Here is a 288,358-nt window from a genome sequence, read left to right as displayed (position 1 = left end):
TGTGAGGGGATGACTAGTGTCCCCCAAATTTCACATCCGTCTACGTCCGGATGTGACCTAATTTACAAACAGGGTCTTTGCAAATGTAATTAGTTGAGGGTTGAGAGGAGATCATAGAGAGGGCCCTAAATCCAATGGTTGGTGTTGAGGACTAAACTCTGATTTTTATCTTGCCCAAATTCCTATCTAAGGGGTGTGGGGAGTCACGCCCTACAAATCACAAATCTCATCAGATGGGTTTTATTTAACACTGTATGTTGTGACTTACTTTCCAACATGGCTGTGGCTTAACATTACGAGACAAGGAAGAAAATCAAGATATTTTACCCCCAAAACATTTTCCTTTGCCATATTTTGAAATGGCCCTGCAACGCTGTTCTTTGTGAGGGAAAATTTGCATCTGTAAAGACTCTATTAACATAGTTAGATCTTTTTCTTTCAGACCCTCCCAATCCTGAAGAGATTCACTAAGATCTGAATAGGAAGCACTTGTCATCCATTGTCTCTAAGGGCAGCCACTGGAAGACTTCAAAAGAACTTTGGACTCCAATCTTTTGTCTTAAGCTGTTGATCCCAGGTCTTTAGACAAACTCAACCAGTTGTCAGTCAGAAAATGTTTAAATTCACCAATAGCCTGGAAGCCCCCTTACTTTGAGTTGTTCAGGCTTTCTACAACAAACCAATGTATTTCTTAAATGTATTTGATTGATATCATGCCTCTCTAAAATGTACAAAACCAAGCTGTGCCCTGACCACCTTGGACACATGTTCTCAGGATGTCCTGAGGGACTCCATGGTCACTCATATTTAGCTCAGAATAAATCTCTTCAAATATTTTACAGAGTTCAACTGTTTTCATCAACAGTGTTCCTATAAGAAGAGAAGACTGAGAGAGAGACAGGTGAGGTCATGTGAAGACACAGAGGCTGGAATGATGTAGCCACAAACTGGGGAAGCCTGGAGCCACCAGAAGCTGGCAGAGGCCAGGAACAGGTTCTTCCTGCTGACCACTTGACTTTGGACTTCTGTCCTCCAGAACTATGAGAGAATAACAGTCTGTTATTCTAAGTCTGTAATAATTCATTACAGCAGCCCAGGGAACCCAATACAAAGCCCTAGGCCCAAAGCGTCAAATCAGCAAAGGGAAATCCAGAAACAAAGCTGCAGGCTCTGAGGAAGGCAGCAGAGATGGGGTCGGCCACGTGGTAGAGCCCTGAGCCTACTATGCTTTCCTTGATCTCAGAGACTCACAGCTACAACTCTCCAACCCGAACAGGAGCAATCCCACCTGTGTCCAGGCCCCTCCTGAAGACAGCCCTGCCTGCTGGCGGCATGCACAATAACAGTTCACGTTTGTAGTTTTCTTTTTCTCACCTTGGGGTCAACACCCACCCGGGTGATGCCCCTGATGAGCAGGAAGAAGTTAGAATGGTCTTCGGCTTTTTTCCATCTTCATTAGCCAACATCTTAATGGAAAGTCCTCTGAATGGGCTACACCATGGTCAAGCCATTGTGACCCCTGTGACTCACACGTACAGGCCTCCTGGAGTTGCAAAGCCTGGAGCAACAGGAGAACCACTGAAGAAGAAGAAACAGCTAGTTCCTGCCTTAACTGATTAACCGACCTCGCAGCATTCCACCGCTGTGATCTGTTCCTGCCCTACCCTAACTCATCAATCCACCTTGTGATAGCGTACCTTGTGACCTTCCCCCACCTCGTGACTATGCACCTTGTGACATTCTTCCCCTGCCCGAAAAAACTGCCCATAACTGTAACTTTCCACTACCTACCCCAAACCTATAAAACCAGTTCCACTCCCACCACCCTTTGCTGACTCCTTTCTCAGACTCAGCCCACTTACACCCAAGTGATTAAACAGCCTTGTTGCTCACACTAAGCCTGCTCAAGTGGTCTCTTATATGGACACGCTTAACACTTAAGATTAAGACGTTATAAAACCCAAAGAAAGAGATTGAAACTGCCATTGCAAAATTATAGCTGAGACAGTGAAAGAGATCTGACCTAACCCACTCCATCTTGATTCTAACCCTCAAGTTGTCCTTGCTCATTCCTGGGCATAGGCTGAACTAACTTTGGGAGGAACTTAGTTCATAGTTTACAGTTTAAAACAAAGATGATAACAGCCCTATCCCCAAATGAACCCCTTTCTTGCCTGGGGACTAGACTGCCTTGGTAGGACTAACAAATTAGCCACAAGATTAGAAATTGTGGTTTAGGAGTCATGCAGCTGGAGGCTACAAGATTCTGGTCCACCCCAAATTGCTCCTGGGGATAAAAACACTATTGTAAAATCTAAGACCAGCGCTTGAGATATTTTACGGACCCTGCACTTGATGAATCAGCAGGCACCATCCAGATCAATTAACTGGCTCATCTGTTCTTGCGGCCCCTTACCTAGGAACTGACCCAGTGCAAGAAGACAGCTTCGAATCCCTGTGATTTCAATTCTGACCTGACCAATCAGCACTCCCAGCTCACTGGCATCCCCCCATCCACCAAGGTGTCCTTAAAAACTCTGGTCCCTGAATGCTGGGGGAGACTGATTTGAGTATATAACTCCTGTCTGTTATATGTGAATGATATAACTCCTGTCTCCTGTAAACATATATACACACACATTTAATATACATTATATATATTTAATATACATTATATATATAATATTTTCTTTTTTAAACAGAGACAAGGTCTTGCTATGTTTTCTAGGCTGGTCTTGAACTCCTGGGCTCAAGCAATCCTCCCACCTCGGCCTCCCAAAGTGCTGAGATTACAGGCATGAGCCACTGCACCTGGCCACATTTGTGGTCTTTGATGCAACAGGCACTGTCCTTCGTGTCTCACAGTGAATAAATGAATTAGTGAATTAATGAACGTGCATTATTTCTTTTCAGTCTCATCAGAATCACAGGAGGTAGGAGCTATTATTACCTCATTTTGTGGTCAGGAAAGGAAAGCTCCGACAGATACAGTGACTTGCTCAAGGTGACTTGGTTAAAGGCCATGCTAGGGTCAGCCATAGGTTGTTGGGTTCCCAGGCAGGGAATCTCCCACCACATTGTCCAGGCTACTGTCAGCAAATCAGAGGGAGTCAGTGACGGAAGAGGAGACTGGAAACCCACAGACAAATTCTGAATGGCCACCAAGAGACAAGAATATCCCAGCCCAGTCTCCTCCATGAATCCAAGGGAGGAGGGAGAGAAGGGGTGAGGGATGGGGAGGGGATAAGGGATTTGGGAATTTGGCAGCATCCACCAAAAGGGATGTCGTGCGTGACTTGGGACGTAATCCAAATGTAAAGCACTTCTAGAGCACTTGGCAGTCTTCACTATTAGGCAAATAAGAGACATGAAGCTTTGCGTCTTTCCAAGGGAGGTGATGAGATGCCTAGAAGGGCCAGCAGTACTCAGCCTTTGTGGAAACAAGCCCACAGCCCCCAAGTGGTACTGGTTCCTCCTGCATGCCTTTGTGTTTAGTTACACTTTTCCCTGCACGTTTTACAAAAAGAAATAATGCACAGCGTTGAGGTTTTCCCCTCCCTTCTGGCTGCAACCTCTGAGGGCCCCATCAGGCCGCATGAAGCCAGACCACAGGCTTAGGAGGGGCTCTCTATGGGAGAAAATTGCCCCCTCTCAGCCACAGATTTTATGAGGTCCCTGGAAAGAGAAGATGCGATATGGGTCCTTCTGGAGTTGCCCATTCTTGGGGAGGAAGGAGGGTAGTGGATGAGCTCCATGGACAGGGAGAGTAAAAGAGCCCAGACCTTGTGACCTCAGGCACTAGAGCCAAGGCAGGATCTCAGGATGGCTGGGCTGGCTCTCCCTGCTTCAGAGGTCCTGGGACAACAGAAGTTTCTAGGCGTTCCCCAGGGGCAGTCAAGGATCAGTGCCAAGAATCACCTGGGGCAGGGTCAGAAACACCCAGGGCAGAACCAGGCTGGACCTGGGCGGGACCAGGGCTCACCAAGGCTAGGAGTAGGACTCACCCAGGAACAGCACCAGGACTCACAAGGGCAGAACCAGGACTCACCAGGGAGAAAAGCAGGGCTCACCAGGGCAGGAGCAGGACTCACCCAGGGGCAAAACCAGGGCTCTCCAGGATTAGGACCAGGGCCCTCCAGGGGTAGGATCAGGGCCCTCCAGGCGTGGGACCAGGACTCTCCAAGGACAGGACACCCTGTCACTCTCTCCCTTGCTCCCCCTCTCCTCCTCCTTCTCTCTTCTCTCTTTTCTCCTCTTTCTTCCTGCTTCCCCTTTCTTCCTCCTTCCCCTTTCTTCCTCTCTTTTTTCTCTCCTTCCCTTCCTCTCTCTTTTTCTCTCTCCCTCTCATTCATAGAGGCTTTAACTCCTGCATGAATCACATCTTCTAACAGCTAAAGGAGTTTGATTAAAATGAGCATTTTTTGCAGACTTAGGACAACTAGCCAAACCCAGATGCAGGGAACCTGCAGGTAGCAGGAAGCATACCACTCAGCTTTCCTTCCTCCAACTGGCAAAATAAATGTGGAAATGCATAATGCAGTTATATATCTATCTAGATGAAGAGTTTTGTCAATAATACCAAAAAACTTGCTGCCTTTATTTGTTAGGAGATTTTGTGTTACTGTATTTCAGAGAAGTGTTTATAAGACTGTCTATAAACTGGAAGGAAAAAAAAAAAAAAAAAAAAGGTTTTAGTTCCAGGAGATCAAGGACTTCCTGCTCTGAAATCACAGAAGAGCGCCCTTGACGTTGGGTGGACAGATCTGGTTTTTTGTAATGTCTACAAAATTCCACATCCCAAATTCAACTTTGCAACCCCCATCTGTGCTTCTTACCTCTGTGGAGGAAGTGTGTATGAATGCCCCTAAGAAATAAGATTGTGGCAATAGCAGCAAACTCTGAAGAGAGGAAGCTCATCCACTGAACCTGAGGGCCAGTGAAGATGGTTATGAGGGCAAGTGTGGGAAAACTAGCCTACCTTAATTAGGTAACCTGGGCAAAATTAATTGTGTTTTTTTTTACAGTTATCCACATCATATCAAAATTTCCATTTGTTTTCCTAGAGACCACATCCTCTTTTTATGGATTTCTTGGTTTCTAAGGTCATTACCTTAGGAGTCACAGAGCACCTTTCATTCAAAACCCTGCTTTGATTGCCGGCTCGGAGCCACATGTCCTAGTGATGAGGTTACAGACCTAAGGAGGCCAGCAGAGGACATCCACCATGGAAATTTAGGAAGCGATCAGCACCTTGGGAAGCTCAGCACAAAGAGGAGGCCTAATTCAGATTTGGTTTATAAGGAGGTGTATCTGCTATAAATGGTCCCTAAACACATAGCTGTCCTCTTCCCGAAGCCAATGAGAAAGTGGATTTTGTCAAATGCCACTCCTCTGAGCTAAGGTGGCCATTGACATTTTCATGCAGAAACAGAGACTGAAGCCTTTGTCTTAGCAATTCAATTCAATCCAATTCAATACATAACTTGTGGCAGCCATTGTTTCTGGGTGCAAAAACTTAAGTGGTGAACAAAATAGACAAAAATATTTTTCCTTCTAGAGTTACGTTCTGCTCAGGGAGACAGCAAACAGACTAAACAGGTAAAACATATAGCATATTTAGATAGTACTCAGTTTCAAGGAGAAAAATAAAGCAGGCTGAGATAGCAATGTAGGGTAAGTAGTGAAAATTTTAGATCACTTGGCTGTGGAAGCCCTCAATGAGAGCAGGACATTTAGATAAAACCTGAAAGAGCAAATCAAGTGGATATCTCGGGGAGAAACATCCAGGCAGAGAAGACAACAGAGGAAACGTGTATGTTAAAGACTGGCCAAGAGAAACTGGAAATTGAGGAGCACAAGGGGGATACCAGAACATAATATAAAGCTAAGTAATTAAAATAGTGTGGCATTTGTGCAGGAATAGATAACGAAACAATTAAATTGAATGAAGCCCAGAAACAGCATGTATGGGATTTTTAAATATTATAAAAGAAGCATCTTAAAAGAGTTGGAAAATGATGCTTTCTTCAGCAAATGATGAGACAACAATTGGAGAAATGTTAAAAAAAATTTGATTTTCACTTCATTCCACTTACTAAAAGAAATCTCAAAATATGAGAGAAAATCATGAAAACATTAACAGAAGATATATGAGGCTCTATGTTCAGAAGACAGGATGGTATTCTTATATAAGACACAAAAAGCTAAAGTCATAAGGAAAAAACTCTCAGCACACTGGGAATATAGGGGAATATCTTCAACTGAAGGAAGAACACTTGCAAAACCCTACAGCCATCATCTCACTTAATGGTAAGAAACTGGATGCTTTCCCCCAGAGATCAAAAATAAGGCACGATGTCCTCTCTCACCACCCCTCTCCACATCATACTGAAAATCCTAGTTAGTGCAGTAAGACAAGAAAAAGAAATTCAAATGTATACAAATTGGAAAGGAAGAAATAAAACTGTCTCTATTCATAGACATAATTGTAGAAATCACAAAGAATCTAAAACAAAACAAAACACAAAAACCAACTTCTGGGACTTCCAGATTGAACAACATGATCCATCAACTTGACTTAATTTACTTTATTGAATCTCTATGTAAAAATGACAGTACAAACATCCATTTTAAGTGTACACAGAACAGTCAGCATAGACCATATCCAGTGTCATAAAGTTTCAATAAATTTTAAAATATAGAAAGTTCAAAGGATACAAAGTGAATTACATAATCACTTGCTTTTCTATACATCAGCAATTGATAATTGGAATTTAAAATTTTAAATAGCATTGGCAATAGTACTAACAAAATCAAATACTTAGTAATAAACCCAACAAAATATACACAAGATCTATATCTACAAAACACTGATGAAATAAATCAAAGAAGATCTAAATAAAGAAATGTATCAACAAATTAGAAGACTCAACATTGTTAAGATGTCAATTCTTCCCAACATTATCTATGGAGTCAATGCAATTCCACTCAAAATCTCATTAATTTATTTTCTAAATATTGAAAAACTGATTCTAAAGCTTGTGTAGACAGACAAAAGGCCTAGAATAACCAGCACAATGCTGAAGAAGAATAAAGTTGGAGGACTCACACTACCTTATTTCAGGACTTATTATAAAACTACAGTAATCAACACAGCATAGTATTAGTAAAAGAATAAATGCATAGATAAATGGAATAGAAGAAAGCCCAGAAAGAGTCACACACAAATATAGTCAACTGATCTTTGATACAGGCACAAGAGCAATTCAACAGATAAAGGATAGTCTTTTCAACAAGTGGCATTGAAACAACTGGACATCGATATGCAAAAATATGAACCTAGACATAGATACTATGCTTTTCACAAAAATTAACTTGAAATCAATCAGAGACCTAAGTCTAAAATGCAAAGCTATAAAAATTCTAGAAGAAAATTGGCATAACCTTGGGTTTATTGATGAGTTTTTACATATACAACACTAAATGCATGATCCATTCAAAAAGTTTATAAGTTGGACTTTACCAAAATCATGAACTTTTGCTCTGCAAAAGATGCTTTTAGAAAAATAAAAAGACAAGCCACAGAGTGGAAGAAAGTACTTACAAAACGGATATCCAATACAGGACTTAAATTCAGCCACAAGAAAATGAACAATCCAAAATAAAAATGGCCAAAAGTTCTAAACAGACACCTTATCAAAGAAGTTATATAGAAGGCAAGATGGTAGATTTAAACCCATTCATACCAATAACTGTATTAAATATAAGTGGTCTAAACACTGCAATTAAAGGCAGAGATTATCAGTTTGGATAAAATAAGCAAAACTCAAACATAGCAGTACATAAGTGCTGTATACATGAGATGCAGTTTAAATTCAATACAGAGTTACAAGTAGATTAAAAATAAAAAGATAGGGAAAAGTATGCTAGGTAAAGACTAATCATAAAACAGCTGACACAATTATTTTAATATCACACATAGTAGACATCAAAACCAGGAATATTACCTGAAAAAGGTAAATTGTATAATGACAAAAGAGTAAATGATTAAGAAGCCATAATAATATTAAATGTGACGACGACCAATTACAAAGCTTAAAAATACATAAAGCAAAAATAAGAAAATTGAAGGAATAGACAAAGCTGCAATGATAGTTGTACATTTCACCCATCCTTTCTCATAAAAAGAAATATTTCAATGTGAATGAATGAAAATACAATATATCAAAATATGTGGGATGCTGCCATGTAGTCAGAAATGTATGCTTTATTTAAAAATAGAAAAAGTCTAACATCAGTTATCTAGGTATCAACCTCAAGAAGTTAGAAGGAAAAAAAAGGAGTAATATAACATCAAAATCAAAAGAATGAAGGAAACAGTAAAGAGCTGAAATCAGTGAAATTGAAAGTGGACAAATAATAGGAAAAAAATCCATGAAATAAAAAACTGGTTGATTGATAAACTTCTAAATAGACTGATTACGAAAAAAAACTGAAGAGACAACACACAGATGATCAATATCAAGAATAAAGAGGGTTCATTACTATAGTTCCTACAAATAGTAAAAAAATTAATAAAGTAATATTATAAACAACTTTATGCCAATAAATGTGGCAATTTAGATGAACAAATCCCTTGTGAGACACAAATTACTAAACCTAGGAGAAATCGAATCTACATATATATGTGAGAAATTGAATTTTGTAATTTTAAAATTTTCTCACAAAGAAATTACTCATGCCAGATGGTTCCACCAGTAAAGTCTATCAAATTGAAATAAAAACACCAATCTCTTTCAGAAATACAGTAGGAGGAAACTCTTCCCTACTCATTTTATGACAAGAGGAGATGAGAGAAGAAAACGATAGACCGATATCCCTCATGCAGTTAGGTCTAAACATCTTCTTTAAAATACTACCAATAATAGCAAGGAAAATATAAAAAAAATACATCATGACCCATGGAGTTGATTCCAGAAATACAAGGTTGCTTTCCCCCTTACATTAGTAACAAGGCAAAATTGTATTTGTCCTCATTGCTTCTATTCAACTTTGAAATGGAGACTTCAGGTGGTCCCAGTGGTCCCTCAGGAGGTTCTGAAGCTGGGATGGTCCTTAGAGATGTTCAGCATTAATCTGTGGGGCTGGGCTGTTTTATCCCCACATCTTCTGGTCATTAAATCAGGACTGTCACTGGGCTAAGAGGATAGCGTTTGGCCAGCTCCCAGCAGCAGTTAACCTCCTGACAGGTAGAAAATGGGAGGGTCTTCAGCACTCGCAGCATCATTACAGGCAGACTTTACAAAAGCTGGATGCGTGTGCCCTATGACCTTGCACTTTTGCCCTGTGCACACCAAAAGGCATGTGCCAGAATGTTCCCAGCAGCTTTATTCATAATTGTTCAAACATGGAAATTACCCAGACACCTGTTGTTGTTGTTGTTGTTGTTGTTGTTGTTGCTGTTGTTTGTTGTTGAGATGGCGTCTTGCTGCGACGCCCGCACTGGAATGTGATGGCGCGATCTTGGCTCACGGCAACCTCCAATTCCCAGGTTCAAGCGATTCTCCTGCCTCAGGCTCCCAAAGTGCTGGGATTACAGGCATGTGCCACCACGCCCAGCTAATTTTTGTATTTTTAGTAGAGATGGGCTTTCACCATATTGGCCAGGCTGGTCTCGAACATCTGACCTCAAGTGATCTGTCCGCCTTTGTCTCCCAAAGTGCTGGGATTACAGGTGTAAGCCACCGAGTCCATCCTACCCAAACATTTTTAACAATCAAATGGATTCATATGAAAGTAGTAGATGCATACATTGAAATACTAAATAGAAATGGGAAATAAACAATGACTGCTGCATGCAACGTTATAAATGAATCTCGCAACTTTACAATCAAGTGAACAAAAACAGAAACCAAAGAGTACATGGTGTGCGACTTCATCGTATAAAGTTCAGAACAACACAAAGTTACTCAGAAATCTGCACGGTGCTTATCTTGGGAGTGTGGCAGATGCTAGAATGGTCAGGAAGTAGGGCAAGTTGTATTCCAATTCTTGATCTGGGGTTACACGGGTGTAACAATTCATGGAGCTCTATATTTACGATTTGTGCATTTTTATGAATGTATATAACTCCATTTTAAACTTTTTACTTTAAAAAAAAAAAAAAAGGAAGGTACAGATGGGAAAAGATATTTGCAAAGCATATAACCGAAAATGGGGATTCCTATCAGGAATACATAAGGAAACCCTGAGAATCAACAAGCAAAAAAAAAAATCCGACTAAAACATAAAAGGGGCCAGGTGTGGTGGCTCATGCCTGTAATCCCAGCACTTTGGGAGGTCCACAGTGGAAGGATCTCTTGAGCTCAGGAGTTCGGGACCAGCCTGGGCAACATGACAAAACCGTGTCTCTACAAAAAAAAAAAAAAAAAAAAAAAAAAATTAGCCAGTCATGGTGGCATGCACCTGTCGTCCCAGCTGCTCGGGAGGCTGAGGAGGCAGGATTGCTGGAACCCGGGAGGCGGAGGTTACAGTGAGCTGTGATCCCACCACTGCACTCCAGCCTGAACGACAGAGCAAGACCCTGTCTCAAAAATAAAAATAAAAGGCAAAAGATATCAACAGACCATTCATAAGAGAAAAAAAATACAAAGCCAGGAAACATAAAAAGATGTTCAATATAGCTACTAAATAAGAAACTACAAATCAAAGCAGTATGAAATGTCATTTCATAGCCATCAAATGGAAAACATTTAGAAGACTAACAATCTCAACGTAAGTGCAGATACAGAGCACGGGGACTTCTTATCCCTGGAGATTTGAAGGGGAGTTTGGTACAATACCTCTGGAAAGAAAATATTTGCTCTTTGATCCAGCAGTTCCACATGTAAGAAAGTAATAAGAAACTTTTGCAGAAGTTCCATAGGGAAAATGGCACAAGAAAGTTCATTGCATTATTCGTAATAGAAAAAAATACATACAGCATGTCATCAATAAAATAAATTTTGAAAACATGCAAAAAGATGGATTCACACGTGGGATGTTAAGTGTCATTTTTGAATGCCACAAAATTGAATTTTGTAATTTCAAGGTAGACACAAAATTGGAGCTGATGGTTACCTCTGGGTGAAAGACAGGGAAGAGAAAGGGTTGTGGAAGGGTATTCTAGGAGCTTTGATGGGATGTGTGTTGTTTTGTTTCTTAACAAAATAGAAAGCAAGTGTGACAAAATGTTAGCACTCAAGAGAGTTGGGTGGGGAATGTGTTGTGTGTTATAAACTTTTCTGTGTATTTGAAATATTTTATATTTTAGGGAAACCATTCAAAGGTATGCCTCTTAATCTCATGACTTTCTTTCTCTCTCCAGGAGAGTGATACTCACCAGCCCCACCCTCATTGCCAGGGGACGTTGCACGCTGCGCCTGTCATGCCTCACGCTTGTGCTGTACGTGCCCAGGCCTCTGTAAATGGAGAGAATGGGGTGAGCTGACAGTTCTTCAGGCTCTGTCCAGCAGAAGATATTATGCAATGTCTTCTCATCTCTTCTTGAAATGGGCTACCTCCCACTGACCACTAGGTGGGACATCAGCTTGCCAGTTACCCAATAAATGCACTGTCTATAGAATTCTTGAAAAAGCCTCTGTTTCTGAGAGGGGCCCATGCTCAGAAGACTGTCCATGGACCAGCCTAGTGGTGCACTTCCTGAGTCTGGGAGCAGCACCTCTTTGAACTCCTGCTGAGGACACCGATTTGGGAGTGTAGTGAGTAGCGTGCTTCTAATTTACATAAATGTAAACAGGGATTCAATGAACTGGACTTTTCTTTGTTCATAATTGTTTTTTTTCTGGCTAACTATGGGTTGGGAGAAGGAAGAGAAGAAATGGAAAATACCATTTATTTGGGGTCTGTTATGGGCCAGGAAGTAAATTACAGCTTTATCTCATGTAACGCTCATGTCTATCCTTTGGGAGGGGCATCATTTCCCAGTTACAAATGAGGAAGCGGCGGCTCAAACATGTCAGATGCCTCGCCCAACGTCCAGTGAGCGAGCAGCAGACAAAAGGTTTGAACCATCTCTTTCTGCCAACAAAGTCTAGTTTCCACCATGCTCCCTCTCCAGAAAACCTTTGGAGTGAACCTCTGAGAGAGAGGCAGAGAGAGAGCGAGAAAATATTTTGTATAATTTAAACACTTTTAGGTACAGCCATAATAGAAACAGATAGGAAAACAGATAAAAGACCAATCATTTCCTGGTCTTGGTCGTGCCTGTGCCAAAATAACAGAAAAAAATAAAATAAAAATCACTCTACCTTATTCTTTCTTATTCTTTCCACAAAACGTGTTTAGTTTTTTTTGTTTTTGTTTTTGTTTTTGTTTTTGAGACAGAATCTCGCTCTGTCACCCAGGCTGGAGTGCAGTGGCGCGATGTCAGTTCACTGCAAGCTCCACCTCCCGGATTCAAGCAATTCCCCTGCCTCAGCCTCCCTAGTAGCTGGGACTACAAGTGTGTACCACCGCACTTAGCTAATTTTTGTATTTTTAGTAGAGACGGGGTTTCACCATGTTAGCCAGGATGGTCTTGATCTCTTGACCTCGTGATCTGCCTGCCTTGGCCACCCAGAGTGCTGGGATTACAGGCATGAGCCACTGCACCCAGTCCAGACATTTATTTTCTCACAGTTCTGGAGGCTGGAAGTCCGAGATCAAGGTGCCTGTAGTGGAGGTTTCATTCTGAAGCCCTCTCCTTGGCTTGCAGATGGTGTCTTCTCCTGTGTCTACACAGGGTCTTCCTTTTGTGCCTGCCTGTGTCCTAATCTCTCTTTACAAAGATGCCAGTCAGTTTAATTTAGAACCTATCCCTGTGACTTCATTTAACCTCAGTCACCTCCTTAAAAGCCCTATCTCCCAATCCAGTCACATTCTGAGGTACTGGGGGTTAGAACTTCAACAGATGACTTTTGGGGGACACAATTCAGCTCCTGACAGAGAAAATTCAAGGTGTCAAAGAACCAAATCAGGGTTTTGGGGGTCTTTGCAAACAGCCATAGATGGTGTGTATGACCTTGTCTAGCCACCAAACTGGGAGAGAACCATCCTTTCCAGAAATATCTCAGTTGACTGGCACCAGAGGTGGATAATTAGTAAAACTCTTTTTTAATTTTATAGCCTTTTGAACATAATTATCACAAGGATTCAATATGTGAATTGTGACAGGAGTCACCCTATGGGGAGATTATAGGGTATAATAGTTTAATCTCCTCAAATTTCCCTATAAAAACAGACTGAATAACTAGCATAACAAAATCAAAGGCTTTGTACTTCTACAACAAAATCAATGACCAGGGATCCCAAAGAATCTCACAGTAAGAGTGTGTGGCACAAACCACCAACAGCTGCAGGACCCACGTGGTATGAGGATCTGGGTAAGGGGAAACAACTGGCAAGTCGGGGAAGTCAACTGGGATTCCAACAGTCCAGAGGGCAGGAAAACACAACACTGCTGACCTGTGTTCACTGAAAGCACAGAGCTCCAATCCAAGAGTGGCAGGCTGAGAGATGGCTCCACCGGGTTCAGTTTCTGGGTGGGTAAAGGAGACCACAATACTATTCTGACCACAGTGAAGCAGCCTGTAAGTCTTCACAGCTACCAAACAAAATGTTCAGACAAGAGAAATGACTCAGAAGAAAATGGGGAATGGGAGCAGAATGTCAGATCTCAGAAAACACAAGGCAGTATTTTTGAAATCATTTTACAAAAACAACAGAAGAGGGAATGTAGACCCATGAAGTTTGAAAACTTATCTTGACCTATACCTCATCCTATGAACAAAGAAAAACTTGTTTCACTTTATAAAAGCAATAAAATGGATGATAGCCAAATCTAATATAGTTAGTATAAGAGAAAGCAGAATAATAACATATTAATAACAACAATAATATTGGCCCTACAATGAAAATACAACAGACAGGTATACATACAATGAAGATGAAAATGTAACCTAATATTTGAAATGAGGTAAAAAGAATTAGGAAAATGATAGATAACATTAAAGTATATTAAAGTATCATTTAAATCCCTAACTAGAAACATTTAGAAATATAAGATTTGAAAGACAAATGAAGATGATAGAACACGAAACAGAATTAGAAGTACAAAGGAAATTTTTCAGAAATGAAAACTAAATTAGAAGGGACATCAGAGCCAATAAACAAAACAAATAATGCCTTAAAAGAATGTAAAATGAAAAAATGAAAAAAAAAAAAATTAAAAAGATGTTAAGTGTTTCAACTTCTGGTTAGGATGTAAAAGATCACAAAAGACGACCACTCCAGCAGAGTGAGGATAAAGCACTGGTAAGCTACTAAATCGTCTTTTTCTTTAAAACCATTTAAAACCTATAGATTCGAAAGCCAAATAAACTAAATTCCAGAGATGGATGAGCCCATGTCAGTTGAGCAAACCTGGTCCCTTCGAGTCCTGTGGTAAGTTGTCAAGCATGGGGTCATAGATGGACAGAAAATCAAGTTTGCTACAGGCAAATAAAATTTGGGGGAATAAGGAGAAACTAACCGGAAATTTCACAGCTGGTGTTAGATTTGAACCTGGAGGAATCCCAAATACAGCACTGGACATCTCTGTCTGTCTTCCAACTCTCTCCCATAGAAATTTATTGAATAAATGGTGTCCAAGAAGTCAGGAGATGACACAGAAAAGCAGAGAGAAATGTTGTGGTGTCATGGTGCTTAGATTTCATAGCCTTGCTGGAGAGAGGGTGATCTCACACTCAAGCTATTTGAAACCAGAGGTGAACTAAATCAACTAGAGTGGCAACCTCAACTCTAATTCAGCTCAACTAATTATTAGATTAAAGAGCTCAGATCCTAATCCAAGATACCTGACACACAAAAGGGCAAGCACTTCCTAGAAAAAATAAGTACTTCTTTCAGTCTCCACTGCTATGCTATACATAAACTGCAGCATTCAATAAAAAAAAAACTACAAGCTGGCTGGGCACGGTGGCGCACGCCTGTAATCCTAGCACTTTGGGAGGCCAAGGGAGGCAGATCACAAGGTCAAGAGATCAAGACCATCCTGGCCAGTATGGTGAAACCCTATCTCTACTAAAAATACAAAAATTAACTGGGCATTGTGGACTGCGCCTGTAGTCCCAGCTACTCGGGAGGCTGAGGTAGGAGAATCATTTGAACTGGCAGGCAGAGGTTGCAGTGAGCCAAGATTGTGCCACTGCACTCCAGCCTGGTGACAGCAAGAGTCCATAAAAAAAATAAAAATAATAAAAAATAAAAAAAAAAAAAACTACAAGCCATGCATATAAACTGGGAAGTATGACCCATAATCAAAAGAAAAAGCAGTCAGTAGAAACAGGCCCACAGATGACCCACAGTTGGCTTTTAGCAAATAAAGATTTTGAACTAATTAATATATATGCTGACATTTTTAGAGGGAAATATGGGCAAAATGGAAATATAAAGAACTTCAGCAAAGAAATTAAAACCCCAAAAAAGAACCAAATGGAAATTGTAGAACTAAAAAATACAGTACCAAGGTAGAGAATTCAGTGGGTGGGCTTAATAGCAGAATGAACAAAATAAAGCTTTGGTAAACTTGAAATTCTCAGTAGAAATTCTCTAAATTGAAGCATAGAAAGAAAAAAGTATTTTTAAAAAGCAGAGGGTGAGAGAAATGTAAAGTAATACCAAATGGTCTAATACACATGTAATTGAATTGTCCCAGAGAAAAAGAGAGACAAAATAGGTCAGAATAAACATTTGCAGTGATGCTAGCTGAAATTTTTTTTCCAAAACTGATGAATGACATCAATACACAGATTCCAGAATTAGACCACTGTCTCCATCCACTTCAATTTCCCTCTATCACACTTCCCCTCATGACTGGTGGAACTGGAGTGGCTGCAGTGATTTTTGTGATCTGGCTCAGGGATGGGGTTTAGTTTGGGTTTAACAGGATAAATGTACATGCTTCACAATTACTTCCACATAAACTTATCACTAGCTAGTCTAGTGTAGAAATGACCTCTAGGAATACTCTTCCTACACACTCTTCCAATTCACCCAGCTTGGCGACACAAATATCACAATATATGGGCATTGAGCATCTCATTTCTTTAACTCATGGGAAAAAAATCTGCCTACACAAGACCAAAAGTTTTAACTACCCTGATATTCTGCAATAGTTATATGTGGGGAGGTGAACGGAGGGCAGTTCAGGTTAATTGATGGAGTATTTTAAGCACATATATCAACTAGATTTTTCTTTGATGGGTCTAATTATAGAGATGTCCTTATAAACCTCTCCAACCTTTGAAACATGGTTATAACAGTATTATGAGGATTCTAGTATATGTTTTTACAGATTCAAGAGAGGGCCAGGTGTGGTGATGCATGTCTGTAATCTCAACATTTTGGGGGGCCTAGGTAGGAAGACCACTTGAAGCCAAGCATTCAGGACCAGCCTGGGCAACATAGCAAGAGCCTATCTCTACAAAATAAATAAATAAATAAATAGCCAGGTAGAGCGGCCCATGCCTGTGGTCTCACCTACTCAGGAGGCTGAGGAAAGGCAATCACTTGAGCCCAGGAGTTCAAAGCTACAGTAAACTATGACTGCACCACTGCACTCCAGCCTGCATGACAGAGTGAGAGAGAAACCCAAACACAACAGGAATGCCAAAAAAAAGTACTAGAAATGTTGATGAAGCTTGAATATGTTAATTTAACTGTGATTTGAAAAGATGTTTCAGAATGTTTCAATAAAACAAGGGAGAAATTACAGACTCTTTATGTAGACATGCATAAAAAGTACCTTTTTTGAAAGTTTAAAATTTGTTAAAAGGCTAAAAGAAAATAATAGAATATTTTAAAAGCTATAATGATGAATAATTAAACAACAGAAATTATTTCTATATTGAAGAAGGAACTTTAATAACAAAAAAGTTTACACCAAAATCAGTAAATCATTAACAGGAAGATAAATTTCTAATAGAAATAATAGTTTCTTGAATGATTTGATATCCTATTAATAATAAGAAGTGGGCTAGGCACAGTGGTTCACTCCTGTAATCCCAGCACTTTAGGAGGCTAAGGCAAGAGGATTGCTGAGCCCAGGAGTTTGAGACCAGCCTGGCCCAACATAGTGAGACCGCTGTCTCTACAAAAAATCAAAAAAGCAGCTGAGTATGGTGGTACTCACCTGTAGTCCCAGCTACATGGGAGGCTGAAGTGGAAGGATTGCTTGAGCCTGGGTAGTTGAAGCCACAGTGAGCCACGTTCACACCACTGTACTCCAACCTAGGCAACAGCACAAGACTCTATCTGAAAAAAAAAAAAAAAAAGGGAATCATAGGAACACATTGAAATAAGATTCCAATTCCTTGCTTTTGTGGCACTGAATACTGACACTGATTATGAAAAACTCATAATATGGGCATTGGTGACCATCTGGATAATGAGGAAATGTCGGTTCAAAGACTACTTAAGCATAGTCAAGACAACTGAAATGCCTTGAACTCTTAAAGCCCATGTGTGAAAGAAACTTGACAGAGGTCTTCCCAATTTTAACAACAATTCTAAAACTTTGCACGACATCATTACCAATAATGAGCTGTGAGGCTAAAATAAATAAATAAATAATGTCTCACCTGTCAATAATAAATAAATGTTGATCCCAGATGCCAGAGGAAAGACCAGATTACCAATCCATTCTCTTTTTTAGAAAATTTTTAAAATTTTGTCAAATGAAGAGGAGAGCAAAGAATAGGTGCCTCCCACCAAAAAAATATAGTTAGTTAATATGAATAAAATACTAGGTTACTTTTCTGGATCCTTTTACGTGTGTGTTATTAAATTTATAATTGATGGTGATTGGTTTCTCTTCTAAATAAATAATAACTTTTATAACTAACTCCATATTCATAATTTCATATTATTAAATTAAAGTGGACCCCCAGAGTCATACGTTTTGGACCCCATGAACCTAAATACACCTGCATGCAAAGTCCTGGACCTGTTTCAATGGCATCAGTCACAGTTCCTGGTGACAGTGAGGTGGAGGTGGTGTCAACACAGGCCCTCAAAGGTCTTCAAATAAACTAACAACGTCTCTTAAATTTTATTAGCTTTTTTTGTTTGTATGCTTTGTCTTTTTTCCCTAAAAGTGTGGTTCAAAGGGAAGAATTTTTTCAATTTTCTCAAGTTTTTCTCTCTGGTTTCACTGTTACTCATGAAAGCCAGAGGGTAGGGCTTTGGGCAATATGGTGTCCAATAATCAGAAAAAAATTTAAATACAAATGTAGGACCACAGGATTAAAACTAACAGGAATGGTGTAAAATAATAGAGAAAATGTGAGTTGTGCTATGGTAAATGCGAGAAAATGTGACGGGTATCAAAGGGTAATGGGGGGGGCAGAGGGGAGGAGATGTCATGAGGCAGGGACAGCTGGGGACACCCAGACCCTGGCAGAACGGCAGAGCTGCCACGCTGCCATGCGGTCACTCCTGGAATCATTTATTTTTAATAATTTGCATGAATAAAGAAAACAGCAAAACCATCTGTTTTGACAGCTGGGCCCATGCACCAGAAGACTTCTTGCGGAGATAAGGAAACCTGGCCTAATCCTAGGAGACCAGAGGATGCCTGGGTCAGCCGTGGTGACAACGAGGCTCTACAAAGGGTGGACTCTGTGCCTTACACTTTGCTAGGGGCTTGATCATATTTCGTCAAATGTAACCCTTCCACAGACCTCAGAGGTAGGCATTACTGTTAGCCCCACACAAGGAAACAAAGGCCCTGAGAAATGCAGGCAATGCAAGAGCTGGTGGCGAACTCCCACCCTGTGTTCCTTCTTCCCAGTGAATGCGCTGGGTGAAGCCTGGCGTCTGCAGACATCTTCCATGTTCTTCCGGATGGATCCCACATTTCCTCAGGGGCTGATGAAAGCAGCTATGTGACCAAAAGACTAAAAGGAAGTGGCCTGGAGAGTGGAAAGGTAACGCCACCAGAGTGAGAAGACAAGGATTCGAGGCTCCAGTGGGCTTCTGGCCAGCTTGGGCCTAATTTTCACCCCCTAAATTTCTCTTTCCCTGGGAGTAAAACAAGAACGACAACAGGCTGTACCGATGCGGCCCAAATAATAAACAAGAACGACAACAGGCCGAACCAATGTGGCCCAAACAATGAGCAAGAATGACAACAGGCTGCACCGATGCGGCCCACATAATGAGCTGGGCCTGCTCTCAGTGCTTTCCAGACACTCTCTTACTCTTCACCCCCAGGACCTCGTCACTGTCCCTACTGCAGATGGGGACACTGAATGGAGAGTTTCAGTCACTAGCCCCAGGTCAGAATTTGAGCCCAGGCAGGGCAGCTCCAGTCTGCACCCCTAGCCACTAGCCACTGAGCACCGATCTGCCTTAGGCATCTGCAGGGGTCCTGCTGGGCCACCGAGGACCCTTAGCGCTCTGGTTCTCCAAGTGGGGTCCTTGAGCCAGCAGCACCTGGGAACTTGTTAGAAATGCAAATTCCCAGGCCTCATCACAGGCAATTAGATCAGGCACTTCGAGTGCCTGGGGATGGGACCCAGCCGTCTGTAACGCGTCCACCAGAGAAATCTGAAGCTTGCTCAAGTTTGAGCGCCACTGTTCCAAACGTTCTCTAAGGTTCTTTGCAGAGCTGAGCTAAGAAGGAGGCAGGGCCAGAAATGCAGGATATGACAAAGGTGAAGCAAGGGGGACTCAGGGCCATGGGGACCTGTTTCTTAGTAGAATGCCTGGATGTGAAGAAGGGCTTGGGAATTAAGTCCAGTGTTCTAGAAATGCAATAGTTACCACAGAGGGGCAAAGACCAAGAGGGGTCTGAAAGCGTGCAGGTGAGTTGAACCAAGACGGGATCTAGTGAACGGTGAGCAAGGAGTTTTGCAAATCTGGATGGAAGCAAAATAAATGCAAGTTTCAAGTGAATGGTGAAATTGGCTCTGGCTGAAAATGATGGAAAATTGTCGAAATAAACTTTTCAGAACTCTGGAAATTAACTACAGCTTGCAACAATTCCTGGAGATTTATTCAAGAAAAATGACTGAATCTCAGAGAGAACTGCGAACTGCGCAGCATTTTACCTTGCCCTGTTGCCATCTCCTTCTTCCCAGCTCCACGGTAGCTGTAAACGCAGAAAGCTGGCAGCCGCTGGACAGGGAAACCAGGGAGTGAAACTCCCTGAAAGACCTACTCTTAGAGATCATCCTTGTCTAACCTGTCTGGAAGTTCCCAGAAACTCCCCATAGTCATCTGTGACAAAGAACATAGACTTTACACCCTTTATCCAGGGAAGTTATTTAACAAACAGCAGAAACAACAAAGCCTGGGGAGATGTGATTTCCAGAGTAACCACATTATGTTATTTCATATGTCCAGTCTTCAACAGCAAAAACAAGGAGACATAAAAAGATTCATGAAATATGGCCCATACATGGGGGGAAAAAGACAGATAGAAACTGTCCCTGAGGAGGCCCACATGTTGAACTGACTATATAAAGACGTCAAGTCAGTGATTACAAATACCGTATGGTCAGCCCTCCTATCCACATTCCCGCATTGCAATTTTCAATCCATGATCGGTTGAATCCACAGACACAGAAGGTCAACTATCGGACTTAGAGCATCTACAGATTTTAGTATCCCCAGGGGTCCTGGAACCAATCCCCCACAGATACCAAAGGACAACTGTACGTTCAAAGAATTAAAGAAAGCCCAATCTAAAGAAATAAAGGAAAGTACGAGACCCATGTCTCACCAAATACAGAGCATGAATAAAGAGACAGAAATTAAGAAATTATCAAAATATATATCTATAAATTCTGGAGCTGAAAAGTACAGTAACCATAATGAAAAAATCACCAGTGGCTCAACAGCAGATTTGAAGGTAGGTCCACTGAGATTATCCAGGTTGAAGAAGGGAAGCTGTCTTGGTCAGTTCCGGCTGCTAGAACAGAATGCCACAGACAGGGTGGCTTCAACAATAACTCTGTATTTCTCACTGTTCTGGAGGCTCAAAGTCTGAGGTCAGGATGGCAGCATGATCCTTTCCTAGCTTCGGTCCCAAGCTTGTGGATAGCTGCTTCCTTGCCATATCCTTACACGGCAGAGAGCGCTCTGGTCTCTTCATCTCCTTATAAGAGCACCAGTCCCTTCACGGGCTCCACCTCGAGACTTCACTCAGACCCAATTACCTCCCAAAGACCCCACCTCCAAATGCCACCACATTAGGGATTGGGGTTTCAACACATGAATTTGGGGGTTGGGTCACAAACATTCAGTCCATAACAGAATGGGAAAAAAGGATTTATTTTTAATGATTTATTGGCCAGTGGCTCCTACCTTTAATCCCAGCACTTTAGAAGACCGAGGAGGGAGGATTGCTTGACCCCAAGAGTTTGAGACCAACCTAGACAACAAAGCAAGACGTCATCTCTACAAAAAATAAGAAATTAGCTGAGCATGGTGGTGTGCAACTGTGGTCCCAGTTACTCAGGAGACTGAGGTGGGAGGATCACTTGATCCCAAGAGTTTAAGGCTGCAGTGAACCATGATTGCACCACTGCACTCCAGCCTGGGCAACAGAGCAAGACCCTGTCTCTAAATAAATAAATAAACAAACAAAGTTCCAGAGATCTGTGGGACACCATTGAGTGTCCCAAGATATTCACAATGGAAGTCCAAAAAGGTGTTTTCTGCCACAAGACCTTTGCACCAACCGTCTGCCAGAGTCATTCTACCCTTATATATCAACAGGGCTCACTCTGTTTCCTCTCCCAGGTCTCTCTCGATTCAAATATCACCTACCCACTGAGGCCTTCCCTGATCTCCCCATGTAAAAAGCAACTCCCTGCCTCCTCTCACCACAAGCACCTCCAATCCTGCTGCACTGCTTTGTTTACCTGTGTAGCTGCTCTTCATCTGATATTCTGTGTCTTCATTTGTTTCTTTGGTTGTGGTCTCCTCCCACTCCTAGGGGTAGGTTCTAGGAAGGATAAGAGGTCACTGTGAGTCACTGTCACACCCTAGCTACCAGCACAGTCTTGGCATGCTACAGATGCTCAACAAATACTTTTTGAATGAATGAATTCAATCAGCCATAAAAATGTCTAAATGCGACCAGGCAGGGTGGCTCATGCCTGTAATCCCAGCACTTTGGGAGGCTGCGTCAGGCAGATCACTTGAGCCCAGAAGTTCAAGACCAGCCTGGGCAATATGGAGAAACCCTGTCTCTACAAAAAATACAATAATAAGCTGGGTGTGGTGGTGTGTGCCTGTAGTCCCAGCTACTTGGGAGGCTGAGGCAGGAAGACTGCTTGAGGCCGGAGGTCAAGGCTGTAGTGAGTTGTGATCATGCCACTGCACTCCAGCCTGGGTGACAGAACAAGACCTTATATCAAAAAGAAAAAAAAAAAAAAACGTCTAAATGCTTTCATCCAGAAAATTCACTCCTGGGAGATTAAGCAAATAATTCAAGAGAAGAGAGAAGTTATATGAATGCAAATGTTCATTGTCACAGAGTTGTGTTTGTCAAACTTCATTTTACCAAAGGCATAGGGAAGGCTCATAAGGAAAAATCAGCATAGGGAGTTGGGTTTTCAGGAAATGTTCCTGAGAAGAGGGAGTTTTGAACAGAATCTTAGAGGAAATGGCAAATTTGGTTTGGCAGAAGAAAGATACAAGCCAAAGTCCCAGGAAGAAGAATGGGTCCTCACAAATGAAACCTGAAGGGCACCAATCACCTGAATCCGTGGGACCCTCAGAGGGAGTACAGTTAGGGGCTCAGAGCAAAGCTGGTGATGAAGTGAGAGGCGCGGTCAAAAAACCCACCTGAAATTCAGTATAAACACAACTGAGCTCTTCTCAGTAAACATTGGAGAACCTCAAAATACTGGAAAGGTAATGTTTGCATCTTACAGAAACTGTTTTAAAATACCTGCAAACGTGCAAAATATCTGAGATTTGCTCTTCCAGATCAGGAACGTTATTCTACCGCTCCTGGCAGATCCTGTCAAACAGACGCCCACGGAGTCTCTAACACAGAACCAGCTCAGATCGGCAAGGGCAGGACCTCTCTGTCTGGCGAACACTTCCATGCCTATTAAGGATCCTGTATCAGATCATTCGGGAGCTGTCAGTGTGTTTGCAACTCTGTCAGAAAAGATTTGAGAGTAATTTCAACAGGAAGAATGAGAAGCAATTCCTCTTCGTGTGAAGAGTCCTCAGACAGGAAAACTCTTCAGGCAAAAATATTTGAGAACATGACAATAACGACAATGACAATGACAACAGTCTTGGGGCATAAATGGATCAAAGGACATTTATGGGGTTTCTCTCTTAAGCGATGGGCAAGTTATTTAGGCACAGGTAAGCTGAGTGACAGTCATGGGAAATTGTAAGCACTAACTTGCTTGTTTGGCAAACCTTTATGGAGACCTGTATCACATCAGGCACAGCTTTGATCCCAAGGCTGTGTGGTCCTGGTGTCTCACCACACCCTCAAGGCCCTGCTGGGAGGCAGGAGGTGTGAGAGTCAGTTCTAAAATATCTTCTTCTCCTTCTCAGACCTCAAAAGCACTCCTTTCCCCCTCCCCCACCACTACACTTGTGGCAAAGTCTCTTCAGTAAGTTCAGACTCACGCAAGGCTGGAGGAAGGGTGGTCTTCAACCAGTTTCTTGAAGCAAGGACATGTGAAGAGTACAGCTATCTGCTCAGAATGGGCACAGGGAGGAGACAGAAAAAAGAGAACAAAACACAAATAAACTAGTCCATCTCATTAGTATCACAGGAAACTACAAGCCGTTAGCAGTGTCTGAACAGCAGAAAAGAAAATGATCGAAAAGAATGCTGTCATCGGTTGAGCATGGTGGCTCACATCTGTAATCCTAGCACTTTGGGAAGCCGGAGTGGGTGGAATGCTTGAGCTCAGGAGTTCAAGACCAGCCTGGGGAACACGGTGAAACCCCGTCTCTACTAAAATACAAAAAATTAGCTGGGAGTGGCAGCGTGCACCTGTAATCCCAGCTACTCGGGAGGCTGAGGCAGGAGAATCACTTGAACCTGGGAGGTGGAGGTTGCCGTGAGCCGAGATCATGCCATTGCCCTCCAGCCTGGATGACAGAGCAAGACTCTGTCTCAAAAAAAAAAAGGCTGTCATCAAATTATGCTTCTGACCTTGATGGAGAACCAGAGGAGCCCTTCTGTTGCAAAAATATAAAATTAAAAAAATTACTGGACGAAATACATCAAAAGCCTGTTTTCATACAATTGGATGTGAACAGGAGCTTCAGAGTGTAAACTAAAACTAAATTCCTAGGTGCCCCCCACAAATTAAATGAGCCCTCTCTGGGCCAAAGGGACCCCTGAAAAACCTTAAAAATTGAGTTCCCAGCCATGACAAGATGGGCGGTCAGACATGCCTCGTTAACGCCTTCCATGTTGTGGTTTAGACACAGCTGATGAGAATTAATGCTAAAATAGAGCTCATAAAACTGACAACAGATTCTGTGACAATAAGATATCAAACTATAAATAAGACCTATGGCCACGCCAGGTGTCAGGTTCACGACTACGCCAAATGTCACGCTTGGGGTCAGGTTCCAGCCCATGCTGAGTTTCAAAGGGAGTGGGTAAATGAGCAGAAAGAACAGTCATGGGGCCGTAGGCAGGTGAATATGGTTTTATTCAGCAGCAGCTTTCATCAACAGCTTTCTCACACTGTCCGCCCTGTCTCAGCTGCTTAGTCTGGTGGCTCCCACCCACACAGCTGCACAGCCAGCTCTCCCTTGCCTTCAAGGTTGGCAGCTTAACTCTGTCTCTCTCTGGGCACCAGTGAGCCAAGCTGTGTCCTGGCTCCCCTCTGTCCATCTGCAAAGATGGACAGCTGTGACTCTCTTTCTCTGGGTGCCAGCACCTGTACAGTGTCGGCAGGGCAATTATGCCTTTCACAGACAATAGTGGCTTAATACCAAGGGATGGCCTTCCCATGTTATGGCTCCATGGATGTGATAACAAGTGGAGTTATACGCCTGTGCTCTAAACTCGCTGAGTCACGCAGGATGTAAACATCCCACCTCAGCCTATCCTTGATCAAATCACAGCCATGTTCCTTACACCAAGGAATGGCTGAGTCACTCACCCCTATGCTTAAAGAATAAGCACAGGGTTATTCTAGCAGCCACAGGGTTCTTTTTCTCTACCATCTAAATAAGCACTGGTCTCAGGATAAGCAATATTAAAACAATTTGCAGCTCATGCAGATAAGGCAGAGGGCCCAGCCATAACTACAGCTTTGATTGTACAAGATACTGATGTCAGTAACTTTCTCTAGATGAGACACCACCAATCCAACCATGAACTAGTCCTAGCCAGTTTACAGAGGCTGCATACTTGAGTGCTTTTGTGTCCTAAAAAGAACTTTTGACCTATAGGGCCTAATTGTAATACACTCAAATATTATTTTCCACCCCAAGTGAACATGGGTTGTATGTTACATGCATGTTTGTTCAATATGCATGTCAGGACCCCCTTCATGAATACTCATATCTCCTCTGATAACCTGTTGAATATGTACATTTGGTCAACATGTTCAACTTAAATTCCTGACTTACCCCTTTTTCCCCCAGAGAGCCTGTCTCTGGTCTTTGATGGAGGCTCTTCCCAGCCTACAGGATGGCCACCCTGCAGGCCGTAACCCCTTATAAGAAATAAAGTCCCCTCGGCAGGCGTGGGGGCTCATGCCTATAATCCTAGCACTGTGGGAGGCCAAGACAGGAGGACTGCTTGAGGCCAAGAGTTCAAGACCAACCTAGCCAACATAGTAAGACCCTGTTGGGGCAGGAGAATGGGGTTGAGAAGCAGGAAACCTAAGGCCAATTCATGTTGACTTCTAGAACTAAATCAAAACGAAAACCCCAACTTTTCACAACTAAGTAACAAAAGGACCAGAGGCAAACCCTCCTTGCCTTCCCATTTTCTACATCCAGTCAGACTGATTGCAGGTTAAGTCTTTGTTTGCACAGAAGTGTAACTTTGTAACTTCACTTTAGCCTCTGATTGGTTGCTTTCCACAACCAATCAGACATTTGCATAGGGTATAACCTTTGCAACTTCACTTCAGCCTCTGCAATCAGACAGACTGCAGGCCACTACTTCATTTGCATGCGGTGTAGAGCAAGTGGCCAATGGGAAACCTCTAGAGGGCATTTAAACCCCAGAAAATTGTGTAACCAGGCTCTTGAGTCCCTATGCTCAGGTCTGATCCCATCTTGTGGAGTGTACTTTCGTTTTCAATAAATCTCTGCTTTTGTTGCTTCGTTCTTTCCTTGCTGTGTTTGTGGGTTTTGCCCAATTCTTTGTACAAGATGCCAAGAACCTGGACACCCTCCACCGGTAACACTGCCTCTATTTGGGGGAAAAAAAAAAAAAAACGTGAAACCCTGTCTCTACTAAAATACAAAAATTAGCCAGGTATGGTGGCAGGTGCCTGTAATCCTAGCTACTTGGGAGGCTGAGGCACGAGAATCGCTGGAACCCAAGAGGCAGAGGTTGCAGTGGGCCGAGATCATGCCACTGCACTCTAGCCTGGTTGACAGAGCAAGACTTTGTCAAAAAGAAAAGAAGAAAAGAAAAGAAAAAAAAGAAAAGAAAAGGGAAGGAAGGAAGGTCTCCTCGTCCAAATTTATAGACTGTGTGATTTTTTTTTTTTTTTTTTTTTTTTTTTGGAGACGGAGTCTCGCTTTGTCGCCCAGGCTGGAGTGCAGTGGCCGGATCTCAGCTCACTGCAAGCTCCGCCTCCTGGGTTCACGCCATTCTCCTGCCTCAGCCTCCTGAGTAGCTGGGACTACAGGCGCCTGCCACCTCGCCCAGCTAGTTTTTTGTATTTTTTAGTAGAGACGGGGTTTCACCGTGTTAGACAGGATGGTGTCGATCTCCTGACCTCGTGATCCACCCGTCTCGGCCTCCCAAAGTGCTGGGATTACAGGCTTGAGCCACCGCGCCCGGCCAGATTGTGTGATTTTTAAGTTAACAAGAGACAACCTGGTTTTCAAAGCCTGACTGCCTGCAAGAATATCAGGATGGGGGGAGGACGCTGCGGACACGCATGGTCACATGGCCACTGACACTAACTCACTCAGGGCAGACAGATGTGGCAGAGAAAATCAAGTATTCAGCCTGAAATGCTGAGTTTCTGGTGAACAAAGAACAACCAGGTGATGCCAAGCAGTGACTGGGGATGTAAAAGTAAGGCGCAAGAAGGAAGAACACCACGCCTGGGTTTGGAAGTGCACTGGAATAAGCCTGTTGTGTAGCGTCTTCGTGCATAAACACTTTCCCTCTCCTCCACATTTATCTAGTCTCCTTTGCCTAAAAGACCATTTCAAACGGAGCCATTAGGAGCCAGCTCCTGGACTCCCACAAGCAAAGTAAATAGCTTTGGCACCCAGCATCCGACTATGCTAATTGAGGTCGAGTGGAAAGGCTGGGCTGGGAAAAAGCCTGAACTCCTGGGTGAGAATGACGTAGATTCAAATTTCAACTCTGCCACCTACCAGCTGTGCTTCCCGGAGTCATTCACAACCTCCTGAGCTTCAGCATCCTCTGGAGTGAAACAGAGATAAAACTCATCTCATAGGGTAATGAATTTCACAAACCAGTTCCCAACTGGAGGCACTCGGTGGTGGCAGCTGCGGCGTTTGCGCTGTAATTGTTGCTGGGCTCCCTTTCTCTCTCCCCCTCCTAGACTCAGCCCCGCTGAGCAGCCCCGGCTTCCACAGGCCCCCATGAGTCACACTGGTGCCTGGTGCTGCAGAGCTGGAGGGGGCTGTGGGGAAGGAAGCTCAGCTGGCCACCCCAGCAGGGCTCATGGAAATCCTGAGCATGACTCAGCTGTGACGATCTGAATTCACATTTGTGGTCTGTCAGACACACAGGAACGAGGCCAGCATCAGCCTGCCACCTTCTGCCAGGAAGAAGATAACCAATGCTAGCAACTGTGAGTCACCACAGAGGCTTCGCTGCAGATTCACCTCGGGAATGCACGGGGGTGAGGGGCTGTCCTGAGGTCCAGTAGACGTTTCCCGGGGGGACAGGCGTGAAAAGCAAGTTGGGACTGGGCTTAGATGTCGTGGAGAGGGGACATGGCCTCTGCAAGGATCTTCCCAGAAGGGTGCCCTCAAGGTACCACGACGGCACGGGCAGTAAGGACGTGGACTCTCGGGGCAAGCCTGCTTTCCTCCGGAGCAACTCCGGAGCTTTAGAGCATTCGCTGGAGGGCCTCATGCGGGACGGCTGCACTGCAAGTTGCTGAAGACCAGAGGACGCAGGGCGCGAAGCTCAGCAAGCAAAGGTTACCAGCTATCCCGAGAGACTGCAGCAAATACCGGAAAAGCGACCCTGGGCCCACGCCTGCGCGCTCGGAGGACGCCATGGCAACCGCAGCAGCACCGCCCCCGGGAGCCCGGGGCCCGGCGCCTAGGGCGTGGCCAGGGAGCTCCCAGTCAATCGACGCCGCGGACGCACGGTCACGTGGGCGCTGAGGACGCGGACGGTCACGTGGCCGTCGAGCCCGCCGGGCTCTCTCGCCTTGGGCCCTTCGGAAGCGTCTGCGGACCCCTGGAACCCTCGCGGCTGGGTCTTCTTGCGGGACAGGCCTAAGCCGGCTGCTCGCGGCCCCCGCCGCTGGCAGCCTGCAAGCGGCAGGCTTAGTCCCGCCGCGGCCCCCAGAGGGGGCTGCGTTCAGAGGCGTGCGTGGGGGCTTCCGAGCCTGCGATTTCCCGGCTTTTGAGCATCTTTGTCTCCACTCTCCACGTCGTCCTCTCAGGAAAACTTAAGGCCCGAGAAAACGTTCCAGCAGGAAGTCTGGGGAAATCGGATGGGAGTAGCGCAGGCCAGGAACGCGCCAGCTGCTCCCAGATACATGTCTCCTTCCTGCAACTACTCTGCGGGGTGGGCTTCCTGGTCCCCGCCTTAGAGATGAGAAAACAGGCTCAGAAGGCGCTGAAAACCTTCCCCGAGGCTGCACAGAGCCAGGCTTTTCCCACCAGGAAACCCCACTCGCTGCTTCTGAGTGACCAGCCTGGTGCCACACTTGGGGTGTGAGGGGAACGGCTCAGCTACGTTCAGTGCACTGTGCACTGGGCCGTGTCCCGGAGGAGCCAGCTGCCAAACCTAACCTCGTGTTTTCAGGACAAGACAGCCTGTCACCAGTGCCAGACAGAGTCCCCGGCCTTGGCACTGCCCTGGGCTCAGAGGAAGGAGGAGGCCTACAGTGGACTTCACCTGTAATGAGGCTACTCTGGCTACGACAGGGCCGCTTAAGCACAGAGCTGGCCAGGCGTGAAAAACGGGCTCCCTCACATGCACTTAAGTGAGCCAGCTAAGGAGATACCAAAATGGTCCCAACTCTTTTCATGTCAAATGAATGACGTTTCTCTCAGACCCAACAGCAAAAAAGAAAGCTGTCTTAGTATAGGCAAACTAATGGCCACTAATGGCAAACCCGGCCCTTCCTACCATTTAAACTCTCCCTGGAAATGCCTGAAATTCCACTTCAGCTGTTCTCTGAGATTCAGAATCATCTTTGTATTCACTGCTAGATGAAATGCACGTAACCTCTAAATTTACAATGGGAGAGGAGGTCAGTTAAAGCACTGGGCCCTAGGGAGAGGGAAGTGGAGATGGAAGAAAGGAAAGAAAGGCCCCCCTCCTGGAGAGACTCTAAGAGGGGCCACTGGATCCACTCGGCGCAAGTCACTGAGGAAGCTCTAAAATCTGGTTTGTCCCGTTCAGTACTCCCCAAGCCTTAGAAGGTTGGTTTTCTGCCCCTTGTGGGGTTCTGTTCCAAAGACTGCGTGAACCCACTGAATGCCTACAGCCACACGTGACCACATTCACAGGGATATGAGCAAGGAGCTCCAACATGCTCTTCTGGCCACGCTTCGCTCTGAGCGGCCCTGTCATCAACAGAGTAAAATTTCAAAACGAGACTCTACCCTCCCAGGATTCACCAGAACCACTTCTATTTCCTTTTCCAGGAAGCAAAGCAAAACCACACTCAGAAAATAACGAGAAAGAGCCATAAGTCAAAGGAAAACAAGCCAATAATCCACTATCTATGGCTCCAAGGAATAGAGGAAGCACCCAAAGTGACATTATTGTTAAACATTATTATTAATACGGGAAAGCCGCTTCTACTTGGACCTGCTCCTGAGTCGTATCTCTTAATCTACGCAGACTCTTGCTGATTTCAAAGGAAAGCCCCAGGGTGGGAGCATGGACACTGCAGGAGGGCGCTGGTCATTAATGGTCTGAAAATGAGATCTGACCTTCCTTTCTCACCCTTCTAGAAAAAAGGGCAGATTCAGAAAGCAAAAGCCCCTCCATTAAGTTTTGAGAAATGTTATCATGAAAATGGAGCATATGTGCCCAAGGACATTAAATCCATCTTGGGTCGCCACCACTACCAGTACTGCCAAATGCTTGCTCAGGGAGTAACAGTACATAGATACCTGATCAGAATCACCTGATGTGATCCAGGAAAGGCGGAGTAAATCACTCCCTACAGTAAGTGACCTTGTCGATCCCCCACTAAAGACGTGGAAGAAAGAGTCGGCAGGCATCTGAGGAATCGTGGCCATCATTTCCAGCTACGTGGAGGGCCTATACACCAGAACTCCTGGACGGCCTTTTACATTTTGGTGTGAGCCATTGTTCCCTTTCCCTCTTGCCCTCAGCCCCAGGGGTGTGATACATTGTAGGGCTCACTGTCCATGAGTCTGAACATCAGCACCAACAGCGGGGGCAGCAGGGGAGAGAGGGCCTTCATGCAAGGAGAGCACGCCACATCCTCATGCCCAGCTTCTACACCTGTTACCCACTGTTCCCACCTTCAGGAGGCTGACTCTACCTGGTATTTCTACGAGATCTAAACGATAACATCAGGGATCCAGGCACAAGTTGTCAGGACACAGGAAGTAACCACACAATATTTGTGCAGCACTTTGCAGTCTACAAAGCACTTTGATATGATTTTCTCTAAGAATATCATTATATTCCCTAGGTTAAAGATTAGGGCTCTGAGGCACAGTGTTATTGGCTGAAATATGTTCTCCAAAACTTCATATGTTTAAGTCCTAACCCCCGGTACCTGATAATGTGACTGACTATATTTGCATAAAGGGTCTTTAAAAGGAAAAATGAAGCTGGCCGTGGTGGTGCACACCTGTAGTCCCAGCTACTTGGGAGGCTGAGGCAGGAGGATCACTTGAGCCCTGTAGTTCAAGACTGCTGTGAGCTGTGATCATGCCACTGCACTCCAGTCTGGGCGACAGAGCAAGACTCTGACTCTTAACAAATGAGAGTGAAATAAATGAGGTTAAATTAGGTCATAAAGATGGGTCCTAATCCAATATGACTAGTGTCATAAGAAGAGATTAGGACACAGACACACACAGAGAACACTATGTGAGAAGGCAGGGGAAAGATAGCCATCTACAAACTGAGGAGACAGTCCTTGGGAAAAGCTAACTCTGCCGACACCTTGATCTCAGACTTCTAGCTTCCAGAACTGTGAGAAAATTAATTTCTGTTGTTTGCCAGGCTGTTGTATGTTACAGCAGCCCTCGCAAACTTAATACACACAGGGTCATCAAACAAAACTTGCAGGATTATACCCCAATTAACTGATTGCAGAAACAGTGTTTTTATCCCTCCAGGCAGCATGTACCTTGGCATGAACTAGAAAAGGCCCCCATTGCTGGAGATAAATACTACTATTTGTCAGGAAACTGACCTAGGATGACCCCTATGAGAATGGTGCCCCTGGAGTTGCTCAGTGCGTGGCATGCACTACTGTACCTGGTGGCCTAGAGTGGAAAGCACATTTGTACAACCTCCACGGCAGAAAACACACAGGACACTGATGAGGCTGAGGGTCCCCAAGCACCAAACAGCAGTGAGCTCTGTGAACATGGGCTGAGACAAGCCAGTGAAGCCTCACAGTGTCCAAGCAGCCCCTGCACCAGGAAGGCTCACAGCTTCTTTTGACATCTTCAGTGGTACTTGTAAGGTATCATCACAGAAGGGCTGTGTGGCCTGCAGGCAGCCCTTGCTGTCTTCTCACCATTTTAATAGTGTAAGAACTTTGAAATCTACATGTAATATAATGCATTAGGTCTCCTTTTGGCCTGAATAATGTGAGGTTTGGATTTAATGTTGATTTTAGTCAACTGGTCCAAATATTACATATCATATTGTAATTAGATTGCCTAAAAGTATTTGTTTTCAAAAGAATGATTTTTAAAACAAGAGCAACAGGCCAAGGGGGTGACAGGGAATGGTTACAGTTTGGCCATCATCCTAACATCAGCCTTTTGGTTACACAAAAATCTGTCCCAAATGCCTTATGTTTTTTCAGGTGGTTAAAACAAAACATTAAAGGACTTTCGGGAAATGCAACTGTTTCTGGATGCATTCTTTGAAGAAAAAATACTATTCTTCATTTTAAAAGCTATTTTTCTAATAGTAAGCAAAGACAAGAGATAAGGTCATATAAAATGAAAATAATGGGAGGGGTGGAGACAACAAGAGAGAAAAGTTGTCTTAAAGCCTCATGACAAAGTTGTATACAGTACGTGGGAAGACAGTGAAAAACAAGTGGGATGGAGTTGAAAATAATGTTTTATTCTGCTAGCACCAGTCTCTCTCTGAGACAACAGATTTTTGTTTGAGAAAAAGACTGTAATGCCAGGCCACAAACGATGGGTCACACCTGTAACCCAGCACTTTGGGAGGCCAAGGCAGGCAGATCACTTCAGGTCAGGAGTTTGAGACCAGCCTAGCCTACATAGTGAAATCCCCATCTCTACTAACAAAAAAATACAAAAATTAGCTGGGCATGGTGGTGCATCCCTGTAATCCCAGCTACTGGTGAGGCTGAGGCAGGAGAATCGCTTGAACCTGGGAGGTGGAGGTTGCAGTGAGCCAAGATTGTGACACAGCACTCCAGCCTGGGTGACAGAGCAAGAGACTCCATCTCGGGGGAGTAGGGGGAAAGAACATTATGCTGTAGGGTGGATTGATAATTTCCACAGTTGCCCGCTGTAACATTTCTGGTCTCACATGTTCTTCCAGGATGTTACCATCACCCCCACTTTAAGAGATAGTGTCTGTTTCCCCATCCCTTTAAAAGGACCAGGGCCTCTGTGAATAGAATTGGAAGAAGAGTACAGCCGGAGTGACACTGTGTGACTGCCAAGTCTGGGTCAAAAAGGCGAGAGGACTCCACTCAATATTCTCGTGTTTGTGTTCTCTCTCTCTGTCTCTCTGTCTCTCTCTCTCAGTGGTTGAAACCCCCAACCACTATGCTGCGAGGTGCCCAGAGGACAAAGTTGGAGGACTGCAGAGAGAGGGTTCCAGGAGAAGGACAGGAACATGATAAGAGCCAACTGCAGGACGGAGATAAAGACAGCCAGAAAATTGAAGCATCTCCACTGTGGGAGAAAATCCCCTCCAAGAAAGGACATGAAATGATAGTACACAAGCCGGCTCTGCTGGGAAGGATGGTTGCAGGGTCTTAATAACATTGTGAGAAGACGGGGGAGGAGGTGGGGTAAAGATGTAAGAGTGAAATCCTTCTTGTAATAGGCAATCAGCAGGTGATGCGTGAAGGATGGGTTTATCAGGAAATAATGGCATTCACTCACACGGAGGTGGTCGACTGAATAATGGTCCCCAAATTTAATCCCTGGAACCCATGACTTTTACCTTCTGTGATAAAAGGGACTTTGCAGATGTGATTAAGGACTTTGAGATGGGGAGATGGTACTGGATTATCTGGGTGGGCCCAGTGTACTCACAGGGTCCTTAAAAGATTGAAGAGGAAGGCATCATCTTCTGGGAGGTAAGGAATGGATGGAGGCATCACTTCCCACCATACCGTGCCCTTCAGTTCTATACCGTTCTTCAACTATATGCATCTCTTACTTTGATAAAATGTTTAAAAATGCATCGGGGGATCTTTCACATACTGTGACCCTAAAGAGAGGAATGTGCGAAAAAAACTGATTGTCGTACCTATGGAGATGGAGCCTGAATAGTTAATCAACAGGGATCTGTGAGCACCTACCGTGTACTCTACTGTGTACTAGGTATATGCGTGGGGTACATGGTAGGTAGTATCTGGTAGAATCTTTGCTTTTTTATTTTTTTGAGCTAGAGTCTCACTCTAGCACCAGCCTGGAGTGCAGCGGCACGATCTTGGCTCACTGCAACCTCTGACTCCCAGGTTCAAGCGACCCTCCTGCCTCAGCCTTCCAAGTAGCTGGGACTACAGGGCACGCACCACCACACCCAGCTAATTTTTTGTATTTTTAGAGAGACAGAGTTTCACCATGTTGGAGGATAGCCTCGATCTCTTGACCTCATGATCCACCTGCCTTGGCCTCCCAAATTGGTGGGATTACAGGCATGAGCCACCACCCCTGACCAGTATGTGGCAGTATCTTCCTATCTTACCAGATTCTATCTAATCTGAGAGCCCTGGCCCCTGGCCTCTGGGGTCTATCGATCCCATGAACAGTCATACCTCCCACTTGATGAGACCCAGAGCTTCAGTAGCAGCGCCCTGGACTGCAACAGGCCTCGAGTCCATAGGAACTGGGAATCAGGAAACATCAGGATGGGTTGGTGTCATCAGAAGAAATTGTTTCTTGGAGAGCTGGGGCCTGAGCTGTCCTTGAAGACCTGGAGGTCCTTGGATGAAAGTCAGCGAGGGTAAAGCCTTGTGAGAACCGTAGTGTCTGGACACTGTGGAGACCAGCTGGGGACTTCCCAAGGATGGGATCTGCCTGGCACAGGGTGGAAGCCACAAACTGAAACCTGCTGTACCTAGCTGAGGTTGCTGGGCACTCAGGCATTGCTCAGACTCATTCAGAGTCAGAATTTAGACTCCATGCTCTGTGAGCAGGTCTCAAGGAGAGGGGCGAGAAGGAGCTCCCAGTCACATCAAATCTTCCTCTGAGATAGCTTGTCTATCATTGATTCAATCAACAAACACTCTTTGAGCTCCTCCCATGTGTGAGCAGGACAGCCTGGGAGCCTTCCCAAGGGTTCATGTTCCAGGAGGGGGACTGGGGATAAATCCAGGCATTTATGCCAGAGGGGATGGTGAGTGCTTTGAGAAAAAGTAAAGCAGGTGAGGGAAGAGAGTGCCTTGCTTTGATGGGTGATATGGTTTGGCTGTGTTCCCACCCAAATCTCTTTTCTTTTCTTTTCTTTTCTTTTCTTTTCTTTTCTTTTCTTTTCTTTTCTTTTCTTTTCTTTTCTTTTCTTTCTCTCTCTCTCTCTCTCTTTTTTTTTTTGAGGGAGTCTCGCTCTGTCTCCCAGGCTGGAGTGCAGTGGCGTGATCTCAGTTCACTGCAACCTCCACCTCCTGGGTTCAAGTGATCTCCTGCTTCAGCCTCCCGAGTAGCTGGGACTACAGGCCCCCGCCACCATGCCTGGCTAATTTTGTATTTTTAGTAGAGACTGGGTTTCGCCATGTTGGCCAAGCTGGTCTCAAACTCCTGACCTCAGGTGATCCATCTGTCTCTGCCTCCCAAAGTGCTGGAATTACACGAGTGAGCCAGCACTCCTGTCCCCATATCTCGTCTTGAATTGTAGTTCCCATAATCCCCATGTGTTGTGGGAGGTACCAGGTGGAGATAATTGAATCATGGTGGCGGTTCCCCCCATCCTGTTCTCGTGATAGTAAGTTCTCACAAGATCTGATGGTTTTATAAGGAGCTTTTCCCCCTTTTGCTCTGCACTTCTCCTTGCTGCCGCCATGTGAAGAAGGATGTGTATGCTTCTCCTTCCACCATGATTGCAAGTGTCCTGAGGCCTCCTCAGCCCTGTGGAACTGAGTCAATCAAACTTCTTTCCTTTATAAATTACCCAGTCTCAGGTATGTCCTTATAGCAGCATGAGAATGGACTAATACAATGGGAGAATCAACAACCCCGCAAACAACATTTGAACAAGAGGGAGTGGCTGTTGGGTGTGCCTTTCCTCTTCTTACCTGTGGTGCCATTGTTGGTCCATCTCCACAGAACCAGCTGAGGCTCCGCAGCTTGTCCATCACTATCTGTAATAACACTAATGACAGCGTCTCTACCACAAGCAACCATGGCAGATGTTTGCTCCCATTTGTAAAAGTTCTGGTTCAGCTGCCTTGCTCCGCTTGCTACAGGCATTTATCAGCTGTTCCCTAAAGCCGGATGGGGCAGTCTGCAAAGATAGATGCGGACACGTGGTGACCTCCTTACAGATCTGCTGCCTGCTGTGAGACACACGTATCAAAGTTCTGAGAACACACACGTTCAAGAGTGTGCGGAACGTGCTGTACTCCACAGATCCTTCCTGGGGCCTCACCTCGCTATATAAGGCTGTTCAGCCTCGCGCACATACAGACACACAGAGTCATCAGCACAGGTTTGGCATTGCTATCTTTGGAAACAGCCCACATCTTTGAGTCCCATCCAGGGCCACGTCCACCTGTGGTTATCTTTTGGCAGCACGTTAGCCTTCTAAAGGCACCCGCATGCTCACGCCACTCAAGCTGAAGGAATTTGGGCATGTGGCCTTAGAGCTGGGAAAAGGATACTCCCCATCTAGGGACTGTGGAGACGAGAGGGAGTTTGGAGTTCAGCTCAACTTGCTGAGATTTTGCAGCAGTGGCTCTTAAACTTTGGTGTGCTGAAAACTAAAGTAGGTGTGTGCTGAAAATGAAGATCTGGAGGTCTGGCCACTCAGATATTTAGACTAATGCAGTCAGTCTGAAGAGGAAGCTGGAATTCTGCAATTGACAGGCCCCTGGGGGCGTCAGGTGCTGACGGGCCACAAAGCACACTTTGAGAAACCGTTTGATGGTTTTACAGCCACAAACCAGGGTTGAAGGCAGGTTTGTGGAGATGCCATCTCCTTGGTAGCAAGTAGTCAGCCGTGAAGAACACAGAACAGCTTCCTCGTAAAACCAAAGTGCAAGACCCTCCAGGGGTTAAGCAGGGAAGAGGGCTAGGAGATGCTGGGAATGGGAACAGGGGCTTCAGTCATCTTCAGGGCTCCCAGCATTTAACCTCCAAGCTTCACCTTCCCCTTGGAGTTCTGCTTGTTGTTGCTGTTGTTGTTGTTGTTTTTAACTCTGATTTCTACTATGCCCATCAAAATTCCAATCCTCTTATCCCCTGAGTATAACTAAAATTAGCTGATATTTGCAAAATAATAATAATAATAATAAAGCAAAAGATGGAGAAAACGAAGGGGAATCATGATTGAAAATATAAATAGCAATGGATATCCAAGTCTCCAAAATGTAGGTTTCTACTGCTAAGATGCCCGTCCACCAGCAGTGAGTGAGTGTCCCTCAGTTCACCTCCACCTGCAGAGTCCTTGACTCCTAGACTTCTGCTGGCCTAATTCCCCCTCCACCTGCGGCTCAACACAACCGTTGCCTTCTCTGAGAACCAAAGCAAAAAACAGAACATACGGTTTCCTATCCTATCCCATGCGGCTAGGATGACTCCACCAGCTCTGGTCCTGAGGCGCTGCCATCTCTCTGGCTCCAAGCTCTGCCTCTGGCCTCTGAGGCATTCATACACATCCCTGTCAGTACACACTTCGTGTGGCACTTCATGGGCATGCAGCATACACAAGCCATAATAATCCATGCACAGAACAGCTCATGTGAGTGTCACCTGCAGAGCGTCTCTGGTATACCGTGAGATGTACTATACCAAATGTGGCAAACACTTGTGAACCAGCCCCTTGGGTATATGTCCAGTTAGAAATGTAAAGCAAGCCTGGACAAAATAGCAAGAGCCCATCTCTACAAAACATAAAATAAAAAGTTAGCTGGGGCCAGGTGCGGTGGCTCACGCCTATAATCCCAGCACTTTGGGAAGCTGAGGCGGGCGGATCACAAGGTCAGGAGATCGAGACCATCCTGGCTAATATGGTGAAACCCTGTCTCTACTAAAAATACAAAAAAATAGCCAGGCATGGTGGTGGGCACCTGTAGTCCCAGTTGCTCGGGAGGCTGAGGCAGGAGAATGGCGTGAACCTGGAGGCGGAGCTTGCAGTGAGCCAAGATCGCGCCACTGCACTCCAGCCTGGGCGACAGAGCGAGACTCCGTCTCAAAAAAAAAAAGAAAAGTTAGCTGGGCATGGTGGTGCATACCTGTGGTCCCAGCTATTTGGCAGAGGTGGAAGGATCACTTAAGGCCAGGAGTTCGGGGCTGCAGTGAGGTATGATCTGCTACTACACTTCAGCCTAGGAGACAGAGCAAGACCCTGTCTCTAAAATTTAAAAAAAAAAAAAAATTTAAGTGGCCAGACACAGTGGTGACTCATGCCTGTAATCCCAGCACTTTGGGAGGCCAAGGTGCGAAGATTTCTTGAGCTCAGAAGTTCAAGACCAGCCTGGGCAACATGGTGAGACCCCCATCTCCACAAAAAATCAAAAAATTAGCTGTGAGTGATGGCACATACCCATAGTCCCAGTTTCTGGGGAGGCTGAAGAGGGAGGATCCCTTGAGCCCAGGAATTGGAGGCTTCAGTGAGCTATGATCACGCCACTGTACTCCAGCCTGGGAGTGCAGACCCTGTCTCCAAAATGAAAAATGGAAAGCACTGCAACCAAAAAATTGGTCTGACTCTCCCCCTTACACTCTTTCAGCAGCCCCACTTTCAATGCACACCTTCCTGAATTCTTATCTACATGAATAGTTCTTAACCTATAGGAAAAGACCACAGGCGAAATGACTGCATTTTAGTAACAAAATAAAGAGAGTCCTGATAGGACAAAGCATTGACTTGGATTTGTGAATTAATTTATGTGTAACATCGGACACCTCCACGACAGCAAATCACCTTTCCACGTGGAACCGATCACATTTACTGAAAAGAATCCGGTCCCATGGAATGAGACCACCCTGGAAAATCTGGGCCGTGTGGTTGCCGTAGTAATTGATGCCTTCTAGAACAAATCCATGCTTGGCTAATTACAGCCTTCTATTTTTAAGCTCATCTCCATTCTTTTCCCCCAACCCAACATTTCTCACACGACTTTAGCAATGAAATACTATTACTGTTATCTGTACAGACTGTGCTGATCTCAAAATAACTCCTTTCCAGTCGGCCTCGGCCTGCCATGGAAGGAGTGAGGCGCTGGTTCCCCATGCACACGCAAGGCCAAATAAAGACCTCTGAGCCAACCCTTTACACAACTCTTTACACCACGGAGATCAAAACGGCAACACGGGCTTCCAGGGCTCCCTCCCACTTGTGAGCTTCTGGGGTTGAGGCTGAGACCTGCTCAGTGGTTTGCAGCCCAGGCCCAGGCTGCCTGGAGGGGCTCTTGGTGACACAGAGGTGAGGGCAGACAGCATGGAGGCCTCCCTGGACCGTGTCAGTAGATCCTTCAGGCCATGTCTCTAAGACTGAACACCTGCAGCCCACAAAAAGGCTTCCGTCAGCTTTGCCCTCTCCAAAGCTGACTCAAAGCCTGGGGTCCTGCGAACTGCACCTCGAGGCCTGTTCTTCCCGCAGCGGGGGGCGTGGGTGCTGCAGAGACAGACGAAGCCCACCCAGATGAGGACAGGCCTGCTGCAGCCAGGGTGTCAGCCACCGCCGCTGACCGGGGCCGTCGTGACGAAGTACTGCAGACTGGGTGGCTTGCATAAATGTGCCGGAGGCTGGAAGTTCAAGATTAAGGTCTGTCACCTGCCACTGATGGCACTGGGAAGCGTCTCCCCTGGCCTGTCCCCTGCTCTGCTGCATGCTGGCAGTCTTTGTCCCCCTTGACTTGTAGAAGCATCACCCCCACTCTGCCTTCATCCTCCTGTGGTGTTTTCCCTGTGTGTGTCCCTGGGTCCAAATTTCCCATTTTTATAAGGACACTAGTTATATTGGACCTCATCTTAACCAAGTACATCTGCAACCACGCTATTTCCAAATAAGTCACATTCTGTGTCACTGGGGGTTAGTTAGGACTTCAACATATGAATTTCTGGGGGACACAGTGCTACCCATTACGGCTGCCTGTGGCAGAGACTCAAAGCCAAGCCAGGCGTGGACAGGCGGAGTGACCACAAGGGGAGGCCACAGGTTGCTGTCCTGCAGGGAAGCTGGTGGCAGCAGGGCATCCTCTGAGATGGATTACAGGGAGTCATTGCCTTTTACTGGTTGCTCCTGAGTTGGAAGCAGGGGCAAAACTTAGGAAGCTGGCCAGGGTTGACCAAGTCCTGGTGGCTGTTTGGGGCCAACAGCTGCAGAGCTTGTGGTCTGGCTACCCAGCAGGTCACTGCAGAAGTTGTGGTCGGATTTTGTTTTTATGCAGCTGGTCTCATCATTGTCCATTTGTATGTTCAGCCTCCCAGTGCAAATGCCCCCTTGGTGGGCCTGAGGGTGCTGCTGGGGCTGGCGGCCTGAAGGCATCAGGCCTTGTGAGGTTCGGGGATGGTCCCGGGCAGGTGGCCTGCGAGGCCCAGCACTGGGAAGCCACGGCACTCACAGAGCTCCCCACCGAGAGCCAACCTGGCAGCACAAGCCCGTCAGACCCTCGCCCCAAGCAGAGCCTGAACACCGCCCAGACGCCCTCCTGCAATCTTTGTGTTTGCACAAGGCTTGCCGCGGATGTGTAGCAGGAAACGTCAGAAACACTGCCGGCTGCCCCGGAACAGTCCTCAGGTTTCTTGGTCTTAAGACTCCTGGAAAGACTCCAGGGAGCTTTTGTGAATGTGGAGAATAGTGATCACCCTTTACCATGTTACAACAGAGACATTTTTAAAATATAAAAACCATTACAGGTTCATATGAATAACACTTTTATGAAATATAAATATATTTTCTGAAAGAAAAAAATGTGCAAGAATGGCATTGTTTTAAATGTTTGCAAACTCGTCAGTGTCTGGCTGAACAGGAGCCAGCTGGATCCCAGGTCTGTGTCTGCCTTCAATCTGTTTCCCCCTCGCACGTCACGGGGCCACTGGAAAACTCCACGTTACGTGCAAGAGAGTGAAAACAGCTAATACCGCATTAGGATCCTTATGAAAAATGGTTTTGACCCTTGCATGACTCCTGGGAGAGTCTCAGGGACACCCCAGGCATCCCCAGACCACAGCCAGGGACACACGCTTATGTACTTACGCAGGCTTCGCTCTGAGCGGCGGACAGCAGGGGACTGGCCTGCGGGGACGGACAAGGGTGGTCCATCGCATCTCCGGAGGGTGTGCGTGCTGTGGGAAGGCGGCGATGAGAGCCACCCTGCCTCAAGCCTGAGCAAAGAGATAAGTTTTAGACTTGTGTCTAAGCCAAGGACTTTCAACGTCTTAACCTCCTGCCTTAAAAACCGCCTCGTTAGTTCCATTTTTCCTCCGCTCGTTCCAAGATGATATGCAGCTGGGAATATCCGATTCCTGCTTTAACTAATGGGTTTGGGGGAGCATCAGTGCACCCCCAAAACACACAGAGCATGGGGTCCGCTTTAGCTGCCCCATCCCCCACACACAGGGCAGTGAGCAGAAGGCAGCCACAGACTCATCATTTGGGTGCTTTTCCTTCCCAGCTTTCTCCCCTCTCAGTCCTCCCACTTTCTCTGCTTTTTCTCCAGCTGCTCTGGGCTTCTTCTCCCCTTTTCCTCCCTCCTCTGGCTCTGGCCTACCAGAATTATAGTTTGTCATAAAATTTAAAATGAAAGAAGTAGCTTACTACCTACTAGAACAGATAAAGACTACTAATGCCCTTCAAAGGGTTAATTTTATGTTATGTGAATCTCATCTCATTTTTAAAAAGTAAATGCCATTACTTTAGATCTACTTTAATTTTCAAATTTCTTAATCCTATATGAAAGTGTTTCTTTTAGCCATTGTCTCAGCAAGGAAGAGCCATCTGGAACTTCTGATTCCATAAAATGGGATGTATGATATAAGGGTCGATTTTTAAAGAAACGTTGGTAAATCATGTAACGTTTCCAGAGGTTATGCTTCAAACTATTTTAAAGTATAAAGAACAATGAACTAAGTACAGACATGACCATAGAGAATGAGAGATGCCAAACTCAGTTCTCCAGCTGCGGGCTTGTGTCTGCAGAAGCTGCTTGATGAACCTGTCACTATAAAAAAAAAAAAAAACACGTCTGGCCCGGCAGGGTGGCTCGCACCTATAATCCCAGCATTTTGGGAGGCCAAGGCAGGTGGATCATTTGAGGTCAGGGGTTTAAGACCAGCCTGGCCAACGTGGTGAAACCCCATCTCTACCAAAAATACAAAACGTAGCTGGGAGTGGTGGCACATGTCTCTAATCCTGGCTACTCGGGAGGCTGGGGTAGGAGAATCGCTTGAACCTGGGAGGCGGAGGTTGCAGTGAGCTGAGATGGTGCCATTGCATTCCAGCCTGGGCAACGAAGGGAGGTGCTGTTCACAATAGCAAAGACTTGGAACCAACCAAATGCCCATTAATGATAGACTGGATAAAGCAAATGTGGCACATATAAACCATAGAATGCTATGCAGCCATAAAAAAGGATGAGTTCATGTCCTTTGCAGGGACATGGATGAAGCTGGAAACCATCATTCTCAGCAAACTAACACAGGAACAGAAAACCAAACACCACAAGTTCTCACTCATGAGTGGGAGTTGAACAATGAGAACACACGGACACAGGGAGGAGAACATCACACGCGGGGGGCTGTTGTGGGGTGAGGGGCTGGGGAAGGAGACCATTAGGAGAAATACCTAATGTAGATGATGGGTTGATGGGTGCAGCAAACCACCATGGCACGTGTATACCTATGTAACAAACCTGCATGTTCTGCACATGTATCCCAGAACTTAAAGTATAATAAAATACAACAAAACAAAACAAAAAATAGATGTCCAAGCCAAGTGGTGCATCTGTCTCTATCCCAAAAGGCACAAAGAAAACGGGATAAAGAATTGGTGGGGAAAGTAAACACACGCAAAGATGAAATGAAATCAGAAGTATCGTTGCAGTTGTTAGCTAGTCAGACATGAGCGGGGCAGGAGGGGGCCCCCTCCCCAGCAGAAATGTCAGGCGACCCTTAGGTGATGGTCAGGCGGTTGTTAACTGCCTCTCTAAAATAACAATTGGTCACAGCCAGGGCCGGGAAAGGCAGTCTTCAGTAGATAGAAAAAACCTGGAACTGGTGATCTGGAGTTGGGTGAGTGGGCTCAAGCATGTGTGCTAAGAGGCAAAATGGCAGAGTTTAACTGGTAGGTGACCTTCTAGGAACACTCAACTAGTAAGGAGAGAATGTCTCAAGCGAGCATGTGTGCAATCCAGTAAACACAGTGCACGTGCGGCCCCTCCCAGCTGCTGGCAGGCCACCGTGCAGGCGGACGGCCCACCCCAAGGGAAGAATCGGGGAGAAGAGACGCAAGACCCCAGAAGCATGCAGCGTATAAAACCCCAAGTCAATGATGAAACAGGGCAGTTGATCTCCCAAGTATCCCGCTTGGCCCTCTTCCGAGTACACTTTCCTTCCTTTCATTCCTGCTCTACACTTTGTAATAAACTTTCACTCCTGCTCCAAAACTTGCCTCGGGCTCTCCCTCTGTCTTATGCCCCTCCGTGGAACTCTTTCTTCGGAGGAAGCCAGTATTGAGGTTGCTGCAGACCCTGGGACCAGCTGCTGCTGGCAATGGTATTGGTCAATTCCTGCTGCAACAATGCTGTGTGACAGACAGTCCCAACACCCAGTATCCCCTGACAGTTTCGTCACTGTGTTGCAGGTCGACTGTGCTGGGCTGATCTAGTCTGCATTTTGGGTTCTTGTCTCTTCTCTAAGTTCTTTTCAGGTTAAAAAGCAGACACACAAGAGGCAAGGAAAACCACACAAGCACATCTAAGGTCTCCGCTTGCGTGCCATTTGCCACCATTGCATGGGCCTAAGCCAGTCCACGTATTCAGGCCCAACATCAGTGGGCATATTCTGTCCACGGTAAGAGGGAGGATTGTTTTTGAACAATAACCACCAACCTGGAGCAGGGAGAAGAAAGCCACTGAGATGGAATTTGTGGAGCTGTATCTTGCAGAATCCTTGAAGACCATGTTGCTTTGATTTAAAGTCTGGTGGAGAAAAGAGACACCACAGGGGAAGATTTTGATACGATTCTCCTAAAATAATAGTCTCTTGCAAAAATGAAATCTAACTCCTCATGTTGAAACACATAAATTATATCAAACAGAAAGAATGTGTGTTTTGTAAGAAAAACTCTAAATCAAGCCATCGCACCTAAGGACAGAGTGAGCAGAGACCATCTCCACTCATTCATTTGCTTTTCCTTTACACTCAGAGTTTTATTAGGTGACACCCACAGGCCAGATACTGTGCTGGGGCTTGGGGAATTCAAGGATGAAAAAGACAGCCTGCCAAAAGCACTCAGAGTCCAGTTGGGGAGGAAGAAGAAAAAAAGAAATGCTCGTAAATAACTAGAACTTGAGATACGAAGTGATAAATACCATTTTTTAACATGTAGATAAAATGCTCTGGGGGTTTCAGAGGGGAGTATTACTTCCAGATGCTTAGTAATGATAAGATTGTGGTTGTCACGACTGCAAGGAATTCACAGAACTTTCAAACCAGAGAGGACAATGTGTCCAAACTCTTTCTTTTACAGAGGAGGAAACAGGTCCAGAGAGATCAGGGGAAGTTCCTCAAATCACACAGCCCATGGCAAAAGGGCCAGGAATCAAACTACATCTTCTACTTTTACATTCTAGGCCTTTTTTCACACTGCTTTCTCTAGCACCATTTCTACAATCTCGTAAATCGCCTTCCTGGCAACATTTCAATTCTATGTGATGAAAAATGACTCGGCTAAAGAGGATGGCATTTACAAGGTGTAGGGAGGGGGCATGTCGAGTGAGAATGTGGTTAAATAAATATCAAGTCCCTCTGAAAACGACAAACGGAATATCAGTCAGAAATATATGACCTGTGTGCCTTTTCTTCGCTTTTTTCTGCCATGTATATTAATCCAGATGCCCTGTTCTTTAACCAGAATACCCAGAAACGTGCCGATCTCTTTTGGCGCGAGGAGTGGGGACGTTTTCAATGATCCGGCCTGTCTCTTGCTCTGAGAGCCCTTTAAGGATGTGAGTTATGGGGCCTTTCCTCCTGCCGCGGTGACTTTAAATTATGCTCATAGCTTGGCAAAGAACTCTTAACTGCCTGGTCCATTAGTCAGGCTAAGCTGTAAATTTCTTGCCTCATTGCCCTGTGGAGAATCCTTCTGGAAGATTTTCACGCTGGAGTAGTTCAGGAAGCTCCCACAAGATCAATGGCCTTGTCAGGTCCGCATCCCCCGTGCACTTGGGGAGCGTGGCAGGGGCAGCCCCGGGATGCACACGCCGGCAGTGTAGACACAGCCTTACCACCTGTGAAGCTCACAGACACCTGTTTTGAGCCTCAGTCCTCCCACTTTGTGGCTGTGTGATAGAGGACAAGCCACTTGACCAATCGGGGTCCTCATCTATAAAACGGGAATCGTCCGACTTACCTCCCTGGACCGTTCTGAAGGTTAATGAGATCGTGTGAACTAGAAGGTGATACTGAAGACAGTAGGTAATAACAATAGTGCATCCTGGAACCGAAGCACGTGCCTGCCCCCAAAGCCTCCCGTTCTTTGCTGTAACTCCACTGGAGGAGACCCACTTCCTTCCTGTCCACCCCCACAACGCCCTTTCTTTGTAATCCAAAGTGCAGCTGGAACCCGGAACCTCAGCCTCATAATGTCTGAAGACCTGGTGGGCCTGAAATTGGCTGTGAACTAAACCTATTTCATTCTCCTTCTTTGTCTCTGAAATGCAAACCAGGCAGGACACGCCACACAGGACCATGAAAACTGCAAACCCCCACAAGAGAGGCAGCATCCTGGTGTCCTGGGGTACCTCCTGCAGGACCAGACAGGACCCCATCCAGTCCCGTCTTGTCAGGGGACCTATGTGGGACCTACGTGGTCATCCTGGAGGAGGAGCATCCACAACTAAAAGGTGGCACCCACAAGGCCGCTAAGGTTCCCTGTACTCCTCCCCTACCTTAAAGAAAAGTATATGCTGGGGGCCGGGCACAGTGGCGCACGCCTGCAATCCCAGCACTTTGGGAGGCCGAGGCAGGAGGATGGCTTGAGCCCAGGAGTTTGAGCACCAGCCTGGGCAACACAACTAGACCCCATCTCTACTAAAATTACAAAAATTAGCCAGGTGTGGTGGTGCATGCCTATAGTCCCAGCTACTCGGGAGGCTGAGGTGGGAGGATCACTTGTGCCCAGGAGGTCAAGAATGCAGTGAGCCATGATCAATCCACTGCACTCCAGCCTGAGCAATAGAGCAAAACCCTGTGTCTCACACACGCACACAGTATATCACATGTATAGTAAAAACAGGTTTAGCTTAGTTAATTTTGCATTTATTGTGTTAAATCTATAATAAATATAAGTAATTTGAAAAGGCTACTTTCGTACATATTTATTACTTTATTCCTTTATTTATTTAGAGACACGATCTCACTCTGTTGCCCAGGCTGGGGTACAGTGGTGCAATCTCAGCTCACTGCAACCTCCATCCACCGTGTTCAATTCTCCCACCTCCGCATCCCGAGTAGCTGAGATTACAGGTCAGTGCTCCAACACCCAGTTAATTTTTTTGTATTTTTAGTACAAAAATACATGCTGGACAGGCTGGTCTTGAACTCCTGACCTCAGGTGATCTGCCCACCTCAACCTCCCAATGTGCTGGGATTACAGGCATGAGTCACCACACCCAGCCATATTTTTTACTTTGTATGTCTGCATAAACATCTAGAAGTAGAGTTGATAGTTGTAGGGTAGGTGAATGTTGAACATGATAGGAAACTGCCAAGCGTTTTCCCATGGCAGTTGGACCTTGATATGGTCCCATGACAATGCAATGGCGTTGTGTGATTCTACATCCTTAAAGCCTGTTGTTGTCAGGGTTTAATTTTAGCCATTCTCCTGGACTATAATAGGATCTATGCTGCTAAAATGCATATTAAAACCATAAAAAGTACAGTACTATGGTTTTAATTTCTTGTACATATCACTGATGCAAAATAATATTGAACACTTTCTTAAGAATTTACTGGCCATTAATATTGTTTTCGCTGTGAAACGTATGTTCAAGTATCTTGCCTCCTTTTTAACTGGATTGTCTTTTTCTTACTAAGTTGTAAAGGTTCTTCTAAAAGTATTTTCTTCTATGTTTTCTTCTTTTATTTAGAGAGAGGGTCTTGCTCTGCTGCTGAGGCTGTGTGGTGGTGCGATCATAGCTCACTGCAGCCTCGAACTCCTCGGCTCAAGCAATTCTTCTGCTTCAACCTCCCAAGTAGCTGGGACTGTAGGCCCAGGTGTGTGCCACTACACCTGGCTAGGATAAATCTTTTTGTAAGCCTGTTTTCATGTTGTTTGGGTCAACACTGTGCCCAGCCTTCTCTGTTCTTTTCTATAAATTTTATAGTTTTAGCACTTATATTTAGGCCAAGGATCCATTTCAAGTTAGCTTTCATACATGATGTGAAATAATGGTTGAAGTTTATTTTTTCCTATGGATTTCCAGTTGTTTCAGCACCATTTGTTGAAAAGACTATCCTTTCCCGCATTGAATTACCTTGGCACATGTGTTGAAAATCAATTGACCACCTAAAAACAGATTTATTTCTGGAGTCACTCTTCCATGCCAATGACCTAGTTGTCTGTCTCTCTACCATTACATGCAGTCTCAATTGCTGTACATTTGTAGTAAATCTTGAAATCAGGTAGTATAATTTCTCCAACTTTGTTCTTTTTCAAAATTGTTTTGGATATTCCATAACATTTCTATAAAAATTTGCATTTCTATAAAAATTTTAGAATCACCTTGTCAAATCCAACAGAAAAGCCTCCTGGAATTTTCATTGGGATTGTGTTGAATCCATAGATCAATGTGGGGAGAAAAGATATCTTAACAAATGTGAATCTTTCAACCCATAAACATGCTATATCTTTCCATTAGTTTAGGTTTTCCATAATTTTTCTCATGAAAATGTTTTAGTTTTCAATGTATAGGTAGATATTGTCTTACATTTTTGCACATATTTTCTTAAAGTTTTAAGTATTTCAAAATGTTATGAAATTTAAAGCATTAAACCATCTAAAAGAGGGATATGCTGGCCTCATAAAATTAATTGGGAAGTACTTCTTGTTCATTTTCCAGATGAATCTGCATAATATGGTTACTATTTATTTCTTAAGTGTTTGGTAGAATTGACCAGTGAGCAATCTGAGCCTTGTGTTTTCTTGTGGGAAGGTTTTTAATTACAAATTCAACTTCTCAACAGATACAGGGCAATTCAGACTTCCTGTTTCTTCTGTGGCCATTGTATAGGCTGGACGCTGTGGCTCACACCTGTGATCCCAGTACGCTGGGAGACTGAGGTGGGAGGGTGGCTTGAGGCCAAGAGTTTGAGCCCATTTTTTTTTATTTTACTAATTTCTGCTCATATTACTATTATCTTCCTTCTACTTATTTTGGCTTTAATTTGCTCTTCATTTTTAGCTGTATGGACCTTTGATGTTAAACTTTTCTTCTTATTTCACATATGTATTCAAAGCTGTTTCCCTCTATGCACTGTTATAGCTGTATTTCACAAATTTTAAAATCCTTTTCAAAGCATTTGATATCCTTTAGGTGTACTGTTTTTCTTTTTTTTTTTTTTTTGAGACGGAGTCTCGCTCTGTCGCCCAGGCTGGAGTGCAGTGGCCGGATCTCAGCTCACTGCAAGCTCCGCCTCCCAGGTTCACACCATTCTCCTGCCTCAGCCTCCCGAGTAGCTGGGACTACAGGTGCCCGCCACCACACCCGGCTAATTTTTTGTATTTTTAGTAGAGACGGGGTTTCACCATGTTAGCCAGGATGGTCACGATCTCCTGACCTCGTGATCCACCCGTTTCGGCCTCCTAAAGTGCTGGGATTACAGGCTTGAGCCACCACGCCCGGCCAGGTGTAGTGTTTTATAAATGATAAACAGGTTAAACTGGTCATAGGATTATTCAAACCTTTGTTGTCTTTACTAATTTTCTGAGTACTAGCTGTATCAATTAGGGAAAGAGGATTTCTAAAATCTCCAACTCTAACTGTGGGTGTGGAAATTTCTCCCTATAGTTCTGTTGGGTTTTGCTTCATGTTTTCTGAAGCTATTATTAGGTACATATACATTTAAGATTGTTACATCTCCTTGTCATATTGCTCTTTATCATTATAAAATGCTCCTTCATTGTTTCTGTTAATATTCCTTTATATCCGGTAATCTGATATAACTATAGGAAAGCCGGATTGGCTTTCCTATAGTTAGTATTTGCATGATATTATATTCTTTTCCTTCATTTAATTCATTACTCTGTCTTTATGCCAAAAGCATGTCTCTTGTAAACAGCATACGTTTAATCTGGCTCTTCTACCTAGTCTGATAATGTCTACCTTTTAAATGGAGTTTTTATTTCAGTTACATTTAGTGTAGTTAGTAAAATGGTTGGTTTTAAACCTGTTATCATGCTACTTGTTTTCCAGTATATGAAGTTTCAGAAGAAGCAAAATTAATCTGTGGTGAAAATATCAGAATAGTGGTTGCCTCTGAGTGTTGTAGGCAGGGACTCAGTAGGAGGGTGAGGAATCTTTCTAGGGTAATGACAATTTATGTATCTTGACAGGTGTTGGTTACAAAGGTCAATGCACATTAAATGTACACTTAATATTTGTGCATTTGACTCTCTATATATTTTACCTAAAAAACAAAAACCATAAATAAATGTGAACTCTAATTAATGATATGCACGCTGAAGTGTTTACAGGTGAACTCTACTGATATCTTAAACTTACTTGAAACATAAAAGAATAAGAAGGTTGAGGGATGGAAAAAGAGATGAGAGATGAATAGAATGTGATAAAGGAAATATAGAAAAATGCTAATTCTGTGATCAAGATGGTAAGTATATTAGTGTTCACTATACAGATCTTTCCATTTTTTTGTATGTTTGAAATTTTTTATAATAAAATATTGGGGGAAAGGGGGTGAGATCAGTATTCCCTATAGAACTGACCCCAAAAAGTCACATTTGAATATGAACAATGCTTTGGATCCAACTACCAATCTTCTAAAAAACCAGAAGAAAAAGAAACATGTGAAACACCACCATGAAGATGCAATCAGCAAAATCCAGACTCCAGGAGATTCTACAGAATAAGGAATAAATTAAAAATAATGTATTCAAAATAAATTGCAGGAAAAAGAAGAGATAGAAAGGCATCTATGAAATTAAAGAGATTTAGAGCTATATTAACCAATTCCAACATATGAAACTTATTTGGACATTTATAAGACAATGAGAAATTTGAACACCGATCTAATATGTGATCATATTAAACAATTATATCTATCAAACTCACAGTGAGATGCCATCTCACGCCAATCAGAATGGCGATTATTAATAGGTCAGGAAACAAGAGATGCTGGCAAAGTTGAAGAGAAATAGGAAGGCTTTTACACTGTTGGTGGGAATGTAAATTAGTTCAACCATTGTGGAAGATGGTATGGTGATTCCTCAAAGATTTAGAACCAGAAGTACCATTTGACCCAGCAATCCCATTACTGGGTATATACCCAGAGAAACAGAAATCATTTGATTATAAAGATACATGCATGCATGTGTTCATTGCAGCACTATTCACAATAGCAAAGACATGGAATCAACCCAAATGTCCATCGGTGATAGACTAGGTAAAGAAAATGTGGTACATTTACACCACGGAATACTATGCAGCCATAAAAAGGGACAAGATCATGTCCTTTGCAGGGACATGAATATAGCTGGAAGCCATTATCCTCAGCAAACTATCGCAGGATCAGAAAACCAAACACCACATGTTCTCACTTATAAGTGGGAACTGAACAATGAGAATACATGGACACTGGGAGGGGAACAACACACACTGGGGCCTGTTGGGGGTGGTGGCTGAAAGGAGGGAGAGCATCAGGACAAATTGCTAATGCATGCTGGGCTTAATACCTAGGTGATGGGTTGACAGGTGCAGCAAACCACCATGGCACACGTTTACCTATGTAACGAACCTGCACATACTGCACATGTACCTCAGAGCTTAAAATAAAAATAAAAAATAAAACAATTATATCTTAAGGTATGATAATGGTATTATGATTATATTTCTTTAAATCCCTTGCTTATATTTTAGAGACACATATTGAAATACTTACAGATAAAATAACATGTTGAGATTTGCTTCAACATAATACAGAGTGGGGAGTGGTAGAGATAGAGATGAATTATTAAGTTGACAATTGTTGAAGCTAAGTCATGAATACAGATAAATTCATTACATTACTCTGCTTTTGTATAATAAAACATTTCAAAGAGAGAACTCAAGAAAAACAGAATGAAGAGGTTCAACCTCTCCAGTAATATAAATTGAGTATCCCTCATCCAAAATGCTTGGAACCAGAAGTGTCTCAGATTTCTGATTTTTTCTGATTTTGGAATATTTGCAAATGCATAATGAGATATCCTGTGGATAAGACCCACACAAGCCTAAACAGAAAATTCATCTATGTTTCATATACACCTATTACATATAGCCTGAGGATAATCTTATACAGTATTTTTAATAATTATGTGCATGAAGAAGTTTTGACTGCACTTTGACCTGTTACATGAGGTCAGGTGTGAATTTTTCCTCTTGTGGCATCATATTGGAACTCAAAAAGTTTTGGATTTGGGAGCATTACATATTTCAGGTTTTTGGATTAGGAAGGTTCAACCTGTACCAGAAATGCATTCATTAAGGCGATATGTTTTCAAATTACCAACTTGATAAGTTTATTCTAACCTCAATGCTCAATTTTCTTGGTAATATAAAGTTACATTTTTATCTCAACACACATACACACATACTGTCTATTCCAAATAGATAGAACATTTAAATGCAAACAAGGTTTTAAAAAAGTCAAGAAAAATATTGGAGAGTGTTTATGTTATCCTGGAGCAAAGAGGTTCTTCTTAGTCTGACAGAAAAATAAAAAACTATAAAGGAAACCATATTCTTTATAATTACATAAAAACATATAATGTTCATACGTCAAAGACATCATAGACAAATGAAAAGACAAAGGGCAAACTAGGAACCATATTTGCAATATACAAAACAGCCAAAGGGTGATTAATATGTAAAAGGCACCTGAAAAATCAGTAAGAAGTGGCTTCGGCTGCATGAGTAATGTTATCTTTAAGTGTTTGATGAGTAAATAAGTCTACATGTAGAGTGTTCATACCTTTTTATATGTACTAGATATTTTGTAATTTTAAGATAATGAAAAAAATCAATGAAAAAGAGGAACAACCTAATAGGAAAAATGACAAACATGTAAATAGAGGCTCCTATCACAAGCCAGTGTATGTACATTCAAGCAAAAATGACAAGAGGGAGGGAAATGTACATGCTGAAATAGAAATGGACATTCTGATATACTATCTAAAGAAAGGTACAACCCTGTCAAGAGGGCCCTTTGAAATATGCATTATAGTGTAAATATGCATACACTTTTTAGTAATTCTACCTATAGGAATTTATTCTACAAAAATAACTAGATAAGTGGAACCAACCCAAATGCCCATCAATCAATGAGTGGATAAAGAAACTGTGGCATATATATACGATGGAATACTACTCAGCCATAACAAGGAATGGATTAATGACATTTGCAGCAACGTGGATGAGGCTGGAGACTATTATTCTAAGTGAAGTAACTCAGAAATGGAAAACCAAACATTGTGTGTCCTCACTCAAAAGTGGGAGCTAAGCTATGAGGATGCAAAGGCATAAGAATGACACAACAGACTTTGGGGACTCATGGGAAAGGGTGGTAAGAGCATGAAGGAGTCTACATATCAAATGCCATCAAACAAAGCAAGAGCTCTTAACCCATTTATGCCTGAGGCAATCAGACCTTGGCGATTACCTTGAGCAGTAGGATATAAATAACTCCCACATGCTTAGCATTCCAATAATGGAACACTAGGCGTAAATGGTTTTAATACTGATAATTCGTATTTTTATTGCTACTTTTGCCCTTTTCCCTCACCACACATATCTTCTTCCCTCGACTCTCAAAAGCACACCTTTTTCACAATACAATGATTCTAATATTAGAACCAGTCTTACAATCAATGGGTCTATTTATGCCACGGTGTTTCTTTTAATTTTTCCTGTAAAGCTGTTATAATAAATTCATGGTCCATCTTACCATTGATAATTATCTTAGACTCAGGGTAACATGACAGTAGGCATTAAATAATTGTTTACTGTACTAGGCAGAATTATTACCCCCAAAGCATAAACAGCTACGACTTTTGAGTAAGGAAGCAAATAAAAAATCCAGTTCTGATGAGCTCAACTCCTCACAGGCATCTCCTTCTAACAGCTTTCAGGGCTGGGCACAGTGGCTCACGCCTGTAATCCCAGCACTTTGGGAGTCCAAGGCGGGTGTATCACTTGAGGTCAGGAGTACGAGACCACCCTGGCCAACATGGTGAAATCTCGTCTCTCATTAAAAAAAAAAAAAAAAAAATACAAAAATTAGCCAGGCATGGTGGCGCACACTTGTAATCCCAGCTACTCAGGCAGCTGAAGCAGAGAAATTGCTTAAACCTGGGAGGCAGAGGTTGCAGTGAGCCAAGATCGTGCCACTGCACTCTAGCCTAGGCGAAAGAGTGAGACTCCATCTCAAAAATCAAAATAAAACAGATTTCAGTTTTGTTGCCAGGGACCAAACCAGGGAGCAGCATTTTAAGAACATTCCCTCAAAAGTGAGCCTAATCTGTGTTGAACCAAAGGCAAAGAGTTGATCGGTTCTAGAATGTTCTAGGTTCCCCCAAAACCTTGAGTGCAAGATGGAAGGCAGGGAGTGACAGCCAGGCTTTGTAGGAAACTCTGGGTTACAAAGCCTGAGGGCAAGACCTTTATCAACATTTCTACATTCAAAAAACACTAAAGACAATGCCAGGCCAGGCGCAGTAGCTCACACCTGTAATCACAGTACTTTGGGAGGCTGAGGCAGGGGGATCACTTGAACCTACGAGTTTGAGACCAGTCTGGGCAACATAGTGAGATCCCATCTCTACCAAAAAAAAAAAAAAAAGGTGGGTGTGGTGGTGCATGCCTGTGGTCACAGCTACTTGGGAGGCTGAGGTGGGAGGTGCTTGAGCCCAGGAGGCTGAAGCTGCAGGGAGCCATGATTGCATCACTGCACTCCAGCCTGGGCAACAGAGCAAGACTCCATCTCTAAAAAAGTTAAAATAAAATAAAGACAACACCAACGACATTTTGTACAGCAGGACCTGAAGACCTGGGCGTGTTTGCTCCATGTCCCCTGCCACCTGCCTCAGGATCCACCTCAGCCCCAATGCCCACCCATGTCAGCACATGGCGGCTGCCCAGGGTTCCCTGGAGTGAGTAGGAGGCTGGGGGCCCTGCTCCGCATGGAGCTGAGTGAGAATCTGCTGAACTTAAAAGCAGTAGCCTCTTACTAGTACCATGCCACAGTTCAAGGCCTGCCGTGATTTTGAGATCAGCACTTGTGCAAAACAGTAACCCCTAGAATAGACAGGACTTTTTTCTTTTCTTTTCTTTATTTTTTTTTTCCTTTGATTTTTTTGTTTTGTACTTTAAGTTCTGGGATACATGTGCAGAACACGCAGGTTTAGAACTCAGGATTAAGAAACTCATTCAAAACCACACAACTACATGGAAACTGAACAACCTGCTCCTGAATGACTACTGGGTCAATAACTGTGAGATATGGCAAAGTTCCTCTTCAGACAGCCTGCTCAACCTTTTATTCTTTAATTCCAAGTACCACCCCCACCTTTCTTCTCCTTTTCTTCTTTCTGACTTTACTACATGCTCAGGCATGCCACAGCACCAGTGGTTATCAACAACAGCTCACATTCCTTTCCTTATTTAGGAAAAGACCGGCTCTCTAGTTCACCGCAGAGGACTCCTTCCTCCTCTCCCCTCTCTCCCATTATGCATCCACCTTATCTAAGAAAGTTTAAATGTTTAGCCAGTTGGGTCTAATTTAAATTGTGCAGCCTGACCCCAGGCAATGGGGGAAGGACACAGGGGCAGGAGTTGCGTCAGGAATAAAAACTTCTACTCTCCTTTGTTCTAAGTGCTCTTGTGGCAACCAGCCATATGGGAGATACCCTTCTGCACAGAAGTAAATTTGCTTTGCTGAGAAATCCTTTGTCTTAATGCTTACTTTTCCTTATGACTCCGAGCCTTACTTCTAACAATAATGAAACTAAGGCAGAAATAAGTAAGTTATTTGAAACCAATAAGAGCAAAGACACAACGTACCAGAATCTCTAGGACACAGCTAAAGCAGTGTTTAGAGGGAAATTTATAGCATACAATGTCCACAGGAGAAAGTGGGAAAGATCTACAATCAACACCCTAACATCACAATTAAAAGAACTGGAGAAGCAAGAGCAAACAAATTCAAAAGCTAGCAGAAGACAAGAAATAACTAAGATCAGAGCAGAACTGAAGGAGATAGAGAGGGCCTTTAACTGAGCTTAATGTGTCACTGAATAGCAAATACTCGTGTTGCTTACTGTCTACAACAAAAATCTCCCTGAGCAAGCCTAGGCAACATAGTGAGACCCCGTCTCTACAAAACATAGGAAAAAATTACCTAGGTGTGGTGGCATGCTCCTGCAGTCCCAGCTACTCAGGAGGCTAAGGTGGGAGGATCATTTGAGCCTGGGAGGTGGAGGCTGCAGTGAGCCGAGATTGTGCCACTGAACTCCAGACTGGGTGACAGAGCAAGATCCTGCCTCAGAAACAAACAAACAAAAATTCTACTTGAATAAACACGAAAATAATCATGGGTTGACCTGCCTGAGCCCTGATATTAATTAAATTGGGTCAGATGATGAACTTTAGATGAGAGACTTCCAGGTAATGACTATGATAATAATAATAATGAATAATAAGAATGGTTTTGGCTCTTTTTGTGATGAGGAAGAGACTCCCTGGGTTACTTCAACCCTGAGGTGACAGTGGAGGTGACAGTCACGTGAATAGTCCCCAGAGTATTGAGAGGAACCAGGCACAGCCTTTCCAGCTTGAGTCTGGATCAAGATGGGCCACGACTGTCACAGACGCTGTGCCAAGGGGCCCTGGATGCAGGAAGCGGTCTGCCCTCTGTGTAAGCCTCTCCTGCCCCCACTGCCACCCTCTGCCCAAGTCCTCCTCTCCTCCGTGGCTCTTTCTTATGGCACCCAGATGCTACTTGTGGTTCTTCTACTTCAGGGCACCAAGTCAAGCCAGACTATAAAAAGGGGAGGTAAGGTAAAACTGTAGAAAACCTGAAATTAAAAGCATAAGAAGGGCAAATTGGCCGGGGGCGGTGGCTCAAGCCTGTAATCACAGCACTTTGGGAGGCCGAGATGGGCGGATCACGAGGTCGGGAGATCAAGACCATCCTGGCTAACCCGGTGAAACCCTGTTTCTAGTAAAAAATACAAAAAAAAAAGGCCGGGCGAGGTGGCAATCGTCTGTAGTCCCAGCTACTCGGGAGGCTGAGGCAGGAGAATGGCGTAAACTCGGGAGGCGGAGCTTGCAGTGAGCCGAGATCCAGCCACTGCACTCCAGCCTGGGCGACAGAGCGAGACTCCGTCTCAAAAAAAAAAAAAAAAAAAAAAGAAGGGCAAATTTGGGGGTAATTTGTTACACAGCAATAGATGACAAACACACATGGTCTCAAAGTTTCTCCCACAAAATACTTACTACTTATAAAGGGAAACTAGTCTCCTTATAGTGAAGAAAACTAAAACATGCCACTCTAACCAGTTAACCAGTTAAGTGAGCAAAGTGAACGTCACCAGTAATGAAGCCTGTGCCTTCTGACATGATGCACCGAGAATGGCACAACAGCCCTTCGTGGTATTCTTCAAAAATGTAGAACCTGAATTTCATCATAAAAAAGCATCAGAAAAAAGAAAACTGAGGGGAATTATACAAAATAACTAGCCAGAACTCTTCAAAAGTGTCAAAGTCATGAATGACAAAGACTGAGGAGCTGTCCCAGATTAAAGAAGACTAAAGAGGCAGGATGGCCAAACACAAGGCATGATCCTGGGTTGTATCCTGGTCCAGGAAAATATTAGCAGGACAATGGATGAAATTCAAATAGGTTGAATTAGTTACCAATACAGCATCAGTGTTAATCTTCATAATGAACACTGATTCTCATAATTGCACTATGGTTCTATCACGTATTGATATGACAGGAAACTGCATGAAGAGTATATAGGAACTCTCAGTACTATTTTTGTCACTTTTTGTCATTCTGAAGTTATTTAAAAATTAAAAGTTAAAAAATAATATCATTTGCTGGGCATGGTGGCTCACGTCTGTAATCCCAGCACTTTAGGAGGCCAAGGCGGGTGGATCACCTGAGGTCAGGATTTCAGGACCAGCCTGGCCAGCATGGCCAAAAATACAAAAAAATTAGCTGGGCATGGTGGGGCACGCCTGTAATTCCAGCTACTTGGGAGGCTGAGGCAGGAGAATCACTTGAACCCAGGAGGTGGAGGTTGCAGTGAGCCAAGATCGCACCAGTGCATTCCAGCTTGGGCAGCAAGAGCAAAACCCCATCTCAAAATAATAATAATAATGATAATAATAATAATAATAATATTCAAGAATAAAGACAAATAATATTTTCAAATATCAAAAACAGAATAATTCACTACCAGCCAGCTACAATCAAGAAAAACTAGGCTGGGCATGGTGGATTGCACCTGTAATCCCAGCACTTGGGGAGGCTGAGGCGAGCAGATCACTTGAGGTTGGGAGTTTGAGACCAGCCTGACCAACATGGAGAAACCCCGTCTCTACTAAAAATACAAAATTAGGTGGGTGTGGTGGTGCATGCCTGTAATCCCAGCTACTTGGGAGGCTGAGACAGGAGAATCACTTGAACCTGGGAGCTGGAGGTTGCAGTGAGCTGAGATCATGCCATTGCACTCCAGCCTGGGCAACAGAGTACGACTCCATTGCCAAAAAAAAAAAAAAAAAAAAAAAAAATCTAGGTGAAGAGAAGGTCCAATTAAAAACAAAAAGACTTTCAGACTGGGTAAAAAATGCAAAGCCCATATATACTGTATTGACAAAAGACATCTCTAAAGCATAAGGATACAGAAAGGCTAAAAGCAAAAAGATGGTAAAAGATCATGCAAGCACCAACCAAGAGGTGACTAGTATAACTGCACTAATTACAATCAAAGTAAAGTTTAAGGTGAAAGAGGTACTAGGTATGAGACGGGACATTTACTTAGCAGGGAAATGCTGGAGGGATTCTAAAGGAAAATTGTTTCCCTACTCACACTTCTGACACCAGATATGTGCATCTTTCTACACCAACAACCAGTTCTTCAATTCTTCGGACACCAACTGGGTGTCATATGATTCAATTCAATTCTGAAACTAACTACCTGGAGTTGGCATCAGACATTGCAGGTTAAGGGCTCAGTCCTGCAGGCCTGCCTCAGCTGCCCCCACTTCAGACACCAATCATAGGTCCTAGGCCCTCCAACACTTCTGACCAACTTGGCTAAACACTGAGGGGGGGTTCCTGTGATACCTTCCTCAGGTGTAATAATTTGCTATAATGGCTCACAGAACTCAGAAAAACAATTTACTTACATTTACTGGTTTATTACAAAATATATTATCAAGAATGAAAAAAGGCCGGGTGTGGGGTTCACACCTGTAATCCCAGCACTTTGGGAGGCCAAGGCGGGTTGATCATGAGGTCAGGAGTTCAAGACCAGCCATCTTGAACTGGTGAAACGCCATCTCTATTAAAAATACAAAAAGTAGCCAGGCGTAGTGGCGGGCGACTATAATCCCAGCTACTCAGGAGACTGAGGCAGGGAACTGCTTGAACCCAGGAGGCAGAGGTTGCAGTGAGCTGAGATTACGCCACTGCATTCCAGCCAGGGTGACAGAGCAAGACTCCGTCTAAAAAAAAAAAAAGAATGAACATAAATAGCCAGATAAAGATGTACATAGGATGAGGTTTGCGAGGGTCCCCTGCTCAGGAGCTTCTGTTCTTGCAGAGTTTTGGGGTATGCTACTCTCCTGGCATGGGGATGCATTCACCAACCCGCAAGTTCTCTAAATCTCATCAATTAAGGTTTCTGTGAAGGTTCCATTATATTACAAAATATTCTTGTCTTTATTCTTGATTGATATTATTATTATTATTTTGAGATGGAGTTTTGCTCTTTTGCTCCATTTTTTACCCAGTTCGAAAGTCTTTTTGTTTTTAACTGGATCTTCTATTCACTTAGTGTGTTTTTTTTTTTGAAACGGAGTCTCACTCTGTTGTCCAGGCTGGAGTGCAATGGCGCGATCTCAGCTCACCGCAATCTCTATGATCTATGATTGATGTCTGAAGTGGGGGCAGTCTGAAGGGCTTGCAGGACCGAGCCCTTCACCTGCAATGTCTGATGCCAACTGCAGGTTGGCAGAATTGAATTGAATCATAGGACATCCAGTTGGTGTCTGAAGAATTGAAGAACTGGTTGTTGGTGTAGAAAGATGCATTGACTAAATCACTGGCCACTGATGATTAACTCAGTCTCTAGCCCTCTCCCCTCCCAAACCCGCTTGTCACACTGTCGGTTCCTCTGGCAACCAGCCCCTATCCTTATCAGCATACACTTGGGTGTGGCTGAAAGGACCTTGTAATGAATTACAGAACACAATTCTCCTTCCCCAGTCACTCAGAAACTCTAAGGGTTTTAGGAGCTCTGGGCCAGGAACTGGGGATGAAGATCAAAAAAAATTTTTTGTTATACCACAGTATCACACAGCTGGTGGTTCACACCTGCAATCTCAGCACTTTGTGAGACTGAGGCAGGAGAATCATTTGAGCTCAGAAGTTCCAGACCAGCCTAGGCAACATAGACAGACTCTGTCTCTATAAAAAAAAAAATTGTTTTAAATGAGCCAGGCATGGTGCACAGGTACACACCTGTAGTCCCAGCTACTTAGGAGGCTAAGACAGGAGAATTGCTTGAGCTCAGGAGTTCAGTGCTGCAGTGAGCCATTATCATGCCACTGTACTTCAGCCTGGGTGACAGAGTGAGACCCTGTCTCTATTTTAAAATAAAATCAGGCTGGGCATAGTGGCTCATGCCTGTAATCCCAGCACTTTGGGAGGCCGAGGCAGGTGGATCACTTGAGACCAGGAGTTCGAGACTAGCCTGGCCAACATGGAAAAACCTCATCTCTACTAAAAATACAAAAAAACTAGCCAGGCGTGGTGGCACATACCCGAGTCCCAGCTACTCAGGAGACTGAGGTGGGAGAATCGCTTGAACCCGGGAGGCAGAGGTTGCAGGGAGCCAAGATTGTGCCACTGTACCACAGCTTGGGTGACAGAGTGAAACCCTGTGTCTAAATAAATAAATAAATAAAATAACACATTTCTATTTAACATCAGGAATAAATTAAGGATCCTCACTATGCCTCTACCTTTGAATATTGCCCTGGAATTATTAGCCAATATAATTAGACAAGAGAGAGCAACAAAAAGACAAGCATTGGAAAGAAAACAGAAAATATCCCTATTGGCAGATAATATCATTGCATACTAGGAAAATACAAAAGATTCAATAGACAAACACCTAAAAAACAGAGAATTTAGTAAGATAGCAAGATATAAAATTAACATAAAAATTACCAGCCTTCACATAGTCCTATAATAGCCTGCTAAAAGATATAATGGAAGAGAAAATCCCACTTCCAGTAGAAACGAAAAAGTCTCTCAGCACAAACTCAACAAGAATTGTGTAAAACTTTTATAAGAAAAATTTCAAAATGCTTCTGAAAGACACAAAAGTAGATTTAATACATAAAAAGACATATCCTCTTCTTGGATAAGATCAATCAACAACATCAAAAGAAGTCATTTCTCCCAAGTGAATTCATAATTTACAGACTTTTTTTCTGAAATTAAGTATATTTATTCTAAAATTCATATGGGGGGAATAAAAGTAAGGGTAAGCAGGAAAACCCTGAAGAGAAACGTGGTGAAATGCGGTGCATGTGCCTGCTAAGCACTGAAACGGCTCGGCAGCTTCTGTAACTGAAGCCGGGTAGGAGTGGCATGTGCAGAGGTTTACAAACCAACACAGCACATTAGAATGTCCAGAAGAAGACCCAAGTAATCATGACAGTTATCATATGATAAATAATCAATGTGAACCTTTAACTAAGATGCGGGAAAGATGAACCTTTTAATAAGTGGTGTTGAAACAACCAGCCAGCCATTTGGGAAAAGATAAAATTGAATCCATGCCTCACAACATATAATAATAGGATAAATTCCAAATGGATCAAAGATTCACATGGAAAATATGAAACCATTCAAAACATTAGAGTGGGGAACACTTTTCCTTTCTTTTCTTTTCTTTTCTTTTCTTTTCTTTTTTTTTTTTTTTTGAGATGGAGTTTTGCTCTTGTTACCCAGCAGTGTCTTGACCTTGGCTCACTACAACTTCCACCTCCCGGGTTCAAGCGATTCTCCTGCCTCAGCCTCCTGAGCAGCTGGGATTACAGGCGCCCGCCACCACACCTGGCTAAATTTTGTACTTTTAGTAGAGATGTCTCCACTAAAGACCCTACTACACGGGGTTTCACTATGTTGGCCAGGATGGTCTCAAACTCCTGACCTCACGTGATCCACTGCCTTGGCCTCCCCAAGTGCTGGAGAACACTTTTCCTTCACCCAAAATACGAGAGCAAACTGTTCTAGATCTAAGGAGATATAAGAAACAGAACTAAATCTAAGGGAAATTGGTGTATTATTACAGGAACTCAAAAAGTCTTTGAATACTTTTAGTTTGGGAAGTATGTTGTCTTTTTCTTCTCATCACAGTCAGAAACTATTATTTGAATGACAGTCTGAATTTTGAGAAAACATTCTAGAAAGTGGCAAAAATGGCCCCCAAATCAAACTCTACCCCGTGGGCATGTGTCCAGCTCTGCCTTGGCAGTGCCGTGCGGTGCTGGGCAGGACCCAGGATTGTCGCTGCCAGGGCTGGGGACTGCCCAGGAGTGGGGTTGTCCTGAGCCCTGAAGGGTGGGTGCTCCCAGGCTTCCTGTGCCCCTCCCTCCTCTCCCCGGCCCTGCGGGACTTGTGGTGACACAGGGGCCACTCCACTCTCCGGCCTCTGCAGCCCTGAGGCCCAGGCATGGAGGGAAGGAGGGCAGGCCAGGGTGACTGGAGAGGGGTCCCAGAGCCGCTGCTGGGCTGGAGGGAGGCAGGCAGGGAAGGACGCAGCTTCGAGAGCACTGGGGGCACAGTGAGAACAGGGTAGGCGCAGAGCCGGAGACGCTCTGTTTTGTCACTGCAATCCGGTTTTGATTCCCAGGCTGGTGTGGCCTGAGGGAACTTGATTCCCGCAGGAACAAATCCTTCCTCGGGGCTCCAAGTCAGTCCCAGTGGGCACAGGGGAAGGACACAGCTTTCCTCTTCTGGGGCAGAGGTGGCCCCTTAGCCGGGCCCCTGCAGCCGTGGGCCTTTCTAGAAAGACTGAGCAGGTCCCCATCCTAGAGCGCCTCGAAACGTCTAGACAATTTCCTTTGATGAGATTTGCGGTCACCTCCCAACCAGAGGTTAATCTATGTGGTCTTGAAGAGGGGTTTAATTTCCTTTTAAACCCCCTAACCTGCGGTTTGACAGGCAGCTCCTGGCAATAGGCTGGGCCTCTGTCCGGGGCTGATTGGCAGGAGCGTTACCAGTGTGATCTGAGACCAAAAGGACTCAACTAAGAGCTTCTGTCAACTAAGAGCTCCCTGGGCTCCAGGGTCTAAGCTCAGTGAGCAGGCAAGCCCCTAGATTCCTGGGCTGCAGGACAAATCACACTGGGGCTAAACTCTGCACTAACAGGCAAGTTGTCAGACCCCTCCTAACTCTGATTTACAGCCCAGACCATCACAGCTCTACTGGGACAGAGGGCCGGCCCTACCGGCTCTCATAACACTGCAGACCCCGGGCCGGCTTCAGCACCGACAGGCTGTGCACAAACTTTGTGCCCTGTGGCTCACTTTCTGATGTCAAAAGCCAAATCCACCTCATTTTAATGCTAGAACCTCACCCCCAAGTGGACATGGGATGCACGTTACATGTTTGCCTGCTGCCCATGCGTTCAATCCCCCTTGGAAATATTTATAGCTTTTCCCCAAGACCTGCTGAACCTGTGACTCCATTGTGTGATACAGGCCCCGTGAGGCATAAAACCTGACCTGTCCTTCCCCTCTCCCTGGATGTCACTTTCGGTACACGTCACAGACTGGTCCTGCCAGTAAGGCTCTGCTTGCTACTATTTAGCCATCCTGGGTTTGTTTGTTTATTTATTTAATTAGAGACAGAGTCTCGCTTTGTCACCCAGGCTGGAGTGCAGTGGTGCCATCATAGCTCGCTGCGGCCTCGAACTCCTGGGCGCAAGTGATCTTCCCACCTCAGCCTCCCGAGTAGCTGGGACTGCAGGCATGTGCCGACAGGTCCAGCTAATAATTTTACATTGGGTCTTACTCTGTTGCCCAGGATGGTCTTGAACTTCTGACCTCCAACAATCCTCCCATCTTGGCCTCCTGAATCTCTGGGACTACAGGCATGAGCCACTGCAACCGGCCCATCCTGGTGACCTTCTGGATGACATCTGGGACCCAGATGGGGCGTGCTACTCAAGCCGTAACTCTTCATAATCATAGATTTTTCACAATTTAGGCTTACATCACATATAACTATTTGTTAAATATTCAAAGAGCCAAAGAAACGTGAACATTTTTTAAAAATTGGCTTTAGGTTCAAACGCCAAAATCCCCTGATGCAACTCTTATTTTTTGATTTGCCTTCACCCTCTCTCCTGGTGGCCAAATGCCCACTCTGGCTCCCTTCAGGCCAGCCCAAGCCCACCCACCTGAGCCAACCCTGGGCCCTTGCCCTTTGCCATGGGTGCAGCTCCACCACAGGCAGCTCCCTCAATCCTGACCAATCTGGGGTGCTGGAGCTGCACACATGGCCACCCATGACAGTCCGCAGCCCCGAGCTTCCTCTCTGCCCACAGAAAACTAAAAGAATCTGCCCTAAAGTAGTGTCGGGGAATGGGGGAGCTGCACCTCCTATGTTCCTCTAAAACCAGCAGAGTTGGGGACAGCGGCCTGTGACTTCCCACTCCAAGCCGAGAAAGGTCTTTCAGGTACAAGAGAGAAATGGTGTTTCTTAGTCCCTGGCTCCCTCAGCAACTTCCTGCTTGAAGGAGTCCCTTCCAGCTCTATTAGCAACTTTAAAAAGCAACTTCAAAAAGCTCTAGGAAAGAGACCTAACTGGTCCAGCCAATTGTCTTCCTTCCTAAGACGCAAGTACCTCCATCCACCCACCCACCCATCCATCCACCCATCCATCCATCCATCCATCCATCCATCCACCCACCCAATACGCACCATGCGCTGGAGGTAGGAGAGGAAGGAGAAACAGCTCCTGCCTTCGGGAAGAAAAGGGGACAGACATTGTTGACTCTGACACCAGCTATGGGGTGTGGTGACTAGGGGCACAAACTAAGTGCCGTGCAACACAGATGGGACCATGGGCCATGAAGGGATGAGATGCTGGTGAGGACCAGGAAAGCATCACAGAAGCCCAAGCCAGAAGCAGGCGCCAGAGGAGGCACATTTGAGAGGCCCACGAGGCTGGAGAGCAGGGGGCTGAGGGTAGTTAGGGAATGACTTTTCCAGACTCTTAGGTTCTATGGCAATGACAGGGATAGGATTTTCAATAGAAGAGGGAAATGTCTGCATTGCTCATCAGGTAACGGATGGAGCCGGGGCACAGGGGCATGGGGAGACAGCTGGGGAGGGGGTGGGCATAGCTTGGAGGCAGTTTGGGGTAATGGTTGAGTAACCTGCCTTTAGTCTGCAAACCTGGGTTTGAACCCTCACTCTCAAATCAACAGCTCTGTGGCCTTGGGTGTATTACGGAATCTCAGGTAACAATCCTTATGTCCCAGGCTATTAGAACCACGAATACGAAGCCCTACTATGCAGCAGGCACTGTTCTGAGAGTGTCAAGTGTATTAACGCATTTGATCCCATAGTAACCTATAGGGAAGGTGACATTCTCATCCCCATTTTACAGATGAGGAAACAGAGACCCAGACAGTTTAAGTACCTTACCCAAAGTCCCAGAGCAAGGAAGAAGTGAACTCTTCAGCACAGAGACTCAACATAGTGAGCACTTCATCAGTGGCATGCATTATAACAATGAGTCCAGCCAAAGATAAGGCCAGGCCACCACCAGTGGGAGTGGGAAGGAGACTGGGTAAGAATGCACACATGGCCCAGCCCCTGAGAAATGCATCTGTGGGTTTCTACAAGCCCGAAAAGGGGGTTCCTCCATATTCCCTAATGCTAATGGCGACCCTGGATTCCAAGAGTAAGACCAGAAAGGTGGAAATTGAGGACTTTTTATAGTTCTGGAATCATTAATCTTCCTCTTCCCTCTGATCCCAAAACACCCTACACGGGCAAGACCACTGGTGAATTTGACTGTTCGGGGGCCCTCCTCCAGCCACTTTTACAGGGAGAGGCAGGATGGGGCTGAATGAGTGCTAAGATATACAAGCTGAGGGCCAGGATGGGCCCAACACATGGGACTCCTCGGAATCCCAGTATTAGCCTTTGTGGGCCAACCATCACACCTGGGCCTTCCAAACTTGTATCCAACCCTAACAATGTTATAAGGCAAATATTATTATCCCCATTTGAGAGCTGAGGAAAATAAAGGATCAGAGAGGCCAAGCAATTTGCCTAATGACACACAGCTAGTATATGACAGATCTGTGATTCAAAATGGGGTCTGGGCCAGGCATGATAGCTCACACCTGTAATCACAGCACTTTGGGAGGCCAAGTTGGGAGGAGTGTTTCAGCCCAGGAGTTCAAGATCAGCCTGGCCAACATAGCAAGACTATGTCTCTACAAAAACAATTTTAAAAAATTAGCCAGGCTTGATGGTGGCATGCACCTGTAGTCCAAGCTACTCGGGAGGCTGAGGCAGGAGGACTGCTTGAACCCAGGATTTCAGGGATATAGTGAGCTACGAACATGCCACTGTACTCCAGTCAGGGCGACAGGGCGAGAACCTGTCTCCTATTTAAAAAAAAAAAAAAAAAAAAAAGTGGCGGGGAGGCTCTGCCTGACTCTGACTCCAAAGCCTATTTGCTAAGCATTCTTTTGGCACTAGGAATGAAGAAATGCCTCTCAATGAGGGGCAGTAATTCTGAGCATTCCTCACCAGTGTGCTTTGCAGAGCAGTTCAGAGCAGTCTCTGGATTCTTTCTGCCTGGAGTCAAAAGCTGGTCTCAACACTGCAGCTAATGGATGCTACAAGTGACTGTTCTCTTGGGGCCTCAATTTTCTCCATCAGGGATTTGAGGACAGGAATACGGTCCATCTGCTTCACAAGGCTACTGTGTGAATTAAGAGAGATGATCCACACAACAGGACTGCCTCTAAGCAGGCAAACTGGTGAGTGGAGATCAGCATGAGAGCAGACGTGCTCAGCAGACGAGCTGTAGGCCTGCAAACTCACCTCTGGGCTGCCATCTCCTGCTGCTGGGCCTGTAGCTGTCCTCTTGGTGGTTCTCACCAAGGTGCCTTCCTCCTACAGGCCCCAAGAGTTTAAGAAGCAGAGGCTGTGCTGGGGAGAGGGAGCAGAAGGTCTCAGATTCCTGCCCCAATTTTGGGGATACCAATCTGTAAGCCCAAACACACTTACCTATTTACTCCGCCTCTCATAGATGTTTTCTTTAAAAATAACAAATACTTTAGGTTTTCTAGGTCAAAACGCACAAATCTAAAATACTGAATAGGTGTTTTCTATAAGAAGAGAATAAATATTTGCAAAAATATTTTCCAAAAAAATCTTAACGATGAAATTCAAGGATAACGATAGAGTACAATTTTTGGGTAATGTCGGCCTACCCACTGGAAATCTTTTTGGGGAGTAACATTTCCCTAATTGATATTCAGAGCTAGTGTTGTGAATCGTCAAAACCAATTGCGTATTTGCATATGTTCATCTGTTAATGCTGATTTGGAATGAGATGTGACATAGTTCATCTTTGAACATGTCTTCACACAGATAGGTACCTTCCCAACACCATTAGGTCTATGAGCATTTTTTTTTTTTGAGACAGGGTCTTGCTCTGTCATCCAGGGTGGAGAGCAGTGGTGTGATCTCGGCTCACTGCCACCTCTGCCTCCCAGGCTCGGATGATCCTCCCACCTCGGTCTCCCAAGTAGCTGGGACCATAGGCATGTGCCACCATGCGAGGCTAACTTTTGTATCTTTTTTTTTTTTTTTGGTAGAGACAGGGTTTCACCATGTTGCCCAGGCTGATCTTGAACTCCTGGGCTGAACTGACCCTCCCATTTCAGCCTCCCAAAGCGCTGGGATTACAAGTGTGAGCCACTGCACCCAGCTCGTGAGCATAAGATGTTTAGTTTAGCATATTTATTACATAAAGCACATTTATATGTTTTTATAAGATTCTATTTGACTCTATTAAAATTTTCTTTAGATAGCTGCCTTTCAATAATCACTTCTCAATTGCAGATCAATGGATTCTGAAATATAAATATTTCTTTTGGGTTTGCACTGAGGTCCCTAACACACAGCTCAAACTGTAGTTTGGGCTCAGATAATGTATCTGTGGCAAATGTGTGTGGGAATGGAGCTCTTCTTTTTTTAACTTTTAACAACATGGGAAGAGCTTAAAGCAGTAACATTAGTTGTGATTCAAGCAATAGTTCTTCTTGAAATCACTTAACACAGTAGGAGTTTCACATAAACACTGTTTTTGTCTTGTGGTTTTAGGCTGAATTCCTTAAGAAACACTATCAAGTCCGCAGCAAAAGTGAATTTCCAAAACTACTCAGTGTTTAGTAACGGTGGTTCAGGGCAGTTCTCATTCAGAAAAATGTCAATCTTTGTCCTGAGCTCAAAACTTAAATGAAACTTCACCACTACTAAACCATTGAACTGCTGTATTATAGGCCATGTTGGGATATTCAGCTAATAGTTCTGACAAAAATTCACGAGAGTTGTTGATAGTGAAGTCCAGAAGAGCTAAAGGAAGTTTGTTATTGACAACACTGGTTCAATAATGCATGATAAATTCAAATATTTTCCACAAAGTATCTGTTGACTTAAATAATACAATGAATAATCTATAGGCTTTAACACCTTATATTATTACAAGCTTTATAAGTTGTCCAACTGAGCCTTTTTCTATTCCATACTGATATGATTTAGCTGTGTTCCCACCCAAATCTCATCTTGAATTGTAGCCCCCATAATCCCCACGTGTCATGGGTGGGACCCAGTTGGAGGTCACTGAATCATGGAGGCAGGATTTTATCATGCTGTTCTTATAACAGTGAGTAAGTCTCATGAGATCTGATGGTTTTATGAAGGGCTGTTCCCCTGCACACACTCTCTTGCTTGCCACCATGTAAGACATGCCTTTGCTTCTCCTTCACCTTCCACCACAATTGTGAGGCCTCCCCAGCCATGTGGGACTGTGAGTCCATTAAACCTCTTTTTCTTTATAAATTACCCACCTCAGGCATTTCTTTATAGCAGTATGAAAATGGACTAACACACATATATTTCTAGTATGAACAGTCATAACATATCTTAGAAGATTCCACTTCAGGCTGTACTGAATTCATTTTCTCAACTTTTTGTTTTGAGATGCAGTCTCACTCTGTCATTCAGGCTGGAGTGCAGTGCCACAATAGCACCAAAGTGGTCATGGACAACTTGCAAATGAATGTGGATGTTCCAATAAATCTTCGTTTATGGACACTGAAATTTAAACATCATATAATTTCCCTATGTCCCGAATATCATTTGATGTTTTTCAGCCATGTAAAATGTGAAAATCATCTTTAGTTTGTTGAGCCATACAAAAACAGTAGGTACCTTGCTAATGCCTAATCTGCAAAGGGCAGGAAACAAAGTCGTCGCTGCTCTTCCAGAGCTCTCCTGTTCCTGAACAGCCCATAGCCCTGGAAAGATGTGGTAACAGTAGCAGGAAAGCCGGTTGCTGCTTCAGGGAGACAAAAACTAAAGCTTCCCTGATAGTCATTAGAATGTAATGAATCTCTCTTATTTTTTCTTCCATTTACAACCCTATTTCCACGTTTGTTCAAAGTCCTGGAGAGCCTCCCAGCTTCTTTTAATCCAGGGGCATAATCCTGGGGCCCCCTCTCACAAAGAAAGGGGTCTAAATTAAAATTCATCAGCTGCATGCAGTGGCTCCTGTCTCTAATGGGAGGCTGAGGCAGACGGATCACTTGAGCCCAGGGGTTTAAGACCAGCACGGGCAAAAATGTGAGACCTCAACTCTACAAAAAATAAAATTTAGCCAGGCACAGTGGCACGCACCTGTGGTCCCAGCTACTTGGGAGGCTGAGGCAGGTGGGTTGCCTGAGTCCCAGAGGTGGAGGCTGCAGTGAGCAGAGATTGTGCCACTGCACTGCAGCCTGGGCAACACAGCAAGACCCTGTCTCTAAAAAATAAAATTAAGAATTGATGAAGAATGATCTATGAAGACTAATATGTGGGAGAAGCAAGAGGGGACTGTAGAAGCAGCATGGGGAAGCACACACTGTGGTGCATCACCCAGCAGTGTCCCAGCACCCCGGAGCTGCTGCTGCAGACAGCTTGAACCACTACTTGGGAAAGTGGAAGCAGAGCAGGAACTGTGGATCCTGGAAACAAGAAGGGGAGAAAATGACCTTGGGAACAGGGAAATGGGCAAAGAGCAGTCTTTTAAGAAGGAAGGAGGAAGCAGCTTGCAGCACTCAGACCTGATTCTTCAGAGCTTCCTGGAAGTGATTCTAGTTTCACAATTAAAGAAGATTGTCGGAGAGAAACCTGATCAACATCTACAAATTCATGGAAGGTTTGCCAAAATAAAAATTTTGTAGGCACCATTGTGGTTCATTAGGACAATATAGTCATCCTTCACTACATTTTCCCTAACCCTAAGCCTAAATTGATATCAAATTAGTCTCACCCCTAACTCTCCTTCTAGTGGTCACAGCAGCTACAGGGACCATCCAGCTGAAGGTCTTGGTGTGTGATCTCGAAAGTCAAGGTCAGCATGGAGAACTGGAAAGAGGCCTGACTAGAAGACAGCTTGCCGCTGGTCAGTTGTGTCATTTTCTGCAAGTTGCTTAAACCCATTGTTTTCTCACTCTAAAGCAGGGTGTTGGGGCAGTGTCTCTCAGACTTCTAACGTGCATGAATGACCTGGGTACCTTGTTTAAATGCAGATTCTCATCTAGTGGTCTGGGCTGGGGCCTGAGATTCTGCATTGCTAGCAAGCACCCAGGTGATGCTAATGTCGCCAGTCCACCGACCACACTGGGCAGCAAGGGGCTGGACAATCTTCTATCCCTTGATACATCTTAAAACCATCCTAGGGTTGAGAAAGCTGCAATGATGCTCATTTTTAGAACATACAAGTTTGTCTTATTTAAGTGTCCTAGGCTCTCCACCCATCTCCCTTTATATCATCCCATTCACCATCAGTTGCCTATATGAGAATGACCAAAAATCGGCCATTCTCAGGCCTGACTTCCCCCTTCTCCATCCATTCTAGATGCCTACCAGACATCTCCACATAGTTCTCCTACAAGCCCTTAGCACTCAAAGTCCTAGAACTCTGAGAGGAAACCTGACTCCTCTCCTTTTCACCTCTGCTCCCAGAATCCATTCAGTCGCCGAGGTCTGTCAGCTCTCCTTCCTAAACAGCTCTTGACTCTATTAACTTATAAACTGATGCTGGCAAGGCTCCTCACCTTCGAATGGCCTGTTGTCTTCTCCTAGATTCTAGAGCATTCCCACCTGGTTAACACCTATTCCTCCACTAGGTATCAGCTAGAACTTCAGTTCCTTGGGAAAACAGCACTTTACAGCCTCTCTGGGTTAGAATAAGGTCTCTGTTCACACTCTTTTAAAACACTTGGCTTACTTGTAATTACTTATCTTTCCCACTTGTAAGAACAAAACGCGACATGCTTTTTGTCCTCATCCTTAAGACCTAAGTGCTTTGCACGACTGGTGTTCAATTAATATTTGTTGATTTCTCTTATACAGTCCTCACACCAGCTGCCCCAAGACCCTTTGCTGATAAGACATTCTTCTTCTTAAGGGTAGGACTTTTTGTTCATTTCTCAATTGTTTCCGGGGTTAGTACTGATTGCTTTCTTTGATTCAGTGTCTCTGCAGGAAGTAGGGGAGATATTTCAAGTTCACTGTTTTAATTTTGCCAGTAAAATGAAGTTTACTCTTTTGCTTCTTGCATCTAGTCATGACTAGTTGCCCCTACTTCTAGTGAAGATGGTCAGAACTCTAATCCGCAGACAAAACCGAGCTGGGGAGAAAGAACACAATTAGTGAAAACGCACGTGGGAACCCTCCCTGGACAAGCTCCTAGTCTGAATTCTTCAAGACTACAGAAGATGTTAAGTAGCTGCATTACATGATCAGTGGGAGATGCCTTCAGAAACATCCACCTACAGAAGGAGGCAGTCCGTCTCTCCAGCACCCACATTCTTGCGTGAGGGTGACACTCCAGTCAGAAGGTAAGAATCCTGTGTAAGCGCTCTGTGAACAGCAAAAACCACTCAACTGGAATACAGTAGCAGTCACAATCCAGGGCCATGGAGGAATCCAGTAGTGCTCAACCACACTGAGCCCTGTAGATCTCCTCATCCAGTGGTGAGCGCTGAGGCCCGTGCTGGGAGGACCCATCGTGCCGAAGGCCTCTGAGCGCAGAGCTGCCCAGACTGGCCAGGCACAAGACCCAGAGGTACTGGGAAGCACAAAAGCTTGTCTAATTTACTTGTCCCAGAAGTATTTTTATCTACCTGAGGTGAACAGTTACGTCCCATGATTAGATCCCTTGTTTCCGCTTCATCATCCATCCAAATTCATGGCCTGTTGTAATAATATACATGATTACATTGTAATCATGTGTAGTCTAATGCAAACAGACTTTTATCCTGAGACATTTTTGTCCTTATATTTGATACAAGGAGGGGAGGATACTTTAGGAATAACAGGCTAACACTGAGAGAACCCAGGCTCCATGCAGTCACCTAATATTATCAACAAAGTCAACAGACTAAAAAAGGAAAAGAAAAAGGCAGCAATTAGTTCCTTACTGCTTTCAAAATGTGGGTTACAACCTATTACATTCCAAAAGCTTCCGCGGTAATATCCCTGTTTCATTTATAAACTTAGAGCTAATTTTTGTCACCCTCTTCTCTCCCTGATCTGCATCAAACCTCTGAAGGCTAAACATGTAACAGACTTTCCTTGGAGTGAGAGCAAAGGGTGGGGACCGGCCCCTGGACAAGTGATCACAAGGGTCTAATGACAATGCTTGTTCAAAAATAGACCCTTACCATAGTTACTCCTCCAGGCAGTCTCCCTGAGGTTGTATAGAAAAATTCTACTGAAAAACCCATCCTTATACAACATTTAAATATCATATATTTTATCAAGCAAAGCAAACTACCCACAAACTCCCCACAACAAACCTCAAAATTCTTAAATAGATACAGGGACTGTGCAGGACGCAAAACCAACTAGTAATGTTAACACCTAGTCCCAGACTCCAAATATAAGAGTCAGCTGGAGAGCAATGCTGTTTAGCCCTCCACGGAGAACACTGCCCACCCCATTTTCCTACACTGTTTGTTGTATTTACGAAGAAATAGGAAGTTCCATTCAGGTTGTGGACTCCACTCTGTATAGCCACATACTGTATTTATTGGACACTTCTTATATACTAGGCATTGTGCTTTCTGTGGACATTACCTCACTGAGGCACGCACAGTATCTCCTAAGTGGACATTATGGATATCTTCATTGCACAAAGATAAAAGTGATCCTTGGGCAAGTAAAGCAGCATGCCCAGGGTCACGAAGCCAACGAGAAGAGCAGTGGGATCTGAACCTCTTTGGGATTCTAGAGAGGGAAACTCTTACTACTATACAGAGCTGGTGGCTAGTCCCCTAGGAAACCCTTCATGGGCTTACAAGACCAAATGAGACTGAGATATAAAGGAACCAGTTCCATTCTCACTATTGGGAAATAACGTGTACCATTCTTGTGGGACATCTGAGAGCTATTAATGAATAGGATGTCACACTGACCCATCTCCACAAGGAAGAAGACAAAAAGGAACAAATTGTGTAAGTTTTATACACTTACATCTGGCAATTTCTGCCTTTCTCGAAGGCTTGTTTATAACATTTCGTAATGCACCATAAATTGTAAATTTTAATTCTCCATTACTCTATGTAAACTTTGGTAATCAAACTCCATTTCAAGATGTTCTTGGGGCTGGGAGTGGTAGCTCACGCCTGTAATCCCAGTACTTTGGGAGGCCGAGGTGGGTAGATAGCTTGAGGTCAGGAGTTCAAGACCAGCCTGGCCAACATGGCGAAACCCCATCTCTACCAAAAATCTAAAAATTAGCCTGGTGTGGTGTGCACCTGTAATCCCAGCTACTTGGGAGGCTGAGGCACGAGAATCGCTTGCATCTGGGAAACGGAGGTTGCAGTGAACTGAGATCGCACCCCTGCACACCAACCTGGGAGACAAGAGCAAGACTGTCTCAAAAAAAAAAAAAAAACAAAGTTCTTGGATTCAGACTTCCGTCAGATTAGCCACATGCCTCTTCTTGCCAGAGTCCTGCCTGGCTGCAGGTTCAGAATCGCCCGCAAAGTTTCAGGAAACAGCTCCAGGCCCCACCCCACACTCTGAATCTAAAATTCTGCCAGTGTGATGGGCATCTGTGGTTTTATAAAGTTCTAAAGTGCAGCAAAGTTGAAAGTCATTTTAAATTGATGATTTTAAACTGATTTAGCAGTTTGAGATCACTACAGTTCATTAGTCATTTCTTTCCTGGATTTGCGGGCAATGGAAGTGGGAGTGGTGCCTGAAGTGAACTCCAGCCCACCTCGCGGCATCACCTCTTCAGCAGAACAAGGCTTGTCTGTGATGTCCATTAAAACGCTCTTTCTCATGCTATTTCACTGCATTCCGCTTTAAATCTTTACAGACGTGAGCCACCATGCCCAGCCTATTTATTTTTGAGAGGCCCAGGCTGGAGGATCACTTGAGGCCAGGAGTTTGAGTACCGCCTGAGCAACTCAGCAAAATCCCATATTAAAAACATTAGCCAGGCATGGTGGTTGTGCACCGGTAGTCCCAGCTACTTGGGAGGCTGAGATGGGAGGATCACTTGAGCCCAGTTGTTTAAGGCTGCAGTGAACTGCGATCACACCACTAAACTCCAGCTTGCGTGACAAAGCCAGACACCGTCTCTAAAAAAGAAATAACATTTAAAAAACTTAACCGTTTCATGCCACTAGAGGTATTTTCTTTCATTTCAGAGGGAGTGAACAAACCCCACCCCAGCAGTGCCCTTCTCTGCAGTCTTTCTGTATAACAGTGAGTGGAGGATGATTCCCAAGTCATCATCCCAGGGTCTCTTTTAAGCAAAACACTTTCTGCTGACCACACACAGGCTCAGGCCCATCTTCTTGCCTGGGTGTTCGTTAATAATCCCCCACCCAGCACACCCGCTTGGGTGCTTTCTGGCCGCCCTAGTGCAGAACTACCACACATACCCAGCGCCTGCCACTTCATTTTGCCCTTGGCTCTGAATCTCTGCCTGGACTGCAGTTTCAGATACGGAATTCAGGGGCAAGTACACTGACTAATGAATGAGTATATAATGGAAGCAAAACTTCATAGGAATAAAAAAAAAATCCCCAAGGTAGCAATTTTAGAAATTTAATCGGAAAGATTATAAAATAGCTGGTCTTTCGAACAGATGACACGTTAAGCTCTAATACCTACACGGCCTTTCTCTAGCTATGAGAACTCGGCCGACCATGCCCATGACAGCATCGCCCGGCCTCCCTTTGGAACAGAGCTGGGCTCCACTTGTCTTGTCCACTTGTTTCCTCTGTCCTGCATCATGAACTTTTGCCACCATTTTGCCTGACCCAAACTTAACGCACTTTATTCATCAACATGACTCAGACTCTAGTACTGTGCTCCTTCAGGACCCAGCTGGGACTGAACCAGGCTACCTGGTAAGAGCAGAAGGAAGCTGGTTTAAGGCTTGTCTCTGCCTCCTCAATGCTTTGAAGCAGCATTCACAGGTTTTGCTGGGGATGGCAGGAAATTCAACTGAAATGGAAATTTACCCACATTAATTCCACACTTTTGTTTTGTTTTGTTTTTTAATAACAGGGACATACCCTAAAGATGAGAAATTATGGGGAAAAGTTTTCAGGTAAAGCAGCTGCATACTGGAAGACAGACCTGTAGCATTCTAGTTACTGTCTTTCAAATCAGTGTCCAGTTGGAGAAATACTTTGTCCCTTAAGATTTAAAGTAGGAAATTAGAAGTAAATACTGACAAATACCTGACAGTCTCAGTGTTAAGGTAGTGTTATTTTTTAAAAGTTCTGATGCAAGAACACCCACTGAGAGCAGTCAAAATCTGGGACCTTGGCTATGTATAATGCCGAGAGAGAGCCAAACACAGCAAGCGATGAGCCACTTACCTCAGTGAACACGTCTTCCACTGAACAAGCATCCAGTGCTTTCAACACAGATATACGTCAAAAATTCCTGGCCCAGTGTGAAAGCCCAGTAGGCATCCACAGGCTGGTTCTCAGTGGATTCACTGGGATTAAGGTTAGTCATAAAAAGGGAGGATAACAAATAAGCTGTCTTCTTAGGGTTTCTTCTCTTGTTCTTTGTACTACAAATTACTTGATGATGTATGTTTTCATCCAAGGAAACAGGCCTAGATAAGGAGCCAGGGTTAGAAAATCAGAACTTCTGCTCTACTGTCCCTGACACCAAAGGTTTTCCAACATCTGGTCAACAGACATCCCTAGCAGATTTTTAAGAAATCTGAATAAAGTCTGGGTATACCGAAGTCACACACAGCTTTTTTCCCCATTACATTTTCAAACTTCCTTCATATATGGCACTAAGACCAAGTCACGTATTTGGAATGAACCATCCAGTTGATTACATACAGTCTACCACTATAAAAAGGAACATAAAAATGAGTCTTGAACTTGTATTGTCTATGGGGATGCCACCTGGAATGCACCGGACCACGTCTGAACTTGTATTCTGAGGGCTATCAAAATAAAGGCAGGCCCAAAGGAAACTGAGAAACTGGCCTAGAACCGAGTGCCTGCTAGCTCGTCTTCACGTGTATTTTGATTATGTATCTCCCTGCTGGAAGAACAGAACAGTTAAGTTCACCACCACAAAAGCTGGGAAGCAGTACAGGGGCAAGCTCAATGGTCACTTGTGGGCCTAACACAATTACTGAATCTTTCATGATTTTCTACATGTAGTTTTAAATAAAAATAAGTCGTGTTTTTTTTTTTCAGCCCAATATCATAAAATGTGCCCTTTACCGAGGTAAAATTCTCACACCCTAAGAAATAAAACTAATGTAAGTTTTCCTTTCTTACATGTGGTTAACTTCAACTTTACGCAACCAACCTTAATTTTACAGACTCACACTTAACTTTTAAGTAAGTATCTTACCTTTTGAAACCCACCTTAATATATACTGAAACAGGTTAATTTGTAAGAAGAGAAGACTTTAGGTTACCAACTGAATCACAGTGGCAAGAATTCTAGAATTCTGATATGTCCCCATATGAAGATTTGGGGAAGGAAGAATGAGTATTCGTATTCCCTCTTTCATCCAAGCACGTCAAAGCGCATCAGAGAAAACCACCAGACCTTCACCATCCATTCTAAATGCTACCAACTAAAACACTAGCATTTTGAACCACAAAAAATATTATGTAAGCATTCAAATAAAAAAATCAATGTGAAAAATCAAAATGATCTGTTAAACCTCCAATTTTTACTTTCAGAGATTGCTGATGCCTATGTCGATGTATCTCAAATAGTTTCCTTTTTACACATTTAACTCAACTTTGATAGTATACCTACCAGACCTGGACCAGGTTAATTGCATAGGAAGATTTTTACTATGTTTACATTTTTCTTAAATTAATTTTAAAAAAGCATAGTAAAGAGTCTGAGGACAAATTATTCAACTGTTTATCATACATAAGACCGCATGACTATAATACAAAGGGGGGTTCTTTTTTCATTTAACGTTACAATATACACAGCAAGTCCGGACTAGATCTTACAATCTGAACACAGGTATTTAACCTTTTCCATGCTGTTTATGTTTACAATGCACAGAAGTCCTGTAACCAAACTGTGTAGTAAAGCACACAAAACTGGACTGTAACATAACACAGTATGCAGAAGCATTGGATTTTATGATTTTCTTTATGTAAATATCGGTTTAAAAACTGCTTTAGTTTTTTGGTGCTTGCTAAGATGTGGCAACCAGCACAGAAAAAAAATGACCTGACCCATATGATATCTTAACCTTATATTCCTAAACAGCAGTAACTACTGAATTCCTTTTGATATTGCTATACTCAAGATGATATCCTTTTATTCACTGTAAACCTTTAAGAACTACCAAGTTCAAAAAAATCATCCACAGGCTTGACAGTTAATTACAAAATAAATATGGATTTCCTGATAAACAACAAAAAATTTCTGTAGTTTATAAAAACGAGTATTTCCAAGTTTCCATTCACATTTACATAGTGTTTAGCCTTTCTTTTGTCACTGTTTACATATAAAAACCTGCTTTTGTTCAGAAAAAAAATTGACCTAGTCAGCCACATGGAATTGCCCAATCGAATGAAAGGCGGTGTTCTGCTGAGTCGTCTTAAACAGGTTAGCGGCAGAGGTAGATTACTGCTTCTTTTCTAGGCTTCTTTTGATCCTGGACAGGTAAATTACTTCATTCTCCCAATTCAACCGCTCAAAAGTGTCACACCCCAAAATTGGTCAATTTAAAATGGGAACACAAATTTAGCAACTGCCAGACTGTGTTACATTAAGGCAGCGTAATCTCAACACGAGGCACCTGTTAATAATACCAGCCTGTCTGCTCAGGTCACGCATGAGAGTTCTGCTTTACTTGCGCTCATACTCGGGACCTGTTGGTGCAATCAAGGTCTTGCTTTCAAGTTTACAAGTAGGTTAATCAGGAATACAAGAATCAACTGCTGGTTCCATAGCTTCTGGATCCAGTGTCCCTTTACCTTCAGAAGCCTGAACACACTTAGAATGTAACAGATGTTGTAATCTTGAATTAGATGTCAATCTATTATGCTCAGTACACAGATTGCTGTAAATGTATTGGCTATGGATTCAACAACAGTTCCAGTTTTGTTTAAGCAATAGTACAGCCATAATTTTCAACTGACATTTAAAAATGGTCTAGTTACACCTTGTGTCAAAGTGCAGAACTGCTACATTATTGGTTACAGACATCTATGTGCTATAAAAACAGCTTTGGTACAATAAATTATCAAAAAAGAAAATAAATTTTTGTAAAATTCACAGCATAATTGTGAGGCAAAAAAGCAGTCACATAAAATTCTGCATTTTTTAAAAATGTTCAGGATGAACAGAAGACATCTTTGTGCAGAAGAAATGGTGGAGATACCACGTGCCGAGAAAAAGCAAAAGAAAAAGTAAAAAGCAGGAAGGGACACAGCTGTAGCTATTTCCATCAAAGCAAACCACTACTTCTGTGACCTTCAACCAATAAGGAAGTCAACTTTATGACACACGCAAAGTGACCTTGCAATACCTTACAATTAGTGGGTCACAAAAGTCTATTTTAAAAGAAAGGCCTCTTGAATTACCCATTCTCTGTGTTTTCAGCATTAAGGACTGTCTGCAAAAGCATGTCCAAAAGTGATTGCATCTGAAATGGTAGGCTCTTCTAATTTCGAGTCCAAATCCATAAGGCCAAAGGTTATCCCAAAGACCACCACTCAGACCTCCCCAGGACTGGCCACGACTGACCCGTTGATTGCTTCTCAGTGCACCTTGGTTAGGAGACCAGTCACGTTCCATCCTATCTTCCTGTGGCCTCTACACCAGGAGAGCCACAGGATCCCATGTAATTGCTGCTTTGATCCTCAGTAGGTTCAGATAGGAGAGTTCTGATCCCCGCCACTCAGCATGCTTACTGTGCCTGACAAACTTCAACACAACCGTCCCTTTCATACAGCTGAAGATGGTGTTTGTGGAAGCTGGAGGTCCCTCTTCCTTACAGTACTGCATTTCCGTGCCCAAGTGTGTTTAGAGGACTTAAAAAACCCAAATTTCCCACCCTCCCACCCAAAACAAAACAGAACAAAAAAATAGTGGGGGGGACAAAAAGAAAAAAAAAAACACCCTCATGGGCCCTTTATGCAAATTATGTGCAGTGCCTTTTATTTTAAAATTAGTTGGCAAATGACCAAGACCAACATCTGAATATTTTCGCTGAATAGAAAGACAAAAAAAACCCACTATGATTGGGATGTGGCAAGTTAAAATGGGGGAGCAAAAAGAGGATACCTCTGAGCTATCCATGAAGATGGGTTTGGACATGGCTCTTTTAAACACTTCAATGTCCCTTTGCAAACTTTTCAAGTTAAAAAAAAAAAAAAGTCAGCTTTGCCCTCTTGTAGCGGTTCAGTGTGTTAATCTCCTTCTGATTCAAGCAGCTTTGCACTTTGTTTTTGGAAAAAAAACACCACTTCTATAAAAACACACAAGAAACAAACTCAAGTTTCAATGTAGTCACGAGCTAGCTACAGGACTCTGTTGCACACAAACTCCTGTCATGGGGGACTCTTCTCTATCAGCCCCTTGCCTCATTGTCAGATGTCCTTCAGTCATGTAATGTGCAGGACCTGTATTAGCGGAAAATTGGTAAGTTGGATGTCCAGCTATGCCAGTCTCTTGGCGGGGATTGGAGTAGACGGTCAAATTAACGTCCATAGCTCCATTCTGTCCAAAGTCCAAGGTATTAGCAGCCACTGGGCGATTCTGGTAGGCCTGATTGCCTTGATTACCAGTAGAGGAGGAAGATGTCGAGGAAGAAGTTGTTGAGGAAGACAGGGATGTCATGGAGTGGTGACTGTGGCCAACCTCCATAGAATCTTGGGTAGAGGAGCTATTCGTTGGAGAATTGTAGACCCTTGGCCTGGTCCGGTTACCCAAGGCTTGTTGTCCATGGTGGTGGTGATGGTGGTGGTGGTGGTGATGGTGATGGGAACTGTTACCATGGTGATGATGCAATGCATTCTGTTGAGGGGCTACATGAAAGGTTGTTTCTTGAACAGGATGAGTTTCAACAGTGACCTGTGTAGGAGCTTCAGTGCCTGACCAACCAAGAGGAGCAGGAAATTGCTGACGCACCTGAAAGAACAGATTTTTTAAAGGATTTTTCAGAGGACTGTTTCCAAGCTTTAATCTTCCATCAAAAGCGATGACACAAACTAGCATTACATTAATCACGGGTTAAGTGTTTTTGAAACTTTTAATGTGTTAGACAGTTTTATAACACAACATCCCAAATACATTCAAGGACAAAAAAATTTCATCATGAAAGCTGCAATTTGTAGAAAGTTATATATCCTTAAATAGGTTCATCTATTTCACTAGCCACTGTCTTCCCTTGGGAGCACTGTTTATGCTAGAGGTCTGCAAATATTCCCCGAAAAAGGCCAGATAGTATTCTAGGCAGGTCCAAAAGGAAGTCTTTACTTATCCCTCATGTCCTTCCTCTCTCCATCTTTCTTCTTTCAATAAAGGACTACTATCTACCCAGCTGCTTAACAATGCCTCTGTCCAACCCATGAGCAAGAACTTACGCGTCCACCTATGAAACAGATGCCAAATTTGGCCTCTTCTCTTCATTCCCACCATCTCCTCTTGCCTAGGCTAACACAACAGCCCCCTAAATGAACTCCTTGCTTCCATCCTTGCCCTTCTCCAAAGGGTAGCAGGAACAATCTTTTCGTAACACAAATCCAATCACTTCCTTATTTAAAATCCTTTAATGACTTCTCACTGCACTTAGAAAAACAAAACAATCCCAAACGGATACAACGGTCTGCATCACCTGGCCAATGCCCACTTCTCCAACCTCTTTTTCCACCTATTCTATCCCTGGCTACCTGGGTTCCAACCAAAGAAGGCTTGCCTTCCATTCCTCCCCTGGGTCACTATCTCTCAAATGCCTCAGTGTACTAGTAACACGCTGCTCCCCTCTGCCTAGAAATGTTCTTATTTCTCGGATTTTCTTATTGCTTGGATGTCTCTTTTTCATCACTTCACTTCCAGAGCCTTCCCTGACCACTCTGACTGACACTGCCTCAACCACTGTGGTAGAAGCTACAGGTTGTGCACAGTATTCTTCTTGTTCCTGAGCACATGGCTACACAACACTTCCCAACCTCCCTTGTACTCACTGATGGCCATATGTCTAAGCTGTCAACGGAATGTGAATGAAACTTTGTATGTCACTGCTAGCCCGGCACACAAAACAGTACCTCCCAAGTCCTCCTGCCCGCTGGACACAGTCGACAATCAGGCCCTAGGGCATGGTGGAACCACAAGATGGGAGGAAACAGGACCTGGAAGACAGCCTAGCCACTAACCTGAACACCTATTCTGGACTGTTAGACAAAAATGAAGGAAACTTGGTACTCCTTAAGCTACCATATTTTGGGGGTCTGTCATATCAGAGTTTGGCCTACTCTAATACATCCTATATCCAACAAATAGTCATTCTCTACCAAATCATCCTTATTTTCTTTTTAAGAGCTAATGCTACTTGCCACTTTTATTCATGTTCATTTTATTTACTTGTGGCACTGTAAGCTCTAGGAAGGCAAAAGGCTCAGTCTCTATCACCAGTGGCTGGCACAAATTAAGTGTTTATTCAACGAAGGTGGTCTGAGAACCAAACTTTTAAGAGATACTACTGAAAACAATCAGTAGAAAAGTTGGCAGTGAGTTCTCAGAAAAGAAAATACTAATTGTTTATATATGAAGTTAATCAAGTTACTGGATTAGAAAATCACATGGGGGGCAATCTGGCAATAGTTATCAAAATTATAAATCACATTACCCTTTGAAACAGTCATTCTGCTTGCAGGAATTTGTATCACAGATAAAATGTGTATGTGTGAATGAGACACATACAGTGGTGCCTCCTTATCCGCAAGAGATACAGTCCACGATCCCCACTGGATGCCTGAAACTGCAGAGGACCAAACCCTCTGTATATTATGTTTTTTGATCTGATAATCTGGATGGCTACAAAGCAACTTATCTACTGTGTGGACACGCTGGACAAAGGGATGAGTCATGCCTAGGGTGGGACAGCATGAGATTTCATCGTGCTACTCGTAACAGAATTTAAAACTTATGAATTATTTCTGAAATTTTCCACTTAATATTTTTGGATCATGAATGACTGAATAACTGAAACCATGGATAAGAAGGGACACTACTGTACAGGATTATTTATTAAAGTACCATTTGTAAACAGTAAAAAAGGTCGGAAATGAACTAAACGCCCATTAATAAATAGGGGACTGGTGGCCAAAGCGGCACACGCCTATAATCCCAGCACTTTGGAAGGCTGAGGTGGGAGGATCAGTTCAGCCCAGGAGTTCAAGACCAGCCTGGGAAACATAGTGAGACCTCACTGCAGGGTGTGCTGGGACACAACTGTAGGTCCATTTACTCAGGAGGCTGGGGTGGGAGGATCACTGGAGCCCAGGTGCTCAAGGCTGCAGTGAGCCGTGATCGCGACACTGCATTCCAGCCTGGGTGACAGTGCAAGACCCTAGCTCTAAAAATAAATAAATACATGAATAAACAAACAACAGGGGAATGGTGAAAAGACTTACGGAATATCTAACGGGATACTATGCAAATAAATAAAAGAATGAAAAAGCTCTCTATGTATTGATACAGAGAGTGCTCCAAAATATATGTCAAGACTAGAAAAACCAAGTTGTTTTGAAACAGTTTGCCTGGTATGGTACTATTTGTGTACAAAGGGTGGATGAAGAGTATGTATTTGTATTTGCTTGAATATGTATAAAATAACTCCAAAAGTATACAAAAAACTAATAAACTAGTAACACTGGTTTAGAAATTGAGGTGCTAGAAGGCATGGAAGGAAGGAAAGCCTTTCACTGAATTCCCTTTTATATTTACTTATTTTTAAAACCATGTGACTATACCAACCACTCAAAAATTAAGTAATAAAAAAGGATTTGAAGCAAAATCTTGACCTCTGTGAAATCCAGGTGGGAGGAACGCGGTGTCTTATGCTACTCTTGTATGTGTTTGCAGTATGGAACAGATCTGGAAGAAAGAAAGGGAAGACGACGAGACAGGCGGATAGTCTAAAGATTGAGAGAGAGCCCATGGGAGTAGTGATACTTAAGACCTGAAGCATAAATAGTAGTTACCAAAGCAAAAGGACTGGAGGAAAAGAGTATTCCAGGCTGAGAGCACAGGAAATGTGAGAAGAGAGAGAGAGAGAGAGAATGTGGCATATTACACAAAGTGAAAAATAAATGAGTGTGACTAGGGTGAGTGAAGAGGAGAAAGAACGGCCTCGGTGGGGACCAGCACCCACAAAGCACCAATGTCTTGGTAAGAAGTCTACATTTCATTTCAGGTAGAAGGGCAAGTCAAAACTGGTTTAAAGTAGGGACAATAGGCCGGGTGTGGTGGCTCATGCCTGTAATCCCTGCACTTTGGGAGGCCGAGATGGGCAGATCACCTGAGGTCGGGAGTTCACGACCAGCCTGGCCAACATGGCAAAACCCTGTCTCTACTAAAAATAGAAAAATTAGCCGGCATGGTGACATGTGTCTGTAATCCCAGCTACTCAGGAGGCTGAGGTAGGAGACTTGCTTGAACTAAGGAGGTGGGGATTGCAATAAGCAGAGGTCATGCTGTTGCACTCCAGCCTGGGAGATAGAGTGAGACTCCACCTTAGAAAAAAAAAAAAAAGAGTAGGGAAAATAGCAAGAACAGCCCGCTTTAGAGAAAGTTCACTTGGCTGCAGGGAAGAGAATGGTGCTGACAGGTGAATGGAATTAGACACTCCACAACTGTTTTAGACACTCCAAAACTCTTTCTAGTAAGACAGGTCATAACAACCAGGCAAAGTGAAAGGTGGAGAATGAAAACGTATTAAGATGTGGTGAATCCAGATAATTTACTGTCTGATTCAGTGTGGGGAAAGACGGAGAGAGAAGTGCCCCCAGATTTATGACTTGAGCAAATGGGTAAATTAGGGCCATTTTTACAAAGAACGGCAAAAGTAGAAGAGTTGGGAAGGAAGTGAAATGATGACACCAGTTTATGTGCTGTGTGCGCACATATTGTTGAGACTTTCAAGGTGACATTCATAGTAAACAATTAGAAAGGCCCTAGGGGTTCAGAAGTGAAGTCTAGTCAGAAGTCAAGACTTAAGAGCAACTGGCATGAAGATGGTGACTGCAGGCCCCGTCACGTGTGGCTGAAATCATCGAGGTAACATTAAGGGGAGTAGGGCAGGGACACGTGTCACGCCTCAAGGAACACTCAGGTTTCAGGGGTGGGTAGAAGAAAAACAAAAAAACAAAAAGACAGTGAAGGAAGGGGCAGAGAAATGGGGGGACAGAGAATCATCCTCCCAAGGAAACCAGCAGTGAGTGTTTCAAAGAGTGGGTTAAAAGTCAACACTTTCAAATGAAGTTGTAGAATGCAGAAAGATAGCATTAGGGTGTCCACTGGACCCATCAGTGAAGGTCACCGCTGACACCGGCAGGAGAGCTGGAGGGCAGGACCTAAGCGGAACAGGTAAGGAGGTCTTCAGAGTAAAGAGACAAAGACTACAGGCAGCAGAAGTATAGGGAAAGAAAGGGGGACACGCAAAGGTGCTGCTTAAGATGGGAGAGGCCCGAGGATGAGGAAATGCTGATCAACAGAAAAAGCCACAAGAAGAGAGAATGAAGACACCAGAGCCGAGGGAGACCAAAGGGCAAAGTCCCCATGATGGCAGGAGAGAGGGGATCGGGGAAATGAGTAGGCTTGGCCTTAGGCAAAAATAAATACATTGCTTCTAACAAAAAAGGGGTAGAGGAGAAGTGGACAGTGCACATACAGGCAGGATCATGTATTCAATGCTACAAAACGGAAAGAGTTCCTGTCTGAAGACTCTTTTCCTTACAATGCAAAGAGTGGGTGAGAACAGAGAAGGGGAGGGCAAAGGTTTCTAAAGGTAGAAAGTTTGAAACTATTATTAAAGAGAACAGCAGAGGATGGGACAACTCGGGAAACACGTAAGACTGCCCAGCAGTGGTTGGTGAGTATTAACAGCGCTGACAAACAGCTGCATGTGGGATTTTCTCCAGCACCATTCAGCTGCCCTAGTCACAAGAATGGAGAGCGCTCTTCATCAACAGTAGTTTACTCATCCATCAAATACTACACTGGCCTCTCACCTCCAAACACCACCATGCAAAATTCTGTATGAACCAACTTACAACTTTATCAGATGATTTAAATATTTTCACCATCACCATCTGCTTCACTCCAATTTTGAAAAAGTACTTAATTAGATCCTCTTCTTCAACAGGTTTAAAAACAGAAAACAAATAAAACAACAACAACAAAAAGGTTAAAATCTAACCAGAAACTGATTCATAATCCAGGACTACAAGTGCTAAAAAATCATGGGAGGAAGCAGAGTCAAGTCATTAAGATCATGACCCAGGGAAATTTACTCAGCCCAAGAAGTCAGTTTCCACTGTAAAATGGGAATCAAAAAAGCATGAGGCTCAAAATGCTGCTTTGGTAAATGAGATAAACACAGGAAAAAAACCGTTCAAAACAACTGCTATGCCCCCAGTAAGTGTTAGCCACTTCTAGACAAGGAGGAGGACAATTGCAAGAATGTGCTTCTCTATGATAAATACTGATATTTTCTTAGACAGCAGAACATCATGAACTTCTAGGGTAAATGATACGGTCATTCTAAAGGCACCTGGCATCCAGTGCTGCTCTACCTGAGCATGGCAGGTGACACAAGCAAATCAACCATGTGCGAGCTCACCTGGGGACTGTGTGTTTCGCAGTCCATGGCCTGCACGGCAGCTGTGAAGTGCCCGCCACTGTGCCGATGCTGGTGCGTCGGATCCGACCGGGCTCTCCCACTGTTGCTTGTCCCCGATGAGCCACCTGAAATATCACAACACAAAACAATACAACTGTGAGTTTAAAATTCAATTTGTTCAAATTTATACTCTGAAACTATACCATTAAAATTGGAAGTATTCACACACACACCACAAAATCTCTAATATTAACTTGAAAGTATATCACAAAGTCTTCATATTCTCTGACTAAAACCAGGTTCTCTCTCATCCACCACTGAACTAAAACACAATGAAGTCTGGTTTCCCCTTGCGGGAAAACTCAAGCAATGTGGACAAAAATTCCACGTAAGAAGTAGTTTAAACTGCTGGTTAGTAAATAGATTTCCAACTGCCAAACAGAATTTATTACATGCGTAACTAAATATTGGAGCTTTGGGGAGATGAATTTATTGCTAACTATAAAGAACAGATTTAAGTAAAGTAAATGCTCCCCATTAAATTAACAAATTTAATCAACACTTTAAAGTAATCCCACTTCATAAAAAAAACACAAAACATTCCCAAGCCTAATCTAACCGCAGCAACACAGACCTGAGCTTGATGATGTACTGGAGGTGGTGCCCGAAGACTGAGACTGCTCCATGGCGGGGCTTGTAGACACACTATTACTTGTATTTGTACCTTCATCAGCTGTTTTCTTGAAGAAACTGTGCTGCAGAGCATAATAAGGTTGAATTCGAGTTTTGGGGTCATAATCAAGCATCCTTAAAATGAGGTCTTTGAACTTCAAGTAGTCAGCGACCGTATGACCTGACTCCCCAGCACGTCGCCCACCAGGTCCTCCTGTTTCCACTCCAAGAATGTTATGAAGTTTACGGGTTCCTGGTGGTTTGTACTCCTGTAAGAGAGAAGATGAAAGGCTTTCTCTAAATTTGGTGGAATACTTTTGTAAACACATAATTTAACTTCAAATATGTTTAAAAATATGTTGAGGCCTTTATTAAAAAGGACACTTCATAATTAAATGCTCTGCCTTTTCACACATTAGTATCCCAAATGCATGGTAGTTACAGTTCAACATAATTCTGAGACCAAAAATGGCTATAAATGGCCCTGGGGTCAGTAAACTGTGGCCTAATCCAGAGCCTGGTTTTCTACAGCACCAGCTACAAACGTTTTTTTTTTTCTGTTTTCAAAGGTTGTAAAAACAAGCAACCAAAACCAAAAAACATGCAACAGAGGCCCACAAGGCTGAAAGCATTTTCTCTCTTGTCTTTTACAGAGAACACGCGTGCCCCTGCCCACCCTGGCTGGTAGCCTCTTTCCTGCCTAACTGTGCACCCTCGGCACCTGCTACACTTCCTTCACCAACAGCAGCCCAAGAAAGCTATGGCAATCACACCAAGGATGTTCTACATAAAAAGGCACTGGCCTAACCCTACCTGCTCAGAGTAGAAAAAGAGAAAATTATCTATGCTTCCCTTTAGAAAATCTATGTAATAATAAATTAACGTGTGTTCAGATTTCCTGAAAACCCATTTTTTGATAGATAACAGTATAACCCTTAAAACCTCTATAAATATTGAATTTATTAAGAATAGCATAACCAGACTTTGACTTCTAGTTACAATGCAGAAATGTGTGAGATGATTGTTCCTTCTCTAATAAGTCATAAAATCACTGACTTTTAAAGACCCATCAGAGAGCTGCCTGAGGATCCAAAGTTGGAACAAAAATCCCCTGAATTCTACAAAATGAAAAGTCTCTCCTGGAAGAGATCTGCAGTGGGAGAAAGAGAAGCACGCCACAGGTGAGCGAGAAGACTCCAGCCCAAGTCTGAACCAACTTCTGACGGTCAGGTGTGGACAGACAGGATAGGGCAGTACAGCAGGAGGAAGGCGATCTCCCAGGCACGGAGGGTTAGGAGTGGGGCTGCTGGCTGCGCAGTAATGTATAGAGACCACTAGATTTTCCCTGGTTCTAAAGACACAAACACTGCTGAAGCGAATGTCGTGATCCCAGCTCAAAACATCTGAAGACAGTGGGGAATATAATCTAAGTCAAACAAGCAAAGCCTAGAGTCAGCTAAGCTACAAAAGAAATCAAATCAGCCCCACATGAGGGACCTGACAGAGTAAGAGGCCTCTTTCTGAGGGAAAATATGATTCATCTTTAACTGTTCTTAAGCAATGAAAGTTTGTCACACATTTTAAAATTACAGACATTTTTAAAAAATGATGTCCACAATCACATGAAAGGAAAAAAACCCAATAGAAGATACACATAAATAAATGGTACAGATGTTGAGAGTAGCAGACTGGAACTTTAAAATAATTACGATAATTTACTTCTAATAAATTATGATAATTAAACAATTTAGTTCAAAAGGTGGACAACATATGAACAGATGTAGAATTTCAGAAGAGAAAAACCACATTTAAAACAAAATAGAAATGCCAGAACTAAAAAATATAGGCTGGGCTCATGTCTCTATACCCAGGTTGAGGTGGGAGGACTGCTTGAGTCCAGGAGTTCAAGACCAGCCTAGGCAACATAGTCAGACCCCATCCCTACAAAAAATTTTAATAGCTGGGTATGGTGCCTGTACCACTCCTGTAGTCTGAGCTACCTGGGAGGCTGAGGCAGAGGAACTCCTTGAGCCAAGGAAGTTAAGGCTGCAATGAGCCATGATCACACCATTGCACTTTAGTCTGGGCGACAGAGGGAGAACCTGTCTCAAAAATAACAGTAACATCACATGAATCCATTTAACAGATTCACCAGCAGACTGGACTCAGCATAAGGAAAAACAAAATGAGTGAACCAGAAGATAGGAAAAGAAATTATCCAAATTAAAAACACAAACAGAAAACAGAATGAATAAATCAGAGACCACTGGGATAATATTCAGCACTGTAACATACATATCACTGGAGAACTAGAAGAAAGATGAAAGCAGAACAAATATTTGGAAAGACTATGTCTGAGGATTTTCAAAAACTGATGATAGAGGTCAACCCACAGAACCAAGAAACTCAGTGAACTCCCAGGAGAATAAATACAAAGAAAATCATACGTAGGTAAATAGTCAAACTGTAGAAATCAAACAAAGAGAAAACATTAAAATCAGCCAGAGGGAAGAGGGGCAAATATTATATGCAGGGGAATAATGCTAAGAATAACCACTGATTTCTCTACAGAAACAGTGTAATCCAGAAAAAAAGTCAATATACCTGGAAGCAATATCGTAACATCTTTTTCTTTTGCTGAAAGAAAGTAGTTAATCTATAATTCTATATTCACTGAAAATATCTTCCAAAAAATAAAGGTAAAGGTAAATATTTTCAGATCAACAAATATTTTTCAGATCAAATATTTTCAGATCAACACCTGTTGACAGAATTCATTAGGATAACTTACTCATTATAAAATAAAAGTTAAAGGAAGGTCTTGAGGCTAAAGAAATAATACCAGATAGAAGCTAGGAATTGCAAAAAGTAATGAAGAACACCAGAAAAGTTCAAATATAAGGATAAATATAAAAGATCTATTATCCTTATTTTATGTGCTTTTAAATTTCTTTTGTGTGTTTAAATCTATTTTTTATTTAAACAGCCAATAATGTGTTGTGAGGTGTAACATGCAAAAGTAATACAACAAGTGCACAAGAGGTAGATAGAATCACATGGTTATCACACTGTTTAACAAGCAATATATTATTATTTGAAGGTAAACTAATGTTAATGGTGCATATTATAAAAGAAACACTAAACATGACACACAGAGGAGTAAGTAAAAAATCAATATGGGAGATAAAATAAAATGCCAAAAGTATTCAACAAACCTCCCCACAAAAGGCAGGAAAGAAGGAACAGGAAACAACGAACAGGAAAGACAAACAGAACGCAATTAAATCAAAACTCTGAATAATGGATTAACTACTATCAGACTAGATTAAAAAACAACCTGACCATATATTGCACACAACACAAAAATAATTCTGTAAATATAAAGGTATGCACAGGTTTACAGTAAAAGGGTAAAAGTGTGTGTGTGTGTATACACATGTTGCATACTTTTCTTCATATCTTTTTTATCTACACACACACACACACCCCATGAAAATACCAAGAATAAGAATACTGGTAAGACTACAGTAGTATCAGACAAAGCAAACTTAAAGACAAACATTACTAGAGACAAAGAGGGGCATTTCAGGATGATAAAAGGGTCAATTTATCAATAAGTCATAACAATATCAAACACGCACACACCTATTAACAAAGCTTCAAAAACCATAAAGCAATGTTACAAAGGAGTCTAAGACAAATCCAAACTTATCAATGAAGACTCCTCTCTCAAATACTGACAGAATATACACATACACAAAGATACAAAAGATATGAAGAAAAATATAAAACAATTTCATCTACATTGATAGTTGGAGACTACTACACCAAACAAACACAAAATACAATTCTTATCAAGCACACGTAAAACATTCACAAAGACACATTAGATGCTAGGCCATAAAACAAGTCTCAGTTTTAAAGGACTGAAATCACGTTCTGTGACCAAACTGCTACTAAACTAGAAATCAGTAAGATATCTAGAAAATCCTCAAATATTTTGAAATTATGTAACAAAATTCTAAATAATGACAGGTTAAAGAAGGAATCACAAGTTAGAAACATTTCAGAATGACTGTTTAAAACATATAAAAAGCGGCCAGGTGTGGTGGCTCACGCCTGTAATCCCAGCACTTTGGGAGGACAAGGCGGGTGGATCATGAGGTTAAGAGATTGAGACCATCCTGGTCATATGGTGAAACTCTGCCTCTACTAAAAATACAAAAATTAGCTGGGTGTGTGTAGTCCCAGCTACTTGGGAGGCTGAGACAGAAGAGTTGCTTGAACCTGGGAGGCGGAGGTTGAAGTGAGCCAAGATTGCACCACTGCACTCCAGCCTGGCAACAGAGCGAGACTCCGTCTCCAAAAAAAGAAAAAGAAAACAAAAAAGAAAAACCAACAACAAAAACATACAAAAAGCTGCAGAATGCAGCTAAAGCAGTGCTTAGAGGGAAATTCATACCATTAAATTCTACAGCAGCAAAAAGGCTTAAAAATCAATGATCTAGTTTCCACCTTTAAGAAGCAAGAAAAGGAGTAAATTCAACCCAAGCAAATGGACATAATGAAGAGCAAAAAAAAAAAAAAAAAAAAAAGAAACTAGATCAAGAATAGAAAAAGAGACCAGGCACGGTGGCTCACACCTGTAATCCCAGCACTGTGGGAGGCCGAGGCAGGCAGATCATAACGTCAGGAGATCGAGACCATCCTGGCTAACACAGTGAAACCCCATCTCTACTAAAAATACAAAAAATTAGCCAGGTATGGTGGCGGGTGCCTGTAGTCCCAGCTACTCAGGAGGCTGAGGCAGGAGAATGGTGTGAACCCGGGAGGCAGAACTTGCAGTGAGCTGAGATTGCGCGCCACTGCACTCCAGACTGGGAGAGAAAGCAAGACTCCGTCTCAAAAAAAAAAAGAATAGAAAAAAAAAAAAAGAAATCAACAAAGTCAAAAGCTGGTTGTCTGAAAGGATTAATAAACTTGATCAACCCTGAGCAAGACTACTTGGGGAAAAAACAGGAAGTACAAACGGCCAATATCAGGAATAAAAGAGAGACTTAGCAATAAAAAAAAAAAACTATCACTATAGATTCTCTAGATACTAAAAAAAAAAGTAAAATATTATTGATAATTTTATGCCAACAAATTCAACAATTTAGGTGAGAAAGAAAAGCTTCTTGAAAGATACAACTTACCAAAACCAACTTAAAAAATTTGGATAACCATAGTTTTAACAAAAAAACATAAATTATAATGAAATAACCTTCTAACAAAAAATGCCCCAGGTTCTGATGGTTTCATCAATGACCTCTACTCAACATTACAAAAGAAATAACGTCAACCAATCATATGCAAATTTTCTCAGAAAAATCAAGAAAAAATATTTCCTAATAGTTTCACAAGTCCAGCATAACCCTAAAATCAAACCCTAATGATGGTATTATTAATAAAACTTTAGACAAATATCCATTAATGACATAGAAACAAAATTCCTTACCAAGAGATTAGCAAACTGAACTGAGCAATATATATATGAGAATAGTATATCAAGGCCAAGTGTAGTTTATCATAGGGTGGGGCTTAACATTCAAAAAATTAATGCATTTTACCACAACACAGGAGAAAAACCGTATGATGATACCTATAGATGCAGAAAAAACATGACAATATTCAAAACCCACTTATGATATTAAAAAAGCAAAAAAGATATACAATTGAAAAAATAAAACTGTCTTCATTCATGGAGCATAAGACTGTTTAAGTAGAAAGCCCCATCAAATTTCAACAACGAAAATATATTCATCCCTCAGTATATGCAGGGGGTTGGTTCCAGGACCCCCCTACTAAATATACTAAAATTCACACATACTCAAGCTCCACAAGGAGGCTGTGTGGAACCCACATATGTGAAAAGTTAGCCCTCATACACAGGTTTCACATCCAGGGAATACTGTATTTTTGATCCACATTTGACTGCAGATGTGGAACCCTCAGATACAGAGGACTGACTGTATTTGCTGGAAAAAAATCTGCATACAAGTGGACCTGTGTGGTTCACACCTGTATTGTTCAAGGGTTATCTGTACTAGAATAGGTGAATTTAGCAAGGTCTTAGGATACAAAAATCAGTTGCATTTCTATATACTAAAAATGAAAAATTATGAAATTATACATTTTAAATGTCATTTAAAATAGCATCTAAAAAATTAAAAACTTAGGAATAAAGTGAACAAAATATGTAAGACTTCTGCATTAAAAACTATAAAACACTGCTGAGAGATTTTAAGCCCTAAATAAATGGAGAGATAACCCATCTTTATAGAGTGGAAGACTTAATATTGTTAAGATGTCCATTTTCCTGACGGAAACCCCAATTGCAACCCAAATCAAAATGCTAGCATGATTTTTTGGTAGAAATTTACAAGCTGATTCTAAAATTCATGTGTGAATAGAAAGGACCTAGAATTGAAAACATATCAATAGGGTAAAATAATTGCTTTCATCAAATGCTACTGTAACTATGATGTAAGCATATGGAAGAAAATTAACTTCAACTCCTTCACCCTATTCCACACTCAAAAATTAATTCAAGCCGGACCACAGAATCTTAACTGTAAAAAGTAGATTAAAAAAAAGAAAAAACCTTTTAGAAGAAAACATAGAAGAGTATCTTCACAAACTTGAGATGGCGAAGATTTCTCAGGATAAAAAAATCCAAAAAAAAAAAAAAAAGTTGACAAATACAACTTCATCAATATTAAAACTTCCTATTCATCAAAAGATACCATATTAAGAAAGGAACAGGCAAGCCACAGTCTAGGGAAATACACTGACATATATGTGACAAAAAAACTTAATGACAAAGGACTACTCAGTCATTAAACAACTCAGTAACACAAGCAAAAGATGGGAAAGACCTGTGACAAAGAAGATATATGAAAGGCTAATAAGCATACGAAAAGGTGGTATCATTAGCCATGAAGAAATGCAAATGCAAACCATTACATATCCACTACAGAATGGCTAAAATCCAACAGACAAACTATATAAAATAGTGAGGATGTCATGCAACTGGAAGACTCATATATCATGGGAATATAAAATAAAACAACTTTGGAGAACTGGTGTTTTCTTGTGAAGGTAAACACATACCTATGACCTGGCAATTCTACTCTTAGATTGTGCTGTAAGGGAAATGAAAACATACGTATGAAAGAATGTTCTCAGTAGCCTTATTCATAACAGTCCCAAACTGGGAACAAACCAAATGACCACTGACAGGTGAATACAAATTATGGCATGTTCATTCAATGAAATATCTTGAAGCAATAAAAAAAAATTCCTAAGACATACAATATTGATGAATTTCCAAAAGCAATACATTTATTGAGTGAAGAAAACCCAAAACTAAACAATAAATACTATAAGGCTCCATTTATACTGTTTGCCAATGAAAAAGCAAAGCTAGTCTTTGATGACAGAAATCAGAAAGCAGTGAGATCACAGAAAAGGGTCACAAGAGGATTTGGGGTGATAGAAGTCTTTCATATTGGTGTAGATGGGGGGCATTGCTGTACATAAAGGTGAAAACAAACTCAATTCTTAAAATCTGTGTATCTTACAATACATAAACTGTACTTCAAAAAACAGCATCATTTATTGTCTTCTTCACTCTCCACCTCCATCAAGAAAAAAAAAATAGTATTTATTTCATTATTGGAAAACCCTAATATGGGGCTTTTGAAATGTAAAATGAGAAAGTAAAAGTAAAAATAAAATCAGTAAACAAACCACAAAGAGACAGCCAATGAAAGTACATGCACATTCTATTTGTATCTCTGGTCAAAATTCTTAGTGTACCATTTGTAATGTAATAATTTGATAATGAATTTGATATTTTTGTTGCAAAATGTATCTCTTAAAAGCAAAATAATTATTTCATGTTTTTAAAAATTAAGCTGCTTAATTGCTAAGTGTGACTAAAACAAATCTCATAAAAATCTACTTAATTTACATATATTAAATGTATATTATCTACTTCCAATTTTAAAAGGGAAAAAGACAATCTACTCATTTCTGAAATGCCCCCACCCCAAACAACTAAAAATAATACCTATAGATCAATTTGAAAGAAATGATAGGTCACTGTGGTTTTTGTAAGGCAGAGATTTAAGAGATGGAATGGGATGTTTTATTGAGGAAAAAATAGCAGAAGCAAAATATAGATAAATAAATCTGAAATGGAGAAAGCAGCAGTCTGTATCACAGAGAGAGACAACATAAAAAAGATTTAATTTCCTCTCCATGCTAATTCAAACTGGTAGGAACTCCTTTAAATGCTGGTGAAGCTAGTAAGGATTCCCAGGCTAAGTTTTGGTTATATGGAAAATGGGCCATGATTAATGAGCTATGTGGATAAAGAAAAAACAACGGCCCAGGAGGTCTCAATAGTATTTTCCATCCTTTCCTCATGGGGAATAGGCATAATTTAGCAGCTGGAAACTGCACTGCCTACAGCTTTAGTGAATATGGCAGAACACAATAACTTACACATCAGTTCTGAAAGATACAATTACATATGTGCTTCTAAATATTCTAAAGAAAATAATCTGATATTAAAAGTTATGACTCCGCAGCTATGTGGAAGTGAATTAAGGCAATCAACCACCATCACCTTCAGTTTGCTGAAAATGACACCTGGTGGCAGTGTCGCTAAAACACAATGCAAAATAATAACTGAAACAAAAATAAACTCTTCAATGTTATAAATGCAAAACTTCGATCACAAGGTGACTTCTGTATGTACGTGTGTGTGTGTGTGTGGGGGGGGGTCATATTCAATCACATATTTATAAATTACACTCATTCAATACTATGACCAAACTAAATTACAAAACATGATTATTTACAGATCTATAAAACAAAAGTAAAAAATCAAGATGCAAAATTGACATCATTTACTCTATTAAATTGACATAATTTAGGTATCTTTAAAAAAGTCCTCAGATAAAAGAAAATTACTAAAACAAACCTAATGTTTTAAAAACCTCACTTTCAAAGATTTTGGAGATGTGAAATTTTTGCTATCCAAGTCATTGAGCTAGGAATCTGAAGTCTATCAAAGGACTATCTAGTTAGTTAATATCCTTAGAAAAAAAATCACATACTACTTAAGCCAAAAATCATCTTCTGACATAATTTACCAACTGAACTTAAAAAAAAATCATTTACACCAATTGTGACTTCTGTTCACAGCTGCAGTATTAACTCACTACATGCCCAAGCTGTGAGAAACAAAGGTCAAACTTACTAATTCTTCTGTTGAAACAAAGTATGGTGATGTGATCAGCTGCCTCAAAATGCAGGCATACAGTTTTTAATATGAAGTTTTAAAGATAACTCTGACCATTAATCAAACACTGGTCCATACCTGATAGTTAGGTCAAACTATACTCAACTTCTGAACAAAATACCTATGTAAGGTATCAATAAAATCATTGACTGAAACACTGATTTCAAGTAAATGCAAAATGAGCTATAAAAAGACAGGTATGATAAATTTAATAAAGGCTCAAAACAGATATATCCTTATTTTACCCGTTTTCCATCTTTGGTCTTCTTTAAGTTCCAAGTGCCATCTGGCAACTTCTCAAAGAACTTTCTTGCTTTTGGTGCTTGGTCAAGAATATGAGCAGGTGGAATACCCAGAACTTCCACTATTTTATTCATCTGATCTACCTGTATTAAAAATAAAAACAATAAAACCTGTCATTTCTACTGTACATCTACTCCTGCTCATCAAGTCATTCATTCATAAATAAACTGCACACCTCCTATGTGTCAGGCACTCCTCTAGATATCCAGCATACAGCAATGAACAAACACAAGAAAAGCCCTACCTTCCTTGATACCCCACAGAAGGGAATACCCCACAGAAGGGAAGATAGTCAATTAACAAACATATTATGTCAGGTAGCCATGGATACAATGCTGAACAGTAAGGAAACATGAGAGGAAGTTATAAAGTTTCCGTTCTTGGGGAATTTTATTTAAAATTTTTTTAAATTTACTTATTTTTGAGACAAGGTCTCATTCTGTCACCCAAGCTGGAGTGCAGTGGTGCAATCACAGCTCACTGCAGCCTTGACCTCCTCCCGGGCTCAAGTGATCTTCCCACCTCAGCCTCCTGAGTAGCTGGGACTACAAGCATGCACCACTATGAGTGGCTAATTTTCTCTTTAGATGGCGTCTCACTCTATCACCCAAGCTGAAGCAGAAGTGGCGCAATCTCAGCTCACAGCAACCTCCACCTCCCAGATTCACGCAATTCTCCTGCCTCAGCCTCCCCAGTAACTGGGATTTCAGGCATGCGACACCAAGCTAGGCTAATTTTTGTATTTTTAGTAGAGACGGGGTTTCACCATGTTGGCCGGGCTGGTCTCGAATTCCTGACAAGTGATCTGCCCACCTCAGCCTCCCAAAGTGCTGTGACTACAGGCGTAAGCCACTGCGCCCAGCCGTATCAATAAATAATTAAATACATGATGTCAGATGCTGGCTAAGAACTATGGGATGAGAAGGGGTACTGCAACCATAAGTGGGGTATATGGTTTCACCGAGAATGTGACATCAGAGCAAACACTAACATCAGCCAAGGGACTAGCTCGGAAAGAGAATTTTAGGCACAGGAAGGAAGAAATGCAAAGGGCTGAGTATGGGCCTGTGGCTGGCATTTTCAACGGACCACAGAGAAAGCTGTGTATGGACTACAGAGTGAGGGGAGAAGGAGAGACCAGGTAGTGGTGAGAGAACTGGCATCAGAGGGAGCAGGAATCTGTGGGCTACTCAAAGGACCTCAGCCTTTACAATGAGTAACACAGCAAAGTTTTTCAAATATTGTTTAAGCCCAAGAAAGATACTAGTTTACAAAGTAAGATTTATACTAAAACAAAAACAAACCATGGCAGTTACTATCAAAGAGTAGCTCACCAGTTCAAGTTGAAATGAATTAAAAGGGGCCGGGCAGTGGCTCACGCCTGTAATCTCAGCACTTTGGGAGGCTGAAGCGGGCAGACCACTTCAGGTCAGGGCAGGAGCTGCTCTCATGGTGAAACATCATTTCTAGTAAAAATACAAAAATAAGCCAGGCATGGTGGTGCTGCCTGTTAATTCCAGTTACTAGGGAAACAAGATTGCGCCACTATACTCCAGCCTGGGCAACAGAGCAAGACTCCATCTCAAAAAAAAAAAAAAAAATTTAAAAGGAAGGATGGAAGAGACAAGTTTCTGACACCACCTATTAACAGCTGCATAATCCGGTACAAGTCATTAATGCCTTTGGCCTTTCTCTTCTCACTTATAAATAGACTGATCAAGATCTGCAATGGTCCATTTTTCTTTTAAAAAACAAACAAAACCCCACAGGTGAATAGTTTTTAAAACAATGAAAGCCCGATTTCTCTGACTGCAGGGAGGTGTGGTCTGTCCCCGCCCTCCCATTCACTGCCTCTGACCTTCAAAAATATTCCAGAACACAGACTGAAAACCTGTGGAATACAGAATTGCACACAGTCTCTGTAGCCCGACAATTCTATAATCTAGTTTACTCTACATTATTCAGACTGAGTATCCATCAGTCCTACTGATCATTACCTCTTCAACTCCAAATCATAATCTCAAAATTTAGAGTGATGTTTGTATCTCTGCAGGAAGGCCGTCATTCCTTATCACCTTTTAAGCTTTCTGTTACTGTATTTAAAACCTGTAAAATGTATGCCAAAATACTTAACACTTTCTAATCTAATTAACTGTTATCCTTCATGAGATTAAAATATCCTACTCCTATCTCATAATTCTAAACTTTACATTATATGACAACTGACAAATACGAAAAAATAGGTATATTCAAACTGACCTCACATTTGAATGATCAAATAGACATCTTTGCCTAAACACAACTTTTAAATTACACTGTCACAGATGAAAGACAAAAAGAAAGTATGAAAACAGAATTTGTACAGCAATACATCATTTACCTCATTGGCACCACTGAACAGAGGTTCTCCAGTGTGCATTTCAACCAAAATACACCCGAGGGACCACATATCAATGGCAAGGTCATAAGGCATTCCCAGTAGCACCTCTGGAGACCGATAAAAGCGACTCTGAATATACTGGTATATCTGAAATATATTTCAAAATAGTATTACTTCAATTGCTCAAAACTGCAGTCAGCATTGGATTAAAAACATTGACGTGATATTAACAGAAAAGAATTGGCTAACTCCTCAATTAGGGTTCCACTGACTAATTTCAACATAAGACTATGAATATGGCTTAAAGAACTAAACATTTCTAGGGACTGGTTAATCTGATCGTGAAATGCGTCATACATAAAGATTCAAGCCCGTTCATTTAGTCTAATCCTACCTAGTCACCATGATATTTCTTAAAACAATTATGCCTCACTAGAAAAAAAAACAAACACTATTGAAAGTAATTTATTTCCCTAATAATTATTTCTTCCTACTATGGCTGGCACTTAGTTTACCACTATCTTAACAACTAAACTGTATTTAAATTAACCTCAACAATGTATTTCTCAGCGTTAAAAGTCAAGTAACTTCAATATAATGTAATTTAAAATTCAGACACTTGTACTCTTGCTGTCTCACAGATAAATCCCAGAAACACTACCACATAAAGATTCAATTGAGAGCTGTCTCTGATCAATAGCTTCTTCTCTCTTCTCTCTCTACCTCCATCCAAGACTTCTTACAGAAACACAATCCTGACATGAACTATTTTCAATGAAGTAATGTGAGGATCTCTTCAGAGACCAATTTGTTTCACTTATTAAAAGGGGGAAAGAAAGAAAATCCTCCTAATTAAATTTCCTAACTTAACACCCAAACCATGCAGCCAGAAAGCTCATGAAATTTTCTGTGATTCCCACTGAAACCTCCAGCCAAGTCTTCAAGAACAATCTCAGGCCTCCATAGACAGGTCAACCAACCTTAAGGAACTATGAGAAGAAAGTCTAATTTAAAAGAACTGGGAAGAAGTACTGCATTTCCAAGGTTTTTATAAGCCAATACCACTGTTAATTCCCTAGGCCCAAACACTCACCACTCCTGAGACTTTTATTTCACAGCTTATGCCAGGAACTTTGTCACCTCCCTATCTAATTTGTTTAAAGCAGTTGCTTTCCCCAAAACACACTTGCCCTACCACCTTCTGATTCTAATCCAATAGATCTAGGGGCAGGGACATGGCAGGTCTATTTTAGAAATAACTTCCCATGTGATGCCAATGAACTTGAATAATTAAAAACTTATTATAGGGATAACAGGCTTACTTTGGCTAGACAGAAATAATAATGTTTAATATTAGGACAAACTATATAATTCGGCTTAAATAGAGGAAAAACTTCCCAACTCTATAAGCTATTCAAATTACTCTCAAGATGGGCATGTATTTTTCATTCACAATACACTCTATCCCATATAAACTACGAGCATCTCTTGATTTTTTGAAGGCATCTAAAACTGCAAACTTTGGTCCCTACTCCAATTTTTAAAAATTACTTCAACACTCGATAGCATCACTGCCATAAGAGAAGTTGCAGAAAATAACAAAAAGACAGTCCTATTAACTGGCTATAAATCCTTATGATTAATCTGTTATAGTTAAAGCCTGGACAAAAGTGGACAGGACAGAAAATTTCACTAATTTGGAAAAATAAGAAACAGAAAAGTCAGTATGAAAAATTAACATCTGTATGTTAGTTGGGTTTCTTTAAAACAGAAGAAATATAGTTTCAATACTTAAAAGCAAAAAGAATGGTGTTAAAAATGAGTAAAATATTATCAAATGGTGACACTAATTCCTTTCAAGAGGAGACCCCTATAACTTCTATTTTACATATAAAACAATGCCGTTAGAGTAGTTTTCATAATGCCGGAAGAATGACAGGAAAAAATTGCTTTTCTAAATCAGCTAAACTTTTCAGCACTACGAACACATCTGTTTTTAGCAGTCTCAAAAAAACCAGCTTGGGCATGTGTCAGAACTTAAGTAAATTTTAAATAAGAGTGGGGAAAAGAAGACAAACCTATCTATCAAAACAAGTACGTCTATCAACTGAATTTTCTATACTTTAGTACCATGACTAAGGCAAAATTACCTGCATTTTTCTGAACCATCAGTTTTTTAGAAAAATGATTTATCTTGATCCATCTTCAGAGAAGAATTTTACAGCAAAGATTCAATGTTCTAGTACTGAAAAGTCCCAAAATTTAAACTAAAACCTTTACTTGAGAAATACAGTTACAAATCCCCTAATATTTAATCATTCCATCTCCTATTCTCTCTCTTAATCTTTTAGCATACATACAATTTTAAATATACCCATTTCAAAAAATTAATGTCTTTTGACTCAAAGTATTGCTATTTGCATTTTAAAAGGTATTTCCCCAAAACAGATATCCACACGTTAAGTAAGTGCTACATTTTAAAGCTAAATAACCATCCAGTAATTGCCTCTAAATGGTATACACCTTAGTAACATTTCGAGTATTAGGCTGGCGCAAAAGAAATTGTGATTTTGCCATTGCAAAAATGGCAACTGCAATGCCAAAAACCGCAATTACTTTTGTGCCAACCTAACACCTACGCTGTCCTACTTCTATTTAATTCCTATTTAATTCACAAGTTCTGAAATAATACTTACCCTCTGCCCCAACTGACAAGAACTGCCAAAGTCAACGATCTTGATTGCACTGCGTTTGGGGTTACAAAGAAGGATATTTTCAGGTTTTAGATCACAGTGAATGATACTAAGTTCTGGAGTCGCAAGGAAAAGCAGTGCAGTGCACATCTGTTGTGCAAACTTTCGTGTGAGGTTCAAAGAGACCCCTCGGAAATTGGTGTTTCTCAGCAAGTCATAGAGGTTGTAGGAGAGCATTTCAAAAACTAAACAGAGATGGTTTCGAAACATAAAGTGACGTTTCAAATGCACTGAAAGAGAAAAGTTTCATTTTAAATTACATATACCAATAAAATGAGAGTAACAAACACATGCACTCTCAAATGATCTATAACATTATTACAACATCAAATGCAGAGTTCAGTTATCAGCATTTTGTAGTAACAGCAGTTTTTAATCAATTAAGAATATCTAAGTTGCTCTTCTGCTGAATGTGATATAAGGTAAGCAGTACTACCAAAATGCCTTGTTTAAAAGTCAGATCCGAAAACACAAGCAGCAAATGGACAAACAGTAGTAAGAATATTTCAGCAATTTTTATCTTCATTTATAAATGAAAGCACTTTTTACTTCCTGAGAGTCCTACCTCACAACTTCCTATGTCTAAGCTCCACCTACTGGGATCTCTGGTTTGTGACAATGCTGTACTTGGCAGCCCTCTGTGTAGGCTTTGAAATTTATCTGCGCTGCAGAACTTCACATTTCACTGGTAATTTTCTGTCACAATTTTCATTGATGGGTGTTTGTTTTTTTTTTTTTTACCCTTTAGGCAAATACAACAAATGTTTGAAAATCATGCTTTGGTAAAAGTATTGGAGGACTTAACTGTGTTTATCAAATTAGTAAATGACAACTCGTGTGTGAGACTGAAGGTTTGGAAAACTTCAAAATAAAGCTCAGCTCCAAGAAGAGATGATGAGGAGGCTTGTAAGTGGGGCAACAGCATAGAACACATAGGTCGCTATCACTGTTGACCCTCTAAAAAGGCTGAATACTCACTAAATTGCTTCAAAGATTGTGCTTTAAGTATTAACACTGACTTCACATCAGATGAGGTTATTCGATAAAGTGCTGTCCCTCCCTGTTAACAGTCTTACATACACCAAACTGAGCACCTGTGACACAACTGCAATGACATAAACTACCCATCTGTCAAGGTTACTTTCATTTTCTTTTATACTATTACAAAATGAGAGGTTTCTCTACAGATCTATCTGGAATGAACTGAGAGTAATCAATGTCTGATCACTAAGAACTGTGGATACATTGTGTTTTCCTGGGAGTAGTCCTGGGCTGCCTGCCTCAAAGCAGTGGCCATCAATACTGCTTTTAGATCTTTTATGATATAGGTGATCTAAAGTTAGAATAAGTAACACAATAAAAATAACTACATGGCTATAGAGGAGTCTACAGCACAACTCGATACTAAAAATAACAAAGGAATCCTTAAACGTTACCTAAGAATGTAAAATATCTGTTCTTAGTCACTTCAGTTTATAGGTTTAAAACTAAAAATGTAGTTCCATGATACATGCTCACAATCATGGTCCATGTGTAGCTTTTAATCTCCTGGTTAAGCAGGAGCCACAAAATGAATGCAAAAAGTAACTGCATCAGAATTCTAATGTGATTATAAAAATTCCTTTAAGAAGCTCTGTGATTAGAATGTTTGTCCAATGAAAGATCAACCTACTCAGTTTCACCTGACCTCACAATTCTTCATTCATTTACTTAGTATCTACAATGTGCTGACATTGTCAAAGAAAGCTCAAACAAGCATATCTGCTCAGTCTTTTTAACTGAATTTTGGGGAGAATGGAGGGCTTGGCAAGACTTTGTTGTAGACTTAAACTGAATTTTAACTAGACCATGGCAGGTACCAAATAATCCAGATAAGAAATTTGGTTACATGGTAAAGTAGTAGATGTTTTTGAAAGTTCAAAGACAAGATGATAAAACTCATCAGAATAAATTACACTCATCAATCTTTTTAAATTAATTTACATCACAAAATATGACTTTCAGATACCTTAAGGTATCAATTCAATTGACATGAACTCGTCTAAAGTGCTTTTGTTTCCCAAACAGAATCTGTTTCGAGACATTATGCATTCACCATCTCTAAAATAAGAATTTAAAAACTCATCCAAAGAGTATCTGTAATAACTAATACAATTAATAAAATGATCATTAATGTCACTTTATTCAAAACAAAATACTAGCATTATACGTAACTGAGTAGCTAATATTTTTTGAGTACTTAACTATATGCCAGCTATGTCTTTTTTAAATAAAGCAGAATTAAAATGTTACAGTAATGCTATCAATATTTTTTCTGCTCCATAAGCAAATACTCAAGCGTGAGGAGAAGGCAGGAGGCATGTTTAGAAATCACTGTGTAAGTCAATCATCCTTAGAATGTCCTTGATGTGCTTCTAAAACCTTTGAATGAAAATGGGTCACCTCATGTAAGTTGTAACTGACAGTGAACAGCAAAGTTTCAATGAGTGTGACAAGAAAGATTTTAAGGTAAGAATGGTATTATTATGAATTATATCAGTATCCATAAAGAAACTAAGAAAAATTAATACAAACTCATTTTATATTTTAACAATGAGGAATGAGAGGTATTTCACAAACAAAATCTAATCTAAACAATCTGAAGCTTTCCCTTTTTAAACATTCATTATTTGTTTCTACCTTTTTAAGGGGGGACCAAAGAACCATAATGTTTTCTTAAAAGAATCTGTTAAATAAAACTCAGCCTTACGTGTATCAATTAAAGTCAGCATTTCTGAACACAAGTGACTATGGATCTGTGCTGATCTTAAGGTCTGTATCTTTGATTGATGGCATCTTATATGAATACTTAACAGGTTTTTCCTTGATGATACATGAAATGATGGTGTCTTACAATCACTGACATACTAGATTTGATTAAAAATACTATGAAAGAAAGTGTATTAGAAGATGTCTTGTCCATGTATCAACTGGCCCTAGACTTCAGTATTTTCATAATTCTTCTGTCTCCTGTTTCTGTTTTCAGAAGGAAGACTAAGCAAGAATGAAACAGACAGACTTTGGAGTAAGGCAGAAGTACTGTAGTTTCCGATCCTAGCTGCAGAGCCCTATGACCCTGGGTATGCGGCTTCTTATACAAACCACCTGTAATTTAAGGAGTCTACCATCTTCCTTAAAAGACTGCTATAAATTATTACAGATGATGGAAGGAAAGCATGAGGAATGTGGTGGAAATTCAATAAGCAGTGGCTATTATCTCTTTTCTGTAGTCGTAAATCTAATAGCTTCTAATGCTGCCAAGCTGATGAAGAGACTGGAGAGGAGCCTGAGATCTTGCTGCAGATGCCCCAAAAATGGTTCCGCAACCACTAACAACATACTAGCTCACAACCAGTTTTTGAGCTAGATTAGAAATGGTTAAAGTTACTGGAAAGATGACCCTATGGATAAATATGCATCATTAGCAAACAAATGGTACCAGTAAGCTGCAAATAAAAAAACACACACTACTCTCATTTTCTTCTACATGGTACGCTACCTGGAAGACACATTCCCCAAGATTTAGACTATTACTACCAGATCAAGTCACTTATATAAATCTTCCTGTCCAACAGAAAAAAACAAATTTTTAATCAACCACTTTAAAATAAAATCAAAATATTTTGATAAAAAAGAACCATTAACTCAATGTTTTGGTCTGGGTTGGGGCACACTGCACTGTTTGCCTGTTTGTTTACCTATGTAGTATTTCATTTCAGTGTCATGTTTGTTCATGAGCTCAAGAAGTCGCACTTCTATCTGCGCTTGATTCAGAAAAGCCTTCTTGTTCTTTATTATTTTAATGGCAACCCATTCTTGCTCCACACGATCATATGCCTTTACAACCTAAAAGAGAAGATGATTCTCTATTTCATTAATTGCAACAATTTCACAATATTTATAATTCACCTTAATTATAACATTTACCTAATTCTCAATTATACATTTTTATAATTATCATTTTTCTGACCTAAGTAGAAGAGATCCTATTTCTATTCGATATATATCCATTTATTACACAGTAACTTTAAATCAATCTTTTTTTTTTTTTTTTTTTTTTTGGAGACGGAGTCTCGCTCTGTCACCCAGGCTGGAGTGCAGTGGCCGGATCTCAGCTCACTGCAAGCTCCGCCTCCCGGGTTTTCGCCATTCTCCTGCCTCAGCCTCCCGAGTAGCTGGGACTACAGGCGCCCGCCACCTCGCCCGGCTATTTTTTTTTTTTTTTGTATTTTTTAGTAGAGACGGGGTTTCACTGTGTTAGCCAGGATGGTCTCGATCTCCTGACCTCGTGATCCGCCCGTCTCGGCCTCCCAAAGTGCTGGGATTACAGGCTTGAGCCACCGCGCCTGGCCTAAATCAATCTTTTATATTGAATTTCTTTTTGCATTTGTACAGTATTTCTAAATATCCACAAAACAGATAATTTTCCTAATAAAATTAGATTAACTATTTTCCTCCTTCAGAAATAAATTATGAATCTTGACAACTGCTTAGGTTTTATCTTTCTTACTAAATAACACTATAGTTTTATAGTGTTTAACTCACCGAACCATTCTTTTTTTTTGAGACGGAGTCTCGCTCTGTCGCCCAGGCTGGAGTGCAGTGGCCGGATCTCAGCTCACTGCAAGCTCCGCCTCCCGGGTTTACACCATTCTCCTGCCTCAGCCTCCCGAGTAGCTGGGACTACAGGCGCCCGCCACCTCGCCCGGCTAGTTTTTTGTATTTTTTAGTAGAGACGGGGTTTCACTGTGTTAGCCAGGATGGTCTCGATCTCCTGACCTCGTGATCCGCCCGACTCGGCCTCCCAAAGTGCTGGGATTACAGGCTTGAGCCACCGCGCCCGGCCCGAACCATTCTTTTAATGAGAGAAACCTGAACCCTAAGAATATGTATGAAATATTTTAAAGTTTATCTGCAGAAGGCTTCAGATAACTTTCTAACTTTCAATTAGATTTTCATACATAAAAACATAAGTATATAAAAGAAAAATCCGTTTCAACTTAAAAAAAAAACAAACACAAATTACCAGTAAAGTTCCACAATGCAACAAATGCTGTAATTGGGGGATTATGATAGTTTTAAAATGAGAATCACTGCTAAGGAAACCACAGAGTTCATGAGCACACATCACCATGCGTGCCTCTCACCTGAAATGTGACTCATCTAAAATGAGGTACATACTACTATAAAAGATTTACATAAACATTACAAAATCAATATATAAGTAAAACATTACCTCTTATTAACCAGTGACAATCATTACAACTAATAAAATAGAAGTTACATTTATATTATACATTGTCTGAAAAAGTAATTCTTTTAGATACATTTTCTAGCACATTCAAAAAGTCTGGGGATGGGGAAGAAACTCCAAATGATTCCAAGGTGTAGGATGAAATCATAAGGTCAGGCAGAGGATGGAACGTATGTTCATCAGTCAAGGCTAAATCTACTGTGACAGATTCTGAGTGGCTCAACCGAAATCAAACTTGGAATAAAAAGTGCACTAATATCCGGTTTCACTTAATTCTAAAAGACACTATCTGTGGTCTTTTATAACAGAGGCTACCCTTGTAAACATGTGGCTAAGTGGTTCTGATATGCTTCTGTTTCACTGGATGTACTGACTGCACTAAGAGTTGCAGTTCAGTGCCCAGATCCTGATGAGGTGCACCACAAAGGACACTCACGGGGGCCTGAGGATCTACTGACTTGCCAAACAGTTAACGGGTTAACTGACAGTTTTTGACCATGAATTACAAATTCAATAAGGTGTTCTTGTTTTTTTTCTTTTACATCAATGACTAGAGAATTTAACTGGTCTAGAGCCCAGACATCAGTAATTTTTCAGGTAAGCTCCCCAAGAAATTTAAATACGCAATCAGGATTGATAAGTACTGGCTATGGAAATGGAGATATCCCTCATTTGACAATAACCTGACAGAGAATGTGGAGAAAGTCTGACCAAGTCTATACAGAAGATATTACTCTGCTGAGGGACAGGACCTGAACTTCAACGTGGACACTGCACAACTCCTCAGCCCAAGAGTTTGAGCAGTATCAGTCTGCCCTGGGAAAAAGGAGTTCAATGTCAAACGGGCCTCTGTCATCACAGAGTTCCGTGCTCACTTCTTCTGTGGAATCTGAGTGTGAGAAAAACTAAGGTGAAGGGGAGAAGAAAAACGTTAACTATGAGCACAAAGACTGAATCATCAGGGGCAAATCAGCTTAGAGAGCAGCCTGTATGGCCACAATTTGCATGGTAGATGTCAGGAAAGTTAGAAAGTAACCTATTAGGCCCAGTGCAATGGCTCATGCCTGTAAACCCAACACTTTGGGAGGCCAAGGCGGATGGATCACCTGAGCTCAGGAGTTCGAGACCGGCCTGGCCAACACTGGTGAAATCCCATCTCTACTAAAAATACAAAAATTAGCCAGGCGTGGTAGAGGGCACCTGCAATTCCAGCTACACAAGAGGCTGAGGCAGGAGAATCACTTGAACCCAGAAGGGCAGAGGTTGCAGTGAGCCAAGATCGCACCATTACACTCCAGCCTGGGCGACAAAAGCAAAACTTCATCTCAAAAAATAAAAAATAAAAAAAAAAAAGTGACCTCTTAAGTGCAACTGCCCAAATGTTAGTGAAGTTGTCATGGCGGAGGTAGCAATGTCTAGGTCTAGAGCAGCAGTTCACAACCTTATGGGCATCAGGGACCAGTTTTGTGGAAAACAATTTTTTCACAGCCAGGGTAGGGGTGAGGTGGATGGTCTGGTGATCAAACTGTTCCACCTCAGATCATTAGGCATTAGATTTTCATAAGGAGTATGCAATCTAGATCGCTCGCATGCACAGTTCACAATAGGGTTTGAGCTCCATTGAGAATCTAACGCTGCTGATCTGAGAGGGCAGAGCTCAGGCAGTAACGTTTGCTGGCCCACTGCTTCCCTCCTGCTGTGTAGCCGGGTTGGGAACCAGTAGAGGGTGTTCACACCATTAGTTAAGGGCCGGGCCTGACAAATGGCTTTCCTTAAGAGACTGACAGAGAAGCTGCTTCGTACTGACAAACAGGAATACCTTAATCAAGAGGGACTCCCAGGCCATGTGTGGTGGCTCAGGCCTATAATCCCAGCACTGTGGGAAGCTGAGATGGGAGGACTGCTTGAGCCCACGAGTTCAAGACCAGCCTGGGCAACACAGTGAGATCTCGCCTCCACAAAAAACAACAAATTAACCAGGCATGGTGGCACGTGCCTGTAGTCCCAGCTACTCTAGAGGCTGAAGTAGGAGGATCACTTGAGCCCAGGAGGTCGAGGCAGTGAACCATGATCACTACTCCACTGCGCTTCTGCCAGGGTGATAGAGTGAGACCCTGTCTCAAAAAAAAAAAAAAAAAAAAAAAAGAGGACTCCCAAACCACTGAAAAAACCCTCAGAAGAAAAAGAGGTTATAATTCAAGGAAAAAGTCCCTGGATTATGTGTAGTTACCAAAATTCTTTCATATCATGGGAAGAAGACATACACACGTGACATCAGGGACTGATAGGGCCACACTGGAGTGACACAGGTCTAACAAAAATGTTCATATTTGCTTACACGGTTATTTTTCTGGATTTAGACCTGTGGCTGCTAATGACATACAGTACATTTTCTGTTTTAATCATGATGACTTTTTCCTCACAGGTTAAAAAGGAGCATATATTTTGCTTTCTCTCAGGGCAGGAACAGAGAAGTAAGCACATGCAGGTTCCATAGTTTAAGAAAACAAAACAAAACAAAACAAAGGCAATTCAGGAAAAGTCATTTTGATTCCCATTCTATCCTCATCACTGAAAAACCAGAAGATGTATTTGGACTGCAGGTTAATAACCATCTCATTCCACAAGGGTTGCAAGGCAGAAGAGACTGGGACTATCGGCAAATCACACCTCAAACAAAACAGAGTTCTGTGACTCAATGTGATAGAAGGACTTACAACTGGGAACAGCTGGGGGATCACAGCCAGAGATCCCCCAACATTTTTTTTTTTTTTTTTAAATAAATAGAGACAAGGGCTCGCTATATTTCCCAGGCTGGTCTGGAACTCCTAGGCTCAGGTGATCCTTCTGCTTCAGCTTCCCAAAGTACTGGGATTATAGGTGTGAGTCACCACACCTGACCCGAAAAAATCTTTTTAAAAGTACAAGAAGGCCAGGCATGTGGCTCACGTCTGATATCCCAGCACTTTGGGAGGCCAAGGCAAGTGGATTACCTGAGGTCAGGAGTTTGAGACCAGCCTGGTCAACATGGTGAAACCCTGCCTCTACTAAAAATACAAAAATTAGCCAGGCACGGTGGCACACACCTGTAATCCCAGCTACTTGGGAGGCTGATGCAGGAGAATCATTTGAACCTGGGAAACGGAAGTTGCACTGAGTCGAGAGTGCACCACTGCACTCCAGCCTGGGTGATAAGAGAGTCTGTCTCTAAATAAATAAATAAAATATAAGGAGAAAGACCAAAAACTCTTGGTATTGGTGAGACTGATACAAGAGACTAAAACTGCCTGCCTGCTTAGAGGTCTGGTATAGTTACAACATGAGGTGGGAGAAAAAGTCAGAGAACAACTCCCAGCTTTCCAAAGCCTCCTGAAAAGTGAGTGGACTCCCACTGTGCCACCTGAACATGGTAATTCTTTTCTCTCTGAAGTGGTCTATCAGAGAAGAAGGTAAATATCTCTAGCACAGGTAATTAACAATCATCTACAGACTATACAAGACCCATAACAAAAAGGCAATACTATCTATTAGTGATTTAAATTCACCAGTCATTGATAAAATGAGTACTTGGTAGCCATAGAAGTTTTTAGAAGTCTAAGGAGTTTTTATTACTGATGCAGTATCACTACCTTTAAAGAATTATGGTCATCCAAATACTTGCGTATCCACTGCTGAGCTCTATTTGCAAATATTAAAAGTATACTCGAGGAAGGGCTGTAACAACAAGATTCACTAAGAAGTTCTTTCTAATTAATGAAATTCAGAATTTTCCATTAAATTACCTGTCCAAATGAACCTTTGCCTATCAAGGAGTCGATTTCGTAACGATCCATCCACTTTTCTCCGTTTTTTACAATATAATCATAGTTATCATCATCATAACCATCATTGTAAACCTTCCGTTCCTTCTTATGACTAGAATCGTCTCCCTGGCCCTGTTGGTGTCTTCGCTTCTTTTTTGCATAGTAAACCTAAAATGAGAATACATAGTGTTAACTGTAAAATTTAAATCACTGTGAGGGGAAGGGAATTATCAGTGTATATATGTTAACTGTGAGGGGAAGGGAATTATCAGTGTATATTGAGACACATCTATTTTCTACAGTTGACATTTGAGTTAGAAAATAACACTGATATAACCAACAAAAAAATGTCTACAGTGAAATTCATTATAGTTACACTGTTTATAGACTTTGTAAATAAAAAATGTTACGTGACTTGTCCAAAGTATGCCATTCAAGAAAAGTAAAAGGACCTAGTTTATATTTATTTGTTAAAGTATAATTTATATACAGTGAGGTGGCACGGATCTTAAGAGTTCAACATGAGGAATTTTGACAAAAGTTACCAAATGCCAAACAGCCAAGTAACACTTTCATCTACCTCAAGTTCAAGTTCTCTCATGCCCTCTTCCAGTCAATCCCAACTTCACATTTGGGATATAAATTCCCCCTTCTGTAACTTGCATGTATTTATTTGTATTTGATTTTATGGCCACATATTTTTAGAGTAAGTTTAAATGTAAACAAACTGATGTTTTACTAAAATAAATAGGCCCTCTGAGACATGCCCAGTTTTTAAACCTATAAAAATATAACGATTAATGAAAAACAGCTATGGCCCCTTTGCCCCCACTCCCAAAGACCATAAGCCTATGGTTAATCACAGGCTGAGTTATTTTCTTTAACACTGCTTCTAAGACTAGTAAAAAAAGTAACAGATGAACTAGGAAATAGTCCAGGTAACTGGTAAACTAACTTTGGCGAAATTATAAATTACACTGCATGGAGTAACATCCGAAAAAGTCTACTTTATAAGGTGGTAAGACATATTAAAACAAGCTCCAACAAAGCTACTGTTAACAACAGCTTAACTGTAGCTTTAACAATTTATCAGAAAATAACAAATTTAAATTAATATACTGTTATCAACAATTTATCAGATATATTCAGATAATCACAAGCTAGTCTGGAACATGTTTATAATACATAAATGTGTACAAAATCTAACTCAGAAATGTTTCTCACAGAGTTCATTCTAATTTTATGTTGCCGCACTGCCACTGTAATGTAGTAATACTGGCATTAAATAACATTAAGTTGCTATAAAATTTGCATGTACCTAAGAACATCTTTTCACTTTTCAGCTAAGCAGCTCTAAAGCTGGCAAAGGATAAGCCTTCAACACGAAAGGGTGCAGGGCTCCCACTGGAAGAAGAAAGAAAGCATGGGTTCTTCTCCAGAAATGTTTCTTCCTTGGAGACAGAGTTGAAGCCACAAGCAAATGGCAATCAAGCCAATGGTCCAAGACACCAGAAAAAATTTTGGTGGCAAAACACCAAGTTGTAAGGCAAGCAATTTAAAGTGCTGTGTCTGTTTTTTATCTTATTTACTTACAACAAAAAGGCTTCTGGACATCTTATCATAAAAAGACATAGATAAAAGAACACACATAAAAATTTAAAAGACAATAAAATCACAGAAATAAAGATAGATCAAATACACTAGGCCAAATGCCTGTAACTAGGTATTAAACATATTTCAGAGCTTTCTGACACCCATGGCAAAAGTAGAAACAAATATATAAAAATTCGAGCAAAAATTCTAACACATATAAACTTTTAGAGTCCTTATTCCCCTTGTTTTGAATAAGAGTTATTATAGAAGTAACTCAAATGAAATAAAAAAGAGAAACAAATAAAAATTTAAAAATATATATTAAATACAACCTTAAAAAATCAAGTTATCCACAATTATCTTTATACTTTGCAGTCCTTGTTAATATATATTTTGCATAGTTGTAATTATATTATTTCTAAATCATTAGTCTTCATAATAATCGTCAATATGACAATTACTAGGAATGAAAAAAGTTTAGGGTAAATAGGTCACAAAATCGCTTTTTTTCTCACTGACGTATTGCAAGATAGATGTTATTATAACAAATCAAGTCTTACCTCATTAATATGCTTGTATGTTTTGATCAAGTCAACAGAAAGTTTTCTCAAGGGAGCAGTTGCTGGGTCACGGAAGGTTTGGGGCATCCGCCTCTGTAACATGACAATATCAGGCATCACCTTAAATAGACAGAAAAGACTAGCACTTTAACTATACTGCACTGATACAAATTCCCTCTTCTGTAACCTGCATGTATCTACTTTTTAAAAGACATCTACATTAGATGATTATACATTATCTCTCCAAGTTCCCTTTTATGTGGATTCCAATAAAGACAACCACTAGAACAAACAAATGAAATTAGAAGATAATATGCCCAGCTGCTGGAGACTTTGATCCTATTCCGCCAAATTTAAAGTGGTGGAATTGCAGACATACCCCAATCTAGGAGACACACAGGATGCTGCCCATGAGGGCTTCTCTACCACACAATTAGCCCAAAGAAAATTTTTTTCTGAATTATTCCTAAAACCTGACCAGGTTCACAACTAGCCAACAAAGATAAACCCAGCCCTCAGAGGCAACTTTCAGCTTCCTTAACATAGGATTTCAGGACCCAGCTGGCACCAAAAAAGGAGGCTGGCAGCAGAGCCCCATTCCCTCCAACTGCTCCTAACAAGAAATTCAGCTCCTACTGCCACCAGACCCAGCTGCCCTCTGACAAACATCTGCCCCTAACCAAGGCTTGCCCTCACAGTCCCCCCGTTCCCTGATCCCAACTCATGGCTCTCAACACTTCTGACAGGCAATGAGGGGTTGCACCATGAGCATCCTGCTAGACTGTTTCCACAGCCATTACAACAGAGGACAGAGCAGGGGCATGCACCCCCTCTATACACACACCCAGGAGTGCTGCGGCTAGCATCAATGATCCTGGATTGCTGTCCGAGTGCCACTGCTCCAGCAAGTGTCATGCCTCAGTCAAAGGGTTCTCAATGGGGGTTCTTGAAATCAACAGCTCCTCAAAACCAATTGTTTCCATCAAGGTGGTCACAGCCATTCCCCCTGGCCCATCCTTGTGTTCCTGCCCAACTCTTCTGGACATTTGTGCTGGGAAATGAGCCAGAAGACCCTGACACAACATCTCTCCAAGGACACTCGGGTCAATCTGAGGGGCAGAGTGACAGTAAACACATCATACTAAGACCTCACAAAAATGTGTGGAGTCATGGTATAATTGTTAACCTAACCCACACCAAAAAAGAGAAGAGGGGAGGGTTGCACCAGTGGGCAGAACAGGAAGCATCACCATCCATGTGGTCTGAAAAGATAAAACTGTTATGGCATTTACCTACGTGCGCTTTATCATGAACCAACATTAACACTGGTTTCTTCTGCATGTATACTCAAACTCTAAACAGTTGTTACCCAAAGGGCAGATTCACCCATTTACTGAAATAACAGAGCCTCTTCTTAAGGACCTCTGCTTCTTAAAATTCCAAATAGGCTGGGCGGGGGGAGGGGGGGACTGTTGGTGATTATAACTATTTGTTGGACAAAAATCATCAGAATTAAGATGATGTAACTTATTTAATTTTTCAAATATATAGTCTTACTTTTCTAAACAGTAGGTAATGCTAGGTTCACAGAATATTTTTATACTATTCCTTAAGGACTTAATGCATAAATTAATATGGGTAGTAAACATGTTCGTTTTTTTGTGAATGAATGCTGTAAGCATTTAGGGTGATGAAAGGTTTCCCTTAAATGTGTTTCCTTTTTTAAGTTCCCAGCATTGTTTTCATGCAGGTAGTTTATTCAGTAATCCCCTTTCTTGGGCTGGTGGAGTACAGCCTAAATGTGAGGTTTCACAAAATCTGAATCAGTGCAATGCTTCATTACAGCTATAATAAAACTTGATAGGAAGTATAAGCCATTGGTAGGGTCAACCGAATAACTTAACAATAAAGTAACAGTAACACTAGCAGGTGTTTACTGAACGACATGTTTTTAGCATGCATATTTTTACAAGTCTCCCATGTAATCCCCTCAACAATCTCAAGGGAGTTAAATAGCATTCCTGTGACCATTTTACACAAGAGAAACCAGAGTCTCCAATGTTAAAGAACTTGACCAAGGTCCCAGAGCCAGTTAAAGAACAGGAAAATCACCATCCGTGTGGTCTGAAATATTATCATAGTGCAGTTCCTGCAATATTATAGCTGAAGATGCCCAGGCCTAACTCCAGACTCTTAACAAGGACACTCTTGCCAGGAGCTTCCTATCAATGTTACGGCTCTAGTCTACCCTCTTAGCAATCATTTTTAGGCTATTTGTTGGGCAGAGTAATTGAGGTATGCCTAAAATAAACACATACATTTATTAAAATTAGTTACATAAAAAAACTGTGAATGTCTTTAACTTGCCAATTTACAATTCCACTGGTATTTCAAACATCTGAAAAGAGAATCAGTGACTACATCCAGGAGTAATGATGCTCACTTAAAAACACCAAAATAACACACAATTAAAAAAACAATTTTAAACATATAGTACATATACAAAACAGAATATAAACATGAGTTACATGATCAAATTTCTGCACTCCATATGAGTGTGTGCTGTGTGCTTAGCATTTCACAAAACATTGCTAACCTTTTCTACAACCAGTCAAACTGTGCCTACAAGGCCAAGTTTGTTTGTATTTCATGCTTCAAACAACGCCCTGTATTGAGATGCTCAAAATACATGGAAAGAACAAATAAATGTCTACAAAGCAAGTAATACTCCTGTGCTTTCACTGTGATTTCACGTTAACCAAATTTTTGTTTTGGAACATTGTGATGCCATCAGTACATATCCAGAACTAGAAAGTAGCTTTTCCAAATACCTACTTTTACATCTATACTAAGACTCAAGGCCAGAACTAAGCATCTGACACTTTCTCTACTTCCTGCTTCGGCTAGTCAAAGTCAAGACAATGTACTAGAGCAAGCTCCCTTCTACCTTCTAAACCAAAAAGTAAGCCCATGGTGTTCAGAGGACCCAGGAACTCACCAAGCTGCAGGAAAGACCCCTTTAGCAAGGGGAGTAACCTAATAAAAGGGAAGTTGATGTGACCTCCTCCTGCTGCCTCAGCTATCTGGCTCTGGAAGCTAGAAACAGCATGACCTCAACGCTCACATCTCTGGCTCCTTTTACTTCACCCAGATTACAAAACTCCTGCTTAGATCAGTTATAAGAGCTAAAACAATAATTAACTTTTTTCCTGAAAAGATTCTTTAGTATAAGCTCTAGGACTCCTTTCAAAAACTGTTTTCCATTATAATACTTATTTCATTTTATTTATATTTACCTCCTGTTTTCATATATAATGAAGAATCAGAAACACTGTATTCTGCCTTTATTATTTTGAGAGCATTAATAAAGCTGAGTAGCATCCGTAACACATATCCAGGGTACTAGGAGAAATGAGGGACTATGAAAGGTATTGTGAAAACTAGAATAGCCCAGAAACTCAGCATTCCAAACATCAGTCATCCTGTTCTACACCTACTTTTTGCTCTATTTCTCTTTTAAAAGACATCTGCTAGGATGATTAACACGAAAACAATGGAAATTACATTAAGTTTTACAGTAAGTAAATTACAGTAAGTTTACAGCTAAAAGGTACTTTGTATGTGTGGAGGGGTTCTAGTCGGAGGTGCCAATTTTACACCCCAGGAACAGATATGACCTGACTCAAATCCTACAACTGACCAAGTCAACCATGAGCCGACCAAGACCTTGAAGCCAGGTTCTATGAATAGGCTTAATACACAGCCTACACTTTAGTTACAGGAAAGGTATCCTCTACTATGACTCCCTTATTAGGCCCAGAAATCTTTGGATTTTGGCAGAAATATTTGGCTGAGTATTATTACTTTAAAGATAGTCTTTTTACATCACATAAATCTTTAAAAGTATTTCACAGCTTAAAACAGAAATAGTAAGTAAAATATCTCTTATTTTATATGATCCAAATACACATAAGATGTTAGTTGGATATAAAAATAGGTGCTTTGCTAATTAAATTATTTACTAAAATAATATAACGATAAAAATGACTTTAAAGGACTGGAAGTTTTCCTAGCCCTCTGCAGACACCAGAGGTTAGACCTGAAATAGCACTGTATCTAAGAAGAAGGAAGCCTGCTCACACACATGGAAAAGTCACAAATAGCAGTGCAGTCCTTTCAGCTGTGAAACACATTAAAAACAGCACTCTGCCTGACAGGCTGCTTTGGAACAAGCAGGAAAATTAACCTGAATCAACTTGGCTTCCTCAAAGTGTAAATGGATCATCATGTTATTATTATTAGATTTCCAGGAAGTTTTCTTCTGGTACACGATTAAACAATTCCTAAACTTGGACATTCTGAACAACTGTCCCAATTCTCAAACACACAACTAAACTCAATCAATTCACTGCATAAAAGAAAACCTTAAGTCCTGCCAAAATTCATCTTATTATAACTATTTAACTGTGAATGTTATTAACATGTTATATATCGTATAAACACTATGCCAGCCTAACTACTAGCAAAATTTTATTACAAACACATTTTAATATAAACAAGACACCCCTTAATAAAGATGATGTGTCGCTGTAACCAATTTTTTATTAAAACCATATATATAACTGAATTAGAGAAAATACAATTCCTTCAAATAATCCAGGAAAAGAAATACTTTTAAATCTCCCAACTCTTTTATCCTCACACGATATATTAAAAGAACTAAACAAAAGAATGGCAAACCAAATTTCTAAGTCCATGGAAAAGCAGCCATTTTCAGTGCTCATCACACATCAAATATCAGCGGGGCAAGAAACTTTATCTCACAACTACAGCTAATAAGTCTCCCCAAACCAAAATCAATGTAGACGGTGCAGTTAATTTAGAAAGATATTAAAAATACATACACATACATATATATGCATGTGTATATGTGCGTGTGTGTGTACCAAAAGAGTTCAGCATTTATTCTATTTACACCATTCACTTCATAGAAAAATGGTGAATAGCCTGTCTGAATATTGAATAAATAGCACAGCTAATTTGCATACATCTCTTCTGAATTTTAAGGAGTTTTGTATTTATTTTTACAAATGTGTAGAAAGGTAGTTTAAAATAACACAAATTCGGTTCTGTAAGTTTGCTGTAATGGACTCTGACTCGCTTTCCTGTAACATCTTTAACTCAGCCACCTTTCCATAAAAATAAGCCTTTTCTTTAAGTTCCTTTAATATTCTTCAGAAATAACTTTTCCCCTCTCTATTACAGAATGAGAGACTGTGGGCATGTTTATGACTGTTTAAGTGAAATACAAGTAAAAATGCAAAAAAAAAAAAAAAAAAAAAAAAAAAAAAAACACATATTTTAATGCAAACTTCTTAATATCACGTTTTCTCAATCCATAATCCCATGGTGCATGTAAAACTTGTAAAATTGAAAACCATTAAAGCATTTTGCCTATTTAGTATTCCAACATTTTGAAGGAATAAACTGCCATTCCAACCGTCATTTGTGATACTCCATGAACTTACCTGGTTGGTTAGAGGTTGCTGAATCTGGTCAGAATACGCTAAGGCAGAAACCTGCTGGTCACTTATGCTTGGCTGGCGACGGTCACTGTACGGGTGTGAATGGGGCATCTGTCCAGCCATCTGAAGGCCAGCAGCATGGAATGAAAATGACGGTGCAAGCCGAACAGATGAAGGTTTGCATGCTGAAGTCTCTCCTCCTACAAGAAGATAAGTGAAGTTTAAAGGAAATATTCATATCCTAATGTTTATATCATTTGATATATCTAATAGCTCTTTAAATAAGAACTTTAGGATATTCAATATTAAAAAACTTTTCTCACTATAAACAGGTATATGTCACTCAACACAACAGTTATGTAGTAAATGGTATAAAAGATCAATAGTGATTAAAATGAATATAAACCTGTATTGAGAAAATCTTCAGAAAACCTTTTTGTAAAGCAGCAGCAACAACCTTTAAGACTCATTTTCACCTACGAGATTTTCATCAATTAAGAACCATAACACAAGTTAAATAAGTAATCTTTTAATTATTGATGGACTTCTCCAATGGACCAGCTCCTCACAAACCAACTCAAAGGAACATTTCTGAGATGCTATTTTGCACCTGCTGCCAGGTTTATGGAAAACAACATCGCCAGCATCCCCAAACCAGGTGAAACCTTATGGTGCTCTCCACTGACACAGGTAATCAAAGGTTGGGTATAGAAACAGGAAAACAAACATAAAACACAGAACTAAACTTCTCAACCCAAGGTTGTTGGATTCCTCTGCACCTTTCAAACAGTCCTAAGAGAATCTAGACCTGGCAAGCTCACCACAAAGAAAGAAGAGCCAATAATTATCCCACGGGTAGGATGAAGAACCATGATCATGATATCTGCGGCAGAAATGAAAAATTAACACTCTGGTCCATAAAAGTATTGGTATCTAATAAAAGGCAATTTTTAAGAAAATGATTTAAAAAAAGATTTTTCTTAAATTCAACCTATTTGTAATCACAGACTAAAGCCTAAAACCTTGGTCAACAAGAATGACTAGATTCAAAATACTTGTGCCTGTCCTCCTGAATGAACCAGTTAACAGCCACAACACAACCGACCACGTAGTTCAGTAGCAAAATACTTTGGACTTCCACCATTTTCAAGACACACAATAATGGTGGTCCAACAGTGAAGGACACAGACTCTCAAGCCAGGCTGCTGGGGTGGGAGATCCCAGTGCTACTGGTGACCATGCATACCTAATACCTTATAATGATAATAATACCTACCTGAAAAGGTTGTTATGAAGGTTTAGTGCTTTAATACATACGACGTACTCAGAACAGCTCTGCCAATTAATAAATGGCCCAATGTTATCTGCAAGTACTGTAGAGTAATGCACAGTCAATGTGCAGTAAAGGCTCATGGGGCCAGTGCCCATCTTGTGGAGAATACCATCTCTAACTGAATGTGGCACAGACTCTGCAAAACGAAGAGAACAAAGCTCCCCAAACGTTAAGTTCCACCTCTACTTTCCACTACAGGGAATGACACCATTTCCTACCCAGTCAACCAGAATCAACACTTCAGGAGTCATGTTAAGAGTTCTTCCCCAACAGCTGCCCAATCTTGCTCATTCCCTCTCCTAACAGAACACTTGAACACAACCTTTTCATCTGCACACAACATATCTCACTTAAGATTACCAAAAAGATTCCTAATAGCTCTGTCTTTATTCTATTTGCAATTCTGGATCTCCTCAATAACATGGCTAAAGTGACCTTTCCAAAATACAAATTTCAAGTCCTCCACCCCTGCGGAAGCTGGAAAGTCTACTGCCCCTAGCATTGCTTTCAGACTTTAGATTCTCTTCTCTGTCCTTAACTTTCCCAATCCACATGATTAGTATTTCTTAAATAAGTAAAAGGATAGTATAACTGGTGAAAGATGGCTAACTTTTCTAAACATTTTATCATTCATAGTCAAAAACACATTCATTCAATTCAATTCTGTAGAACAACTTTGTTCGCTTTTAAAAAGAACTTCTAGAAACTTATACTAAGGCAATAATCAATGATGTGGATAAAGATGTCAACCATGTTTATCCTGGTATTTGTAAAAGCAAAAAATTGAAAATCTAAATTCAAATAATGGGGGGAATGAGGGCTTTTAAATCTGCACATTAAAAAGAAAAAGGTGAGAAGGAATATAAATAAAAAGAATCGAGGTCCTTAATATATAAAAAGTTCTTATAAACAGTAAAAGACTAAGGCTGTGACTGGGAAATTTCTTAACTATTCAAAGCCTTCGTTTCCCTATCTATGAAGCAGAGGTATTACTATACTGACCCTATTCCTTGTTACAAAGTTTAAATGAGGTACCACCAACAGGCACACAGAATGAAACCTGTAACACACAGCAAACACTTTTTATAAAAATGTTAACTTCTGTTTTTATTATCCATGTCACTGTTATATACTATGTTTAAACTTATTTAGTGCAATATGGTAGAAAGCATAAAAACCATCAGCACAAAGCTTAAATTACTATCATAAAATCAATCTGTGTCACAAAATGGGGGGAAAATGGCCAGCATCCCAGAAACCCACCATACCACTCTATGACCCTTTCTAACCAACACCTCCTTCCTCTTCCTTAAAAGTTACTACTATCCTGACCTCCAAAACCAGATTTGGTTTTATTTATTTATTTATTTTTGAGACACAGTCTCTGTCGCCCAGGCTGGAGTGTGGTGGCGCAATCTCGGCTCACTGCAAGCTCCACCTCCCGGGTTCACGCCATTCTCCTGCCTCAGCCTCCAGAGTAGCTGGGACTACAGGCACCCGCCACCACGCTGGGCTGATTTTTTGTATTTTTAGTAGAGATGGGGTTTTACCGTGTTAGCCAGGATGGTCTCAGTCTCCTGACCTCGTGATCCACCCGTCTCGGCCTCCCAAAGTGCCAGGATCACAGGCGTGATGTTTTCCTATGAGCAGGTGATATTGTTTGGATCTGTGTCCCTGCCTGAATCTCATGTCGAAATGTAATCCCCAATATTGGAGGAGGGCCCTGGGAGGAGGTTATTGGATTATGATGGTGGTTTCTAATGGTTTAGCATCGTCCCTCTTAGTGCTATTCTCGTGATAGAGTTCTCACAAAAAATGGCTGTTTAAAACTGTGTGGCACCTCCCCGTTTTGCCTGACTTTGCAGGCCATGTTAAGACATGCCTGCTTCTCCAACACCTTCTGCCATGATCGAACGTTTTCCTGAGGCCTCCCCAGAGGCTTTCATGTTTCCCGTACAGCCTGAAGAAAGAACCATGAGCCAACTAAACCTCTTTTCTTTATAAATTACCCAGTCTTGGGTATTTATTTATAGCAGGGCAAGTAGAGACTAATGTAATACAGTAGAACTGTTTACTTCATCTTATCCTATAAACCGTAGTTTGTCCATTACCATTGCTTTACAATACCCCAATACATGAACAAATGATAATTTATCCATTCCACTACTGACTGACACCTGGATTATTTCCAGTTTGGGGCTACTATGAACACTGCCACTTGTAAGATTCTTGTTACGCATCGTTTGGTATACACAGAGATGCTGTCCTGTTGTTTTTCCAGTCTTTTTTGGTTCCAATCAATTTTTCCACTAGCAGTTTATGAAAAATTCCCATGCTCCACTCCTTCACTACAGCATGCAATCATCAGTCTAATTTCAGCCATTATGCTAAGTGTATTTGTGCTGTGGTACTACAGTGTGGTTTTAATTTGCATTTTCCTATGCAAAATTAGTGACTATGAGCATTTTTTGATGTGTACTGGCCACTTATACATCACTTCGTGAAATGTACATTCAGGTTGCTTTTCTGTTTTTTCTACTGAATTGTAAGCCAATTTCTTACAAATTTCTAGGATTTTAAAAAATACATATTCTGAATATGAGTAAGCCCCTACTGGTTACAGGCAGCTTGCCTTGTTACTCTCTTAATCGTATACTTTGATGAATAAAAGTTCTTAATTTTATCAACTTTTGCTTTACAATTAGTACTGTACTTTTGGAGTCTAAGAAATTTTTCCTTATATCAAAGTCATGAAAAAAATCTACTACCTTCAAAACACTGGGCTCTCTCTCACATCTAAATGCACAATGCATTTGCATTTGACTTCTGTGTAAAATAGGAATCTAGTTTCATTCTCCCCCCAAATTAACATCCAGTTGATCCTTAACCAATTATTTAAAAAACTAACATTCTCCACTGCTCTGTAACCCCATCTTTATCATAAATCACATTCCCCTTTATGCGTGGATCTAGTTTTGGACTCCCTATTCTGTTCTACTGGATACAGACTTACCTACTTAGATCTCTGTTCAAGAACTGGACACTAACTAAATTACAACAGCTTTAAAAATTTAAACATCCAACAGGAAACTGTTCTTCTTCAAGAACATTTTGGCAGGCCGGGCGCAGGGGCTAATGCCTGTAATCCCAGGGTTTTGGGAGGCCGAGGTGGGAAATCACTTGAGCCCAGGAGTCTGAGACCAGCCTGGGCAACACACCACCACCCCATCTCTACAAGGAAAAAAAAAAAAAAAAAAAAAGGCCAGGCATGGTGACACGCACCTGTAGTTTCAGTTACTCAGGAGGCTGGGGTGGGAGGATCACCTGAGCCCAACATTTCACAGCTGCAGTGAGCTATGATTGTGCCACTGTATGTGCTCCAGCCTGGATGACAGAGACCTCACCTCTTTTAAAAAAGAAAAAAAAAAAGTAAGTTAGTTTTGCTACTCCATGTAAGTTTCTGATTCAGGCCCATCAAATCCACCAAAACAAACTTATGTTGGGATGTTGAAACTGCACTGATCTCTACAAAATGGGGATGCCCAACAGAATTTTATGCAACGATGGATTTACCTGCATCAGTAACGTAGCTGGGATCTTTCATACAGTGATGATTTAGAAAGGAGGTAACAGACACTACTCTCATATATTCTCAATCTTGGAAATTCAGCTTTCTTGGAAAGAAAGCTTTCAACATTTCTCCAGTATTATGGTTGCTGCAGGTTTTTAACAAATACTATTCCCAGATTAACAAAGTTTCCTTCAATTGCTAGTTTTCTAAGACCTTTTCCTCATGAATGGATGCTGACTTTTATTAAATGCTTTTTCTGTATCTATTGAAATGAGATGACTTTTCTGATTTACTCTGTTAATGTGGTGGATGACACTGATATGATTTTTGAAATGCTAAACGACTTTCCTCGGGCCAAGCATGGTGGTTCCCACCAGTAATCCCAGCACTCTGGGAGGCCAAGGTAGGAAAATCACCTGAGCCCAGGAGTTCGAGATCAACCTAGACAACCTAGTGAGACCCCATCTCTTCAAAAAAATTAACACATTAGTAGGGTGTGGTGGCACATGCTTATGGTCCCAGTCACTCAGGAGGCTGAGGTGGGAGGATCACTTGGGCCCAGGAGGAGGAGGGTGCAGTGAGCCATGATGGTACCACCTGCACTCCAGCCCAGGGCAAGACCCTGTGAAAACAAACAAAAAAACTTTTCCATTTCTGGAGTGCAATTTGGTCACAATTTTAAGTGCGTGTGTGGTAGATTCACTGGTGAAACCTTCTGGACCAGGAGTTTTGCTTGTGGGTAGTTTCTGTTTCGTTTTGTTTTCTTTTCTTTTGTAAATTCCAGACTTCAAAACTAGTGGGTGGCTCTTCCCATTAAGGATCATGTTTAATAGGACTATTCAGATTTTCTATTTCCTGCTGTGTCTGTTCTGTTAAGTTGCAGATTTCTAATAGTATGTCTAACTTCATCTAAATTTCAAATGCACTGACATCAAGTTTTTATAATATCTTTTCATAAGCTTTTGTGATATCCTCTTCCCCTCAACATTGGTTAATGAGGTCTTCTCTTCGTGGTTGGCCTCATTAAAGGTTTAATTGCATTAAGTATGCTGTCTTATATAAGTATTTTAAAAAAAATTTGGTCTCATCTTGTTCTATCAGTTACTAAGAACAATGTATTCAAAATCTCCTACTTAAAGTGTTATATTGGATAATACAAATTCAGAGTTGTTATGCCTTCCTGATGAATAATACCTTTTATCATCATAAACTGCCCTCTTTATTTCCAGTAAAGCTTTTTGCTTATCTCTTACCAGTCTGACTACACCAAGCCTTCTCTGCATCAATTTTTGTATGGTATGTCTTTTGTCCATCTTTTTACCTTTACCTTCTTCTGTTTCCTTATATTTTAGGTTTATCTCTTGTAAAGAGTATGTGGTTGAGCTGTATTTATAAATGAACACTGTTGTTTCAACTGTTTTATGCTCCTTTTCCTTTCTTACCTTTTGCTGGAATTTTTTATGTCATCTCCCCGTATTTTTGTTAGTTACCTTATATGTTGCAATATTACAAAATATTACGCATCCTTGACTAATCAAAATCTAATATTTAACTCCCTAAACTCATATACTATGTTGATTTGTATTTTAATTCTGTTGCTCTCTCATCCATACACATATTTGTGTGTATATCTACTGTATTCACAAGACATCCAAATGACCACCCAGCATGGACAGAATCAGACTGAAAGACGCATCTGGAAGGAAAGATGGGTAATTCTGTGACATCCAGATAGCTATGAAAGAACTACAAAGAAACAGGTAGTTCCTTGATTATTACTGTTATCACTACCCTCCTGAAATACTTTTCATTGTTTGAATCTAGATCGAGTAAATTCAACAAGCACTTACTGACGGGGCTACATCAGCACTGTCTTGTGGAGGTGACAATGCCATTCATAATCTGTAACAGCACTTTTCAGATTTTAATGTGCTTGCAAATTGTTTTTGAATCTTGTTAAAAATGAGAGTTCTGATTCAGCAGAGCTTGAGAGTCAACATTTTTTTTTTTCTTTTTTTTCTGAAACAGAGTTGCACTCTGTTACCCAGGCTGGAGGGCAGTGGCGCAATCTTGGCTCACTGCAAACTTTGTCTCCCGGGGTCAAGCAATTCTCCTGCCTCAGCCTCCCAAGTAGCTGGAATTACAGGCACCCCCTACCACCCCTGACTAATTTTTGTATTTTTAGTAGAGACGGAGTTTCACCATGTTGGCCAGGCAGGTCTTGAACTCCTGACCTCAGGTGATCCACTCACCTTGGCCTCCCAAAGTGCCAGGATTACATTTCTAACAAGTCATCAGATGATGATGGGTCAACATTTCTAACAAGTCATCAGATGATGTCAATACTATTTTGAAAAGCATTGGTCACCTTAATAAAAGAAAGCTGTTCTCCAACTAATTCAAGTAGTGGATAATCCAAAAAAAAAAGTTATAGTCTATCTAAACAATACACAGAGGGCTTTTTTTCCCCAACAGATTTACTTTTCTAGTTATAGAGTTGAAACTTTTTTTTAGAGAGAATAATACACATTTCCATGCATAAGCGTGATATGCTAGGTGACAAAGAATCTGATGTTCTTTTTGGAATTTGCTGTGGATGATCTGAATGTGAATTAGCAAGAAAAAACTTTGTTTTTCACTTCTGGTACCTTTGTAGCTATGTATTATAACACCTAACATAACTAGTTAGTGACATTATCAGTTATTTAGTGAAAGGAAAGAAAGATTAAGCCACCAGTACCGGGGGACTGCTGGTAAACATGGCATATAAACGAGGTGTGCTTGCCACATGCTCACTGTCTCCTTTCTTAACTCGATTGCTGTGTATGAAATTCAGAATAAACCTAAGTTTAATTTCCTCCTGCAACACCAAAAAGTATTTAAGTTATTCATTCATTCATTCCTTTCCTATGATAAGATTCCAAGGGGACAAAATAATATGGGTGTTTCTAGTTAATCTGATTTTATAATTAAGCAAATTACCATGTTTTTACTCTAAAGTTTCTATCTTCCATTTTAATGCAAATGTTAATGAAAAAAATGACTCAGTTCATCCTGTAACAGGGATGATCACATAAAGTATTATGTGGAACCATATGAAACTGCTGATAGATTTTTGACCACCTTTGGCTTACAAAACAGCAATTTCATATGGTCCAACCTACTACCTACCATATTATATAATCTTTATTCAACTCAGTATTACAATATCTTAGCTTAAGAATGTATCACAATACATGTTTTAACATCAGATAATGTTATAATTTAATGATGAAAACTTAACAAATAATTCAAAGCTATCTTTAAAATCATCATTTGGAGTGCAACTCCAAAATATTTTCAACTGCTGTCAAACAGTATGAAAAGCATGTTGGAGAAAATTATGCATGTGGAGTTCTGTCTTTACGTGCTTCTGAACTGTATGGATCATTTTAACCATAAGCATGTTTCTGTAACTTTGCTAAACCTGGTAAAAATTCAGTATTTTACTAAAAGAAAAATGAAACAGTTTTCTTACTTCAGTCAAGTTACTATGCTCTAGCAAGGATCTATAATAACTAGAGATCATATTACCAGTATGGATCAGCATTGTTTCTACGGAGAAATATTTCATAAACAACACATCTCAAAGACAGGGACATAAGATTCAAAAAGATAGTGGTAAACAAAGAGGAAACAGCAAATACAAAAAGCATGAGAAAAGACCCTAAGTTTAAAAAAAAAAAAAAAAAACTAAAAATAACAAGTATCAAAAGCCATTATCTCTACACATAGCCCTACTTTTAGGTCTGAATGTTATTCTTACCTAACCTGAATGTCTTTGTTAGTAATGTGTTAACAGGGGACCATTCCTGTGACAGTATTAATTGACAGTAGATTTTAAAGAGAAACAGTTAAAGCAAAGAACATTAAAGAATAAAAAGTAAATGAAAATAATTTAATTAAAACTATAGCATCTAAATGTGGAAACTTATGAGGCTGAGGTTCTGAGACAGAATCCACTAAGAAATGAGGAGGGCAACCAAGCTTATGTGGGCAAAAACCCATGAGGTCCCTAGCAACAAGACACATGCAAAATGAAGACAAAATGTTAAAGGAATTGCACCTCTAATGATGGCCGAAAATAAAGGCACATTAAGAGGGTAAGTGAGCGAAAGTCCATGAGTAAGTTTTGTTCACCATTTTATCATCAGCACCAAGAACAGTGCCTGGCACATGGCCTGCATTCAATAAATATTTGTGCAATAAAGGAATGGACTGAATCCATCAGGAATATTTAGACTGTGAAGAAATCATTGAGAGAGGGAGAGAGGGGGCTGCACGGGAGAAATGATGAACGTGGTATTTTTTAAATGAGGGGTTCCTGAATCAAAAGCGGAGAAGTCTTATAGCACAGGCTAGAGCTACTGCTCAGTCAACTGCTCTTACTCATTTTTATAACCCAAGTACACAGTGCAGTGCCTGGCTCCACAGAAGGAGCCATTTATATATTATTTATAATAATATATAAATATTAATAATATATAAATATATAATAATCTATATTTATTACTATTTATATATTATTAAATAGTAACAAATATATATTAAAGTGAAAGTAAGCAATGACTGTAACTATACAAAAAGTCTAATGATAAGGACTATTTAGAAACAGTGATCCAAAAAGAACAAATGAACTGATTTCTTATTACCCTCTAGTGGCCAATATACGTTACTACAGGATGCATAAACAGACACACGCCAATGTTACTACAGGATGCACAAACACACAAACACACGCCAATGTTACTACAGGATGCATAAACACACAGACACACGCCAATGTTACTACAGGATGCATAAACACACACACACGCCAATGTTACTACAGGATGCATAAACACACACACACGCACACAAGCTTTTCAACTTACTAGCCAAAACAGCATACTCGATTGTCTAGAAATGCAATGAAATTGCTCATATAAGACATAAATAAAAGCTCAGGTTTTTCAGCATGGAAGATTAACTGAATCTATATATTAAAACTGTTAATAACAATGGGTTATGGATAAAAACATGTTACCTTTAGAAATTTGTATTATCAGATTTCCACTTCTGACCTTTGTAGAGTACCTGGTACCAGACTCCCTCGCTCATCATAAACAACTAAAGAACTAGTCAAAACATATGAAATAACTGTTTTCAAACATTGGACTACAGGCAGTGCAGAACTGTCATGACTGAAAAAAGAAATCAATCTTGGTGAGCCCTACAATCACCTTGGTTTCCTATCTAGAGGCACTTTCCAGGGTATAGTATAGGAAGGGGGAGCCCAAACAGAACACAGCAATCTCGCTGTGCTGCAGAGACAGAAGGAAGAGTTCAAGGCCACTGAATTGGCTGGAATTTGTGCAGCAGGTAACAAAAACAGAAGGCACTCCATCAATCTATACATAGGGTTCTCCTTGACTCTTTGGCCAAATGCTAAGCTGCACAAGCACTGGGAGAAGGACCATGAAGCCAGGCACAGAACTACCACCAGGGAACTGTGAACTGAATAACTTCTAGCATTCACACAAGACTGTAAGACATTGAGTGTTCAAACCAGTTACAGTGGAGAAACCCCAATACACACCACAGACGTTCAACAGAGACCCCAGAAAATCCAGTTAGGGCTAGGGCTAGGGCTAGGGCTAATCTGGTCTTACAGTAAAGGCTGGCCCCTGTTCTAACAGAGACTGAAACAAACCTAAGGATCAAGATGGTCTGCAGGTGAATTAACAGCCTGCCAGGATGACATTCAATGCTCTTTAAAGAGAACAAAATCCAAACACTCACAGGCCAGCATTCCTCATGCCCATAGCCAGTCCAATTCACTAGCACAGCAAGAAGCAAGAAAATGTGGTCTGTATTCAGGAGGAAAAATTCATTTAAGACTCAGAAACGACAGAAAGGGTGAAGTTAGCAGACCAAAACCACTATTATGAATGTTTTAAAATATAAAGGAAAACATGGACAAAATAAGGGAATAGTGAATTTTAATAGAGAAATAGAATCTATAAAAAGGAACTAAATGGAAATTCTAAAAATGAGAAACAAAATAACTGAAATGAAAAATTCACTTAATGGACCTAACAGCAGTTCATACACTGCAGAAGAAAAGGTAAGTGAATGGAAAAACAAAGCAATATAAATTAACTAAATCGAAAACAAGTTAAAAAAAAAAACTGGAAAAAGCCACACAAAAATCACACTGAGGCAACTCAACCAAACTGCTGAAAACAATGATGAAGAAAAAAACTGTAAAAGCAGCCAGAGACAAAAACACCTGTTTCCATACAGGGGAGCCCCCGTTTTCTCACCAGAAACCATGTACACTGCCAGAAGAAAATAAAACATCTTTAAATGATGGAAAAAAACAAAAACAAAAACAAAAAACAAAAACAAGTCTATAACCACTGAGAACATCCTTCAAAACTGAAGGCAAAATACTTTTTCAGACCAATGAAAATGAAAGAATTTGTCAAGAGTAGATCCACCCTCAAAAAATGTTCACACAAGTTCACAGAAGGAAAATGATTCCAGATAGAAACTGAGATTCACACAAAGGAATAAAGAGCACCAGAAATGTAAATATGTATGTAGATAAATATAAAAAACATTTTTTCTTAATATTTTTGAAAGCCAACTGACAGTTCAAAGTAAAAATAACATTGTGGAGTTTATTACATATAAATAAAAAAATCACAGCACAAAGGACAGGAGAAATAAAAGTACTTGGTTGGTGTAAAAGTAGTTGTGGTTTTGCCGTTTTATTATAACTTAAATAACTTAAATAAATGTATAACTTAAATAAAATGAAATACTAACTATATTTGAAAATAAAAAATAATCATCTTGAAACTTTGAGACTAATATGCAGATGTGTGCTTTTCATTCATTCTGTATTTAACAAGCACATATCATTTTTTAGGAACTGTACTACCAGATCACAGAAAATCTTTCCTAACCCTACAGCAAAAGGCCCCTTAACCCTCTCCACCTCAAACAGCAAGCCAAATTCTTACAGCTGAAATAGGAAGCCAAGGATTTATTTTTGGTAATACCATCTGGAAGACAGAAAAGATTAAAATAGTAATCCAACATATAGCTGCTGGATTCCATGAATTATCATATTGTACACAGGATAACATATAATATGGGTAAATTTATATTTTCCCTAATATCCTAAAGTTATAAAATATTTTAAATAGTAAAAATAAATAAAGCAGATACCACCTAGTACTAAGTTATTGGCAGTCATGAAAATTCCAGAGAAACAGTTTTTCTTACAGTCCCCATAAATTTTAAATTAATAATCAGTAATGAAACCTATCTAAATAAAATTCTTCCCTACTTACTACAAAACCAGGTATTGAGAAGTCTTTGAGCCCTTAATTAAATCTAGGAATGGGTGTAGGGAAGTTTGGAAACAAAAGACAGGTAAACAAAGACACACAATGTCTCAAGACAAAGTTTGGAGGTGAAATTAAGCCTTTTTAGACAAGTTCAACCACTTAATGAAAAGAATGAAGACCAGTGGTTCTCTAACTTTGCCTGGAGGCTAATGGCTGACAATGGATTAGAAGACAAAGTCTCCCTCCTAGCACAGTAACATTTCTGAGATGTGAACGCCACAAGACTTCCCCACCCCTTTTGTTCACTACTGCCTCCCCATGGCTTAAAACAGCAGAAGCTCTCTAAGTACCTACTGCCTGACTTAATAATACAAAAAGAGCACAGACAAATCAATCTGCCATTAGATTTTTAAATGTCAACAAGAAACGAAAGATTCTTAACATGTTGCAATAAATAAAACATGCAATCTGCCGAATTTTAGGTATGATTAACTGACAATTGATTTTAAATGACTGCAAAAAAATCTTTTGAAACATTAAAAACTAATACTTTACTGGAAAAAAAATCCATGCTAAAGAAAGCAACATATCTAACACAGCAACTGAAATAATGGTTGTTTACACAATACTCACAAAAGTGTTTTAAGTTTGAGCAAATGCAGTTTAAAAAGTTTATCTTCATGACTATGGCTGCAGGAGCCTTCCTGATTTAATTGGCACTTGACCTAATGCTCCCAAATATCTATGGATATATACAGTTTCAATCTGCATAGAGGTATTCTCAAGCCCACTCACTCCAGTCCTCTGCGGGAACAAAAAGCAAACTTATTTCTGATTGAAGTTTAATTTCAGATGACTCACTGGACAGCCCTGCAGAGGCACCGAGAAGAATGCCTTTTAGGCCAGCAGAATCCAGACAACAACACAAGAAACAACAAACCAGATGACAGCTGCTGAAGCAGCCCTGTCAGGCAGTATCATGTCTCAATACGAAAACAGAATGTTACATAGAAATCAGAATTTCAATTACATAAATTTCTTCCAAGCAGGGTATTAGAATAGCATTATTTATTCGGCAAGTAACTAATCAGGCTAAACTGAGAACATGCCCCCTAAATAATTAAACAAACAAACAAAATGTACCGCCATTGTGAGCTAGAAAGTACTTTCAAAACTCTACAAGATCTACATAGGACAGTGATGATCACTCCATCAAACAGGTTAGTCCTAAAGAAAATGAGCAAATATATGGGGTTCTGATTAGACTGCTTATATAAATGCTGACCACTTATTTAATTAAAGGATTCATACTTTCATCACTGTAGTCATTCAGCCTTCAGTAAGTTTAACTTTCATAAATACATAAAGATTTCACAAGTTTTACAAAAATGGTTTAAGTCGTCCCAAATGACACTACAGTGATTATAACAGAGGAACTAATTCTTTCAAGCAAGCTAATAAAATGATTGTCCATCAAAGATGGTAAGCCAGATCCTGAGAGTCCAGTGTCCTTCAAGAGGAGAAAAATGACAGTGACCACAGCTTAAGGCTATCAGACGGTCTTGATTTTAAAGCTGTCCTTCATACTATTATAGTAGTTGTCAGACGGTGTATCCTTTAGCAAATAGCAGAGAGCATTAGAAACAGTCCTCCACACACAAAACAGTGAACTGCCAGCCTGATAGGCAGTAATGTCCCATGGCAAGCACATTCAGTGACTGCTACTTCCCACTCTCAGTGAGGAGATGAGGTCTTTTCTCCCTTCCTCCCAGGTCAGAGGCATCTGTGGGACAGTTAAGGACAGCAGGGGAAGAGCCTGGACATGGTAACCACAAGTCTCCAGCTGCTCAAAATGCCCTTTATGAAGCCCGATGGTCCTCAGCCTGCTCTCTATATCTCACATTCCTCTGCACCGTGCAAATTTAGCGCATTCATTTAAAAACAGGTAAAAAGAGAAATACTTTTGAAAGTTCAGTTTGCTCTACATAAGACAAGCATTAGGCTAGGACTTAAGCATCCTGTTTTGCTTGCCTCGGCCCCAGCATCAGTGGGGCACTGCAACAAATAGGCTGGTCTTCTTATACATGAAACGAGAGGATTCGTCATCACCCTCAACCATGTAAACCCAAAGTACTCCTCTCCCTTGTACAATGCCTTGGGTTTGAAACATTACACACAGAGTTGCCAGAGGACAGGAAACGCTGTGCCTCGAAGACGATCTGGAGCCTCTGTTTAGACATTCAAAGAAGTATTTCAATAAATGGTGGTTAGGGTTCGACTTAGTTCATTTTTTTCAAAATCAAAAAGTGAAATACTAGTTATGTAAATTTTTTAAAACATACATGTGTATGTAAGCGCACGCGCGCGCACACACACACACACAGACACACTGTAAATTACCCAAAGATGCCCTCCCCTACCACCCCCTTGACCATAACTTTCTCTGGCAGGCCTACAGGCATATTACAGCTGTCTTCCAAGAAACCCCTAAGTACAAAAAGAGGGGGAACGGTGTAACACATGTAAATGCTGAAATACTATGAAGCCATTCAAAAGTTGAAAAGTGCCTGCTTAGCTGCTTTCCTCTCTAGAGGAGCAGGGTCAGAACACACAGAGGCGGCCAGGAATACAACACAGGCAGAAGGTTACCTACCACCGCCTCAGACTTTCAGCTATGCCATACTCAGGCTATTTTAAGAAGTGTCTGAAGATGTTACTAAGTTTCAGGCACATAAGGTTTCTTTGGAAAGAAAATTGCCTTCCCTGATCTTTACTTCTGTCTTCTTCTAAAGCAGGCACAGCAACAGCAGTCAAGGGGAAAAAACAATTAACTTTTTCCTTCTCCCATCCCAGGGAGAAGAGGGGAGAAGCATACACATAGAGGACTCACTCTTTTTTAGTTCTAGCTAAACAGCTGTTAAACATACAAGATATTTTTAAGTCTAGTTAAGTACTTGGTACCTATATTGAACTGCAGCATAATACTTAAAATTATCCAATGAGGCAATCATTTGGCTTTGTGATTCTAATTAAAACACTGAATATTTACAGAAATTTTCCATTTAAAAATACCCAAAAGGCAAAATATTCATCTGACCAGAGACACTTAAAAAGTTAAACACAAAAGGCCAGGCACAGTGGCTCATGCCTGTAATCCCAGCACTTTGGAAGGCCGAGGCAGGCGGATCACTTGAGGCGAGGAGTTCCAGACTAGTCTGGCCAATATGGCGAAACCCCACCTCTACTAAAAACACACGCACATAAAATTAGCCGACAGTGGTGGTACATGCCTGTGGTCTCAGCTAGGGAGGCTGAGGCAGGAGAATAGCTTGAACCCGGGAGGCGGAGGTTGCAGTGAGCCGAGATCGCGCCCCTGCACTCCAGCCTGGGCAACAGAGACTCCGTCTTAGGGGGGGATACAAATATTAGCCAGGTGTGGTGGCATGCATCTGTAGTCCCAGCTACTCTGGAGTCTGAGACAAGAGAGTCACCTGAACCTGGGAGTTAGTTTGCAGTGAGCCAGGACTGTGCTACTGCATTCCAGCCTGAGCAGCAGAGCGAGATTCTGTCTCTAATAAATAAATTAATTAATCAATTAACTTTCTTTTTACCTCTCAAGCAAATTTTTCCAAACCAGAAAGTATTCTCAATAACAACAGTATGGATAAAGCAGGTTTCTATGACCCTTTATTAGAGAAATTGTCAGTTTTTCACAATTAAAAAGTAATAAGAAGTAGTGACAACATTCACTGAACTCTTAATCTATGCCAACCTGTTCCAGTATGCCCTTACCCCCACAAAAGCCCTATGCATTAAGTGGCATTATTCCAGCATGTATTGCATTGTACACAGAAAGAGGTCAAGCACTCCACCGCAGCCCTAAGCATGGTGGCTGAGGTGGGAAGGCCAGAAGCAGGTGGGCCCTTGCCCTTTTCCACTCTGAACCATGCCTCCAAGATAGGAGGGGTGGGAAAGTGTTCAAAACACATTAGAAACTCCCCATAAAAGACAAGATTGTTGAACACCTGTGAGTGAATGAAACTAATCTCAGAGGGGAAACAGACATAGGGTTAGGAAACAGCACCCTGCTTGAGGACGTTCTTTCCAAGCAGCCTGCTCTCACCATCCGTGAACACTGGCAAAGGGGTGACTGGACCAAGAGAGAGGGGAATTAAATAAGGAGGTCCAGGAAAAATGAACTTAAATTTTGCAACATGGTAGCCATGAATCTTGTGCATAGCTCCCAAAAATGTCCTGTGGAAGACAACCAGAAAGCGTTCTACAATGAGGCACCCACCTCCACCTGCAGCCTCCTATGTTGTTCTCATGGGGCACCTCTAGGCTCCAGCTCCTCCAAGGGACCTCCACACTCTCTCAAGTACACTCTTCACTCTTCCCCAAACATGATTCCCTTACTGCTCTAACTCCCACTTCTCTTTCAAGTAGCAGCTTAAACGTCAGCTGATATTTGGCTAGAAAGTAGAATATAGACAGAGGGGTAAGTTAAGGCTAGAAAGGCAGGCTGGGCCAAAAGAATGGCAAGCTAAAACATGGGATTTTGTAAAACAGCCTAAGAGAGTGCCAGATAAAAGTGTGCAAGGAGTGGCACAACTCCAGTTTCATGTTTAGCTATAGCAATTAACAACATAAGGAGTCTGGATTCAATTTTGCCATTTACTAGCTAGCTACCAACTTCTGTGTCACTTTGGGTAAATCAATTAAATCCATGGCTCCCTTTCCATCTGCAGAATGGGTTTATAACAGTACTTAAACCTCAAGGTATTAAGAACAGTAAAGAGTTAATGTCTAAAATGGTACCTGGCAAATGGCAAATGCTAAACGACAGAATGAATGTGTAAAGTGGACTGGAAGCAGGAGGAACCACAAATAGAGATCTATCAGTTGCTTACTGCACCAGTCCAAGCATGGGACGGTGAGAGCCTTTGAGGGAAATGTCATAAAAGGAAAGGAAGGAGATGCATGAAGAGACACTTTGAGAGCAGACTGACAGGACTTTAAAATCTGTTTCAATATGGACGACAGATAAGAGACAGCTGGATTCAAGAATGACTCAGCAGTTCCAAGTCACGGTGATTTGGAAAAAAGAGGTGACTTAAAAAGTCAGAAAAAGGAACTAAATTAGTTGATAATGTCTCCATAAATGTACCATCATTTAAAATTTAAAGACTGCTTCTTGATTTATATCAGCAGTTTTCATTTATTAAGTGTATGACATTTAAAATTATATTGAAAATAGAAAAAAAGGGTACAAAAACAATAAAAGGAAAGAAAAGGGTGTGACTGAGAAAATTAAAACTGGCACAAGAAGCAAGTCCAGGGTTCCGGTCCCAGCTCTAAGGTTAACTCCATGACACTGGAAAAAGACAAGCCGTCTGTTCAAACAGTCCTGCCCCTCACACACACGGGTAGAATCACTGTGTAGTTAAGGCCTCTTCAAAATATATACACCACTCTCTCCCTCCCCCATCTCCCAAGAATTGTCCTGGGAGCCTGTTTTTTGCCAGAATGTAACCTAACCTGCTCGAGTATGCTGCGGCAGAAAAACAAAAGGTGACCACCCCTGAATAACCATCTCTACAGTCACTTCCGGCTTTGACATTATCACATCTGGCTGAGCATACCACATTCAGGAATACAAAGCTGTCCCAAAAGCAAAGAGATAAGATCAATCTCACTCATCAAAATCTCTGTCTGTATGAGGTGCCCTTCTCAATATAGTAGAAAGCGTACTCCATCTTTAACATCAGCGTCTTTGTCGTCATTAAATCCTGTTTAAGTCATCTGGTTTTCTGCAGCACATAATCTTAAGTTCTAAGTTGTTTTAGATACAACACTTATTGAATTCCTGTAAAATACTATAACTGGATATTTTATGTCAAGTAACAATGAGATAAAATTTTTTAACATTAGAAAGGTGGTGTTTTCCACTAACCCAATAGGTATGTTAATTATTTTCACTTACAACAATACTTTTTAAAATGATCTTTCCAAAGATTTAGAATACCATTACCTGAAAATGTGAGGTCATAACCTAAAATATCTGTTACATTTTATTGCTTCACTTTTTAGACTCATTCCATCAAGTGACCTCCATAAGCATCCAAAACTACTATTGACACAGAGGGTGCTCCATGTCTATGTGTCAACCTCACATAGGACTTTGTTACTCAAAGTAACGGAGATCAGGTGCGGTGGTTCACATATACAATCCCGCACTTTGGGAGGTCGAGGCAGAAGGATGGCTCAGGAGCCCAGGAGTTAAAAGACCAACCTGAGCAACACAGGGAGATCCCATCTCTACAAAAACATTAAAAATCAGCCGGGCATGGTAGCACATGCCTATAGTCCCAGCTATTTGGGAGGCTGAGGTGGGAGAATCGTTTGAGACCAGGAGGTTGAGGCTGCAGTGAGCTGTGATCACACTACTGCGCTACAGCCTGGGCAACAGAGTGAGACCTTGTCTCAAAAAAAAAAAAAGGGAGACTATATCTCAATATGAAAGACTATGTAGGAGATTAAGGAGTCAAGTATGTAAACACTGAGGGACGACTGTGGGGAAAAACCTTATTTTATATTGACTGCAAAATATATAATTTATATAATCCCAAATATAATGATAATGTTAAAAATCAGATTCAATAAGTTAATTTTTAGTATAGAAAGTACTTATTTTTCTAGCTGAGTGATACACCAAAGTAAAGATGTTAAGATACACCAATAAGACTTTTCCTAATTTTTACGTAAAAAAAGAGACTTTTCTTTTCCTTTCTTTTGTTAAGTCTCTAGGGAAACACCTCAAGACTTTAAAAATGACCCTCAATTAACCAGCACCTAAAATGTGGGGAAGGAAGAGTTACAATACATTTCAATTAGAAGTTTATGCCAAACAAACTGGACTTGAGTATCTTAAAATGTAACTGAAGATTACCCTTCACGGATTATCCTTCAGGGAAGTAACTAGCAAGGCATCTCTCCTCCCATCTACCTGGCTACAGACCCCTGGACCAATCACCTGCTCGGGCTTTCCCTCATCAGTCAGTGCTGACTCCTATTACCTCCTCCTCTCTCTCTCCTAGTTCTGTCTTAAACATAAAAATATGCTCCTGCCTCACTGTGAGAACAAAACCCTTCCTCGATTCTACACACAACCTTTAACAACCAACTCATCTTCCTCTCCTTTGTTCACTCAACAAACATCTACTGAGCCCCTACTATACTCTAGACTTTCACTGTCTGATGCAGTCACCAATAGTCATATGTGGCTACTGAATACTTGAAATGTAGGTACACAGAATTAAGATGTACTATAAATGGAAAAAAGAAGATTAAGGACTTAGCAACAAAAAATGTAAAATATTTCAATAATTTTTTTTATTATAAATTGAAATAAGTTTTGGAAACACCAGGTAAAATAAAATATATTTTAAATTTAATTTTACTGTTGCTTTGTACTTTTTTCTTTTTAAAGAGACAGGGTCTCTCCCTCCATCACCCAGGCTGAAGTGCAATGGTGCAAGCACAGCTCACTGCAGCCTTGGAACTCCTGGCCTCAAGCAGTCCACCTGCCTTGCCCTCCCAAAATGCCGGGATTATAGATGTAAGCCACAACTTCAGGACTCTTTTTACTTTTTTTAAAATGTGGCTCCTAGAAAATTTTAAATTATACAAGTGGCTTATATTTCTATTGGTAGTGCTGTTCTAGACAACGCTCTTAACATTAAAGGCATAAATGCAAAAATTATGGGCCAAATCTCAGGCCTCCTGGAGTTTGTATTTTACTGGGCACAGCAGAATCCTCAGGCAAAAAAAAAAACAAAGGAATGTGAGATCAAAAAATGATGTGTTCTGAAGAAAACAGCGCAGGGAAAAGAAGGACGAGTGTAGGTGGGATTCCTCTCCCTGCTCCCTGCTCCCCTTCCCCTTCCCCTTCCCCTCCCCATCTCCTATAACAGGGAAGGCAAACAGGTTTCCTCTCCAGTACAAACTCAAATAGATCGGCAATGGCTGTCTGGAGCACTCACTGTTATAGAAAAGATTCCAAAGCTAACTCAAGCCTCAGCTGGAAAGCACCACATGCTATATTTAACCGTGTCTGCACAGGCTGGGGAGCAGGCAGTAGCGCCAAGTTTGACCCAGTTCTATAAATGGCATCTCCACCCATCCATCCACTCAAGCTAGAAACCTCAATCTTAATTCGCTCTCTTACTTCCACCTCCCCACCCCCTTTACCTCAACCCCCATCAATCTAACTACGTTCTGTGACTTTGGCCTCTGGAATGTCTCAAGAATCCAGCTGCTTATTTCCATACTCTGTCAAGATCTTAATCTAAAAAGGGGCCAGGGGGAATCCCCTATAGTAACTGCTCCTCATCCAGGCTCCATGCCCTCCCTCAGTGTATTCCCCATACTGCTGTCAAAGTTCATGTCCCTAATTAAAAACAAACAAACAAACAAAAAAAAGGGGGGGCTCAAAATCATCAATACTTTATAATACTTTAAATACCCAGAGCACCCAGGTTAAGTGTTTATACCTCTAGTCTTATTTCCCACCATTTCTCTGCATCCTGTCCCCTCCATGGCATCCTTTCCCTTAACTGTACCGACCTTCTCACCATTCTTTAACGGTGCTCTTCAGCATTATCTTCTCTCCAACCAGCATGCTATCCCCACCCTCCTCTTTTCTGCTCCTAGAAATCTTCAACTCAAACTTCAAGACCCAGGATCAAACGTCATTCTAAGAAACCTCAGAATCTTACAGGGAACTGGTCCCCCACTCCATTCTTCCCTTAGAACACTTACCTGTCACTTAGCCATGAGGATATGTTTAAAGAAATTCATTGTTATGCGATTCCACGGCTGTGAGAACATCACTGAGTACACTGACATAAACCTAGATGGTAGAGCCTACTGCACCCTCACGCTGGATGGCAGAGCCTGCTGCACGCTCACGCTGGATGGCAGAGCCTGCTGCACGCTCACGCTGGATGGCAGAGCCTGCTGCACGCTCACGCTGGATGGCAGAGCCTGCTGCACGCTCACGCTGGATGGCAGAGCCTGCTGCACGCTCACGCTGGATGGCAGAGCCTGCTGCACGCTCACGCTGGATGGCAGAGCCTGCTGCACGCTCACGCTGGATGGCAGAGCCTGCTGCACGCTCACGCTGGATGGCAGAGCCTGCTGCACGCTCACGCTGGATGGCAGAGCCTGCTGCACACTCATGCTGGATGGTAGAGCCTACTGCTCCTAGGCTGCAAACCTGTTCAGTTGTGCTGAATAATGAGGGCAACTGTAACCCTCATTATTTGTGATATAAGCATGGAAAAGGTGCAATAAAAATATGATATGAAAGATAACTTGTTCGGGCGCTTACAGGAATGGAGCTTGCAGGACTGGAAGCTGCAATGGGTGGGGGAGGGATGGAGGGACGCAATGGGGGAGAGACGGGTGAATGAATGCAAAGGCCTAGGACATGATACTGTCTACTACGGTAGACTGTATAGACATTGTACACTTCAGCTACACAAAATTTATTTTAAAGCTTGTTTTCTTCAGTAATTAACTTTAGCCTACTTTATATACTTTTTAATTTTTTTAACTTTTGTAGTAACAGCTTAAGACATATTGCACAACTGTACAAAAATGTTTTCTTTCTTTACATTCTTATTCTGTAAGCTTTCATTTTTTTAACTTTTTAAACATTTTTCTCAAAAATTAAGATACACATACACATATAAGCCTAGACCTCCTTGGGTAAGGATCCCAAGACATCACTAGGTGATAGGAATTTTTCAGCTTCATTACAGTCTTAGGGGACTACTGTCATACATGCAGTTCAAGATTGATTGAAATGTTATTTGGTGCATGACTGTATTCTGCTCTTATCTCAACATAGCAAGCATACTGCCTGCTAAAGCCATCAGCATGCTCTCACAATTAGTGCTGTGGAGGGAAAGACTGGTTTCATTTATTTTTGTATTCTCATAACAACAATAATGCAAAGGCTTAAAGGAAACACTAAACGAATGAGTGAAAGAAGCAGAGTGTGGTCCCTGAATCCCCTACTCCAACACTCTCCGCCCAGGCTGGACTGGGAACTCTCACAAGCTCCTACACACCCTGCCCAAGGCTGGAATATCTGAGCACTTCACGCTAACAGTATCAGAATGACTTCTCTGCTGACTCGCCCAAATACAGGAAGGCAAGGGTGTGATACTCAATTATTTTGTGTCGGCACATAAATGGCAGTCAATAAATATTTATTCAATGCGTGACTAAATGAACAGACATCGTCAGACATCTAGTTCCCCCACCTCACTTTATAGAGGAGGCACTTGCAACCCAGAGGTTTAACAACCTGTCCCAAAAGGTTGGTGATAAAAATCAAGATTGGAACACAGTCTCCCATCTTATACCACAACTTATTTCTCCTGATGAAAAAGGTTCCCACATAGGTATTTGTCATTTTTTGGCCATTTGGTATCTGAACACTCTTCCCAGTTCATAAGAATCATACAAGGCAAAAAAGCCATGCCACCAAGTACAAAAGCCAAACTAACAAATCTCCTACCTTACCCCCCTAGTAACCAGGGCTTTGTTAGTGACCAAAGTTTAGACAATCACATGCTCCTGTTCAGACTTTGGAGTCTTGAGGGGCCACTGCTGCCAAGATGCAGGGACAGTAAGAGAATATTCACAGTGGAGGCAGGAAAGTTGAGGCTTACATAGCAATGCATTGCACAAGTGCCAGGTGTGGGATCCGCAGCAGACTGGTCTTCTGCTGCGACCCTGTGTCCTCTGCTGCCACATGCTTTCGCCCCTACTTATTTTTCTAGCATAGTTTCTAGCTTTCGATCAACTCTATGGGTTAACATAGCCTTCCATTACATTTGTTTTCTGCCCAACTCCCACCAGGAATGGCTTTCTAGTGTCTGCATCCGAGACTTGACTATCACTAGTAAGTGAAGAATGAGGGACATCACCTCAAAAAGAGGGTGTTTATGGGGTAAAGTGGAGAGTAATTGCAAAAATATGGGAAAATGAGAAAAGGAAAAGCAAAAAAGAAATAATTAGATAGCCCAGAGAGAAGTCAATGTCTTGCTGATGTTGTTTTTACCTCGACCACATGAAAGAGATTGCTAATTGATAACCCCGAGTCAACTAGACTACATTTCCAGCCTCCCTTGCAGTTAGCATGGTCACGTGACTAAGACCAAGCTAATGAAATGTCAACAGAAGTGATGTGTGCCACTACCACGCCTGACCCATAAGAATTACGTGTGAAAACCTCCATGTTCTTCCCCCATTCAATGAATGCCAAAACCCAGGATGACCTTTGGACGCTATTAAATTTAAAATAGGAAAAATGCCCACAGTTCAGAGCCTGAATAACTGTAGAGCAGAGCTGTTATCCCACTGTACTAACAGTCATTGGACTATTATATGACAAGAAATTCTACTGATTTAAACCACTGAAATATTAGGTGTGTTCATTAAACCAGTTAGCTTACCTTAGTAAATACAGAAATTAGTATCTACCTGTAAATGATAATAAATACTTAAATGTCATTTCTCAGCTTGAAAACACTGGTCAAATGTATTCCAGTATGGACTTGAACTAATACAAACAAAACTACCTCCCAGAAGTTAAGACATGTGTTTTTGGTTTTTGAGAGGGTAGACTTTTTTCTTGGAGAAGAGGTACAAAAGCAGGAAAAAAATGATAAAACTCTTCAAATCAAATTAAATAATTCCTGGGCCCACGCATGGTGGCTCACGCCTGTAATCCCAACATTTTGGGAGGCTAAAGCAGGCAGACTGCTTGGGCTCAGGAGTTCAAGACCAGCCTGGGCAACATAGCAAAACCTCATCTCCACAAAAAATTTAAAAATCAGCCAGGCATGGTGGCACATGCCTATAGTCCCAGCTACTTAGGAGGCTGAGACGGGAGGATCACTTAGGCCCAGGAGGTTGAGACTGCAGTGCTCCGTAATTGTGCCACTGCACTCCAGCCTAGCAGCCTAGCAACAGAGTAGGACTCTGCCTCAAAAAATAAAAAATAAAAATAAATAAATTAAAAAAAATTAAATGCTTTGTTTTACATGTATTTCCCTCCTTTGCTCAGTATTTGAGTTTAAACAAAATATACAAGTTTTTTCAGCATAAATCATGACCTGTACTAGAAATATAATTCAAACCTATAATATTTCAGGTTAAACCTTCCTATTTCCCACAAATTTTTACTATAAAAACAAAGTTATGTTATAAAAAGTGTTATCGACTCCATAGCTCACTTGCAGAGCTTTTAAAAAGTAGATGATCTCCTGACCTCTAGAGTTTTGGACTTGCTAGGCCTGAAATGGGGACCAAACATGAGCATTTTTCTGAAGTTTCTCAGGTGATTCTGATTATGAGACCCTCTCCACCAGAACAAGAATTTTTAAGAAAATTTGTAAACATTTAAAATACCAGTAATATAGTACAAAGTCCTTTAATATTTGTCATAAAAAGCCTAATTCTAAAACTATTTAGGAAAACAATGTCAACTCATCAACTGACAGGAAAGTGTCTATTAAAATCTCTTCTGAAATATTTCACACGTTAATCTTCTATGTAACAAACATCCAACTGAACAACCCCGACTACAATTTGGGAACCAAGTGAACCTCAGGGTCACAATGTAAAAAAAGATGGTCTGAAATATAGCAGATTTTTAAATTACTAAGTAGAAGAAAATACTCAGAGGGGAAAAAACTCCATCTCTTAACAGCTCTTAACACCTTGAAGAGTGGGAATTGAGGGGACAGCAGCAACTCTCACTTTCTAATTTATGTACACTTGTTAATTCCGAATTTTAATATACAATTTTTTAAATCACCACAATTCACATTTACTAGAAAACACCAACAAGTGCTTTTCTAAAAGCACAAGTTCCCCACCTCTAAGCAAAGTTTAGCCACACTTCCTGACTTAGCACAGTGATCCCACACCTACAGGACAGAAACTACCCACTCCACTGCTAAGTTCCACCCACCTGCCATGTCCATCAGCTAGCCAACTCAAGCCTTATTTTCTAAGTCTGGAGCTGCACCATGGCCGTGAGTACAATGCCGTGAGTACAATGCCTGCGACATCCTGGGCAGGGGTCAGCAAGCTTTCTCGTAAGGGGCCAGAGTGTGAATGTTTTAGGTTTTGCAGAAGATGAAGCTTCTGCTGCAATTAATCAAAACTCTTCCCATGTAGCACAAAAGCAGCCACAGATATAATACATAAACCAATGAGTATTGCTATATTCCAATAAAACTTTATTTACAAAAAGAGGCAGGCAGACTTTAGGTCTTAAAGGCTTGAGTGGCAGCAAGATTTGTGTGAGGCATTCTGAAATTATCTTTTTTTAATGTATGTTCATATTTAAAAATGTGTGTGTATACATATACTTACATATTGGTATCATAAAATATATTTACTTATATGTTACATGGGGTGTGTCACTGTCACTTCCCCCCAAACTATAACGTAAGATCCTGAGGGTGGAAGTGCTGCTTCATTCACAAATCTTTAGTGAATGAGCAGGAAACAGGCCCTCAGAAAACAACGTCTGACTCAACTCACCTCCTGAGATCCAATCACAGATCGACAGGGAGGAAAGGGATATAAAAGAAGCAAGTTGCCCTGTTAGGACAGTAGAGCATTTATTACACACTCTGCCTCTGTAATCAGATGTTAAGTGCCCTCTCTTCCCCTCCCAACCCATCCCTCTCACACAGGGGACAAGTGCTAGCAATGAGGAATGGTGGCAAGACTAGTAACAATCAGAAGAGTGGGGATTCTTATTAAGCACTGCATGCTCCCAAATCACAGAGGGAGCATAAAGGGAGCAGAACTCCTCCTCTGGCCTGTTCCGTGTGCTTCCACCGCCCCAAGGAGGGGCACAGAACAAGATCTCTTGTGTACCTAAGGCATATTACAGGCATTCAGTAAACAATATGATAAACAGAAAAGTCCATTTTAGCCTCAGATCTACTCACTCACTGTGTGACCCGGACCTTTTCCAAGGCTCATTTGCCATTACTGTAAAATGGGGATGATAAGCCATTCCGACACTTCTGTGAGGTTCACGCGAGGTGAACACGTGTGAGCACACATATAAACTCTAAAGCGCCACTCAAATTAAAAAACAAAAAAGAATTTCAAATCTGCCTATACGTTGTAGATTCTCAAACGTCAGGATAGGCACATTTTAATAGCGTGAATTTTCCCATTAACTACTTTATTAAGTAGGGAAAATCAATTTAAATGATTTTCTAAAAGTTTTCCTCACAGACCTTAGTAGGCCATTTTCACTTTGAATTTCTTAAAAATGCAACTTGTTAGCTTTTTTAAGAGTTGCCTCCACTGCAGTATTTATCTTAATAGTAATGCATTTAGTTCAATGCAATCTAGAAAAAAAGTAAGTATGTTTTCAGAGCTAATACTTCTTGTGAGATGGCTAAAATAAGAAAGCAGTGTAATCCGTTACATGCAAAATGAGAGAGCTGAGAGGCCCAACGCTCAGGAAAACGTCTTCAAACTTGCAGCTGTAGCATGTTCTTCCACAGAGAAACAAGGATAGTAGGTATAGGTCACTAACAAGAATTTAAATTTTCCTGCACATCACTACATTCCTTTCTTAACGCCTAAGATACTGTGGTAGCAAGACTGATTTACTGTTTAAAACCAGGGATGCCCTTCCTCCCACATCAATTACAGTAAGAATGTTCTTCCTTTATTTTAAAATAGAGATGAGGGTCTCACTAGGTTGCCCAGGGTGGTCTCAACCTCCCAAAGTGCTGGGATTACAGGTATAAGCCACTGTGTCCTGCCAGTAAGAATGTTAAGACTGCTAATATTGGTAAGGACAGGATGCTAAAATTTTCAACTTTTTCTTGGCATCTGATTACAAATGACTACTCTTTTATATGGAGGGTGCTAGGCTTTGATATGGAAATACTGTTACTACTGTACTCCAATGGGGAAAAAATGTCACATTGTTCATGATAACAAGAGATTTGCATGACTGATGGGTACTTCTATAAACCAGACTACCCCGCAGATACATTTGTTCATTTGAAACAAATCAAATGAAATTGAAAAAAAGCACTTCCTTGGAAAGACTATCCCTGATCTTCCTAGCAGCAACTGCATCTTCCCCAACTACACTTGTTCAGACGTTTATTGTGTATCTCTCTCCATTTTGCTCCACAAAAGCAGGGACTCTGTCTTATTCACTACTACATCCCCTGCACCAACATAAAATGCTTGGCACAGTAAGTGCTCAAATACTTGTTGCTTAATGTCCGCAACATTCCTCATCATCTTAAACCTCCTGGCATCTAACAGAAAACACCCCTTAGTTATTAACTGATCACAAATAGTTCCATTATTTTCCGGTGTGCACTCTGTATGTTGTAGAAATTTGTTGATTATTCTGATTTCCCTATATTCACGTTTACTCTTGCCTTCTTTCTATAAGTGACAAGTAGGGCTGGTGTTTTAACTTTATAGTATTAATTCCCTATGAAAGCAAAGAAACATATTAAAAAGTTAATAGATTTAAAGAAAATTATCAGACGCACCAACCAGTACCTAGGAGCACAGATTCTGCAACCATCCTACCCAGATTTCAATTCCGGCTCCACCACTTACTAACTGTGTCCTTGGGGCACCTTTCTAAACTTTTAGGTGTCTCAGTTTTCTCATCTGTAAAATGGAAATAATTGCATGTCACCTCCCAGTGCCCCAGTCACTTCCCCTCTTCCTACAAACATGTTTGGTGTAGCACCTACCCAGAAAAATCTCTGCTCTCGTCAGTCCCTTCACCAACTAGCTACTGGGGCTCTCTCGCCCTTTATACCCAAGCAAGAACATCTACCAATCCACCACTCATCTGTGAGTTTTCTGCAATCTGGATTTTCTACTTAAGGTGTTCTACTCATCTTTTCTAGAAGCAAACTAATTTATCATCCCCTACCCACCAAAGGCCTCTGCCTGACTTCTCATTTCTACTAACAGTCCTCTCCCACTCATCCAGGCTTGGCATCATGTTTTTGAACGCTTCATCCTCACCTGCATGACTAATCATTCTCAAGGTCTGTCTAGGGTTCCTCAGGAAAACCCTTCTTGTCCATCTTTTCTGTTCTTACCTCATGACTCTCCACACACAGTAAGGTCCATGAGGACAGGGGCAAATTCTGAAATTGCTGATTTTCAAATCCTGATACCCAGTGAAGGCTTCCGTACTTAGTAGGCTCGATTAATAAATTAATGTGTGCCTGATTTACTATAATCATCTCCAAAATGAATTCCCTGACTCCAGATGCCTCCGTCTCCAATCCTTCCTACAGTTATTGATCTTTCTTAAAATGTCCATTCTGCAACTTGTCTGTTCAGACATACTCATTAACGTATTCCATTCAGGTAATCACTGGTTATAAAGTACTACAGGTGGTACTGGGGGACAGTGAAAGAAGTGGGACAAATCCTCTCCAGGTCTTCAAAAATGTTTTATGTACAGAAATGTGCCATGTAAATATTTATAATAAAAGGTACAATTTGATAAACCTTCTAAACAGAGGTTTTCATCAGCAGGTGGCTTTTAAGAAAGAGAAGCAGAGGAAAGGAACGGGGGCATACCAAGCTGAGAGAAGAAGGTGTGTAACAGCCTAAGAGCACAGAAGTATATTCGGGAAACATTCCTGGGGCGATGTTACAGGTCAACTTGTGTCCCCTCAAAATTCTATGCTCAAATCCTAACCCCAGTAACTCAGAATGTGGCCATCTTTGGAAAAAGTTTTGTTGCCAATGTAATTAGTTAAGATGAGGTCATCAGGGTGCAAGTTTTGTTGCCGACGTAATCATTTAAGATGAGGTCATCAGGGTAGGCACTAATGCAATATGACTGGTGTTATTATAAAACGGAGAAATTTAGACAGAGATAGACACGCACACAGGAAGAACGCTGTGTGAGAAAGAAGGCAGAGATGAGCGTAATGCAGCAGAAGCCAAGGAATGCCCAAGATTGCCAGCAAACCACCAGAAGCTTCCCACACCAACCAGAATGGGAAGCATCGATACTCACTGAGCATTACATAAACTACACAGGATACTGCTCCCAGCAGTGAAGAATAATTATCATTAAACACTGCAATGGTCCCATCTAAAAAAATCTCAGAAGTAAGACTCAAAGATCAAACTATTTCTAAGTAACCCAACTGCTCCAGAACAAAAGCCAAGAAAACTTGCACAAGAAATACAAAAATACTCAGCACACAGCAAAGTGACAATTCACAATGTCCGGCACACAATAAAAAATGTCCAGGTATACACAAAAGCAGAAAGACACAACCCATAAGGATGGGGGAAATCAATCAATGGAAACCAATCCAGAATTGACACAGCTGTTAGAATTAACAGAAATGGACACTGAAACAGGTACTGGCCAGGAGCGGTGGCTCAGTCTGTAATCCCAGCACTTTGGGAGGCTGAAGCAGGAAGATCTCTTGAGGAATTTAAGGCTGCAGTGAGTTATGATCGCACCAATGCACTTCAGCCTGGGGCCCAGAGCAAGACCCTGTCTCTAAAAGAAAGGGGGAAAAAAAAAAAAGACATCTCCCACCCTGGTCTACAGTTGCGGACAGTGGCAACCTGTAATCTCAGCACTTTGAGAGGCCAAGGCCAGAGGCTCCCTTGAGACCAGCCCGGGCAACACAGAGAGACTTTGTTTCTACTACAAACTAAAAAATTAGCTGGGCTTGGTAGTGCATGACTGTAGATTCCAGCTACTCAGAAGGCTGAGGCAGGAGAAGATCCCTTGAGCCCTGGAGTATGAGGCCACAGTGAGCTATAAAAGCACCACTGCACTCCAGACTGGGTGACAGAGGGAGACCCTAACTCAAAACAAAAAACAGAAACAGGTACTATAGCTATACTCCATGTAATCAAATATTTAAGGGATGTCATGGAAAATATTTTTTAAGACACCCAAATTGAAATTCTAGAAACGAAAAGTACAGTTCAGACAAGGTGGCTCACACCTATAATCCCAGCACTTTGGGAGGCTGGGACAGGAATATCATTTGAGGTCAGGAGTTCAAATCCAGCCCGTCACGGCAAACAGAGACATAGGAAGACCCTGTCTCTATTTTAAAAAAGGAGGAGGAGGAGGAGGAGATGATGAAATAGAAATGGAAATAAAAACAATGTGAATGATTTAAAAAAAAAGGGGGGGGTGGGGGTAAAACTAATAAAAAGGTTAGATACCACAGAAGAAAGGACTAGTGACCTTGAAGACACAGCAATAAAAACTACCTCAGAATTCCAAACGACTACTCAACAACGGCAATTGGATGTCAAAACAGAAAAAAGAGATTTTAAAAAGTTAACAGACATTCACTGAGTTCTGGGACAATCTCAAGCACTCTAATAATATACATGTAACTGAAGTTCCTGACAGAGAGAAGAACACAAAAAAATTTGGAAAACTAATAGTCAAAAATCTTCCAAATCTGATAAAAACTACAAACCCATAGATCTAAAAGTTCAACAAACTCCAAGCACAGGAAACAAAGAAAACTAAACCAGGGTACATAATTATCAAACTGCTAAAAACCAATGATAAACAGAAAATCTTAAAAACAGCCAGAAAAAGAGACATATTATATACAAATGAGTAAAGATAAAGAAGATTTTCTGTAAGAAACAATGCAAGAGTAGATGGTGCAGCAACATCTTTAAATTACTAAAAGAAAAAAGTGTCATTTAGAGTTCCATACCCACCGAAAATATCTGTCAAAAAAAAAAAAAAAAAAAAAAACAGCAGCAAAATAAAGGCATTTTCAGATACATAAAAGGTGAAAGAATACATCATTAGTAAATATGCACTATAAAAAACGTGAACAGAAGTATACAAGATGAAGGAAAATGAAACTAGATGGAAATATGGACCTATACAAAGGAATGAAGACCAGAAAAGGTAACTACATGGATAACAGCACAGGAATTCTTATTTAAACCTCATTTGAGTGTTTAAACAACAATAGTAATATAGTGTAAGGTTGACAACATATGCACAAACAAAATCTATTTTAAAAGCAGTAAAAAGGACAGTAGTAGAGAAATAAAGAATACTGTGGTATGGTCAATAAACTATACGTGAAGTGATCTAATATCCTTTGAAAGCAGACTGTGATAAGATAAAGAGAAACCACTAAATTTAAAAAACAAAGTTAAAATGAATAAACCAATAAAAGCAAGAAAATCAAATCATTTAAAAATTTCAATTAATCCAAAGGCAGAATAAAAGAGGGTAGGAGAGAAAGAGTAAAGGGGGAAGAACAGACAAAACAAATAAGAAATAAATAGCAGGATGACAGATTTAAACCAAAACATACCAATAATCACATTAAACGCAAATGATCTAAATACCTCATATGAGAAGCAGAGATTTCAGACTGGGAACAACAAGAAGAAACAAGAAAAGCAAGATCCAACTACATGCTGTCTGTAAGAAATAAATTTCTAATATATATTAATAGATTAAAAGTAAACATTTGGGAAAAGATATATCATGCTATCAAAATTAAGACAGAATGGCTGTATTATCAAAGAAAGTATGCTGCAGTCTGAAGAATATCACAAGAGATGAAGGTCATTTTCTAATGATAAAAGTGTCAAATCATCAAAAGAACATACTAATCCTGAACATCTACAAACCTATTAACAGAGCTTTAAAACACACGGACCAAAAAAAATGATAAAACTACGACAGACACAATTTTATTAAGATATTTCAATATCCTTCTCTCAATATTTGATAGAACAAGTGGACAGAAAATCAGTAAGGATATACAAGATCTGATCAACACTATCCACCAACTTGACCTAATTAACATTTAGAGCATATTCTACCAAAGAACAGCAGAATATACATTCTTTTCTAGGGACAAAGCACCTTTACCAAGATAGACAACATTATGGGGTACAAAACAAACCCCAATAAATTAAAGGAAATCGAGTTATTCAAAATATGTTTTCTGGTGACAAAGTAAATCAGAATAAAATAACAGTACTATATAAGTAAAGTCCCCACTCAAAAACAAAAGAGTCTTAAATAACTACAACTCAAAGAAGAAATCAAACAGCAAATCATAAAGCATTCGGAAAAGAATGAAAATAAAATATATCAAAATTTTTGATACAGCTAAAGCAATACTCAGGGAGAATATTATAGCATTAATCATCTCTATTAGAAAGGAAAAGAGTTCTTAAATCAATGGCTTCTGCTGTTTACCTTAATACACTAGAAAAAGAGCAAATGAAGCTGGGTACAGTGGCTCACGCCTGTAACCCCAACACTTTGGAAGGCTGAGGCAGGCGGATCACTTGAGGTCAGGAGTTTGAGACCAGCCTGATCAACATGGTGAAACCTTGTCTCTACTAAAAATACAAATAATTAGCCAGACGTAGTGGCACACAACTGTAGTCCCAGCTATTCAGGAGGCTGAGGCAGGAAAATCGCTTGAACCCAGGGGCGGAGGTTGCAGTGAACCAAGATCACACCACTGCACTTCAGCCTGGGCAACAGAGTGAAACTCCGTCTCAAAAAAAAAAAAAAAAAAAAAAAAAAAAAGAGCAAATGAAATCAAAGTTAACGAAATAACAAAAATAAGGATCCAGAGTAGAAATCCACAAAACAGAAAAACAGAAATCAATAAAACCCCAATATCCTTCATGAAGATATAAAAATTCTAAACAAAATTGTAACTATTTGAATCAATCAAAATAAAGACCATCATAACAAAATGACCTTTATTTCAGCAAACGCTATTATCAGTTTAACATTAAGAAATCAATCAGTACAATTCATCAAATTAACTAAAAAATAAAAACCATGTGGTAATCTCGGGAGATGCAAAAAAAACATCTGACAAATCCAACATCCATATGTGACCTAAAACAAACTTTCATTAAACTAGAAATAGAAGGCATCTTTCTCAATCTGATAAAGCAGCAGTCCCCCAAACTTTTTGGCACCAGGGACTGGTTTCATGGAGGACAGTTCTTCCATGGGGGGGGAGATATGGTTTCAGAATGAAAAACTGTTCTACCTCAGATTATCAGGCATTAAGAGTCTCATGAGAAGCACGCAACCTGCATCCCTTGCATGTGCACGTCTATACGAGTCTAATGCCTCAGGTGATGTGATAGGAGGCGGAGCTCAGGTGGTAGTGCTCTGCACCTCCTGCTGTGCAGCCCCATTCCTAACAGGCCACAGAGAGTACCCGGGGTTAGGGACCCCTGTGATAAAGGACACTGACAAAAACAAACTCTACAGCTAACATACTGTTTGTTCCTCTAACATAAAGAGCAAAACAGAATGTCCTCTTTCACTACTTCTATTCAACATTGTAGTCTACATTCCATATATATTCTATATTCCATAGAGGCTGGAGCCAATGCAGTACGGCAAGAAAAAGAAATACATACAAAGTAACCAAACTAGAAAGCAGCAAAATTCTCTCTCATCATAGGCAATGTGATTATCTAGATAGAAAATGTGATGGAACCTACCAAAAAGCCTCATTAATAAGTGATTTTAGCAAGGTTGCAGAATACAAGGATATATTTAAATCAACTGAATTTCTATGTGCTAGTACTACAACTATACATCAGAAACTGAAACATAAAAGCCATTTAAAATAGTGACAAAAATATGAAACACGCATAAACCTGACAAAATACATGAAAAAACTGCATACTGAAAATTAGAAAAATTAGAGAAAGGGCTAGACAGATATATGTGCATGGGTCCAAAGAATCAATATTGTTAAAGTATCAATTCTTCTGAAATTGTCTATATATTCAAAACAACTCCAATCAACATCCTAGCAGAATTTTTTGAAGAAATTAGCGAACTGATTTGAAAATTCATATGAAAATGCAAAAGACCTAGAGTACTTATAAAAACTCTGAATAAGAGGAAAGTTGTAGAATTAAAACTATCTGATTGCATTACTTATTATTAAAGCCACAGTAGGTCAACACAATATGGTATTGGTATCAGGACAAATAGATTAATGGCACAGAATGGAAAGTCCACAAACAGACCCACACATATACGGAAGACTGATTTTTGACAAAGGTGCAAAGGCAATTCAGTGGAGAAAGGATAGTCCTTTTGACAAATGGTTCTACAACAAATGAATATCCATTTACAAAAAAAAAAGGTGATCTTTGATCTATACTTTGCAACATACTATTAACAAATATTAACTCCAAATGGACCACAGACTTAAATATAAAACCTAAAACTGTAAAATCTAGTGGGGGAAAGAAAGAAAAAAACATAGGCAAAAATGTTTTTGAACATGTGACAATTATGCAAAACTTTCCAAAAGCAGGTTTCATAAAAGAACAAATGGATAAATTAGGCTTCATAAAAATTTAAAACATCAGATCTTCAAGACACTTTTAAGAGAATAAAAAGACAAACCACGGACTAGGAAAAAAGCTTAGCAAATCATATATTTGATAAAGGATTTGTATCAAACATATAAGAAACTCTAAAAGCTCAATAACCAAAAAAAGAATGACAAAAGATTTGAACAAATACTTCACCAAACATGACACACAGGGGGCAAAAAAGTACATACAAAGATGCTCAACAACATTAATCACAGGGAAACATAATGAGATATCACTACCCAAGTACTAGAATGGCTAAAATTAAAGACTGACCACCAAATATGGCAAAATATGAAGAAACTGAAACTCTCCTAACTGCTGGTGAAAATATAAAATGGTGTGACTACCTTGTAAAGCCATTTAGCAGTTTCTTTAAAAGTTAGGCATATACCCACCACATGGTTGAGTCACTCCAATGTTAGGAAATAAAGAGAAATAAAAACATACGTCCATACAAAAAGCTGTACGACAATATTCAGAGCATCTTTATTTGTAATAAAAACTAGAAACAACTCAAATGTCCTTCAACAGGTAAATGGATAAACCAAGGTATATACACACAATGAAATACTACTCAGCAATAAAAAAGAGTGAACTATTGATAGTTAACACGGATGACTCTCAAAAGAACTAAAACCAGGCAAAAAGAACATATATAATCCTGTTTATATAAAATTCTGGAAAAAGTAATAAATCTTCATTATCTGACTTGTGGTAAAAGTTTCACAAATAATACTTGTCAAAATCCATCAGATTGTTTACTTTCAATTATGTGAAGTTGATTGTATGCCAATTATAACACAATAAAGCTGTTTTAAAAACGTTTAACCCACTCAAAACCTGACTCTAAGTACAATCAATCCCTTCCCTCCACCCCACAAAAAAATCTGCTTCTCCTACAACATACCTCATTTCAGATGATGGCAACTCAAAAACCCCTTGAAATTACTCAATACCACATTTTCACATTTTAAAAATCAAAGATATGTCTATTTTGAAACTTGCAAACACTCATGGAGGGCATGTGTTTAAAAAAAAATACATTGTGAACCACTGCTGTTAAGAAATTCAAAAATCCCCCACTTTTTACAAGAAAAACTTCAAAGTCTATTATTATCCACCAGTTAGGGCCCTCAACAACATAGTCTCCTCTACCATCTACCTTAGTAAATGCAATTTTCAAAACAGGCCCCCATCTTCAACTAGTATAGCATCTTCCACACCCTGTACCCTTCAAACATCACCTGTTAAAATACTGCCCATTCCTCAAGACCATATGAAACACCACTTTCACCAAGAATCTTTCCCTAGTCCCAATCCAAAAATTGCTCCCTCTTCTGAATTTACACCTCTCTTACAGCATGGACACTCCACCATATCATAGAGTTACGTAAAGACATTTCCAACTCTGTTAAATTATAAATTCTGAATCTAGGTCCCCTTTGACTCTGGTTGAATAAAGCACTTCTGTAAACTTATTTTAGAATATATGTTCAGTATATATGCCTGGGAACGTGTGATTAAGAATCAAATGTTACTGTTTAATGTTGGTTTTCATTCTTGACTAGTCTGTAAGATTGTCCAGTTAGCTTGTCTAATTTTACTATGCTCTTAAGGCCAAAACAATTAAAGGGATAAACTTTATAGAGAATTTAATACAAACATCTAAATTCACATGGATTATTTTTGGCATCTATATTTCAATGCTTTAGGGCCAATGGGAGGGATAAAAGAAGGCAAAAGAGTCCTATGCTTTAACCACTAGACACAAAAAGTGGAGAGCCCTGCTTCCAACAAAACCAAGTGAAAAAAGCCAAAAATGATGCTAGCTGCAACAGTAAGACACCAGGTCTTATTTCAAGGGAATGACACAACCTTGCCTGGAAGCTAGGGCACTGACAAACCTAAGGCCCCAGAGTCCTTGATCACTGTGACCACTTACATTTAACAACTGAATACCAGAAACATTACTTTTGCTCATCTATTACTCACCCTAAAATGTTCTTCCTTCTTATTACTCTCTAGCTGTTTGAATCCTAAGTGATATTTAAAATCTTAACACAAATTCTATGGGCTTCCTCTTTAACCCTTTCCCAGACTCTCAATCCATTTCCCATGTCCCTATCATAAAAAGGCCTAGAGAATTTTTTCCCCTATACCCTTCCAGATAAATCCCTACAGCACTTTTCCATATGGTCATCTTGCATTGTTAATCTAACATCACATGTGTTTATTCTTCACTTTATGTTCCTTGAACAAAGAACTGATATTTTTTCTTACAGAACCTACCACCTGACAGTACCAATAAAGACTTCACATAAACCAACGATAACGGTATAAGCAACAGTTAAAACATCTGACTTCAATTAGAAAAGTAATAATAGCAGGAGGTAGTGAATAACAACCTGATCTTCAAATTCAACAGAAGAACAAGAACAAGGAATTCAAGTTTATGCTCTTTTTTGCTAGACTACACAGGCAGTAAAAGATAAATTCTGCCCAAAAGCTTGCACCATTTTATTAAACACAAATATGTATCTTTATGAAAGGTCAAAGTCATAAGAAAAATCAAGCATGCTACTTACTACAATGGCACTATTTCTGATCTGGAAAAAAAACGATCAATTTTACAGTTTTAGGAAACCTATGCATTGTGCTGCTACCTGAGTTATATTTTAAGAGACAAAGCTAAAGTATTTTCCTTTTGTGTTATAAAGTATTTAATTAGATAGAGATTTCATACAACTTAATTTCTAAAATGTAATACACATATTTTGGTTACAGGTATTTAACAGAGCGATTAAAGCCTCATTTCCACTTCTGTTCTAAAATTCGCCTGCCCGCAGTGAGTGGGAACTGCTGCAGATCATTAAATACTCATTTATCAATGTCTCTCACCAAGCAACACAATGCAGCAGAACAGCACACAGAAACCATCCCTGAACCCCAGCAACAGCGGCTAATTAGCATAGCCTACCACTAAACCGACACCATATGATTGGAACTGTTAGTAAGGATGCTAGCCAATCACACTAGGTTATGCAAATAGCCTATTTTAGTTGCCAGGGCAAAGCTACTTCCAATTGTCCAATAGGAAAACAAGCAATAAACAAGAAATGAAATTGAGCTTTGTCACATTTTCAACTTGCTGTTAACACTTTCAGGTTTAGAACAAAATTAACAGCAACTATAAAGGACTAGAAACATATTCTACTTTACTCCAAAGGCGATCCCATGGAATAACATGCAGAACACAGTTAAAGTAGTGCATTTGTTGTAATTTTAACTTTTTACTATATAGACATATGAGTTTTTCTAACAGATGCTGCCATCAACATTTCAACTTTTTTCCCCACCTACTCAAAAGCATTATGTAAATGTCTTTCTATACATTAAAATAGATTCTCAAAAATTACATTTTAGAGAAATCCCACAAAGCATTTTTATTCTATAATGGAAAGACTAAAGAGGTGGGCATAAGAGAAAGCGTGGCTCACTGAAGTCTCAAGTATTCCCAGGTGGAGGAAAACACTTCCGTTTATTATGACAAACTTTAATATATAGCTTCAAAAATAATTTTAAAATAAAAATTAAGTATTAACCTATAGAGCTTAAAATATGAAGACTGAGACCAAGTAAATAATACTCATATCTGGGAACCAAGTTCAGTTAAGATATAACCATAAATAAAATACATTATATTCACATGCAAAATGTCTAATAATGAATAAAACATTAAAAACTTCAACTGTGTCAGTACATACTAACAGCTACAAAGATAGGTTTAAAGAACATCAGTGTTCTGACAATTCTGGGTGGTTGAGAGTTTCTTTAATCTCACATATTCAGAGAAATGCTTTGAAACATGTCAAGGAGACACAGTTCCCATTTGTGCCTTATAAAAGATACAATTTTATTTTAAAATAGATCAACTTGTCCCACCTAGCCTAGCAATTATCTCCTCCTAAATTGAGTACAGATTCATTCTACATCATGAAAAAGTTTGTGATTTTTAAATATTTTTCCATAGAGTGTCTATAAACATCTCCAGAAAGACTTCTAGCATTTGTAAAGTACATTTCATTAAGACAGAGTAGATTTCAAGCATCAGATTCCAAGAGAAGAGCATGCTGGTCCTATCCCTAACACTACAATTTCTCTTCTCCTGAAGCCACTTTTTCATCATCTCTAAGCACCCATCACCCACACCAGTCCCTTAATTTTTTCCCATGTTCTCTCTACACAGGAATTCTGGAACCTGTTAAAGTTCAATGAAACCAAGACTGGAAAAGTCAGGTTCTAAAAGTCAGGAAAAGGATCAATAACTCTAAAGCTAGAAGGAAACTTAAAAATCATCTAATATTAACGCCCCCCATCCTATAAACAAAGAAACTACATTTTTAGAAACATAATGCGTAAGATAAAGATCCCACAGATAAAAAGCAAAGCTCTCGCAGTATCCATGAATAATCAGTATTTTAGTCACACATCAATGTCTCTTGGTTTCTTGTCCATACGAAAATTTACTTAAATGTAAGCTTTCATGAGATTAGCTCAGGATCATTCACACCATACTACCATCTATACACTACGAGCCAAGGCTTAAGACATTTGAAAATCACTCTCTAACCCAAAGTATTTAATCCATTCCCTGAAAGACTCAATCTCAGCCCTTTAAACTTTTGACAACTTTCGGTACGTTTTTGAACTACTTGGAACCCGTATTAGCCTCCTTTAATTCCGAAGGATAAAGGTAAGAGAGAAGTAAAAGGGAAAGATTTTAAAGCCAATTTCATTCATACTCTTACCCATGAATCTTTAATATTTTGGTTTGTTCTCCTAGGTTCTTATTCCCTCCATAGTGATAAAGCAAGCCTAACTCAGCCTGTTTTGCACTCTACAGCAACAAACTGGGCATTTTCCATGTCAAGAGGGACTGTTTCCCAGACCACCTCTTAAACATTTTTCATATCACAAAACTTTCCCCCTTCTTAAGGGGACAAATATTAAAAACTTGGCACTCTGACTTTCCTTTGGGGACTAGAGACACAAGGAAACATCATCTGCCTAGTGACAGATGCTCTGGGATAATCCTCAATTTAAATGTTTAGCTTAGCATCAATTCTTTTTAAAGTTACTTAAATTATGGAGTTTAGGAAAGCATCAAAAAGTACTACTTTTAGAATTAGAAATTAAACATTAAACATGTTTTAAAATAGTTAACTTACTAAACTAAAATCTTCATTACATAAATATATATATTCAGAATTCCTAGTAAAGAAAGTTTTCTAAGTATACAATTAAACATTAACTTTTTTTTTTTTTTTTTTGTGGAGACGGAGTTGTGCTCTTGTTGCCCAGGCTGGAGTGCAAGGGCGCGATCTCGGCTCACTGCAACCACAGCCTCCCAGGTTCAAGCAATTCTCCTGCCTCAGCCTCCCGAGTAGCTGGGATTACAAGCTTGCGCCACCAGGCCAGGCTAAAAAAGTACAATATGCTGATTACATTTTCTCCCCTGTAAGACATATATTTAGAGTAACTGATAACTTTTTTTAATCTGCAGTTAATGATGCTTGAGACACAGAAACAGCCTCTATCCTCTCAATGTGTAATAGCCATTATTATTCCCAGTAATGTATTAGCCAAGATAATCTCAAATGACAAATCATACCATACTAACAATTTTATATTTTAGGTAGAAATAGAACACAGCTTTATAGTTTTGCAAAAACATCAAGTGGATAAAATCTTTTTTTAATTTGAAGCCATCTAATTTAGAAAAATATTCAAAAGTCTGGCATGACTACCTTGGTCAAGTTTGTAATACCTCATTCTCTAAAGTAAGGCTGCCACCATAGTTTTGCTGGACATCTTTTATAAAAACGTTAAGCCAAGTAGATATTTCTATTCTCCAACTTAAGGGCAATCCTGCTTCTTTTTTGTCCCCCACTTCTCATTAAGACTGTTTATAAAGCTAGAAGGTAACCTGTTATTTAAATCTGGATTACAGACATAAATTTTTAAATAATGGACTACTGTTTACTCTTCTGAATCAACTAACTCACAGTATATTGTCATATACTAAAATACTTTTGCTCCCTCATTTAGGTATCATGAAAATATAAAAGTTGACTTTTTAAGATTTTATTCAATAGATAGCATATTGTCAAAAAAAAAGATTCTTGCAAGTTAACTTTAGGGCTTAAAAACTGTTTTTTGCACTGTACTTATCAAGACAAAATAGTAGAATAAGTGTCATCTTTCTTAATCAACTTCATCTATACAAACTACATAAAGTATTTTTGTATCAATTTCTATGTCACATGAAAACAAGCAGACTTAACAAGTTTAGGGGGTATATTTGGTCTAACTTTTTAAAAAATGAACATTATGAAAACTTCCCTTTCAAGAGCCTTGGTGGGAAGCACCTGCAAGGGATAAGTAGTCATCCTCAAAGCAGCTGAAGCCCAGCTGACAAGGAAAGGCTCTGTGCCTGCTCACAGGAGGTAATGCGTAAAACATGTGGAACAAGGTCAAGGACAGAAGAAACAGTGCTTCCAAACACCCAATTGAAACCCGAAGTCACAAAGGCAGGGAGTGAAGTACAGGTGCTGACTTTCAATAAAGCCTCATCTCCAATGGGCAACTTCGTAGCTCACTAGGCATTACAGAAAATGTTTATAAAGGCCAGGAAGGCCACCCAGTTCTTAAAACATACTACCAGAATTCATCGGTAAAAAGAGAACCAAGGATAGCTACAATTCAAGTGTGACTGAAAACAATCCTTTAAAACTAACAGCAAGCAAAGGAGCCAACAGCCACCCCAGCAGCTCAGTTTTCCCAAGCTGGGAAGGAGGGTGCTTCTAAAAAGAAAATCTAGAGCACTGGATAAAGTAAACACACTGTTCTTATCCTCCATATCAAACACCGAAACAAGCAGTAAAAGATCACAAAATAAAATAAAGCATGGGATGGAGACATACCAGTGAACCAAAGATTTTGTCAGTTTTCTGCAAGAAAAAGGCACCTGGGATCATACCAATAATTTAAGGAATGTCAAAAAGATCTAGAGCTGAAAGGTGGGACCAGGAACCAGAGCAGAAGTGGCAGATGCCGCTCTGGGTGGTAAAGAAAAACTAGAATAGAAAGAAGCGGAGAGATTGGCTTGACACTAAACAACTATCTGCTGCATGATCAGCCTCCCCCAGGGGCTCTAAAGAAATACCTACTCCAGGGAACCTACTGAGTCCCAGCTGCTCAAACACAAGTGAACAGTCACCCCAAGGGCAAGGCCAAAGAAATGCCTGTGAGGATACCAAGCCACCTGCATCAGGACTAGACACGCCAAAACCACAAGTTCATACTGTTTAATGAGGTCTCCTCAACCTGGCAAGGAAAGAAAGAGAACCTTCCTGCCAGGACTTACACTCGCTAAATAAACTGAAGCCTGTCAGTCCACATGCCTCACCCACAAACACCAAGTCTGCACTCAGTCCTCTCACTTAGAAGAGAAGCAAAAGGATGACAGAGGACTCTGGCTCTTGAGTTGGGCAGTAAGGGTTCACAGGTATTTGTGCCGTGCATGAACAAAGGTGAAAGTAACCTTTGGTGAAAGTAACAAAGGTGGAAGTAAAAACTTTCCTAGTGCAAGTTGAACACATATCATAGAATTAAATCATCTTTTAAAATATACCAGACCTCAATCCAGTGGTAACATTTCTCCTATGACTGGAACGACCTTAGTGACACAGTATCACATCTCCCTCTCCATCAGTCTTAATACACTATGATCTTCAGTATAGTTTTCTGTTTTCAATATTCAGAAGATTCTAACACAAAAATAAAGAATTCAATTAAGTGACAGCAAGATGTGTAAGTGAATATACCTATACACAAGCTGGAAATAACTGGTGGGTTAACAGCTATGAAGTAAAAAGAAATATAAAGAGCTCCAAAGCTCTCATTTCAAATCTTGAGAAATCAAGAGAAACTGTCTAAAACTGATGGCCAAGAACGAGGTTTAAATTAGTTTTATAAAATTTTAATAATAACCAACAGAAAAACTTTAAAAGAAAATCGGGAGAAACTGGCTGGCAAAGAGATAGCACGGAGCGATATCTGGTTTCACAGTAAAACACAGCTACAAACATACTAATGTATTAACAGTCATGGAGGCAACCAAGAGAAGAATCTTAAAATGGAAAAGATTAAAAGGGGTTACCCCTATAAGTGGGAATGAGGAAAAGGAAAACTAACATTTCACTCTTTTACTTTCAGAATGGATTAAATTTTATTAACATAAGCATGTAAACTAGACTGATTAACGCTTAATATAAAAGAACAAGTCTGAATTTAACAATATCAGCTAAGCACGGTGATTGTTTTAGATATGTGTCCCCACCCAAACCCCATGTCAAATTGTAATCCTCAATGTCGGAGGAGAGGCCTCTTAAGGGGTGACTGGATCATAGGGGCAGACTTCCCCCGTGCTGTTCTCAGGATGATGAGTTAGGTGAGATCGTTCTCGTGGGATCTGGCTGTTTAAAACTGTGTAGCACCTCCCCCTTCTCTCTTTTCCTCTGCTGGAAGACACGCCTGCTCCCCTTCACTCTCTACCGTGACTCTAAGTTTCCTGAGGCCTCCCTAGCCATGCTTCACGTATAGCCTGTGGAACCGTGTACCAATTAAACCTCTTTTCTTCATAAATGACCCAGTCTTAGGTATTCCTTTATAGCAGTCCAAGAACAGACGAATACAAATGGCCTGAAGAATACTACTACCAGCAGTAGAAGAGGAAAGAACAGGGTGTAACCAGTAGGTTACAAAAACAGCAAGCACTCAACAATGTTTTTTAAGCTTTGGTAACTTTATACAAAGCAGACCTGGATTTGTGTTAACAAGATAAATCTTTACATCTTGAGTATCTTTTTGAGTACCTGATTCCATGCAGTACATTTTGTGGATGGTTTGTAAAAATTAAAATGAACTTATTTGTGTTTCTCTCTAATGTATATCCATTAGCAATATGGATCACTACACTTTTTTTAAAAGACTAAAGTAAGGAATACCGAGGCCAAACTAAGAAGGCACCGTTAAGTAGCCTGCTATTAACCACCAGAGAAAAAGGGAGAAAGAGTGCTTAAAGAAAAGTAAAATCTTGGCTAGGCGTGGTGGCCCATACCTGCAATTCCAGCACTTTGGGAGTCCGAGGCAGGAGGATAACCTGAGGTCAGGAGTTCGAGAAAAGTAAAATCTTAAATTTCACCTTTTGAGGAGTTGATCTACACTATCCAAATCTTAAGCAATGATAATTTTTCATATCAAGTTTTGTAGTTTTAGTTTTCCTGTCAAAGAATCTTACTTCTTACACTAAGCCAAAATTTATTCAAAACTTTTAAAACAATGGCCAAATCTATAATTTTCTAAAACTACAAAAAAAATCCCATCCAATTATTCCTAGAGTGAAATTATTTCATTTCACTTTGAATCTACAATTCAAATCACTGTCAATAAATACATTCTTCACAACTCCTATTTGCTTAAGAACACATGTTCCTTTTAAAAGCAGTGATTATGTCTAAAAAACTTTCCAGAAGAGCCAATACAGATAAGCTTACTGTGCCTAATAAAAACCAAAGAGTACATCATTTATGAAGCCCTGGGAATCCCTTTAAAAGGAGATAAATATTACACTACATAAAAGGTCATCAACAGACTGCTGATGGGTTCATTCTCATTTGTTCAACACACAGATTTGAGAATCTGTTACGTTTGAGGCATTACACTAATAAATAAAACTTAGTTCTCCAATACCAAAAATTAAAGCTCTTGTATAAAATGATATCAAGAACAAAAGGCAAATGCAAACTGGAAAATGTACCAGCAATAAGTAACAATAAGTATCCCTAGAATCAAAAGCATGATCATTAACAGTAGGGACTCACAGGTCTGGATTTGCTCCCCAGTTCTATCCCTTACTAGCTGTGTGACCTGGGGCAGGCTACCGAACCTCTGTCTAGGTCAATCACAGTACCTGTATCAGAGTTATCATTAGGAGTAAATAAGTTAATACCTGTAAATAATTTAGAATAGCTATTGGCATCTAATAAGGGTTCAATGAGAAACTTTGGTAAATTAAGAAAAAAAAATTAAAACCCAAAAGTAGTATCAACAAAGAATGGTAAAAGGAAACTCACAAAAAACATCAGTAACAAACCCCCCAAAAAACATACTTGGTCTAATATTCAAGCAAATGTAAATTTAAATATTGAGTTATGTTTTGTCTATCGAATTGGCAAACATTTTAAAATACCTAGGATCCTAGGGTGTAGAAAAATTCTGATGTGTAGCTGGTAGAAGCATAAACTGTACTTTAAAAAGATATTTAAAAATAACATATCAAAAGGCTTTCAAATGTACATATGCTTCACCTTAACAATTCCAACTTCTAGGAATTGAAACTAAGGCAATAAATAAAAAACAAACAAAAAAATCCCATAATAGTATTCACTTAAACATTGTTCATGAACTAATTAGCAAAAATGGGGAACCATTAAACATTAACTCATTCATAGAATACTAATTTGTCATTTAAAACAGTACTATAGAAGAATATTGATGCTGGAGAATGTTTAAAATTTAAAAGCAGACTAAAAAGTGAGTAAAGGCCAAGATGGTGACTCACACCTGTAATCCCAGCATTTGGGGAGGTTAAGGTGGAAGAATCACTTGAGGCTGGTCTTCAGCAGTTCAAGATCAGCCTAGGGAACACAGCAAGACCACATCTCTACAAAAATAAAAATAAGTAAGTTAGCCAGGCGTGGTGGCACGTGCCTATAGTCCTAGCTACTTGGGAGGCTAAGGTGGGAGGACAGCTTTAGTCCAGGAGTTCAAGGCTGCAGTGAGCCATGCTTATGCCACATTGCATTCCAAGCTTAGGGAACACAACAAGACCCCATCTCTTAAAAAAAAAAAATCTGCAAAGCAAATTTCAACACATTTTCATGAGTTATATTGTTAGTATCCGTTCAAAGTTTCATTGCTTTAGTTCTTCTTCAGAGCCTCCTGTTATTTGCATGTTGAAACTTCTTTGCCTGTCTTTAATAACCGTTGCTTTCTCTGGAATGCTTCATTTTTCTTCATTTCTCCTTGGTTATTCATCTTCGTTTGAGATGGAGTCTCGCTCTGTCCCCAGAGCGAGAGTGCAGTGGCATTATCTCAGCTCATTGCAAGCTCCACTCCCGGGTTCACGCCATTATCCTGCCTCAGTCTCCCGAGTGGCTGGGACTACAGGCAACCGCCACCACCACTCCTGGTTTTTTGTTTAAGTAGAGACGGGGTTTCACCGTGTTAGCCTGGATGGTCTCAATCTCCTGACCTTGTGATCCGCCCACCTCGGCCTCCAAAGTGCTGGGATTACAGGCGTAAGCCACCGCACCTGGCCGGTTATTCATGTTAAACAGTTTTCTGAGAAATTTCATAATGTGTTTTTCACTCTGTTTAGGCTTCATTTTTTAAATTATCTTTTACTTCTCTTTCCTATCACCACTTTTCTAATTTTTCTTATTCAGATTTACATTGTGCTTTAATATTTGTATCATTTTCTAAATTTCTCTGGGTTTATTTTAAAACAGGTTATAGTTTCATTTATTTTGTGGACATTTCTTTCTGGCATGCTTTCATTGTCTGCAGTAATAATATTCTGCTCCTTATGCTTTTCTCTTATAAAAACTCTGTGGGGAATTTGACTATGATCCCTGTCCGTTGCTCATTTTTATGTAAAATAAAAAACTTTGGGGAAACTGGAGTAGCTTTTCTGACTTCAATAAGAGTTCTCTTCCGTCTTCATGAAGGATACCAAAATATAGATTCATGAATAAGATCTCCTGTGCTTTTATCTTCTCCCACTTTCATCTGACATTTTTTCCTTTGCCCTCATTGTCTCCATCTTGTTTAATGTGGATTCTATTCCCAGCAGTGTTTCCTTGGTGTAGGGCTTTGACTGGGAAGGAAGCTTAAACTGGTTAGTTTTGAGAGTTCACAGGGACCAGATGACTCTAACCCCCCTTCAGAACTTACTGTGTCCTCCAGGGAACTCAAAACTATCTCGAGTTCCAGCTGCTGTTCTCAAACATACTTTCCGCAAGTCTCTCACTAAAGTGAGTCTCCTCTGTTGGTTACCTTGGGGTTCTCCTATTCTCAGGCCCATTAGACACCCTCATGCCTCCTTCTGCACAAATGCTGATACCACACAGGTCTTGTTATCAGACATTCACTCTCACCTACTTACTTGTATGTGAGTCGGGGGATACTGTTCACCTAGTCTTGCAGATGCTGAACGTGACGTTTTGGTTTTGCTGACCTAGTTACTCTGTCTCTATCTAAAGGAAAATGGGAAAATTTTAAAACTATGTTCTATTGTCATCTTCCTAGAACTTAGACATTCTTTGAAGGTACACTCAGTAAGTACACCGAAAATCCAAAATTGTGAATATAAATGTATTTGCTTTTACCTGGGTCTTAAATAGAGATATTAAGGTAAAAAATTCAATTTTACAATGTGGCTTACCTCAGGTTTCCCATCATTTTTTCTAAAAATATCAAATGTTCTTTCATATGACACATACATAATATAATCATTATTAATTGCTTCCACTTAAAAACATAAATAAAACTATGAAACATAAAAAGAAATGGAAAATAAGGAACTATTAAAACCAATTGAAGAAATGTATTAAAGCGAGAATATACTTATTTTTAGGCATTAAAAATGCCATTAGGATGGCAAAAATTATTCTTTTTGCATTTGCTGAGCGCTTCCTGTGTCCCAGAAATCCTGCCAGACAGTCACAGGGCACACAAAGAGGATAAGCCTTAACCCCCTGACCTTCAGGAACTATCAGACTAGCTGGACATAAAACCAGTAAACAATATGTGCAAATGCCATAAAAGTATTAAACAAAAACCACTTGCTAGAAAGAAAGAATCTGAACTATTAGGAAAAGGGGAGTGGCTGTCTCTTTGTACTTTATGCATTTCTACAGCACTTATATCTCCTCCACCAAGTATACAATACTACTTTATTTGTTCAAAAATAAAGAGATACTTCTTTTTGCTTGTTGAAGATTTATTTTAACTATAATACTCAATGCTGAGAAAAATAAATTAAGAGACATTCTTGTAATGTACAGAGTGGTACATATTACCAAACAGCTTTCTGAAAAGTTGTATCAAGAGCCTGAAAGTTTTTCAAACACTATGACTCCTAGGAAACAATTATAAGAAAATAATTTTACAGCCAAATATTATGCACAGATATTAGTGCTTTAGAAAACAATTTAATGCCTAAAAATAAGAGATACCTAACTTAACTAGGAAATAAGCAAACTGTAAAATAAATATCTAAAGTAATTGATCTTCAAAAGCATTCTGAGTACCCTGGATTTGCTTCAAGTTCAAAGTAACAGCAGATCACTACCGTAAGCTTTTGATGGCGTAGAGAAACATTTATGATATGTTAGTCAATTCGAGTATAAAATGGATCTTACCCAACCACATCATTCTGAATATTCAAAATGATCTCAATTAATTTAAAAATGGCATGGAAAAAAAACTGGAAGGGAATGTGTCACACTGTAGAGGACACTAAAACTTGGGGTGTTTCCTTATACTTATCCATATATATTTATACATTTCAGAATTCTTTCAGTGATTTTGTATTATCTAACAAACAAGAAGTAAAACCATGAGCGCAAAAGCAAATCCACTATCTTTTTAACTTACTAAAAAAATAAATTTATTGAACCAGTAAGAAAAAAATCAAACTGCTTGAGTTGAGACATGAGCTAGAGGAGGAGACACAGACAAAGAAAAAGATCAGACACACACGACCACGAGAAGAACAATTCCAAGGGGAGGCAAACTGGCAACCGCTACCTAAGTATTACAATGTACATGCCCCTTCATTCTCCCAGTGTATCCTGCATATGATGGGATTTTAAAAGCTGGGGTTTTGTAATTTACAGATCCAATTTCTAACTCTTGTATAATGAATACACCCCATTTCTGTGATCACTGGAATCTAATTGTTCTGTAATGAATACACCACATTTCTGTGATCACTGGAAATATGAAAATTCTGTCCTACAAAATTCACATTTTAAAATGAGTTAAGAGAATCTAAAATTAAAACTCTGCCACAAATGGTTTTAAGTAAATTCATATATATATGAGTGTATATATATATATAGTGTATGCATAAGAATTATGACAAAGACAATATGAACAAATCAGCACATTTAAAAATAAATTTCCATGTTTATTCATCCTCAAAAAGTGATAGTTCTGTAGGCTTTGGAACTATTCCACATTTTAAAGTGACTAGTATATCACTATTGTTTAAAAATTTTTTAGTTGTTAAAGAAGTTCATTTCAACAAAACAAAGAATGGTAGCAACTTCTATTCCCAACACATTTTCCCAAATCATGTTCCACAAGATGTTAATAGGTATAAATCAAAAATAAAAGGAAAGGGAGGTCCCTTGATCAAATAAACTGAAGAAATGCTGGTTTACAGAGGTTTCTTTATATCAAAGTCTTTATATTTATATACATGGTAATCTCTGAGGCAGTACTTTTTTCAAATCTCATCTCAGAAGTGATTCTATACCTTAAATAAACTGAATTTGGTTACTTGTGATTCAAAAGGGCAAAGAGTGGTTCCTAGGATCCCCAAATGATGTTGTGTTAGGGTAGAACGGTGTCACTCGTTACTAAGAGAACTGAATGGGGGAGGAGGAGGGAATATGCAGGAGAAGCATCCAGGAAGCAGTTACCTGAGTGTGGAGCTCAGAAGAGAAGAACAGGATGCAGAGATTTTGGTAACCTCTGCATACAGGTAAAGCCATTACTGTCAATGTCATTACCCAGACAATGCTCTCTATTTTCTCTCTGCATGCCTTGAATTCAATAGGTGAGTCTTAACACTTTATCAGAAACCTCCACTGCCTCATTTATTTGTTATTCATAAGCTCAGGGATCTTTGTAGGCAGAGCACCTATAATAGTACCTGGTACAAAGCAAATGCTGACGAAATAAATGTTTGTTAACAAATCATTTGTTCTTCCAAAAATCAAAAGAAAATCCAAATTTACCTCATTCATGTTCTAACTTTATTTTAGAACACGCAAAAAGATCCTCAAATTAAGTAAGTACAGGAACACCTATAGACACATGGACAAAATACATCAAAGTCTGACTTTGGCCTAGTGTTCAGTAAAACTATTTGTTCTCTCCCCCACCAGTTTTACTGAGTTATAACTGGAAAATAAAAATTTTACATATTTAAGGTGTACATGATGTTTTGATACACATATACAAAATGAAATGATCACCACAATCAAGTCAATTAACATACTCATCACCTCACAGAGTTACTCTGAAAACCTACTCTTAAGTGTTCACTTCTGAAAGGCCTATCAGCCAATGCCTACTTCAATGTCCTTTCCAGCATCCCTGAACCTGTGCCTCATCAAGGAAAAGGTGAGAATAAGTTACCACATCTAACCAACATAACAAAGCCAGTATCATGAACAATGCCAGAAGGTAAAAACAAGGCCTGGAGAAAGCAGACCACTTGCTTTCAAATGTGAGTAAGCATTCTCTAGAAACAACTTTCGGTGAACATCTACTCATGAGTTTTAATGTGTTGAAATTCTATCAGTCGAATAAATGTGTGCATAGTAATACAAGACCAGACTGCTATATTAATGATGACTCTGAAAGCTGTTACTTTTATGTTCAAAAACAATTATTAACTTTCAAATTGTTAGAAAGGGAATACACCAACAGCTAATATATTTATTTAACAGCTACATCTTCTTTCCTGAGTTTTTTCCTTTGTAAGCCAATAAATGCTGGTAATTTTTAAAGAATACAAGGCTGAATAAAAGATTGGATTTTATCATAAATCTAATCTGTAGAATTTTCTTGTGTTCTAGCATTCATAAAATTAATTAGATAACTATAAACTGTATTTACTCATTAGTTATTTCATTCCATTGAGGCCATAAGCCTTTCAAGAAAAAGAGCTATTTGGAAACCCTCCATGTCTTGTGAGGATAAACAGAAACTTTGCAACTCCAAAATTTCATGAGAGAAAATCTCCAAAATCAGTAATATTCATAGATAAATCTATGAGATACCCCAAAAATACTTTGTTCCTCTACTGACCTCAGTCGAAAGTGAGCATCTACTTGGTATAGCCAATGTGCAGTATAGCGCCCAAGGAGCAATCCAGGAGCTGACAATGCTGAGAAATAGTTCCTGCACCAAAAGGTCAAACTTATAAAATCTGACAACAAAAAAATGTGCATAAAATTCTAAAAATGTTTCTGTAAATATGCCTATTTGTTGTTCTATGATGGTGATATTCAGCTTCAGCATCACGTTGCTTTCAACAATCAGCGAGCAACTCAGCCAGAATGTGTACCTGGCATACCTCTAATGTGTACAGGCAAACATAACACGTGCAAGCCTGTGTGCATGCATGATAGATGCGTAACGGAGGTGATTGCTCAATCACCTCTGACGTAAACAAGAATTAACATCAGTCTTAAAATGGTGACTTCCACATGAACATAAAGTATTATATAATCTCTAATTTAATTTATAAATATATTCAAGCACATTTCTTCATATAAAATAGTACATCGAAACATTTTTTTTTAAATCTTAAAATCATAAAATGATTATTTTTCCCCTAGACAAAACCCAGATCACCAAAAATAAAAACCAATCACAAAAACTACACCAATGATATAATTACTATCTGTTAGATATCAATTCAAAATTTATATAATTATCTTTTCCAGTTAGCAATCACATTTTCAAACATTAGTTTATAAATATAATCAAACAAGACTATCTCTGACAGAGTTTCAAATGTAAGACACTTAGTTCAACAAAATTCCTTACAATATGCCTGATTTAAGAACATTTAAGTTCAAAAGTTAGTAACACTTTATACATTAGCTGCACTACATTTTCAGGAATTTGAACATAGCCACACATGGAATAGCCTCCAGCTTCCCATGTATAAGATCTCCTCAATTAATTACAGAGCAATCAAAAAATATTCTTTCAAAAATGCCTTCACACTGCTTCTTCTGTATAAAAATACAAATGACAAAAGGATAAGAAGGGAAGGGAGGGAAGGAAATGGGAGGCACGGATATCAGGAACAAGGAAAAAATAAATAAAATCCCAGAGCATATCTTTTTAAGAAACCATATGTATGAATATAATATCCTTAATTTAACTGTCAGTCTTTTTAATGATATCCTACTAACATCTACTCCCATAAAAGATTTGCCATATTCTAATAGAGTTCTGGGGGAGACATGCATTCAACCATAAAGGTAACTGTGTTATTTACATTATTAACAGAATTATTCCAATTCCCACCAAAATATTAGCTCTTGAAAAGCCTAAGTGCTAGCAATTACTATGCTGTATTTGTAATAACAGCATTGTAAATCACTGATTATCAATCTGAGTTCAAAAGTTTAACAAATAGCCCAACTACCTTTGCATTTACTGATCTACAATTCCTCCCACTATTTATCAGAATGCTCCCCCATTCAAAACACACCATCGATTCCCACATTCTCTTAGCCACAGTTTTACTGTATTTCAAAACTTGAGTCACCTGTATGCATCGTCTTCTTTCAAGTCTCATATCATCCTGATGGGGTGGGGGAAGGGAGGGAAGAGTCCAGCGGCAAAACTATAACACTGTGTGAAGAAAAACAGATTATGATAAGAGATAATGATGCAAGACAATTATCCCTAATTGAGGAATATCTAACATAACTACAATCCCAAAACATATAAAATTACTTCAAATTTGCAAAATTCATTTTCTAACATTTAAACTTACTTAAAATCAATTTTCCTTAGTCTTCAATAATCAAAATCAACTATATATAAAATATATTCAATTGTCAGAGAAAAGAAAAACAGTTTCAGAATATGCCTACTACCATGGAAAATTTCAGCTATTTTCCAGGTATCAAACCTGAACATTCCACTATTTATCTGGGGAAAAATTCCTACATTTTATAATTTTCATCAGCTCACAAATCAAGATAAACATGAATTCACTTTCATAGTAGTTTACTATTAAGGCTGAGGTAATGAAAGTTACTTCACGGGAAAGACAACATGTCAATCTATCAACGTTATTCGTAAATTAAATTCTGAGACACTTCTCATAACTGTTCCCCTAAGTCCACAAGCCCTCTTGCTCTCCAAGTGGTTTCTCTTATTTTATTGTAATTCGTTTACAGTACTTCCTACTTATTGCTTCTGCTGATAACTCATGGTTAACCAGAAAAATTCATAACGACTTACAGGAAAATGAAAGTAATCTCAGTGTTGTCAACTGATATCAGCGGAAGAGGTAAAGACAAGTACAGGTTAAAATCTAACTTACAAAGGAGTTGAGTGAAAAATTTATGTTTTGACACTATGGAATTAATTCAGGGAATATTCTCAATACAACAATGTTGCATACATTGGCCAAGCTCCTATGCCAGCCTCATGAAAACTACTGACTCCAAGAGATGTTCCTGGTCAAGAGCACTGGGGCCGCTGCAGAAGAAAACCAAAGCTTTCTTCAACTCTACATCCTCCAGACAAATTCTAAAATAAGCGGTTTTCCTTTGTTAGTACTCTCTCAATTCCCAATGCCTCCAATTCCTAAATTTCACACGATGTCATCCAAATCATCCTGCTTAATAATCCTTTTCCCTAAGTTGTTTTACACTCCTAAATTACTATACAAAGCTCCTATTGCCTCAGTATAGTTCATTTCAGGTAAGTAAAAGAAAGAAACCAACTGGACTAAAATAATTCACACTAAGATTTGCAATTTCCAACAACCATTATAGTTTGCCCAAATAAATCTCTTACTGGTAGAATTCCAAGTGGTCATAATATAGATTTGAGTCTATACTTATCGCCTCAAAATATTTCTGCTTTTCATTTATTTCTTCTTATACTTTTGAACTCCCAGGTTCTTTAAAAGCTTCAACTCTGTACTCCAAATAGCAGCAATACTAAACACTTCACTGGAAAATAACCTCAGAAACACTGTGAGTTATTTTTAAATTAGGAATCGTGTCTGAAATCTTTACCTGTATTCCAGATTCTATTCCTGAAGAACTACCATTCCAATTCAAATGCCTGTTACGGTATTACATTAAACACTAGACCTACAACCAGCTGATAGCATACTGTGGGGGTGTATGACTAGATGGACGAATGAACACTAGACTGCTGCATCAGAATAGTTTTATTTGTAAAAACAATAATTGAATCAAGATTATCTTTACTCAAAGGACATCATTTTCTAATAATTTTTTCCCTAAAATGATCAGTCTTTAAAATTAAGACATGAACTATGGGGAAAGAAAATATAAACTCAGTCTCTAGTTATGAACTATATAACCAAATCCTTTAGGCTCAACATCATATTCTTCACCTAGAAAACGTTACAACGCTACTTACACCTCGCCAATTTCGATAGAAGTAGGTATCACCGGTACAAAAGTTCTTTATAGGAAAGTAGAATCAATTAAGGTATCAGTATTCTTTACTAAAAATTGTTAGAGATTAGATTATTTCATTACCATTTTAAAAATCTAAAGGTAAGAAATACACGTCAAAATTTCTGACACCTTTTTGAAACATCCATTAATCCTTACTCATTTGAAAGGCCACGTAAAGTATCTCTCTGAGTTACATAATTTGCTGCTGACTTATATAGTAACCAAACCATCATATGCTAAGTAACAATAAACTCCAGAAATCTTGACCTTGGATTACTTTAAATAAGGACTTTAGTGATTATTCCATATATCCTTCCTTCAGGCTAGTCACTTTTCAAAAACAAAAATGTTAATTTGAGGTCAGAGTTTTTATAATTCCACACACCAAATGTGCTTTGTAGATAAGCTACAGATATGATTTTCTTCCTAAAGAGGCTTAAAAATCTAGACAGCCATATTTTCTTTTTTTTTTTTTTTTTTTGAGAAAAATACAGAGTATATTTTTCATCATTTCCCCCACAAATGGAGCCATTCACAAACTATGGAGTAACAATCAAATGCTAGTGACAAACATCTCTCTTTACCACAGGAACCCCTCATGATTCTCAAATCTTCTACAGTATGTTCCAGCTCAGTTTGCCAAAGGCAATGTGATGGTCTATGAACAATCCAGAAAATGAGCTTACACGGATTTTAGAAGTTAAACTCACAAAGCACTTTTTTAGTTGTCTTAAAATCACTGCATAAAATTAATCTACAGCATATCTTCAGGGACAGGACAATTTCCACAGGCTGTTAAACACGTGGTATACTCAGGTAGGTACTGAGCTTAGTCTCTTGGTGTTTGTATTCCACAGGCAGGGGTTGGGGGAGGGGGGGAATCAAGCCACCTAATTAAAAGTACTGATACACTAAGATTTGTAAAAAATAAAATAAAAAATACAAGGTCAAGTGCAGTGGCTAATGCCTGTAATCCCAGCACTTTGGGAGGCCGAGGTGGGCGTATCAACTAAGGTCGGGAGTTCGAGACCAGCCTGATCAACATGGAGAAATCCCATCCCTACTAAAAATACAAAAAAAAAATTAGCTGGGCGCCCTGTAATCCCAGCTACTCGGGGGGGCTGAGGCAGGAGAATCGCTTGAACTCTGGAGACAGAGGTTGCAGTGAATGGAGATCGCGCCATAGAACTCCAGACTGGGCAACAAGAGGGAAATCTGTCTCAAAAACAGAAAACAAAAAAACAAAAAACACTAATCAACAGAGATCCAGAATGTAAGACTGGGACTGAAATGAATGCATCAGCATGACAGGCAAGTTCAGATTAACCCAGGAGCTAACAAACTAAATGGCAGGTGCAATATGTTCTCCAATGTGACAATGTTTTGTAATGACACCAAACTAAAAATTATATCTAATTTCAAAGTAACTAAAGCAGTAGGAAGTATTACAAGTAGCAAATGAAAAAAAAAAAATCAGTATGATTACAAGGAGCTTCAAAAGTACTAGTTAAGTACTACCTCACTTCTTAAGCTGGGAGAAAATACCAAGTTGTTTTTTATTACTTCATTTTACATATGTTACACAAATTCTCACATATTTCACAATTTAAAAAATTTAGGCCATACGAGAAGATAAAATACAGTGCACACTGGGATCTAAAAAGATAGTTCAGAAGATGCCCATTAAAAATAAGCAACCACAAAAAAGCTACAAAATAGAAATCAAGAAAAACTAGATCTAAAATTAGATTCCATAAATTAAACTTATGTCATTATCTAAAATTTATACACTGTTAACTAACATTCCCTTATAAACTTTTGCTCATTTACACTAACCAATTAAAAAAGTGACAGAAGAAAGTACGTTTCCCATATAGTAATTTTAGAAATAATTTTCTAGAATTATAATAGCCAAAGGAGCCAAAGGGAAAATAAAAGTATCACAGTTTTGATGCCTAACACACAAGCAAAAAATATCTCTTATTTCCAATAAGATGATCAAGTGGCATTACAGAGAAAAAGCAATTATATAGGAGGATTTCAAGTGAAATCCTAAAAACCCAGAACATTTATCACTCCCCTCAAAACCCTAGAAAACAGTCTTTAAAAAAAAAAAAAAAAAAAAAAAAAAGGTCAAAATACACAAGACTTTATAAAGAATATAATATCACACCAAAATGATCAGTAAAACTATAGGGAAATGCACATTTGTGGAACACTTACTACCTATGCACCAATCACTCAGCTGAGGCATTTTATAGACGTTGACACATTTGACCTCCTAACAGCCCTATAAGTAGGTAGTGTTACTTCCATTTCACCAACAGGGAAAGTAAGGGTCAGAAAGATTAACTGGCCTAAGGTAACAGTTTGTGAACTCTGGTCCCACATTAAAGTTCACTATGCCAAGATGCCACTCATTAAGGATCACTGAAATAGTTGTGAGAAAATACAGAGATGCAAGAACCCACATGTGTCTAAGTCTGATTTTAGCCCCTTATATGCACTACTCTGCATCGACCACCCTAAACATGAAAAAAAAAGAGAGTTCATTGGCAGTAATTACTTGAAAAAGGCATTTAATTTAGAACAGAATACTAAATTTCCCCAAAAGTTCATCTAGTAGAAAAATTTTGATTCCAGCATATAACAGATTGCTGTATTTTCCCTTTATCGAAAAAAATTTAGGCCAGGCACAGCAGCTTATGCCTGTAATCCCAGAACTTTGGGAGGCAGAGGCAGGTAGATCGCTTGAGCCCAGGAGTTCAGGACCAGCCTGGCAACATGGCAAAACCCCATCTCTACCCCAAAAAATAAAAAACCTAGTTGGGTGTCGTGGTGCAGCCTGCAGTCCCAGCTAATAGGGAAGCTAACGTGATTCCAGGAAGTCAAGGCTGCAGGGAGCCCTGATCATGCCACTGCACTCCAGCCTGGGCAACAGAGTGAGATCCTGTCTCAAAAAGAAATATATATATATAATATATATATATATATATATAAAATATATATATATATATAGAGAGAGAGAGAGAGAAATATATATATATATATATATATATATAGAGAGAGAGAGAGAGAGAGAGAGACAAACTGAAAAGAAGGTAAAAACCAATAGCAGATGATTCAGTTTTGCATTAAAACCTTGGTCAAGGTCAAAGAACATGTGGGATTATAAACATGGGTGCTGGATTATACTACTCCAATGGCATTTTGGAAGTGGAATAGCTGAAATTTGTGTTAAACAGGCTAGAAGCATGTGCTTTCTCATGCAATTATGTGAAAAGAACTATGGGGAAGGTTTAAGAACTAAAAACTGAGCAGATCAAATGAGTTTTGCCCCAAATTTTGGCTATCTCAACTACCAACTCGGTATCTCTGGGACCACATCTGGGCCTGAAAGACAAAATCAAGCACTGAGTATTTGGACATACCAACAAATAGAATAAAACAGAAAGGAAATGCATCATATGCACATTACCTGCAACAATACATAATGCACTGACACATCATTTTTAAAACTGAAGGGGAGAAACAAAAGTTTCTGGGGGTAAGTTATCACCAGTAAGTGTAAAAAGTACAGGTACCCTGTTACTAATTCAAAATATGTAAACTACCACTGATACTATGTTTTGCTTGCTGTCCTCTGTCTTCCTTTAGAATGTGAAAACATTTACAATGATCTGCACAGGTTTGTATGACCTTCAAGTCTATCAACTGTTTATTCTCTTGTGTTTTGAGTTCCTCAAAAATGAATTCTCAGACCACAGAGCTTTTCGGGAACCTAACTCCCCCTACTAGAAAGTGACTGCTCTATCAAGTAGACACTAGAAAGTACCCCTATCACATGCAGAACTAAGTTCCAAAGGCTCATTTCTAAGACAGTTGGTTAAAAGTCTACATTAAGAACTACTTTAGTATGTAGCACGTAGAGTTAAGCCAATTTTTATAAGGTGGGCTTGTTCCAGGCCCAGAAGACCTCAGGGAACTGAGCTCGAAAGTCCCAGTTACGTCTCACTGCATGAGATGACTTATCTTCAATGGGCACTGGTATAAATATTCTACTTCAAACCATTAAACTCCATAATTACAAAAAGTAACTACCACTATCATTCCCATTGTCCAAGTGAGAAAACTAAGGCACAGAGAGGCAAAGTGAAACCATCTCAAGTCACACACGACTAATGGTAGAGACATATTCAAATCCAAGCAAACTGACTACTAAGCCACTGCTTTTGGCCACATCAAACTGAATCTACCATTTCCCCTACTCAAAAAGGGAGGAAAGAGCAGGGAAAACAGGGGAAAAATCCACTTCTCCTTTCTGTATTATCAATCTTGGTTAATGAGTGTCTCCATCAGCCCAATCTCCCAAGGGCAAAAACCATATTACCTTTGCACCAACCTAATAAAATTCCACCACCCAAAATTTGGTGTTGGAATCTCTGCTCTTTAAAAAAAAATATATATATATATATATATCTTTATCAACAATTTATATTTGCATCATCATTTTACCAGGTGCACAGTACTCCATTGCAAAGATGTAAACCCATTTTAAGCAAACACCTATTGAGGGTATGTGGCTTGTTTCTAATTTTCACCAGCATGGATTTTAATATTGGAGTCTGCTTCTTCCCCTCTGCTAACAGGAACTAAGAGCAAAGTGGTATGAAGAAAACACCAAGAGCCATGAAGACAAGTCCTTTAACTGATACGCTTGCCTAAGGATGTTCTTTTATGTCACCTACACAAAATGTACTCAAACTTTCTATTATTATTATTCCAATCAATTCTAGATCTTAAGAGGAACTTAAAAGAGGTGGCCCAATGACCCTCTAGGTGCTCTGGGAATCAAAGCTGAGATACAGCGCTTAGTGCTATCTATTGTAACGTTTCCCTCACTAACCCGAACATCTAGGGTAATCTCATTTATGTATTCCCTAACAAAGCAGTATCTATCAGACAGAAGACATTTAGAAAAAAATATGCTGAATGAATCAGCAGCCGGCAAGCCCTTCTCATAACTAGCTTATAAGAAATGCACTAGAAAACTGCCTTGCTCTCTCCTTTCCCACAGCACCAACTTTTCTATACAGGATGTTCTATAATACAATATACACACACATATATAATTTACATATAAAATGTTAATACATAATTGATTTGCATGAGTGCATGCATACATATACTTAGTTGGTTATATGTACTTTTATACGTATGTAATTATGTATCATTTTACAAACCATTGCTTTTAAATTATCCTTGCATCCCAGAAACACAGAAAAATAACAAGGCCCAGAAATAATCAAAAACACACACTGTCATGAATAGCTTACATTTTCTTACAATGAGTCTATTACTAAAAGTAGTAAAGTGAGTTCAGTTTTACTTACTTTCCCTCCCACACTTTTGTGGAGTTTACAGAGAAATGCTACCCCTTTAAAAATTTTTAAGGCCTGGCACGGTGGCTCACACCTGTAATCCCAGCACTTTGGGAGGCCAAGGCGGGCGGATCACGAGGTCAGGAGATCGAGACCATCCTGGCTAACAAAGTGAAACCCCGTCTCTACTAAAAAATACAAAAAATAAGCCGGGCGTGGTGGTGGGCGCCTGTAATCCCAGCTCCTCGGGAGGCTGAGGCAGGAGAATGGTGTGAATCCGGGAGGCAGAGCTTGCAGTTGAGCCGAGATCACGCCACTGCACTCCAGCCTGGGCGACAGAGTGAGACTCCGTCTCAAAAAAAAAAAAAAGAAATTTAAATGTATGTTCTTGTATTTCACAACACTAGCCATCCTCCAAATAATCCATGTCTCTTTCACCTTTAGCCTTAACCTCAGATGTGACCTCTGGTTCTATTCCCAGGCCCCTTCACTCATTTCTTTATACATCGTACCCTGCAAAACAAGTATTTTCAAAGGTTTACTCCAAACTAATACTTCAAAACTCTCTCCTCTGCTCAAACTTCTTACTCAATATCCAGTCTAACAAGCTGCTGGGTGGCTGCCTACAGTGCCACATCCCTGCCTCCATTCTCTGTGCCTACAAGTCCTCATCACCTTCCTGCACCACGTGTTACCCGCTTCAACTTCCATCTCCATTCCTGCACCACCATTCTTTCAGTAATTTCATTAGAAGCTGCTGATTTTATCTACTCTAAATGGTCCTACTAAATCCTATCCATTTTCAAAGTGCCTCATGCCTTTCCATTCCTCTCCATGCTCACTTTAGTCACTTGAACCAAGTCCTAAATTCACCTTAAGTATTACAAATGCCTCCTAGAATTAAGTTATCTCCTAGGCCTGACAGTTATATCAGAAACTCTAGGGCAAGTTCCCTAAACTACATCAGATTCTACTTCCAAAAATCCTGATTCAGGAAGCCTGGACAAGGACCTAAGAATATGTGTTTTGTTTTAACAAGATGTTACAGATGAATCCTGGATCCAGCCAAGTTTGAGAACTACTGTGCTTAAATTAAACCCCTATCCCCTGCCCTAATTTATTTTGCATAAAACTACTACACATACTTTTCTGAGACACAGAACTTTCAACCTGGATTTAACCCCTCTATAATTCAGAAACATATGATCTTATTCCTCTGAATTCACAGTTCAATGTGACATTCCATAAAATGCATTTAAGCCCCTTCTGCATTAGTGTTTATTTCTTTAACCTAAAATTTGCCCCTTCTTGCCTATCCATCTTCAAGACCACCTCAATTTGCCTTCATCCAGTTTAAAGTCACTCCAGCCTCTCCTCTTAACTTCCATTTATCTCCTGCTATATTCTGTTAATTATTTATGTTATATACTCACTCCAGTGGTATTATCTACTACTCGGTGGAAAGTACCACTAGATCTCGTATTTCTGTATCGCAGTACATGTTCAATAAACAGACTGGCATAGCAGAATACAACAATGAAAATATTACTTCATGTAGAAAAAGTGGGCTGTAAAGCAATACGCAGATAACATGATTGTAATTGTTTTTCAAAAAGAGAAAAGTAGTTATCTGCAGGAAAACACTGGTGGATTATATACAAAATGTAAATAGTAGTTATCTCAGAAGAGAAAAACTGCAAGGAATTGTCATTCTTATCTGTATTCTCTAAATTTTCTAAAATGAATGTGTATTTTGGTATGAAATTAAAATCTTAAACCTAGAATCTTAAACCTTAAAACTGTTAGCCTGGAATTTTCTCAACCAAGAGACATTCTATAAAAATGACTGGCACACTACCATGTCAGCAGTCACATTGTCACAATCCTAATACATATGACATTTGTTAATGTCAACATTTCTACACCTATACTTCAAATTCCACTGGCCTCACTAAACTGAATATACAATTTCTGGGACCTCATTCACAGACTTGCCAAATCAATTCTACATGAGTATGCTATCACTCTACCTGTATGATAGGTGGGGTTTTTATTTGTTTTCTTGTTTTGGTTTGTCCTCTCAGTCAAAACTACAAACCTTCATGTAGTACATGTAGTATAACTGTCATATTTTTTTTCTCTTGGCGGGGGGATGGGAGGGGAGACAGAGTCTCACTATGTCACTCAGCCTGTCACTCAGGCTGGAGTGCAATGGTGTGATCTCAGCTCACTGCAACCTCCGCCTCCCAGGTTCAAGTGATTCTCCTGCCTCAACCTCCTGAATAGCTGGGATTATAGGTACACACCACCACGCCCGGCTAATTTTTTGGGTTTTTAGTAGAGACAGGGTTTCTCCATGTTGGCCAGCTGGTCTCAAACTCCTGACCTTGTGATCCACCCACCTTGGCCTCCCAAAATGCTGGGATTACAGGTGTGAGCCACCACACCTGGCCTTTTTTTTTTATTTATTTAAAGACAGAATCTCATTCTGTCGCCCAGGCTAGAGTGCAGTCGCACAATCTTAGCTTGCTAAAACCTCCGCCTCCCAGGCTCAAGCAATTCTCATGCCTCGGCATCCCTAGTAGCTGGGATTACAGGTGGGTGCCACCACACCCAGATAACTTTTTCTATTTTTAGTAGAGACAGAGTTTCACTGTGATAGTCAGGTCGGTCCCGAACTCTTGTCCTCAAGTGATCTGCTCACCACGGCCTCCCAGAGTGCTGAGATTACAGGCTTGAGCCACAGTGCCCAGCCAACTGTCTTCTATTTTCTGTGTAAGTCCAGGAGATATGCAATAGGTGAGAAAACTGGAATTAACATCAAAATAAGCCGAGCATGGTGGCACTCACCTGTAATCCCGGCTACTGGGGAGGCTGAGGTGGGAAGACTGCTTAAGCCCAGGAATCTGAGGCTGTAGTGACCACCTATGATCGTGCCACTGCACTTCAGCCTAGGTGACAAAGTGAAACTGTCTCTAAGTAAATAAATAAATCTTGGGAATAAAGTTCTAGAAAGACCTGTAAAACACCATTTTAACCCCTCCTCTCCATAAGCAGAATAAAATCCTAAATATAGTGAAAATTTACCCATTTCAAAGAATTGTCATGATAAACCATTTCAATAGCTTCCAATCCCTAGTCATAAATTATCTCCTAAATTCCTTTATACCGACTTAAGTTCACACTGTTTTTGCTACATTCTGAAGAAACAGAAAATACCTACACACAGCCTACAAAACACTCTTCATATGCACAAAGACTTATTCCTCAGCTGCTTCTCCAACCGAACAGCAAGACTTTCCATCTCTCTTCTCAAATCTTATTAACAAACCTCAGTACGTTTTTCTTGCTCGAATCTCATGCTTTCTCCATTTATGATCTCCACAGCTGTACACAGTCTAAGCATGAGTCCTGGCAAATATGGTTGTCCCTATAGCCTTGAAAATAGTCTTTATGTCTGTAGCACAGACTCACATTCCTTTTGTAAGCCATTTTGCTTCATGTTCAATCTCTACTTTAAGAAATTCACCTCATAACAGAAAATACAAAATATATATACAAAAGTTTATCATTGAAAACTGAATGTTATAAATAAAAAATGTTCAACACAAAGGTAACACAGATACGATGTTGCTGTTTTTTCTTGATCACTTGAATTCTTCTGAAAGCTTCACTACATGAGGGGGAAGTTATACAATTATATTAGAACAGACTCAAAGCCTTTCCCAAAGCACAGTTTTAGAAAAGTAAAATAAATACATAGAAAACACTCGAAGAAAGCATTTAAGATTATTCATAATGAATGTCTTTGGCTAATAAAATTCTAATCACTAATTTTTTACACTTCTCAGTGTATTGCAATTTTTATAAATATATACATCTTTTATGAGGAAAAAAATGGTCCAAGAAATTCAGCTTCCATCTTAACATTAAAAAGTCCCTTCATCATGAACTCTAACTAGGGGCCACAATAAGTAACCAGTAAGTACTTTCAATTTTTTAAACTCCAACAAAGGTAAAAAGTTCACGACAATGGACAAATATATTTGTTTTTAAAATCAGTTAATATCCTGCTAGCCACCACCATCCAAAAATAAGACCCAAAAAAGTGCTTGGCGCTGCTTAATCTGGCATTCGAGGCCCTAAGGCACCAGTGATGCTCCAGAGCCAGCCTGCCCCAGCTGAACTCCTGGCTCCATGACTTACTGCACCCACAGAATTGCTGTATTATCAAAGATGTGGCACCTGTAAACCATTTAAAACACTGCACACAGTAAGTGATCAGTACACAGCTGCTTCTTTTTACCGTTATATTTTAAATTACTATTACCTCTACCTTTTCATTCTATCTCCTAGTACACATCTACACTCCAGCCACAATGAACAAAGTCCCACTATCCAAATACCACTCTTTTACTAAGGCTACTCCATGGGTCTTCTTTATCCACCTCTGCCTGTACATGCCACGTCCAAACCCAATGCCAGTGCTGTCTCCCCCAGAAAGTTTCCCACCACACACTTACAGACATGACCCTGGCACAGTAGTATTTATGCCACCATTACCACCCTAACCCCATTCTGCCTTGAACTGCAGGTAACTGCATGCATGTCAGCCTCTAGCCCGGGAAGTGGAAAAAGCCCTGTTCACCTCACCCTCCAGAAGGCTAACAGTCTCAACTACAGCTGACTATCAATACAGGAGTAAAAGAAAATCATAACCATCACACCAATTCATCTCCTAAAACATCTACTTTAGGTTGCTTTACTGAAACAAATGTGAGTTAAAATTTGTAAATATTGAAGATGAGATAAGTAAGCAGAGTTAGGTGATACTTGCAACCTAATAGTGAACAAATGAGTTTGCTGTGGGTTAGCTCTATAACTCAATCCAATGCAAAGCGCACAAAAGCTAGTACTTCTGCTATAGACAATGATTGTCTTAAGTGCTAAAAAAATTTTATATAATTATCAACTCTATAGTTTAATCATATAAATCTTGGGAATTACTCTGGTTTATTTCCCTTTAAATACTAAGCCTCTTTTCTAAAAAGAGTATTTTTAAATGTGGCATTACTTACACTAAAAGCGTTAGAAAACCTGATGGGCAAAACACTGAGAACTGCTGAAGCCAAGAGACTAGGGACATGAGAGCTCATTATAGTATTCTCTCCACTTCTGTGTATGTTTGAAGTTTCTTGCAATTGAAAGTTTTTCGAAAAATTAAAGCAGGAGTATGTGAGAAAAGTGTCAGAAGTACAGTCATCTTCAAACTACAAAATAAGTGAGCTACTGGACAAAAGAAGCTAACTAAAAGAAATTTAAAGAATCCACGACACTTTGTGACAAGAGAGCTTACAAATATACCACGACTGAGCAAGATGTGTGGGATTTTCTTGTTTCTCTTCTGGGAAAGGGAAAAGGGTTAAAATAGCTTGGGAAACTATTATTCATGAAATGCTGTTTTTTAACTAAGTCACTAACAAAGATTTGCCTATGTAAGCTTTGATTTCTACAACTTTTTTTTTTTTGAAGCATTCACGGCGTTAACACAAATGTACAGCTGTAATGTGAAACTTCAGGGAGCCGGGATAAAACTGCCTTTCAGATGTCATCAGCTAGTTTTGAGGGATCGATACAGCTCAAACTTCCTAGTGCCAGCCCGGGCAATAGAGACGGATTCCACCACCAGTCTGATTAGCTGCCCTTCTCTCGCCGCTCTTAGGGGGAAAAACTACACTTTAGCAACTTCCCCCAAACTCTCTTCTTGCTACCCAAAGTCATACGTGATTTTTATCTTCATACTTTTTCATATTAAAAACACATTCTTCATGATATCTAAGAGATGAGTTATACAATTTAACCCAGAATTTGTTATATTGAGAGCTAAGAGGTTTTCAGTTTCATTTAATTCAAATCAGTCCTTTACCAAATGTGGAAAGTGAGGTCTAGAAAGGTTATATGCCTTACTTATGAGTATCTGAAAGTAACAAAAACTTTGAAAAGGTTTAATCATAAAATCAAACTGATTTGCCATTTTAATTAAGCATTCAAACTACTCTGTTACAGAAGTACAGGTTGAGCATCTGTAATCCAAAACGCTCCAAAATTTTAAATCTACTGAGCACAGACATGATGCTACCAATGAAAAATTCCACACCTGACCTCATATGATGAGTTACAGCCACAGCTCAATCAAAACTTTATTGTGTGCACAAAATTACTGAAAATATTGTATAAAATTGCCTTCAGGCCGTCTACGGTATATAAAACATAAATGAATTTCATGTTTAGTCTGAGGTCCCATCCCCAACATACCTCACTACATATATGCAAATATTTCAAAATCCGAAACAGTTTTACTTCCAAGCACTTCGAATTAGGGATACCCAACCTATGTGTGTAAATATACCTGTGTATAACAAGAATATGAGCACTTATATATAAATGAAGATACAAAGGAAAATGTCCGGAAGAAAAAACAGCAAACCTTTACTAGTCAGGCCAATGGGCCTGGAGAGCTAGGGGAGTAGCAGTAGGCAGGAGTTGTAAAACATCATTTAAAAAAAAAAAAAAAAATTCAAAATTATTTTAAACATCAACTCAAAAAGAATTTTTTCTAAATAACAGTAATGAGGACATTAAAATTTTCACTAGTAAAAGTCACTATTAAAGATATATATATATATACACCAAAAAAATTTTTTTTCTTTTTTTTTTTTTTTTTTTTTTTTTTTGAGACGGAGTCTCGCTCTGTCGCCCAGGCTGGAGTGCAGTGGCCGGATCTCAGCTCACTGCAAGCTCCGCCTCCCGGGTTCACGCCATTCTCCTGCCTCAGCCTCCCGAGTAGCTGGGACTACAGGCGCCCGCCACCTCGCCCGGCTAGTTTTTTGTATTTTTTAATAGAGACGGGGTTTCACCTTGTTAGCCAGGATGGTCTCGATCTCCTGACCTCGTGATCCGCCCGTCTCGGCCTCCCAAAGTGCTGGGATTACAGGCCTGAGCCACCGCGCCCGGCCCTTTTTTTCTTTTTTGGAGACAGAGTCTCACTCTGGAGCCCAGGCTGGAGTGCTGTGGCATGATCTCAGCTCACTATAACATGTGCCTCCCGGGTTCAAGCAATTCTCATGCCTCAGCCACCCAAGTAGCTGGGATTATAGGCATGTGCCACCACACCTGGCTAGTTTTTGTATTTTTACTAGAGACAGGGTTTCACCATGTTCACCATGCTGGTCTCGAACTCCTGGTCTCAAGTGATCCGCCTGCCTCAGCCTCCCAAAGCACCGGGATTACAGGCTTGAGCCACCGCACCCTGTCCCATCACTTTATGTTTTCAAGAAGGTAGTAAGGGTGTGTTGGTGGTTGGGGTCTCCAGCTGAAGAAGAGAGAAATTTTTCTATGTCTGGTAATGTCCTTACGGATATAAACCTCAGTTAACTGGAATAGCTATGGAATGGTATGCTTCTGGTTAACCAAAAGTTAACCAGTAAACACTCTGTAGTAACCATTACAGAAAACGCTTCTGCTTTAAAAAGTATGGTATGTCAGAGATAAGTTAGTGTTTCTTGATATTTGAAGCATTTCAAATACCTCATGTGTTTTACTGAACAATTACAACTGGATGTAGCCATACAAGAGACAAGAAATGGCTAACATTGGTACATCCCCTGGAATTTTTAAGAAATAAATACATACATTATCCTTTAGAAAAAAAAAGGAATGACCATACATACATATGGATACACTTCAATAACATCAACAGTGAGAACTTATTTATGCCTATTGACACAACTGAGAAACAAGTTTACATAACTGAACACACACGAATAGTACTCTAAAAATCACATGATGCTATGACACTGGATGATGCCCAGCACTGGAGATGTAGGGTGAGGCTGCTGCCACTGTGCCTCCACCTCGTGGACCTCACAGTACAGTGTACGAAACAGACAAAAATCACACTAATGTATGACTACACACACACCATACACCATGCTAAAGTTACGAGGGAGGGAAAGATTGCTAAAAGACGGAAACATTTAGATTTGGGGAAGGAGGACTGTCAGAAATAACCTTTCTGATATTTGACAAGGGAGACCTGAATATGTAGTCTTTGTATCCGTAAGGCTTCCTAAGCTCACGATTCTTTTCAATCCTAGATCCACATAAAAAAAGGTTAGTGAGAAAGTTCAAAACTCTCGAGAAAGTAATAGGTGGGTGGGGATCTGGAGGTACTAAGGCTGTGCAGCCAAGACAATGAAAGACTGAAGGAGTCACGGATAGATGCCTTCAAATAATCAAGCAAGTCTCACAGAGGTGGGATGACTTGACTCGCTCCCTGTAGTTCAAGAAAACAGAACTAAAGCCAAGAATTAGGAAAAGGATGCAGGAGACTATGCAGAAAATAGATAAATGAACAAAGACATCCAATAGTGGGACAGCTGCTTTATGAATGGCAGTCCCCAGTCATTCCTGCAGAGCTTGGGACCCACAGCGTTTGCCTGGGCCATGATTCCAACCCTAGATGGGAAGTGGGATTCAACTGCTCTAGAGTCCTCTCAGTGGGCCTCATCTTTACCCAAAGGCCGACATCACTAAAAAATCATTTAAATATCTACCTACTCCATGAAATATAATCAGAACAGCAGCTAAAATTTTTTTAAAAACTGTCTCCACCACTCAGCTTTTTTTTTCATCCTTAGATTCTGTACTTTCTGAGAATGTTCATGCCATTAGAGCAAAACCGTATTCTGCAATCATGAAGCTGGATACTTGCTTATATTGAACCATTCTAAATCCATACATTCCACTTCACAATCCCACCCCAGCCATGCTCAATAGGAAACTAACTGTATTAATCCTTATATTCCTCCAAGCACCTGCAAAGAACCTGTACGCCTAATGGGTATTAAACAGTAATCCTCACATATCTTGCTTCCGTACAAGAAAATAACTAGTACTGATATATCCACTTTAAACAATCACAAAACTGAAGAAAATATTTGAGCCAACTGTTTTCTGACAATCAACAAATGGTAGCCCAACACTGTGACCCCTGAAGGGTCATGAGTCTCCTGGTTGTCTGGGGACAATTTCCCAACATGGTGAAAGGAACTGGAGGCTCAGTAAAGCATGACGGGCATGCTGAGATGTGAAGGTAAAGCTTAGAGTTCAGAAGTCTGAAGCTGTGTGCCAGAGAGAAGGGAGGTGCACAGAAGGGGATCTCCAGAAGTCTGGATGTAGGAGAGCCATGAGGACCAGAATGCACATGGGCCAGGTGAAACAACCTGAGCCACAGAATGATTACTTAAAGACTGAGACCAGAACCAAAATGACAGACAATGAGCAGGTCTGGGGTAGCTGGGGTCCCTGCCCAACCACATAGAAGAAATCTCATTAACACCCTGTGATAGTTAACTTTTTGTGTCAACCTGCCTAGGCCACAGGGTGCCCACACATTTGGCCAAGTGTTACTCTACGTATGTGAGTCTTATGACTGCTCAGCCTCCATTGTCACGTGAGCCAATTCCTTATATCAATTTATATTTATTTACTTATGGATATATACATATATATATACTGTGTGTGTGTGTGTGTGTGTCTGATTGGTTCTGTGTCTCTGGAGAACCCTAATACACACCTCAACATTCCCTTCCTCCTTCAAGACTAAGAACCACACTCTAGCATACAGCCTACTCCAGATCAGTACCAATAATGTCTAAAACCAAATCCAGACAAGAGTCACAAGAAAACCCAGTTTGAAAGTCATGGCCCACCATATTAGAGAGGGTAAAGAACCATCCTGAAGTTACCTAAGGTAAATAAATTTTGCCTTAATAAAGTATAAAACCAAGCCTACACAAGTTCAAGGTGACCAACCAGACTTTAGAACAAAAATCAACCTTCTTAGGAGGAAAAAAAACCAGTATTCATCAAAAGTCAGGAGGCAAGCATGCCAGGCATGGTTTGGGAGGCTAAGGCAGAATGGCTTAAGGCAAGGAGTTCAACAACAGCCTGGTGAACATAGTGAGACCCCATTTATACAAAAACATATATATATATATATACACACACACACACACACACACACACACACACACAGTTATATTTATATATTTTTTTTTGTTTTTTTAATTAGCTGAGCATAGTGGTGCACACCTATAGTCCCAGTTATTCAGGAGGCTGAGGCAGGAGGACCACCTGAGCTCAGCAGTGTGAGGTAGCAGTGATCTATGACTACGCCACTGCACTCCAGCCTGGGGGACAGAACAAGACCTTGTCTCTGCTGTTGTTGTTTAATACAAAAATAATTAGAAGGCAAGCAGAGAAACAGAAAAATGTGATCAAATTTAAGGGGGAAAAGGGAGTCAGTAAAACACCAACCCCATGTTAGATGTTAAATTTAGCAACAAATATTTTAAAGCAGCTATTTTATACATTCAAAGAATTAGAATTATTTTCAGAACCTTAAAGGAACACATGGTCTTTAATGTGTGAACAGATAGGGGATCTCAGCAGAAAAATAGAAACTACAAAAAAAGAACAAAAAGAAAACTCTAAAAGTGAATAACATAATAACCAAAGAGCAAAATTTACTAGATGAAATTAATAGCATATTGAAGATGGTAGAAAAAAAAAAACGAGCAAACTTGGAAGACAGATCAATAGAAACTTATCTAACCTAGGCCAGGCACAGTGGCTCACGCTTGTAATCCCAGCATTTTGGGAGCCTGAGGGGGGAGGATCACCTGAGGTTGAGAGTCCGAGACTAGCCTGGCCAACATGGTGAAAACCCATCTCTACTAAAAATACAAAAATTAGCCAGGCATGGTGGTGCATACCTGTAATCCCAGCTACTTGGGAGGCTGAGGCATGAGAATCCGCTTGAACCTGGAAGGTGGAGGTTGCAGTGAGCCAAGATGGCACCATCTCCAGCCTGGGCAACACAGTGAGACTGTCTCAAAAAAAAGGAAAGGGAAAGGGGAAGAAAATTGTCTAATCTAAAGAAGAGAGAGAAAAAAGACTAAAGAAAACTGAATAGACCCTGTGGAACAATATCAAGTTGTATAATGCATGTAAATAAAGTTACAGAAAAAAAAAAAAAGGGACAAATATCTGAAGAAACCACAGCTTAAAATCTTTCAAATGATAACCATACCCAGGCACAGCAGAGTAAAACAGCTTAAACCAGAGAAAGAGAAAATCTTGAAAGCAGCCAGAAGAAAAGACTGGTGTATCAAGGGAATAAAGAGAGTAATTACCACTTACATCTCATCACAAATAATGGAAGCCAGAAGACAATGGAACACCATTAAAGTGCTAAAAGACAAAAAGTATCAATCTAGAATTCTATATTCAGTGAAAAAACCTTCAAACTCAAGACTGAATACAGACATTTAGAGATTAAAAATTTTAAGGAGGAAAAAAAAAGAAGTCCTTGCCAGCAGACCTGCACAAGAAAAGCTGAAGAGTGTTAGGGCAGAAAACTGATACCAAATGGAAACCAAGTTTTCATAAATATTTTTTCCTTTGGATACTTACATTTAAAAACTGAGTTTTAAACAAAAATAAATTTCAGTTGTTTAAAATACAGCTTAAAGCAAAAATAATAAAATTGTATAAGTAGGAGAAAAACATGGCAGCAATTGCACAAAGGGATGGCGGATAAATCAATCTGATGCTCTTTATGGCTATTATATTTGGCAACTGGGGAATGGGAAGTGGGAAGTGGAAACTGTCAGTGTGAAGTAGGAGTTGGAACAATATTGACTCTAAATATCTGAAAATATGTAAATGTGTATATCCCTCAAAATGTAGAACACCTTCCAAAGTTCATGTGAAGAAGAGCTTATACACAGTAATTACGAAAGATACAAAGAATCTTTCATTACAAAAGAGAAACCAAATTTCACACCAAAAGAACTACAATTGGCCGGGCCCGGTGACTCACATCTGTAATGCCAGCACTTTGGGAGGCTGAGGCGGGTGGATCACCTGAGGTCAGGAGTCCGAGCCAGGCCAACATGGTGAAACCCTGTCTCTACTAATAACACAAAATTAGCCAGGTGTGGTGGGGCACACCTGTAATCCCAGCTACACGAGAGGCTGAGAAAGGAGAACTGCTTGAACCCAGGAGGCGGAGGTTGCAGTGAGCGGAGATGGTGCCATTGCACTCCAGCCTGGGCAACAAGAGCCAAACTCTGTCTCAAAAAACAAACAAACAAACAAAAAAAGAACTAGAAATAACAAGACTATCTGAAAAGCTTCAAAATATGTATCTTAAGGTGTAGAGAAATAAAAAGTACTTTGTAAAAGGTAACACAGAACAGGCAGGTTCAAGAAAAAAACCAAGTATTAAAATTAATACACACACACACGTTTATGTTCACAATTGGCTCATGACTATGAAACCTTCCACTGGCACCTAAGTGTGAACATATTTTTTTTAAACACCACATATGCTTATATTTTATTCACAGTGAGCTATATTAGACCAGTCCAAAATTACCTAATATAGCATAATAAGAAAAATATAGTCCAATTATAACCTATTTTCTTCTTTTTTTTTTTTTTTTTTTTTTTTTTTTTTTTTTTTTTTTTTTGGTCAGAATCTTGTTCTGTCGCCCAAGCTGGAGTGCAGTGGCACGATCTCAGCTCACTGCAACCTCCACCTCTCAGGTTCGAGCAATTCTCCCGCCTCAGTCTCCCAAGTAGCTGGGACTACAGGCGTGCACCACCACACCTGGATAATTTTTTATTTTTAGTAGAGACAGGGTCTCATCATGTTGGCCAGGTTGGTCATGAACTTCTGACCTCAAGTGATCCACCCACCTTAGCCTCCCAAAGTGCTGGTGTTACAGGCGTGAGCCACAGTGCCTGGCCCCTGTTTTCAACTTTGATACAACCAAGCAACTTTAGAAAGGGTACAATCAAAGTATATTTCTGTACCTTCTCAGTCAATAAAATTCCTAGATTGCTAAAATAAATTCCAATCATTCATATCATTTCCCTAAACTCAGACTCATTTTTAATACTTGATAAAAGTTACCACTGTCAGCTTACACTGACCCTAAAAGAACAATAACTTCCATTATTTAGAGAAAAGTAGCTCAAAACCATTGTTACAAAAAACAGATTAGGTGGTAAAATTTTGGGAGCTGTCTCCCAATTTGGATTTCAAATTTGGATCATCAAGTTAACACTAAAAGTTATAAAACTATCACTAATTCTTATTACAGTTGGAAGTATACTTATATCTAAAAGTTGTTACTTCAAAAGCAACCTTCCTACTTTTACAAGTAATTTATAGATAAGCTGGAAAATGGTCCACCAAAAGATATCTACATCCTACACCCTGAAACCTATAAATGTTGTATTTGGGGGAAAAAAGGTCTTCGCAGGTGTGATTAAGTTGAGAATCTTGAGATGAGGGGACTATCCTTCATTATCAAGGTGCCCTAAATGCCATCACAAGTGTTGTAAGAGAGAGGGAGAGGGGCAATCTGACATAGAAAGAAGACAACACAACCATCACAGGAGAGACTGAGGTGATGTGGCCACAAGTCAAGTAATGCTGGCATCCACAAGTCAAGAAGTACTGGCAGCCACTAGCAAGAGGCTCTGAGCCTCCTAAAGAAGCACAGCCCTGGCCCTGCCAACACCTTGATTTAGGTCAATGATTCTGATTTTGGACTTCTAGCTTCCAGAATTGTTAAGAGAATAAATTTTTACTGTTCTAAGTCACTAAATTTGTGATTTGTTACAGGAGCCACAGGGAACTAATACAAGGAGGTTAAAAAAAAGTTCCAAATGTTCTTAAAATACATTCTACAAATGTCACCTATGAAAAATGCTCCAACCTGTGTTTGTATTCTTAATTTGCATACTTGGATGAAACACTGTGCTTAATCTACATCAACATCTCATTTGGAATCATGGACAGTCTCACTGCTTTCTCACGAGTACCTTCAAGCTTTAGAAAGACAGAACCACTGGAAGACATGTAACATAAAATCTCCACGCCTCTCATGCTCAGTGAAACCCAACACTGAGCTACCCAATCCTGAACAGTACTTGTCAAGACAGTTGTCACATATTCTATTAAAAACAGTAAATGTTAAAATGCCAAAGACTTTCAATGACATGAAAGTCCAAACTGTATTTGTCTTTTTTTCACTAATTTATCCCTAACATCTAGTACAATCTTTGCCAGATAAATCAACCTTTACATTTCCTGTAAAGATCCCCTACCACAAACTCTGCAGGGTTCCCACGCTCTTTTCCTGCCTGCATCCTCCAGCTTGACAATGAACCCACAGATCTCTATCCTCAATTTCATAATGGGGCAGCAGCAATCACACTCTTGTCAAAATCAAGGCAAACCAAATGCGCTGAAAAAGGAGGAAGAGTCTTATGGGTCTTAGAAAAAAGGAAAATCCACTTATTTGAATTTCCACACACAATCCAGATTTGGCCCCACCACTGCCAACCATTTCTAAGTTTTAAAAATCTCATGCTCTTCCCACTAAAGGGCTCTGCCTCTCTCTACTCACAAGAGTGTTGGGATTGATTAAAGTGACTTTGTAGGGAGTGCCCAGCCCATGGTCTGCATAACCAATCTTAGCTCCGCTTCCCTTGATTTCAGGGAACGGGACACACCCTTCATCTACGCATGTTTCTCTATCATTTTACTTGCTACAAGGTCCTAGCAAATACACCAGGGGAGAAAGAAGAGTCCTCTGAGCAACTGACACTGTTCCCTCTGCGGTAAAAAAATAAAAAATAAGTTTCTCCTCCTGTCTCAAGCTGTGCTCTTCACAAAAGGATCGCCTCACATGTCCTCTCCGTTCCTCTGAACTACAATATATTCACAACCTGTCCTGTTATGGTTGTAGGGTTCATTCATAAAAAGAAAATGATTCTTAAGGACATTATAACGATTCGTTTTTAAGTTTTCTCTCCTCTACTAGACTGTAACTTCCATATGTGCAGACAATGTGTCTCATTCAGCTTGACATCGCCAAGTACAAAGCAGAGTCTTCCACATAGGACACCCAAGGCATCAAGTTGTCATTTGGTATTTTATAAGCTTTGTAAAAACAAAAAAATCTATAAATTATTGTTTGTTCTGCTACTGGCAGTTACACTGGGCAGATAACTTTTTCTGAGTCTCTGTTCAATTATGCAAAATCAAGAAGCCTAGGGATTTACCTATTATTTCCCAGTTTATTTCTAAATGGAGATAATAGCACTTACCTTTCAGGGCTGTTGTACACAAAATCTTGCCAAACAACTTGTAATACCACCTAACAATTTTTACGGTACTTTTATTTTTTTTTTTAAGAGACAGGATCTCACTCTGTCACCCAGGATGGAAGGCAAAGGTGCAAATCCTACCATACTGCAGCCTTGGACTCAAGACTGGACTCAAGCAATCCTCCCATCTCCAGAATAGCTGGGATTACAGGTGCCTGCCACTGTGCCAGGCTAATTATTGTGTGTGTGTGTGTACACTGCAGGCTAAAAATATATATATAATTATATAAATATATATACATACATATATATATATATTTTTTTTTTAAAGAGATGAGGTCTTCCTATGTTCCCAGGCTGCTCTCAAACTTCAAGCAATCTTCCTGCCTCAGCCTCCCAAAGTTTGCTGGGATTACAGGCGTGAGCCACTGTGCCCAGTCTTTTACGGTAATTTTAAATTTATGAAATAATTTAAAATACAACTCATCTCATGCTCTCCGAATCCTGTGAGGTACAGGAGCCAGTAAGGTATTAATTACGCACTTTCACATATAAGGTGATTGAGGCACAGATAGCTAAAGTACTGGATCCCATACCACTGATAGCTGCATCACAGTCGCCCTGAGCGGCTTGTTAAAAATTCAGATTTAGGGCCGGGCGCAGTGGCTCAAGCCTGTAATCGCAGCACTTTGGGAGGCCGAGACGGGCGGATCACGAGGTCAGGAGATCGAGACCATCCTGGCCTACATGGTGAAACCCCATCTCTACTTAAAAATACAAAAAACTAGCCGGGCGAGGTGGCGGGCGCCTGTAGTCCCAGGTACTTGGGAGGCTGAGGCAGGAGAATGGCGTAAACCCGGGAGGCGGAGTTTGCAGTGAGCTGAGATCTGGTCACTGCACTCCAACCTGGGTGACAGAGCGAGACTCTGTCTCAAAAAAAAAAAATTCAGATTCAGAAACACAACCATCAGAATCTCCAGAGGATAAGGCCTGAATCTATATTTTGAACAAGGACCCCAGGCAATTCTGAAACATGGCCAACTTTGGGTATTTAGAGTAAGAATTCGAAGCCCAAGAAGCCTGATGATATTCAAGCAGCAGCTTCCTTTTACTGGACTAGTTTACTGAAGAGAACCATAGATTTCTGCTACGGAAAAGAGATGTCACTTGGGACTAAATGTGTACTTAAGTGCTCCTAAGAAACCAGCGTGTAGCAAAGTTCTAACTACTCTTCACCAGACTTTTAATTAGAGGGGACAAAGGTGTAATCACGGCTGGTTAGTTTTAGGTTTCTAATTGATTTCAAAACTTGTCTTTCAATATACTACCCTTAGCATAACTTGCCAAAATAATTTACTTTTTGTATTAATTACCTAACTCTTTGCTAAACAAAAATAAGGAAAAAGGGTCCCCAGAAATATACTAAGAAATAGCTTCATATATACTAGTTGTGGCAGAGACTCCAGTCATCATCTTCCATGGTAACAGTAGCCCCACACACGATGGCTCGACTAGGTTACACCTCCCAGGCTTCCCTGTGGCTGGGTATGATCATGTGGCTAAGTTCGCAGGGAAAGAATGTGAAAATGGAAAGAATGTGAAAATAAGTGCCACTTCAGGGCCTTAGGACACTGAGTGAGCATTTCTACTCTGTCTCTGCACCTTCTACTCTGCACCTTCTGAGCTAGTGCAGAGACAACACACAAGGACTATGCCCTAGGGTACAGCGGAAGAACAAGACGGAAAAAAATGTGTGACTCCAAATGACCATGTGAGGCAGTCAGTGCCACCAACCTGGGCACTCACCCCAAGACGATTCCATGTTCTCAGAGCCATCAAATTGCTGGAACTGTTACAGTGGCTCAACTGTTTACCCTAATTCACTACTCTCTACATGATAACTGGAACTAATTCCTTCTCACAACTATATCAGTTGAGGACATTCTAATGTGTTTACCATACTTCATGACAAAATTCTGGACCCTGAAGGGCTCTCAAAGGGTCGTCTACCAATTCTTCAAGTTTATAAACAACGAAAGTTAAGTCTATGGAAGTTTTAAAACATAGTAGGTAGTAAGAATAGTGGACGCCAAGTCTCTTAACTTCCCAGTTCACTTTTTCCTCAATATTACGCTTCAGACTAGATTCTAAACTCATAGCACAGAAAATTACATTTAAAAAAAAAAAAAAAAAAAACTTTGGATTAATTTCATTCACTGACTCAAAAAATAATCTACCCCAGCATCTGTCAATTGCCAAGCAATGTATTTTCAAGTGAATGGAGATATCCAGAGGACTTCGGTTTTCTGGCTAGACTATGCCTTTAGCTCTCCTAAGCCTCGACTAATTACACAGAAAACAGACAAATACAAAGAAGTTAACATTACCTTTAAGGACAGAAAAATAACTCAAAATTTGAAAATTTTCTTTAAAGAAGGTAATATATTAGAAACTCCTATTTCTCCCACTACTGCCCTCCATCCCCAACCTAAAAAAAGAAAAAAAGAGGCATTTTCATTTATACCCAGCCCAAAGTCACAAACGAAAAAACCCAGATAACAATATGCCTCCCATACCCCTTCTCCTTCCTAGAGGACAAGGGCACAGGGGCGCTGGGGTCCACCCACTTCACCTACTGGCCTGCACTACACAGAAAACAGATACATGGGACCAGGAGTCACTCCCAGGAGGAAAGACAGGAATGACTTAAGAACATGTCCCTGAAAGAACACCTCCTGTGTTTTCTGTGGCATATAAAAGCCCTGGCTTGTCGTATGTTAACAAGGTGGAAAACATGAAGAGTTTTCAGTATATAATGCCATTATGAAGACAAAAGGTTTCCAAATCCCAGAAGAGAGTCTATCCTAACAGGGCTTCATTCACAAGGATAAAAATCAATTGACTTGGATGCAAAATTTTACAGAGTAAATGTTTCCACCCATCTAGAATGTTTTTCTTTTTAATCCATTAAATGTAAGTAAAATCTTCGTATTAAAATAATATAGCCAAAATCACATCCTAAGGTTTCCTAGGACAGCAGAGAGGACACAGACACTGCAGGGCAGTTACTATGCCAGAGTAATTCTTATAGGATTATGTTTCTCAACCTTTTTTTGAGTATCCCATTCCCAGGAAAGAAATTTAATTTAAATTTAATTCAAGAAATTAAATTTCTCCTTAACAAGGGAAATTAAACATTAAGGAATAAGGTTTTGTCATGTAAGGTTAACTTTTGGAGGGCCACAAACCATGATTAACATCTAAGATTTTCCATCTCCCTCCAAAGAAAAGTGAGGTGAGGAGCAGGAGCACAGATTCAAGCTGCCCTGAATATATACTCCCCAATAATAATCCTTACACCCTTGGAGAGCGACATCATCCTCACAGAGAATAAACAATACAGGGCCTAAAAATGCGATCTTCAAACTCTGTAACATCCAAACCTCTTCTAAGATACTCAGATATAGTTAGCCTAGGGTTAAACCTGAGAATCTACATTTCCTACTGAGCTTTCGGACGGACTCCAATGTATTTGGCCCATGACCCAAAATGTTTCTGACAAACTTCCACTGTCATACCCAAACCTAATCACAAGATGCCCATCCCTCAAGTCAGAATCAAGAAGAGAACTATTTAAATGGATGAAACACTATCATATCCAGGGCATGAAGAACGGAGAGATCTGTTTGGGGGTGGGGATGCAACTACCGGGAATCTGAGATCCCTCTTTTCTTCCACCTGTACAAAGGACAACCACAGGCGAACTGAGATACTTGAAATCTTGAGATACTTGAATACTTGAGATCGTTCGTGGACTGTAACGTGTAACCCAGAAGGAGGTTTATGTCACTGATTTCAGGAAGTATATACTCAGGGTTTTTATCTAGTCTTTTGCTACATTAGGTGCAACGTGGAGCTGAGTATCCCATAATCTTTTTGGCACCAGGGACTAGCATTGTGGAAGACAATTTTTCCACGGACGGGAGGAGGTGGGGAATGGTTTCAGAATGAAACTGTTCCACCTCGGATCATCAGTTAGATTCTCATAAAGAGCATGCAATATAGATCCTTCGCACGTGCAGTTCACAACAGGATTCCCGCTCCTATGAGAATCGAATGCCGCCACTGATCTGACAGGAGGCAGAGCTCAGGCAGTAACGATCGCTTGCCCAAAGCTCACCTCGTGGAGTGCAGCCCAATTCCTAACAGGCCATGGACCAGTACCGGTCCACAGCTCAGTGGCTGAAGACCTCTGCCATAAAGTATTCATTGTTCTACTTTCTTCACTCCCAAATCTGTACTTATGATACATATCAAGACGAATACAGTTCAACTGAATTTGAAAAATTAAATTAATTTTATACTGCTATTTGAATGGAGTTAAAGCAAAAGTTAGAAATACACCACTGCATTACAAAATAGGTCAGTAAGATTAGACAATAAAAAACAAACAGAATAAAAAAGTCATCTTTCTTCCTTTTTCCCCTTCAGAAAGAGACTTGGTTCATGTGGTAGTGTTCCTTGGTGGCCCAATAAACCACTCTTGCCAGTGTTCACACCTTATACAATCCCCACCCCGTGTCCCAACCCCTTGAATCGGGGCTGGCCTGTGGCTTGCTTCTGGCCTACAGAATCAAGCGGAAATGGCACTGCCAGTTCAAGGTGTAAGTCTTAAGAAGGCCTGGCAGCCTCAACTTTGGGCACCTCTGGAAACCAGTCACAGCTGTGAGAAAGTCCAAGTGTGCCAGGTGGAAAGGCCACGTGGAGGAAGACGCCCAAGGCACCAGGCATGGGAGGGAATCCGTCACCTTGGACTGCCGAGTCCCAGCAGATGCCATGTGGGATGGAGACAGGCCCTGCCCAAATTGGAACACAGTGAGCGAAGAAATGAATATTGTTTTAAGCCACTGAATTTTGCCATGGTTTGTTAAGCAGCAACAGATAACCTCAACATGTTATATGCCAACAAATACGAGGAAAGAATTACAACAAACCTGTTTGCAAAATGTTTCAAAATAAACATTCTACCTCTTCTGAAATAATTTATCTCCTGATTTGAAAAGAGGCTTGTAAATTCTGACATCTCATATCAGCATACTTCTTTAACAAATAATTCAAAACTCCTACCAGATGGTTACCATTGGTGGTGGAGGAGTCAAGACTCCATCTTCCAGACCAGAGACCTATACACACCCAGAAAAAAGACAGTTTATGAAATTTCGGTAAAAATTTGCCTGTAGGTATTCTCTTTGAGAGCACACCCTCCCAACTAAATAGAGAGTGGAGTTTCTGAAACTGCTTGTACTCTTACAAAGAGGCAGTCTGGAGTAGTAGAGAGTACTGCTACCTGCTGCCGGTAAAGCACACTGTGGATCTTCCTTACCAATGCACTCACTTACTGAGATTACACATTATGTGGCAGGCATCCTGGATACCAGAAAGAGACAGTTCCCCACCAAAGCAGCTCAATCTATCAAAGGCCCTGCTATGGTCTGAATGTGTCCCCCAAAATTCATTGTTGAAAACTTCATTTCCTGGCCGGGTGCGGTGGCTCAAGCCTGTAATCCCAGCACTTTGGGAGGCCGAGACGGGTGGATCACCAGGTCAGGAGATCGAGACCATCCTGGCTAACACGGTGAAACCCCGTCTCTACTAAAAAATACAAAAAACTAGCCGGGCGAGGTGGCGGGCGCCTGTAGTCCCAGCTACTCGGGAGGCTGAGGCAGGAGAATGGCGGGAGCCCGGGGGGCGGAGCTTACAGTGAGCTGAGATCCGGTCACTGCACTCCAGCCTGGGCGACAGAGAGAGACTCTGCCTCAGAAAAAAAAAAAAAAAAAGAAAAAAAAAGAAAACTTCATTCCCAATATAACAGTGCTGGGAGATGAGGATTTTGGAAGATGTTTAGGTCATATGGGCTTTGCCCTCACAAACTGGTTAATGCCATTATAAAAGGGCTTGACAGAGAAAGTTTGGTCTCTTTTGCCCTTTCACATTCTGCCTTGTGAGGACACAGCATTTCTCCCCTAAAGAGGGTGCAGCTTTCAAAATGCCATCTTGGAAGCAGAGAGACTGGATTCTCCCCAGACACCAATCCTGCCAACACTTTGATCTTGGACTTCCCATCCTCCAGCACTGTGAGAAATTATTTTGTTTTTTGTAAATTACCTAACCTGCAGTGTTTTGTTACAGCAGCACAGACTATGACCATTCTGAATACTGGTGTTCCCCACAAAATTCCCACATTGGGCCCTAACAGTATTAAGAGATGGGGCCTTTGGGGAAGTGTGGGATTCGTGTCCTTGTAAAAGAGGTTGAAGGAAGCTGCCCTGCCCTTCCATCAAGTGAGGACACGGCAAGAGGCATCATTTATGAAGCAGAAAGCAGGCCTGTGGCAAACACTGAATCTGCTGGTGCCTTGATGCTGGACTTCTCAGCCTCCAGAACTATGAAAAATAAAATTCTATTTTTTATAAATTATTCAGTCCAAAGTATTTTGTTAGAGCAGTACAAACAGACCAAGACATGCTCCGAATACAAATAATAATTTTACAAATGCTATACATGATAATGCAGTAAGAAAGGAAGGAACTAATGAGAACAAAAGATGGAGCTATTCTTTCCACTTCTCCCCTGCCTACTTCTAGGAAAGTCAGGAAAGACTACAGAAGATGACATCTGAGATGAGTATGTCAGGTTACAGAAGACTTGCCCCAAAACCAGCCTCACTGGGATTGAGCATTTTAATACTGCTTCCATTAGGGATATGTTTGTCAGCTTTATTCCCCAACTGTCTCTACAACCTAAAACGGCCTGTCACATACAGGCACACAAACATTTGTTAAATTCAGTGTTAACAACTATAACTGTGTAACCTTGGGCAATTTACTCACCTTGGGCAATTTACTCAACATCATTTATGAAAGATGTATCCGATAACGGCTTACAGAGTTGCTTTGAGGGTTAAATGACAGTATTTGGAAAATGGTAACAGGCAATAAACAAGTTTGGGTGGCTTTATTAGTTTAGAGGATCTGTATGTTTGTTTAATGCACTGAACACCTACTACATGCCCTGGCACAGGCTCTGTGCCATATAGAAAACATTATCAGAGAAGCACAATGTGCTCCAAAGGCAGGCTGCTAGGAAAGCTGAAGAGGAGCCTAACATGAGTGGCAAAATGTAAGCTCTGGAGCAGAACTGCAGAAAAGGAAACGGAAAGATAAATTAGGGCTAGATTATCAAAAGAATCTGAAAACTTTAATAAATTTGTCTTCATTCCATACAAAGGAGAGTTGTGGAAGATTATAGGCTGTAGAACAGCCCAATCAGGAACAGAGCAGGTAAACAAGGGGTTAAGGATGACTGCAAAAAAATAATAAAAGGCAAAAATTGGTTTGAAAGAGCATTAAAGCTTCAGCAAGTAAACACTCAACATATTGAATAATCTATACATTTACCTCTGTTCTCTCACAAAAGTGCACTGAAGATAAAACTCACCTAAAATCAGTAGTTAAAAAATAATAAAACAAGACACAAGACAGTGATGGACAAAGAGGTTTTTAGACAATGGACAGAAGATGGCACGGTAGTGGCGGGCTTAGGAGACTAAAGGAAGCCACAAAAAAGCGTCTACAGTTGGAGATGCCAAGGAAACCAGCTAATGTATCCCCTAAACCTAGAAAGCTGAGGAATGGGAGGCTCAGGACATGCACATATTCTCTAGCTCTGTCCATTGAGAGCCCAGGAGCATCCACACACTAACGGTACCAAGCACACCTAATATTTAGACCTAGGTTTCCAAATGCCATTCTCCATTCAAAAGAACCAGGGCACTATGAAGAGTTCTGAAATTTGATAACAAAAGCACATTCCATAAAAAAAACTTTTAATAATTAGACTTCATCAAAATTCGAAACAGCATCATTCCTGCCTAAGACACCTAACCTGTATCTAATATGAGGAAACACCAGGCGCACACTGAGGGTAACACTCTAAAAATCACTGGCCCGTATTCCTCAAAAATGTCAACATTAGACAGGTAAGAAACTGTTCTGAATCAGGACAGCTGAAAAACAGTAACAACAGGCCAGCCGCGATGGCTCACGTCTGTAATCCCAGCACTTTGGGAGGCTGAGGCAGGTGGACTGCCTGAGCTCAGGAGTTTGAAACCAGCCTGGGCAACACGGTGAAACCCCGTCTCTACTAAAAATACAAAAAATTAGCCGGGTGTGGTGGCGGGTACCTTTAATCCCAGCTCCTTGGGAGGCTGAGGCAGGAGAATCACCTGAACATGGGAAGTGGAGGCTGCAGTGAGCCAAGATCATGCCACTGCACTCCAGCCTGAATGACAGAGTGAGACTGTCTCAAAAAAAAGAAAAACAGTAACAACAAAATGTGTAAGTGATCCTAGGCAGCGTTCTTTCCCCATAAAGAACACTACACTATGGCGGCAACTGCCAAAAACAGAATGGAGTCATACGGATGAGATAGCAGTAATGTCTCCATGTTAAACTGCTACTTTGATGGCTGTATTGCTGTTATGTAAGAGAATGCCCTTGTTTGTAGGAAAAATGCACTACAGTATTCAAATAATGGACTTCATGCCAACAACATTTAAATGGTGTAGAAAACAAGTTATTTGTACTATATCTGCAAGTTTTCTCAGTTATTTTCAATAAAAATATATAAAAATAGGGTAGTAAGACCCCAAAACTGCGGCCCAAACCCCATCCAGGATGGCAACTATGCTAGCTCCAAAGACATTACAGGCATATTCTCTGGGGACCAGTGAACATGAAGACTTGGTACTGACAGGTATCAAGCACAACAGAAAATAGGTTCAAGGCACAGGACTGAAAACAAAAGTGAAGGCTGAGCACAGTGGCTCACACCTGCAAGACCAGCACTTAGAGAGGCTGAGGCAGGAGGATCACTTGAGCCCCCAGGAGTTCAAGGCTGCAGTGAGCTGTGATTGTGCCACTGCATTCCATCCTGGGCAAGTGAGCAAAATCCTGTCTCTAAAAAAAAAATAAAAAATAAAATAAAAAGTAAAAATAAATAAGTAAATACCACAGAAGTGAGCAAGAGTGTTTAGACAGAACCGTGCGTGCCAGCCCTCCTTCATCCACAGTTCTGCCTGCAGAATGCCGGCATGGGATTCACAACCCCAACCTGAAAGCCAAGAGCACTGCCGTAAAACCCTAGGAATACTCATATTCATGGGTCTACCACTCCGCCTACTAAGCCTCCAGTGAATAGGCCTCACCCTCGCAAAGAGCTCCCATCAGCTTCATGCCTTACTCCTAAATACAAGCCACGTGCCCGAGGATGGCCAAATATTTTAGGAAAGCTGCCGACATCAAGGAAAGAAATCAAAACAAGCAGAAAAACAGGAATCCAGAGGAAACTGAGACAACTCTATGATGAAAAACAAAAACGAAAACAAAAAACAGTCCTCCATATATTCGTTTAAGTTCAGCCAAGCTCGAATCAAAAATATTCTTTTAAGCCAGCACAGTAGCTCACACCTGTATTCCAAGCACTCTGAGAGGCCGAGGTGGGCAGACTGCTTGAGCCCAGAAGTTCAAGACCAGCCTGGGCAACACAGTGAGACCCTGCCTCTACCAAAAATACTAAACAATTAGTCAGGCATGGTGGTGTACGCCTATAGTCTCGGCTACTCAGGAGGCCGAGGTGGGAAAATCATCTGAGCCCCAGGAGGTCGAGAATGCAGTATATATTTGTTTAAAGAATATATATACATATATACTTTAAAAAAAAAAGAGAGAGAGAGAGAGAGAGAAAGAAAAGTAAGGTCAGGTAGTGATGGCTCATGCCTGTAATCTCAACGCTTTGGGAGGCTGAGGGAGAAGGACCACTTGAGCCCAGGAGCTCAAGAACAGCCTGGACAACACAGTAAGACTCAATGTCTTTTTAAAAAAATGGTGTTTTTAATTTAAAAGTTCTTTTTTGGCCACTGTACTCCAGCCTGGGCAACACAGTGAATGAGATTCCATCTCAAAAAAATAATAAAATACAAACTTTTTTGGCCAGGCGCGGTGACTCACGCCTGTAATCCCTGCACTTTGGGAGGCCAAGGCAGGTGGATCACAAGGTCAGGAGATCGAGACCATCCTGGCTAACATGGTGAAACCCCGTCTCTACTAAAAATACAAAAAAATTAGCCAGGCGTGGTGGCGGGCGCCTATAGTCCCAGCTACTTGGGAGGCTGAAGCAGGAGAATGGTGTGAACTCGGGAGGCGGAGCTTGCAGTGAGCCAAGACTGTGCCACTGCACTCCAGCCTGGGCGACAGAGCAAGACTGTCTCAAAAAAAAAAAAAAAAAGGAGAAAAAAAAACTCAAAAGATTTGTCAAACAAGGCAATTTCTGGTCCTTGCTTAGATCCTGATTTAAATAAACTGTTAAAAAATATATACTGATGAGGCAAATAAGGCAATCTGAATTCTTACTGGATATTGGAAGAAGCACTGTTAACCTTTTAAAGGTATGACAAAGGTATTGGTTAGCTACAGCACCCTTATCCTTTACAGATTACACACTAAAATTCTCAAAAGTGAAATTACACGTCTAGGCTTGCTTTTAAAAATGCAAAAGAGGCAGGGTCAGGCTGGTGGCTCATGCCTGTAATCTCAACACTCTGAGAAGCCAAGGTGGGTGGACTGATTGAGCCCAGAGTTTTGAGACTAGCCTGGGCAACATGGCAAGACTCCTGCGTCTACAAAATACAGAAAAATTAGTCAGGCAAGGTGGTGTGTGCCTATAGGGAGGCTATTTGCGAGGCTGAGGTGGCAGGATCACCTGAGCCCAGGGAGGTCGAAACTGCTGTATGCCATGACCACTGCACTCCTGGGCAAGAGTCCAAAAATTAAAAAAAAATTTAAAAAATCAAAGGGAAGAGGGACAGATAAAAACATAGATATTTATGAGGTGGTCACAGAGGGAAGAGGGAGAGATAAAAACATAGATATTTATGAGGAGGTCACAGAGGGAAGAGGGAGAGATAAAAACACAGACATTGATAAGGAGGTCATGAGTTAATACATGATGAATTTGAATGATGGGTACAAGGAGCTCATTATATTTTCTGCCTTTTCCATAGTGTTGTGTTTTCTTTTTAATGAAATCCAAAGTACAAACTATATCTGCTATATGAAGCTAGAATACCATGAAGCCACATACACAGAATTCTCAGTAAAAATTACATTCAAACTGCAATTCTATACATGAAGAATAAGAAGCCACACACACAGAATTCTCAGTAAAAATTACATTCAAACTGCAATTCTATACATGAAGAATAAGAAGCCACACACACAGAATTCTCAGTAAAAATTGCTTTCAAACTGCAATTCTATACCCAGTCAAAACTTTTAAAAATGAAAGCAGATTAAAGATATTTTCTGACAATATCTCAAAAAATTAGCCTCCCATGTACCCTTTTCTCAGGAACTACTGAAAGATGTCCTCCAGCAAAATGAAGGATAAAAACAGGAACGATAATGGCCAGAGAGTCAGGAAACAGGAGATCCAACTATGCTGGAAAATATGCAAAATGGATCCTATTAGGTCCAGAGAGCAAGAATTTCATAGAGAAGCAATGTGACTGAGGCTCTATGAGATGGTTCTTAAGAGGGAACAAAAAACAACTGTAGGATATTTTTTATTGTACCAAAAACTACATTGAGTGCCTACTAAAAAGAAAGAAAACTTACAAGTACTAGAAAACAAAGTGAATGAAAATACAATTGTTAACTCTTAGAAAAACAAGATTATACAAGGTGGAAAATGTAGTCACAGCACAGAATCTGGTTTATGGTGAACAAAACCTAGTTATAATTAAGCATGGAATATTGATTTTACCAAAAAAGATTATATAACTATAATCAATAGCTGGAAGAAAAAAGTGTGATAGGTGGCTTAAAGTTAAATAGTCATCGACCTTAAATAAAATCAACAAATAATGTCTTAAATCTTAAGTTAAATACAAAAACAGGGCCAGGGTTGCCGACCCAGCCTCCAAATTCCCCTTCTTTGTAACAGAAGCTAATTTTGCTCAGAACTCACTTGCACATCCACCTCCATTTAGGCATGAGCTCAAGGAGAGCCTGCCCAGTGCCAGGAGTGAGCCTAACTGGTTTAAGTGTAATCCCATTTTCCTTTCTAGTGTTTCTTGAATCCAGGGCGTGTTCCTAGGCCAAGGTTCCACATTCTTATCCAGCTACAAGAAAAATAATTTTCCGTTCTTCCCATGGATATCGTTGCATCTGAATCCAACTCCTGACACTGCCATATGATAATCTGAGGATAGCGCCTGCTAGTGACTAAAGGGGGAAATGAGAAAACCTGGGGCCCTGAAGACATCACTGTGCTACCAAATCAATTAGCCCCTGAGCCTATCCCCTGGACTTCTAATTGTGAGTTAAGTCCTCTTATTTTAAACCAGTATGGGTCAGGTTCAATAGCTGCATCCAAAAGCATCCTGATACAATAAGCACACTGTTCAGAATAGAGAGGTAAATTGAAGAAGCAGCTAAAAAGAATTGAGGAAAAAATGATTACCTATAGGGCAGAGCTTGCCAACTGGTGTGTGTGGCACACAGCACCACAGATGTTTCAGATGTGCCAAGATCCCCTAAAACCCTCAGGATACCCAAAACCGTGTCTTCAATTTCGTCCATGAAGGCCCCAACGTGAGAAAGTTTGACAAGTATTGCTCTACAGCAGAGATCTCCGACCTTTTTGGCACCAGGGACCAGTTTCGTGGAAGACAATTTTTCAAAGGGCAGGGTGGGGGTTGGGAGTGGAGAGATGGTTTTGGGATGATTCAAGCGCACTACATTTATTGTGCACTTTATTTCTATTAGTATAACATTGCAACATTAATATACAGTAAAATAACTATACAACTCACCATAATAACACAGAGCAATACAGAATAAAAACTAAGAGTGGAAACTAAGGCCTGATTTGAATCCTACCCTATCAACCACTTCCCATTTAAAATGGGAAAATTAGTTTACCTCTAAGCCTGTTTCATCATAGGTTAAATGAAAACAATACCTTACTGGCTAGTGGTATGCGTATTTTTATAAAGTGCTCAGGGAAAGCTTAATAAAGATTGCCCTAACTATGTTAATGGGTACAAAGGTTTCCTACAATATGCTAATGTGAGCTGTCAATCTCCAAGAAGGTAATTTTCCCCAGGCTTATTTCCTTCATACCACCTCAAGGAGGAGTGGTCTGCAGAGCAAATATTAGAGAAGAGCAGCAGAAACAGAGGGAAAATCTTTCAGACTAATTTCTCCATTAACTAGAAGAACATGGTATGGTAACCCTAAAAGTGCTTTCTTAAAGCAATAAAGCCTAATAGCTCTAAAATTCCAGTGAAACAAGTCATGAAGCGACGAGAAAGCAAAGTTCAGAGAACTTTGATGGACAGACTCTAAGGTGGCTCCCATGATCCCACCTCCTAGTGCTCACATCCTGTGCAGACCATTCCCTCTGAGTGTGGGCAGTACCTGTGACTTGTTTTTAAGCCAGAGAATACAACAAAGGTAATGGGATGTCACGTCCACGGTTACGACACATAAGATGTACACCTCTTGCAAGGTGACTCTCCTTCACTGGCTTTGCAAATTAAGTGGGCGTGTCAGAAAGGACCACATGGCAATAAACTGATGGCAGATGTTTGCTGACTGACAGCAAGAAACTGAGGCCCTCAGTCTGACAGTGTACAAAGAACAGAATCCTGCCAACAACCATATGAGCTTAGACGAGATCTTTTTGCGGTTAAGTCTCAAATGAGACCACAGGCTCAGCCAACATCTTTACAGCCTTCTAAGACCCTAAAGCAGTGGACTCAGCTGAACTGTGCTCAGACATCTGACCCACAGAAACTGAGATAATAAATGGAAGTATATGTTTTAAGCTACTAACTCTGTGGTGATATTGTCATTTAGCAAGAGATATACTGCTGCATAATAAAGTTCTTCTACCCTGCTCTGCTCAAATGTTGATTTTCAACTACTCTAACTTCATGTAGATGTATGCATGAAGCCAACTTCTGCTTGTCACAATTATTCTTAAGCAAACCTCACATCCAAGATGTCAACATTAACCACAATCTGATCCTGCATTTTATGATAGCCATTTTAACAACCTTGTCTGCTAATTCCATTACCTGTCATTAATATTTCTATTGACTAAATTTTCTCTTCTATGTCTTCAAGTTCACTAGTCTTTTTTTCTAAATGTCTAAAATACCATTAGTGCACTCAGTATATTTTTCATATCACATAATTTTTGCTGCTAAAAGTTTGATCTGCATCTTCTGTATACCTTCCACGTTTCTGCTAAACTTTCAGAACATATGAAATACAGTTACAATAACTGTTTTAATATCCTTGTCTGTCAACCCTAACATCTATGTGAGTTCTAGGTTTCAACTGCTTGATCTCCTATGAGTCACGTTAACCTGCTTCTTTACACATTTAGTAATCTCTGATTGCATGCTGGACATTTTACATGGTTAATATTGGGAACTGTTATATTCCTTTAAAGAATGTTGGGCAACGTAGGCCGGGCACGGTGGCTAACGCCTGTAATCCCAACACTTTGGGAGGCCAAGGCGGGTGGATCACAAAGTCAGGAGACCGAGACCATCCTGGCTAACATGGTGAAACCCCGTCTCTACTAAAAAAACAAAAAATTAGCCGGGCGTGGTGGCAGGCGCTTGTAGTCCCAACTACTAGGGAAGCTGAGGCAGGAGAATGGCGGGAACTCGGGAGGCGGAGCTTGCAGAGAGCCAAGACTGTGCCACTGCACTCCTGCCTGGGCGACAGAGCGTAACAGGCAATTACATTAGTTTCAGATTAGTTTGCTTCTTTCAAGGCTTGCTTCTAAGCTTTTTTCAGGCAAAGTTAGGAGTCTCTACTTCAGGACTAGGTTAGTCCCACTATTAAGACATAACTCTTCTGGGGTCTCAATGAATCCTGCATTTCCACTCTGGTTATAAGGTACTCAAATAATTCTCAGCCCTCTGTAAATTCTGAGATTTCTTCTGCTTACAGCTCCCCCAGAAATTGTTCTTTTGTGAAACTTTACCTTATACATGTACAATCAAACACTTCAGGGGACCACTAAGTAGATGTGTAAGAACTCTCAGCGTAGCCCCTCCTCTCTGGAACACTCTCTCTCAGCGTAGCCCCCTCCTCTCTGGAATTCTCTCAGCGTAGCCCCCGCCCCCAGAACTCTCTTTCTCTCAGCGTAGCCCCCTCCTCTCTGGAACTCTCCCTCAGCGTAGCCCCCTCCTCTCTGGAACTCTCTCCCTCAGCGTAGCCCCCTCCTCTCTGGAACTCTCCCTCAGCGTAGCCCCCTCCTCTCTGGAACTCTCTCCCTCAGCGTAGCCCCCTCCTCTCTGGAACTCTCTCCCTCAGCGTAGCCCCCTCCTCTCTGGAACTCTCCCTCAGCGTAGCCCCCTCCTCTCTGGAACTCTCTCCCTCAGCGTAGCCCCCTCCTCTCTGGAACTCTCTCTCTCTCAGCGTAGCCCCCTCCTCTCTGGAACTCTCTCTCTCTCAGCATAGCCCCCTCCTCTCTGGAACTCTCCCTCAGCGTAGCCCCCTCCTCTCTGGAACTCTCTCTCAGCATAGCCCCCTCCTCTCTGGAACTCTCTCTCTCTCAGCATAGCCCCCTCCTCTCTGGAACTCTCTCTCAGCGTAGCTCCCTCCTCTCTGGAACTCTCTCTCAGCATAGCCCCCTCCTCTCTGGAACTCTCTCTCAGCATAGCCCCCTCCTCTCTGGAACTCTCTCTCTCAGCATAACTCCCTCCTTTCTGGAACTCTCTCTCAGCGTAGCTCCCTCTTCTCTGGAACTCTCTCTCTCAGCATAGCCCCCTCCTCTCTGGAACTCTCTCTCTCAGCATAACTCCCTCCTTTCTGGAACTCTCTCTCAGCATAGCTCCCTCTTCTCTGGAACTCTGCTCCTCAAATGACAACCACCCTTGGTTACCCCTAACTCCAATCCTTGTTTTCTCAACTCAGTGGGGCCACATGGCTTTATCTGGGATCCCCTTCCTGCACTGAGGTGTGAAAAGTGCCTTCAAGCAGAAAACTGGCCATCACAGGGCCCATCTCACTTGGTTCCCATCTGTCAGGGATCACAGTTCTGTGCTGCCTATTATCTGCCATCTGAAAACAGTTGTTCCCTGTGTTTTGTCCAGTTTTCTAGATGTTTACAGTAGGAAGGCAAATTCAGAATAGTCAAAAGCAGAGGCCATGACTCCTGACACTGAAGTTTAAACTAAATGTTTTACACTAAGATACAACTCCTACACACACACACACCGCCCAATACCTATCACATCACCCCATCTTTATTTTTTTCATGGCATTTATCACTTTTTGTAATTACGTTATTTGCTTGTTTATTCTACATCTTAAAATGGAACATAAGCTCTGTGAGCGCAGGGACCTTTTCAATCTTGTTACTCTTGTATCCTTAACACCTAAAACATATCCCGGCCAAGAAGAGGCACTCAAATTCAACCAACTAATTAAATCAATAAACAGGTTTCTAAGTATTTCACTTAATATATACTGTGAACTCTTCTCATTAGTAAATTCTAATCTACATGCAGGTAAACCTGACCCAGGAGAGTTCCCTGGAATTGTCTATTGTCTTAATTAGCATCTTCCAAGTAAAGATTCTTAGTTGCAAACAAAGAAACTGGCTCTGGCTTTGTTTAAGCTGAAAGGAAGTTATTAAAGTGTATTAGGCAACTCACAGAAAACCCCATGGGGACCAGGCTGGAAAGCTACATAGTCAAGAACATCCAAAATTCAAACCCACAGATATGGTCCAGTGAAGACCAAACGAGACTCAGGCACTGCAACTTATACTAACACCAACACCAGGCATTAAGTGTTGCAACAGCAATCTCAGTCACTGCTGCCTATGGAAAAGATAAAGCTGCTATCCCATCCTCATCCCTCCTCGAATAGAGAATACAGAGTCTACATACTGCCCGCTTCTGCAAATCACTGGCCTCTGAGGTAGTCAAGCACAGCCAGTCATGGAGGCCACAGGATTGCATCCTAACTGCAAAAGTGGTAGGGAAAGTGAACAATTAGCTTTCTTAATGGTGGAGATCTCTCTCCCTCCCACAAAGACTCCTAAGATAAAGAATTTCCCAAACACAGAAAGGTGTTAGATTATTTTGTTTATAATCCAAAAAAAACTAATGAACCAATAGCAGAAGGTATCAATCCCAGCATGCCAGAACTTTTATCTATTTCTTCAGTTAATGGGTTACAGAAACTCTTCTTTTTCTCTAAATGTTCAACTACTGGGCACTTAACTGTTCAGGCTTTTTATTATCTGGAGGTGGCATATAGTATCTACTATGGTTTACTTCCTTGCAACTTATATAACAGGGATAATACCAATCACTTTCTAGGTATATTAAAATAACTAATAATAAATAGTTATTCATTCAGTAGGCCAGTGGCTGGTCTGCAGCAGGTAACTGATTAATAGTAGCTATTGTTACTATCACTAAATAGTAGCTTACTTTTTAAGAGGAGAAACTCAGATTTACAAGAATACCTTTTTTAAAAAATAATCTGCCAAAAGGTTGAATCCAAGTTTTTGTTTTACCCTGGTAAAATGTGATCCCACACTCCCTATGTTACCAGAAATAAAGCAACAAGTAGTTTAAAGTAGTCTAAAATGGTGCCCCCAAAACTAAGTTCAAGAAGTTATAAATAAAATAAGTAAATCAATAAAACTGCTCACCCAATCCACAAGCCAGGTTTTCCTTTACACTCAACTCCAGGGAGTTCTGACTAACTGAAAGCTTCAACTGCTAGGTGCAGTAGCTTACACTTCATGAGGCTGAGGCAGGAGGAAGACTTGAGCCCAGGAATTTGCACCAGCCTGGGCAACAAAGTGAGATCCCCATCACTACTTTAAAAAAAAAAAAAAAAAAAAAAGGTAATTATTTAAAAAAAAAAAAAAGAAAGAAAGAAAAAGAAAGCTTCATGAGGGCAGGAACCCCGAATATCCATCTGATTCACTATTACGTCCCGAGAGCCTAGCATGGAGACAGGCACAAACCTGCAAGAATTATGTGATGATTAGATTTTCCAAATATTTACTACAGAAACTAGTCACTGAAAAAGTGACTACAAAACTTGAATATAGTTTACAAAACTATATTCAAACATATCCCTTATAAGCTTTAAGAAAGCTCATTCACCTGACAAGATTGACAGTTTCAATTTTCTAACTAAACAACTCATTCTTTTGAAAATCTGTACATACTACAAACTTTTCCTCATTCTTGTTCTGTTGTCCAAACTTGAAGTAGAAGTTAAAGCCAAAAAGAATCCAAATGAACTTTCTTAACTATTCTGTCTGTCTTTAAACAAAAAAATCAAGGCTACAGTGATTTTTGTTGTTGTTTTTGTTTTTGAGTCAGGGTCTCACTCTGGGTGTACTCACTCAGGCTGGAGTACAGTGGCACAAATTCAGCTCACTGCAGCCTCAACCTCCCAGAATCAAGCGATCCTCCTGCCTCAGGCTCCTCAGTAGCTGGACTGCACACCACCACACCTGGCTATAGCACTTATATTCAACATGCACCTGAAAGCTACTACAAATGCCACAGCTACATTCCAATTCTAGATATAACTGCTGAATGAACTTCACTGTGTCGGCTAGAACAGTGAAGAATATCCTGATCCAGGCTGATTCTTCTCCACAACTTACACCTGCTCCAAACGACCACTAAGGACTGTCCCCATTTCAGTAAACTACTACAATTGTACACTCCTTTAATATAGAAGACAGAATGTTTCCACTCCACATTTCCAGTATCTAGTTCTCAATACACAGTAGGCATTTCATACGCATTTGTTGAGTTGTTCCATGAATAATTCTCTTTCTCCTGACTACACAGAGCTTTCTAATCCTATCTTTAAAAAACTTCACCTTTTCCTCAAAGCTCCCATCTTTCCTGCTCATCTCTTACTCCAAGTGCACAAACATCTTCCTACTGTAGGTTTTTGGTCCTTGAGACCAACTAGTAAAGACCAAAACATGTAGTTCACTGATTCATTCAACAAATGTTTATATAGTGTTTACTATGTGCCAAGCACCCTGCCAACCCCTGAGATTGCAAGAGAGAGCAAAACACTACTGGCCCTGATCTCTGGAGGGCATTAATCAAACAAGCACTAAAAAATTATCAGCTGTAATAAGTGTTATGAAGGAAGACTACAAGGAGACATGAGATTTTAAAAACGAAGAGCTGACAGAAGGGATAGAAGAACTGATAGAAGTGATGATCCCAAGCCAAGGAAGCAGCACATGCAAAACCCAGGAGCCAGTACAGTCACATGATCCAGAGACTGGTGAGAAGAGGCAGTAAGCAAGCCGGAGCCAGACTGTTCAGGTGGCAGGGCTTACAGGTTCTATGACTAGTGTGGTCTTTACCCCAAAAGTCATAATAAACCATTAAAGAATTTTGTAGGTTTTTTTTTTTTTTAGAGAGAATTCTTGTTCATGTATTTGCTTAAATCCCTCTTCCATTTCTGCTCACTCAAGTGAACTTTCCTTATTCTTTGACCCTCCCTATAGGCCCACATCCTTTACTTTGCATGTCTGTATCTTTGTCTTATTCAGCAAACAGCCTTCCTATAAACTGTCTCCCATGAATCTTAAAACGCCTGGCTTCTCCCTTTGCATAGCTGTCTCTAATATTGCTGAGTAACTGTGGGCCTTCAGGCCAATTCCTAGGAAAATTTACCTACCTTTACCGATGTTTTAAATTGTACTACAGAACAATAAGGAAATACAAAAAAAAAAAATTAAACTGTAAAATACTCAATGAGATCCTATTAGTTTTCTTACCATTGTTGTTTCGACAAACTTTTACAAAACAATCTTTTATACCACAGAAGCAATGTCTCTTAACAACGAACATCTGATGTAAAGATAAACTAAAAAACGTCACTGTGATAACAGTTGTTCTTTTCAAGGGAAAATAAGCAAATCAGAATAAATTTTTCAACAGACAGTATTTGTCTTAAAGACTAGAGTCCTATTTCTATCCAAACAAATTTTTAAGTCAAAATTAACTGTCCAAAGGACTCTAAAATGAAACAAAAGTTTTTTGACCTTCAAAAAGCAACACCAAAAATTATTCCATTTTATAGACTCTATGTTCGCTTTAAGGAAAATTTAACTGATGTCTATTCTAGACTAAGTCCTTAGGCCTACTCAAGAACTCTTTTTTTTTTTTTTTGAGACGGAGTCTGGCTCTGTTGCCCAGGCTGGAGTGCAGTGGCCGGATCTCAGCTCACTGCAAGCCCCACCTCCCGAGTTCACGCCATTCTCCTGCCTCAGCCTCCCGAGTAGCTGGGAGTACAGGCACCCGCCACCTCGCCCGGCTAATTTTTTTTGTATTTTAGTAGAGACGGGGTTTCACCATGTTAGCCAAGATGGTCTCGATCTCCTGACCTCGTGATCCACCCGTCTCGGCCTCCCAAAGTGCTGGGATTACAGGCTTGAGCCACCGCGCCCGGCCTCAAGAACTCTTAAAGATTCTCCCAGCCAGAACATAACATCAATGACAGCGAGGACAGGAGTGGCTTTTGTTTCAGCACTGATTCCCAGGTCCCAGGTTCTATATTTGGCACCAGCAGGTGCTCAAGAAATAGTTCTATCACTCTACAAGATAAATGCTTTTTAAATAACCATCTTCCAATTAGGACACATGTAAAAATAAACAAAATAATGAGATTTTTTTTCAGGCAAATACTAAGTCGCTCAGAAACAATGAAATTGCTCACATGCTCAGCTACTTCCACTTTTCCAAACCATGAATTATGATACAACCTTTTCCTTATAGATTCACGGCTTCAAACATTGCCTTCTCCCACTGCCCCAATTTTTAGATCATATTCAATGGTGCTGCAAATTATTTCCACCTGTTCCTAATGTAAGGTCTGAACTACAGTAATAATTCTATCTTCAGTTTCTCAACAGCTCCTTCAAGTCCTCAGTAGGCCATATTCTCCATATCCCCCCCTAAACCAATCACTGCATTCCTAGAACCTTTTACTATACTGCCAACAAAGCTTAACACTCTTTTTCCTATCTCCAAAAACTTGGCCATACTGCTGTTTGAATCCAGAATTACTCACTTTGGTCTGTTGGAAATTAAAGTATAATTAAGAATATTTTTAAGGTTTTCCCATCTGTCTTCTACTTTTCACCTCTTCGTATTCCCTCATGCCTATACATCTAGAATGGTCCTGACTTTCAAACCCTCCTTCTTACAGTGTCACCTCCCCCTAACTCACAGATCTGTCCCTAATCCCTGCTGAAAAACCTTCAATCGCCCCAAATTCAAATTCTTCATAATATTTAAGACTCAACACCACTCTCACGTCCACAAGTGTCCCCTTCACTTCCTGAGCATACCAAACTCACTCTCCCTCCCTCTCCCCCTCATCTGATGTCTGAGGCATATGACTCTGTCATTCTTCAAAGTCACCATCATTTTCCACCACCACTGGTTGCCCACATGACTTCCTCCAGTAGACTGTCAAGTCCCCAGGTTCCACCATAGAAAGCCTATCCACTCTTCAAGATCAAGACTCAGTCCCATCTCCTCTACAATGCACACTGGAATCCCCATAATTGTCTTACTTCCTCTACTCTTCTAGTTCTCCATATGTCAACCCCTCTAACTGTTAACAGCCATGGTCTTATCTGTGTTCAAGTTTTCCTGTATTCACACACCTATCTCAACATTAAAAGCAGATGTAACCAAATCTTATTCACTTTCGTAATCAAAAGTTTCTACCACGACTCATATCTCATAGAGAGGACGTGCAAATATTTACTCAATTGAAGAACAAAAGCCCCCTTTTCTGTAGGCATTTACAATTTATCAAAACATCGGTTATTCAATCAACAGAGTAAAGACATAAAGGGAACCCAGAAAATACTTTTTTTTTTTTTTTTTAGATGGAGTTTCACTCTTGTTGCCCAGGCTGGAGTGCAATGGCGTGATCTCCAGCTTAACGCCACTTCCACCGCCCAGGTTCAAGTGATTCTCCTGCCTCAGCCTCCCGAGTAGCTGGGATTACAGGCATGTGCCACCACACCCGGGTGATTCTGTATTTTTAGTAGAGACGGGGTTTCTCCATGTCGGTCACGGTGGTCTCGAACTCCCGACCTCAGGTGATCCGTCCCCCTGGCCTCCCAAAGTGCTGGGATTACAGGCGTGAGCCACCGCGCCGGGCCCCAGAAAATATTTTTACTATAGCATATATCTGATGAAAAGTGAATTATTTTGTTATTTAAAATAAAAATCTTATAGTACAACTTAAGGTGTTCAAACTCAGTCATAATTAAAGAAATGCAAATCCAAACAACTAGACATCATTATTCACCTATTACATTCACAAAAATCTAAGATAACAACAGTGTTGGTGAGATTTTAGAAACTATAGAGTCTCAGACACCGCTGGTGAAAGCATAAACTACTGTTACTTTCTGGAAGATGATATGACAATACATATTCAAATATGCATATACCTGGTGAACCAGCCACTTTCCTTATAAATAGACATCCTATGGCCAATACTCACAGAACACAGAACACAACTATATATGCAAGGAAGTACATACCAGCATTGTTTAAAAGAGCAAAAATATGAACTAAAATGTCCTTTAATGCAGTCTGACTAAACAGAGGGACATCCATAAAACAGAATACTTTCCGACCATTAAAAACAAAAGGGGTTGGGCACAGTGGCTCACGCTTGCACTGTGAGAGGACAAGATGGGAGGATCACTGAGACCAGGAGTTCAAGACCGGCCCAGGCAACATAGCAAGACTATGTCTCCACAAAAAATTTAAAAATTAGCTAGGCGTGGTGGTGCATACCTATAATCTCAGGGAGGCTAAGGTGAGAGGATTGCTTGAACCCAGGAGGTCAAGGCTGCAGTGAACTATGATCATGCCACTGCACTTCAGCCTCAGCAGCAGTGAGACCCCGTCCCAAATTTAAAAAACAGGAGCTCTGTAAGCTAACAAGGAAAGATTTCTAAGACAGATCTAGTAAAAAAAAAAAAAAAAATGCTGGCTGGCCGCGGAGGCTCACACCTGTAATCCCAGCAATTTGGGAGGCCGAGGTGGGTGGATCACGAAGTCAGGAGATCGAGACCATCCTAACATGGTGAAACCCCATCTCTACTAAAAATATGAAAAATTAGCCAGGCGTGGTGGCAGGCGCCTGTAGTCCCAGCTACTTGGGAGGCTGAGGCAGGAGAATGGCGTGAACCCAGGAGGTAGAGCCTGCAATGAGCCAAGATCATGCCACTGTACTCCAGCCTGAGCGACAGAGCAAGACTCTTATCTCAAAAACTAACTAAATAAATAAATAGCAAGCTTAAGGTGCAAAACTGTGTGTTTAGTATGTATGATCCCATTTGGTTTGGGTTTTAAGTACACAGACACTGTGTACCTACACACATACACACACACCTAATGTCTACACACTTAAAAATAATGGGATCATAGTTTTCTAACACAATACGTATTAAAAGTATAACGTATTGTGTGTATACACATGCATACATTTCTGATAGGAAAAACTGAACAGTTATTATTACAGAACATGAGAAGGGGAAAATGATCTGCTATCAATCCACAGAGCTTGTTTTTTTAAACTATATACTACTTGTAGATCTCTTTAAAAACAAGAGTATCCCAGATGATCAGAACTGTACCTTATATGTTTGATAAGATTGCTCAAATAGGGGCCCTAACAAATAAGACAGTAAGAAAACAGGGACACTTCCTCTAGTCCAACAGTTAATCAAGCGCAGTGGGTCCTAGGCAGATTTACCCACGGTGCCATTACCAACACTCTCAGTCATAGGAAGCCATCGAAGCCGGCTAACGCTACCAACCTCTGGCCACCAGAGAATCCTCACATGAACCTTCCCATGACCATACCACAAGGAGACATTTCTTAAACATACCTTTAATTTTATTTTATTTGTATTTATTTATTTATTTTTTTGAGACGGAGTCTCACTCTGTCGCCCAGGCTGGAGTGCAATGGCACGATCTCAGCTCACTGCAAGCTCCACCTCCAGGGTTCAAACAATTACCCTGCCTCCTCCTCCCAAGTAGCTGGGACTACAGGCGCCCACCACTGCACCTGGCTAATTTTTGTATCTGTAGTAGAGAGAGGGTTTCACCATGTTAGCCAGGTTAGTCTCGAACTCCTGCCCTCGTGATTCACCCGCCTCGGACTCCCAAAGTGCTGGGATTACAGGCATGAGCCACTGCGCCTGGCCTAAACATCCCCTTCATTTTTCTCAGTAAAAGGCACACGTACCGTGTTCTTGCCTCCTTTCCAAAACATTCTTAGTGCAGGCAGGCATCATTCTGATTTCTGGACTGACACCTGCACTAAGCGGCTTATCGCCTCTTTGACCACCCCCAGTGGAACTCCCCCGAGCACTCAGACTCCTTCTCTTCGCCACACCGTTCTGTCGTTCTTCAGTTCATCTCCTCGTCTGCTTGTGGGGCCTGTAGTTTCAGGTTTATAGGCGTACAGGAATAGGGAGGCTTGGCAGGCCAAAAGGCAACTTTTGGGTGCAAAAACAGGCATGCCTGTTCCAAATTAGGACTATAGGTTTTCAGGCTAGATCTAATAACAACTGATAAAAATAAAGTGTTAACCTCATACCAGGTAAAGAATATTCCTCCAGGGGCTGGGCATGGTGGCTCACACCTACAATCTCAACACTTCAGGAGGTCAACATCAGGAGTTGGAGACCAGCCGGGCCAATACAGTGAAACCCCATCTCTACTAAAAATACAAAAAATTAGTCGGGCATGGTGGCAGGCACCTGTAATTCCAGCTACTCAGGAGGCTGAAGCAGGAGAATTGCTGGAACCTGGAAGGCGGAGGTTGCAGTGAGCCAAAATCGCGCCATTGCACTCCAGCCTGGGTGACAAGAATGAAACTCCATCTCAAAAAAAAAAAAAAAAATTCCTCTAGGAATATTCTAATTTTAAAGTTTTAAATTAGGGAATCCAGATTTTACCTTAATCTAATGAAATGAATTCCAACAGTGAAAATTACAAGCAACCTAAAAGGAAAGTAGTAATTTGAGGACAAGAACTACCTTTGTTCCTTCTAATCATGTCAAGTAAGTAGCTTCCTATACATCTATTCTAATGCTGTATATACACTGCCCACAATAGTGCTGATACTAACAAAACCTTATTTAAAACCTTCAGCTTCTCACCTTTAAATATTCACTTCACCTTAAAATATTCATTATTTTTCTATAGGGCAAAAAGGACAACTGGGCCAACCATTCACTAGACATGAGCTCCCACATTAAAAGCCACATACTTAAGATGATAACTATCCCTACAAAATCCCACTGCACTCTGTACACCTTGTCCTTTATTCCCTCTTCTGTAGAAAGAGCAAAGAACCAAGAGTCAGGAAAAACAACGCTAGTCCCAGGCCTGCTTATTCTGAGGCACTGAGCTTCTCTGCACCCATCTCCTTCTCTAATATGTGAGAGATGAACTGTAGTGGTGTTTCTCAAAATGTTCCTACTGCATCAGGATCACCTGGAGTCCGTAAGAAAGTAGATTTCGGCGGGGCCCAGAGGCTCACGCCTGTAATCCCAGCACTTTGGGAGGCCGAGGTGGGCGGATCACGAGGTCAGGAAATTGAGACCATCCTGGCTAACACGGTGAAACCCCGTCTCTACTAAAAATACAAAAAAATTAGCCAGGCCTGGTGGTGGGTACCTGTAGTCCCAGCTCCTCTGGAGGCTGAGGCAGGAGAATGGCGTGAACCCAGGAGGCGGAGCTAGCAGTGAGCGGAGATTGCACCACTGCACTCCAGCCTGGGTGACAGAGCAAGACTCTGTCTCCAAAAAAAAGAACAAAAAACAAAAAAAGAAAACAAAGCAGATTCCAGAGCATCACTCCAAACCCACAGAAAGAGAGGCATCTGAGCTTGGAAATCTCTTAACTTTGACAAGTTCTCCAGAAGACTGTTTGGGAACCATTAGTTTTCCCAAGTCTGTACTAGAGCTAATAGTACTGTATAGTTTAAAAGAATCTTAGATATTTCTCTTTTCAAACCCACAGGAATTAAAGAGGAAGATAACAGACAGTAAGTGTGTGTTTAAGTATCTCTGCTATCATCCTTCTTGCAGTGTTCAGTGACTCAAAACTTTATGACATCCTGACAACACGCAAGTGTTACTGTAGCACTATTTGCTGAGGGTATGAGCAGGAAGACATACAGTTGGTCCAGTAGACTATTAACACTAAATACAAAAGCTCAGATTCCAAATATTGTTTACATGATACAAGCACAACAATCAAGAACTATGTTTCCATCAGAAAATAAAGCATCGGTAAAATAATTGCTATTAGACCCAAAATCCCTTCACTACTAAAAGTATAGCTACATTTTTCTAATCTGATCACTTATGTATATTTTGCGTAATGGTCTATTTGAATTCACATAACATAGTTTAAAAGATTAATGATTAATTAATGATTAATACAGCAACGTATTAACTAGTGCAATCCATTGTATTTTCAAAGTCTACTTCTGGAAGTTTCTCCCAAAACATGTGAAAGTGTGACAGGCAATGTTTAATCATCCCCCATTCTCCCCTTCTTCAGGAGACACAAATTTTCAGCCAAATAGCCACCTATCAAAGACCAATATCCCACACTCCTTTGTGTCTAAACATGGCCACATGACTAAGTTATGACCAACAGGGTATGAACAAAAGTCATGTATGCAACTACCAGGTTTGTCTTTAAAGGGATGGAATATGCCTTCCCAAAATCCTATTCCTGGACTCTGGATGTAGTGGGAAGCTGCCTTGTACTATAAAGAAAATGGTATCTCCTTAAGCACAGGAAAGTAACAAGACAGAAGGAACCAAGCTCCCTCATAGCATGGTGTCACCATATCAGCCTTAGATAATTTATACTGTTGTTTCATGAAGGAAAAATAAACTTCTCGTTTAAGCCCCTGTATTTAGTCAGAAACAGGCCCATCTACATTCTAACTAGTACATTTAAGAAAGCTTAAATTTATTGTAACTATTAAATACTAGCTACCAACCAACTCAGCAAAGCTAAAATTCTATACTTTAAGTCACAATAGAGCTTCCTACTGAATAACCCCACTACTGAGATTATTACTACTGTGCCATTTTATATTTATATGGCATTTTACACTTTAGCACTTCATTACAGTATCTCATTTCACATTCTCAAAATCCTGGGCAGGGCAGCCAGTGCTGTCTATATCTGGCATACAGGATACTGAAGCGAGGAGAAGCTGTTTTGCCCAAGATGACAGGGCTAAGGAGTGGTCGTCAGAAAGTATTCAGCATACAGGCTCCGCGTTCTGTCACTCCACGAATCTAAACTCCCTAAGTGCCAGGCACTGGAGTTACAGCCATGATCAGGAAAGACTTATTCCTGTCCAAATGAACTTTAAAATGTAATGGAGAGGGAGAAGCTGAAATTAAATGAACAATTATATATAAGAACATATATAAATAATTATACTTGCAGTAAGGGTTACAAAAGAAAAACAAACGGTCCTGCTTGGCCACAAAAAGAATGCATGGCTAAGGAAGCTTACCTGGACTGGGGTTTAGGGAAGGCCTCTCAGAAGAAAATATTTATGCCAGGATCACAGAATGAGTATGAAGATGAGACGAAGAGGAGGGGAGAGAAATCCATGAAGAAATGTACATGCATTATCTCAATTCTCAATTTTCACAAGATTCCTGTGCTAATTACTATCAACCTCATTTTACAGATGAGGAAACTGATGTTTGGTGAAATCACTGTGCCTGAAGTCATACAGTCAACAGAACCTATTGAGAATCAGATCAGCCAGACTCTGGAGCCTCTGTTCACGGTTTCATGGGCAGGGGATCTTTCCGCAGTATCAAGCTGCCTCAACTGCTGTCTATAACTGGATAGCGAGCAGACAGATAGATGTCACAAGTTTTTTTTTGTTTTGTTTTTTGAGACAGTGCCCACTCTGTCACCTAGGCTGGAGTGCAGTGGCACAATCTCAGCTTACGGCAACCCCCACCTCCCAGGCTCAAGTGATCCTCCCACCTCAGCCTCCTGGACTACAGGCCGCACTAACACGCCTGGCTTTTTTTTTTTTTTGAGACAGGGTTTCACCATGTTGCCCAGGCTGGTCTCGAACTCCTGGCCTCAAGTGATCCGCCCACCCCGGCCTCCCAAAGTGCTGAGATTACAGGTGTGAGTCACCATGACTGGCTTCAAGCATCTTTTTACCCAAATACATGGATGCCAAGATGCATGCCTTAACCATACATGTCCATAACATTTTATGCACATGCAAAAGCTTTTGTGAAAAACCCAGAAGATGCATAGCTCTGGTAGAAGAACCAACTGCCAAGATGCCAAAATGGCTCTATAGTATCAAATAATATAGATAATACAGAAAAGTTTTTTGTGAACGCTCTTTTAAAAATTAAAAAATCAAATCTTGTCATTGGAAATTTCATACACTCAGAAAAATTAGGGAATTATTTAATGAACAGGGATGTTATTTAAAATAGAGTTGATGCTGAAAGCCAGTTTCACTCCATGATAAGCCAGTTCACTGGGCTCCCCCCACCCCCAAAAAATCAATTAAAACAAACTTTTCTAACATGGGGAGATAAAACAAGGATATTCACTGACAAGAACAAAGACACATTTTAAGCTATTACTCACTGTATATCAGATATGAGCATCTGCCCCAAACCAAAAAAAAAAGTATGTAACTTGTCAAAACTTAAGTTTTAACAGTAATACAAACTTTTAAACATCTCTTTCTAGAAGAGAAGGAAAGATACATAGCTCTGTTAGAAAAAACAATTGCCAAGACACCAAAATGGTTCTGCATTAGCAAAACATATGCCCAGGAGAAACCACACCACTTCAGGTGTTCAATAGAGGGTATTATCTCCAATAAACAATTCTCACTCCTTTTAGCACTCTGGTAGTAGGATTCCAAAGCAAAAGCTTAACTTTTTAAACACCTAGCTGGCTTATACAATGCAATGTTTCCAAATCATTTTGTTTTCATATGCAAAAAAAAAAAATCAAACTAAGGCTGCTTGTAGCCAGAACATTAAGAAATAAAATCTGTCTTCAATTACCCAGTATGAACCTTCAATTATTATTTTAGTCACATGAGGTCTACATTTCACTTTCACTCTATGGTAAACTTTACAACTCTAGCTTAACACTGTAGCACTGACATAAAGCAAGATTTCAAAAAGCTATCTTCATTTGGGAGCATAATTTGCTGATTTTTCGAAGTAATTAAACACAAATTTTAACTCTCCAAACTTTTTAATCCAAAGTTGAGCAAGCTTTGGGTTATAAATTACCACTTCTCTAGCCATCAGAAAATTGCCCAACAGTCAAGATACCATCTGGTAAAAAGTATTTTAAAAGGCGAAACCACTATATATACATAAGGTGCTATTATACTGGTCACGTAATTCACTTTCACAGGGCAAACTGTTAGTATCAAGTTTCAGGAAACATAACTAATAGTTTCACGTAACATCTTTACTTAAAATAGAAAATAGACGAACATATATGGAAGTAAAATCACCAAAACACTCAACAGAAAGTAAAGATTCTTAGTTCAGTTAAATAACTGCTTATGATTACTACAAAATAAGATTAATACAACTTTGCAGATGAGGAACTAAGTTCTTGATAAAGACTTTCTGGAAGTTTTTGGTTTTTGCTGGGTTTAGGTAAGTTTTTTCTTGGAGGGGGTGAAACTGTTTCCTGTATGTGTATAGGAAATTTGAAAGCCCTCTGAAATACGAGGAAAGTTAATGCCAAAGCAAAGACAAACTGGCACACACCTAATCACAAATACCAAGAAAGTCACAAGTGAAGTCCACTCTTACTCTAAATCTTGTGTTTAGTGGCATATATAAGGCAATTCCCTTCTCACCTATAGTACAGTTAATTCTATCCACATTTTCTTCTCCTAACTAGATACCTGTCAACCATAAACAGACACACGAAAACACCCCAGGCAGTCTAAATTTCTAAGCTATTTCTTTTTTTAAAAAAATGGTTTTCAAGTGAAAACCAAGATTCAATCCAAATTAACACTTTGTGTAGTTACAAAACAAAATGCATGCCAAAGGTCACTGTATACCATGTTTATAACAAGGTATCTTGAATTTTCCTTTTGCAGATAAACATTCATAGCACTCTAAAAACCTAAAGTAAATTACTTAAATACATTGTTGCAGTTACCTAGGCCTCTCCACCTCCATATCTTTAAGTCATGAACAGTAAATCTCCATAATAGTAACTCTCCATAAATAACACCGAGGAGCAAACATCAGACAATATTTTAGAGGGGAAAAAAACTTTTAACAAATGGCCGTTTTTACTGTCCACATTCCCTAACAAGACATTGCACTAATATAGAATGTTTTACATTATCTTAAATGTTAGTGCCTCTAAAAAACGGGACTTATTTTTAAATCTCTTGCACACAATAATGCGTTAAGTTTCTAACAGGTTCCACCAAAATATCGTTAAAAGGTTTAATAGATGATCTTACACTTAGATCTCAAATTCCTAACAATAACAAAAGATCTCACTAGGTCATCTGGTCCATTTCTCATCCCTACCAATAATTACCATTCATTCAAGTCTATTCCTTCAAACCTTTCTCCAACACCCACCAGGTAAAAAGGAGTGTGCCTTCATGGTGCAAACACAAGGGGTGATCCTTCCTCCTTTACTAATCTCTGAGGTCTTGAGGTAAAAATGAAATGTTTACAACTAGTCTTACAAGAGAACTAGGTGTAGACATTGACAGGAGTCCTTCTAGCATGGTTTGAAGTCTTAAATAAATTTGGACAGCTACCATAAACACCACTGCTATACCAGGGAAAATCCTCCGAAAGTACTGGGATACTTGAAGTATACATAAAAAATCTTAACTACAATCAAGTAAGCTTTTTTCATAACCAGTTGCTTTGAAATGATCTTCTGCAGTTTAAAACCTTAGCACATGAAACTTTAGTTCTAGTCTCACATTTTTAAAAGTCTACTTGAAAACCAAGATACGAGAAATTTAAGAAAACAAAAACTAAAGGTAATTCCACTGAATTATTAACACACCTCAAAATCAAAATACTAAATATATTAACTTCGGACACAAAGTATAAAGGGGTCACAGAGGCTCTTAAGCAAAGAATAAAATAACTAAAAATAACTTCACACAAAACTTTCTGATGACTCATCAATACTTAGAAGATGATTTTAATCAAAATTAAGTTTGAAGTACAAAACACACCAAGGAATACTTTTTAATTCCTTTCATTCAAAAATTGACTACATAGTTTTCTTGGGGGGAAAAAAAGGACGGAAAAGTTTCATTAAGAGGGCTCATTACCATCACCTTACCTTTCGGCCTCGGCAAGCCACAAAGGTTAATAATTCCATGCTAAAAACCATACGGGGACACAATCTCTAGGTTAGAACCCTGAGTCATTACATACGAATCATTCCAAAATTTGCCAGTATTTATAATAATAAGTTACACCCTAGTGATTCACAAGTCCAGACTGGCTACAGCTTCCTGGCTCCTGGAGTCCCAGCTGTATTACCTCAGACCAGTCAGTGCCCCTTCTCCAGGCTCAGTCTCCTCATCTGTAAAATGGGAACAGTTCCTACCGGCTGGGCAAGCTGGTCGCTCCACGGAAAACCCTGAGAACAGCGCCTGGCACTTGTGAAAACCATATTCTAAGACGTATTTTCTGACAATTTAGGCGGAATTCAAGAACCAAATGGTGCTGGCATTCCTGCGCTGCGCCTAGATTACGGGATTCGTGTCACCTAGGGTTGGGCTAAAGGCACAGGCAAGGAACCGAAGTCACTGACTCACTAATTTTACCATTTTTAACTATTTCAGATTAGGGAGGAGCCTTTCGCCAAGAGCTGAACTGCTCAGCAGCTTCGGTGGCTCCGAAGCGAGAGTGGGTTTGTGCCTATAAATAGACTCGTGAAGTTTTGTGGCGATACACAGGTATCCATTCTAATTCACCTCTCCTCAGCCACCAACTCCCCCGGCTGCCGGGCAGGTCATCCCTCCACCCCCAGCCGCCGGGGACACTCGCGCTCCCCGCCCAACTTCGGAGACCAGTGAGTGCCCCTCGCTCAGGCGCGGACCCCCAGGGCCGCCGAGGCAGCGGCTCCCGACCTTCGCCGGCGCCCAGCCCGGCCCCGCCGTCCTCGCCCAGCCGGCCCCATTTTCTTAACCCGTGCATTGTCCTTGCGAAGCACCCCGGCGGTTCCCACACTGGTGGGGACCGAGAGGAGGGACGAGGGAGGAGCTGGGGGAAGAGGATGAGGAGGAAGAGGAGGAGGAAGACAACCTCCACCCCTTCGCTCGGGCGGCCAGTGAAGGTCTGGCGCTGTCTACGACCCCCCAGGCCCCGGCTCCCGGGAGGCCGCGGCCCCCGCTCCCACCCTCCGCAACTTTCCCTCCGCTCGCGCCCGCCGCTCCTTTGGGACCGGGCCTGAGGCTCCCTCCCCCAGCGGCCGGCCCAGGGCCCGCGGCGCCTCCTCCTAAAATGGCAGGTCCCTCCCTCCGCCCGGCCGCCCTCGGCTCGGGCCCGGCTGCGGGCCGCCGGGGGAGCCGAGCGCCGGGCCGGGCGGGGCCGCGGCCGGGCCGGACACTCACCGGGACGATGGCGGGGCGCTCGCGCCGCTTCCTCCGGTGAGTCTCAGCCTCGGGCTCCCGCGCCGCGCTCCCGCTCCCGCCGCGGCCTCCGCAGCCAGCGCCGCCCCGGCCGCCTCTCTCCGCCCCCGGCGCTCCGGCTCCTGGCCGCGCCGCAGCCTGCTCAGTCTCTCCTCGGCTCGCGGTTCCAGCGGCGCCCGGGGCCGGGGAGGCGACAGCCCCCTCCCCGGCAAATACCGCAGTCCCCGGGCCCCGATTCCCGGCGGCGGGGCCGCGCGGCCCGGCCCGGCACAGAGGGCGGCGGCGGCGAGACCGGGCGCCGAGCGGCGGCTGCTGCCGGCGGCTTCTTCCCGAGGAGGATTTTGTAAATCTCACAAAATGGCGCGCGCTCCGAACCTGCGCAGCGAGAAGCGCCGGGGCCCGGGCGGCGGCGGCGGCTCCTCCGCCAGGAGAGCCCGAACCGCCCGCCCCCGAGTCCCCGCACAGACAGACACACAGACACTCGCACACACCCGCACACTCGCGCGCACACTCGCCCTCGCACACGCTCCCTCGCACACACTCGCACTCACACCGGTCCCGCCCGCTCGCCGGCGGCGGCAGCGGCACCAACAGCAGCAGCAGGAACAGCAGCAGCAGAAGCGGCGGCGGCGGCGCCCGCACCCCCCGCTCGGGGTGTCCGCTCCCTGAGCCCGACCTGGGCCGCGATCAGCAGCAGCGACGGCAGCAGTCTCCCCGGATACCCCCGCCGCGGTTGCCGCCGCCACCCCCGCCTCACTCCAATGGGGCTTTTTATTATTATTCGGGCGGGAAGCGAAAGGGTTTAAAAAAAAACCAACCAACAAAATGGCGACGGACCGACCCGGTCGCTATAGCAACTGTCAATCAAAACGCAAAACCCCGGCTGACGTGCTGACGTCCTCCTCCCGCCCCCCGGCCCCGATCCGGCGGGCGGGGCCTGTTGCTCAGGTAACGGCAGATTCCGTTCCCTCCTTTCCGTCTCCCCCTCCGTCCCCAGCCAACCACCCAACCCCCTCAGGTCACGTGAAGGATAAATTCGGAGCTCGGGCCCGCTACGAGTGTCAGAGGAGGGCGCGTGATTCGCCCGGGGGAGGGGAGAGGAGGGGGACGGCTAGGCCGAGAGAGGGTAGGGACTGGGGAAGGGGGGGCGAGGCGGCGGCCAGGCCTGTGCGCGAGCGCCCGCCGCCTCCCGGCCGCCTCGCCCCGCCCCGCGCCCGCGCCGACTGCGGCCCGGGGAGCGCGCGCGGCCTCCCGCGCCGCCGCCCCCGCAGCCCTAGCGCCCCGCGCTTCCGCGTTGGCGCCCGCAGCCCCGCCCGCGCCGGGGGGAGGGGAGGGCTGCCCCGGGCGGGGGCGGGGGAGGGTCAGGGCGCCGCGTCTTTAGGGCAGGGACCCGGGAAGCCCACCCCGCACGCCCGGGCCTGGAGGTGTCTCACCGCGGTCCGGACGCCGCGCTCGCCTTTCTCCCCGGGAAGCGCGCCGGCCGCAGCCGGCCGCGCGTGGAGCCGGTTCTTCGAAGGGCTCGCGGGCCTCCTCGCCGGAAAATGCCGGCGGAGGCCGCGGTGGGGGCGGGGAGGAGCCGCCGCCGCGCCCCAGACATCGCAGGAATTCCGGACGCTGCGCCGGGCCCCGGCGGCCCTGAGGCTGGCACCCGGCTCCGGTCGGGCCGCTCGGGTTTTGTGGCGCCCGAGACCAGCGTTGGGAAATTAGGCTGGAGCCATCATGAAAACTTTTTCAGGCTGTGCACGCTCGCCCGTCCTTGCCCATCTGCTTCCAACCCCTCCCCACCTTTCTGGGCGCAGCCTGCCTGCTCCATCGGAATGCCCCTTAGATAAATCCCCTTGTGCTGTTACTGTGTCCTTGTCGTCCAGCTCCCTGGTTTTCTTTTCTGTGCAGCTCCTCGGTTTCCAGCGTCTTAATTTACCTACTTGTCCTTAACCATCAAAACTCTTTATTAATATCCTGGCTTTCGCTGATTTTTATTCTGTCAACCCTTTCTGCCTGCCTATGTATTGCTGGGTAAGCTCCTGAGGCTTGAAAACCCAAGTATGCCATGCTGGCTGCGTTGTAACCGGCATAGAGCCACCAGCTAAAAATTGTATTTTGTACCAGCTCTAATGGCATTTAATAAATGTATAGCTCAAAAAAGTGTGTGTGTGTACTATTTTACAGCAGAGTCACTAATTGATTTCTAAGCTTGATTTTGCCTCCTTGTGATAGTGTTCATAACCAATTTTTTTCATAAACCTCACAAATATAGTAGCAACAGATAAAATCTTATAAACGATATTAGGTGTAAAAAACTAGCAGTAAATACCCCTGTGTATGCCACATGACTCAAAGACACCTGCTTTAAATGATTTCCAGCAAAAATGTCCTTGCTACAGTTACTAGGACATTGATATACTAAGGTAGCCATTCAGATTAGCACAGACTTTGAAAGAAATCCGACTAAACCGAAAATAAATTGGTCAAAAAGTAATTACTAAGGTAGCCATTCAGATTAGCACAGACTTGGAAAGAAACCTGACTAAACCGAAAATAAATTGGTCAAAAAGTAATCGGGCAAATAGCTTGCTTTCAGACTGATCTCCATAATATAAAAAAAAGGTTGCCGTAACGGGCAAAAGTTCTTTCGGATTATTGTTTCAAAATTGCCCTGCTAATGTGATTAAAGTCCACGGTCAACTTAATTGTTTTGAAGAAAGAGGAAGTGGCCCAGAGCGCCCCTTATTCAGAGGAGAGGTCGCTACCTGGTTCCTCCCAAGCTCAAACTTCCACCTATACAACCAACTCCTTCCTCTCTGCTCCCGGGTCTCTTCTTCCTGCCCCCACCCCGTTCACCAAGCTTTCGCTTCTATCAGAGCACGTCAGCATTTGCAACCTTTAGTACTAAATTAAATTTTACTCAAAGTTTTATTCCTGGTAATGGAAGAAACTTGCTTAGTTAATCTTCTTAGGTAACCGGAACAGAATATGACAATGTCTCAAGATATGTGTCCTTGTCTTCAGTTCAAATCAACCCAGAAGATCATCGGAGTAGGGCAGAATCTTGAGATTATAAACGTGTGGGAATAGAAGGCATCGCTGGTCTTCGTATCTAGAAATCTGCACCCCCTTTTTCCCCAGGGTGACAGCCTTGGACAACATTGGTCAGTGAATGTCATATCCAGGTTGGAATGCTATAAAATGGTTTTACACAGGCTTCGCCTAAAAACGTAACCTGTAAATTACAGCTGGCTCCAAACAAGTGACCACATGTAGGCCGGAAGGACTCTGGTACAGATGCCAGCTGACCTGGTTCACAGATGAAATCCCTGTCGTCCAAGAATCTCCCCATTAGATTCTCTTACAGGTGTATTTATTCATAGACTTTTCACCTTGAAAAGCAAAGGCCCTCAGCTTATAGGTGGTAACAGCCGCCACTTATCCAGCACGTTCTAGAGTATCTCTAATCCTCACAGCAACATTGCATCCTCACTATAGGGATGAGAAAACAAGTCCTGAATAATTACATGACTTTTCTCAAGGCAGTCACCACTCACCAGTAAGTGGTGAAGCCAGGATTCAAACACAGGTATAATTGCAAAGCCCATGTTCTTTCCAACACACCAAGATGATTCAAGATTACGTGGAGGTAGAGTCTTCACAGAGGATATCGAGTTGGGTCTCTAGCGTGAACCCTAATCCAAAATGACTGCTGTCCTTATGAAAAGGAGAAATTTGGGCCGGGCGCAATGGCTCAAGCCTGTAATCCCAGGACTTTGGGAGGCCGAGACGGGCGGAGCACGAGGTCAGGAGATCGAGACCATCCGGGCTAACACGGTGAAACTCCGTCTCTACTAAAAAAATACAAAAAACTAGCTGGGTGAGGTGGCGGGCGCCTGTAGTCCCAGCTACTTGGAGGCTGAGGCAGGAGAATGGCGTGAACCCGGGAGGCGGAGCTTACAGTGAGCTGAGATCCGGCCACTGCACTCCAGCCTGGGCGACAGAGCAAGACTCCGTCTCCAAAAAAAAAAAGAGAAATTTGGACGGAGACAAACACATACGAAGACAACGTGAAGACACCAGGAGAAGGTGGCCATCTACAAACCACCGCGCACCTGAGGCTACCAGAAGCTGACAAAGAAGCATGGAACAGATTCTGTCTTAGGGCCATGAGAGGAAACCAACCCTGCCAACACCTTAATTTTGGATTTCTGACCTCCAGAGCTACAAGACAGTACATTTCTGTTGTTTAAGCCACCTAGTTGTTGGTACTTTATAGTGGCACTAAAGGAAACTAACACACAGATGCATGCCAAGATGGTGGTTTCTTTTGGTTGGTTTCACATTCGTTAGTGACCACTCTTGGTGATGCACTATTCGAAGCCTATAAGTCCAGTAGCTGGAATCTCGCTGAGAGTTATAACCCAAATAAATATTCCAAGGACAAACAAACTAACCAATATTCCTGTCACTGCCCCTCATGTCAAGTGAGACGGTGAACAATTTGCATTTGGTTCCTGGACAGTGGCATGGCCTGGCATCTGACACCCCCTACTGTCCTTACAGACTTCTGGGTAAAGGTCTTCACTTGCTGCCCTTGTACAAACTTTATTGTTTGTTCTTTGTTTTTTGTTGTTGTTGTTGTTGTTGTTGTTGTTTGAGATAGGGTCTCACTCCATTGCCCAGGCTGGAGTGCAGTGGCATGATTACAGTTCACTGCAGCCTCCACCTCCCAGGCTCAAGCAATCCTCCCCACCTCAGCCTCCCGAGTAGCCAGGACTACAAGCGCATGCCACCACGCCTGGGTAACTTTTCGTATTTTTTTGTAGAGATGAGGTTTTGCTATGTTGCCCAGGCTGGTTTCAAATTCCTAGACTCAAGCCATCCTCCCACCTCAGCCTCCCAAAGTGGTGGCATAACAGGTATGAGTCACCACGCTTGGCCAAGGAGTTAATTCTTAATTATTTGCACCTAAGGTCCAAAGGCAACATATAGCAGTCATATACAGTCATTACAGACTATTTTACAATATGGAAAACAATGAAGAGGTAATGATTACTCATAGATATCACCCAGGAAAAAAAAAAAAGAAGTATTGGTATTTTCATATTAGCATATGTCTTTCCAGACTTTCTTAGGGAGACATGAGCACACTCACCTACATACAACACTGCAGATATGTTTTGTGCTGTTTTTACTTACGATTATGCTATGAGCACATTTTAGTGTTAATCAACTGAAATTTAGATAATCATTTTAACAGCTACTAGTATTCCATCAGTTGAATAGGCCATAATTTGTTTAACTGCTCCTCTGTTTTTTAAGGAAGTTTTTCCTTTTTGTTGTTGTTGCTACAGATAAAGTTGCATAAACATGGCCTACATCCATTTTACACACCTGTCCAATTATTTCCTTCAGATAAAAGTATGCGTCCTTAAAAAGCTTTTGATTCGTGTTACCAAACTATTCCTCAGAAGTAATTCCAACAATTTGCACTCCTAAAAGTAATATGAGACAATGGCTTTCTCCTACACCCTACCACACCGTCTTATTTTTATTTGCATTTATTTGGACATTTTGTGACTTTTTAAAAATATGTTTGTTGTGTATTTGTGCCCTGCCTATGTGTATCTATCTGATGCCTATTTGGGAAGGCAGAGAGAAGTGTTTGGAGGTTTTGGTTTTTGGTTTGTGAATTTTTTTTTAATTTTAATTTTTTTTTTTTTCTTCACTCTGTGGCCCAGGCTGGAGTGCAGTGGCGCGATCTCGGCTCTCTGCAACCTCGGCCTCCCAGGTTCAAGCGATTCTCCTGCCTCAGCCTCCCGAGTAGCTGGGACTACAGGTGCACACCACCATGCCTGCCTAATTGTTGTATTTTTAGTAGAGATGGGGTTTCACCATGTTGGCCAGGATGGTCTCGATCTCTTGACCTCAAGATCTGCCTGCCTCAGTCTCCCAAAGTGCTGGGATTACAGGCATGTGCCATCGCGCCCAGCCTTTTTTTTTTTTTTTTCAATTGATTTCTTTTTTGAGATTGTACTGCAAAAAGAAACAGGAAGAAAAAAAAAGAAAAATGGAAGGTCATGGGCTGCTGTTAGATTGATACATGTATGTCACCCCAGTCAGTGTATCTGTGGCCATCTTCATTCTCCTAGCCATCTCCCAAGTAGGGCTAGCCTGACTCCTTTCTTGCTCTCACTGTCCTTCCCCTTCTTTTTTTTTTTTTTTTTTTTTTGGAGACAGAGTTTTGCTCTTTTTGCCCAGGCTGGACTGCAGTGGTGCGATCTAGGCTCATTGCAACCTCCACCTCCTAGGTTCAAGTGATTCTCCTGCCTCAGCCTCCCAAGTAGCTGCGGTTACAAGCATGTGCCACTACGCCTGGCTAGTTTTGTATTTTTATAAAAACGGGGTTTCACCATGTTGGCAAGGCTGGTCTGAAACTCCTGACCTCAGGTGATCCACCCGCCTCGGCCTCCCAAAGTGCAGGTATTACAGGCATGAGCCACGGTGCCTGGCCTCCTTCCTCCTCTTAACCAGGCACCTGCAACCAAGGACTCTCTCCCAGAATCTTAAGGTTACAAAGTTGTTTATGTCAAGATGTGGTTCTCATGGTGCCATTAAAAAAGAGAGAGAGAGGGAGCAGACAATATTCATTGCCTTCCTTATCATGTAAGCATGTTTACCAATATTACTTTATGAATTGCCATTAACATTTTCTTTCCTTGTGACATTAAGATAAAGCTTAAATAGTAAATATGTAGTTATTAAAGTGTGTATTCCGCAGTTTCAGAAAATCTTGAAATCTTATTTTGCGGCTGGGCGTGGTTCACGCCTGTAATCCCAGCACTTTCGGAGGCCGAGGTGGCCTGATTGCTTGAGGTCAGGAGTTCGAGACCAGCCTGGCCAACATGGTGAAACCCTGTCTCTACTAAAAATACAAAAATTAGCCAGGTGTCGTGGCAGGTGCCTGTAGTCCCAGCTACTCTAGAGGCTGAGGCAAGAGAATTGCTTGAACCCCGGAGGCAGAAGTTGCAGTGAACCAACATGGATGGTGCCACTGCACTCCAGCCTGGGCAACAAAGTGAGACTCCGTCTCAAAAAAAAAAAAAAAAATCGTATTTTGCAACATTTTGGCAAGACTTGAAAAGAAATCCACTTTTATGTATTGATTCATATGTATATAATAGCTTCCGCATTGGCTCATTAGCTCAACAGTTCTTGAGAGTTTTGGCTTATTTTCTTGGCTTTTTAATCTAAGTATGTAGTGAACATCTTTTAATATTTCTATAGTATTTATTGATCTGCACACTTACTGCTACCATTTTCAACATTTTTCCTATTTTTGTTTCAATTCAATGCAAAATATGTTTATAATTGTTATAGCATTAGTACTATTTTGTTATATTGTATTTCCATGTCTGTTTCTAAACTAGAAGTGCTTTTAGGGCAAGGCTCCTGTATTTTCATCTTTGTATCACAAGCACCATATCTGGCATATTATAAATACTGTTTGATTTGGTTTGTTTTGGTTAGGATTGGAGGTGATTTTTTGTTGTTGTTTGGTTGGTTTTTGGTTTTTGACTTAAAATTTTGAGACAAGATCTTAACTCTGTTGCCCAAGCTGGAATACTGTAGCACAATCATGGCTTACTGAAGCCTCGACGTCCTGGGCTTAAGCAATCCTTCCACCTCAGGCTCCCAAGTACCTAGGACTACAGGTATGCCTCACCATGTCCAGCTGATTTTTTTTATTAAAAAAATTTTTTTTGTAGAGACAGGATCTGGATATGTTGCCCAGAGTGATCTCAAACTCCTGGCCTTAAGTGATGCCCCCATCTTAGCCCCCTGAAGTGCTGGGATTACAAGTGTGAGCCACTGCGTCTCACCTGTTTTGTATTTATAAATGAATGATGAGCTTCTGCTATTTTTTTTTTTCCTCTATTTTCCTGCATTCTATTCCACCTACCACAGAACTTTAGGGGACACTGTTCAGTGATTTGTATAGAAGTGGGAAATGTTTTTTGGTTTTTTTTTTTCCCTCAACGTAAGGTGGATGGAATTTCCCCAGTACCAAAGGAAAGATTGCTGTAGTCAGCTAAGCTAGAAAAAGAAAGTTCCACTGAAGAGATACATTAATGTGAGTGATTACCATGTAGCTAGCTAACACTATTACAGCAGTATTTTTCAAACCAAAGTGTCCGTGCACAGTTGCCAGCTCACTCAGGTAACACCCAGTTTGAGAAACTACAGATTTGGGCATTCTCATTGAGCAGAGGTCTAGACAGGACCTCCGCGTGGCTGAGTCTATTAACTTCTATGTCCCAAATGCAGTCTTTGCAGCATAAGGTTAGGGACAGATAGCAAAACATCCATTTATGAAGGACAGCAAACATACCTGTTCACTCCCATCTCCTGATTTGCTTCCAAACTTTTAAAAGCAAAAATCCATTTTTATATTTCCTTTTTAAATAGATAACATAAAAAGCATAAAGAAGAAGACAGATGGTTTCGGGAGGGGGTCTGGGAAGCGCAGTGGCCATGGTCAGCCAACCTGTGCTCAACGACGGCGCCAAGATGCCCATCCTGGGGCCAGACACCTGGAAGCCGCCTCCAGGCCAGGTGACTGAGGCTGTAAGGGTGACGATCGACATTGGGTATCACTGCATTGACTGCACCCCCGTGTACCAGAACAAGAATGCGTTGGTGGGGGTGGGCATGCAGGAGCAGCTCAGGCAGCAGGTGGTAAACTTGAGGAGCTCTGCGTCATTCGCAAGCTGTGGTGCACGACCCATGGGAAGGGCCTGGGGAGAGAAGCCTGCCAGAAGATACTCAGCGCCCGGAAGCTGGACTGCCTGGACCTCCACCTCATTCACTATCCCACCGGCTTTAAGCCCGGGAAGGGATTTTTCCTGTTGGATGAGTCAGGCAACATGGTCCCAGTGACACCAACATTGTGGACACAGGGGCGGCCATGGAAGAGCTAGTGGATGAAGAGCTGATAAAAGCTATTGGCATCTCCAACTTCAACCATCTCCAGGTCAAAAGGATCTTAAACAAACCTGGCTTCAAGTGTAAGCCAGCGGGTCACCCGTACCTAACTCAGGAGAAGTTAACCCAGTACTGCCAATCCAGAGGCAGCATGGCGACTGCCCATAGCCCCCTTGGCTCTCCTAGCAGGCCCTGGGCTAAGCCTGAGGACCCTTCCTTGCTGAGGATCCCAGGATCGAGGCAATCGCAGCCAAGCACAATAAAACTGCAGCCCAGGTTCTGATCCAGTTCTTCATGCAGAGGAACTTGGTGGTGATCCCCAAGTCTGTGACACTGGAACACATTGCTGAGAACTTTGAGGTCTTTGACTTTGAATAAGCATCCAGAATATGACCACCTTGAATGGCTACAACAGGAACTGGAAGGGTATGCGCCTTGAGCTGTGTCTCCCACAAGGATCACCCCTTCCATGAAAAGTGTTGAAGCTGTGGGTGCCTGCTCATCCCCAAGCGACCTACACCTGTTTTTCTTGCCTCATTTTTCTTGCAAATGTAACATGGCCTGGGTCCCTCAGCAGTAGGACAGCAACCTATAGATGGACCAGTGAAGCTTTGTCTAGCTTAGGCTGGATCTGAAGAGCAGCATCAGTAGAGTAGAAGTCTCTTCCAGTTTGCTTTGCCCTTCTCAACCTGAATACCCTTTTCTGACCAAGGAGAAGCAAAATCTACACGGTCTAAATAGTGTCATTAACAGTTGAGTTTTAACTTCTTGGAGCTGGTAATCCTTTTGGCAAGACTTCTCTTTGCCTCAAAAAGTGCTTCCGTGAACTTGAAAAAAAAAAAAAAAGAATAAAACCAAAGGATCCACTAATCCTATTTTTCGTATAATGACTGTTTATTTTCTTTTTCTTTCTTTTTTATTGAGACAAGGTTTTGCTCTGTCACCCAGGCTGGAGTGCAGTGGTATGATCATAACTCACTGCAGCCTCTAACTCCTGGGTTTAAGCAATCCTCCCACCTCAGCCTCTCAAGTAGCTGGGACCACAGGCATGCATGACCCCCAGCTAATTTTTTAAATTTTTGGTAGAGATGGGGGTCTCCCCGTGTTGCCCAGGCTGGTCTCAAACTCCTAGGCTCAAGCTATCCTCCCACCTCAGCCTCCCAAAGTGTTGAAATTACAGGCATGAGGCACCACACCTGGCCATGACCATTTGTTTTCTTATTGATTGATTGATTGATTGAAACGGAGTCTCGCTCTGTCTCCCAGGCTGGAACAGTGGCATGATCTCGGCTCACTGCAACCTCCGCCTCCCAGGTTCCAGCAATTCTTCTGCCTCAGCCTCCCAAGTAGCTGGGATTACAGGCATGCACCACTACCTCCAGCTAAGTTTTGTATTATTAATAGAGATGAGGTTTCACCATGTTGGCCAGACTGGTCTTGAACTCCTGACCTCAGGTGATCCACCCGCCTCAGCTTCCCAAAGTGTTGGGATTACAGGTGTGAGCCACTGTGCCTGGCCTGTTTATTTTCAAGATAAGAAAATCAAGTATATGGTTGAAACATCCAAACAGAACGGAAAAGAGTAAAATGAACAGTCCAAGCCTCCCACCAGCCTCCCTGACTCCTTTGTCCTTCACCCTGTTCCTCAAGGCTTCATGGGACTCTACAGTTGGGTATCACATCACTGCCCACTGAAAAGCTTAAAAGACTTTAAGTTTTTGTTTTGGGGATAACATTCTTACATGTTAGTTTGGTGCCAAATCCCTTCATGATCTGACCTCTCAGGCCTTCTCTACTCAGGGTCCACCGCTTTATGCTCCCAGAGCACAACCCATTCTCATCTCCTCTGCTGTCTCCAGGAAAGCCTCATTTGCTTGTCAAGGCACTTATCTCTGTATTTTCTCAGTAGGTTTCTTCTTCCACACACTAGGAGAAATGGAAGCCCTCCAGGAGTACAAACCTAGCCCCCAGGGAATTTTTATTCTCAGTGCTTCGCCCAGTGCCTGGTATCTACCGATCACCAAATGAACGTTTTTGCAAGAACAGAGTCACCAGGGAATTGCAAAACAGCAAGGGCAGGATGGAGTAGGCAAGCAATTAAATCCAGGAAATGGTTAAAAGCAAGAGGAGTACACTTCACTCTGCAGTTGAAAGAGGTGGCCATCTGCATCCGGCCTTCCTCTCGCTCCCAGCATGGACACCGGCTTCCTGAAGATAGGGAGTGCTGTTCGGTGGGAGGGCTGTCAGTCCCACAGATGGCTGCGGTGGCATTAGCGGAGTGCTGGATGAGGGTGCCTTTTGGATGGATGGGTCGTGTCACAGAAACCTGATTTGCTTTTGCTAGAAAGGTTGGATGGGAAGGGACATCCCGGCAGGGGCAGAAGGGAGCTGGTTTCCTGAGGGTGGTGACAGCCCCCTCCTGTAGCCAAAAAGGGACCTCCACATTTTCTTCTAGCTTGTCTAGCCCAGAAGAACTGGGGTGGAGGCCAGGGTTCAGGGGAGACACTGGAAACAGGAACACATTCATGGACTATGAACTTTGCAGCTGCACAGGTAGAGTGGCGGGTGGAAGCCCAGCTTGCGGGGGTCCTGAGTTGACAGAATGGATGGCATCTGTGAGACACAGGGCTAATGTGGGAAGCACATTCATTCAGGGCTCTCAGACCTCCAGGGAAGCAGGCCCGCCCTGAGCAGAAGGCAAGCAGAGACATCATAGACTCACACAGAGATGCTGGAGTTGGGGGGAGCCCAATCCTTCCATATCATAAACCCTAATCATCCAGTGGCTGCTGTGGGAAAGAAAGGACATGGAATTTCCATGCAGGAAAACTTACCTGACAACAATGACATTTTGTTCCCATTAGTCATTTGAGACATTTTCATTTTATTGTAATGACGCAGGGCACAGACAATGTCTTGCAAGTCTGGATGTTTTAGAAGGGATTGGTGAGCTTGATAATAATAACAATAATAGCAACTGGAAAAAAGAGTGGTTGTTGGGACACAGAACGTGGGGAATTCTCAACTGCCTCCTTTCCATAGGAACTGGGGTAGTGTACTTACCCTCTCTGAATTTGTTTCCTCATCCTTTAAGGGAAGTCTTTAATCCTTTGTGAACTATAAGTCATTGTGTAAATATTGGGCCCCGATGTAAATAATAAGAGGATTTGATTCGATTCAAATTTTAACTTTTGAAGCCTTTCCCAAGACCCTTTCCCCTTTCAAAAATAAATAAAAGGCCAGGCACAGTGGCTCATGCCGGTAATCTCAGCACTTTGGGAGGCTGAGGCGGGTGGATCACTTAAGGCCAGGAATTCAAGACCAGCCTAGCCAACATGGTGAAAACTGTCTCTACTAAAAATACAAAAATTAGCCAGACGTGGTGATGGGCACCTGTAATTCCAGCGACTCAGGAGGCTGAGGCGGGAGAATCACTTGAACCTGGGAGGCAGAGGTTGCGGTGAGTCAAGATCACACCACTGCACTCCAGTCTGGGCGACAGAGCAAGACTCCATCTCAAATAAATAAATAAATAAATAACTTCTTTCATGTTCTCAAAACACTCAGGTCGTTCTGCTGTAAACACATTTAACCCATTACATTCCTGTAAGTTATTATTTTTCTTTGCCTATATTTGAGTGTCTCCACTAACTGGTAACTCACTGTCTCCTAAAGCTGCAGAGACCTTCTTTGGTTACCTCCACTAAAGGAAATTTGCCTTTGCATTCTGTGAATGGATCTTCTTCCCACGCTTTCCACTCAGTTTCTAAATCTTCCCATTTGAGACCACACAGACCAAGTCTCACTGTTCTTTCAAATGACAGCCTTCAAACATTTGAAGAAAGCTGTGACTTTCCCAGGCTAAACACATTTTCTTCTCTCACTTGCTCATCCAGTATGTTTCCCCAGACCAGCCTCCACCGTCGTATGACTCCTGTCAATAACATCACTAAGTGAAACCTTGGAAACAACCTAAGCGTCCAGCGGTGGAGCCTCAGTTTTAAAATGTAGCACATCGACTTGTGGAAATAGAACACAAAATGAAGAATATTTCACAACATGAGAAAAACGATTACAGCGGTTAGATGGCAAAAAGAAAGCTGTAAGTTAGTATATTTTGCATGACTTCAACTTTATAATAAAAAATGTGTATAATAAAATAAATGTTTGTAACATTTATCTCTGGAGGGTACAATCACAGGTGATAATTTGTCTTCTTTGTGCTTGTTTTTCAAATTTTCTGTAATCAACTGCTGGTAATCAGGAGAAAAAATAGACCCCGTGTCCCTGTAATTTTTACCTAATGACCTGAGACCTTAATTTTTAGAATATCATAAAATAGGCTTCTTCCTCCTTCTCATTTCAGAAATTAATATGTGTAGCAAATAGACTCAGAGTACCAGGAACCCAGTGGGCACTCAACAAATATTTGTTTTCTTCTTTACTTCCCTATGTACTTGAAAAGCACTCTCGCACGCTTCCATCTCATTAAACCTTCTCTCAGCTGCTTCCTATGGTTTGATTTCTACTCTGTATTACAAAGGACATTTGCTGTATGTCTCACTTTGTCTCGGCTTTTTAAAATTATTATTATTACTATTTCAGACAGGATTTAGCTTTGTCCCCCAGGCTGGAATGCAGTGGCACGATCATGGCTCACTGCAGCCTCAACCTCCTGGGCTCAATCTATCCTCCCATCTCACCCTGCCAAGTAGCTGGGACCACAGGTGCTCACCACCACGTCCAGTTAAATTTTGTATTTTTTTGTGGAGACAGGGTTTCACCACATTGGCAAGGCTGGTCTTGAACTCCAGGCTTCAGATGATCCACCTGCTTCTACCTCCCAAAGTGCTGGGATTACAGGCGTGCCCCACCACATCTGGCTCGTCTGGGCTATTAATCAGGGGTCCCTAATTGTTACCAGCTCCAACAGCAAGAAAAAGACACATCTCTTTAAAAGGGACATAAGTATAGAAGGAACACCAGCTTCACCATTTTGCAGTATTCTTAAGCCAGTAAAATCCCAGGGTATATTAAAATAGAATGGCCAGGAGTTAATCCTTCCATCATACGGGTGATGTCCTTATTAGAGCATAGCATAGTTTCTGATCCCTGGATCACCAGGGACTGACATTATTTGCCTTGGAGAGAGAAAAGCAAGTATTATGTGCCACTTGTGCATGTTAAAGGTTTTTCCAAGAAGGATATCAAGACAATGAGAAACAAAACAAATGGAACAAAAAACCAGAGGTCTCAACTTGTCACACCAGAGATCACCTTTTCCCAAAACCGGCTGTCTTAGATGGTGCCTTCATGGATGCAGTCACCATTCCCTCAAACCCCACAACCTCTAAAATCTTTCTACAATTGGGTCACAGGTTACCTGCAGTGAAGTGCATAGCTGTTCATTCATACCACATGCACTGTTGAGTGTCTGCACTGTGTCAGTTACTCTGATTGGTGCTGGGGATACAAAGATGGTTGAGATTGGACCCCAGTCCTGAAAACGTACAAGACCAGTAGGGAAGACCAAATAGGTCAAAGAAACTATAACGTGATAAATTCTGGAGTAAGAAGGAAGGGGTCCCTGAACCCCATCTGGGAGAATCCCAGATCAACGGCTTGAAGTTTTTCTGTCACTTACCCTCCCAGTTTGTGATAGATCTGGAATGCCTGATCTATCGGGAGGAAGAAAGAGTTTGTATAAAGATTGTTTCTCTTTGGGTTAAATTTGGTCTCATTTTTCTAGCATTTTCAGATGGAAATATATATAGCTTTGAACTTTTCTTCCAGTTTATTCATTAAGACAGTAAATTCCATCTAAGCACTATTCTGGCTCTATCCTACACATTTTGATAGGTTGTATTTAAACTATTTTAAAATTATTATTTCAATTTAAAATATTTCTTTCTTTTCTCTCTCTCTTTTTTTTTTTTTTTTTTTTTTTTTTGAGACACTGTCTTGCTCTATTGCCCAGGCTAGAGTGCAGTAGCACGATCTCGGCTCACTGCATCCTCCGCCTCCCAGGTTCAAGTGATTCTCCTGCCTCAGCCTCCCAAGTAGCTGGGACTAAAGGCATGTACCACCATGCCTGGCTATTTTTTTTTTTTCTGCCAAGTTTCACCCTTGTTGCCCAGGGTGGAGTGCAATGGCGCCATCTCAGCTCACTGCAACCTCCGCCTCCCGAGTTCAAGGGATCCTCCTGCCTCGGCCTCCCAAGTAGCTAGGATTACAGGCATGTGCCACCACACCCGGCTAATTTTATATTTTTAGTAGAGATGGGATTTCTCCATGTTGCTCAGGCTGATCTCGAACTCCTGACCTCAGGTTATCTGCCCACCTCTGCCTCCCAAAATGCTGGGACTTCAAGTGTGAGTCACCACACCTGGCCATTTTTGCATTTTTTGTAGAGAGTTTCACCATGTTGCCAAGGCTGGTCTCGAACTCCTGGGCTCAAGCAATCTGCCCGTCTTGGCCTCCAAAAGTGCTGGGATTACAGGCATGAGCCACCATGCCCAGTGTAAGCATAGATTCTTGATGAACAAGGAATATGTTACCAAATAAAGCCTCACACAGAAAAGTCGTATTTATAGGAGACATCTTGTAGGGGAGGAGTGGTGGACAGAGCAACTCTGCATTATGAACAACAATGCAGGGCTGAGCTTTGATAACTGGGAGAAATATAGGCTGAAAAAGCCCACTAGGGCACATCACATATTGTCTAATAACTCAGGAACATAATCCTCACTTCTCCTCCAACTGAACCTCCTGAAACGAGCTTATCCCTAATAAATTTAGTTTATTTAAGCAAAACTCATAATTTTAAAAATGAATTAAAATAATCTATACAATTATATTGGCAGAAATAAATGATAAGAAGAAAAATGACAAATAATGGACATTGAATAGGAAAATATTGTCATGGAACAGATGGAAATTGTGATACAGTAGATGAAAATTGATTCTGAACAGAAAAAACTGAATTACAAAAGCCAAACAAAACTATTTTCTCCACAATAAAAAAGCACACATAGAGATCAAGTGCTCGGGAAAGATGCCTAGACAACCAAAGAAATGAAAGCCCAGGAGAGAAACTGAGAAAATAATCCTAGAAATAAAGTTCAAATAGGAAGTAACACAAAGGAGAATAAACACTGAAAAACATAATAAGGCATACGGAAGATCTGGAGGAGAAAAGCAAAAATAAATAAATGAGAATACATATTTTAAGAGATTAGAGAGAATATATTTTAAATATGGAAGATAAAGAAGATTCAAGACACATAGCCTTCATCTCACTAGAAATAAGAAGAGGAGAGTATAGGAAAATTTATTTAAAGATATAACTAAAGAAAACTGCCATAGAATTAAAAGAACATGTCAATCGACAAGTTTTAAAGAAGTACCTTTTTCAGAAAAGAACTCACACACAAAAGTTTCTGATCTTCAAATATAAAGAATCCTTATGCATCCTCTAAAAATATCAAGTTACCTGTAAGTAGAATGACCATATAATTTGCTGTCCAAATTGGGACACTGGTGCTAAAAGTGGGCATTATTTTTTTGTTTGTTTTTTGGGGTTATTTGTTTTTGTTTTTTTTGAGACAGAGTCTTGCTCTGTTGCCAGGCTGGAGTGCAGTGGTGTGATTTTGGCTCACTGCAACCTCCACCTCCTGGGTTCAAGTGGTCCTCCTGCCTCAGCCTCCCAAGTAGCTGGGACTACAGGCGCCCGACACCACACCCAGCTAATTTTTTTTTGTATTTTTAGTAGAGACGGGGTTTCACCGTGTTAGCCAGGATAATCTCAATCTCCTGACCTTGTGTTCCCAAAGTGCTGGGATTACAGGCGTGAGCCACAGCGCTTGGCCAAAATGGATAATTTTCATGGAAAATATAGATATGAATGGCCAGGACTGGGCACAGTGACTCACGATTATAGCTCCAGCACTTTGGGAAGTCAAGGTGGGCAAATCACTTGAACCCAGAAGTTCAAGACCAACCTGAGCAATATAGTGAGACCTCGTCTCTACAAAAAATACAAGAATTAGCCAGGTGTGGTAGCATGCACCTGTAGTCCCCGCTACTTGGGAGGCTGAGGCATGAGAATTGCTGAGCCTGGGAGATCGAGGCTGCAGAGAGTCATGATTGTACCACTGCACTCCAGCCTGGGTGACAGAGCAAGACCTTGTTTCAAAAAAAAAGAACTGTATTAGAAAGCTACAATAATTGTGATATTTGTTCATGAAAAGACAGATGTAATGAAATAGACTAAGTCCAGAATTGTAAACATAGGAACTATTTGTATCTAACAAGAGGACATTTCAAATAGTGGGAAGAAGATGCGTTATGTGGTAATGATATTGGTACAATAGAATAGCCACCTGGATAAAAATAATGTTGGATTTTACACCAAAATTAATTGCTAGCAAATAAAAATATTTGACAAATAAAAAAATTTGTCAGCAATTAATTTTGGTGTAAAATCCAACATTATTTTTATCCAGGTGGCTATTCTGTTATACCAATATCATTATCAAATAATTTGCTGACAAATAAAAAAATTCACCTGGGCTCGGTGGTTCACACCTGTAATCCCAGCACTTTGGGAGACCGAGGCAGGTGAATCACCTGAGGTCAGGAGTTCGAAACCAGCCTGGCCAATGTGGGAAAACCCTGTCTCTATTAAAAATACAAAAATTAGCTGGGCATGGTGGTGGCGCCTGCAATCCTAGCTACTTCGGAGGCTGAGGCAGGAGAATCGCTTGAACCCGGGAGATAGAGGTTGCAGTGAGCCAAGATTGCACCACTGCACTCCAGCCTGGGCGACACAGCAAGACTCTGTCTCAAAAAAAAAAAAAAAAAATTAAGTGAAAAATTAAATCTTACAAGTATTAGAGAAATTATAGAACTTTTTTTTTTTTAAACAAGATCTCACTCGGTCACACAGGCTAGAGTGCAGTGGCACAGTCATAGCTCTCTGTAGCCTCGAACTCCTAGTCTCAAGCAATCTTGCTGCCCCAGCCTCCCAAAGTGCTGGGATTATGGGCATGAGCCACTACACCCAGCATGGAAGAATTTTTAGATAGGTTTTGAGTAGAGAAAGTTTTTCTAAGTATGTCACAAAACCCTTGAAACCATGCAAGAAAGGCTGACAGAATGTTCCACATAAAACTGTAAAATGTCTGTAAAGTCTAAAACACCAGAAACATAGTCACACATGTGTGTAAAGTCTTATGTATAGCTATATTCATTGCAGCACTGTTTATAATTGCAGGAGATTGGAAACAACCTAAGTCTGATTAAATAAATTTTGGTACACTCATAAAATACAATGTCACACATTAACTGTAATAATGCAGGCTAGTACACTTGATATACCAATATGGGAACAACTCCAAGCTATATGAATTGAAAAGCAATGGAAGAAAAATCCATGGAGCATGCTACATTTGCATGATAAAATAAAAAGGAACATATGTGTAAATGCTTTTATGAAAACTGTAAGAATTCAGCAAGAGTGGCTGTTCCTGGGGAGGGGAACTGATTAGTTGAGGTACAAGAATGAGAGAAAGATTTAACTTACTTTTTATCTGTAGAACATTCCAAATTTTGTGTCATGGGTTTGTATGTCAATACGGCTCCTGTCTTACTCCATGTGTGCTAATATAATGAAACACCATAGATTGGCTGGCTTATAAACAGAAGAAATTCATTTCTCCCAGTTCTGGAGGCTGCGAAGTTCAACATCAAAGTGCTGGCAGATTCAGTATCTGGTGAGGGCCACTTCCTGGTTTATAGATGGCATCTCTTGCTGTGTCATCACATGGAGAAAGGGCAAGGAAGTTGCCTTCAGCCTGTATGTTCACATGGTGGAGAGCAGAGAGGGAGAAAGCAACCTCTCTCCCAGCTCTTTGTTTCTTTTTTTTTTTTTTTTTTTGAGACAGAGTCTGACTCTGTCGCCCAGGCTGGAGTGCAGTGGCGTGATCTCGGCTCACTGCAAGCTCCGTCCCCCGGGTTCACACCATTCTTCTGCCTCAGCCTCCCAAGTAGCTGGGACTATAGGCACCCGCCACCATGCCTGGCTAATTTTTTGTATTTTTAGTAGAGACAGGGTTTCACCATGTTAGCCAGGAAAGTCTCGATCTCCTGACCTCGTGATCCGCCTGCCTCAGCCTCCCAAAGTGCTGGGATTACAGGCATGAGCCACCGTGCCCGGCTGCTGTCTCCCAGCTTTTCACAAGAGCTCTCATCCCATTCATGAGGCCTCCACCCTCCTGGACGGATCGCCTCCTAAAAGCCTCATCACATTGGCGATTAGGCACCACCATGTTGGTGATTAGGGTTCACCATACAAATTAGTGAGGGGCACAAACATCCAAAACACAGCAACCCCAAAAAAGTACTTTTTAAAAGGTGGAAATAATAATAGTAGTTGAAGTAAAAAATATGACAACTTGACTTGTTGGCAGTAGGGAGAGAATTGGATGGATTGGAGAAATAAATAAAAAATAATATAATATAATATATAATGACAGATTCTGTGTTTTCTTTTGTTTTCTTCTTTTTGACATGGTCTCACCCTGTCACCAGGCTGGAGTGCAGTGGCATGCTCTTGGCTCACTGCAGCCTCTGTCTCCGCTGAAGGGATCCTCCTGCCGCAGCTGCCCGAGTAACTGGCAGCCCAAGTAACTGGGGCCCATGCCACTGTGCCTGGCTAACTTTTGTAGTTTTTGTAGACCCAGGGTCTCACTATGTTGTCCAGGCTGGTCTTGAACTCCTGGGCTCAAGTGATCCTCCCGCCTCAACTTCCCAAAGTGCTGGGGTTATGTTTCCACAGGACTTAGTGATTGATGGCATTGCAGTGTGTGAGGGGGAGAGGGATTAAGAGAAGGAGGGTAAAGGAGAAATTGTCAAGGGTAACTTCCAGGTAGATGAGAGCCATTTCCTGAGCCAAGAAATACTAAAAGCAGTAGAATGAGTGAGGGAATTGTTTTGAGTTCAGTTTTGAATCTTCTGAGTTTGATCCAAACAGACATGTTGAGTAGACACTGGTGTGTGCCTGAATGAGCTCATCAGAAAGATTAGACATAGATTTCTGCCTTTCTTTCTGTGAAATGACTTTTGGAGTCATGGATAAGAGAGGTGTGAAGAGAGAGAGCCCAGGATAAATCCTAAGGAATCCCCATATTTAAAGGTCCAAGGAGGTTGGGGAGGAGACATGCCCAAAGATCCTGAGATGTGGCCTTAGACAGAGAGGACCAAACGTGGGTGGCAAGATGGAAGCCTGAAGAACAGATTACTTTTTGTTAAGTCAACTCTTAAATATTTCAGACATGTACTACTTGAACTGAATTGAATTGCTGGATTCACTGAAGAAGACATTAGCTGGAGGCTAAGTGATATTTCCTAAACTAGCAGTCCCCAACCTTTTTGGCATGGGGGACCGGTTTTGTGGAAGACAATTTTTCCACAGATATTGGTTGGTGGGGGATTGTTTCAGGATGATTCAAGCACATTCCATTTATTGTGCACTTTATTTCTATTATTATTACATTGTAATATATAATGAAATAATTATACAGCTCTCCATGAGGTAGAATCAGTGAGAGCCCTAAGCTTGTTTTCCTGCAACTAGATGGTCCTGTCTGGGGGTGTGGGAGACAGACAGATTATCAGGCATTAGAGTTTCACAAGGAACACACAACCTAGATCCCTCACGTGTGCAGTTCACAGTAAGGTTTGCACATCTGTGAAACTCTAATGCCTTCACTGATTGGACAGGAGGCAGAGCTCAGAAGGCAATGCAAGTGATGGGGAGTGGCTGTAAATACAGATGAAGCTTCTCTCTCCTGCCTGCTTCTCACCTCCTGCTGAGCAGCTGGGTTCCTAACAGGCCACCATCTGATACCCATCTGTGGCCTCAGGGTTGGAGACACCTGTCCTAAAGTGAGCTGCTGGTAGGTAGGGCTGTGCCCAAAGTGGAGATTGTAGCTGTTGTCTTCCCTGGAGATCTTGGATGTGGTCTCCCAGTCCTGCTCCATACACCTCTCCAAGTGGCCACCACCAGCTAGTCAGACCGGCACACAAGAGAACAGACGACACCAAGCCACCTGTCTCACTTTGTACTCGGTTTCCTCATTCCCATCAGCCACTGGGCTCTGCCACTGGTGTCTCCAGGAAGCCGCTCAGGTTCATCCCTGCCTCCTCGGGGTGTCACTGTCACTGTCAGGGCCTTCTCTTCCTGACATCGCAACGCTTCCTGCTTGGCCTCTCTGCATCCCAAGGTCCTCTCTGTCCACTGAAGCCTGCAAACGTGAGAGAGCTCCCAATTATTCACCTGACATTTACACTCTGCACCCATGTTTTTAAGCACGTCCCTCATCTTCCTTCACACAACTTCAGTGCAGGTCGAACCACTGGCTGTGACCATAGCCAAAATCCACCTCATCACTTTCCCCCCCTATTTCTTGTTCACATTACTATCTTTCCTGCCTGGAAAAACCCCCGGCCACTTGAAATTCTACCCATCTTTCAAGGTCAAGTTCAAATCCTAAGTCTTCTATGAGAACTTTGCCAGTTGTCTCTGGTCTGGTACTTCTTCTGTGATATACATTAGCACTAGTGCTTATTGGCATACAGTCTGTATGTATCAATCACTTCACTTAAAATGTCCTTTTTAGGGGTAAACTAAACTCATTCAGGACAGCGCACCCATCACATATTCCTTTTAAGCCTTTGCACGAGGCAGTATAATACATAGTACCTAATGTATTATAAGATTTCAAACAGATTTGATGAACTGACAAGCTAAATATTTTTTACATATACAATTTAAACAAATAGGGTCAGGCACAGTGGCTCATGCCTGTAATCCCAGCATTTTGGAATGCTCAGGCAGATGGATCACTTGAGGTCAGGAGTTCAAGACCAGCCTGACTAACATGGAGAAATCCTGTCTCTACTAAAAATACAAAAATTAGCCAGGTGTAGTGGTGCATGCCTGTAATCCCAGCTACTAGGGAGGCTGAGGCAGGAGAATAGCGTGAACCTGGGAGGCAGAGCTTGCAGTGAGCCGAGATCGCACCACTGCACTCCAGCCTGGGCGACAGAGCGAGACTCCATTTCAAAAAAAAAAACGAGTATTTTCTAATACTTCCTATTCTTAATGAATCACTCTGTATTCTAATCATACTGTAGTTCTAATATAAAGGAACCAAATATAGTCTTTGATCAAAGAATCTGAATTTTACCAGTTCCACCATGACATCCCTTTGTAGAGAAGAAAAGAGCATTTAACTTTTAAAATGTATGATGATTATTTTCTATTTGTCAATTTGGACTCTCTCGTGTCTTAACAAGTTAGTGCCATTGACTGGCTCCACACTGGGATGTCAATTTGTGGCTGAACCCATTGAACTTAAATACTTGTTTCAAGTGTTTTAGTGATTGAGCAATGAATTTTTAATCAACATTTGCAAAATGCCCTGTGCTTACAATGAGTTTTCATGAGTGAATCTGAAAGCAGGTTGTCATAGTCAGTTCTGACTGCTCTAATAAAACTACCATCAACTGGATGGCTTAAACAACAGAAATTTATTTCTTACAGTTCTGAAGGAACTTTAAGAAGTCCACAATCAAGGAGCCAGCAGCTCCCATGCCTGATGCGGACCCTCTTTCTGGTGTGTAGATGGCCATCGTCTCATTCTATCCTCATGTGGTAGAGAGGAGAGAGAAAAAGCAACCTCTCCCAGGACTTTTTATAAGGGCACTAATCTTCCTCATGAGGACTCCACCCTTCTGATCTAATCATCCCCCAAAGGTCTCACTCGTAATACCATCACATTGGAGGCTGAAATTTCAACATGGATTTGGTGAGGGATTAGGAACACATAGTCACTCCATAGCATATGTTTCCTGAATTTCTTTCTTTTTTCTTTTTTTTGAGACAGGGTCTCACTCTCACTCTGTTGCCCAGGCTGAAGTGCAGTGATGTGATGACGACTTGCTGCAGCCTTGACCTTTTGGGCTCAAGAGATCCTCCCACCTCAGCCTCCCAAGTAGCCAGGACCACAGGTGCGCACCATTACACCCTACTAATTCTTTTGATTTTTAGCAGAGATGAGGTCTTGCTATGTTGCCCATGCTGGTCTTGAACTCCTGACCTCAAGCAATTCTCTCCCCTTGGCTTCCCAAAGTGCTGGAATTACAGGAATGAACCACCATGCCCAGCCTAATTTCTTTTTTAAACTGGGGAATGACTGACATAAAGTGAGTGCACATATCTGAAGTGAGCAGCTTAATGAGTTTTCACATCTACACCGACCTGTTTACCATCACCCAGATCTGCATAAGAACATTTTCATCATCTGGAAAGGCTCCTGTTGGCCTCGCTCAACCGGACTCCAACCCACAGGTGACCACACTGTTCCATGTTCTTTCATGGTGGATTTTGCCTGTTTTTGAGCTTCATAGGAATGAAATCATACCATCTGCACTCTTTTACTTTTTTTGTGTCTGACTTTTTCCTACACTATATCTCTGTTGTATCTTTCAGTAGTTTGCTGTTTTATCATTACTGCAAGTCACATTTACTTTATGACTGTGCATTTTTTCCTACAACAGATGATAACTTGCATTTATATTTATTTAATAAGTATTTTAGGATTTCCTTTGCATTTGCAACATTTAGCTAAATTTTATACATTTAGATGTATTGTCCTTGTGGGTTTAAAATTTCTCTTTTTACCCCCAAGTAGTAGCAACTGGTCAAATAGCTCACCTATATAAATTATGAAAAGCAAAATTTGGACATATTTTGGAACATAATCAATGGTTTTTACTTTAATGACCTTACGAGGGAGTTAAGAATAGTACTAATATGGTCTTTAACGTGTATCTTAGGAAATGTTAGTAAGTTTTGAGGACAGATTGTCTGCAGATCTTATTCTAACTACTGATTGATTAGGTAACACCAGGCAAGCAAGTTACAATCTCTTAACTCACCTTCATCACCACATTGCTTATTTTTGGCCAGGGGAATGTAATATCTCTAGTACTCTGAGCACCACAGACAAATCAGCAGAAATTTAAATTACCATTATATTAGTTGACTTCCACTGACTTATGCAGTAGTAAAAAAACACCCCCAAATCTCAGTGGCTTCCCACAACGAAGGCTGTTCTCTGCCTCATAATATGGGCCAGCTAAGGCTGTGCCCTGCATGTTCTTTATTACAAGACCTCACTAGAAGCAAATGTCTCCACTGGAGACAGGCCAATCTCCAGGTGGAGGGAAAAGAGCTTGTGATAGCTCTTTCAACTTCTGCTTGTCTGTGACACACATTCCTACCACTGTAGCAGGTCTGATATCAAAGGGGCAAAAAAATCCTCCTGTAGGGAATAGCCTCACGGGGCTGAGCCCCATGGGAGAGGCAATGAATATATTGAATGATAATTCAGTCTACCTCAGGCAACATCGTCATTATCACCACTCCCACTCAAGGGAACTGCTGGAGCCAGGATCTAGTGAGAATTCGCCTCTCTTCCTATCCTAAAGTCTGTGGGACCACTTCATTCATGCTGACATCTCTGACTTCCATAAGAACAGATCATTTTCAAATAAAACGTGGATCCAACATGTCACAACATTAGCTCATTTTCTTAGCATTCTCATTTTCATACTGGCATACAGATCTTGAGTAAGCAGACTTTTGAGAAGGTCAATATACAGCCAAATGCACAAACACCAGGAATGGGTCTTCACAGAGGGAGAAGTAGCATGATGGAACCAGCATAGCTCCTGCTGCTAAGGGTTGCCTGGTTATGGGTTCAGGAATAAATAAGCTGAATGAATCAAAGCCAGTGAGCTCAACAGTCTAGAAGGTATCCCTGGTCACATTGCAGAGGCATTCTTTTTATTTTTTATTATTCTTATTTTGTTGCTGTTTTGTTTGAGAAAACAAACAAAACACTATGTGTCTCACTATGTTGCCCAGGCTGGTCTTGAACTCCTGGGCTCAAGAGATTCTCCCATCTCAGCCTCCTGAGTCGTTGGAATTACAGTTGCACACCACCATACCTAGCTTCAGAGGTATTCTTTTATTAATTGATTGATTGAGATAGGGTCTTCTTCTGTTGCCTAGGCTGGAGTGCAGTAGTATGATCACAGCTCACTGCAGCCTCTACTTCCTGGGCCCAGTCGATCTTCCCACCTCAGCCTCCTGAGTAGCTGGGAACTCAGGTGCAGGCCACTACACCCAGCTAATTTTTTATTTTTTGTAGAGACAAGGTCTTGCTGTGTTGCCGAGGCTGGATTTGAACTCCTGGGACTCAAGCTATCCTTCCATCTCAGTTTCCCAAAGTGCTGGGATTACAGGCATAAGCCATCATGCCTGCTAGAGACTTTTATTTATTTATTTTTTTGAGATGGAGTCTCGCTCTGTTGCCAGGCTAGAGTGCAGTGGCGCGATCTCAGCTCACTGCAAGCTCCACCTCCCAGGTTCACACCATTCTCCTGCCTCAGCCTCCCAAGTAGCTGGGACTACAGGTGCCCGCCACCACACCTGGCTAATTTTTTGTATTTTTAGTAGAGACGGGGTTTCACCATGTTAGCCAGGATGGTCTCGATCTCCTGACCTCGTGATCCACCTGCCTCGGCCTCCTAAAGTGCTGGGATTATAGGCATGAGCCACCGCGCCCGGCTAGAGATATTCTTAAGGTGTGTATAAGCACTTATCCCACTTGTCCAAAGTGAGACTGCCAAGCCTTAGAAATAATGAACTCAAGGTCATCGTATCGTCTGAGACCTGTTGGCCACGACCTGCCATGGATAACTGACAGGTTACCTTGCTTGACTTTGTCCTTTGCAGGAAACCAGAGCTGGTATCAATCATGGAAGCCTTGTTTCCTTCTAACTCCCAGATCCACACCATGCCTTGGTTTTTCTGACTGGAACCTTTATGGTTTAAAAGGCAGAATGAAACAACTATGAGAAATATTCAGAGATCCTCACATGTTAGGTGTGTTACAGATAGAGAGGCGTGTAGCTGGCCTTTTATCCAGTTATCCCTTCTTTCTTTAAATAAACCTCAGAAAGAGAGAGAAAAAGGTTGGTACAGAACCAACTGTGGTCTAACATAAGGGTTGATAAACTTTATCTGTGAAGTACTAGACAGTAAATATTTTAGGCTTTGAGGGCCGTACAATCCTTGTCCTAAGTACTCAACTCTGCCATTGAAGTGTGAAAGCAGTCATAAACAATATGTAAACAAGCAGATGTGGCTGCATTCCAAATAAAACTATTTCCAGAAAGAGGGAGCAGGCCAGATGTGGCTTATGGGTCATAGTTTATCAGCCTGTGGTGTAACAGAACGTGAGGAGAACTGGCAATAAAAAAACCTTTGGATGACTCATTGTTAGGCATTCTTTAATTCCTAACTAGGGAATGGGATGCCTTAAGGGGACTATGTGCTCAAATGAGGATGGTGATTCTGCCTCGGCCTTGTGGCCCTATCAAGAACACAGTCCAGTGCATGTTGTTAGAGGAGGAATATCTTTTCCCAATCCTATTTTCTACAGTGAAAAATTTCCCCATAGTATGAGGGAGGTGCAACCATTAATTTGATTGATAAATTTAAGAAGATAACTGAGCATCCTCAACTCAACTCTGCTCTACTTCTTCTTGGGAGGAAGTTGCTTGTAGAACCAAACATTCTCTGCTGAGCCCTCATGCCTACATAGTACTCCGGTATAAGGAGACTTGATTGCATCCAGCATTATCTGGTTCTAGGTAAGAAAGTTTGCCTAATTTGAGATTTAATACAGACAAGCTAACTTGTTCAGCAAGCTTAAAGCCTTGTTATCCAGCAGGGCTTCTATCACTAGTAAGTATAATATTTTGGCCTCCATAATTTCTCTTCAAACTATATAATTTGGTGTGGAAGAAAGGACATTCATTGAGTGCCAACTCCAAGTCCCCAACACACAAAACAAAAATTTAATTTAATGTTTTCATTTGAAAGAGATCAATGAAATCCTATAAGTCAGGCTGAAGATTACCAGAGATACAGAGATGAATCAGAGGTGAATTGAATCTTCTTAAAACTGCAGCCTAGGGCCAGGTGTGGTGGATCACGCTTGTAATCCCAGCACTTTGGGAGGCTGAGGCTCTACTAAAAATACAAAAAATTAGCTGGGCACGGTGGCGGGCACCTGTAGTGTAGTCCTGGCTATTTGGGAGACTGAGGCAGGAGAATGGCGTGAACCTGGGTGGTGAGCTTGCAGTGAGTCGAGATTGCGCCACTGCACTCCAGCCTGGGTGACAGAGCGAGACTCCGTCAAAAAACAAAACAAACAAAACAAACAAACAAAAAAAACAACTGCAGCCTAGCTCTGATCCACTTTAATTTCTAACTAGATTGAAGTGATTAGTGCTTCACCCTATATACATCACATGGGAAAAAATGAAGCCCTCTCTGGTGGAAAATAATGTCATCTGGAGACTCTACAGTTCTTTTATGTACAATGCCTAATATATAATAAAAGACAACTAACTTTTCAATGATACAAGACCATATAGCCAATAATAAATAAAAATATAAACAGACAATAGAAGCAGACCAACAGACAATCCAGATATTGGAATAAGCAGACTAGGACTTTAAAATAACTAAATACTATGTAAAAGTAAGTGGAGGAAAAGGTGGACAAAATGGATGAAAAAATGGAAAATTTAAATAAAAACTTCAACTTATAAATCTAAATCTATAAAAGAAACATAGACTGAAAAATACAATGATGAAAATTAGGAATTTATGGGAAGAATTTAACAGAAGACTAGACACAGCTAAAGACAGAAATGGCAAATGTGAGGAAAGGTCAATAGAAAATTATTCAAACTGACAGTGAGAAAAAAGCAAGAAAACTTGCTATAAGAGACTTATGAGTTACAGCAAAAGGTCTCACAAATGTAAAATTGGAGTCCTGTACGGAAAGGAGAAAGAAAATGGGGCAGAAGCAGTGTTTGAAGAGACAATGTCTGAGAATGAGGGATGTTAAACTACAGATTCAAGAGGCTTCACAAAATCTAGGCAAAATAAAAAAAAAAAAATTCACTAACGTTATATCCAGACTACTGAAAACCAAAGACAAAGAGAAAATCTTAAAAGCTGTTAGAGAAAAAAACCACATCTGTAAAAAGCTACAATTAGACTGACAGCTGATTTTTCAACAAAACTATGGAAGCCATAAAATCATGGAAGAGCATCTTTAGAGTGCTAAAAGAAAAAGAAACTGACAACATAGAATTTGATACCTAGTGAAAATATCCTTCAAAAATGAAGACGAAATTAAATCATCTCCAGACAAACAAAAACTGGGAGAATTTGTTGCCATCTGATGTGTACTCAATGAAATACCATAGGAACTTCTGGAAATTGAAGTAAAATGACCACTGAAAGAAGTATGTCACTAAAAGAAGCACCAGACAACCCCAAAAAGAGTAATGTGGGAAAATATAAAGGACTATTTCCATGTAAATTAGCAATAATAACGCTGTCCTACGTGTTCTATAACACATGCAGGAGTATAATACATGACAACGGTATCACAAAGCTAAGGAAGGAGTGAAAGAGTTAAGCTGTTGTTAGGTTCTTGCATTGTTTGTAAGTGGTAAAAGGACCAATTCAAAGTAGACTAAATAAGTTACTAAGTCACACTGTGATCTCTCTTACTGAAAAAATATGTAAGAATATCTTACATTAGATATTAGGTATTAGATAAAGCTAATAGGAAAAATTGAATAATACAATAGAAATGGCAATGGTGGTTATTTTGCGAAGGGAATTGATTGAGAAGGGAGCACAAGGCAGTCTAATGATATGCTGGAAACGTTTTCTATTTTGATCTGACTGGTGGTTATGCAGGTGTATTTAAATTATGTATGTTATATTATAAATACATATAGCTTATAAATAATATAAACATAAATCATATATAAGAATATAAATCATATATATAAATGTCACATCACATGATTTAGTTTATTGTAATATATAATTTATTATATACAATAAAATAATGTTTATAGAGTGATATAAAATTTAAAATTCATTATAAATAAATATGTAAACTATATAAATATATGATATATAATGATATTTAACAAATATATACAAATATAATAATATGTAATAGATCTAGTATATGTTTATATATAAATTCATGAAGTCTTACCCCTAAAGTTTGTGCACTTTATTATATAGAGATTAAACTTCAATAAAAAGCAAAAAATAATCGTGAGAAAAACCAGAGAAATACTATATTCACAAAATGAAAATAGAATGCTTAAAATGGAATGGATTAGAGAAAAAGAAGGAACTCTTGAAAACTGAAAATATGGTGACTATAAATACAAATAAACACACATGATAGCAGAAATTTAAAAACAGTAAAAGGACTGAAAGATTACATTTAATATATCAATCTGAATGTAGAGCAAAAGGAAGATGATCATGTTGAGAAAAAAAGTAACACACGTGAAGTTCAATATAGAAACTCAATATCTGGCTGACAAGAGTCCCAGAAAGATAGACCAGAGAAGATGGAAAGAAGAAAACTATTGAATAGTTTCATAAATTTTCCCAGAGTTGAAGAACATGTCCCTCTAACTGAAAAATTCCAAGCAATGACCGGCTCACTGAATGAAAAAAGCCAACATCAAGGAACTTCATGGTGATTTCAGGACATCAGATAGAAGAAAATATCCCAAGAATTTTTCGAGAGAAAAAGTAGGTGAGATGCCAAGAGTCAGGAATTGAAATGGAATTCAACTTCTCAACACAACGCTGATAGCCATAAGACAGGGAAGCAAGGAAGCATGGAACCCAACAGTCAGAGGGGATCCAAGATAGGAACCATGCAATGGGAATTCCCAGGGCGGGGGTGGAGGAAAGTCCCAGTTAGGAATTATGTAGCGAACCTGGTGAGCATGTAGTCCAGACCACAGCAGGTGGTTAGAGAGCTCCACACCAGTTGTTCTCAGGGAGAAAAAAAAAAAAAAAAGGAACTAGTAGAGATTTTAGGGGAAAAAATAACCTTGGATGAAGTTTAACCAAGCTGTTTTCTTCAGGTGAGGAAATACTTAACAATGGATTATAAAAGCAAAGCAACTGAAGAAACAAGGCAATGATTAAGTTCAGTAAAAAAATAGCAGGTGTCACAACAAAGGAACTGTAATCATTATATGCTCTTTTGTTAATCATTATATGGTCCTGTAGCATTTAGTAATAATAATGAAAATATTGAATATGGATCTCAACACAAAATTTGGTAGAAGAATTCTGGGACCATGGGGAGAAAAGACATGGCGTGTAGAAAGAGCTAAAAACATCACCTACTATCAGAGAAAACTATTAGAACTATCTAAAGTTATAGACTCAAGAAATAGCAGTATCTGTATTTATTTTTTAATTTGGAGTTAAATACTAGAACAAGCAGCTAGATACATTAAATGTAGGCCAGGCACAGTGGCTCATGCCTACAATCCCAGCACTTTGGGAGGTGAGGCAGGTGGATCGCCTGAGGTCAGGAGTTCAAGACCAGCCTGGCCAAAATGGTGAAACCCCATCTCTTAAAAAATACAAAAATTAGTGAAGTGTGGTAGTGTGTGCTTGTAATCCCAGCTACTCAGGAGGCTGAGACAAGAGAATTGCTTGAACCCGGGAGGCAGACATTACAGTGAGCTGAGATTGTACCACTGCACTCCAGCCTGGGCAACAGAGTGAGACTCTGTCTCAAAAATAAAATAAAATAAAAATAAAAAATAAAAGCAGCTATCCCAGGGAACACAAATGGATAGGGGTGGAGGAGACTATATTTTTTGTAAAGAGCCTTTTTGCATTAGACTTTTTTTTCCTATTAGCTTGAAAATGTTCACATCTATGTAACAGTTAAATAGTACAAGAAATACCAATATACTTTAACCTGGATTCCACATAAGATTTATTTACCTCTCCTCCTTTTTTTCTGGGCCATTTGAAGTGAGTTGAAAACATCATAATGCTTCATTCGGAAATATTCTAGCTGCTGTCTCTTGAGAACAAGGACATTTTCCTCCATGCCCAGAATATCATCATCACATCTAAAGAAATTCACAATAATCTCCCATGATCATTTGATATACAATCCACAATCGACTTTCCTCAGTAGTCCCCAAAATATCTTTTATATATCTTTTTTTCATCCAGGATCTAATTAAGTTTCACACTTTGCATTTGGTTGTTTTGTCTTTTTGGACTTTTAAAATATAGAATAGTCCCTGTCCCATCAGGCCTTTTTGCTTTTCGTGACACTGAGTTTTTTGAAGACAGCAGTCTAGTTGTCTCAGAATGGTTCACATGCTAAGATGTTTCCTCATGATTAGATTCTGGTTCCTATTGGAACTGTTCCTATGTGCATATGTTACTTTCTTTTTTTTTTTTTTTTTTTTTTTTTTGAGGTCTCACTCTGTCACCCAGGCTAGAGTGCAGTGGCGCAATCTCTACTCACTGCATTCTCTGCCTTCTGGGCTCAAGCAATCCTCCTGCCTCAGCCTCCCAAGTAGCTGGGACTACAGGTGCATGCCACCATACTTGGCTAATTTTTTAATTTTTATTTTTTATGGAGATGGAGTATCGCTATGTTGCCAGGGCTGAGCTTGAGTTCCTGGGCTCAAGCGATCCTCCTGTCTTGGCTTCCCAAAGTGTGGGGATTATAGGCATGAGCCACTGCACCCAGCCATATGTTACTTTAATAAATAAAATTAGGCCAGGTGTGATGGCTCCGGCCTGTAATTTGGCACTTTGGGAGGCCAAGGTGAGCAGAATGCTGGAGCCCAGGAGTTCAAGACCAACTTGGGCAATATAGTGAGACTCTGTCTCTACAAAACAATACAAAAATTAGCTGGGCATAGTGTTGTGCACCTTTAGTCTCAGCTAGTCAAAAGCTGAGGTGAGAGGACTGCTTGAGCCCAGCAGGTCAAGGCTGCAGTGAGTCATAATCATGCTACTGCCTTCCAGCCTGGACAAGAGAGCAAGACCCTGTCTCAAAAAAAAAAAAAAAAAAATTAAATGGAAAAATGAAATAGCATTTGTTTACATTTATTAAAAAGAGGACTCCTTCTCTCTCAGGTCACTTGTGACTGGAGTTTGATACTTCCTACATTAACTGGGTCACCACGCACTTACAAACTCATTCTCTAACCCAAGTCACTCCAGGAAGCAGCTTAAACACCTTTTCTCAGAGACGCATATATATTCACAGCTTTTCATTTTAAATTTGTTCCCAGTGGGGATTTTTTTCCCACTTCTACCCAAGAAATCCTGTTACTGAAAATTCTTGCATCAGTTATCGCAACCACAAATGGAAGTTGTTTCTGCACAAATCCCTAGGCAGCTGAGTAGATTTGATTCTCTTGTGTATAAGATCCAACGATGGAGCACTGCAGAGACTGGGGCTCTGTGCCTGGATCTGCCATTGATACCTCGATTTACTTTGAGCAAGCCCTCTGCCCTTCTGGGTTCCTGTGGTCTTACCTGTGAAAAGAGGCAGCTAGATCTAGCTGCTAATGAAAGCTACCTTTAGCAGAAACGAGAGTTTAAGTTTAAAGGCAGACGGCCACAGGCACCACTGGTGAATGTCCCTCTCGACCTTCCTACCAGCAGGCATGGCCACCTTCTGTACAAAACAAGTCAATCCTTGGCTGTGAATGGGAGACGAAGAGATGGGCTGGAGGATGGTGAGGAGAAAAGCAAATAAATGGTGGCAACACTAGTGGTAAGTTTGATGAAAGGAATCTCTACCTCCTATATCAATATATGTGACAGTAAACTGTGCGGCATGAAAATAACCTGAGTGGCCAGGCGCAGTGGCTCATGCCAGCACTTTGGGAGGCTGAGGCAGGTGGATCACTTGAGGTCAAGAGTTCAAGACAAGCTTGGCCAACATGGTGAAACCCCGTCTCTACTAAAAATACAAAAATTACCTGGGTGTGGTGGCAGCACCTGTAATCCCAGCTACTCAGGAGGCTGAGGCAGGAGAATCACTTGAATCTGGGAGGCGGAGGTTGCAGGGAGCGGAGATCACATCACTGCAGTTCAGCCTGGGTAACAGAGCGAGACTCTGTCTCAAACAAACAAACAAACAAAAAACCTGAGAAAAAGTCTAATGTTAAAAGCAAAAGAAACCTCAAAGTATTCTTATAACCTCGTGGTAGGTACCCAACACATGTTTAATAAATTTAATTGAAACTCCAGATTCAAGACTATTACTGATAGCAAATTACCTTTATTGCTAGCGTTATTTCCATAAAATTATGGCAAACACTTTGTAAATTCTCTCACAGCCTGATAGAAAAAAAGAGGAAAGCGAGAGAAAGAGCCTTGGATTCGGTATCAGGAGACCTATACCTTATAACCCCACAACAGAGTTAAATGGCTCTTCAACTTTGGGCATGCCTCATAGCCCCTCTAGGTCTCCATTTTCTCATCTGTGAAAAAGATGGGGGGGATGGGTGCGGTGGCTCACACCTGTAATCCCAGCACTTTGGGAGGCTGAGGAGAGTGGATCACCTGAGGCCAGGAGTTCTAGACTAGCCCGGCCATAATGGGGAAACCCCATCTCTACTAAAAATACAAAAAGTATCTGGGTGTGGTGGTGTGCACCTGTAATCCCAGCTACTCTGGAGGCTGCGGCAGAAGAATCACTTGAACTCGGGAGGCAGAGGTTGCAATGAGCTGAGATCGGGTCACTGCACTCCAGCCTAGGCAACAGAGTGAGAGACAATGTCAAAAGAAAGAAAGAAAGAAAGAAAGAAAGAAAGAAAGAAAGAAAGAAAGAAAGAAAGAAAGAAAGAAAGAAAGAAAGAAAGAAAGAAAGAAAGAAAGAAAGAAAGAAAGAGAGAGAGAGAGAGAAAGAAAGGAGGGAGGGAGGGAGGCAGGGGAGAGAAAGAAAGAAAAAGATGGGGATGGGAGAATGGTAGATTGAGTTCTCTCTGAAATTCTTTTTTTGAATTTGTTTTTTCTTTTTCCTTTTTTTTTTTGAGACAGAGTCTCGCTCTGTCCCCAGGCTGGAGTGCAGTGGCATGATCTTGGCTCACTACAAGCTCTGCCTCCCAGGTTCACGCCATTCTCCTGCCTCAGCCTCCCGAGTAGCTGGGACTACAGGCACCTGCTACCACGCCCGGCTAATTTTTTGTATTTTTAGTAGAGATGGGGTTTCACCGTGTTAGCCAAGATGATCTTGATCTCCTGACCTTGTGATCTGCCTGCCCCGATCTCCCAAAGTTCTGGGATTACAGGCGTGAGCCACCGAGCCTGGCCTGACTTTTGTATTTTATTTGTTTATTTATTTATTTGAGACAGGGTCTCACTCTGTTGCTTAGGTTGGAGTACAGTGGTGCGATCATGACCCACCGCAGCCTCAACCTCCCCAGCTCATGCGATCCCCCCACCTCAACCTCCCGAGTAGCTGGGTGATATGGTTTGGCTGTGTCCCCACCTACATCTCATCTTGAATTGTAGTTCCCATAATCCCCATGTGTCACAGGAGGGACCTGGTGAGAGGTAATTGAATCATGGGGGTGGTTATCCCCATGCTGCTGTTCTCATGGTGGTGAGTGAGTTCTTACAAGATCTGATGGTTTCATAAGGGGTTTTTCCCCTTTCGCTCTGCACTTCTCCTTCCTGTCATCATGTGGAGAAGCACATGTTTGCTTCCCCTTCCACCATGATTGTAAGTTTCCTGAGGCCTCCCCAGGCATGTGGAACCATGAGTCAATTAAACCTCTTTCCTTTATAAATTACCCAGTCTCGGACAGTCCTTTACAGCAGTGTGAGAACAGACTAATACACTAAGACTACAGGCGTGCACCACCACACCAGCTAATTTCAAAATGTTTTGTAGAGATGGGGCCTCACTATGTTGCCTAGGCTGAGCTCCTGGGCTCAAGTGATCCTCCCACCTGAGCCTCCCAAAGTGTTGGGATTACAGGCGTGAGCCACTGCGCCCGGCCCTAAAATTCTTTACTGCTCAAAAAACTGTGAGCCAGTTTCTGTAACTTTGAGGGAAGAAAGAGAATATTTTTGCATCATTTGTGCCACTGTCATATCAAATAACTAGTTGGATACCTACTGAATGCCATTTCCCCATCTTCCTTTACTTACAGGATCTGCTCCGTAATTGCTTTTCCTCTTTTAAATGGGTATTTTTAAAAACACAACTTTTTTTTCTTGGCTTATAGCCATGGCTTCTTGTCCCAGAGTTTTCAGAGCCCAGGAACAATTATCTGGCTTAATTTATGGTTGCCCTGAAGGTAATAACATAAATCGCTCATGATTCAGTTTTACTTGTACTTCCCCTTGCAAAGATCTCCCCCCGTAAAACATTCTTGAATGAAAACATAACCATCAGCAGTCCTTTATATTTACATGACATTTTCCACTAGAGTATCTTTCACATCTATTATATCAGTGATCGATACAGGTTTTAGTAAAGAGTAAGAAAAAGTAAATGACCTCAGTAGTGTGGAGGGGCCCTTTAAAAGAGTTTTCTCATTCATTCCTAGATTCTAAAACCTTTGCCAAATCCTCAGAGCCATTACCGTTTGGAGAGAACAGAAAAGGAAGGAACTCAATGAAGTACAGCATCTTTTCAGGCAGAGGGTGCAATGTGCGTCAATCAGATGATCACTGCTGCCTGGTCAGATCTGCCTGGTTTGGGGGTGGCGGGGGTGGGAGAGAAAGAGTAGGAGGAGGAGGGACAGAGAGAGAAGGAGATTGTGCCAGTACTTCCAGGCTTAAAAAATCTTAAGAGACACCTCAATCACAATGAATGGGAACTTTCTGGATCCTGATTCAAACAACTTGTTTAAAAAATTGTAGGACAATTGGGGAAATGGAGCACTGACTGGATTTTGGTGATATTCAAGAATTATTGTTATAGTAAGATCCTTTCCTTTTTTTCTTTTTTTTTTTTTTCTTTTTTTTGACAGAGTCTCCCTTTGTCACTCAGGGTGGAGAGCAGTGTTGCGATCATGGCTCACTGCAGCCCCAATCTCCTGGGCTCAAGCCATCCTCCAGCCTCAGTCTCTCCAGTAGCTGGGACTACAGGCACAGCCACAACGCCAGGCTAATTTTTGTATCTTTTGTAGAGACTGGGTGTTTCTGTGTTGCCAGGCTGGTCTCAAACTCCTGGACTCAGGCGATACTTCCTCCAGGGCCTCCCAAAGGGCTGAGATTACGGGTGTGAGCCGCCATGTCCAGCTTGTGTTCTTTTTTTTTTTTTTTTTTTTCTGGGACAGAGTTTCACTCTTGTTGCCCAGGCTGGAGTACAATGGAGCGATCTCAGCTCACTGCAACCTCCACCTCCCAGGTTCAAGCAATTCTCCTGCCTCAGGCTCCCAAGTAGCTGGGATTATAGATGCCCGCCACCACGCCCAGCTGATTTTTGTATTTTTTACTAAAGACGGGGTTTCACCATGTTAGACCAGACTGGTCTCCAACTCCTGTCCTCAAGTAATCCGCCTACCTCTGTCCCGTGTTCTTTTTTGAATAGTTTTTATCTTTTAGGAATTCTAACGCAAATGACAGGATGTCTGGCATTTACTTCAAAATAATCTGAGTTGGGAAGTAGGTGGGATTACAGATGGAATAAGATTGGCCAAAAAGTTAATAATACATGTAGACTCTGAGGGATGAGGACATGAAGTTCATAATCAAATTCTCTCTAACTTGATGTCTGTTTGAAATTTTCCATAACAATTTTTAAACAACAACCAGGAAAAACAAATATTGTCACAAATGAACAATAAGACAGGAAGAAAAAACCAGATTTCGTGTGTGTTGCATTTCCTACTAGGCAACTCCTCAGGTAGAGTGAGCAGAAATAAACTTGTATTTTAAGGTAAATTAAAAGGAATGGAAAACAGGAAAAGGGAGAAACCCAGTGCTTTTATTTTCCCAAATAACACTAATATCACTGCACATTTGCATAACATTTTACGGTTTCAAAGTACTTTTATCTCATTTGCTCTTGGAAGAAGCCTGGTAAGCATATTTGCTGTCATATATGACATGTGATAAAATGTCTTGATTATGTTGTTTTTGCATTAAATAAAAACTATTTGTTTAAACCCCTGAAAATATTATTTCCTTATTAGTCTCTTAGTTTATGCTTAAGGATTTATTTCCTGTCCTAGCTTTTGGATGGAAAACTCAGCCTGAATGTCTATTTACAATATTAGAATACTTAAATGTTCCCCTCTCATGGTTTGGTGCAATTTTATTTTCCTTTTTAGCTCCTACTTGAGGGAATGTACCGGGGTGGGGGAAACCCCTTTTTTATTTCCTTTGAGTCTACCCAGCTGTTTTATTTTGCATTTGCTTATTTCCCATCCTTCCAGAGTGTGAAGCCGTCAGAAGTGTTCTGTTCTTTTTAATACTTTATCAGCATGTCATTTATTAGCCACATTATTCTTTATCTCTTTCCTGTGAAAGCTTTTAAAGTAGAAACTGATGAAGCCATGTCTTTTGTTACTTACATATTAGGCCATCAACGTTTACAAGTACATTATAAGATTTAAACATTTTATCCTACCTTAATGATCCGATTTTTCTTTTCCTTTTTTTTTTTTTTTTTTGGCAACTCAGATTCCGGGATTCTACCCTGAGCACAGGAAAGAACTAGAGTCTATCCCCTACCGCGCCTCTGCCCTACTCCCTGGGTATTAAAAATTCTGAGCTGGTCACAGACCTTTAACAAGGTCAAGCGCACTAAATGCCTTATCTTTATGAGGGCAACACATTCCTAAATTGACATGAAAAGCCTGGCTGTGTTTGGCCAGCACTGGTGTTTATAGAGACACGACTGCCATTCAAGAGTGCGAGGAATGATACGTCATACCAAGACCGTTCTACAAGGGTCCCTAAGCAGTGCATGGATGGTGGAGAAGGGAGTCGCCCCAGGGTGAAGGCTTCCCTGGGCTCTGACAGGGGTTACTGGATGACTCTGCAAATATTAAATATAGCTACATGAATCACACTACAAAATTCCAGTCCTGAAATCTGGTGTCAGGCATAACAATTTGTTCTCTCTCCCTTGCTCGTGAGTAACAAAGAATCAGTTGAAGAAATTCTGGTCTGTTTAGAGAGCACTCGTGTTTTGTTCCTCCCTCTGGAACACACGTTCTGCATTTGACATGACATAAGCTTCTCAAGTGTTACTTTGTGTGTATTAATCTTTGAACTGAATTGCCGGTCCTTGCAACTAGAAAGACATTTTTCCAGAACCCTCCTGACTCATGCTAAGGGTACACAACAGCTGATAAACTCCAGTGACCTCAAAGGAGACAGATGGGCCGTGTGGCTTCTAACACCCACGTGGCTGTCTGGACCATGGATGACAGCATAGCCCAGGTTAAGCTGGTTGGCAAAAATGCTCAGGCCTTTTCCACATTTACCAAGCTGAAAATAGTGGTTATGTCACCTGTTCTTCCATTCTGTCAGATCATTTTCCGTATTATCACCTTCTTTACCACTATTCCTCCTTCCTTGCGTGTGTCTGTGCATAGTTTCTTTATAATTACAAAATAATATGTGCTCATTGTAATAGTAACGAGAGCTAACATTTATTGATTGCTTGTATAGTGAACTCTGCTAAAAGCTTAAAAGTATGAACTTGTAAATCTTCAACAATTCTGTGGTGTACGTATTTTGATCTCCATGTTGCAGATGAGAAAAGGGTGACCATGGAGGGCTCAGAAAGTTTATCACGCATCCATCCTTTCTGAAAATATTTTCTTCAGGGGGAGGGAGGTGGAAAAAAGTAATTCAAGAAAGATAATTAAATTCAAAACATGAAAAAGTGGTAAGAAATACAAATAAACTGATACAATTTATACTGAGATCTTAAGATTAAGACATTTAATCAACTATTTTAAAGAGAAAGAGAAATGTAGAAAGAATTTTATTGCTCAATTGGAACTGAAATTTTAGATTATTCCTACAAAGCATGAGATGTTTAAGATCTTATCTTATTCCAGAGGGAAAAATTATGGATACTGATTCATTCTAAATGCTTATGGAGAAAGATGTTTAAAAGGTCTTATTAAATTAAAGGCCATCTCCTCTAAACTGCCAAGGTCATCAAAACAAAGAAACTATCGTCACAGCCAACAAGAACCTAAGGAGACAACAGGCTGATATCGTGTGGTACGTTGACACAGATTGTAAAATTTTGACAAAAACCTGGGAAATGTGCATAAACTATGGATTTTAGCTAATAAAATGTGTCACTATTGGTTCATTAATTTTGGCAAATGCAGCATATCCATGGAAGCTATGAATACTAAAGGAAACTGGGTGTGGAGTAAACAGAAACTCTCTGTACTGCCAACAGCACTTCCATTTTTCTTAGAGTCTAAGTCCTAAAAACATTACTCTAAAATAAAAATATGTATTCTAAATATTTCTAAATTAATTCTAATTTAAAATTAATTATTCTAAATATAAAGTTTATTTTAAAAAATAGGAGCAACCCCATAGTGTTGTTGTAAGGATTAAATGAGATCATCAATATAAAAAGATCTATGTAGGGACTGGAACATAGCAGGTGTTCAAGGAACGTGAGCTTTTACCTGACAATAGACAAATGGGAAAAAAGCCTGGCTCCGTGGTGTGCACCTGTAGTCTCAGCTATTCTGGAGGCTGAGGGAGTAGGATCCCTTGAGGCCAGGAGTTCAAGACCAACCTGGGCAACATAGCAAGACCCCATCTCTAAAAAAATAAAAAGAAAAAAATAAGAAAAAGAAAAAAATAAGAAATAATAAGTATAACTTTTCAAACAATCAGAAGGGAGTTTTTTTTTAAAAAAAGAAAAAGAAAATTCAGTCTATCAAAAAAATAACTAGGAAATAAGAAAGTAAAAGAAATAATAAAGAGAACAATGTAACGCAAAACATAAAATATCAGAAATCAGTAACTGTATTAAATGTGAATGGGTTCAACTCACTATTTATTTATGACAGAGTCTCACTCTGTCATCCAGACTGTAGTGCAGTGGCACAATCATGGCTCACTGCAGACTCGACCTCCCAAGCTCAGGTGACCCTCCCGCCTGTCACCCGAGTAGCTGGGACTACAGGCATGTACCACCATGCCCGGTTAATCTTTGTATTTTTGGTAGAGACGTGGTTTTGCCATGTTGTCCAGGCTACTCTCGAACTCCTGGTCTTAAGCCATCCACACACCTCAGCCTCCCAAAGTGCTGGGGTTACAGGCGTGAGCCACCACACTCAGCCTCAACTCTGTTAAAGGAAAACTTTCACACCCCTGAAGATGTCTACTATAAAAAATAAAAATAAAACCCAAAACTCCACAAAAATAACAAGTGTTGGCAGAATTTGAAGTAATTAGAATGGTTGTGCACAGGTGATAGGAAAGTAAAATGGTGAAGCCACTATTGAAAACGGTATGGCAGTCCCTGGAAAAATTAAACAGAATTACTATGAGACCCAGTAACTCAACTTCTGGATATATACCCCAAAGATTTGCAAGCAAGGTCCTGAAGGGATATTTACATACCTATGTCCATTGTGGCATTGTTCACAAGAGCCAAAAGGTAGAAGCAAATAAGTGGATAAACAAAATATAAGCCAGGTGAGGTGACTCATGCCGGTAATCCCAGCACTTTGGGAGGCCAAGGTGGGAGGATCACTTGAGCCCAGGCGTTGGAGACCAGCCTGTGCAACATAGTGAGACCTGGAATTTACAAAAAATATTAAAAAATTACCCAGGCCTGATGGTGCACCTCCGTAGTCCTCAGGAGACTGAGGTGGGAGGATCACTTAAGCTGGGAGATCAAGGCTGCAATGAGCTGAGATAGTGCCACTGTACTCCAGCCTGAGCGACAGAGTGAGACCCCGTCTCAAAAAAAAGGCTGGGTGCAGTGGCAGCTCACTCCTGTAATCCCAGCACTTTGGGAGACTGAAGCAGGTGGATCACTTGAGGTCAGGAGTTCAAGACCAGCTTGGCCAACATGGTGAAACCTGTCTCTACTTAAAAATACAAAAATTAGTGGTGGGCGCCTGCAATCCCAGCTACTCGGGAGGCTGAGGCAGGGGAATCTCTTGAAGCCGGGAGGTGGAGCTTGCAGTGAGCCGAGATTGTGCCACTGCTCTCCAGTCTGGCAACAGAGCAAGACTCTATCTCAAAAAATACTACTACTAATAATAATAGTAATAAAATAAATAAAGAAATAAAATAAAGCTGGGTGTGGTGGCTCACGCCTGTAATCTCAGTACTTTTGGGAGGGTGAGGCAGCAAGATTGCTTGAGGCCAGGAGTTTAAGACCAGCTTGGACAACATAGTGAGACCCCATCTCTATGTAAAAAAATAAAATAAAGCCGAGGATAGTGGCTCATGCCTGTAATCCCATCTCTTTGTGAGACCAAGACAGGAGGAGCCCTTGAGCCCAGGAGTTCAAGACCAGACTGGACAACACAGTGAGAACTTGTCTCTACAAAAACTACAAACAAAAAATTAGCTAGCAGTGCCTGGTGACATATACCAGTAGTCCCAGATACTCGAGAGGCTGAGGTGGGAGGATGGCCTGAGCCTGAGAGTTCGAGGCTGCAGTGAGCCATGATCATGCCACTGCACTCTAGTTGGGGCAACAGAGTGAGACTCTGTCTCAAAACAATAAAATAAAATGTGAAGTAAGGAAATAAGCACTGGGAAATGGTAAATATGTGGGTATGAATTAAATGTAGTTTTCTTGTATATTTAACTTTTCTTTAAGAGATAATTAACTCTCTGGAGCAGTGATTGTCACTTTTGTATTAACATCCTTCCAAGCAGCTTTTTAAGGTATTTTAATCGAATCCCCCCGACCCCTTGTGACAGGGGAGCAATAGCATTTCTGCTAGAATGCATGGGCTAACAAAAATGGTAATAACAGCAACATACTGTAGAGTTACTTACATATGTGGCAGTAAAATATCTAACGTTAACTGCAGAGAGGATTGGAAGGGAGAAGATGGGAGTTTAAGATTCTTCGACTTTTTCCAGAAATCAGGCCCCCAGAAGCCTGCTACTTCCATTCACTGGCCAGAACTGTGTGTCATGCCCATCCGTAAATGCAATCGAGGCTGGGAAAGTGAACTATTCAGTTTCACTCTACGATAATCAGAGTAAGGGGAAGAGACTGGGATTGGACGTTGAGTCAGATAGCCTGTACAGTGTCTGTCACATCCCACCAATGCGTGGAGCTGATGACTTCCTGTAGCATGTGTGTTACAGCCCCCAGGCATCAGAACTTTCAGTTATAAGATGAATGCGCAAAGTTATTAGTTGAATGGCATTTCTTTGAAGCAAACATGAGCAACAGTTGAACCCATTTTTTTCCCACTAAGTTAATTAACTTGTAGTTAACTGTTTGAATAATTACTGGTTTCTTAGGTATATATTTTTCTGTTTGAAAAAGCTTTAACATGACTCTTTAAGATGTAGTAAGAATTTTTTTTCATTTTTTTAGGTTAGAGCATACTTACATGTTGCTTTTATGTTGCAAAATTGTTATATTCATATCCATGTTGGCGCAGTTGTCAGTTAGAGCTGTCTACCATAAGGACACAGCCTTCCCAAGACCCCTTAGGTTTTTAAAGAACTTTTAGCCAGCCGGGCGCGGTGGCTCACGCCTGTAATCCCAGCACTTTGGGAGGCCGAGGCGGGTGGATCACAAGGTCAGGAGATCGAAACCATCCTGGCGAACACACTGAAACCCCGTTTCTACTAAAAATACAAAAAATTAGCCGGACGTGGTGGCGGGCGCCTGTAATCCCAGCTACTTGGGAGGCTGAGGCAGGAGACTCACTTGAAACCAGGAGGTGGAGATTGCAGCAAGCCGAGATCACACCACTGCACTCCAGCCTGGGTAACAAGAGCGAAACTCCATCTCAAAAATAAATAAATAAATAAATAAAAATTTAAAAAGTCTGTATTACACAATGCAAATTTCTTCTCATCTGTCTTTCAGTTCATCAGTTCTTCCTTCCTTCACTGTCTGATACTTTGCCAAGCACCTCTTTTTAATTTTAATTATATTTATATTATTTTTAGTTTAGATGTTGTAATTAGTTTTACTGTGTTGTTTTTAATAGGTTCTTATTCTCTGAACGTTTGTTTAGGTTTATCCTTTATTTCTTTCAACATGGTACTCATGGTTGAATAATCTGTTGGATAATTCCAATATTTGCAGGTTTTTTAGGTCTGTTTTTACAGTCTTTTTTTCTGTTGTATTTAGCTAGTGTTTTCTTGTATTCCTGCTTGCTGATTATTGCTGTTCAAAAATCACTTGAGCAGTTTCTATAATACAGAGCATGATAATGCTTTCATTTAGAAAAGATTTGATCACAAGGTCAGGAGATCGAGACCATCCTGGCTAACCCGGTGAAATCCCGTCTCTACTAAAAAATACAAAAAACTAGCTGGGCGAGGTGGTGGGCACCGGTAGTCCCAGCTACTCGGGAGGCTGAGGCAGGAGAATGGCATAAACCCGGGACGCGGAGCTTGCAGTGAGCTGAGATCCGGCCACTGCATTCCAGCCCGGGCGACAGAGCGAGACTCCGTCTCAAAAAAAAAAAAAAGAAAAAAGAAAAAAGATTTGAGCTTGCTTCTTCTAAAATTCATGTCATATCTCAAATGCTTTGCCAGGGGAAGTGGTGACGGTATTGTGCTCAAGTGTTGACAGTGGAGTACTTCAGGGTTTCAGCCAAATGTGGGTATCCTAGGGAGTCCTGATCCTTGACTTCTGTCTCCCACTTGAAGCTGGAGAATCAAAGCTCAAATTTGTACCATCACAAACATCCAGAGTTAAAAAATATCTTCGGTGTACTAATATTCCTCTTACCTCTCTGGTTCAAGTTTTTCTCAGGAATTTGGCCAGAAAATTCCCCATTAACTTTTTACCTCTTCAGTGACTTTCTTATGAAATGATTTATTTTATAAATATATGTCTCTATATATATATTTTTAGAGACAGGATCTCACTATGTTGCCTAGACCGGTCTTGAACTCCTAGGCTCAAGTGATTCTCCAGCCTCGGCCTCCAAAAATGTTGGGATTGTAGGTGTGAGCCACCACACGTAGCCTCCTTTATAAATGTTGATATGAAAATCTTTCCAAAAAAAAACCTAAAAATCCAAATCTACTAGTGTACAAAAAGACTATACAGCATTACCAAGTGAGATTTATCCCAGTAATGCAAGGTTAAATTAATACTTGAAAATTAATTAATTAATATACCATATTAATGTAGAAAGAGGGAAAAACACAAGATTATCTCAATGATGCAGCAAAAGCATTTGACAAAATCCAACACACTTTCATAATAATTAAAAAAAAAAAATCAGCAAACTAAGAATAATGGGGAACTTCCTCAACCTGATAAGGGTATCAACGAAAAACACAGCCAATGTCATACCTAATGGTGAAAAATGGAATACTTTCCCCCAGATAAGGAACAACACAAGAATTGCTTCTCTTGCCATTCTATTCAACATTGTATTGGAGGTTGTAGTCAGACCAATTGGGAAACAAACGGAAATAAAAGGCATCAGAAAGGAAGAAGTATAAATAGTTTTATTTGCAAAAATATCAAATATTTCTTACATATCAAAATTCTAAGAAATTCACCAAAACTAATAAATGAATTCAGCAAAATTACAGGATAGAAGATCAATATACAAAAAAGCAATTGAGTTTCTATATACCAGTAAAGAACAATCTAAATTAAAAATTAAATTTCTGAATTAAAATTAAGAAAAAAGTTTTATTTACTATAGCATCAAAAGAAATAAAACACTAGAAAAAAAATTTAACCAAAGAAGGATTATACTTGTACACTGAAAACCAGAAAATATCATTGAAAGAAATTAAAGAAGTCATCCACAAATGGAAATACTTCCCAGTTTCATTGATTGGGAGATTGAATATTATTAAGATAGCAATACTCCCCAAGTTGATCTAAGATTGAATGCAATCTCTATCCAAATTCTAGCTTCCTCTCTCTTTTTGGTTGAAATTGATCAGCTGATCCTAAAATATATATTGAAATGCAAGAGACTCAGAATAACTAAAAAATCTCATAGAAGAACAAAGAATAGTCTTTTCAACAAACAGTGCTGGGACTCTGGATATCCATATGCAGAAGAATGAAGTTATAGTCCTACCTCACACTATATATAAAAATTAACTAAAAATGATTCAAAAACTAAATTTAAGAGCTAAATTATAAAACTTTTAGAAAAAAATATAGAAGTAAATTTTATGACCTTGGATTTGATAATGATTGTTAGATATGCTACCAAAAGCAAAAGAAAAAGCAACAAAAGAAAAAATAAAAATAAATTGAACTTCATCAAAATTAAGATATTTTGTGCTTCCAAATACATTGTCAAGAAAGTCAGAAGATAACCCACAGAATGAGGGAGAAAACATGCAAATTACATATCTGATAGAAGGACTGTATATACAATGTATAAATAATTCTTACAACTCAATAGTAAAAAGGTAAATAACCCAATTTTTAATGGGCAAATGACTTTGATAAACATTTCTCCAAAGAAAATACACAAAAGGTCAGTAAGCATATGAAAACATATACAACACCATTAGTTATTAGGGAAATGCATATCAAAACACAATTAGATACCGCTTGACATCATTGGATGGTCATCATTAAAAAGTGAGGTAATTACAAAACAGTTAGCTGGGCATGGCGGTGTGTGCCTGTAGTCCCAGCTACTTGGGAGGCTGAGAAGGGAAGATTGCTTGAACCCGGGAGATGAAGGTTGCAGTGAGCCAAGATGGCACCACTGCACTCCAGCCTGGGGCGATAGAGTGAGACCCTGTTCTTCTGCCCCACCATCAAAAAAAAAAAAAAAAAAAAAAAAAAAAATTGAGGTAATAAATGTTGGCTAGGACATGGAGAAATTGAAACATGGGAATATAAAGTAGTGTAGCTGCTTTGAAAAACAGTCTGAATCTGACAGCTCCTCAAAAAGTTAAACATGTATTTTACAATATGAGTTAGTAATTCTGCTCCGAGGTTGATATCCAAGAGAGTGGAAAACATGTCCATACAAAAACTTGTATACAAGTGTTTATAGCAGTATTATTTATCACAACCAAAAGATGGAAACCACTCAAATGTCCATCAACCGATGAGTGGATAAACAAAATATGGCTATATCCATGCAATGGAATATTGTTTGGCCACAAAAAAGGAATGAAGTACTGATACATGCCACAACATGGGTGAAACTTGAAAACATTATGCTAAGTGAAAGAAGCCTGTCAGTCAAAAAGGCCACATATGTATGATTCCATTTATATAAAATGCTCAGAACTGGCAAATCCAAGCAGACAGAAAGCTGCTCTGTGGTTGCCAGAGGCTGGGGAGAAAAAGGATTGGGGACTGACTGCTAAGGAATACAAAGTTGCTCTCTGGGGATGATAAAAAGTTTCTGGAATTAAATAGTAGCAAGACTTGCATAACTTTGTGACACTGAATTTATGCTTTAAAGGGGTAAATTTTATGGTATATGAGTTATAATGCAAACACAATTTTTTTTCTCTGAAACAGGCTGGAATGCAGTGGTGCCATCATGGATCACTGCAGCCTTTACCTCCCAGGCTCAAGTGATCCTCCCGCTTGAGCCTCCTGAGTAGCTGGAACTATAGGTGCATGCCACCACACTCAGCTTATTTTTAAATTATTTTGTAGAGATAGGGTCTCACTATGTTGCCCAGGCTGGGCTCAGATGTCTGGACTCAAGTGATCCTCCTGTCTCAACCTCCCAAAGTGCTGGGATTACAGGCATGAGCCACCAATCCTGGCCCCAACAAAAATGTTTTTAAAGAAAAATATGCCTTCTGGTAATTCTGTGTTCTTATGGTGATCCTTATAGAAGTCAGGGGTATGGAAAAGCAGGTGGTTTCTCTGAACTATTTACCTAAGTCAGTTTCCACTGAGACAAGCACATTCCAAGTGTCCCTTAAAAAGTTTTTGGGGAGGGAGGGATTACAAAAGGACAAAGGCATATTTTTAGGAATGATGGATATGTTCATTGTCTTGATTATGGTGATGGCTTCACAGATATATACTTACGTTAAAACTCATTTTTTAAACGTTAAATATTTGCAGCTTATTGTATATCAATTATGTCTCAATAAAGCTATGGGGAGCTGGGGGAGGGGGGCAGAAGGAGAAACTATCCCCTATAGAAGGGACACTCAACCGCCAAGTTCACGTGAGCCAGCCTTCCTCACTGACTGCTAGAGAACTGGCATGATGGGTGTCTTCAAATTAATCTGGACCAGGTGGCTTAAACAACAGTAATTTACTTCTCACGGTTGTGGAAGCTGGGAAGGTCAAGGTCAAGATGCCGGCCAATTTGCTTCTCTTCCTGGTTTGCAGAATGCAGTTGTTTTATTGTTTCCTCACATGGAGAAGGAGAGAGAGGGGATGGAAGCTGTCTCCTGTCTCTTACAAAGGCACCAATCCCATTCACGAGGGCTCCCCCACCATGAGCCAAGCACTGCTCAAAGGCCTCACTTCCTAATACCATCATATTGGAGATTAGGCGTTCACACATGAATCTAAGGACGCGAGCTTTCAGTCCACAGCAAGGAGAACTGGATAGGATTGCCCCTTGGCATAGGTGGAGGCTACAGGAGGAGCCACAGCATGGACTCCCACTTACCAAGGCTGATCGAGCTACTGCCACTTCTAAATGTCCAACTGCCAGCAACAGAGACCAATGTCAAGCTCCCGATAAGACAGTGTTCCTCAACCAGCCCAACCAATCCCTTGGTAGCACCTGTCTACACCGAGCCCCTTCCATGCCAAATGATCCTTCCGCACGTGCACTGAGTCTATTCTGGATTTATCTTTCCTGCACGCACCACTCTCTGGGGGTTCACAGAATGCCTGATCCACAGACAAGGAATCCTATATGACGTAGAAGTGACCCCAGGTACCCACTTCCGAGCCAAGAAGGTACAGAGTGGGCCTGTGACGCTGGGGTCCAATGATAGAACCCACATACCACCCCGTGTAGATGCAGCAGGCTTGACAGAAAATTGCAACGGTTTCTCGAAGGCGCAGCTGATACGACGCCTGGAAGGACAGCCTCTGTGTCACTGTTCAAGGTGTAGACAAGCAGCAAATTTCATACACAGCCGGTAGGTGCAGAAGGCCCATTACAGAACAATTTGTGGCAATAGGTGGTAAAGCTCACTGTCCAGCGCTCTCAGCTCCTGTACATATTCGACAGAAATGTTAGCTTTAGTACAGAATGAGAGGTGCACAAGATGTTTTTGCAACATTGTTGACAATAATAAAATATGGTAAACAACTTAAAAACCCATTAACAGGAGAATGGATCATAGAGCCCAGAACATTTATACAGTGGAATACCCTACAGCGGTTAAAATGCGCAGTGGCTCACGCCTGTAATCCCAGCACTTTGGGAGGCTGAGGCGGGTGGATTACCTGAGGTCAGGAGTTCGAGACCAGCCTGGCCAACACGGTGAAACTCCATCTCTACTAAAAATACAAAAATTAGCTGGGTATGGGGGCACATGCCTGTAGTCCCAGCTACTCAGGAAGCTGAGGGAGGAGAATTGCTTGAACCTGGGAAGCAGAGGTTGCAGTGAGCTGAGATCATGCCACTGCACTCCAGCTTGGGCAACAGAGTGAGACTCTGTCTCAAAAAAAAAAAAAAAAGTATGAACTAGAACAATACATCAGCCGGATGTGGTGGCTCACACCTGTAATCCTAGCACTTTGGGAGGCCAAGGCAGGAGGATTGTTTGTGCCTAGGAGGTTGAGAACAGCCTGGGCAACATAGTGAGACTCTGTTCCTACAAGAAAAAAGAAAAAAGAAAAAATTAGCCGGGCATAGTGGTTCACACCTATAGTCCCAGCTATTCAGGAAGCTGAGGTGGGAGGATGGATTGAGCCCAGGAGTTCGAGGCTACAGTGAGCTATAATTGCACTACTTCACTACAGCATAATCTACAGAGCAAGATCCTGTCTCAAACAAAACAAAACAAAATAAAAAGAACAACATGTCAATATGGATCTATCTTGCCAGGCTGGAGTGCAGTGGCATGATCTTGGCTCACTGCAACCTCCGCCTCTGGGGTTCAAGTGATTCTCCTGCCCCAGCCTCCTGAATAGCTGGGACTACAAGCACACACCACCAAGCCTGGCTAATTTTTTGTATTTTTAGTAGAGACAGGATTTCACCATGTTGGCCAGGATGGTCTCGATCTCTTGACCTCGTGATCCGCCTGCCTCCCAAATTGCTGGGATTACAGGCGTGAGCCACCGTGCCCAGCCCGATATGAATATATCTTAAAAACATCATAATACACAGGAAAAAATAAGCTGCAGAGTAATATAGCATGTTTAAATTTGTGAACATTAAAACCAATGTTATATATCCCCTATGGGTTCATACACTTATAGCAATTACATAAAAACAGACTTGGGGATCATGATCATCAAATTCAGAATAGTTCCTGCCTCTGGGAGATAGGAAGATGCATTTGACATGAGAGGGGTACACAGGTGCCTTCCACTATGATCTCGAAAAAATGATCTAAGTATGGGCTGGGCATGGTGGCTCACACCTGTAATCCCAGCACTTTGGGAGGCACAGGCAGACGGATCACTTGAGGCCAGGAGTTTGAGACCAGCCTAGCCAACATGGTAAAACCATGCCTCTACTAAAAATGAAAAAAATTAGCTGGGCATGATGGCGTACTCCTGTAATCCCAGTTACTCGGAAGGCTGAGGCAGGAGAATTGCTTGAACGCAGGAGGTGGAGGTTGTAGCAAGCCGAGATTGCACCACTGCACTCCAGCCTGGGCGACAAGAGCAAAACTCTGTCTAAGTAAATTAATTAATTAATTAAAAATAAGGCAAGTATGGCACAATTTTAGCATTTTTCAAAGTTAAGCAGGCTACAAGGGTGTTTGTTATGACTAAATATTAAATGTCATTATTTGTTAAGAAAGCAATGTTTTTCAAACTGTAGATCACTTTGCATGGGTGGTTTGTGAGATCAGTTTTGTAGGTCATGATAAAATGTTTAAAAAGCAAAAGAGAACAGAATACAAAGTATCAGAATATTTTTGTAGAACGTTAAATATTTCCTTGTGTAAAACTTTTCTTCAGAATTTATTATATTGCTAAAAAATATATTTCTTACTAAGAGTTGTGTGCAAAAGTATGTAAAATCTTTTTTTTTTTTTTTTTTTTTTTTGAGACAGAGTCTTTCTCAGGCTGGCAAAAGTGGTGCAATCTCAGCTCACTGCCAGCTCCGCCTCCCAGGTTCATGCCATTCTCCCACCTCAGCCTCCCAAGTAGCTGAGACTACAGGCACCCGCCGCCATGCCTGGCTAATTTTTTTGTATTTTTAATAGAGATGGGTTTCACCGTGTTAGCCAGGATGGTCTTGATCTCCTGATCTCATGATCCACCCCCCTTGGCCCCACAAAGTGCTGGGATTATAGGCATGAGCCACGGTGCCTGGCCTTTTTTTTTTTTTATGAGACAGGGTCTTGCCCTGTCACGCAGGCTGGAGTGCAGTGGCACAGTCCTACCTCAAAGGGAATAAAAGTCCTACCTTCAAAGAGAATAAAATACCTAGGAATCCAACTTACAAGGGATGTGAAGGACCTCTTCAAGGAGAACTACAAACCACTGCTCAACGAAATAAAAGAGGACACAAACAAATGGAAGAACATTCCATGCTCATGGATAGGAAGAATCAATATTGTGAAAATGGCCCTACTGCCCAAGGTAATTTATAGATTCAATGCCATCCCCATCAAGCTACCAATGACATTCTTCACAGAATTGGAAAAAACTACTTTAAAGTTCATATGGAGCCAAAAAAGAGCCTGTATTGCCAAGACAATCCTAAGCCAAAAGAACAAAGCTGGAGGCATCATGCTACCTGACTTCAAACTATACTACAAGGCTACAGTAACCAAAACAGCATGGAACTGGTACCAAAACAGAGATATAGACCAACGGAACAGAACAGAGCCCTCAGAAATAATACCACACATCTACAACCATCTGATCTTTGACAAACTTGACAAAAACAAGAAATGGGGAAAGGATTCCCTATTTAATAAATGGTGCTGGGAAAACTGGCTAGCCATATGTAGAAAGCTGAAACTGGATCCCTTCCTTACACCTTATACAAAAATTAATTCAAGAAGGACTAAAGACTTAAACGTTAGACCTAAAACCATAAAAACCCTAGAAGAAAACCTAGGCAATACCATTTAGGACATAGGCATGGGCAAGGACTTCATTACTAAAACACCAAAAACAATGGCAACAGAAGCCAGAATTGACAAATGGGATCTAATTAAACTAAAGAGCTTCTGCACAGCAAAAGAAACTACCATCAGAGTGAACAGGCAACCTACAGAATGGGAGAAAATTTTTGCAATCTACTCATGTGACAAAGGGCTAATATCCAGAATCTACAAAGAACTCAAATTTACAAGAAAAAAACAACCCCATCAAAAAGTGAGTGAAGGATATGAACAGACACCTCTAAAAAGAAGACATTTGTGCAGCCAACAGACAAGTGAAAAAAAATGCTCATCATCACTGGCCATCAGAGAAATGCAAATCAAAACCACAGTGAGATACCATCTCACACCAGTTAGAATGGTGATCATTAAAAAGTCAGGAAACAACAGGTGCTGGATAGGATGTGGAGAAATAGGAATGCTTTTACCCTGTTGGTGGGACTGTAAACTAGTTCAACCATTGTAGAAGACAGTGTGGTGATTCCTCAAGGATCTAGAACTAGAAATACCATTTGACCCAGCCATCCCATTACTGTGTATATACCCAAAGGATTATAAGTCATGCTGCTGTCAAGACACATGCACACGTATGTTTACTGCGGCACTATTCACAATAGCAAAGACTTGGAACCAACCCAAATGTCCATCAATGACAGACTGGATTAAGAAAATGTGGTACATATACACCATGGAATACTATGCAGCTGTAAAAAAGGATGAGTTCATGTCCTTTGTAGGGACATGGATGAAGCTGGAAACCATCATTCTCAGCAAACTATTGCAAGAACAGAAAACCAAACACTGCATGTTCTCACTCATAGGTGGGAATTGAACAATGAGATCACTTGGACACAGGAAGGGGAACATCACACACTGGGGCCTGTCGTGGGGTGGGGGGAGGGGGGAAGGATAGCATTAGGAGATATACTTAATGTAAATGACGAGTTAATGGGTGCAGCACACCAACATGGCACATGTTACATATGCAACAAACCTGCACATTGTGCACATGTACCCTAGAACTTAAAGTATAAAAAAAAAAAAAAGCAAATTTGCTTCCAGTTGGTGTAAGTGCTGTTCCTTTCCAAGTGGAAGCACACAGTGATATTGAACTTGACCTTTTCCTCTTTGGGGTCCTATAGAATAAAGCTATGAGAAGAAAAAAAAAAAAAAAAAAAAAAAACAGGAGACAGGGTCTTGCCCTGTCTCCCAGGCTGGAGTTCAGTGACACAGTCCTACCTCACTGCAGTCTCCAACACCTGGGCTCAAGTGATCCTCCCACGTCAGCCTCCTGAGTAGCTAGGACTACAGGTGCCCACCACCAAACCAGGCTAATTTTTTTTTTTTTTTTGAGAGATGGGGTCTCACTTTGCTGCCCAGTCTAATTTTGAACTCCTGGCCTCAAATGATGCTCCTGCCTCAGCCTTTCAAAATGTTGGCATTGGCCAGCCATGGTGGCTCATGCCTATAATCCTAGCACTCTGGGAAGCCAAGGTAGGCAGATCATTTGAGGTGAGGAGTTTGAGACCAGCCTGGCCAAAATGGCAAAAGCCCATCTCTACTAAAAATACAAAAAATTAGCTGGACATGGTGGTGCACACCTGTAATCCCAGCTACTCAGAAGGCTAAGGCTAAGGCTCTCGCTTGAGCCCGGGAGGTGGAGGTTGCTGTAAGCTGAGATCACGCCACTGCACTCCAACCTGGGCAACAGAACAAGACTCCGTCTCAAAAAAAAAAAAAAATAGTGTTCTGATTACAGGCATGAGCCACAGTACCTGGCCTAATGATTGATATTATACTACTTTGTTTCAAAGTCAGGCACATCTACAGAGATACAATCCATAGCAGAAATTGTGGTTTGAAAGGCTTTTGCATTTTTCTTTAAAATATTTTAAATGATGCATTATTTCAAAATCTGAAGTGTACAATTTAACTAAAATTTAGCTTGGGTTTGGAACGTATCGATGAGACACCTGCTGTAGGTTTTACTTCTTGTTAATATTATTCTCTCGGAAAAAAAATGTCAACTATTAATCGGTCCATGACTTAGTGATATTATTTGCTTTATTTTTTGTGTAGTGTAAATATTTTATTCTAACAAAAACTTGTTTTCTTGAGAGAGGATCTTACTCTACCACTCAGGCTGGAATGCAATGGTACCATCATGGCTCACTGCAGCCTCGATCTCCCCAGCTCAAGGGATCCTCCCACATCGGCCTCCAAGGTATCTGAGCGCCACCACACCCAGCTACTTCTGTGTAATTTTTGTAGAGACAAGGTTTCACTATATTTCCCAGGCTGGTCTTGAACTCTTGGGGTCAAGCAATCCTCCTACCTCAGCCTCCCAAAGTGTTGGGATTACAGGTGTGAGCCACTTTGCCTGGCCAACAGAAACATTTTAAAAGACCACCCTTGTAATTTTAAATCTTTAGTCTCATTCAGCTCATGAATATGTGGAGATGTGATGATGAGGGGCACCTGGTTCCTGAGTGGAGAAATACAGTTTTATTTTTGGTCTCAATGTGTCTTGATGAAAAATGTTCTTACAATGAATGAACTCTTGTTTCCATGAAGTAGAGAATGAGTCTTTTATTGTTGGACCCAAAGGGCCCATAACTTAGAAAGTTGGATGTGTTGCTCTGAATACACATATATTATAAAAGCAGAAGGCTACCGTAGAAAGATCAGTTAAAAGATGGCCAGGCACGGTGGCTCACGCCTGTAATCCCAGCACTTTGGGAGATCGAAGCAAGTGGATCATTTGAGGTCAGGAGTTCGGGACCAGCCTGACCAACATAGTGAAACCCCGTCTCTATACTAAAATGTAAAAATTAGCCACGTGTGGTGGTGGGCGCCTGTAATCTCAGCTACTCAGGAGGCTGAGGCAGGAGAATCACTTGAACCCAGAAGGCGAAGGTTGCAGTGAGCTAAGATCGCACCCCTGCACTCCAGCCTGTGCAACAGAGCGAAGATTCCCTTTAAAAAAATATAACAATAATAAAAAAGAAAGAGCAGTATTGCAAAGCACAAGGGAAGTGTGCAAGCACCTCCACTGCAGACATTGTGGAGTAAATGGAAAGAAGGGGGAAATGAAAAGGGGCGGATATTCAGACATGAACAGAGTGGTCAGGGACTCCTGGTTCAGAGGTGGGCCCCCAAGTGTGTCCACACTGTGAGATTCACCACAGAATTAGACAGTGATGGGGCATCTGAGTAGCAGTGGCCCCCTTGGGTCCTTATACACAAAATAGAACTTGGCCTCCTTAAAAACAGGGAGGGCGTAAGGGTGCAATGGATAATCACAACTTCAAAGGAAAACTTGTATTATTTCTTTTGAAATCCACACCGCTACTAAAGACCACTCTTAACCATAATGAATTTATAAAAAAGTGAATACAGATGCTCTTGAATATCCAACAAGCGTCGGCCACCTCCTACCTCCCACTCGCTCCTCTAAATTAGAAGGTATGCATAGATACATTGAGCTTTTTATAGCTGCTGGAGAACTCTCAAAATGCTTTACTTTTGACACATATGCTTTCAACCTATTTGGAAAATGTTCTAGTTGGAGCCAATGCCTCTTACCCTTAAGTCTACCAAATAACTTTTAATACGATCTACAAAGTACATAGTTAAATGTGCCTTTTATTAATCTGAAAGAATGCCATAGAGCTTAGCATATTTCTTTTTGGATTGCATCATCAGAGATGTATTGAACACGAAGCCCAAGTTGCTATTTTCGTCCAAGGGAAAGAGGTGCATTTCCCCACATGTTTTTGCTCACACACCAGCACACACAGCACCACACCCAGTCCCATTAAGGGTAGCTGCCTTTGGAGCCACACTTAGATCTCCCACTTAAAAAGCTTCTTCTCACTTTGGAAGGCTGGTGGTTTTGTGTTACTTCATAGGTATATCCCTAAATCAGCATTTTTTAAAACTTCTCACTATGGACAATTTGAAACATACGCAGAAGAAGACAGACTGGTACAATGAACCGTCATCACCGTCACCCAGATTCAATAATTATCAGCTCAAGGTCAACCTTGTTTCATTTACATCCTCACCCACTTCCTGTCCTTTGGCATTGGTTTTTTTGTTTGTTTGTTTGTTCTTGTTTGTTTGTTTTCGAGATGGAGTCTCACTGTGTTGCCCAGGTTAGAGTACAACGGCGCGATCTCAGCTCACTGCAAACTCCACCTCCCAGGTTCAAACAATTCTGTTGCCTCAGCCTCTGAAGTAGCTGGGATTATGGGCATGCACCACCACGCATGGCTAATTTTGTATTTTTAGTAGAGAGCGGTTTCACCATGTTGGTCAGGCTGGTCTTGAATTCCTGAAGTCAAGTGATCTGCCCACCTCGGCCTCCCAAAGTGCTGGGATTACAGACGTGAGCCACCATGCCCGGCCTCCCTGGCATTGTTTTTTGTTTTTGTTTTTGTTTTATTTTGTTTTGTTTTTTGAAATAGAGTCTCGCTCTGTCACCAGGCTGTAGTACAGTGGCGCGATCTCAGCTCACCGCAACCTCCACCTCCCAGGTTCAAGCCATTCTCCTGCCTCAGCCTCCCAAGTAGCTGGGACTACAGGCACACACCACCATGCCCAGCTAATTTTTGTATTTTTAGTAGAGATGGGGTTTCACCATGTTGGCCAGGATAGTCTCGAACTCCTGACCTCGTGATCCACGCCCCCTCAGCCTCCCAAAGTGCTGGGATTACAGGCAGGAGCCACCGTGCCTAGCCCTGGCATTGTTTTGAAGCCATTCCTGACATCCTTTCAGGTGTAAATATTTCAACGTTGCTCTGATAGACAAGAACTCTTTTTAAGATAAAACATGTTCACAGCTTTATTTTTGCACCTATAAATAATAATTTCATACTATCACCAAAGATAGTTCATTCAAACCAAATCAATTTTTTGGGAAAACTTCCATTTTGCACTATAAGGAGGACAATGTGGTTTGCCATCCTGTCTACAGAAAGAGGGTACGGGTTAAAACAAGGACAGAGACAGCAAGGGAAACGTGATCGTTCGTGCATTAGGGAGGCGCTACAGTAAAAGGCTCTTTATTCCAATAACTCTGGGGCATCTCACAGAACTGAGCTCAAGACCTCAGCTGGGCCTCAGGAGGGGACTCACTCCTGAGGGATGCTGAATGCAGTCACCCAGGACACCCTCTCCATCTCACGACCTGCTTCCCTTTCATCTGAGCTTTCTATGCCGCTCACTCAGCAACGCTCCAGCCCCAGCGTTTTGCCTGCTCTGTATGAGAAACCAGCACACACCAAGATGGGACTATCTTAGAAGTGTAGGTTTCCAGGAAAAGGGGCTCTGATTGGCCAGTTTTGGTTAAGTCTACTCCTGGTCAGAGCATTAGGGGTTGGGGTCACGTGTTATGGATCTGGCTGCCTAAGGCTTCCCCCAAGGGTCTGGGTGGGTGGGGAGAATCTTCCAGAGAAAGCCAAGGGTCACCACTCACAGGCTGGGCTGCTGCAGAGGACGGGGGGAAGTCGAAGACTCCCTGAAGCCCAGGAACCAAGAGCATAGTGGACCACCACGTGCAGGTGCTCTCATGCAGGGGCCATCCCTCCCCTCCCAGGGGACAGCAGAACAGGTGGCCTCACTAGGGCTCTGTCCCGGGCTGGGTTGTCCAGTTCAGCCAAGTGTATGCTTCCCTCCCCCTCAACACGGTTTGACTGATGGATTGATTTTAGAGACAGGTCTCACTCTATTGCCCAGGTTGAAGTGCTGTGATGTGATCACGGCTCACTGCAGCCTCTAACTCCTGGGCTCAAGTCATCCTCCCACCACAGCCTCCTGAGTAGCTGAGACTACAGGCGTGTGCCACCACTCCTAGCTAAATTTTTTTTTAACTTTTTTGTAGAGACATTGTCTCCAGCTCCTGCCTCAAGCCATCCTCCCACCTCGGCCTCCCAAAGCTTCAGGATTATAGGCATAAGCCATCAATCTAAAACCCCAGCAGGGTGTTAGAACCAAGAATCTGCTGCAGCTTCCTCTCCAGTGATCAAGTGAGAACCAGTGTAGAAGCCAATAGGCACAGGCTTAATCAGCCTCTGGTTATAGTCTTGTCCCATGGAGGGGAAGGGGGGCAGGCAAGAAAAAACCTTTTAACAAGTGTTTGTTTCCAGTTCACCACGGCTAGGGGGACTCCTGTCCCTGACAGCAAGACTCTAAGGCAGGTAAGGACCAAGGCACAACGTGAGATGTGCAGATGAGATAGAGAGGTGTGGAAAGAAGCAGAACTAAATTCAGCAGAGGTGCCCAAACAGCACAGACTAACTAGGTGTCTTCACCTTCTTCATTGCTGGAGGCCAGTGTTCCTTACGCTGTGTTTTGAGGACCCTCATCACTTTGAGGGCTGGTTAAAGATCCAGACTCCGGCACCTGGTCCCAGGCATTCAATTCTACAGCCTTGGGGCCCTGCCTGGGAATCTGCCTTCTCGGCAGGTCAGGAGATTTTGATGCACACCCAAGTTTGAGAACCCCTTGTTGTGGACAGAAACGCTGGTGAGGTGGACTACAGAATGTTCGATTTATTCTTTTGCCTCTGAGCAAGATGGATTTTCCTAAAATAATTTCCCTACATTTCTGCGGGGATGGTGATGTGTACAGCCAGCATTCCGCAGTTGTTAGTGAAGGCATTTCAGTCTACACCCGAAATACCTTTCCTCGTTCCAGGAGCTGCCCCAAACAGCTGCGTAGTTCAGCAAAAGCCCACAAGGCTGTCTTTGGCTCCCAGTCATACTGCCATCCCCCAGAATTAGGGAAATGCTTTGTTTTGCTCAATTCCATGTATTCATGTTCTTGGACTCAACATTGGTACTATGAGTTGACTAATATCATAATCATTATGTTTAGAAATTGTAAATTCTAGCGTTTGAAACACCACCAAGCTGGGTTTGGTGTAACAGTATCTGGGTGTGCACCTCAGAGAAACCCTGCTCAGGACAAAGTGTCCCACACTTGGGAAGTGTGATGGCTACAATGACTATTATAAAGGAGGTCACCTGTTTCTGCAAAGCAGTTTTGCACTGGCCTTGAAAGAATCCTTTCTTTTAATTGCCTTTTGTTTGTTTGTTTGTTTGTTTTATTTTTTGAGATGGAGTTTCGCTCTTGTCACCCAGGCTGGAGTGCAATGGCACAATCTCCACTCACTGCAACCTTCGCCTCCTGGGTTCAAGAGATTCTCCAGCCTTAGCCTCCTGAGCAGCTGGGATTACAGGTGCCTGCCACCACGCCCGGCTAACTTTTGTATTTTTCGTAGAGACGGAATTGCACCATGTTGGCCAGGCTGGTCTTGAACTCCTGACCTCAGGTGATCTGCCCGCCTTGGCCTCTCAAAGTGCTGGGATTACAGGCGCAAGCCACTGCTCCCGGCCTCTTTTAATTGCTTTCTTTAAAAAACGGCTTTATTGGCTGGGCGCAGTGGCTCACACCTGTAATCCCAGCTCTTTGGAAGGCCAAGGGGGGTGGATCACCTGAGGTCAGGAGTTCAAGACCAGCCTGACCAACATGGTGAAACCCCGTCTCTACGAAAAATAGAAAAAAATTAGCCGAGTGTGGTGGTGCATGCCTGAAATCTCAGCTACTCGGGAGGTTGAGGCATGAGAATCGCTTGAACCCTGGAGGCGGAGGTTACAGTGAGCTGAGATCACACCGTTGCACTCCAGCCTAGGTGATGGAGTGAGATTTTGTCTCAAAATAATAATAATAATAATAGAATACATAAAATGAATACAAACAGCTTTATTGAGGTCTGACATACCGTAAATGTTGTGAGGGTAAAGTATGATAGGTTTTCATGAACTAATGCACTTAGGAACCATCACAGTCCAGTTTCCCAATACTTCCATCCACCTCCAAAAGTTCCCCTTACTCCTTTGAGGACACTCCTGCTCCTACCTGCAGCTCCAGGCGACCATTGATCATTCTGTGCCTCGATTTGATCAGCCACAACATTGATCAACCATTCTGTCTCTATTGTTTTGCCTTTTCTAGAAATTTCATACACATGGAGTCATTGACTGTGTCTTCTGTGTCCGACTTCTCTCAGTCAGCAAAATGACTCTGAGATTCATCCATGCCATTGGGTAGATCAGTAGTTTATTCTCTCAGTAGCAGGGGCGTATTCCATGGGGGGATCATTTTCGTGTCTTGATTTGCTCTCTCAACTCTCTGAAATGAAACAAAATGTTTCCATGTTGGCATTGCTGGAAGTTTCCTATGACTAGAAATTCTGACCTTAGACGGTTTCTTGCTGTTTCAGTGTTACGAGCTGAGAGGAAAACTGCACAGCATCTCAATTGTATAGACTGGCGGCAAAGAGGAGAGGACAGTTTGCTTACTGTGGCTGGTTTGTCTTCTTAGATTTTAATTAATAATACCTATTTTTCAGTGAAAACCCGTTGGCTATCTTTTTTAAAAGATATAGTTTTTTCTGTTTGTTTTGTTGGGGTTTTTTGTTTGTTTGCTTGTTTGTTTTTGAGATGGAGTTTCTCTCTTCTTGCCCAGCCTGGAGTGCAATGGCGTGATCTTGGCTCACTGCAACCTCTGCCTCCTGGGTCCAAGCGATTCTCCTGCCCCAGCCTCCCGAGTAGCTGAGATTACAGGCACGCACCACCACACGCGGCTAATTTTTCTATTTTCAGTAGAGACGGGATTTCACCATGTTGGCCAAGCTGGTCTTGAACTCCTCACCTCAGGTTATCCACCAGCCTCGGCCTCCCAAAGTGCTGGGATTGCAGGTATGAGCCACCACGCCCAGCCTAAAAGATATAGTTGTTTATGCAACATGCTGGTGTCATTTACCAGGGAACTATTATAATATGCCTGTGAGCTTCATCACAACTTTATATGTATTTTGCCATGAGATTGATGTAAAACCAAGTGACCTGTTGCAAACATCACAACTATCTGAGGCACTCATTTTTTACAGTTACCTTAATTCTTGGGTTCAGAGTACTGGGCTGTAGCTTTTAAACCTGAGGAAAACATGATATTCTGTGAATGTACTCCATGCATCTATTTCAGAGTGGATGTTCTCTGTTTCAAATATCTTTGTGTGTATGCTGCTTTGGAAAATACTTTCTCAGCTTCCGAGGCATTCTCCAAACACTTCCTGACATAGCCAAGATTCCAGGATATTTGCAGAAGAGTGGTAGCTCCTCTCCCCACCATCCATTTCCGGCTGCACAGCTGAGAGGCCCAAAGTGGAAAGAGCAGCTAATGGCCTGGAGAATGCAGTTCAATGGGCCCCAGAGTTCTTTATTTTTAACAGTGTGATTAAATAATATTTCTGACAGCACAGGAAATTAGACACATGTCTATTAAGTGCTTCTTTTGAAAAGGGCATAATTCCAGGATTTAAAGCAATGATTTATGTGTTTCATTCATTAAAAAGAAATTCCAGCATCAACTGTGTGCTGGGTGTCATAGGAGATAGGAAGTTGAGCAGTTCTTGTTTTCAAGGAATTTACAATCTACAAGAGAAGATATGCCTCTGGCGTTATTCCTTAGTTGACTTTTGTATTGCTGACGACGGACTTTGGAAATCTAAATGTTCTTTCACTGGTTTGTTGTGGCTTGGTAGGTAAAAATGCTTTCTGCATTATTCTGGAGATAGAAATCTTTTGCTTCACCAGACTACGTTTCTTTCCAATCACAGAAGAGTGAGTTAGCTGGATCTGGTGATTTTCTGTGTAAGCACTTCCGCAGCTTCTGAGATCTTTCATCGTAACCTTGATGATATGAAACATCTGTAACCATCATAAAGAGGACATGGGATGTTCACAAAGAACCCTGATCCAGGAGCGAGAACAACCTGGGTGCTGAGTCTGGCTTTGCTGCTAATTAGCGGGTGACCTTCTGTACACTATGACTTCCCTAAGCCTTGAGTGTTTCATCAAAGGAGGATACATGTGTCAATAAATCTCAGGTTCCTTTTAGCAAGAAAATTCCATGAGGCCTTTTTCACTGAGGACACAGATCTCTGGCAAGAGTCCCTTGCTTCATAATTACTGTTAGGTGACCCTGTTGAGGTTTGATGATATTTCTGTTCTTCAGGTGTTGTACATCTTTTCTTTCCTTTGTTTGTAATGGAGAAAAGTAAGAAACAAGTCATTGGTGTTTATTAAAGTTGTAAACATTGTTTTTGACTGTGCAGTTTTGAGAAAATTAATGTTCATATTTCTTCAACACGCAGACACATTCCTATTTACTATGAAAATAAGAAAATCAAGTCATTAAGATAGACAAATTAGAAATGGAACTTTTGGGCCAGGCGCAGTGGCTCGCGCCTGTAATCCCAGCACTTTGGTAGGCCGAGGAGGGCGGATCACGAGGTCAGGAGAT

The 288,358-nt window shown here is 41.2% G+C and overlaps 1 protein-coding gene, 1 long non-coding RNA gene and 1 pseudogene across 17 annotated transcripts; 1 reads left to right on the top strand and 2 right to left on the bottom strand.

Annotated features, from left to right (window-relative positions):
• Positions 1-8,238: 8,238 nt before the first annotated feature.
• Positions 8,239-29,247, bottom strand: LOC103218741 (uncharacterized). Of its 8 annotated transcripts, none has more exons than XR_012090813.1 (8): positions 27,619-29,247; positions 23,707-23,774; positions 23,003-23,573; positions 21,969-22,051; positions 21,409-21,475; positions 17,231-17,352; positions 13,504-13,642; positions 8,239-11,459 (listed from the first exon to the last, which is right to left on the bottom strand). It is a non-coding gene; the product is annotated as an uncharacterized lncRNA (long non-coding RNA). The 8 variants fall into 8 exon arrangements; XR_012090810.1 differs by lacking the exon at positions 13,504-13,642 and having other exon boundaries at positions 8,239-10,409; positions 11,381-11,459; XR_012090814.1 differs by lacking the exon at positions 13,504-13,642 and having other exon boundaries at positions 8,239-9,754; positions 11,381-11,459.
• A 48,213-nt stretch (positions 29,248-77,460) lies between these two features.
• Positions 77,461-228,119, bottom strand: DYRK1A (dual specificity tyrosine phosphorylation regulated kinase 1A). Of its 9 annotated transcripts, XM_073010576.1 has the most exons (14): positions 169,684-169,776; positions 168,606-168,674; positions 165,743-165,833; positions 164,140-164,239; positions 118,656-118,852; positions 113,128-113,247; positions 110,954-111,142; positions 105,616-105,763; positions 101,822-102,108; positions 99,126-99,272; positions 96,688-96,828; positions 87,053-87,359; positions 86,419-86,543; positions 77,461-80,705 (listed from the first exon to the last, which is right to left on the bottom strand). In XM_073010576.1, the coding sequence occupies exons 5-14, from the start codon at positions 118,773-118,775 to the stop codon at positions 80,085-80,087; spliced, it is 2,205 nt and encodes a 734-aa protein (XP_072866677.1). In that variant the 5' UTR covers positions 118,776-118,852; positions 164,140-164,239; positions 165,743-165,833; positions 168,606-168,674; positions 169,684-169,776; the 3' UTR covers positions 77,461-80,084. The 9 variants fall into 9 exon arrangements, with proteins under 9 accessions (XP_072866677.1, XP_072866675.1, XP_037840723.1 ...); XM_073010574.1 differs by lacking the exon at positions 169,684-169,776 and having other exon boundaries at positions 168,606-169,642; XM_037984795.2 differs by lacking the exons at positions 164,140-164,239; positions 165,743-165,833; positions 168,606-168,674; positions 169,684-169,776 and adding exons at positions 171,161-171,246; positions 228,015-228,119.
• Positions 228,120-235,004: 6,885 nt separating this feature from the next.
• On the top strand, positions 235,005-236,318 carry LOC103218718 (aldo-keto reductase family 1 member B1 pseudogene; annotated as a pseudogene).
• The last annotated feature ends 52,040 nt before the right edge of the window (positions 236,319-288,358 follow it).

This window comes from Chlorocebus sabaeus, chromosome 2, assembly GCF_047675955.1.
Source record: "Chlorocebus sabaeus isolate Y175 chromosome 2, mChlSab1.0.hap1, whole genome shotgun sequence".
Lineage (NCBI taxonomy): Eukaryota > Metazoa > Chordata > Mammalia > Primates > Cercopithecidae > Chlorocebus > Chlorocebus sabaeus.
The sequence above is the reverse complement of the archived record's forward strand: the minus strand, read 5'-3'. Positions and strand labels throughout refer to the sequence as shown.

What these genes read in the sequence shown, in the direction of transcription:
- DYRK1A (XM_037984795.2), bottom strand. An exon ending in AGCAACCTCTAACCAACCAG is followed by an intron (nt 113,248 to 118,655) that starts GTAAGTTCATGG and finishes TGTCTATTTAAG; the next exon opens with GTGATGCCTGATATTGTCAT. An exon ending in CAGTACATCATCAAGCTCAG is followed by an intron (nt 86,544 to 87,052) that starts GTCTGTGTTGCT and finishes GTGATATTTCAG; the next exon opens with GTGGCTCATCGGGGACAAGC.